Genomic DNA, 251,228 nt, shown 5'->3' on the forward strand with positions numbered 1-251,228 from the left:
GTGACTTTGCCTACATGTATAATAATTGTGTTTACAAGATAAATGGATAAAAACAAATGTGTCATCCTGTGCAATGCCTTTTCTGTTTAAGGAAGGTCCTTCTGATCTCCACCCTCCTCTGTGTAGTCACTGCTCGTGTGGCCTTTTCATCATGTTTAATTTTAATTTAGGGCATTCCAGCAGAAGCTCAGTCAAGTATTTCTCGAGCTGGAGAGCATCATTTCCTGTATGAGCCCCTGCCATGTGCAGACACAGAGCTAAACTGAGAACAGTTAAGTGACAGATTCACATTTCAGTCTTCAATGTAACATAAACTCAGAGTTAAAGGCTTCATGCACACATTCCTTTAGTGATCCGTAGGAATGAGATGTTAAGATTTGCGGTATTATGTCTTTTAGATAATTGTAAATAATTTATACTTTCCAGGATGAGTTCACTCTTGATTTATATTTATATAGTTCTCTCAATACTATCCAGAGTCTTGAAGAATTTTTTTTACTTTTAAAGCTGTCACCATCTGAAGTCATATAGTCAATTGAGAAACCTTTACTGTGTTTATATTATCATTGTAAGAATGAAGCAAATGTGAAGCCTGAGGATATAGAAACAGTAAAGTTAATAAGGGTTCCAAGTATATCTGTGGTTTTGTTTTTTTTTTAATCTCACTGCTTGTTTGAACAGTTTTGAGGTTGGAGTCTGTGCTAATGTGTCTGCTGTGGATGAAACCCACAGCAAAGAAGGCTGCACCTAGTGATTCCTTCCTCATGGTGTAGCTGACCTCATGTGCAGACTGCTTAACCTGTGAGTTACTCTGTCCTGTTCAGGAATCTGTCTGGGATGAACCATCTTGCTTCAGTCCTCCAAGAGAAACCAGTGTACTTCAGCCCACAGCCCTGACACATTCTTGCACTGTTCCTTGGCAGAACACTGATGCCTTGCTGTTGCAGTGCTAATAGAGCAGGCTGCAAAGCAGTCTTTTCATCTCTGTGGGATCCTTTTCTGGCAACTTACAAGGGGGACAAGCTGCAGCCCACAGATCTGCTCTAATGAGCATGATGAAGCAGTTTGCTGCAGGGAGGTCAGCTGTTTCAACAAGTCATGCTGGGTAAAAACCTTGTGCTACCCAGATGAAGTCAACACTTACTGAAACAGCCAGCTGGAAGAGGCACAGTAAAGGTCAAAAATACCTGTTCTGAAGGAAAGAACTGCTGCACTTTCCCATCCTTCCTGTGCACTGTGTTACGAGAGGCCTCTCAGAGTTCAAGAGCAGCACAGACTTGTGAGCAGAATCTGGGTTCATTGCCCATCAGGCTCAGAGATTATGTGGATAATGGGTTGTTCATGCCTGGTCTTTCAGAGCATGGTAATTGGTAATGTCCTGACACCAAGGAAGGAGCCATACTTATCTTTGTATACTGTCAACCTGTTTGTGAGAATACAGCAAATTTTTGAAGCCCATCTTTCCAAGTCCTTACAGAGATTTCTTGAGGTCTGGACATATCTTTGGTGCAGCCCAGAAGCAAGTTTTCCAACTCCATTTCCACCTTCATTCCTACACCATTTTTTTTCCCCAAATGTTCCAGAAACTCCACTCCTCATCTGTCCTGTGAGAGTAGGAGTTAAGGGAAGATGGACATGCACCAGCAATGTGCCCTCACAGCCCAGAAAGCAAACCGTACGTTGGGCTGCATGCAAAGCCCAGGTGGAGAGGTGATCCTGCCCGTCTACTCTATGCTGTTGAAGCCTCCCTTGGAGGACTGTATCCAGATGTGGAATTCTCAGTATAAGAGAGACATAGACCTGTTAGAGCAGATCTAGAGGAGGGCCACAAAAATGATCCCAGGGATGGAAAGCTTCTGTCCCTACAAGGACAGACTGAGTGAGCTGGGGCTGTTAAGCCTGGAGAAGGGAAGGCTCCAGGGAGAAATGAGAGCAGTCTTTGAGTATCTGAAAGGGGACAATAAGAGAGAAGGGGACAGACTCTTTGGCAGGGTCTGTGATGATAGGACAAGGGAAAATGGTTTCAAACTAAAAGAGGGGAGACTTAGACTGGATATAATGAGGAAGTTTTTTACAATAAAGCTAGTGAGGCAATGAAACAGGTTGCCCAGAGAGGTGGTGGATGCTGTCTCTGAAGACATTCAAGATTAGGCTGTACGGAGCTTTGAGCAGCCTGATGGAGCTGTGGGTGGCCCTATTCATTGCGGGAGAGTTGGACTAGATGACCTTTAAGAGTCCCTTCCTTCTCAGACAATTCTGTGATTCTATGAAATAATTTTACTTGGGATTTTTTGTTTGGCTTGGAGTTTTTCTTCTCGGCCACATCTCAAGATCATTCATTAACACAGTTCCCATGTTGCATCAAGCCCCCAGGAGGAGAAGCTCTCACAGCTTCTTCCTGCTTCTGAAAGAAACAAGTAACATTTCTCATGAGAAATGATGTCACTGACAGAATGAAGGAGGACAGAGGACAAATACCACAAAACTCATTTGTCCTAGGTCGCTGCACACACATCTGAGAAAGAGAGGCAGCTCCAGCCAAATCCGTCTCCAACAAGAGGGATCTGTTGCCACCATTGCCAAGCAGTTCCTTCTCCAGATGTGCCAGACTTCTGATCCAGCCTCATATTTTGAGTTACTCTAGAGAAAGAAGCAAAACAAATGCCACCAGCATTAGTAGACAAAAAAAAAAAAACCATTTAACTCTGGCTGTGGGAGATATGTAGGGCAGCCAGCCACGCCCATGTGCACAGTAACCACAAACTTCATGCAAACTACAATGGGGGGTGTGGGCTTTGCCCTGGAATCTCAGAACCATAGAATCATAGAATCACAAGGTTGGAAAGGACCTACAAGATCATTTAGTCCAACCATCTTCCCACTACCATTGCTGCCACAACCCACTAAACCATATCTCATAGCTCCTCATCCAGAAGCCTCTTGAAAACAGCCAGGGACGGTGACTTCACCACTCCCTGGGCAGCCATTCCAGTGCCTGACCACCCTCTGAGAGAAAAAGTTTTTCCTTATGTCTAATCTAAATCTTCTCTGGTACAACTTCTGGCCATTTCCTCTGGTCCTGTTTGCTGCCTGGGAGAAGAGGCCAAACCCCTCCTCATCACAGCCTCCCTTCAGGAAGTTGTAGAGTGCAATGAGGTCTCCCCTGAGCCTCCTCCAGAATGAAAAATCCCAGCACCCTCAGCCTCTCCCCATAAGACTTGTGCTCCAGACCCCTGACAGCTTCACTGCCCTTCTCTGGACACGTTCCAGGGCCTCAATGTCTTTCTTGTAGTGAAGGGCCCAAACCTGAACACAATACTCAAGGTGCAGCCTCACCAGTGCTGAGTACAGGGGGATGATCACCTCCCTGCTCCTGCTGGCCACACTATTTCTAATGCAGGCCAGGATGCTGTTGGCCCTCTTGGCCACCTGGGCACACTGTCGGCTCATGTTCAGCCGAGCATCAGCCAACACCCCCAGGTCCCTTTCCTCTTCACAGTCATCCAGCCACTCATCCCCAAGCCTGTAGCACTGCATGGGGTTGTTGTGGCCAAAGTGCAGAACCCGGCACTTGGCCTCGTTCAACCTCATCCCATTCACCTCAGCCCAGCGATCCAGCTTATCCAGATCGCTCTGAAGGGCCTCCCTACCCAAGGTAGATCAAGGCCAACTCCCAACTTGGTGTCATCTGCAAACTTACTGAGGGTGCACTCAATCCCCTCATCTAGGTCATCAGTAAAGATATTAAACAAGATGGGCCCCAGTACTGACCCCTGGGGGACACCATTTCTACCAGGTTGCCAGCTGGACTTAACTCCATTAACCACTACCTGCTGGGCATGGCCCTCTAGCCAGTTCCTTACCCAAAGAAGGGTATACTTGTCCAGACCATGGGCAGCCAGTTTCCCTAGAAGAATACTGTGAGACACTGTGTCAAAAGCTTTGCTGAAGTCTAGATAGACTACATCAGCAGCCTTTCCCTCATCTACCAGGCTGGTCACCCAATTGTAGAACGAGGTTGCTCAAGCACGATCTGCCTTTCATGAACCTGTGCTGGCTGGGCCTGATCCCCTGGATGCCATACACATGCCCTGTGATCTCACCCAAGATGGTTTGCTCCATAACTTTCCCTGGTACCGAGGTCTGGCTGACAGGCCTGTAGTTCCCCAGATTCTCTTTAATGGCTTTTCTTGTAGCTGGGAGTCGCATCAGCAAGCCTCCAATCCTCTAGGAACTTTCCAGACAACCAGGAGCACTGGTAGATGGTGGAGAGCGGCTTGACAATCATTGAAACGGCTCCCCAGTATCCTGGGGTGGAGCCTGTCCAGTCCCATGGACTTGTGACAGTCCAGATGGAGGAGAAGCTCTCTAACTGTCTCCACCTGAATTACCTGGGGCGTATTCTGTGTACCATCCCAGACTTGCAGATCAGGGCATGAAGTGCCCTGAGGATAACTGATCTGCCTATTAAAAGCAGATGTAAAGAAGGATTGAGGATCTCAGCCTTCTCCTTATCCTCAGTGGTCACATTCCTTGCTGCATCAAGGAAAGGATGGAAATTCTCCTTGCTTCTTTTCTTATCATTGATAAATTTATAAAAGGATTTCTTATTCTCTTGTACTGCCAATCTGAGTTCAGGTTGGGCTTTTGCCTTCCTAACTTCCTCCTTGCATACCTTAGCAGCCTCCTTGTAATCTCCCAAGTAGCCTGTCCCTTCTTCTAGAGGACATAGACTCTTTTTCTTCCAGAGTCTCAGTAGTAGTTCCCAGTTCATCCACACTGTTCTTCTTCCCCTACAGCTTGCTGTATGGCATTCAGGAACACTCTGTTCTTGTGCCTTTAAGATTTCCATCTTGAGGAGCATCCAGGCTTCCTGGAACTGTTAAGCCTTCAGGAGTAAATCCCAAGGGACCCCTGCAACAAGCATCCTGAACAGGACAAAGTTTGCCTTCTGGAAGTTCAAGATTGTAGTTTTGCTAGTCACCCTTCTGACAACTCCAAAAATAGAGAACTTTACAATTTTGTGGTCGCTCTGCCCAAGACAGTCCCCAGCTTTCACATCTCCCACCAGTCGTTCTCTATTAGTGAAGAGCAGCTCTAGCAGGGCACCACCCCTGGTAGGCTCTCGTACCAGCTGTGTAAGGAAGCTATCTTCCACACACTCTAGAAACCTCTTGGACTACTTCCTCTGTGTTGTATTATATTTTCAACATATATCAGGGAAGTCAAAGTCTCCCATGAGAATGAGTGCTGGCGATCGCACAACTTACGCAAGCTGCTCATAGAATGCCTCATTCTTCTCTTCATCCTGATTAGGTGGTCTGTAACAGAGCCTCACCAAGATGTTGCTCACCCGATCCTTCCCCCTGATCCTCATCCATAGACACTCAACTTCATCATTTCCAATCCCAAGCTCTTCAACATCAAAACACTCTTTAATATAAAGGGCTGCAGCACCACCCTTCCTTCCTTGTCTATCCCTTCTGAAGATCTGGTAACTATCCATCACAGCACTCCAGTCATGGAAGTGGTCCCACCATGTTTCAGTTACAGCAATGGACTGGGTACTAATTTTGGCTCTGCTGTAGATGCTTACCGGGCAAACTGGTTGCACCTCCATCAAAGAACTGAGACTGTTACCTCATACTCCAGTGCACCAGCTCCTTATAAAACACTGAGACTCTGGAGCAGTTTGCCTTTTAGATTAGGGAGGGCCTGTTGGGCAGAGGAGCATCTCCCATCTCAGCCAGGTATTAGAAACTCACACAAGTTCATCCTTCCCAAATAGCAGTGGTTTATTCAGCTTCTAAACAGCACAAGCAAAGTCAGTGTTGATGTAAAGCACATTTCCACTGTCTGGGAAAAAGTGACATTGGAGGAAATCAGTGGAGCTTGGAGGATGGAAACGTGTAAGGGCTTGGGGTCTCTTTCTTCCCCTTCTGTAAGTTTTCTTTCCCTACCCCAAAACATTTTCTCTTTCACCATCCTAAGAGATGGAACCTTTTATTTCAATATAGTCACATCTCTTTTCTTTCCTCTGCTCCTTCACCCTCCCCCAAACAAGCATCCACTTTCTCTAACTGAGTTTGAGTATAGATATGCCTCCCAAATTTTCAGGGACTGTGGGAAAATATGGGCCTTGTTAGCACAGGAAGAAACAGTGCACTAACATGGCTATGCTGTACTTGGAAGGTGGAGAGTCCTATTGCTTACGGTAGTAGGATGAGACACCAGGAAGCAGGAGGGAAAACAACTTCACAGCATCAACCACCCTGTTCCTCTTAATGAGCCCTTCCTTTCTCAGCAGCAGCAGCCGCAGCAGAGGAATATGGAAGCAGAAGGCAGGGATGGGTAGATCAGGCTTAAAAAAACATCTATTAATTCACAGGCTACTTAGGCAGCAAGCTGCCCATTCAGAGTCACCACCCAAGGAAGCTGCCTGCTTTTCTTTTATCATAAAACTAAAACAGCCTTGCATTGCCCTGTGTTCCATTAGTTGGATGGTATGACTCATGCCCCGCTGCAGTTGTGTTGGTATCTTAGGATGGACCACAACATTTCAGAATTGCTTCATTTGCAACTCAGTTGATAAGTTTCTCTTTTGATTTTTTTCCTCAACGCTTAGTAAAACACCAAACCAAGCAACAGTTATAGTTATTTTCTTTGATTTTTAATGCTTCTTGCATCAGTCTTAATTTCCTATGCCAAAGATAACTTATGTGTGGGAAAAGTAGTGTTATAAATTCTAAAAAGCAGGATTCTTCAAATGTGTTTATGTAAAAAGGACCAATTAAAATAAAATTGTTAGCTTCTGTTTAAATGTTCAATTAAAAAGTGAAATAAATGCTTTATGTATTTACAACTCTTGTCTTCAAATATAAACTTCCTTCATTTTTTTTTGCAGCTCTTTCTCCCTTTTAGATATGTGGATGTAATTACACCATTTTTCTTTTTAGAGATGAATACGCAAGTACAGTTAGAACTTCCCCAGTATGTTTTGTGGTCTGAAACATGTAATACTTAATCTCACAACCAATAACCACCATGTCATATCTTATAATTGTGCCATAAATCACAGACTGACACATTTAATGACTGACACATTTTAAGCTGTTTTGCAATATTTTTAGGTTTTTGAAATCTACCAGTGGTGGAAAATGCATACTTTTTAACTGTGTATAAACATGGTTGAGGAAAAAAAGTCTTTGGTTACATTTTGTAGTGTCCTGAAAGAGACCACAAGATGCTGAAAAAAAAAAAGAAAAAAGACACGTGACAGCCCTGCAGGATGAGCAACATATCTTGTTAGTGATTTGAGCCCTGTTCATGTAGCAACATGAACATGCAGCAACATGTGTTCAAATCTTTTCAGAGGGCCTATGTTTGTGAGAGACTAAGTGGATAGGAGTGGAGAGAGCAGTGAAAGCTGGAGGAGCAACTGCCAACACACACAGCATCTCCCAGTACCTGTTACAGGTGCTTCCACAGCTGCTGATAGATAAATGATTGACTCCCGTAAAACTGGGTGGATTTCTCACCCAAAGCCTGTTTCTGATTGCAGCAAGAGTGTTTTATCATTCATTCTGTTTTTGCTGTGAATACCTTAAGTGTTATTTTAGCCCCTCCTGTGCAGACAAAAGTTTTTTTATGGTGTCTGGGACACTTTCCTATGGGGTTCAAAATGCCTGAGCAATAACTGAAATGCAGATAAGGTCTTACATCTCGTAATTAATGCTTCCCCCTGGACTGCCACTGCAGGCTTCCTGATATGCTCTGAAATAATCAGGAATGCCTCTTTGCTGAGCTTCTTCCTATGTAGGATGCAGCAGTTTAGCACAGTGACTAAAGCCTCATTTGCACTACCAGAATTTTTAATTGAATTTGCCAAATCCCTCCATGTATTCACACTAATTTCTTCTTCACACTGGTTTCTTCTAACCAAAACCTGAATTTATGTTAGTCAGGTTGTATCACCTCCCTAAATGACACAAGTTTGTATTTTGGGTGCTCCTGTGTGGAGCCAGGGGTTGGACTCGATCCTTTGGATCCCTTCCAGCTTAGGATATTCTATGATTCTGTGATTGTATGACATAACATTTACAGAGGGTGCACAGAAATTTCATGCATGTTCAATGCCTTCTCATGTAATTTAGGGACTTTAGGTCCCCTCACACTACTCCATAAATATTGTCAAACAGACTTGCCTCACCATTTGATACATTCTTTATCTTCAAGTAGGCTTTTGCTTACGAAAGAAGTGATTTGAGCCCTGTTCATGATCGATCTATCTTGAACAAGAACTTACATGGAATGGAACTGCTGTCTTTTTAGACATTTGCTTGTGTGCAAGCAAATCAACATATACAAACTTAAATGGACTGTGTGGCCTTTAGCAGTAACACCTCTAATTTAGGAAGGAGAGAACGATGTATGGTGGATCTGGTGCACTGACTTCTAGCAACCTTTACCAGAATATGGACAGGAACTTCCAAGATTTGCTGTGGGGAGACTGAAAAAAAAAAAAAAAAAAAAAAAAAAGAAGAAACAAAAATGTTGTAACTTGCTTGAGATTAACTGCAGTTGTCGCTAGTTGTGCAAGTATGCAAACAAGAGAAGTACTGTAGACTGGAAATTTCCAGAATTATATGTTTCCTGGTGCAGTCATTTCTCATTGCTTGTGCTGTGTGTTGTTGCTGTGCTGGCAGGCTGCCTGGAGCACTGCTTCAGTGAGTGCAGGAAATAGGGCTGGGCAAAAGGAGGCCCAGAGAGCGTAATGATAGAGGGGCAGAATTACAGGATCCCAAAAGTTATTGCCGTCTCGCTCCAATTTATAGGAGGGAGATGAGGTTCTTTTAATATCTGTGTACCTGGCGTGAGATTAAGAAACAACGGTTCATATGTTAGTCCATCCAGTTTATTACAAATCCTAATCAGGGAGACGGGGAAGGGAAGGAGGGCAATAGAAAAGATAGGAAAGAAGCAAGAATTGCGTAAAGCGGGGATACTCACCACCAGGATCCAGCAGCGGTCCTGTTGCGTGACGTTTGGAAGGTCCGAGGCAGAAGCAGCGGGGGAGGGGGGGGAGGGAAGGAGCAGCGTGGCTGGACTTGGGCAGCAAGCAGGTAGCAGGAGGCAGTCGCGGAGTCAATGCGGGAGGAAGCAGCAGCGCTCAGGCAGCAGGCCCAGAGTTCTTCAGGATGCAAGAATTCCGTAGTGTGAGGAATCTGATGGCAGACACCTCTTCTTCTACTTCAGCACACAGGCATCACTTCGTGAGGAATCTGAAGTCAGACACCTATCCTCATGGTTTTCGATTCCTCTTTTATTCTACTTGTTCTCCTGCCTACCTGACATCCCTGGACGCTTGAGCAAGAGTCATGTGAGTACCCCCTGAGATGGCCATCATCCTGAGATAAGTCCACAAGAAGACAGCTTCACAGCTATTAAGCTGCAGCTCATCTCTCCTTGCCCCTGGCCTTGTCCATCTGTGTCCCCCAAACAAAGGATTTCACAACCCTTGCCCGGGATTTGTCCATCAAAGTTCTCCTGAGAAAGGATTTCTCAACCCTTGCCCAGGACTTGTCCATCAAAGTTCTCCAGGCAAAGGATTTCTCAGGACTTGCCTGGACTTGAACAAGTCCATCTGTGTCCCCCTGAAGCTTTGAGACACTGATGTACAGAATAACATCTTACAATCGCTGTGTGGCTGTTAATAGGTTCTAGATCAAGCCGTGCACACCAGGTGAGATTCTGCCTCTAACAAAATTCTCACTTCTTTGCTGCACTCAGAATATCTCTATAGAGGGGGCACTACTCAGGCCCTGGTCCTGCAACTACAAGGTGTCTGCAGATCATTGAGAACAGCAGAGACTCTGTAAACAAATACATTGGCACCAGTCTCCCATTTTCTTGTGTTTGTGCAGCTCATGAATGAAGTCCAATCTTAAAAACTGGCCTAGAGGACGGGAAGCCTGGCCTGTGTATAATGTCATTTTTTAAAATGTATTTCTTTAGGACAAAAGGAGCGCATTACTGAGGTCAGATTCGAGTTCATTTGCAAGTATACAGCTTGCAGGTGTGAACAGAGTTTAGCCTAAAATAACTGGAGGCAAAAGGACAAAAAAAAGGGCTTAAAAGTGTGATGTCAGCACAAGATAATGTGCCTCTGGGGCACTGGTTTTCTAAAGCCAAATCAGTATAGCTCATTACTGTACCTGTGCACAGTGTCACAAATGGCATTTTGATGAACACATTTTGTCTTTCCATCATGCTTGCTAGTTAAAATTTCTGTGCCCTAATTGCTGAACCATGAGCACTGTGCCAAGGAAGAGGAAAGCAGCAGATTCCCTTTATCCAGAGCAGGTAGTCTGTGCCAAGCTCTCAGTCAGTCATTTACAACCTTCTTCCATTTAAGCCCCTGCAAGTTCTCCTATGGAGGTACAGGACTTTGTATAGATGCCTTTTCCCCTGCAGTGATAACCAATGCTGCTTCCTTTCCCTTTGAGGCTACTGACTGAGAGGTCTACTACTTTCAACTTAGAGGTTCCATTTTTTAAAATTAGTCTCCCAAGCAATTTAATTCTGTGCATTCACATCTTTACTTCCTCTTTAAAACAAACAAACAACAACAAAAAAAAACAACCAGTCACTTTCTTATTATACCTCAGTTCAGTCCCTAAAAATACCGATGTTACTATTGCAGTGTACTGAATAACTGATACATCAGGGTAGGAAGTGGCCCTTGTGTCTAGATCAGCCAGCAGTGTGTGACAACAAAATGCATTGCAAAGCACACCACAAGTTCTGGCTCCCGTGAATTCACTTTTGTGCCTTGGCATAGGACAAAATCCAGCTGGGCATCTGCACTTCTTTCCCATAAAAGGTGTTTCTAAGTGTTGGGGGACAAAAAAATACTGGAAGCTGGAAGCTGTTGCATATGCCTTACATTGAGACTCAGAGAGTTAATGGCAGAGGATGTAGTCCTACACGCTGGCATTGCACTGTCCTTCCAGAGACTGAGAGGGTTATGAGCCTTTTATGCTCCACTCTGATTGTGGGCTTTAGTGATCAGAGTAATAAATCAGTTTGCTAAGGAGTTATGTTGTGGCACAGTTTTCTCATATTTTTCATCTGTTCAGCTGTGTTCACAGTTCCCTCTGCTGGAGTTGTTAGGGGAAGTGCAAAAGGTCCCAAGTTGTTAGGAAAATTCCCAAATATGATTAGTAGCATCAATGGACCAAGGAGATACTGAAAATTCACTTCAGTCTCACTCTTTCTCAAAGGAGAAGAAGGAGTATGAGAAACAGAATGGGACTATAAATTATATCTAAGAAGTAAAAGAAAAGATGACTGAAAGAGGACAGATTTGAGTATCTTTTATTTAATATATTATTTTATGGTGGTCAAAGCACTCTGCTCTGGTTGTCCCTGAGGAAGGTGTTAGAGCTGATGGCCTCCAGAGGTCCCTGCCAAGTGATTCTGTGGCTCTGCCATTTTGCTATCTCTGTTTTCCAAGAAGGAAGAGTAAACTGGGAGAACAAAAGGGAAAAGTAAGAAAATCTTTCCTCTCTTGTCCCATAGCATTAATTCCTTTTAACCTTTTTGATTGTTGCCAACCTTGTCAACATGACCAATCTCATCAGCTCAATAGATTTTTGTGGTCCAATATCAAGGCCAGATATATTTTCAAACATGATGTACATTAGCCAGTAATGTCTGTAGGGCCAGGTTTTTGGAGCCTTGGGCCCCAAGCTCTTTGGCTAGATCCATGAAAATATACAATGCTTTTTCTATCACTTGTGGCACTTTGTCACCCACTGTAATTTTCAGCCTCAAGTAAGGCACCTGAAGATGATATCCAGGGGCAGGTTCAGGCAGAATAGGCAGATATCAGTTGGAGCTGGCTAACAACTGATCTTTTCCCATCTCTTCTTACATGCCTGTGTCCTTCCCAGATCTCACAGAATACTTCTAGCCCTACTCCTCTCTGCTTCTGCTTGTGTTGCTAGATTTCATTTTGCATTTCTGAGGCAATTAAACAGTTTTGCCTGACAACTGGGAATCCTTGGACTGGCTTAGGTGAGAGACTGGATTCCAAAATGTATCTGTTGAGCTTCACAGCTGACACAAGGAGAATTACATATCCAGGGACAGGAGGAGGGACGGGGTACAACCCAGAACAGCACTATCATTTTCCACACAAATCAGTGTTAAAATTCATCCATAGATCCATGCTGTTCTCTGTCTGAGAGCACTCAGGAGTTAGAGAAAGCTTTACAAAAGGATTTGAGGTGGAACTCGAAGACTGAGGCTCCTCTAAGCAAGTTTTAGGTACTGAAGTGCAAGAGTGCAATTCTGAAAAGATTTGCTACTTTGTTCTCTAATCCAGGAGGTGCCCTAGCTTTTTCCTCATCTCCATGCTCCCAAATGTAAGGCACTTGAATCAATATATGGTAATGAAATATCACATCTGTCTGTTTACACATGATATATGAATGTGACTGATAAAGTCCTATTGCACATGTGCCAGCAGTTTATAGCACAGTTAGTCAGAGAAAAGTTGAAAATGAAGAAAAAGGAACATTTCCAGGCAGAGGAGGAAATGGGTGGGACAAGATGAACAAGAGAACAGGCCTAATCTGCCTCCCCCCACTAAAAACATGCATATATAAGTAGTGAAGGAGAGATTTCCCTTGCTCCCTGGCTGTCATTCATTCTCTGCTTTTCCCTGGGGACAACACAGCATCCCTCCAAGATGTGGGCAAAGGTACTGTCTTGTTTCTTTGTGATGTAAGATGAACTTGTCTATTTAAGTGTTTGTATCCTCACTTGTACATTTATCAGCGGCTGTGCATCATGCTGTGGGATACATGGCTCACCTGCTTTAAGTGTCCTGCCCTCCTTGAGGTGGCCTTAATGCTTTTGTGCAGAGCTCACTGAGAACCCAGCTGAAATAATCACAGAATCATTTCAATTGGAGGGGACCCTTAAAGGTCACCCAGTCCAACTCTCCTGAAGCAAACAGGGAAATCTACAGCTCCATCAGGTTGCTGTCCCATGGGGACAGACTCTTCAGCAGGGTCTGTGGCAAGAGACAAGGGGAAATGGTTTCAAACTAAAAGAAGGGAGATTTTGACTGGAGACAAGAAGTTTTTTTTTATAATAAGGGCGCTGGAACAGGTTACCCAGAGAGGTGGATGGATGCCCTGTCCCTGGAGACATTCAAAGTCAGGCTGGATGGGGTTCTGAGCAACTTGATGGAGCTGCAGGAGTCCAACCAGGAGAGTTGGACTAGATGACATTTCAAAGTCCCTTCCGACTCAAACAATTCTTTGATTCTGTGATCTTGCTTTGGAGAAAAGCTAGAACTGTGGCTTATCTGGAGTTCAGTGGAAGCAGGCAAGTGCAAAATAGAACTGCCAAGTCCCATCTCCTCCTGACTTCCAAGCTCAGCAAAACTTGGGATAGAGATTCTGCTTCTCGTGGAAGTTAAATCTTGCTGCCGTAAGTGCTAGTGGCTGCGCTGGCCTGAATTGCCACATTCCCGCTGATTTCAGTTGCAATGAAAAGGTGCTATGGAAAGCCAGGTGGCTTTTGTTTGTGTTTCTTTATATGTAATGCATTTATGTGTGTGTTTGTGTGTATACGCACAGATATATGTATATACATGCATCTTGCAAAGTTACATCACCTGCAGTACTCAGCCTCAGAGACTTACGGAAGAAGCAGCAGAAATAGAGAACAGATGAAGACATCAAAGAAAGTGAAACCAACATATAAATAACAACATAGCATTTCTGGGAATAAAAAAGGGAAGAATTCAGATTTTGCTGATGAAATTCATGTAAGCAGGGACAGGATGACAAAAATGGCCAGCTAACCCTAGACTGAAAGAAAAAAGAAAGAAGGACATTTAATATTTTTTTCTTCTCTCAGACGATTACAGAAAATTTTGCCAATGTGATTCATGGTTTGAATAAAAACCACCTGACAGATCTGGTCATTCAGAGAAGCAAGCGAATGATTCTGGATACCCTTGGAGTAGGACTTCTGGGTACCAGCACCGACATCTGCCAGAAAGTCAAACAGTACAGCAAGGTAAGAGGTTTAGTATTCATAGCACACACTAAGTTTTACCTATGAGAAGCAATGGAAAGGGGAACACTTTTCAATGGCAGTGAAATTCTTTTGGAGATGGAAATAGAGACATAGTGTTTTTCCCATTGGAAATAGGGAAACTATATTGCTGAAGTTACTTCTAACTTTGGATGGGCAAAGGTCTGTGTAATAAATAGTACGCTAAGACTGCCAGACACAAGCAGAACACAGTTGATTATGAATCCCTTCCTTTCACCTATGAGATTTCATTAAAAGCATCAGCATAGGAAACATTACTCAGCACTGGACTTTCCAGCATGAAGAATGGTTACATGGATGAAAAATTAGTATCAGGTTATTTCCAGTCCATGAAACATAACTGCTATCTGAGGTACATTGGTCATGTTTCTCCTACAGTCCTGTTCTGCTTAAATTAAAGGAATACTTGACCTCAAGGAGAACCAACATAGGTTCACATCAGTGAGGGGGAGTTTAGCTTTCTGTTTTACTGGTAATACCGGGCTAGCTGGACTCAGGCTACACAACACTCTGCCAGTAAGGATCCCTGCACTGATATCCCCATTCCCAATCTGTGCCAGTTAGCCCTTTTATTTAATTTCATAAAGAGCTCTTTGTTAGGTAAGAGATCTGCACATCAAAAAGACAGTAACAGTGCCATTTAAAGCATGGGGGTACTAGCATCAGGAGGCAATATTTCATTTACCCACAGTCTACTAAGACATTGAAAAACATAACCTTTACCTGGAAATCTTCCCCAGCAAAATGATGACAACTCTGAGGAAATGCCTCTGAGTGATGAGGAGGAACACTAATGGCCAGAGGTTTTGTGAAGGTACTGAATGGTTAGGTCCATAGTGTTGGCCTGCCCCCGGACAGGAGTCAGCAGGAAACAGACTTTCTTTTCACGCTTTCCAATAGAATCATATTTTTCCTATGACAGGAAATAGTTGAGTCTCAAGTGGGCAGGATTTGATCTCAGCGCACATTTATCCTTGGGTTCAGTATTCTGAATTAATTGATGTCAATTTGTTCCAGATCTACAGCTCAGATATATCCAGCACCATCTGGGGCCACTTGGATTTCCGACTGCCTCCTCTGTATGCAGCTTTTGTAAATGGAGTGGCTGTAAGGGATGCTCTTTTACTTGCTCTTAAATCACACTAATTGATTGCATTTTCACTCCAAAGAACAGAATGCTCCTAAAAACTTAGTTTACTTTTTTTCTTGTTCCTGAAGCCTCCTACAAAACTTCATTACTCTGTTCTCCTGATGTGCTTCAACTTTCTTCCTAATTTAGATCAGGCTGCATCCCTTTAATCTGAGACTTGGAACTGATTTTATAGGTCAGAACTCTACAGCTTCTTGCAGGATGGCTACAGCAACTGCGTAACAAAGAGATTTCACCAGATTTTGCTCCAGCTGCCTAAGTACAGTTGCAGGAAAACACAGATACAGACATACACATATATACATACACACAGCTGGCATCAGGATTCTTCAAGGCAGGAATTGTGTTTTCCTCTGCTTATCCAGAAGGCATTCCTCAGCAGCCTGATGCAGAGTTTGACAGAAGTGTGTATGCCCAGCATTACAGGACAAGATCTGAGCACAGGGGAGCACTGACACTTTTCCAGCTCGCACATTTCTGAAGGAAGACATGAGTGCATAGATGTGAAAGTTCAGATTTTGAGGTGTTATTAAAAATACTGTTCCTGATGCTCTCTATTCCTTGGGACTTCTGGTAATGCCTAAAGCTGGGCTCTGGGTATGGGAAAGAGAAGGCATCACCACATACTCATAAGGTCTAGGCAGCTCTTTCCAGTTTTAAGACCATAGCTTTCTTGGACTTAGGCTGCTATAGTTTTAAGGGTGTAAGCCCCAGTACCAGCATCAGTTGTAGAGCAGGGGAAGTCATTTAATCATGTTTATATACTGTTATGAGGGAAGTGAAAACTCACCACTGGACCCAGAACTGCTGCTTTTATTGTACCATGTAATTAAAGTCGCAAAAAGCACATTGTAGAAAAGAAGAATCATTGCCAAACTGATTTTAAACCAGTGCAAGTAGAGTTACAATTACACACCATTGAGACAAGCTTTATATTGTATTTACATGTCATGTTGAGTGATAATGGGAGCAAAGGACTTAGAAGAAAGACCTTTTAAGTTTTGCTTTCTTAGATTTTAAGGAAAATCTAGTTCTTCAGCCTTTTTTACACCAGCTACAGTACTTTCATTTGACTGAACCAATCTTGCCCAGTCAGAGTTTAATTCTAATGACAAAGCATGGCTTCTCTTTTTGTTAGGTGCACTCCATGGATTTTGATGACACATGGCATCCTGCCACGCACCCATCTGGGGCTGTGCTCCCTGCTGTGATGGCTCTCTCTGAGGCCTTTCCTCAGAATAAAAAAATCTCAGGTCTTGACCTGCTCTTAGCTTTCAATGTGGGAATTGAGGTGCAAGGCAGGTTGTTACGCTTTTCCAGTGAAGCCAGGAATATTCCCAAAAGGTATGTAAAAATGCTTCTAGTTGTAAGTTGAGTGGAAATGTTAGTATTTTTAATTAAATGCCAGTTAAAATACAAATGGCATGGGTAATTGTATTTTCTGTTCTTTGTCCAGCAATTTAGGAAAACTTCAAGTGAATCTTAAATATAAATATGTTGATTCCACACTGCTTGGTGAATAGATTTCTTTTTAAGAGCATCTATCAGTTTACAAGAAAGTGTTGATGATCTCTCTATTAATTAGATCAACAGCAAAAGGGCAACACTGAACAGCACAGGTCTCAAGCTCTTGAGGACAAGGACAACCACACCTTCCTTGCTCGTTCTCAGCATAATGGAGTCAACTGTACTGAGTTCAGAACAGAGCCAGAGGACACAGGGTGTGTTTAGGAAATAACTCATGAGGCACAGGATGGACTAGATGTCTTCTTGCTGTCTTGTGCATTTTCCTTCTGCTGGTTTTGCAAAACTAGTTCAGAATAACAAAACGTGCATCCTCCAGTATGTATAATTCTCAGACAATTAAAAACTGTAACACTTTTGCCATTATTGTGTTCTGTATGCCTTGAATGATAAGCAATTCTAGTTTTTCAGTTGCTTTCTGGGGAGGCCTCTATTAAAACAGGTGTTATTCCAGTTTAACTTGTTCCTGGAGAAAAGCAAAAATTTCTTCCATTAGGACTACGGGTAAAATTTGAATGCATGTTTCTTACAGTCCAATCCACAGCAGTAAAGGGAAATTGAAGCTTGAATGTGTAATGAATCTGAGTAACTTTCTGAACTATAGTAATGAAGAGATTTTGTTTTTTCAGGTTTCACCCACCAACAGTAGTTGGTCCAATGGGGAGTGCAGCAGCTTGTGCAAAACTGCTAGCTCTTAACCAAATGAAATGTAAAAACTCCTTGGCTATTGCTGCTTCCTATGCCGGTGCCCCACTAGCTAACGCAGCAACTCAAACGAAGCCCGTGCACATCGGCAATGCTGCCAAGCACGGACTGGAAGCGGCTTGCTTAGCATCACAGGGTCTTCAAGGAAACAATCAGATCTTGGACATTGAGTCAGGGATAGGTGCCTTTTATACAGATTACAACCCACAGACTCTGCCAACTTTGCAATCATATCCCTGGCTGTTGGACCAGCAAGATGTGGCCATCAAATGCTTTCCTGCTCATCTTGGAACACACTGGGTGGCTGATGCAGCATCTTCTGTAAGGAGGAAGCTTGTTGAAAACAGTGACATATTGCTTATCCTTGATAAAATTGAGAAAGTTATTGTAAAAGTCCCAGAGGTCAAATATGTGAACAGACCCAGCCCTAATTCAGAACATGAAGCTCGACACTCCTTTCAGTTTGTTGCCTGCTCTGCTTTGCTGGATGGCAGCATGTCCATCCAGTCCTTTGCCAGTGAGAACATTCACCGACCAGCTTTACAGGAGCTCCTCTGCAAAACACAGCTAGAGCACCCTTCTGATAACAAACCCAGCTTTGAGAGTCTTTATTGCGAAGTGACTGTTGTGCTTCGGGATGGCAACGTGATTAGTGACCGCTGCAACACGTTCTATGGACACTGGAGGAAACCTCTGACAGAGCAAGATATGGAGAAAAAATTTCGGTCCAACGCTTCTGAAGTCCTTCCTGCAGAAGCCATAGAAGGCATTATAGAGACTGTGTACAATCTGGAAAAAGTAGAGGACTGTTCTGTATTAAACATGTTTTTGTCAGGACAGTCAGCTAGAGTACTTCCAGAGAAGCTGCACTTCAAACATTCCAACTCATAAAGCAAACAAAATTCAGGAAAAGGTCTTATTTAATGACCAAAGCACCAAGTAAATAATTTAGAGATAGCATGCATAGTTCAGTCAGAAGAGTTGAAGATTACTTCAGCTATCTTTATATGCTTATACTGCTAAGGTAGAGCAACGCCAGCATGCTGCACAAAAAAAATTCCTTCCTCTTCTGACAAAAATGTCTGCATGTTCTGCTTCTACTTAATCACTTCATGAAGGAAATTTAAATTCGTGGAAATGCTGCTGTGAGAAACAAGACTATGAAGACAGAAAATAGAAGCCTTTACATACGTATTGCTGCACATTTAGTTATACAGCCTTCTTAAAGAGGCCACCTGCTATGCCACAGCTTTGGTGTGTGCGCTAAAAGAAATAGCACTTAAACACTCCAAAGACATCAGGGTTCACTGTGGAGACTGGCATTCTGGAACTAGGGTGCAGAGCAAGAGGGACAACTCCTAGACCTAAAAGCATTATTTCCCAGCCCCATCTTCTTGGTGCTTCATAGTATGCGTTTATTACTGCCATGTTCCCACTTCAATTACAAGGCGCTGGCTTAGGAAGAAATTCAGCCCCATTTTCCCCAACAGCAGCCAAAGAGATGACCAGACAGCTGAGTTTGCTGTTTACGACAGTGCTGTCTTTCTGGCTTTCATAACCATTCCACACTGATCAGGATGCCATGTTCAGATTACTGCAGACATTGCAAAGCATGGGCTACAGTACATTAGTTACTATAGACTGTGAGCTGTATGTATCAGAACACTTCATGTGCTGAGACCACCAAGTGTCCTTAGGAACTGTCACCTTGACAACCAAACCCGTTCCCTCAAGTCTTGCCCTTCGTCTTAAAATGTATAAAATGTATGTACAAAAACTGAAATCACAAAATAAAACTGATTTTAGTAAGTGAACCCTGAATTATTTATTATTAATTATTTTCCACATGGAAAGTATTAATCTGTACTTAAGCCTCTGTCTCTTGCTTTATAAAGTTAAGTTGTTTTTTGATAAACTTTTTTCTTTATCCCTTTTGATTAGAAAGCAAAACTGAATTACTGATCTATGCTGAAGATATACATTGAGACACACAGACATTTCTAGCCATGTAATTTATACCTGGGTAATGTCAAATATAAGTTACTGACAATGAGTGTTGTGATTAAACCCCACTGGATGAGGAAAGTGCCTATATTACCTTATCACAACTGAATACATTTGGATCCATAAAAATAAAATAATAAACACAGTTCCAATGCATGTTTTGTATGTTAAAGGTAAAACAAATAGGACAAATTTGGCAGTAACTATTTAATAAATTTCAGGTTCAGAAAGAAAAACACCAAGAACTGTGAAGTTTGATAGCTGCATTATTTTATTAATACCATCAAAAGTAGCTAAATGTTTATGCTTTGCTAAATTGATTTCCTCACAGAAGTCTGTATGCTCCCCATCAGGCAAGTTTCAGGACTTCCTCTACCATTGTTCCAATTCCATCAAAGATCTCATGCAGAGGAGCCTTGCACATGAACGCACAGGTAGTAACTATTTTATTGGCTTTATCCACGTGGGATTCACTGACATCTTTGCAAATGTGCTTACATCCAAGCTCTGTTATTGCAGATGCAGTTTCACTATCAGGATATCTGTAAACGAAAAAGATTGTAATAACCATAAAAAGAGATGATACAGCCATAAAATTGTGCCAGTAACTTGAATGAGAAAACAACAAGAATATTTAAGTGGTTTTACAACTGATCATGACAAGGGACTAAAACAGTCTTCCACTGTCAGATCATCTCTATTTCCCACAGCAACTGATCCAGTATCTTTGAAAACAGCTCAGATGCAGTCATGGCATGCCACAAGGTACAACTCTGTTTAACAGTCTTTCAGTGTGTTTATAATGTGATATCAAGTGCAGCAATAACTGATCCACAATATTTTTCTGAGATGCTAGATGAACTTGCAGACACATTAGACCTTATCCAGCACCTCCATATAAAGTCTTCCACTGAAATTCTGCAGTGAGTTTGATTTTCTGGAGACAAGGCAGGAACAGGGGGATAAAACTTATCACTGCTGATAAAATTTCTGAGTGGAATTTCTTATCAGGAGTTACCAGTCTTTAAAGCAACACCAACTTCTGCCATGGTTCTCACTTGTTTCTCCTGAACTGCCACCAGAAAAACTTCGCTGAAAATCCCCAAGCAGACAAAATCCCACAGGCACAGTTTAAGTGGCCACTCCAATTATCAAGTGTTTGAATGCCACCTGAACAGATATCTATCCTTCGCTTGCACATTTGTAAAGTGAATCACAGTCTTTGGAGGTATTCAAGCGAGATACAGAATTTACTTTAATATGAACTACAACAAATGCAGCAAAAGGTAGAGGAGGAAGAAAAAAGATCCCTCTGTTCAGCCAATTTCAGAACTGACAAACAATACCTGCAGCAACTCATTAGCACCCACACTGAACAGTAAAGTCTGTGCAGGAACCTGAGCTCTCGGTGGCTCGCGGACAGATGGTTTAAGCAAAAGATAGGGTTCTATTTTTCGTATTTTCTTTAATTGTAGTGTGGATGTTGCTATCATAGGGAAAAATTACAAACCAACGTATTTCTGAATTCAGGGATGAACAGTCCTGACTCTGTAGAGCATAAGAAATGCACCTGCCATAACAGGTGCATCAACAATTGCTACACAAGTGGAAGTTTAAAATGAGCAAAATGCCACTAAGAAATAATTATTTAAGAGCTACTGACTCCAGAAGTTCTCAGCCCTTTGCACAGAAGACTGGCCACTTTCTAATCTTAATTCCCAGGCAAATTAATTCCATCTGTTTCCTTCTTACCTTCCATCTACATTTTTATCTTGGCCGACTGTGACCTCACAACCAGGAAAGACTTTAGCTGCCAGGACAGGTGATATACAGCACAACCCGATGGGCTTTTTAGCACTGTGGAAAGCTTGGAGAGTGGAGTTCACGTGTTCGTTGATGGTGCAGTTTTTGCCATCTACAGCCCAGGAACACAGGTTCTTTGCCACACCAAATCCACCTCGAAACAAACACACACTGAAATGCAAGGCACTGCTAAAAGCCATTAAATTCAACACCAGAAAGATTTCTCCTTTTTTGTAATGTTATCAAAGCATACATAGGACCTTCAAATTCCCATACTAAAAGATCTTAGGTATATGAAACATAACGGGTTTATAATTTTAGAAGTTTATCTGCACAAAGTACATTCACCATGTACTTTCCACAGGCCAGAAAGCTTCATATTTCTGCAGTGAGAAACAGAGAAACCACACATCACAGATTTGTTTGCTAGACACTGGAAAAACTGGACCGTCCGAGGCGCACTCCTCAATGACCAAGAGAGGGATCAGAGGAAAGACCAACAGTGGTTTATTGTTGGCAAGCACAGAATGCAGAATTAATGCACACAGTGGTTTGCCCTTCCACAGTAATTTAAGTCACAAGGTTTAGCTCAGTACTTAGACAGTTACAGGAGACCTTCCCATCTCTAGAATTCTCCCAGAAGTTAAAGAAAATAAAACAAAGTTAACACAATAAGAACAAAACAGATCATTCATAAAAAAAGTATTTTTAATGTGTGATATTCTGAAACATGACACTTGTGAACAATAATTTCCTATTAAAAATAACGTTTCTGCAAGTTAGTTACAACAAACCATTACTTGCATTTAGCCATCATTTAGCTGTACAGACTACATTTTGAAGCACAAACTTGCTAGATTGCAGCACAATTTGCTAGATATAGAGCTATCAGAATAATCACACAAAGGGTAGCCATCCATTATATTTGGTTCCTTATGCATAACATGCACATCATCAACTTTCCTACAACAAACAAACACAGTTTTCCAGGAAAATTTCAAGGGACAACAGGAAGAAGTTTTGCATTTTTAATATTTGTGTTTTCCCTCCATCCCCTTGTCCTCTTCTGAATGTTATCTGGAATCTCTGAAGTGAGGTTTTAATTTTCAAACTTAATAGCACTTATCTGCCTGTAACAGTTATTGCTGCAACTCCCCAACTCCCCTGAGCCTAGGTTATAATAGAGCATGAAATTAATGTGGAAAATATTTGCTAGCCTCTACTCCCAGTTCTCTACTCCTGATGTCACTGATCCATTATAGCCGGGGAAGTGACTCCCCAGCGCTATCCACGCACTCCCTCTGCCGGCCTCACTACAGAAGGCAGTGTAACTATTTCAGTCAGAACTTAGGCACAGTTGTGAAGACAGCATTTAAGAAAGTTATGGATATTCTGGAAAGTGATTTTGAGCAAGTCAATTTCCTCATTATGCTTTAGTTTCTTCATTCCTTACTTCCCACCTCAAGTTCTCATCTACAAGAAAGTAGCAAAGGCTTGACAATTTTCAGAAATAAGGAACAGTGTGATGTATGAAGAACACTGTGGCATTTTAAATTAATGAACTGTATCACAGAATCATAGAATATGCTGAGTTGGAAAAGACCCATAAAGATCTCCAAGTCCAAGTCCATCTCCAAGATGACATATCAGCCCATGAGCGCTTGCTAACATACCTTCTTGTCGTCAAAAATACAAAGACAAAACCCACATAACTCTCAAATTCAAGAGTATGATTTATTAAATTATGAATTTAATTAACTCTTTTCTAAGTTCTCTGCAATTGAAGAATCACAAATTATTTTATTATAAATGCACTTACCGGGGAAAATAACTGCATCAAATTCACCTACTTTCAGCTCAGCCAAATCCTGGATGTTTCCCCTTGCCAGCCTGGCACTTTCAACTAACACATTTCTCTTCTCATCTGCTGGGCTTCCTTTTAGATGATTGACAACATCCCTTTGCTCAATATTGGGGGCAAATATCTTCACCTGGAATAAAGAAATGAAGCAATTCTGTGTGTGTAAACAGAACTCTTAACATTGAGACAACAAATGTCACTTAATGAAACGATCTTTCATTTCAAAAGCCCCTTATCATGATGCATGGATTTCACAGGGTGGATCTGTTGCATTAAGTAAATGAAGACTCACATGTTTATCCACACTGAGTGGATCATCTGAGCCATTCTCCCCATCCCATTCCTAAAGCTTTTTATAGGGAGTGCACTCTTTGGCCAACACTACTCATTTTGGTGGGGATTGCAAGTAACCTAAAGGACTAAGACAGCACTGTGATTGGTACCACAAGCCTGGATGCACAGCAGAGCCTACAGGAAGGCTGCTCCTAGCATTTATGGGTTCAGAGTACTAAGGCAGATGTAAAAATAAAAAAGTTTAGTAGAGAAAGATGCAAACTTTACAAGCATTTCTAACACAGACATGACTCACTTTCCTAGTAGCGGGAAGTAAAAAACAAAACATGGCAGCACACACGTTGATTAGGTACCAAATTGAAAAACCTCATTAAAAACACAGAGGAAGGCTGACATAGGGGCTGTTCTCACATGTGTTTTGATACTTGCTTTGCAGACATCTCAGTGCTGATGATGTTGTCAATTTCAGGGAGGTGAAGTCGTGCTGAACACGGGGCTTTGTGTGCTCGCAACGGCAGACTGTGGCCGTGGCTCCTCGCAGACAGACAGCCACGTCTTGCTGTCACGAGAAGCCACAGACAGGTCCACTGCGCCGCGCTACATCCCGCTCCCAACTTCTCAGAGGGCTCTGAGCTACCTAAAAAGTACCAAAAGCCATTCGAAAACCGAACCCCGACCTGGGGGCGGCTACGGACTACCCCCACCTCCATGCCCACGTCTCCCCGCCAAGGAGGGCCCGCCCCAGGCACCGCTCGCCCGCAGCCGCCTGAGGCGGAAAGGGCCGCGCCGGGGGGCGGCCGCGCTCCTACCTCAGCGCCGCCGCGGCTGAGGTGCACCAGCGCGGCCGAGGCCTCATGAATCTCGCTGCCGTCGAAGACGCCACAGCCGGCCAGCACCACAGCCACCCGCTTACCCATGGCGGCGTCTGAGACAGAGGGTGGCAGCCAGCCGCAAGGCGGCAGCAGCTCCCAACGCCGCAGCCCACATGAAGGTGGGGGAGAGGGGGAAGAGATACGGCACTGCGGGGCTGGGGCGGGGCAGCACCGCTCCCGAGGCAGAGTGGAGCCGTGGAGGAGTTCCCCTCACGGCGCGTCGCCAGTGCGCCTGTGCTGTCCCGGCCTCCATTTTGCGGTGCTGCGTCAGTTCTCCTTTAGCGTCCGAGGTCTGGTTCTTGCGCCTTGTACGTGTGTTACGCTCGCACTTCCAATACTTGAAGGGAGTGTATAAACAGGAGGGGAAACGGCTGTTTACATGGGTGGATAGTGATAGGACAAGGGGGAATGGTTTTAAACTGAGACAGGGGAGGTTTAGGTTAGATAGTAGGAGGAAGCTTTTCACTCAGAGGGTGGTGACGCACTGGAACAGGTTGCCCAAGGAGGCTGTGGATGCCCCATCCCTGGAGGCATTCAAGGCCAGGCTGGATGTGGCTCTGGGCAGCCTGGTCTGGTGGCTGGCGACCTGCACATATAGCAGGGGGTGAAAACTTGATGTCATTGTGGACTTTTTCAGCCTAGGCCATTCTATGATTCTGTGATATGATTCTACCCCCTCTGCCTGCAAGATGTAGCTGGGGTAGGGCTTACGTATCATTAAGATGTGTGGGAAGTCTAGGTGTTCTTTGGTTTTCAAAGGAGCAGGCTTGTGTGTTTCAGGTTTCATTTCTCTTCTGGCTTGCTTACATGGAGGAGCAGCAGCCACCCAGCTGAAGCCGAGAACATGTGTGTCCTGTGGATTTTTGTGACTGTTGTTCCAAAAGATGCATTTCCCCTTGCTGCAGACATGCCACCATTTCAGGATCCCTCACTGCAGGGGCTAGCGATCTCTCCTTGCTAGGACCGTTGCAACACAGACACCAATATGAGGGATGCTGCAAAATGGCGATTATTGAAATTCAGCAGTATCTTATATACCCTCCAGAGTCCACTTGTCAGAATCTTATTGGTGGGTATCAGTCCAGGCTGCCCAGCACCAGTCCTACCATTGGCCCTTCATTGTTACATTGTTCCATGGTGGTCATCTCCAGGTGGTGGCCATCTTATTGTTCCTTATCTTCGTCCTTCAGCTCCTTCTTCCTCATTTACTTTCTTCCTCAAGGCCAATGGACGTACTGTTCCAAGCACGTACCATAATGCTGAATGACTCCCATATGTGCTTATCATGAGACAGTCCAGCTGCCTGCACCATGACAGCCTAAATCCCCGGTTAGTCGCCTAATAACAAACCCAACACCCCTTGTTGCCTGAAAGTAGCTCTGCTCCCTGGAGGACCTGGAAAAGGCTCAGTGAGGCCCTAGCTTTGCATCATACAATCATTAAGGTTGGAAAAGACCTCTGAGATTACAAAATCTAACCTCAGCCTGCCCCTTCCATGTCCACTGACTGTGCCCGTCAGTGCCACAGCTGTACATTTCTTGAACACCTCAAGCAACAGTGACCTCACCTCCTCCCTACGCCTTTTCCCTATTGCTTGACCACTCTTTCATAGAAGAAATCTTCTCTTATATCCAACCTAAACTTTCCCCAGTGAAACTTGAGGCCATTCCCTCTATTCTATCATTAGTTACAAGGGAGAAAAGATCAACCCTCACCTCATCACAGCCTTCTTTCAGGTAGTTTATACAGCACAGTATGGTCTCCCCTGAGCCTCCTCCAGACTGAACAAGCCCATTTCCCTTAGTTTCTCCTCAATAAACTAGTACTCCAGCGCCTTCATAGCTTCATTGCCCAACATTCATGAGTGTTCTCTGGGCTAGGTCTACAACAGCAAACAGCAATGAAAGCATTTGACAATGGGTTCACCTCTTAAACCAGACCTCTCCAAGGTGTGAAAACACTATGATGGGGGAAAAAACCTGCTAGTATTGCCCTGCCTGCACTTGTCAGCCCTAATGACTGCCTAGCCTCAGCTGGGGCTTGGCCATACACCCCATGAGCATCCAGAGGTGAACTGAGCTATGGTGCAGGTGTGTTTGTGTGTCTGGTCTGATCTCCTGATGTCCTGATGACGTCCTCCCTTTCAAAGCAGCATTGCTTCCGCTGCTCCCTGACACTTTGAGATGTAGAACAAGCAATGAATGACATTTGGTGCCTGATTTTAAGTAAACACATTTATTTGGAGTGGAAAAGAGGATTCACAGCTCTGCTGCCATCGGTTAGGTTCAGATTTAGGGTGCCAGGGCCTGACAAGTGTTGATGTTCAGAACTAAACTAGCTGTTCCAAACTGCAACAGGGTTTGCTTTCTCCTTTCTCATTGCTCCACACTGTGATTCTCATAGGCACAGACAATCAAATACTGTTTTATAATTGGAAAACATAGAGTCTTCTTGTTTCAGGAAAATATTTATTTTTCAGTAATTCAAAGAAACAATCTAGTGAATTAGAAAAACATAAGAATCCGATCAAGTCCAGAAGATATTTGTCACTAATCTCAGTTTTTCCCTGGAGCCTGCTAGTGGACCAAGATGCAGATCAGCTCTGTGAGTTGACAAAGGGCATGTTGTTATGTTTTAAATATTTAACTAGGCAGCTGCTGACTCAAAGTGCTGGCATATAAGCTTTTTAAGCTCAAGTGTATTTATCCTGAAATTCATTAATAATTTACTTTCTGTTTTAAAGCATGGTTCACAACATAACCTAGCTTACGTGAGAAGAAAAAAACAATACTGTAATGTGAAAGTTTCCTGTTAGATGCAGTGAAGTGAAATAGAAAAATGCTAAAACATGAAGAAAAAAAAACAAAATTCAGTATGCTTTGCCATCTTAGTCATTTGACCAACACTTCCAGCAACCACTGCAGTGCCTGAATGCATACTTAGCCATCTGAACTGCAAACGTGTGGAGCTCACAACTAAGAACTGGTTCATCGTATTTCTGGTTTGGCTAGTTCTGGCAGTTCTGGCGCCTTCATTATGGCACTTTGCTTCTCTGCATTCTGATTTTACAAAAGGGATAAATTATGCTTCCCTTATTTCATGAAGCACTGCAAGAGTTGCACATAAAAATCTCTACAACTATGAACTACTGTCATATTGCACACTAATTCATGTTTTTGAACAGGACTAGCACCTTGAATGACAGTGAAGCTAGGAAACAAGTAGTTTCGTATTTTATTTAATAAACAGCAGAAAGGGCATCATTATAAGGCAGACAAAATACATGAGATGAAAATGAAATATAGAAATCCATGTGTGTACAGCTAATTTTTAGGTAGTATTAAATTAATACATAGTACTTTACTACATATATTTAAAAAACAAGCCATATAGAATCAGGTAGCAATGAAGCAGGATGCAGACATATAGATAACTGAAGATGTTAATAGCCCTGCTGCCTTACAATTTTCTGAACACTTTCAGTAATTTCAGCATTACTCAAATTGATATTCAGTAGCATATTCTGCAGTTTTACATAAGACACAGGGTTTTTCACCTCAAATTTGGTGGGTTTAATATATTCTAGCTTAGTGCTGAGTAGAGAACAGACAGTTTCCGAGGAGCTCACATGAAAGGAGCAGTGGTATTTCTGACTCCTTGCAGTCAGAAGTGCGCAGTGCACTAACCAGCACTCCCACTGCAGATGCCAGCTACTTAATGTGAGAAACACGCTCAAGATAAAAATTTCTAATCAGGCAAAGATCTCTGCGAAGGGCAGTTTATTCATTATTGCAATAAAAGGTGCACACCCCCTACTGACAAGGGAGAAATTGTGCACCTAATCAGTGAAATCCATTCCATTATAAAACCTGGGTCCAGTGCCTTCCCTGGCACTCATTGGTTGAGCGTCTCAGGCTCGCAGTCTTACGATGCTGCTGCTACAGTACATTTCCATACAATGTCTGTTAACAACCCATTGTTTTTAGGTATGTTCTGTACTTTCTGTGGTGATAGGAGGACAATATTTTCAAAATTAGCATTCGTTCTGTCCTGTACCAGACTCTCCCCCACCCTATATAACTACCTTACCTAGTGCCTGTGCCAATTCCACCTAGGTCAGAATGGCCCAGTCTCAGCTTTACTCTGTTCAGTTTTCTTTGTGAAAAACAACTTGTCCTACACTACATACAGAAATAGTGGATATTTCCACTGCAAAACATAATCTACCTTTCACACTCATAGCTTCCTGGACTCTAATTCCTGTTTGAACTCCACCGATCTGGGGGGAAAAAGCTGTGTTTTCTGCACAGATGCTGCTGGCCATTGTATCTCTTAGCCAGAGATAAACTGATCTCAGCATTGTAAAAATGTGAGAATAAGCCCCTATATAATACCTATCCTGTAAGTTGTTAAAATCAGCTTGTCTTTCCCTTTGGTGCTGGGTTCAGGTTCCTCTGGATAAATTCCAGTTCTAAAGGCAGGTATTCAATGTACCTTGTGAAACAGCTCCAAAGTAGCATTTAAAACCACACACTAGCCTGCTAAAATTATATTTGATTTATTAGCTTCAACTCTAATTATATTGTATTATGGTGTGTTATTTTGCATTCCGATACTAGGTTTAGTAAATTAGTTTTTCTCATCAGATCGTTGCTGCTGTTTTTAATTATTTTGGGGTCCCCTGTTTCCCTTTCCGGAGGCGTGGATTTTGTGACATCCCTCCGCCCTGCTGGTCAGGGAACTGGGCCAAACCAGCCCACAAACCGTTGGCACAGCTAAATTACAAAACTGCATAGTTGCCTAAATCTCCAGAAACTGAAATCCTCATTCAGTCACATGATGTTTTCGTATTCAGTCATTGCAAAATTGTCTTTGGTAGTGGGGTGACAAATAACAAACATACAAATGCAGCTGAGTGAAGTAGCACACATCACTGCTGTTTTCCATAGGAGTATTCTACTGCACATTCCTTCATTTCCATTTATACTCTGTCTTCCTTCACAGTTGCATTTGGGACTCATTCCAAGAAAAGAACAGAGAAACTTTAGCATCTTGAGGACCAGAGAGATGTTTAGGGGCCAGCAGCATTTCTCTTGAGAGGGAAGACTAAGAGACCTGGGGCTATTCAGCTAGAGAAGGCTGAGGGAGGATCTGATCAATGCTTATAAATATCTAAGGCGTGGGAGACGAGTGTACAGGGCCAGGCTTTTTCCAATGAAGCCCAGTAAAAGGGCAAGGGACAATGGGCACACGCTGGAACGTAATTAGTTCCATGCCAACATGAGGAAAATCTTTATGGTGAGGATGACTGTGCTCTGGGACAGGCCACCAGAGAGGCTGTGGAGTGTCCTTTTATGGAGATATTCCAGACCCACCTGGAATAACCTACTGTGTAACCTACTGTAGGGAACCAGCTTTAGCAGGGGGTTGGACTCAATTATCTTCAGAGCTCCCTTCAAACCCCTGTATTTTGTGAGAACCCATCAGCACCACACCCACTGCCCGCAGCTAACGCTGCACGCTGGTGCCTAGCGCAGCATCACGTTTTAAAGAATGATTCAAGACACACTTTTCCGAAGCGCGAGGAAGGAGAACAACGTCACCCCTGCGACTTTACTGCCCCCCACACGTAGCAGTGCCGCGGCCCGCCACGCTCTGCAGCCCGTCCCTCCACAGCCGATCCCGCTCACACGGCCGAGGCCTTTCGGGCAGCCCCGGCCTGCGTGGGCGGGCGCAGGGGCGGCCCCCTCCCGCCCAACTTCCCTCGGCCCCGCCGCCGCCTCAGTCGGCCGCCAGCGCCCCCGGCGCGCCACGGAGCCCTGCGGGCCGCCATGAGCTCCGCCATCCGCCACCGATGGCTGCTGCTACCGCTACTGCTGGCGGCGGCCTGCGGGCCGTGCCTCTCGGGCGGCTCTCACGCCCCGCAGCGGCGTTGGCCGGTGCCTTACAGGTGAGTGACGCTGAGGGGGGGGAAGGTACTCGTCCCTACTCCCAACCGCCCGCTTTGGCGCAGGCGCGCTGTGGGGCTGCCCCGCCTCCCGACCTGCGGCCTGTGACAGGCGGGGCGGGGGCCGGGGCTGAGGCGGGGACCGGGGCTGAAGCGGGGCTGAAAACGCTTCTGTGCTTTCCTGGGTGCCTGATGGTTTTCACTAAATTGCGGAAGGCTATGCAGAGATTCGTGTTTTAATAACAGTAGGCTTACGTGATTTGTTGCTAGTGCTGTGCTTGGTATGGTGAGCTCACAAGTAAGAGAACAGGCATCACGGATTGGCCAGAGAGCTGCCTTTTTCCTTCCTCTATCTGTAGAAATGAGAGCTCTTGCTTCAAACGTGCTTGTTTAATTCATAGAATCATATCATAGAATCATAGAATGGACTGGGTTGAAAAGGGCCACAGTGATCATCTAGTTTCAACCCCCCTGCCATGGGCAGGGTCACCAAACACCAGACCAGGCTGTCCAGAGCCACATCCAGCCTGGCCTTGAATGCCTCCAGGGATCGGGCATCCACAACCTCCTTGGGCAACCTGTTCCAGTGCATCACCACCCTCTGAGTGAAATTCCTGTTTTAATAAAACGTTGTGAGGAAATCAGGCTGCCTTGGTTTGGCTTGCGGTCGAAATTCACTTCATATTCCGTTTTATGATAAGTGGAATGAAATAAAGTCCTGATTGCTGCTACACAGCACTTACCTGCAGAAGGCCAGCACTGCTGGTGAAAGCAGGGGACTGTGTATTACTGCATTAAGCTGAAGGGAATGGACAGGGCTTTGCATGAGCCCCTTCAGAAGGAAGGCTACACAGTTGTGTATTTTTCAGGAGTTTGCTGTTTGTAGAGGCAGATGTTACACAGTTTAACTGCTGTTTAATACATAGCATCATAGAAGGGCTTGGAGTGGAAGAGACTTAAAGATCACCTGCTGTTGGCAGTGCTGCTGCCCACCAGATGAGGCTTCCTGGGGCCCCATCCAGCCTGGCCTTGAATGCCTCCAGGGATAGAGTACCCACCAGCAATCTGACCAACCTGTTCCAGTGCCTTACCACTCTCTGAGTAAAAAATCTACTGAATATTTGAGGCTCTGAAAGCTTGAGTATAATTTCTACAGTTACATTTACATCAGGTGGTGCCTAAGGAATTGATTTTGCAGTCTGGAGTCTTCCAGATTTTCCAGTAAGCTCAGTACTTGCAAGATTGGTCAAAATCACAGTACAGACCTTTCAGTCTTACGCTCAGAAATGCAGTGTTTTAGTGCTTCATAACTTGCTTGTTGTCATGTGCAGATGCAGTGGGAGGGGAAATGAAAACTTAAGGTATTTTAGAAATAGGACTTAAATGTATGGCTGGCGTCTGTTTTCTGGCTGTGTATTTACTTTCTAGTTTTCACCTTCTTAACAGGAATATAGAACCTTTCTGTAGGTGAGGTACAGTGAGTGAATCTGAAGGAGATGGGGAAAGAAAGACTTGTGAGTCCTATGTGTGCCTCAGCAGTATTACAGACTTGTACTCTCCAAGCATTACAGCATCTATATCGCAGTGTCTAGCTTTGGGAGGTACCATACACCTGAGCCCTCTGACATAGGCTTTTGGGAAGTTAGAGGAATGACTCCAGCAGTGAAGCTGTGCTTATTATTGTCTGTGCTTCTCTTTCTCAATACAGGCGCTTTGATTTCCGTCCAAAAACTGATCCTTACTGCCAAGCTCGTTACACTTTCTGTCCCACTGGCTCTGCTATTCCACTCATGAAAGAAGAAGATGTTATTGAAGTGTATCGATTACAGGCTCCAGTATGGGAATTTAAATATGGGGATCTACTTGGACATTTGGTAAGGTGATGTTTTTGTTTAGCAAAGCTGTAGCAGGAGATTCAGACAAATTTAACAGCCAGGGTCAATAATGTGAAACTTACTGAAGAACAGTAAGTTTCTGGAAAAAGTTATAGAATTCACTTCAGCAAAAGCAAAGAGTATGACCATCATCGTCAGTGGGTGTGACTGTGTTTCACAACCAAGCTGCACACTGGGAGTATTTAATATATATGCATTATTACAATTTGAGTTTCTTTACTGCAGAAGCAGTGCATTTTGTTGGATATTATAATTACTATTCAGGTCTATGTGGAGTTGTACAAATACGATAGAATCTCAACTTCAACAATATTTATAGCTGTAACTAACTAGCATACATAAGCTTCAGAGCTTGATCCCTAATGAACAAAGAAATATTAATGAACATAAAGCAGCAACATCAAAACAAAGTACAGAGCCAAAAATAGAGATAACTTCAAATGTCTTTACCTTACTTGTTAAACTGAGATTGAATTTATGAATTTACTGTACAGCTTTAAAAATAAATATTTATCTCAGTTGTTTTGTGGCTTTCATTGCTAAGATCTGTTGCTGCTAATGCAGTTTTGCTCCTTATTTCTTTGATTCCTTTGTGAGATAAGCATCAAAAGTAAGTGTGGGTTTTGATGCTGAGGTCCCACTGAGTGCCTCCAGATAACAGAATGCACGATGGATAGATAAACAAGCACTGAGGCAGTCTGATTCCGTGTTAGAAGTATGTGCATGATACCATCTAGTATGTTGTGCATCAACACTATTGAAAATGGGAGTAGGAGCCACTCCCCCTGTTCCCACCTTGCTCTCAAGTATCTGATCTGGTGTGCAGGTCAAGCTGCTGGCATTTTTATAGAATTATTTTTCTTTCTGTTAAAGTTTTTGTTCTTTTCCAGAAAATTATGCATGATGCTGTGGGTTTCAAGAGCAGTTTAACTGGCAAAAACTACACAATGGAGTGGTATGAGCTCTTCCAGCTTGGGAACTGCACGTTTCCACATCTCCGACCTGGAATGGATGCACCGTTCTGGTGTAACCAGGGAGCTGCTTGCTTTTATGAAGGAATAGATGATGCACACTGGAAGGAAAATGGAACTCTTGTTCTCATAACCAAAATATCAGGTATATTTCAGATGCTTTGGATGTTGCTAATATTATAAAATGCAGTCAACTTTGTCTTCAGGATAAGAAGTGTCTTTTCACTTATGGCTATTTGTAATGTAAGTGGCTGATTCTGCTGATTTCAATGCTATCTCTGCACTACTTTTATAACAGAAAGGGATATGAGGATGCCGCCTTTTGAACAAGACGCACTGAAGTGTTGTTAAGTGGGTGTCATTGGAAGTTGCTATGCAAAACCACTTGAGTCTCCTCACTATAAGAATAAAAGAATAGCTTATACAGAGAACTCATGGAGTTTTCACATGCTGTCATCAAAACAAAGCCTTCTATTGTGAAGGAGTAGATGACTGCTGAGAATGGAAAAATAGGTGAAAAAACGTGTATTACCGAATAAGTAATTAAGGCATATTTAAGAATATTCATAGATGTCAAAAATATTCATATCAGTTTCCATATTCCCCATTTTGTGTCATAAAAGCTGTGCAAATGTCCTTAGTAAAAGGTCTTTTATATGTCATAGAACAAAACCAGGATTTATTCCACTAAATTAATGGATGATCACCAGAATAACTTCCTGGTATACACTGAAAACTGAAATCCTAAAATGAAAAGGTCATTTAAATAAATAAGGTTGATGACAGTAGTAATACGGTGAATGAGTTGTGAACAAAGGAGGACTTGAATAAAACAACTCACTTCTAAAGGTGATGTAGTAAGTGGTTCAAGGCAGCCTTCAGTATCCGATAACAGTGTGTGTGTGTTGGGCACAGTCTCTACATTCTCTCACTGCTTTAGCAAAGAAATTCTAGGTGGCTCTTTAAGTAGTGAAACTGCTTTCCTGTGAGTTTGTATCTCGTGACCAAAGGCTTCAGTGCCTGCTGTGGTTAGATTGTTTTGTGCAAACACTAAGATAAATATTTCATACATTTGTGGAATTTGTAGTGGTCTCTGTCTGTGTGGATTATTTAATGGCTAAGTAAAGAGAGGCTCTGGTGCCTCTGGAGGTATTGTTACTGTCTGAGTCTGTAAGCAAGTTTCCCATGTCCACAAAGCTGATAGGAAGGTGGCATCTCTGAATTTGACTAGGATTCTGAAAGTTGCCATGGCAGAATGTGTACAAACGCAGGCAGACAGAATTATGACCTGTCTGACCTGATAAAAAGCCTCTTTCCTCTTCAGAACCCTAATGGATGTTTGGTCATCAGTGTCAGAAGCCACAATGAAGCATTTTGATTTTTTTTTTTTTTTTTTTTTTTTAATGCTGTTGACCAGGACAGTATTGTATAGGGTTATGCTTCTTTTGTGGAGGTAGGGCAGGGATATGTAAAGTTTGAGTTTCTCACAGTCTGAGCATCTTCCCACAGATTATCAGGGAACCAGGCATGAACCTGTAATATTTTTGGTTAGCTAAGGTTGTTAAAGCCAGAACTTCATGTTAAGTCCATCTTGGTCTTGTTAGGAGAGACAAATCCTGTTCAGTGACGTACATTGCATGATACCCCCTGGGAAGCTAATCTGATAGGAATTATAAAAGGGAGCTGCAAAAACAACTACAGTGTACTAAGTGCAGTTCTTGATACAGATTCTAAACCAAGTAGTGGACAGTTAAACAGATTGTCATGTTTACTGTGAAGCCTGAAAACTCTGAAGTATGAGGAACAAGCTACAAAGGGGCAGCATGAGAAGACAGAGTGCAGAGCTGTCATTGCTCTGCAGTATCTGCCTGCATGCATGCATGCCTTCCCTTGGGTAAGTGTGACACGCATGTCTTCTGTAATGAAGAGTGGGCTTGGAAACAAGACTTACGCAGCTTGTGTTGGGGGATTGAGTAGAGCATGCAGCCCTGTCCCTGAAGCTTGGGAAAGATACTACATTAAATAAATGTGAGAGCCTGTTGTTGTGTGTAGGGCAGCATTAGTGACAGACACAGATCTCTCATTAGCCCAAGCACAGTCACACAGCAGTGACACTTGCAGCTGAAGAAACCGTGGCTTAGAACAGCCCCAGGATTGCAAGCTGTCATATGACTGCCTTCTCATGTATTGCATTAAAAAAATGTGGCTGTGTTATGAATGTGAGGTGATAGTTGGATCTGAGTCAAAGGCAGTTGCACCCAGAGTAGTGACTGAGGGAAGAGCTGAGCTGAAATGTATGGCTAAGAATATGGGGGAAAACACACAGATGAGCCTTGTACTTCACATCTGTTTTGAGGAGGCAAATTCATCACCCTCTGCTATGGCAGAGATGAACTGAGTTACAGATGTTTTTCCCATTTCATTTGTGAAATGGCTCTTCAGCAGAACATAGAATCATAGAATCACAAGGTTGGAAATGACCTACAAGATCATCTAGTCCAACCGTCTCCTCATCACCATTGCCATCACAAGCACTAAACCATATCACGCAGCACGTCATCCAGACGCCTCTTGAACACTTCCAGGGATGGCGACTCCACCACCTCTCTGGGCAGTCATTCCAGTGCCTGACCACTCTCTGAGAGAAAAAGTTCTTCCTTATGTCTAATCTAAACCTTCTCTGATACAACTTGCAGCCGTTACCCCGTGTCCTGCTCGTTGCCTGGGAGAAGAGGCCAAATCCCTCTTCACCACAACCTCCCTTCAGGAAGTTGTAGAGTGCAATGAGGAGGTTGTAGAGTGCAATGAGGGATTTCAATTAAGTATTCCAGTTATACATATATACAACCTAAGTATTTAAGTTTGCTCGTCTTCATGTACCACTCCTATATTTTGGCTTAGTTTGACGTTCCTGGCTGAGGAGGTATCAGCTGTCCCAGTCAGAGGTTACTTAGCCTCCTTTTGTGAAGAAGCATGAAAAACTAGGCCTTGAATTACAAAATTTAGTTACAATTATAGGAAGGGCAAAAACACCTGTTGCTCTGGTGAATACTGTCAGCATATGTTGCAGATAGTACTACCTGCTCTGTTTGTCTGCATGGATAAAATGCAGTGATGAGTGTCACTTCTCCAAAGTTTAAAAGTTCTGGCATAGTAGCAAGGGACAGGTGTTGTGGTTTTGTGATTTTTGTTGTCGGTATTCCATATCAGAACATCATGTAAAACAGCGGGTGCTAAAGAGTTAATGTTTTGGTTCCATGGACTGCTTTTTTGGGGCATTTTGGGTTCTCAGAGGGGAGGTGAGGAGCAGAGCAGCATTTCTGGAGGACCTGGTATGCAGAGGAAGAAAGGTGGAGTTCCTGGCAGGACACCAGCAGCTCTTTCTCGCTGACTCGAACTCTCTTTGTTTGCCATGGAGATGAAGCACTTACATTCCCTGCAGTCTACTAGCGCAAGACTACTTGTCTACTACCTCATATTTTGAACACTCTTTTCTCTTTCTGTTTGTTTAATTCTGTTGGATGTAGTAATTTACTGTTCCTCTTCAGATCGTTGCCGTTGTATTTTTTAGACCCATCTGCCATCTCCCTAACCTTCCCCCTCTCCTGGATCGCATGGCCTGCCTGGGGCCAGCTACACTGCAAAAAGTGGGATAGTTTTTTTTCCCCTCTCTCTTTTGTCTCTTTCTGGGTTTGTGCCCCTGTCATGGATTCAGATCTAGAGCTAACTCCGTGACAGACATGGCAGAAAAAAAAAAGCCATTTGGGTAACTTACATTTACAGATAAGAAGTTACTTTTAGTTTATTCAATGAGTATGAATTCTCCCTCCAGCATATATCTTGCATCTCTGCGGATAGGTAATGTGGTAGGTAAACTTTTGCAGAGAAGGGAGGTGAACCTGGAGAGAAAATGTTTTGATCTGTATATTTGTTCCCTCGTTTCTGTAATGCTTATTTCCATCTCTTACAGGAACCATGTTTAATGAAATGGCAAAATGGGTGAAGTACGACAATGAGACAGGCATTTACTATGAGACTTGGACAGTTCAAGCAAGTCCTGAAAAAAAATCAGTTGTATGGTTTGATTCTTATGAATGCTCTAAATTCATACTGAGAACATACCAGAAGCTGGCTGACCTGGGAGCTACGTTCAATAAGATCCAAACAAACTACACCAGCATAATATTATTCAGTGGAGAACCTATTTATCTGGGAAACGAAACATCAATTTTTGGACCTCTAGGAAACAAGACGCTGGCAGCAGCTATAAGAGACTTCTACTATCCCTTCAAACCTCACAAGACAGTCAGAGAGTTTTTTGTGGATCTCTTAAAAATAATTGATCATGTCATCTTGAATCATCAGTTTTACCTCTTTTACAACTTGGAATACTGGTTTTTACCTATGAAGTTCCCTTATCTCAAAGTTGTTTATGAGGAGGTTCCTTTGCCTGTTGGAAGCAAAACATTTTCTGGTGTTTAATTGCTGACAGCAGAACTAAACTGTGCTTTTGCCAGAAAATGCCTGAGGATTTTGGAGCACTCCTCTGATGGTATTAGCAGTGAAACATAAAACGCTTTTAATTGAACTTGTTTTGGGCAAGTTTTGCTAGGCCACAGAAAAGAATCTGCCTTCTTGCAAATTGAATAGCAGGGATCTCTGACTGACAGCTCTTTACATGTATGAACACCAGCTGCCTAAGGGCAAGCTGGTGTGGCTCCAAGCACAGACCTGGCTTACAGAGCTAGAGGCTGAGCAAGAGGCAGCTGCCACACATGGCAACAGCTGGCACCTGGCTGCCACTGGATGTGGGACAGGAGCTGTACAAGGACTTTCTGGTGCAACCAGTTCTGCTTTCTGTTGGGGCTGGCTTGAGTGTCTGTTTCCCTCAGTATGTGCCTTACTGTGTTTCTTTGGTTTCTATGACTGGAACCTATGAGCTGTTCCACATTTCATGAAGGAGAGGTTTGGTGAGGTGGGAAGAGGCAGCAAGTGTGTTAGATGGTGTGGGGGGGTATCTTGTCACCACTTCACTTCCTTCACCTGCATTGTCAGCAAAATACAGATGTTTCTTCCCTGAATTTGTGTGACAGTTTTCTATCACAGATAGAAGGCAAAGAGCGTGTTATAATGTATAATTGAAGCCTTGCAGAAGTAGCAAAATTTGGTTCCTGGCTGGGGCTGGAGTGGCATGGCAATTACTCTCATTTTTTCAGAATGCCTGTGTTCCCTTTGCTTTGGCCAGTGAGATGCTTATATACAGGAGTGTATACTTGTAGCAGCACAATCAGTTCCAAGGGAACACTGGTTTGTTTTTTTTTTGTTTGTTTGTTTAAGCTGCTTGCAGAATGGGATGTTATTACTGCACAGTGATTAATCAGCAATATGGAAAGCAAAATGCAGTTTCATTAGGCTTAAGGTGAATGAACAGCCTGCTGCAGCCTGAGAGGGGAGCACACATGTACACAGTGATTTGATTCAAAGCATGAGAATGGAGAACCTTAACCTTCTATTAAAAGGAACTAAAAGCAATTTGGTGAATTATCGTGTAACATCAGGAGCATCAGATCAGAAAGATCAGAGGAGGAACAGCTTATTTGAGGTTTGGCTTGTGCTTACTGAGCTCTATATAGTAATATTGTGGAGAGAGAGAGTTTCCAAATTGAGATCCAAGCCAAAGGGGGAAAACTCCAAGTCAAGCCCAACTGATCACAGGAACCACCTGTGCAGGAAGTATCAATGTCCGTTGCCCCTGTGGAAGGCCAGAAATGGAAATGGGCATCCTTGCATCTAGAACAGAAAGAAGCAGCAGCAGAGGAAGTAGAGGAAGATCCAGGCGAGCCCCCCCCCCCCAAACCACCATCACCGAGAAAGGCAACTGAGAAAAGTAAGAGACATGGAGAAGAAAGTGAGGAGGAGGATATTACTTTTACCACTATTAGTCGACCCCTGAAAATGACTGAAATCCAGTGCTTAAGAAAGGAGTTTATACAGCACCCGAATGAAACTGTTGTCACCTGGTTGCTTCATTGTTGGGACAATGGGGCCAATAGCGTGTCCATAGATGGTAGCAAAGCTCGCCAGCTAGGAAACATTGCCTGACACTCAGCTACTGATAGAGGGATTAGTAGATGTCTGAATTCAGTTGCCACCTTCTGGCATATCTGCGATGATAGTAGCTGTGAAGACATCCCTTCAAAGATGGTCTGGATTCTGAGATGAGAGAATGGAATACTGTTGAGAAAGGCATCCAATATTTGAGAGAAACAGCCATGGTGGAAACACTGTATGTTCCCACATTTATTTGTAATGATCCATGCCAGGGCCATGATCCTGAGAAAGTGAAGAGTACACCTGATATACGGCAGAAGCTCACAAGAACAGCACTGGAAAGGTATACCAGCACACTGGTAGTAACATTTGATAGATACGAGGACCTAAACAGAAGACCCCCCCAGTTCTTGAACTGATTCTTACACTTCAAAACTTAGAACAAAAATTACTGCCATCCCATGCTTTCATCTCAGCCATCTCCCAAATGACAGAAAGACTAGATAAAATGGAGAAGAAACAGGACAGCATGCTGGATGAATTGTTCCTAGTGATTAAACACAATGAACCCGTGGCAGTATCAGAAACACACATGAAGACCAGGATGATCAAAAGAATCTGCTGAAGGAGATGATCAAACTGATTAAAGTCTCAGCTATCAAAGGCAAACGCCTCCCTGCTCGAGCAAATGACCACAGTAAATCAATGTCATGTGCTGCTCTATGGAGCTACTTCTGTGAGCATGGAGAGGATGTGAAGAAGTGGTACGATGAACCCACTCCTGCACTATGAGCACGGGTGAGAGAATTACAAAACAGAACAACCATTACTGAAATTGCTCCCGTTACTGCAGGTAACCAATAGAGGGGCCCTGCCCTCAGTCAGGGAGGGGAAAGGGATAATAAAGTGTATTGGACTGTGTGGATTCAATGGCCTGGCATGTCAGAACCACAGGAATACAAAGCACTGCTGGACACCGGTGCCCAGTGCACTCTGATGTCCTCGAGTTATAAAGGGACAGAATTGATTTATATTTCTGGAATGACTGGGTGCTCTCAGGAATTGTCTGTGTTGGAGGCAGAAATAAGCCTCACTGGGAAAGACTAGCGGAAGCATCCTATAGTAACTGGACTGGGGGCTCCACGCATACTCAGTATAGATTATCTCAGTAGGGGGCATTTCAGGGATCCCAAGAGATACTGATGGGCACTTGGCATAGCTGCTGTAAATAAAGACAGCATTAATCAGCTGTCTGTTTTGTCTGGCCTGTCAGAAGATCTGTCTGTTTTGGGGTTACTACAGGTAAAAGAGCAGCAGGTACCAGTGGCTACAAAAATGGCACACAGGCTACAGTACCGCAACAACGGGGATTCCTTGCTCCCCATTCATAAGCTGATTCGTCAGCTACAAAGTCAGGGAGTGATCAGCAAAACTCACTTGCCTTTTAACAGCCCCATAAGGCCAGTGCGTAAAGCCAGCAGAGAATGGAGGCTGATGGTAGATTGCCACAGCCTGAATGAAGTCACACTCCCACTGAGCACTGCTGTGCAAGCTATGTTAGAATTCTGGTACGAACTGGAGTTGGAAGCAAACAAATGGTTGCTTCCAACCATTGCCAATGGTTGCTTTCCAATGACATTGCCAATGCATTCTTTTCTATTCCTTTGGCCACAGAATGCAGGCCACAGTTTGCTATTACCTGGAAGGACGTTCAGTACACCTGGAACTGTTTGCCCCAGGGGGAGAAACACAGCCCAACCATTTGCCATGGGTTGACCCAAACCACACTGGAACAGGGCGGTTCTTCCGAGCACCTGCAATGCATTGATGACATTGTTGTGTGGGACGATACAGCAGAGGAAATTTTTAAGAAAGGAGAGCAAATAATCCAAATTCTAATGCATGCTGCTTTTGCTATTAAGCTAAACATAATGAAAGGACCTGCCCAAGAAATTCAGTTCCCAGGAATAAAATCGCAAGATGGGCATTGTCACATGCCAGGAGATGTGAGTGACAAGATCACAGCTGTCTCCACCCACTATCAAGAAAGAGACACAGTCTTTTCTGGGTGTAGTGGACTTTTGGAGAATGCACATCCCAAAGTATAGCCTCATTGTAAGCCCCCTCTACAAGGTGACATGGAAGAAGTATAATTTTTTGTGGGGTCCTGAACAACAGCAGGCTTTTGAGCAAATTAAAGAGGAGATAGCCTGCGCTATGGCCCTGTGGCCATATGGCCCTGGAGCCAGTACGGATGGGAGAGGATGTAAAGAACATCCTCTACACAGCTGCTGGAAAGAAAGGTCCTACTTGGAGTCTGTGACAAAGAGCCTTAGGAGAAACCCAAGGCTGACCCCTGGGATTCTGGAGTAGAGTGTACAGGGGGTCGGAATAGGGCTGCACTTCAGCTGATAAAGAGATCTTAGCCACACGTGAAGGGGTTCAGGCTGCTTCTGAAGTAATGGGCACTGAAATGCAGCTCCTTCTGGCACCTCAACTGCCAGTGCTGAACTGGATGTTTAAAGGAAAGGTTCCTTCCACCCATCATGCTACTGATGTCACTTGGAGTAAGCGGATTGTGTTGACTGTGCAGCGAGCTATGATGGAGAACCTCAGCCATCCAGGAATCCTAGAGTTGATTATGGACTGACCTGAAGGTGAAAAGTGTGGAACATCACCAGCAGAAGAGGTATTGCATGCTAAAGAGGCCCCACCATACAATGAACTACCAGAAAATGAAAAGAAATATGCCCTGTTCACAGATGGATTGTGTCGTATTGTGGGAAAGCATCGCAGATGGAAAGCTTTTGTGTGGAGCCTAGCATGACGAGTTGCAGAGGCCACTGAAGGAAAAGGAGAATCAAGTCAGTTCGCAGAGGTAAAGGCTGTCGAACTGGCCTTAGATGTTGCTGAATGGGAGAGGTGGCCACTGCTTTATATTGACTCATGGATGGTTGGCAGATGCCTTATGGGGGTGGTTATAAGTGGGAACAAAACAACTGGCAACGGAGGAGTAAACCTATATGGGCTGCTGAACTGTGGAAAAACATTGCTACCTGAACAAAAATGTGGTTATAAAGGTGCATCACATAAATGCTCATGTGCCCAAGAGTCGGGCTACTGAAGAACAGCAAAATAACCATCAGGTAGATCGAGCCGCAAAAATGGATGTGGCTCAAATAGACTTGGACTGGCAGAACAAGGGAGAGTTATTTTTAGTTCGGTGGGCCCATGAGACCTCAGGCCATCGAGGAAGAGACGCAACATACAAGTGTGCTAGAGACTGAACTGTGGATGTTATTGTACAGGTTATCCATGACCGTGACACATGCACCATAATTAAACAAGCCAAGAGGATGAAACCTCTCTGGGGGAAAGCGATGGGAAAAGTCTAAGTATGGAGAGGCATGGCAGGATGATTATATCACCTTTGCCATGATCTCACAATGGTAAGCATTATGTGCTTACTAGGTGGAAGCAACCACTGGGTGACTTGAAACATATTGCAGTACCCCATGCTACTGCCCGAAACACCATATTAGGTTTGGAGAAGCAAATCCTGTGATGACGTGGCACCCCAGAAAGAATTGACTCAAGAGAATGGGACTCATTTCAAAAATTCACTTGTGGATAGTTCAGCCAAAGAACATGGCATTGAGTGGATTTATCATATCTCCTATTATGCACCAGCTTCTGGTAAGATCGAACGCTACAGTGAGTTGTTAAAAAACATGTTGAAAGCAAAGGGTGGTGGAACTTTTAAGCATTGGGAGAAACATTCGGCAGAAACCAGGCTGCTCAAAGCCACATCCAGCCTTGTCTTGAATGCATCCAGGGATTGGGCATCCACAACCTCTCTGGGCAACCTGTTCCAATGTGTCACCACCATTTGAGTGAAAAACTTCCACCTAATATCTAACCTAAGCCTCCCCAATCTCAGTTTAAAACCATTCCTCCTTGTCCTATACTATCCAGCCATGTAAGCAGTCATTCCCCCTCCTGTTGGAGCTCTCTTCAAGTACTGGAAGTCCACAATAAGGTCTCCCTGGAGCCTTCTCTTCTCTGATCTGAACAAGCCCAGTTCCCTCAACCTTTCTTCATAGAAGGTGCTCCAGCCCTCTGATCATCTTAGTGGCCCTCCTCTGGAGCTGTTCCAAGAGCTCTGTGTGTTTCTTGTGCTCAGCCTGGATGCAGTACCCCAGATGGAGCCTCACAAGAGCAGAGTAGAGGTGACAATCATCTCCCTCTCCCTGTTGGCCACCCCTTTTTTAATGTAGCCCAGAACACAGTTGGCCTTCCAGGCTGCAAGTGCATACTGCTGGCTTACATCCAGTTTCTCACCCACCAGGACCCCCAGGTCCTTCTCCACAAAGCTGCTCTCCAAGAGATCTTCACGTAGTCTGTATAAATACCTGGGATTGTCCTGACCCAAGTGCAGCATTCTGCACTTGACATTATTGAACCTCATTAGGTTTTCATGGGCCCACTTCCCCAGCCTGTCCAGGTCCCTCTGGATGGCTTCCCTTCCTTCCAGTGTATCGACTGCACCACTCAGCTTGGTGTCATTGGCAAACTTGCTGAGGGTGCACTTGAAGCCATCGTCTGTCATTGATGAAGATGCTGAAGAGCACCGGTACCAAGACTGACCCCTGAGGAACACTGCTTGTGACCAGCTTCCACCCTGACACAGAATCATTGATCACAACCCTTTAGCAGCGTCCAGCCAACCAATTCCTCATCCATGAAACCAATCATCCTTCAAATCCATACCGTTACACTTTAGAGAGAAGGATGTGGTGAGGGACCATGTCAAAGGCTTTGCAGAAGTCCAGGTACTTGACATCCATTGCCCTTCTCTCGTCCACCAATGCCATCACTCCATCATAGAAGGCCACCGGATTGGTCAGGCATGATCTGCCCTTGGTGAAGCCATGCTGGCTCACTTGGATCACCTCTTCATCTTGTATGTGCCTTAACATGGCAACGAAGATTTGCTCCATAATCTTTTCAGGCACAGAAGTGAGACTCACCGGCCTATAGTTCTCCAGGTCATCCTATGTCCCTTTCTTAAAAATGGGAGTAACATTTCCCTTCTTCCAGTCAATGGGGTCTCACCTAACAGCCATGATTTTTCCAAATATGATGGAGAGCATTGGCAACTGTATCAGCCATCTTTCTCAGAACCCTGGGATGGATATCATACAGCCTCGTGGACTTACATACATTCAGTTTCATGAAGAGGTCTTGGATTTAATCCACTGTTATACTGGGACAGAATTTGTTCCTCTCACCCACACCTAGATCTTCAGGGTCCTGGCAGACATGGGGAGGAGCCTGACCACCAGTGAAGATCAAGGCAAAGCAATCACTGAGTACCTTGAGCTTTTTCTATATCTGAGGAAGCCAGTTCTCCATCCTCATTTATCAGAGGGGGAGCACTGTCCTTGGTCTGTCTCCTCCTGCTTATGTACCCGTAGAACCCCTTCTTGTTATTATCCACATCCCTCACCAAGTTCAGCTCCATCTGTGCCTTGGCTTTCTTGATCTTATTTCTACACATGTGGACAATGTCCCTGTATTCTTCCCAGCCTACACAGCCCTGCTTCTACTTCCTGTATATTTCTTTTCCCTCAGTTTAAGCAACAGGTTCTTGCTTAGCCATGCTGGTTGCCCACCTCCTTTGCTCGATTTGTTCATTCCATCTAGTACTTGGACCAGGAAGTTGTCCTCAACAGACTCCAGGAATCTCCTGGATTGCCTGCCACCTGCCATGCCACTATCCCAGCAGACATCCAGGTGGTTGAAATCCCCAATCAGGATGAGCCCATGAGCACGACACCTCCTGCAGTCGAAGCAAGAAAGCCTCATCAACAAACTCCCCCTCATCCACAGGCTCGCCCTCATCAGGTGGTCTGTAGCAGACCCCCCAACCACTGGATGCCCTTTACTAGGCCGATCTTTGATTTTTACCCACAAGCTCTCAACCTGGTCATGGCTGTTCCTAAGACACAGCTCGTCACAGTCTATCCACTATCTAACAAAGAAGGCAAGTCCACCACCCCTCCAACCTTGTCTGTACCTTCTGAAGAGCTTGTAGCCCTCAATCACAGTACACAAGTAATGAGAGTTGTCCCACCACGTCTACATGATAACAACCAGATCATAATTATCCAAGTACATCATGGTTTCCAGCTTCTTCCACATATTTCCCATGCTGTGTGCATTGGTGTAAAGGCACTTGAGCTGGGTTTTCTCGCACACTATCTTCGTAGAGGGGCCATCCCTCAAACCTTGAAAAGAAATCTGAAGTTTTCTCCCAGTGCTTCCTAGAAGGACATGAGAAAGTTACCTTAATCCTCTAAAGGGAAAATGGGATGAGTAAAAGTTTGTGCTTGAAAAAGGAAATCCACAAAAACCTATTTAACAAAAGCATTTGGGTGGAATGTCTTCCTGCTGAAATTCACATAGGTGAGGGGAATACGGTCATATTTCTTGTTACGTTCACAGTCAACTGGTGGAAAGCAAGCTCCCATATTTGGCAGTTTCTAGAGGATGGTCCCAGCTGCCAGGCTCAAAGATGACTCCTGCTTTCCGTGTATCTAGCAAATACATCACCCATTCACTCATGCTTCAAATAGAATCATAGAATCGCAAGGTTGGAAAGGACCTACAAGATCATCTAGTCCAACCACCCTCCCATCACCATTGCTACCACAACCCACTAAACCATAACTCGTAGCTTCTTATCCAGACACCTCTTGAACACTGCCAGGGACGGTGACTCCACCACTCCCTGGGCAGGCCATTCCAGTGCCTGACCACTCTCTGAGAGAAAAAGTTTCTCCTTATGTCTAATCTAAATCTCCTCTGGTACAGCTTGCGGACATTTTTGGGTCCTGTTTATTGCCTGGAAGAGGCCAAACCCCTCCTCTCTTCAGGAAGTTGTAGAGTGCAATGAGGTCTCCTCTGAGCCTCCTCTTCTCCAGACTCAACAATCCCAGCTCCCTCAGCCGCTCCTCATAAGACTTGTTCTCCAGACCCCTCACAGCTTCACTGTCCTTTACAGACACATTCCAGGGCCTCAGTGTCTTTCATGTAGTGCAGGGCCCAAAACTGAACACAGTACTCAAGGTGCAGCCTTACCAGGGCTGAATACAGGGGGATGATCACCTCTCTGCTTCTGCTGGCCACACTATTTCTAATGCAGACTGGGTGGCCCTCTTGGCCACCTAGGCACACTGTTGGCTCATGTTCAGACGAGCATCAACCAACTCACCTCTTCACAGTCATCCAGTCACTCATCCCCAAACTTATAGTGCTGCATGGGGTTGTTGTGGCCAAAGTGCAGGACACGGCACTCACTGTGAGGCCCATTCACCTCAGCCCAGCAACTCGGCTTATCCAGATCTTTCTGAAGGGCCTCCCTACCCTCAAGCAGATCAAGGCCACCTCCCAACTTGGTGTCATCTGCAAACTTACTGAAGGTACACTCAATCCCCTCATCTAGGCCATCAATGAAGATATCAAACAAAATGGAACCCAGAACTGACCCCTGGGGACACCACATGTAAACCGCTCATCAGACTTAACTCCATTAACCACTACCCCTTGGGCACAACCCTCTAGTCACTTCCTTACCCAAAGAAGGGTATACCTGTCCAGGCCACAGGCAGTCAGTTTCTCCGGGAAAATATTGTGAGAGACCGTATCAAAGGCTTTGCTGAAGTCTAGGTAGACTACATCAACAGCCTTTCCCTCGTCTACCAGGCTGGTGTCTCGCTCCAATTTATTGGAGGGAGATGAGGTTCTTTTAATATCTGTATACTCGGCGTGAGATTAAGAAACAATGGTTCATATGTTAGTCCAACCAGTTTATTACAAATCCTAATCAGGGAGACGGGGAAGGGAAGGAGGGCGATAGAAAAGATAGGAAAGAAGCAATTGTGTAAAGCGGGGATACTCACCACCAGGATCCAGCAGCGGTCCCGTTGCGTGACGTTTCGAAGGTCTGAGGCAGAAGCAGCGGGAGGGGGCAGGGGATGGGGGAAGGTAGCAGCAGCGTGACCGGACTTGGGCAGCAAGCAGGTTGCAGGAGGCAGTCGCAGAGCCAATGCTGGAGGAAGCAGCTCAGGTAGCAGGCCCAGGAGAGTTCATCAGGTAGCAGGAGAGCAGGAGGCAGTCGCGGACCCAATCTGGGAGGAAGCAACAGCGCACAGGCAGCAGGCCCAGAGTTCTTCAGGATGCAAGAATTCCGTAGTGTGAGGAATCTGATTGCAGACACCTCTTCTTCTACTTCAGCATACAGGCATCACTTCGTGAGGAATCTGAAGTCAGACACCTATCCTCATGGTTTTCGATTCCTCTTTTATCCTACTTGTTCTTCTGCCTATGTGACATCCCTGGACACTTGAGCAAGAGTCATGTGAGTACCCCCTGAGATGGCCATCATCCTGAGATAAGTCCACAAGAAGACAGCTTCACAGCTATTAAGCTGCAGCTCATCTCTCCTTGCCCCTGGCCTTGTCCATCTGTGTCCCCCAGACAAAGGATTTCACAACCCTTACCCAGGAATTGTCTCATCAATTTTTCCAGAGAAAGGATTTCACAACCTTTGCCAAGGACTTGCCTGGTCTTGTTCATCTGTGTCCTTCAGACAAAGGATTTCACAACCTTTGCCCAGGACTTGTCCATCGAAGTTCTCCTGAGAAAGGATTTCTCAACCCCTGCCCTGGACTTGCCTGGACTTGTTCATCTGTGTCCCCAGCAAGCTTTGAGACACTGATGTTAATAGAATAATATCTTCCAGCTGGTCACCTCATCGTAGAAGATGAGGTTGCTCAAGCACAACCTGCCTTTCATGAATCTGTAATGGCTATGCCTGATGCCCTGGACTCCACACACATGCCGTATGATCTCACCCAAGATGATTTGCTCCATAACTCTCCCTGGTACTGATGTCAGGCTGACAGGCCTGTAGTTCCCCAGATCCTTCTTATGGCCCTTCTTGTAGATGGGGGTAACGTTGGTAAGCCTCATATGCCCTGGGAGCTCCTCAGATAACCAGGAGTGCTGATAGATGGCAGAAAGTGGCTTGGCAATCACCCCCGCCAGCTCCCTCAGCACCCAAGGGTGGAGCCCATGTGGTCCCATGGATTTGTGACAGTCCAGATGGAGGAGGAGCTCTCTGACTGTCTCCACCTGAATCACCGGAGATGTATTCTTCAAACCATTCCAGACTTCCAGATCAGGGCGTAAAGTGCCCTGCAGATAACTGATCTGCCTTTTAAAGACAGATGTAAACGCAGCATTGAGGACTTCAGCCTTCACAGAATCACAGAACCACAGAATCACAGAATCAGAATGGACCTCAAGGATCATGAATCTCCAACCCCTCTGCCACAGGCAGGGCCACCAACCTCCCCATGTAATACTAGACCAGGCTGCTCAGGGCCCCATCCAATCTGGTCTTGAACACCTCCAGAAAAGGGGCATCCACAACCTCTCTGGGCAGCCTGTTCCAGCACCTCACCACTCTCTCTGTAAAGAATTTCCCCCTGAGATCCAACCTAAATCTCCCCTCCCTCAACTTAAAACCATTTTCCTTCTCTTTATCCTCAGTGATCACATTCCCTGCTGCATCAAGGAAAGGATGAAAATTCTCCTTGGTTCTTCTCTTACCACTGATTTATTTGTAAAAGGATTTCTTATTCTTTTTTTACTGTAGTGGCCAATCTGAGCTCAAGATGGGCTTTTGCCTTCCTAACTTCCAAATCCTGCGTACCTTAGCAGCCTCCTTGTAATCTCTCCAAGTAGTCTGTCCCTTCTTCTAAACGACACAGACTCTCTTTTTCTTCTGGAGTCTCAGTAGTAGTTCCCAGTTCATGCACACTGTTCTTCTTCCCCTACAGCTTGCTGTACGGCCTTCAGGAACATCCTGTTCTTGTGCCTTTAAGATTTCCATCTTGAGGAGTATCAAGGCTTCCTGGACCCCTTAACGCTTCAGGAGTGAATCCCAAGAGACCCCTGCAACAAGCATCCTGAACAGGTCGAAATCTGCCCTCTGGAAGTTCAAGGTAGCATTTTTGCCAGTCACCCTTCAGACAACTCCAAAAATAGAGAATTTTACAATTTTGTGGTCGCTCTGCCCAAGACAGTCCCCAGCTTTCATATCTCCCACCAGTCTTTCTCTATTAGTGAAGAGCAGGTCTAGCAGGGCACCACCCCTGGTAGGCTCTTGTATCAGCTGTGTAAGGAAGCTATCTTCCACACATTCTAGAAACCTCTTGGACTACTTCCTCTGTGTTGTATTATATTTTCAACATATATCAGGGAAGTTGAAGTCTCCCATGATAATAAGTGTTGGCAATCGCATGATTTCTGAAAGCTACTCAAAGAATGCCTCGTCCTCTTCAACCTGATTAGGTGGTCTATAACAGGTGTTACAGATTATTTTGAACTCTCAGTTCTACTCCCTGCTTTTATGCACCTTGCATTTAAGAGATAAAATACAGAAATCATTCTGTAACATGAAGATTTTTAAGTCTGCACTGTCCACACCCCTGAGGGCATGAAGTAACAGCCATCAATTAGGTCTACAAGTCTTCCAGTCCAGTTCCTCCTTTGCGTTGACTGATTTCAGATACAGCATTAAGAAATCAGACTTTACCCTCCTTCCATAGGCCCTAGGGCAAAAGCTGTCCAGTTCCTGAGCATCTGGTGAGGAAATGCTACATTGACTGTCCTACAGAAGTGGAGGATCATACCCTGTGGTCTCCATTTCACAGCAGGGGAACTTAATAACAGTGGCAGATATAGTCAATTGGGATATCTAATGAAAAGGATGAACAAATCATACAGAACATCTAAGGTTAACTCTAGCTTCACTGTTCTAGTTAAATAGTATCAAAACCATATCCAAACTTTTATGTGTCTTTTAGGAAAATTAATTTATATTTTGTAGTCTGAACTACAAACATTGAAGTTCTGAGTCCCTTTAAGATTAAAAAAATCCTCATTAACACAATGCTCCAGTTTTAGATTCAGCAGCAGCATTTATTTTGACAACCCTACATGACCTTTGTGACAGTCTGTGGTACTCCTGTTACAGCTTATTCCATGGATTCTATTGTTTGTTTGTTCCACCATGTGTTGAAGACAAAGAATAGTACAAGATTTGCTTATAAGGGCACTACTGCAGCTTTTCTTGAAGCTATTTACAATGTAGACTTGCCTGGGAAGTCCGAGCTGTTTAGTTGAGCTGAGAACACTAACTGGTGTGAAGCAAAAAGTGCAGACTTAAATGAAAGGGGAAACAACCAGTTTTCTTCTTGAACTGAGTGTCACATCTATACATCTCTATCCATACACAGAACTGTTTGAAAGTTATGCAACAGAATAGAGACCTTCTCAGAAAAGGCCACCCTTGATGGAGAGAGCAGCTCAAGTACAACTAAGCATAAAGCCTTCCTGCCATATTCTCCATTTCAGATTTCTGTCTGTGAGAAGCAGAGGGCTGGAATTAAAAGATGGGAATTCCTGGAGTGAGGAGATGAATGTATTTGGCATATCTGTCCTGTCTTTCTGTCACTGCACTACCACAGCAGTGAGTGACAGACCATTGCTTACTTTGCCCGTATGAGAACACAGTCAAGGTCCTAAGAGTTGCATTAGCAGAAGACATCACATGCCGACTTAGTGACAACATTCCCTTTTCCCCAGCCTGTTAGTGTTACTCCATTTTTATCACAGAAGTCATTCTGAGAGTGAAAATATAAAAAACACTGAACTTTTTTACTTCAATGATCTAGATATATTGACACCTTTTATACAAATAAAAGCAAATTATAGCAGTACATTAACAAATTCTAATACAAAAATGTGTACTTCATAAAATGTGATTTTTAAATGACAAAGCTCTACAGAAACATACAACTCCCTATAAAGACGTCCAGTCCACTGAGCAATGCTTGCTCAAAATATCATTATGAACTAAATATGCTCATAAGTATATTACCATTGAACTATACATTTGGATAAAACATTACTGAAACCAGAAGTGAAAACCTACTCATTACCAGTACACGTACAGCTCAAACGAGAAGCAGCCACCAGCAGAGCTCAGTACAGCCCCAGACTGGAGAAGCTCTGCCTTGCAGGTGGCCAATCACACCTTGCAAACATTCATCTGTCACATTAATAGTTTAGTGTTATCCATCAATAGAATAGAAAGTAACCCAACTGTTGGCAGTAGGAAGTGAAGTCACAAGACACATCCAGATCACAGGCAATATGTTGCCTACACTAGAATTTTCTCTAAAAAAATGATTTTACCAAATAGTCAAAATGTTTTCCTCTACTGCTCTACTTCACGTAAGTTTACTGCTTTGAGGTTTTAAAATACGAAATGATTGAACCAGCTGAATTAAAAGTTATACAAAATGATCATCTATCAAACATTTACTTTATACATAAACATTTTTGAAACTGATTTACAGTGTACAATTAGTTATACAGCATAAGCAACCATTACAATATCATTTTTCCCTCAAACTGAAAGCAGCCAACAATGTCTACTGTGTTGTTCAAAGGTCCTCGGTCACCAATCCTATTTTATCTCACCTCGCACTGTTCACATCCGTGCTGTCCCACTGAGTACCACAGGGTACATTTAATAAGCTGTACATTACTCTGTCTAACAATATGCTGCAAAACTGGTTAATGTGCAAGAAAAGCTCATTAACTCCAATGCCTATTTAAATACAACGTATCTACAATTTTCCCCAGAATGCTTGCGCTTCCTGAGCTAGACATAAAATACCTTAAAACAGGTTTGGACATGAATCTGAGACCCCATAAACAAACTAAGATACCTAGAGAAAGAAGAAAAGCAAACCGCTTCTGGTAGCTCTCATTACTATTTGTTTGTACTCTAAATATACTTTAGATTGATCTAATAAACTGAATAAGATAACAAATTCAGTATTTTAATTTTCTAACCTATATTGTTATATATTGATCTTGCTTTTTACCACTTAATATAAACAATGTATACATCTCACAGCCTACTAAATTCTCCATATATTCTTAACCCTGTCACCTGGGTGACTGGATTTAATCATGCTATAGTCTGCAACAGAGCATGAAACTTCCAGGGTTTTTTTTTTTGGTTTTTAATAACAAATCCAATTGTGTTCAGTATTAGTATTTAAATCAAAGAAGTTCAGGATATTGAAGTTATCTTACAGTTACATTTCAATGTTTTTTAATAGAAATTAAAAAACTAATTTATCAATTAAAAAGAACATATCTAATCCATCATTGGATGCAGAAAGGTTTTAGAGATATTTATGATTTCTATTTTAAATTACTTGAATTTCACAAATTGTTTCTGAATGAAATCCTATCAAACGCTGCAGTGACTTACAATAATAAACTACAGTATCAATTAAGCTTATACAATAAATTACAAGATGCTAAGCATAAGGTGCTATTCTGTCTGCCCTAAAGTCTTTTCAGGATGTTACCACGTAGGCATCATGTCCGGGAACCAGACTCTACCGAGATGTTTTGAAACTTCCCAGTGGATCTGCTCTAAGCTGTATTTCTGGTCAGGAATCAGAACTTCCTCCATAATAGAAAGCTGTGAGAGACGGCCGCCACACATCTTCACAAACTCAACAAAGGCACTGCAAGAGACTTCACACTCTCCTAGGCCAACAGCTGACAAATACTTGCACCGCTCTGCGATACGGATCAACTCCTCATCCAGTGGCCGTAATCCATTGGCGCACACGACCAATTCAACCAACCGAGGACACGTCATCCCAACGCGGCCAAGTACATCTTTGCTTACCGATCTTCCAAAGTAAAGGTGAGTGACAGGTATTTCATAGCGAAAGAATGGGTCAAACTCTTCTTCATACAAGAAAAAATACATGACTAAGTTCACTTTAGGAGAATGCTTGATGAAAGCGTCCCAGCTGCTCTTCTGAATCGTGTGGAACTGAGTCTGTCCAGGATTTTCACTGACAACATCGATGCGCAAGTGTTCTAACCTGACATGTTTTTCAGAAGACAAGGCGAGCAGCAGCTCATCGCTCAGCAGATGGTAGTTGAGCGCCAACTCACGTAAACCATGACACTGATCAGCCACACAAAGGATTCCTTGCAAAGCAGAACATTACGGAATGGGTTATACAGGTAAATATACCGGTACTTGAATAACAAACATAAGAATTTGTTTCTGTATATCAAAAAGTTGCAAAGAATATGCATTTCAATATAGAATCATTATGCAATATCAAAATTAAATCTTACTGGACAACCAAAACATGAATCTTTTGTTACGTGACCAGCGTCGTGTGACTTCTTTGTGCAAAGTAAGATATACATATATTATGTGTTGTATACTTTCCCTTGGGAGTTGATTCTTGTATGTGGCAAACATAAGATTTACATACTCTTAACTGTTCCATCCTGCCGTAAGTCTATCTATAAATGCAAGTTCATAATAAATCACAGAATCATACAATGGCTTGGGTTGGAAGGGACCTCAAGGATCATGAATCTCCAACCCCCCTGCCACAGGCAGGACCACCAACCTCCCCATTTAATACTAGACCAGGCTGCCCAGGGCCCCATCCAACCTGGTTCTGAACACCTCCAGGGATGGGTCATCCTCCTTGGGCAGCCTGTTCGAGCACCTCACCACTCTCATCATAAAGAACCTCCCCCTGATATTTAACCTAAATCTTCCTTTTTTCAACTTAAAACCATTTCCCCTTGTCCTGCTGTTCTCTACTATTTCATAGATTTGAGTCCCCTCCTGTTTGCAGGCTCCCTTTAGGTACTGGAAGGCTGCAATGAGGTCACTCCGCAGCCTTCTCTTCCCCAGGCTGAATAAGCCCAGCCCTTCTGCCTGTCTTCATAGGGAAGGTGCTCCAGCCCTCTGATCATCTTTGGGGCCCGACTCTGGACCCTCTCCAACAGCTGTCTTTCTTGTACTGGGGGTGCCAGACCTGGACACAATATGCCAGATGGGGCCTCACAGGGGCAGAATAGAAAACGACAATCACCTCCCTCTCTCTGCTGGCCACCCCTCTTCTGATGGAGTCCAGGATGTCATTTGCTTTCTGAACTGCAAGAGCACAGTGCTGGCTCACATTCAGTTTTTCACCCACCAAGACCTTCAGGTCCTTCTCTATAGGGCTACTCTCAAAGACTGCTCCTCCCAGTCAGCATATATGCCTGGGATTCCTCCAGCCCAAGTGCAAAACCTTGCACTTAGCTGTGTTAAACCTCATTAGATTCACCCACTCTGGAAGCATATTGCCCATGACTATATCTGACCAAGCAGCCAAGAACAAAATCTGACTGCCACCCAAGGAACAGATATTTAATGAATGCTACATTTTCATTAAATACAGAAGATACAGGGTAAGTTCAATACTGATCATCTTCATCCCAGCAGCAGTGAGGTCTCTTTTTCACTACTCAAACTACTTGTCTGTCCTGCACTATTGTTAAGAACACAATTCTTAAGAACTGATCTAGTACCAAACATCTACTCTCCCACAAATATGCACTTTGAAGACACATTATACATTTTAAGTGTATTAGCAAGCGACTGCTTTTGTGCAACTCATCACCTTTTTGATTCAGTTCAAGTTCTTCAACAGTATGTAGCAATCTAATAATAATAACAGACCCGTGAGAAAAAAAAAAATCACTAGATCATAGAAGGAGATCAGGTTGGTCAAGGAGGACCTGCCCTTCATGAACCCATGCTGGCTGGGCCTGATCACCTGGTTGTCCTGCACATGCCACGTGATCAGGGGATGGAGTTGGGTCCGGTCTTGTTTAACATTTTCATCAATGATCTTGATGAGGGGATGGTGGCCACCCTCAGCAAGTTTGCTAATGATACGAAGTTGGGAGGATTGGCTGACACGCCTGAAGGCCGTGCTGCCATTCAGCGAGACCTGGACAGGCTGGAGAGCTGGGCAGAAAAAAACCGGATGAGGTTTAACAAAAGCAAGTGTAGAGTCTTGCATCTGGGGAGGAATAATTGCATGCACCAGTACAGGTTGGGGGATGACCTGCTGGAGAGGAGCTCTGCAGTGAGGGACCTGGGGGTCCTGGTAGACGACAGGTTGGCCATGAGCCAGCAGTGTGACCTTGTGGCCAAAAAGGCCAATGGCATCCTGGGATACATTAAAAAGAGCATGGCCAGCAGGTCGAGGGAGGTGATCCTCCCCCTCTACTCTGCCCTGGTAAGGCCTCATCTGGAGTACTGTGTCCAGTTCTGGGCTCCCCAGTACAAAAAAGACAGGGATCTCTTGGAAAGAGTCCAGCGGAGGGCCACGAAGATGGCGAAGAGCCTGAAGCATCTCTCCTATGAAGAAAGGCTGAGTGAACTGGGCCTGTTCAGCCTCGAGAAAAGACTGAGAGGGGACCTGATCCAGGTCTATAAATATCTAAGGTGTGGGGGGCAGAATGGCAAGGCCAGACTCTTTTCAGCGGTATGTGGAGACAGGAGAAGGGGAAACAGACGGAAACTGGAGCATATGAAGTTCCACACAAATGTGCGCAAGAACTTCTTTACAGTGAGGGTGACGGAGCACTGGAACAGGCTGCCCAGGAAGGTTGTGGAGTCTCTTCTCTGGAGATATTCAAGACCCACCTCAACGCCTTGCAACTTGGTGTAGGGAACCTGCTTTGGCAGGGAGGTTAGAGATTCATGATCCTTGAGGTCCCTTCCAACCCCTACGATTCTGTGATCTCCCTCAAGACAATCTGCTCCATAACCTTCCCTGGCACCGAGGTCAAGCTAACAGGCCTGTAGTTCCCTGGATCCTCCTTACAACCCTTCTTGTAGATGGGAGTCACACTGGCAAGCCTTCTGGGACCTCACCAGTCAACAAGGAGTGCAGATGGATAATGGCAAGCAGCTCAGCTATCTCCTCTGCCAGTTCTCTCAGCACTGTCGGCTGAATCCCATCCGGCCCCATGGACAGTTCAGCTGGAGTAGTAGGTCTCTGACTGATTCCTCCCGAATCGCGGGGGTTCTGTCTGTACCCCAGTCGAGACTACCAGGTCAGAAAGCGGAGTACCCCGAGGATAACTGGTCTGACCTTTAAAGACAGATGTAAAGAAGGCATTCAGAACCTCTGCCTTCTCCTTATCCTCAGTGATCACATTCCTAGCCTCATCCAGTAAAGAATGGAGATTATCTTTAGTCCTTATCTTACTGTTGATGTATTTATGTAAGAGTTTCTTGTTCCTTTTTACCCCAGAAGCCAGGTTGAGTTGAACCTGGACTTTTGCCTTTCTGATTTTCTCTCTACACATCTTAACAAATTCTCTGTACTCTTTCTGAGTTGCCTGTCCCTTCTCCCACAGGAGATAGATTTTCTTTTTCTCCCGGAGCCTCAAGAATAGCTCCCTATTCATCCATGCCAATCTTCTTCCCCATGGCTCATTTTGCGGCTCACGGGGACAGCCAGCTCCCGTGCCTTTAAGACTTCCTTCTTGAAGAATGACCAGCCATCTTGGACCCTTTCTTAAGATTGGAACATAGGGGATTCCCCCTACTAGCCTTCTCAATAATTCAAAGTCCGTCCTCCAGAAGTCCAAGGTAGCAGTTTCGCTGTTCCCCATCCTGGCTCCACCAAGAATTGAGAACTCTACCATTTCATGGTCACTCTGTCCAAGACAGTCCCTGACCTCCACATCTCCCACCAGATTTTCTCTGTTTGCGAGCAGCAGGTCTAGCAGGGCAGTTCCTCTTGTCGGTTCTCTCACCAGCTGCATCAGAAAGTTACCCTCCATACAATCCAGAAACCTTCTAGACTGCTTCTTCTGCATTGTGTTGTATTTCCAGCATATGTTGGGGAAATTGAACTCCCCCATGAGCACAAGGGCTGGCGACTGCACAGCTTCCGCCAGCTGCTCGTAGAATTCCTCATCTGTCTCTTCATCCTGGTTCGATGGTCTGTAGCAGACATCCACCAGGAAGTCTGCATTGTCAGCTCTTCCCCTGATCTTTACCCATAGGGGTTCGACCTTATTATCCCCAGCCTCAAGTTCAATGACATCAAAGCACTCTCTAGTATAGAGAGCCAGGCCACCACCCCTCTTTCCTTGCCTATCCCTTCTGAAGAGTTTGTAGTCAGCCATTGCAGCACTTCAGTCATGAGAGAGGTCCCACCATGTTTCCGTAATGGCAACTAGGTCATAGTTAACCTGGCACACAGTGGTTTCCAACTCTTCTTGTTTGTTGTCCATGCTGCATTGGTGTAGATGCACTTCAGCTGAGCCCCTCGCCTCACCCCTAATCCCATTACCATTCCCCCAGGCTCATTTCTAGCAGGCCTGGTTTTATCCCTTTCCCCCTTCCGATCTAGTTTAAAGCCCTCTCTACAAGTCTCACCAACTCCTGGGCAATGATCCATTTCCCCCTTTGGAATAGGTGATACCCATCGGCAGCCCCCATACCAAGTGCCAACTAGACAGCCCCATGATGAAAGAACCCAAAATCTTTGCGCTTGCACCAGCATCTCAGCCATGTGCTTATAAGGTGAGTTTTCCTGCTTCTCTCAGAGTCCTTCCCCACCACCATAGGAATGAAGGCAAATACTACTTGTATGCTTGCTCCATCAACTAACTTCCCCAGTCCCCTAAATCATTTTTTATAGTCCTCAGGCTTCTGTTAGTGACCTCATCACTGCCAGCCTGGACTATCAATAGAGGATAGTAATCAGAGGGGCAGATCAGACTAGGAAGTTTTCTAGAAATATCCCTGATCCAGGCCACGGGGAGGCAGCACATTTCCCTATGGGTAGGAGCAGGCCAACATATTGGGCACTCAGTTCCTCTCAGAAGAGAGTCACCTATGACTATCACCCTCCTTTCTTTACTGAAGGAGGCAGTCTTTTAAGGAGAGGTGGTCAGCTCCATGCTTGAAAAGCTTGGAGGCAATCCTCCCACCTCATTCTCAGCCACCTCACCCTCCAGTTTCAGGGCTTCAAACCTATTACATACAGGCACCTGGGTAACCAAGGTAGGTCAGGATGGGCACCGCCTGCATCTCTGAGCTGCGACTTGCTGCTATTCCTTCTCTCTTCTCAAGTTGGCTCTCTCTGTTTGACCATGGCAAGGGACAAGGTCCACTACAGTTTGGGGGTTGCAATCTGTGCTTCTTTCTGGCAGAGTCACACCACCAGTCTATCTCCCTCTCATGCTCTCTGACGGTTCTTAATCTCTCTACCTCCTTTCTAAGCTCCACCACCAGGCTGAGCAGTTCTTCCACCTGCTTGCACCTCACTCAGGTGTCATCCTTCCCATCCTCTCCCAGCAGCAGCAGGCTCAGGCATTCTCTGCAGCTGGAGACCTCAACCATCACATTTCTGGGCAGGCCCTCTGTCTGGGTTGCCACAGTCTTCTTGGGGCAAGCCTGCTGTCTGGCAGAGACCATGTTTGAACCTGGGGTCTCCAGGTCTGTCAGTAGGAGAGTGGTCTCCTAAGCTAAGACAAAAACACTGACATGCCCTGCCACAAGACCAACCTCCCACACGTACTGATACAGTAATCGGCAGTGTGGGCTGCACTCACACTCTGACTTCCCTCCCTGTTATGGGTGGACAGTAAAACCCTTTTCTTACCTGGCACGCTAGGTGAGCGGAAGTTAGATTCTGCCCTCCCAAGGGCTGCTTTTAGCCTCATGGGAAAGGGTCAAGGTCAAGCTCAGAGGTAAGAGAGGGCATTGCTGGCTCCACCCCAGCTGACTCAGCAGCCTGCCCACAAGCTGCCAGCTGCTGCCAGCCCCCCGGCACCAACACAGTGCTTTTGTTGGCTTCAAAAAAGCCACAAAAAGAGCTTGCTGGTCAGCCTTTTGCTTTAGGTCCCTTACCCAGTGCAGTCTTACCTGCCCTGAAGCTGGTCTCTGCAGCAATGACTGTTTCACAAGGTAGGAGGGTGTTTAAACTCAACCCTAAACTCAACCCACACTGTTTTTTTTCAGGGGCTCATTAGATTTGACCAAACTGAAAGCATACAGTAAAGCAAACAAAACAGTTGCTTACCAGCTGGAGACACATGAGGACAACTACTCATTTTCAAGAGTTTGAGCGTGTCACTGTTGTTAGCCACTAGCACTTTGAGAGACGGATCATCTACTGGTGTATCATCAATCTTAAGTGAAGAGAGTGACTTGGAGTTTACGAACACCACTGTCAGTGCAGAAATAAAGTGGGACTGGAAAAGAAAGTTTAAATGAAACACTGGTATCTGAAAAATCTTAGCAGTTTTGTGCTGTATATAGTTGTATACAATATCCTGACTTTCAGCAGCTACTGTAAGTCTTCAACCTGATATCACAATCAAAAATAGTATACATTTTTCAGTAAGGAAAAGTTTAATAACTTTTCTTATCATATTAATTATTTGGCAAACCAGAATGTCTAACATAAAACAGAAAAAAACCTGAGAAACTGACCCAGTACAATCCACTATGTAAACTTCAAGCTATAGGAAAACCACAACCAAAGAGAAAGCATATAAACTCTAAATTTAGATAATAATTTAGAAGCAGTGCTCTTAAAGCAGCATCTGAGTAAAAATTCCCATGCAGTGTGAGTTAGGCTGCATTGATGAGATGCACTGAAGTGCGGCAAGCCTGTACTGTTGTTACATGTGCCCAAAGGCAAATGGTACTACTGGCTGGCAGAGTACATAGGGTAGGAATGAATCTTAGAAAGCTGACAGGAGTGATTCACAGCCAAGGAACAGATGATCAATTATTTATGCTACTTAACCAGTAATTAGTGTAGGTCCAGTGTTCAAGGTCCTGAGCATCTCTGGGTAACAACTGAAAATCACTAGTAAAGAAGGACAGCCCAGAATGCCTTCACTTGAAAAATCATGGAAAAAGGAGCAGACTTCTGGTACTATGGAAGTGAATAACTAGCTTATAATCACGATTTCTTAAAAGATCTACCGAAGAAGTAAAGAAAATACATCTCCTATGCATTATATTAACTACTCCACAAATGTACCTGTTACTTTGATTCCAGTATCGTTTCTGGATTGTTCATGTTGCTCGAACTGAATACAGTTATGTGGAAAGGCTTGGCAATGGTACTGCTCATTCTTATACAATGTGCTTTTTGTTACATTTAGAACAAGAATACTTTCAAATTAAATAAACCAGCAGCGTCAGTTCACGTAAATGAAAACTGAACGTTCAGATCAGAAGCATGAGGCTTTAGGCACCACTCCCAAGTACACTGACAATACTCTGATTACGTATGTTACAGACCAAGGAGAAAAAGATGCTTACTGATATTCTCACTTTGTATTCAGAAAGTGCTGGTACTGTGTTTGATATACTCTGGATTTAAAATGTAACCTCCTCTAAAAAGGATACTGAAAAGAAAAATGAAATGAACTCAAGAAAATCAGCTCATCTGAAACCACAGTTCAAAGACTTAATAGAAGACAGGCAATAGTTCTTCGCATCGTAAACACCACAAGGCAAATTATTCTCAAGAGTTGATTTAGGCGCATCTTGAATATATTTTTAGAAGGAACACGTGAACCTATTGGTAATAAAAAGGAAGTCTGTATTTTAGAAGAACTGACACTTCGTAAGTCTACAGCATGAATGACTACAACTGATTCTTTAGCTTGTACAACATGACTCCAGGGGAAAACACAGAAAAGCTGAAGTGGCATTCCGATCAAGAATAAAATATGTAAGAGCTGAATGGACAAAATATTGTTAAACACATTAAGACTATGTATTGTTCGCACTATGCTTAGGTTTCCTAACGGTCACGTCTCAAAGCACACTGAAAGAAAAAAAAGGTACAAAAAAACTCAAAGATCTGAAAAATGTCTTCGAAAATTAAGGATTAAAAACACATATTCAAGAAAAGTATATGACACGTCTGTGATCACTAACAAGGATAATAATTGATAATCCTTCTGCAGCTAACCTCACTTAAACCCTATATCCTACTTATTTTCCTGAGGTTGTCCCTACCTCTTCCTTGTCCTTGTTGACATCAGCAATGACATCATCTTATCCAGCTAACAGCCTAATTTTAACTGGCTCTTGACATACATGTGGGCTAGATTCAAGAACTGAGTCTGACAGACATCCATGATGTTCTTGCATAGAACTGCCCAGGTTACCACAGCTGCCCCTCAGCTCCTCAGCAACAGAATCCTTCTACTTCACTAGCAGGACTGCTTGTTTAGAAGCATATAAGAGGGGATTGCTGGTTGTTTTTTTTATTATTATTTTTTTAAATTTTTTTATTTTTTTTACTTTTTATTTTTTTTAAAAAAAAAAGTCTGTCAGATTTCATAGATATGATGCAGTTTGCTTCTGAATCGAGCACTTAACTATGTGACATCAAGTAATAAAGATTTCCTTAAAGTTGTATGAATGTAAAAAATATACTTACCAATGGCTATAATTGCTACAGCAAACTCCCACAGATTAAACTCTACCTCTTCGATTATAATCATTCTGCTAATAAGTCCTCTAGGCTAATGACTTACAGCATGTTGCCCAAAGCTAACAGACAGGAATACTTAGAACAAGATCTGAACTGGCATCTCATGTGATGCAGAGAATGAATGAAACTTCAGCTACCCATCTTAGTAGATCATCTCAGTTCTTCCCCTTAGTCAAGCACAATTTTTTTTTTTTTTTTTGCCAAAGGCTCATTTTTACAACATAGCTTTTCACAATACTCTATGAATCACTGCAATATTTTTCTACAAAAATTTACATGCATTCAAATACCTTTGGTAAATCCATGAAGCTTGGCCGGGCAGTTGAAATTAGTCCAAGAGTTTTCAGAGAGCAATTCACAAGCTGCGATAAAATATCACAAGCTGCTTCTGCAGATTCCTTGCTACTGTCCACCTTAAAACAGAAGTAAATGTACTGAATCAGAAAACACTGCATCAAAATACAACCAGTACTGACATAAAGCAACTCTGTTTTCCATGTTTTTTTTTTCTGCTTTATTTTCTGTCATATGATGGTAAAAAAATGCACTGGAATTTCACTAATGTCCTGTTTTATTTTTCTCTAAAAGACAGACATCAAAAACCCAATATAATCTGCTATCAATTTAGCAGGTTACTAAATATTCCGGTAAAATTTTGCATGATGAGAGACTAACTACACAGTCTGTTCCAAAGCATTTAATCCATATAAAATAAAAGATACATGAAGATTCTTTTGGCTCCAGAACCTATCAATGTGTTTTCTTTGTTATCAAAATGTGGGAATACTAGAAACTGTCCTCTGCGCAAGAAAGCCACTTGCTTCCTTTATGGTGACTCAGCTCATAGAAGAGCTTCTGGAGAATTAAGTACACTATTATTTGAAGCTATAAACTTAGGTCTCCACCATTAATACCACAACAGATATGCTACGGATATCCTGTAAAGCTTGTTACAAAATTTAATCACCTAATGTACTTCCAGTCAATCTCCCCTAACGCGTACAGATATGCTTCCAGAACAGCCTTGTACATACAATTCTCATGACAGCTGTGTAAGCCTACATAACCACAAGATCAATTTTAGGCCTATCACAAGCCATGCTAACATGCCAGCAACTGATTTAGATCTGATAAACATTCATTTTCCATTTGAATAGTAAAATGAGGACTAAAGAGAATCTCCATTCTTTACTGGATGAGGCTGGGAATGTGACCACTGAAGATAAGGAGAAGGCAGAGGTTCTGAATGCCTTCTTTACGTCTGCCTTTAAAGGTCAGACCAGTTATCCTCGGGGTACTCCGCTTTCTGACCTGGTAGTCTCGACTGGGGTACAGACAGAACCCCCGCGATTCGGGAGGAATCAGTCAGAGACCTACTACTCCAGCTGAACTGTCCATGGGGCCGGATGGGATTCAGCCGACAGTGCTGAGAGAACTGGCAGAGGAGATAGCTGAGCTGCTTGCCATTATCCATAGAATCATAGAATCACAAGGTTGGAAATGACCTATAAGATCATCCAGTCCAACCGTCTCCTCATCACTATTGCCACCACTAGTACTAAACCATATCACGCAGCATGTCATCCAGACGCCTCTTGAACACTTCCAGGGACGGCAACTCCACCACCTTCCTGGGCAGCCATTCCAGTGCCTGACCACTCTCTGAGAGAAAAAGTTCTTCCTTATGTCTAACCTAAACCTCCCCTGATACAACTTGCGGCCATTGCCCCATGTCCTGCTCATTGCCTAGGAGAAGAGGCCAAATCCCTCTTCACCACAACCTCCCTTCAGGAGGTTGTAGAGTGCAATGAGGTCTCCCCTGAGCCTCCTCTTCTCCAGACTGAACAATCCCAGCTCCCTCAGCCGCTCCTCATAAGATTTGTGCTCCAGACCCCTCACCAGTTTTGTTACCCTTCTCTGGACACGCTCCAGGACCTCAACATCTATCCTGTAGTGAGGAGCCCAAAACTGAACACAGTACTCGAGGTGCGGACTCACCAGTGCTAAGTACAGGGGGATGATCACCTCCCTGCTCCTGCTGGCCACACTATTTCTAATGCAGGCCAGGATGCCCTTGGCCCTCTTGGCCACCTGAGCACACTGTCCGCTCATGTTCAGCCGAGCATCAACCAACACCCCCAGGTCCTTCTCTTCTTCACACTCATCAAGCCACTCACCCCCAAGCCTATAACGCTGCATGGGGTTGTTGTGGCCAAAGTGCAGAACTCAACAATTGGCCTTGTTATACCTCATCCCATTCACCTCAGCCCAGCAGTTCAGCCTGTCTAAATCCCTCTGAACAGCCACCCTACCCTCAAGCAGATCAACACCACCTCCCAGCTTGGTGTCATCTGCAAACTTGCTGAGGGTGCACTCAATGCCCTAATCTAGGTCATCAATAAAGATATTAAATAAGATGGACCCCAGTACTGACCCCTGGGGGACACCACTTGAAACGGGTCGCCAGCTGGACTTCACTCCATTCACCACGACCATCTGGGCACGGCCTTGTAGCCAGTTCCTTACCCAAAGAAGTGTATATCTGTTCAGATCACGGGCAGCCAGTTTCCCCAGAAGAAACCTGTGAGGGACCGTGTCAAAGGCTTTGCTGAAGTCTAAGAAGACTACATCAACAGCCCTTCCCTCATCTATCAGACTAGTCACCCAGTCATAGAAGGAGATGAGGTTGTTCAAGCACGACCTGCTTTTCACGAACCCGTGCTGGCTGGGCCTGATCCCCTGGACACTGAGTACATGCTGTGCAATCTCATCCAAGATGATCTGCTCCATAACCTTCCCTGGTACTGAGGTCAGGCTGACAGGCCTACAGTTCCCTGGATCCTCCTTGTGGCCCTTCTTGAAGATGGGAGTCACATCAGCAAGCCTCCAATCCTCTGGGACCTCACCAGTTAACCATGAGCATTGATAGATGGCCGAGAGGGGCTCAGCAATCACCCCCACCAGCTCCCTCAGCACCTGAGGGTGCAGCCCATCCGGTCCCATGGACTTGTGAAAGGCCAGACGGAGGAGGAGCTCTCTGACTGTCTCCACCGGAATTGCTGGGGGCATATTCTGAGCAGCGTCCCAGACTTCCAGATCAGGGCATAAAAAGCCCAGAGGATAACTGATCTGGCTGTTAAAGGCAGATGTAAAGAAGGCATTGAGGACCTCAGCCCTCTCCTTGTCCTCAGTGGCCACATTCCCTGCTGCATCAAGTACAGGATGAGAATTATCTTTGATTCTTCTTTTCCCACTGATACATTTATAAAAGGATTTTTTATTGTCTTTTACTGCAGAGGCCGACCTGAGCTCAAGTTGGGCTTTCGTCCTCCTAAATTCCTCCCTGCATACCTTAGCTACTTCTTTGTAATCTCCCCAAGCAGTCTGTCCCTTCTTCCAGAGGATATAGACTCTCTTTTTCTCCTTGAGTCTCAACAGTAGTTCCCGGCTCATCCACACCGGTCGTCTTCCCCTACAGCTCACCGTACGGCACTCAGGGACAGCCTGTTCTTGTGCCTTTAAGATTTCAGTCTTGAGAAGCGTCCAGGCTTCCTGGGCCCCTTTACCCTTGAGAAGCGACTCCCAAGGGACCTGCGCTACAAGCTCCCTGAACAGGTCAAAGTCTGCCCACTGGAAGTTCAAGAAGGTAGTTCTGCTGGCCACTCTTTTGACATCCCCAAGAATGGAGAATTCTACAATTCTGTGGTCACTCTGCCCAAGACAGTCCCCAGCTTTCACATCTTCCACCAGTCATTCTCTATTAGTAAAGAGCAGCTCTAGCAGGGCACCAACCCTGGTAGGCCCTCCTACCAGTTGTGTAAGGAAGCAATCTTCCACACAGTCTAGAAACCTCCTGGACTGCTTCCTCTGTGCTATATTATATTTCCAACATACATCAGGGAAGTTGAAGTCTCCCATCAGAATAAGTGTTGGCGATAGCGTGACTTCTGCGAGCTGCTCATAGAATGCCTCATCCAACTCTTCGTCCTGATTAGGCAGTCTATAACAGACCCCCATCAAGATGCCACCCCTACAGGCCTTCCCCCTGATCCTTACCCACAGACACTCCACTCTATCATTCCCAACCCCAAGCTCTTCTACATCAAAACAGTCTTTAATATAAAGGGCCACACCACCACCCTTCTTTCTTCGTCTATCCCTTCTGAAGAGCTTGTAACCATCTATCTCAGCACTCCAGTCATGGGAGTGGTCCCACCATGTTTTGGAAATAACAACAAGGTCATAATCTGTATCTGCATAATCTGCACTCCTTGTTGACTGTTGAGGTCCCAGAAGGCTTGCCAGTGCGACTCCCATCTACAAGGTCGTAAGGAGGATCCGGGGAACTACAGGCCTGTTAGCTTGACCTCGGTGCCAGGGAAGGTTATGGAGCAGATAGTCTTGAGGGAGATCACAGAATCGTAGGGGTTGGAAGGGACCTCAAGGATCATGAATCTCTAACCTCCCTGCCAAAGCAGGTTCCCTACACCAGGTTGCAAGTAGGCGTTGAGAGGTGGGTCTTGAATATCTCCAGAGAAGAGACTCCACAACCTCCCTGTGCAGCCTGTTCCAACGCTCCATCACCCTCACTGTAAAGAAGTTCTTGGGCACAGTTGTGTGGAACTTCATATGCTCCAGTTTCCGTCTGTTTCCCCTTCTCCTGTCTCCACATACTGCTGAAAAGAGTGTGGCCTCACCATTCTGCCTCCCAGATTCCTCTGGCCCAAATGCAGAACTTTGCACTTTGCAGTGTTGAACCTCATCAAGTTCACTCAGGCCCACCTTTCAAGCCTGTTGAGGTCCCTCTGAATGGCATCCCTTCCTTCCACCGTGTCAACCGCACCACTCAGCCTGGTGTCATCAGCAAACTTGCTGAGGGTGCACTCGATTCCATCATCGATGTCATTGATAAAGATGTTAAAGCGCACCGGTCCCAAGACAGACCCCTGAGGAATGCCGCTCATTACCAGCCTCCACCTGGACATAGAGCCATTGATGACCACCCTCTGCCTGCAGCCTTTCAACCAATTTCTTATCCATTGAGTGGTCCACCCATCAAATCCACATCCCTCCAGTTTGGAGATAAGGATGTGGTGGGGGACCATGTCAAAGGCCTTGCTCAAGTTCATCTAAATGACATCGGTTGCCTTGCCCTTGTCCACCAATGCCGTCACTCCATCATAGAAGGCCACCAGATTGATTAAGCATGACTTTCCCCTGGTGCATGCTAGCTGTCTCGGATCACACACTTATTCCTCATGTGATCAAGCATGTCATCCAGGAGGATCTGTTCCATGATCTTTCCAGGCACAGAGGTGAGGCTCACTGGCCTGTAGTTCCCCGCGTCCTCCTTGCTCTCTTTCTTGTAAATGGGAGTGACGTGAGCCTTCCTCCAGTCATCCGGGCCTCATTTGAGAGCCACGACTTTTCAAATATGATGGACAGCGGCTTGGCAACCACCTCAGCCAGCTCCTTCAGAACCCTGGGATGACACCATCTGGCCCTATAAGCTTGTACATGTTCAGTCTCATGAGGCGACCTCGGATCTGCTCTGTCCTCACAGTTGAGGGTGGTGGGGGGAATTTACCACCCCATTCCTCACCTAAAGGTTTGTAGACACAGGCCTCAGGGACGTGAGAAATACTGGAATCCTGGCCACCAGTGAAGACTGAGGCAAACAACTCATTCAGTACCTCAGCCTTCCCTTAGTCCGCTGAAGCCAGTTCTCCTTTTACATTTACCAAAGGAGGTACACTCACTCTGGCCTGTGTCTTCAGTCCAATGTACCTGTAGAAAGTCTTCCTGTTGTTTTTCACGTCCCTTGACAAGTTCAGTTCTGCCTGCGCTTGGCTTTTCTGATCCCACGTCTGTAAGTCCTGACGGCATCCCTGTATTCTTCCCAGGTGACACGCCCTTGTTTCCAGAGTTTGTACACACTTGACTTTGCCCTCAACCTTCTTTGCCCTTTGCACCTTTCTCTGCCAACCTCAACCAACTGGATCATGTGGCATGTATGGGACAACCAAGCGATCACACCTAGCCAGCATGGGTTCATGAAGGGCAGGTCCTGCATGACCAACCTCATCTCCATCTATGATCTAGTGACACATCTGGTGGATGAGGGAAAGGCTGTTCATGTAGTTCACTAGACTTCAGCAAAACTTTTGACACTGTCTCGCACAGTATTCACTTGCAGAAGCTGACAGCCCGTGGCATAGACAAGTACATTCTTGGCTAAGTAAGAACTGGCTGGAGGGCAGGGGCCAGAGAGCGGTGGAGAATGGAGTTCAATCCAGCTGGCAACCAGTCATGAGTAGTGCTCCGCAGAAGTCAGTGCTGGGGCCTGTCCTCTTCAGTATCTTTATTGATGACCTGGCTGAGGGCACTGACTGCACCCCTAGTAAGTTTGCAGGTGACACCAAGTTGGCAGGGAGTGTTGATCTGCCTGGGGGTAGGAAGACACTGCAGCAGAATCTGGACGGACTGGATCACTAGGCTGAGGCCAATGACATAAGGTTCAACAAGTCCAAGCAATAGGTCCTGAGTTGGGCCACAGCAGTTCCCAGCAACACTACAGGCTTGGGGCAGAGTGGCTGGAAGACTGTGTAGAGGAAACTGATCTGTGGGTATTGGTCAATGTTTGGCCAGATGTGAGGAGCAGCATGCCCAGGTGGCCAAGAAGGCCAATGGCATCCTGGCTTGCATTAGGAATAGTGTGTCTAGCAGGAGCAGAGAGGTGATCATCCCCCTGTACTCAGCACTAGTATGGTCACACCTCAAGTACTGTGTCCAATTTTGGGCCCCTCACTGCAAGAAAGATATTGAGGCCTTGGAGCGGCTTCAGAAAAGGGCAACGAAACTGGCGAGAGGTCTGGTGCAGCGGCCTTATGAGGGACAGCTGAAGGAGCTTGTTCAGTCTGGAGGAGGCTCAGGGGAGACCTTATTGCAAGCAATAGGTTGTAGCAAGTTGGGGGTCAGCCTCTTCTCTTGTGTAACTAGTGATAGAACTAGAGAGAATGGCTTCAAGCTGCGCTAAGGGAGATTTAGGCTGGATGTTAGGAAATAGTATTTTTCTGAGAGTGGTCAGGCATTGGAATGGGCTACCCAGGGAGTGGTGGAGTCACTGATCACGGAGGCATTCAAGGAACATTTGGATGTTGAGCAACATGGTTTAGTGAGAATTATTGGTGATGGGTGGATGATTGGACTGGATGATCTTGAACATCTTTTCCAACCTTGGTGATTCTGTGAAGATAAAAAGCCTAAATCATCTGCAAGCCTTGTGATAGCCAGCTTACGTATGATACCAAATCAAGCAGCTGCAGTACATACAATGGGGCAGAGGTACCCTGGTTGCCTGCACAATGATGCATCCAGGCAGGTTCTGAATATTTCCAGAGAAGGAGACTCTACAATATCTCTGGGCAGCCTTATCCAGTGCCAGGTCATCCTCAAAGCAAAGCTGTTCTTCTTCACGTTGAGATGGAATCTCCTGTGTTCCAGTTCTCACTTGCTTGTCCCTTCTTCTGTTGCTGGGCATCATTGAAAAGAGCCTGTCTCTACCCACTTGACTCCCACACTTCAGATATTTATAACCACTGATAAGATTACCCCTCAGTCTTTTTTCACCAGGCTGAACAGTCCCAGGTCTCTCAGTTCTTCCCCATAAGGAGATGCTTCACACCCCTGATCATTTTCGTGGCCCTCTGCTGCACTCTGTAGAAAATTCCCTGTCTTTCTTGAACTGCAGAATGCAGAACTGGACACAGTACTCCAGATTTAGCCTCACCAGAACAGGGAGGAGGGGGAGAATTACCTCCCTCAACCTGCCAGCCATTTTCCTTCTAATATACCTCAAGATACCATTGGCCTTCTTGGTCACAAGTGCACATTGCTGGCTCATGGTCAAATTGTTGTCCACAATGATATTCAGGTCCTTCTCTGCAGAGCTACTCCCAGCAGCTCAGCCAGTAGCCTGTATGGTTGTATCTGGTTATATGCAAGACTCCATGCTTGCCCTTGTTGAACTTCATAAGATTCTTCTTTGCCCAAATCTCCAGTCAGAGCAGGCCCTGTTCAATGGCAGTACAGCCTTTTGGTGTGCCAGCTAGTCCTCCCGGATTTGCTGAGGGTGCATTCCTATCCCTTCATTCAGGTCACTAATGAATTTGTTGAACAAGACTGGATACATTACCTACCCTTAGGGATCACTAGATCACAGGCTTCCGGCAGACTCTGCACCACTGATTACAACTCTCTGAGCTCTCTCAGTCAGCCAGTTTACAATTCACCTCACTGCCCACTTATCTACCCCACACTGCCTAAGCTTACCTACAAGGACGTTACACAGACAGTGTCAAAAGCTTTGCTGAAGTCCAAGTACAAAACATCCATTGCTGTCCCGTCATCTACCCAGCTGGTCAAGACATCACAGAAAATTACCAGATTAGTCAAGGGCAGTCTCCTCTTGGTAAATCCACATTGACTACGTCCTGATAACCATCCTTTCTTTCCCTTGCTTGGAGACATGACATCCAGAATAAAATGTACCATCACCTTTCTAGGTTTGGACATGAAGCTGATTCGCCTGTAGTTTCCTAGGTCCTCCTTGCTCTTTTGAAGGCTGGAATGACACAGGCTTTCCTCCAGAACCTCTCCTATTCTCCATGACCTTCCATGGATGACAGAGAGCAGCTTAGCGAACTCTTCTACCAGCTCTGACTCAGCACTCACGGGTACATCCTCTGACTGGTTTAGTTTGGAGAAGAGGAGGCTCACTCTATACTATCACTTGTCTATCACTCCCTACAACTACCCGAAAGGAGGCTGTGGTGAGGTGGGGGTCAGCCTCCTCCCTCAGTTAACTAGTGGCAAAGTAAGAGGGAATGGCCTCACGTTGCACCAGTAGAAGTTCAGACTGGATATCCGGAATAATTTCTTCTCCAAAGGAGTGGCTAGGCAGTGAACAGGTCGCCCAGGGAAGCAGTGGTGCTGCCGTTGCTGGATGTGCTTAAGAAAAGGGCAGATGAAGTACTTAGAGACATGGCATAGTGGGCAATCTGGTGGTAGGCAGACAGTCAGACTAGATGATCTTAAACATCTTTTCCAATCTTAATTATTCCATGATCCTATAACGGCTCACGAATTTGCATGTGTTAAATTTGCCTAAGTGATCTCTGAACAGCTCCCCAACCAAGTTTTCCCTTCCTCAGATTCTCTCTCTTACCTCTAGCGCCTGGGATTCCTGAGGGGCAGTCTTAAGAGTTACTGAATGCCTTCTTTGCTTCAGTCATTACTGCTACCTTCTTAACGTTCTCCATTACTAGGACACTGACATCTCATCCAGCAGCATGCAAACATTTTTCCTGGCCTTCTTACTGCTACTAACATTCAAAGAAGCCTTTATTGCTATCCAGTATAATGAACCTGAAAACCAAGTCTTCCAGACTGAGAACTGCCACATTCCCTCTTTAATAACTGAAGATCTTAATAACAAAGACCACGCCATAACTATGTCAATTACTGATATTAATATTTCTCATGCTTTAATATTACATAAGCCACCAAAACTATCTCAAGTATCAGAGATAATTCCTAGAAACATTCATAATCACAGAATCGTAGTGGTTGGAAGGGACCTCCAGGGATCATCGTGTCCAACCCCCCTGCCAAAGCAGGTTCCCTACACCAGGTCGCACAGGTAGGCATCCAGGCAGGTCTTGAACATCTCCAGAGAAGGAGACTCCACCACCTCCCTGGGCAGCCTGTTCCAGTGCTCCGTCACCCTCACTGTAAAGAAGTTCTTGCGCATATTTGTGCGGAAGTTCCTATGCTGCAGTTTCCGTCCGTTTCCCCTTGTCCTGTCTCCACTCACCACTGAAAACAGTCTGGCCTTGCCATTCCGCCCCCCACAAATAATAAAGTAAATAAAAGTTAAAAAAGTAAATGAAGTAAAAAAAAAAAAAAAAAAAAAGGAACAAAATCTAACTTGCATTAATTTTTAGAAAGTTATTATAAGAAAAACCTATAAAATACCCTACCTTGAAGCTTACATACTGCAAGTGATTGGAATGCCTCTTTATTATTTGCTTGATCAGTTCAGGATGTGTAGCCCTCAAGTAAGATGTAGCCGGTTGATTGAGTTCAAACTCAAAACACCTCCAGAGATCAGGCATATGAAACACCTGGTTCCAGCTTCGGCAGACCTGTGATGCATGAGCACGATCCAAAAGGGGCAAGTACTGAAATACCTGCAGAATAATGTCTTGGAGCAGGTTACCCCAGTCAGGACTCTGTACAACTGTGGCTTTGTCATCTACGCTCTTGTGCCTCTTGGATTCTTTTTCAGCTGTCTCTTCAGATGAACTGCTGTTGGCCTCATTAGTCTTCCTTCCTCGTTTCATTCTACAAAGATAAGAACACATTTTCCATGAACTGTGTAAATATAACAGAGCTCAAATAAACCTAATGTTTATAGAAAACCATGGACAAAAAGATGCATGTTTTCTGCAACCACATTTTTCCAGAGGTCTGTTTTGCTTCAGAAAGGAAATAAAACCATCAAGTAGCAGTAAGTGTGAAACAGCAACCTAAAAGTCTTATTACCACCAAAACAAATAACTTTAATGTTACTTCTATAACCATTACCACAGCCAATTCACACACAACAGCAACTCCCAGTATTCCACTTATCTGAGAATGCTCTAAACCTAACTTGTTCCACTAGTTTGCCGATTATTAGTTTACTTTCTCATCAGTGTTCTTCCAAACAATATTCTGAACGCTCATTCAGTGCTCTCCCCCCACACACACCAGAAACAACACCATCTGAACTCGTAGGACAGAAGTTCAAATTGAAGTATTAAGAAATTTTTAAAAATCAATGTATTAATGCTTGCAGATGCATCTGATCTGTTTTTATTCTCAAGTAGGATTAATTTCTTTACGCAAAAGATGTTATTTCAGCATCTTAGTCTTAAATCAATACCCTTAAAAACATGTCATCCAAAAAAAAAAAAATAAATTCATTTTTCCAACCAATTAATAGACTGTGAAAGATCACCAATAAAAATCTGAGAGGCTCAGCACTCCCTCTGCCTCTCCCCAGAACAGGAGATTAGAGGAATCAGTAAACTTTCTTCTGAATTATATTAAATTCAACAAGTCTGAATCCAAAGGTTACTCCATTCTCAGTAGCATGTACTTCATCCCCCACTTGTACTACTGATACCTTATGTTACTACAGATGAAAAAACACCACATGTGAAACACATCACACATATGTACATCTGAAATTCAGTATCAGGTTTTGATCCATGTGTTCTCTCGACAGGATGAGGGGGAGAACTATGGGGATGGAACAAAGTAAAAGTACAAGAATTCATACACTGAGATAAGGACAACTTAATAAGAAAGATGGAAAGGAGAAGGAAAGTAAGAAATAAGATATGACGCAAAACACAATTACTTGCCACTCACTGACCTATGCCCAGCCACACCCTAAGTAACAGCAGCCCCCCCCAGCCAACTTCCCCAGTTTATTTTCTGCATGGCTCCCTAAGGCATGGAATTTCAAATGAAGTTTAACGGATGCCTGTCCAGTTCACTTGTTATCTAGACAATTAACTTTCTATGCCATGAACAGCAACCAAGCAAAAGTCTAGAAGTCTTTTAAAGAGGGGAAAAAAAAAAAAAATGTTTTAACATCCAGCACATCATGGATTGTTTTCCCAAAGTGGGCATCTCCTCGAGTACCCATGAAACACCTAAATAGCACCTCCTACTCACAAGATAATAGCAACCTATCAGTTGAGGTCTGGAAATAAAATGTTGTGCTCAAAGCTGAACACACAGTCATCAAAGACTGATGAACACCACTAGTCTCCTGGTTCTCTAATCCTACTAGCACTGGCGGCAATCACAAGATCACAGGAGAGCAAAAGTCTCCTCTCACTTGCTGAGAACTACTTACCGTGGTCCACAGCTCATGGCTATAAGCCCATGCCAAATATTGCTGCTGCAGTGAAACAAGCTCTCCTAAGAAAGAGCTCTGTTGCTGAGCTGCTACCTTCACTTGCACATATTGGTATGCAGGAAAACTGAATATAGCAACATATCATCTTCAGCTAGCAGAAAGATGAAGGAACTCTATTTTGCTACTGAAAATAAGTGAAATATTTAAGCAACTTGCTAATTAGGCTAGTAAACTCACAGTAGATCCATCATGCTAATGTTTACAGTAAACACTAAGCATAGCACGAAAGTGTTATCTGCAATAAACTAGCCCAAAATGCATTACTACTTCAAACATCACATTGAAGATAAATTCAAAACAACTACATTCTAATGAGCAATTACCATAACAAGTTATTCAGGTGCTAAATTTGAGGCAGCATGCTTGATGCCTTTAAATCTTTCCAAATCCATTTCATGTTCATCTGTAATAACTACAGAAGGTAAATGTTTGACACAGCTCTCCACATCTTCTATTACAGAGCGCCTTGTCTTCTGAAGATAAGCTAATACACACACACACGTTTTCAAGTCAGCACACTACTTCTACGCATAGCTTCAGAGGGTCAAATTCTGGATTTGTTCCCTCGTCACACATAGAGGGGGGAATACCATTGTGCAGGTACAATTTTTACTAAGTCATCTTTTCAAAGACACAAGCAGCACATCTGGCACTTCTCCAGAGAACTGACCAGGAATTAACTCCTTCTATCAGAATTGTGTGAATTTTTTCCACTTGGAAAGAACTCCAGGATGTGACTGCTAAAAGCACCAATCAACTTGCAAGCTGCACCTTAGAGCACACAGACCAGCCTGGATGAGTTCTAAGCAGTTAACATACACTGGCTATAGCTCAAAACACACTCAATAAGCTGCAGGGTACTCCATGAAAAGACAGTCAAAAAGGAAGGAGACAACATGGTCATCCTAGAGCTGTACTGATGATCCAATTCAGGTTACAACCTTCCAAGACGACACAATGCCATGCGTTCCAAATGCATGGTTAACAAGTATGGGATGGAAAGACATGTTTCCAGACAACTTTCTTGTTACCGACATTTCAGATTCTCCTGTAAATAAAAGAATCACAGAACCACTTGTGCTGGAGAGAATCTTTGAAGATCAGCTAGTCCAACTCCCCTGCAGTGAACAGGGACACCTACAGCTAGAGCACACTGCTCAGAGCCCCATCCAGCCTGATCTTGGATGTCTCCGAGGACATCTCTCTGGGCAACCCATTCCAATGCATTTTTCTCTAATGCTGTATACAAACCGAAAAAGTCAATTAGGAAAGTAAGCCTTTCTGCAAAACTATTGCAAGAAAAGGAAAATGAAGCTGGTAGCTACGCTTCCTTTCATTTACACATCCAGTATTTCAAAGAATTGGCTGAATTTTGATTTCAAGGCCAAGAGAAATATCTAAGTTCAGTAAGGAAAGTACTGATGCAAGATTTCACACGGGCGTGCCCCTGTACACTAATTGCCTGTACTAATTATCAGCATTTGTAACATGGTGCTTTTCAGTCAGCATTGGTTTAACACTTCCTTCAACACACGAGCCATCACTCCTCCTTTCAGCTCACTCCCAGGATGTACATCCGACCTGTTTTCCCAATCCTCTACTGTAACCATCACAAATTTCAAAGCAAAGTTGTCGACAGAAGTAGGAAAACAAACAGAATGACAGAAAAACAACCAACGCTATCAAACTACAGAGGTACAATACCCAGATGCACGACTCCTCGAGGCTCTCCAGACAAACCTCAACCCGTCACAGAAGCCTGCTTTTGAGTCTGACAGCCACCGACGGGCAGGAGGAGCACAGTACAAGCCCAACGCCGTCGGAAACGCTGAGCAACTTGCGGACAGAAAACAACGGCAGTAATTAAAAAACAAAAACAAACAAACAAACACCACTAAAAGCCGTGCACGGCTCCGGTTGCTCCTCCCTGTCCCAAGGAGGCTGTGAGGCAGCCCCAGCTGCCGCGACACCCTCAGCACCCGGCGCCGCCTCTGCCACGGGTGCCTCCGGGCCGGGCCACTCTCCCACAGCCGCTCACCTGGCGGCTCCCTGCTGCGCCTCTCATCAACCGGGGCTCGGACCGCGCCGCCGCCTCCACTCCGGCCACATGAGCCCCTCCACCGCAGCCGACCACCGACGCCTTCTTCGCGCAGCGGCACGTCCCGCTCGGCACAGCACGCCTCGTCCCACCGCTCCGCTGCACTCCCCCTTTTTCTCTCTCTGTTTACTTCGCGGCAGCGGAAGCGACGCAAGCCCAACCAAAATGGCGGCAGGGGACTGCGTAGTGCCGCGCCCCCTCCCGCCCCCAGGCGCCGGGGGGCGGGGCTGCCTGTAATGGCCGCCCCAACGGTCGCCTGCAGCCGTTAGGGGCGTGGGTGTACGCGCTCTGCGGTGCTCTGAGGGCGGGGGATGGAGGTGGAAAGCGCAGAGAAGTTAGCGAGGGCAACGCTGTGGAGGAGCCGGGTCTTCCCGAACCCGAATCTGTCCGTTATTTGAAAGCCCGATGTCAGGCTAGCCTTTGGGATTAATATAGTGGAGGAGGCTGAGCTGCTGGGAAAGAACTCCGTGGAAAAGGATCTGGGTGTTCTGGTGAACAGCAGGTTGGCTGTGAGTCAGCAGTGTGCCCTTGTGACCAAGAGATATCATTAAAGAGCATGGCCAGCAGGCCGAGGGAGGTGATTTTCCCCCTCTAATCTGCCCTGGAGGGCCCACATCTGGAGTACTGTGTTCAGCTCTGGATTCTGCAGCTCAAGAAAGACAGGGAACTTCTACAGAGTGCAGCAGAGGGCCACAAAGATGATCAGGGGCCTGAAGCATCTCCCTTATGAGGAAAGACTGAGAGACCTGGGCCTGTTCAGCCTGGAAAAAAAAAAAAAAAAAAAAAAAAAAAAAAGTCTAGGGGGTAATCTTATCAGTGGTTATAAATATCTGAAGTGTGGGAGTCAAGTGGGTAGAGACAGGCTCTTTTCAATGATGCCCAGCAACAGAACAAGGGGCAGCAAGCGAGAACTGGAACACAGGAGATTCCATCTGAACGTGAAGGAGAACGACTTTGCTTCGAGGATGACCTGGCACTGGATAAGGCTGCCCAGGGATGTTGTAGAGTCTCCTCCTCTGGAGATATTAAAAACTCACCTGGACGCTTTCCTTTATAACCTGGGCACCTGCTTCAGCAGCAGATTGGACTCAATGATCTCCAGAGGTCTCTTTCGACCCCTGCAATTCTGTGAAGCAAATATCAGTGAGTCCAGCAGCTCTCAGAGCGAAGGTCTTGGGGTACTGCCAAGAAGATAAAGTGATATAAAGTGATGACAGTCCTCCTTGGCTGTGAATGTTGGTGTGTTTCCCCTGCAAATGTGTTGCATTGCATACAGCACATTATTCAGTCTTGTAAGTGGCTGAAATTTTTAAAGTTGAGATTGCCAAAACATACAGAATTGTGAAATTGTTTCCACTCCTGATTTCCATCAGAGATTTCTTATAAATAGTTGGTTGTGGCCCAATGATTTCCCCCTCTTGAAGTGGTGTTGATACAGAGTAGCAGTTCCTCAGTGATCTCTGAGATGTCAGTGTCTCTCAGTTCCTCATGAAACAGCTCACATGAAAACATATCTCCAGCTTTGCTTACATGAAGGCTGTTAAAGATAAGCTTGATTGTTTGGTTTGTTTCTGTTACTTTTGATCTAGTTCCTTGATATTATTGGTGAGAGAAAAATTACTTGTATACAAACAGCAATTATTTCCCATGACAAACGATCATTTTAATATTGAAATTATATAATAGAATAATCATTTGTCTCAAACTCAAGATGTCCTGAGAGGTTTACTGTAGCTCAGCTATTATGATTCTATGTGTATTTGTCTAAGTCTTGGTGTCTAGCCTTCAGCTTTTCAGGAAAACTGGGTTGAGAGCTGAGTTATCTCCTTTAGAGTTAATGAGCAACTCAGTTATGCTTGTAATAGCTATGTGCTATATAATAGCTATGTGACTGCTGTGATGAAGTTCTGGTTCTGCAGAAAATGTCTTTTGAAAAGTGAGTGGAATGTCTTTTGGAAAAAAAAAATATTTTGGGGGGTCTGTATAGAAGACTCAGGAGATGTAACAGGGCTGCAATTTCAGTGTTTTGAGGTAACATTATTTTATAACCCATAATACACTGTGTGTAGGTACGATGACATACTGAGGGAGATTTATTGCACTGCTTTGCAGTTTTATTTTACTTACTGATTCTCAGAATTGAAAGTAGTTTGCTTCAATTCCTGTGCCCTTATTTCCTTTTCTGTAATTGCTTGTGTTTGTTTTAGGCACACTGTGTGTAGGAGGGGAAGAGAACATATGCAGAAGGAATCTGTGCATCACACTAGTTGGTGGTGTAGCAGCCAGAATCAGTGTGAACAGCAGCTGCAGCTCTGCATGGAGCCAATTCAGGTGCAGGATATGGTGGAAAGCACTGCAAACAGTGCCTGTAGTGACCGCTAGCAAGGCATAAGGATAGGGGAGCTTGCCAGGATTGAGTAAAAGAAACCCTAAGAGCAGCTGGTGGTGCAGGCATCTTCTTATGGCACCTGATGAGCACCTCAAGGCTGGCTCTGGGCAAAGACATTTTTATAGAGCTCTTGGATTCTGAGGTAGCACCTTTTTCTGCCAACCTCAACCAACTGGAACATGCGGCATGTATGGGACAACCAAGCGATCACACCTAGCCAGCACGGGTTCATGAAGGGCAGGTCCTGCATGACCAACCTCATCTCCATCTATGATCTAGTGACACATCTGGTGGATGAGGGAAAGGCTGTTCATGTAGTTCACTAGACTTCAGCAAAACTTTTGACACTGTCTCGCACAGTATTCACCTGCAGAAGCTGACAGCCCGTGGCATAGACAAGTACATTCTTGGCTAAGTAAGAACTGGCTGGAGGGCAGGGGCCAGAGAGCGGTGGAGAATGGAGTTCAATCCAGCTGGCAACCAGTCATGAGTAGTGCTCCGCAGAAGTCAGTGCTGGGGCCTGTCCTCTTCAGTATCTTTATTGATGACCTGGCTGAGGGCATTGACTGCACCCTTAGTAAGTTTGCAGGTGACACCAAGTTGGCAGGGAGTGTTGATCTGCCTGGGGGTAGGAAGACACTGCAGCAGAATCTGGACGGACTGGATCACTAGGCTGAGGCCAATGACATAAGGTTCAACAAGTCCAAGCAATAGGTCCTGAGTTGGGCCACAGCAGTTCCCAGCAACACTACAGGCTTGGGGCAGAGTGGCTGGAAGACTGTGTAGAGGAAACTGATCTGTGGGTATTGGTCAATGGTTGGCCGGATATTATGAGCAGTGTGCCCAGGTGGCCAAGAAAGCCAATGGCATCCTGGCCTGCATTAGAAATAGTGTGTCTAGCAGGAGCAGAGAGGTAATTGTGCCTCTGTACTCAGCTCTGGTGAGGCTGCACCTCGAGTACTGTGTTCAGTTTTGGGCCCCGCACTACAAGAAAGGCACTGAGGCCCAGGAGCATGTTCAGAGAAGGGCAACGAAAGTGGTGAGGGTTTTGCAGCACAGGTCTTATGAGGAGTGGCTGAAGGAGCTGGGATTGTTCTGGAGAAGAGAACGCTCAGGGAGACCTTATTGCTCTCTACAACTTCCTGAAGGGTGGTTGTGGTGAGGTGGGGATTGGCCTCTTTCTTTGTGTTATCAGTGATAGGACTGAAGTGAATGGTCTCAAGTTGTGCCAGGGGAGATTGAGGCTAGACTTTAGGAAATGCTGCTTTTCCAATACAGAATCACAGAATCACAAGGTTGGAAACGACCTGCAAGATCATCTAGTCCAACAGTCCAAAACAGTGGAATGGGCCACCCAGGGTGGTGGTGGAGTCCCCGATCTTGGAGGTGTTCAAGGAACATAAGAAATTTTGTGATGAGGGACATGGTTTAGTGGGGAAATACTGGTGATGGGTGGATGATTGGACTGGATGATCTTGGAGGTCTTTTCCAACCTTGGTGATTCTATGATTCTATGAGTTGTGTCTGGCTAGGAAAAAAAATGCAGATGTGAAAATAATAGAGTTGTAAGAGAGTTAAATAAGAATTAAGTAGACCAAAACCAACTATTATGAGGGTACTATGTGAGGCTTGCAAGAAGGACATAGGTAGCCCATTCCAATTTAATGAAGATACAAGTTGTGAAAAACATGGAGAGACTTGTGGGATATGGATGGCACACCTGGTCTGAGTTACTCATGACCACTTTATTCCTCGATAGACTACAGAAAAATACAGGAAAGACAAGCTTGTTTTTCATTTATGCCAAATGTTTTCCATTGATGGATATCATTAGAGAAGCTTCCCTTTTTATTTCAGTATGTCCATACAGGAAAGGTTTTCTAGGAGGCAGGAAGCATTTACACTGCTAGAATACAGTACTAGGGACTGTCAAAATATGTACACAGCATCTGTCACACACACAAAAAGCCAAATAGAACAGGAGCTGAAACTCACCCTTTTAAAAAAAGGAGCCAGCTGCAGATGAAATGGTCCTTAGAACAGAGGGTCTCAACCTAAGTCTTGTACACAGGACCTTCTGATGCTTCTCATGGGCCCAGAAAAATAAGAAGATAGATAGAACTAAGGATGAGTGACAGCAGGATGGAGTGTTGCCTGCAGCAGGTTGATTTCTTGGTATTGATGCCTGTGCTGCAGTAAGAGCTGGGGTGAATTGCTGTAAAAGGTTTCTCGGAACTCCTTGTCTGCATACATCTGTTGCTAGAGTCTATAGTGATTTTTTTTCCAGCTGGATAACTCTAGTGGCTTCTTCATCAGGAAAAGCTGTATCACTATTCCATGTTTTGTAGGACTACATAATAAAATTTTCATTTCTGATGCAGTAACATCTCAGCCTTGCTTTGAGCTGGATTTCAGTACAGATGGGCTGAGTGTGGTGACCTGTGCCAGTGACAACACACATGGGAGGTGAGCATTTCCATGGCACGGGCCATGGATCACCAGCTGAGAACAGTACTTGAGGCTTCTTCTGCAAAGGGATAGTGCCAGGTAAGGCTGACCTGACATGCTACCAGTAGAAGAGCTTTGTGTTTTACAGCAATTTTCTGTCCTGTGGGTCTTCCTGAAAAACAGTTTAGCTGTCTCTGACAGCAGGTGAGGAATTAATTAGATTAGCAAGATAGCAATTGTGAAATTAAAATCCCAAACAGGTTAATTGCTAAGAGAGGGCTGGCATTTGTGTTAGGATTGAATGCCTTGGTAACTAGGTAGTGAAAGAGGGTACCTTGGCTCCTGCACGGACATCCTAATGCAGGTTGCTGGTGTTGCTGCTCCTTGACAGAGTCCACTGACAAAACCTGCCTCTGAGCAAGTACTTTTAAAGGGCTGTCATACAGGTTCACCAGTCATGTTTCTAAGCCTGTTAGGAATTACTAAGATGGCGTATTACTACTGGTGGACTGTACCCTGCCCATCACAGTGAACCATCTGAATCTGCAGGCATCCAGGCATCTCCCCATTACGGGGTAAGCATTGTTTGCATTGCAGTGTGTTTGGTGCCCACCTTCCTTCTTGCAAAGGCTGGCAAGTTGGGGAGGATAATGCTGGAGAGAGCCAGGAATGTGGCTTTGTGGAGCGGAACTCCTTTATGGGGCAGCTGACTAAGCAGAAAGGATAAACTGCATGAGCGGGCGGGCACAAAGGCACAGCATGCTGACTCAGAAATGAACCTTCAGAAGGGAAGGTGGAAACAGTAGATGCTGAGAGCTCCTGTGGGCTAAGGATGCTGAAATGACTGAGTCCAACCCTCAGGCAGCAACCTCCTTCTCCTTCTACAACTGGGAACTGGGTAACCAGAGGGGTAGACAAGGGAAAGGCTGTTGACGTAGTCTATCTAGACTTCAACAAAGCCTTTGACACGGTCTCTCACAGTATTCTCCTGGGGAAACTGGATGCCTGTGGCCTGGACAGGTATACGACATCCTTATAACAAAGCTGAGGAAGTGTGGGATAGATGAGTGGACAGTGAGGTGGGTTGAAAACTGGCTGACTGGCAGAGCGCAGAGGGTTGTCGTTGGTGGTGCAGAGTCCGGTTGGAGGCCTGTAACTAGCGGTGTTCCTCAGGGGTCGGTGCTGGATCCGGTCTTGTTCAACATCTTCATCAATGACCTTGATGAGGGGATAATGGCCACCCTCAGCAAGTTTGCTAATGATACGAAGTTGGGAGGATTGGCTGACACGCCTGAAGGCCGTGCTGCCATTCAGCAAGACCTGGACAGGCTGGAGAGCTGGGCAGAAAAAAAACGGATGAGGTTTAACAAAAGCAAGTGTAGAGTATTGCATCTGGGGAGGAATAATTGCATGCACCAATACAGGCTGGGGGATGACCTGCTGGAGAGGAGCTCTGCAAGTGAGGGACCTGGGTGTCCTGGTAGATGACAGGTTGGCCATGAGCCAGCAGTGTGACCTTGTGGCCAAAAAGGCCAATGGCATCCTGGGATGCATTAAAAAGAGCGTGGCCAGCAGGTCGAGGGAGGTGATCCTCCCCCTCTACTCTGCCCTGGTAAGGCCTCATCTGGAGTGCTGTGTCCAGTTCTGGGCTCCCCAGTACAAAAAAGACAGGGATCTCTTGGAAAGAGTCCAGCGGAGGGCCACAAAGATGGTGAGGGGCCTGGAGCATCTCCCCTATGAGGAAAGGCTGAGTGAACTGGGTCTGTTCATCCTTGAGAAAAGAAGACTGAGAGGGGACCTGATCCAGGTCTATAAGTATCTAAGGTGTTGGGGGCAGAGTGGCGAGGACGGACTCTTTTCAGTGGTGAATGGTGACAGGACAAGGGGAAACGGCCGGAAACTGCAGCATAGGAAGTTCCACACAAATGTGCGCAAGAACTTCTTTACAGTGAGGTGACGGAGCACTGGAACAGGCTGCCCAGGGAGGTGGTGGAGTCTCCTTCTCTGGAGATGTTCAAGACCTGCCTGGATGCCTACCTGTGTGACCTGGTGTAGGGAACCTGCTTTGGCAGGGGGGTTGGACTTGATGATCTCTGGAGATCCCTTCCAACCCCTACAGTTCTGTGATTCTGTGATTCTGTGGTGGAGTCGCCATCCCTGGTAGTGTTCAAGAGGCGTCTGGATTAGGAGCTATGAGATACGGTTTAGCGGCTTGTGGGAGGACAGTTGGACTAAATGATCTTGTAGGTCCTTTCCAACCTTGTGATTCTATGATTCTATGATTCTGTGATTTTCCTCCAATGCCAAAGGATGGTGCTCGTTCATGCAAGTAGCTGCAGTGATAGAAGCCAAGCTACAAGCAGGTAGCTTCATGAGGGATTCATGCAAAATGGAGGCAGTTTGGTGCAGGGGCACCAAACAGTACAGAACAGTAATGGGCTGCAGGTATAGCTCAGGGTCCTGGGGCCTCCACCATTGCAGCCCCAACTGAATGGAGCTCTCACAGGCTGGTTTGCCCCTCAGCCATCTGTGGGTCTGTAGTAGCAGAGCTGGGTTGGTGATGTCACTGTTGCCAGAACAAACCATATGTTAGCTGTTGGAACTGTGAATAAGTGACCCACTAATGCTACACTTGTCATACCAGTTTTGTCGTCCTTGTAGAGCCCTGTTTACTGTGTGCTTTTACTTATGGCTAACTCAAGGGGTCTGTGTAGAAAAAAAAAATACACTGTTTATAAGGTTTTCAGTCACCAAACCCTGAAGAAACAGTTGCATCCAAAGTACTCAAAGTACTCCTAAGAGTTGTGCTCCAGACACCTCACCAGCTTTGCTGCCCTTCTCTGCAGATGCTCCAGGGCCTCAATGTCTTTCTTGTAGTGAGGGGCCCAAAATTGAACACAGTATTCGAGCTGCAGCCTCACCAGAGCTGAGCATAAGGATGATCACCTCTGTGCTGACTACAGGAGCAGCACTATGACTGTTGGGCCTTGATGGTGACTGGTTAATTGTGCCGAGTTAACATTTACTGTAATTGGTGTGTGCTGAGGAAGTAAATACACCCGTGAGTTAAATAAATGACGTGTAAGCCAAGCTGAGGACTCAGCTTGGCTGCAGCAGAACTGCAGCACGGTGTGCAAGCAAGAACTGAGTGCTTCCATTGCATGGGCTGTGGAACAATAGCTGACAGAAAAGCATGTGAGACTGCTGGGAAGGTACACAGCCATCTCACTGTGTGCTGAGCTGATTAGTGGCTTGCGTTGACATCTGGCTATAATCAGCAGCTGAGATTGGCGCAGGGGGGAGAGGTGGTGACGTGAGTGTCTGGCACTGCATAGGAGAGGAGCATCCAGCGGTCTGTATGTCAGCATGGCAGCTGAGCTCTGCCTGAGAGCCTACCCCTCACACCTGACCGTGCCTTGTACCTGGGAGAAGGAATCAAAGAGGGGCAGTTGTGTTGGGCGAAAACATTTCAACACTGCCTGTCCCTCACTCAGTCCAAACCTCTGTATAAAATGAATGTGGCACATTGTTTGGCATTCCTTTCCCAGCTGAAATATCTTTTTCTTAAATTAATTATACTGTTATTCTAAAATGGAAGGCTGAAAATCTCAAAAATGGAATTCAAGTGTAACTGCAGTGCTATACTTGGAAATTTTCTAAAAATGCTCAACTTGTCTACTCTGTAATAATTGTGCAATTCCAGGCTGCATGGACCTGTCTCAAGAACTTATGCAGCAATCACATGGCCTGCCAGATTCTCACACCCGATAGGTTGGAGCAGTGTCCACTGAAAACACTGACTGAGAATAGATTGGGAGGGGCCAGCAGCTCTAATTCCTAACAGCTAATAAAAAGGCAGCATAATAATAGGTTGCACCACATTCCATTTTGATACTTTTCCTCATCTTCTATCTCATCAAAGGAAACCAGAGGGACTGGGACCAAGTGAAGGAAGATGAAGAAAGGTGGTGCACACATCTAAGGCAATGTTGTGTTGTTTTTAAGTTGGGGAAGTGAAAATACTCAGGGCTTATTCCTTCTCTGGGTAGAGCCAATAACTGGCTGATGGGTCTGCTCACAGCAGACTCACCTAACTGTACAGCATAATCTTAAGTTCACCTTACCCTTTCATACCTCTTGAAGAACTTGCAGCTCTGGAAAGAACAAGGCTAGCTCAGCTTTCTTTCTTCTGGTGTGTTAACTTCCACTGAGCACAAATGCCCTGAATTTCTGACTCCCTCTTCTGTTTCCTGTCAGTAGTCCTGGTTACTACTTTTTGTGCTGTCACTTCATGGCACAGAGTAGAGAATAATGGAGGCATCTTAGAGAGGAAGGAGAGGCAGTGAGAGGAAAAGCTGAAAAATTCACTGTTAACCTCACTGGTGTACAGGAAGAGAATCCTAAAATGGAGAAATAGTCATCAGAAAGCAATGGAAGGAAAAAAAGGGCTTGTCTATAGTGGATAAGGACAGAAATAAGAATCTGAGAGTCCTCGTGAAGAGCAGGAAAACAGTGACATGAGAGTTTGCGTATGGGCAAGGGAAAGTTTAATCTGAACAGTATGGCAGGGACAGTCATAACAAATACACTTCTACCTTCTGTCCTTCATATTCCTCTCATTGCACTCTAATCACTGGTTTGATATCACTGGTATAAACCACCCAAATTTATTGCAATACCTGTGAAACAACAATTATATTAATTCTGATAACCCCAAAGCACATTTCTAGTATAATGAGGAGTCCTTAAGAACTTCATTCTGCATCTTTCAGCCTTCATCTACCAATCTGAAGTGACTTGGGTTGTTCAACAGGAGTTCATTGGTTGTAGAAACAAGATTATCAAATAATGAGTAATCAATGTATGTTTTCTAGTAAAGACAATCAGTCTTCTTAAGGTCCGTAGTGGTTCTCTGAAAATATCTGGCAATATTTAAAAATGACTGTCAAACCTCGGGGCACAATGTCTACCTTTTACCTCTCAGAAAGTGTTTTCACACAAGACTAGAGAAAGAGCTGGTGTTGTATTTACAAAAGAAACAAAGCCAGCAAGACATTACCAGCCAATAAAGGCAGAAGAACACTTCAAAGACATAAACCTTTTATATTTTTCATGTCCTGTCACCCTCCCAGAAAATCTGCCTGGTGCTGAAGGCTGGGATATCCAGGCTTCAAAACACTGCTTCTATTTCGGACTGCAGAGGTGGTTGTGATGACTTCACCTAACTATAAAGATGCACATGTTAGTCATCTGCATCCGAGCTATTCAGGTGGCAACTCTCTTACACTGAGATGGAATGAACCATATCTTAGAACTGCCCGTTCTTTTTAGAAGAATCTTCTGAAGTAAATATGAGGAAAAAATCCCTTGTTTTAGAAAACGGTTCTGAAAATTAAGACTTACACATTTGTTAGACTTTCACTGTATAAAAATGTACAGTGGCTTTATTGACATGTACATTCCATTGTGTTTACAGCTGCGAGATATGAGGCACACTCAGTATTGCACTTCATTAAAATTTCAGGCTCAAACATAACCCAGAAGTTTAAATGAAACTGCTGTTGTAACTTAATTCTTATACAGGACAAACATTGATACCTTTATATACAGCATGATACTTGTTACATTTATGTCTTCCTAACACAATTTTTTTTTAATAACAGTCTAGGAAATAAACCAGAATATTCTTCTTTCCCATCCCCACTTGTGATGCGTTACAATTGTACAAGATTACAAAAAGTCAGTATACAATAATCAATATTTTTTTCTTTCTCCTGAAAGCCATCATCATTCATAGTCCACAGACACACAGATCCTTTAATAGCAATTATTTATTTGTAAATGTTCAATGTTTCCTAGCCGATGACTGTAATGGCCACATGCAAACACCTCACAAGTTTTGATGTCTCGGTTCAAAAAAATGTCAACTTCTCACAGCAAGAATTATGTACATGGTTTTGGCATCCTTCTTGCACTGCAAATTGTTCCTTTTACCTGGGTTATGGAATGGTCCCATCCTCATCCCAACTGGACTTTATTTTTAGGACATTTGAGGGATGAGGACACCTATTTTGCTCTGCTTTTTTTTTTGTTTTGTTTTTAAAAAGTCTAAAAAGTGTGAGCATTTCTGCAAACTCCACAACCCAGAGCAAATTCTTCACCGGTAGGTGGATGGACAACATGAAGTGGACATTCGGTTCCTTCAAGTTGTTTACCTTTGGGACCTACAGTGAATATAAGGGAGAGGGAAAAAGAGGTGGAGGGGGGGAGGGGTCAGTGCTTGCAGACTCAGTAGAAACAAACATATGATCTTCAAAAACATATTAAGTGAAAGTAATATAGAATCATGGTATCACCAAGGCTGGAAAAGACCTCCAAAATCATGGAGTCCAGCCAACCACCTACCACAAATATTGTGTACTATACGTTACTTATATATAGATGAATATATCTTAGCCTTTATTATTCATTCCTTACAACTCATAAGGAACAGCAGATAGAAAGGTGCTTTCGCACAAACTCAAGCAAGAAGTCTAAAGGTTTAACAGGCAAAGAGAAATACAGCCATTCACTTCAGTCAAGAACTGTTAGTTCTCTACGAGTTACATCACACACTACGTACATATCTAAAGGGAAAAGACCAAATTGCCATGTAATTAAAAGAAACAGGAAAGGCAAAAAGTTTACAGGAAGAAGTAACTGAAACAAATTTCATTAAATCGATACTGTGGAAAAAAATAATTGCACAATCTAGAAGTGAAACCAGTAAGTATGAGCAAGAGTTGTACTCTGCAATCAGAAGTAATGTTAAAGTGACATCTCATTTCTTTTTTGTTTACTTCTTTTATGTAAGTATCTTAATAAAAAAATCATGAAGGCATCCATAGAGGAAACACATTCCAGCATTACTGCACTTACAGAATTTAAGATTTGTATGATTGATCTCGTGATATTCCTCGAAATTATCATCAAGGAGAAATAAGAACATCCATTAGAACTAATCACTTATTTCAGAATTTAGTTAGGTAAATTTGCTTTGTAAAAATACTACCTGCAGGACAGTGTGGGAGTTCTTCTTTAGGGATGCTTGTCATTCTTTGGAAATCATCATGGCAAGCATTGCAAAAATGTGTTGTCCCGAAACAGAAAAAAACAGCAACTGAACAGCAGTAGCGACATTTATACTCTAAGAAATCTGTACCGTGTTTGGGACACATCTAAATAGAAAGAAGATAAGCACTGTTAAATGACATAACAATGCTGTAACAATCCAACCAATACATTTCAACATTTTGTAGTATATATGTGCTACAATACATATAATTGTGAATGACAGTCAATTATTGTATGGCTCACATACTCTTTGGAATTAAATAATAGGACCAGTATGCGCTCTTTGCTTACCTGAGCCCTTGAAACATCAGAGCATGCACCACAGATAAGCTCTCTTGGATCATAGTCATCTCCTTGTCCAGCCTCGGCATCACACCGAGCTTCACCACCAAAATACGCCTAAATTTGGTATAGGAACAATAGGACATTAAACAACAGACAACTATTATTTTAACTAAACCAACCTTATTGGAAAAATGATGAATAAAGGTGATTACCACTGTGCCCACTATCTTGAATAACTGCAATTCCATACATATTTTTTTAGGTGTTCAGACAAGAACTCTCAATCTCAGGACACACAAGATCAAAAACCACACAACACACTCTGCTCTATGCAAGTGAATGCAAGAGATGGCTTTTGAAACAGCGTTTGGATGTTATACAGACAGGACGGAGGCTGGAGACAACAAAGATACCTTCTACCAGGACAGCTTTCTATCAGCTGAAGGGAATATCAGTTTTTATGCTCATGTGGGATCCTTTATAATTAGAATGTTGCTATTTTCTATAAATCCATTATAATTTCTCATATTATTCTAGCAAGACACATCAAGCACTAAAATGCACCAGGTAAGACAGCCAACTCTGAATTTCTTCATATACTGAAGTATTTTCTCATGGGGTGGTGAAATGAGGTGAAAAGTAACACCTTTATCTCCTTCATTATGATCTTATTTGCTAATATATAGAATTCTAAATAGATCTTTTGCTCTTAGCTTTCCCTGGTTTTTGCTGTGATGGTTAGAGCTGTATGACTGTAAGAGGTTAGGGAAAGTGGTCTCAAGGCGAGTATGAGGAAGCAAAAAAGTAAGCAGCCCACCTTCCCCCAAATGCTGCAAATTAAAAGGGATATTCCCAAGGGATGAAAATTAGGGAATTAGGTAGAAATTCAGGGTGAGCAGGAGCTGAAGGAAGGAAAAGAGTCAGAAGTTAGACAGTTGAAAGTTACCATTAAGACACACGCATACAGCATGAAAGGGAACAACGAGACACGAGGAGAAAAAGAGGGAAACAACTGAAATACACTGAAATAGTGAGCATCAAATGTTGGAAACAAAGTATAACAAAAACATGAACTGGAATAAAAGCTGGAGAAAGGATGAAGAGAGATTGTTTTCATTAAGGAAGACCAAGAAAGTTCCCATTGTTTCTTTCATCTGATTCTGATTTTAGTGCTTATCTAGGGCATCTAGACCTATGTGTAAATGGAGATAAGGTCCCTCTGGTACATGTAAAGGACACGTTAGGAAAAGCAGTTTGGGTCTTTCCAGCTTCTGGGAAGGGCAAAGCGCTTCATGGAACTGTTTCTGTCCAGGGATCTGGGTCCACCTGGTGGTGATGAAGAAAAAATGGGGATGTTCAATGAGTACCTAAAGAGAATTTGATACTGGGGGAGTGCAGTCAGTAATGCCATGTATATGTATGTGTGTGTGTTTAATGTTTAGTGATTGTGGTTTGTTTGTATATATTAAGCATGATGTAGTGATATGGAATAAGGGGTGGAATGTCACGGTTTTATGATTTTTGGTTATTGGTATTCCACATCATAACATCATGTAGTACACTGGGAGTTGAAGAGTTAATGCTGCAGCTCTGGCCGCTTGTCCAGAGGAGAAGAACTACATATCCCGGAAGACTTTGCGTTCATAGAGGAGATATGACCCCTGGCAAGGTCACCTGATTTCCTTTTTTCCTTTGGCTCTCCTCCTTGCTGTTCGATACAACTGTGCATCTCACCTCAGTGTTATGTTGAGGCATCTCCATCTTTTGGACACTTTCTCTCATTGTATTTATTTGCTTCAATTCTAACTATATTGCATTATAGTGTGTTATCTTGCATTCCGATACCATATTTAGTAAATCAGATAATTGCCGCTGTTTTTAATTACTCGGGGTCCCTGTTTCCCCTTTCCAGAGGTGCAGATCTATGTATCCCTCTGCCCTACTAGTCACAGAACTGGGCCAAACCAGTCCATAAACTATTGACACATCAGTCCTCTGTGAACAGCAGGTCTAACAGGGTACCTTCCCTGGTATGCTCTCTGCATATATCAGCTGCATTAGGAATTTATCTTCCACACATTTAGAAACCTACTAGACCGTTTAGTATGTGCTGTATTTCCAGCATATATCAGGGAAATTTGATGTCCTGCATAAGAACAAGGACTGGTGATGGTGCAACTTCTGCCAGCTGCTTGTAGAACGCCTCATCCGTCTCTTTATCCTGGTTAAGCGGTCTATAACAGACCCCCACCAGGATGTCCACCTTGTTAGCCCTCGCTGATCCTTACCCATAGATATTATCATTTCCAGCCCCAAGCTCAACAATATCAGAGCACTCTAATACAGAGAGCCACACCAACACCCCTCCTTCGTATCTAGTTTAAAGCCCTCTTAATGAACCCTGCCAGCTCCTGGGCTAGGATATGGTTCCCCCTTTGAGACAGATGAGACCCTCTGCAGCCATCAGGACAGATGCCAATTAAACCACACCATGGTAAAAACTAACAAACAAACAACAAATTACTGTGATTGCACCAGCCTCTCAGCTGTGTGTTTATGAGATGGATTTTCCTGCTCCTCTCAATATCCCTCCCTGTCACTGAAGGGATAGAAGAAAATACAACGTGTATGCTCGCCCAGTCCCCCAAAGTCCTGTTTGATCATCCTCAGATTCCTCTCAGAAACTTCATCGCTGCTGGCCTGAACTATCAATAAAGGATAATATTCAGAGGAGTGAATCAGACCAGGAAGTTTCCTAGAAATATCCTTGACCCAGGCCCCAGGGAGACAGCACACTTCACTTCAGGTAGGGTCAGAGTGACATATATGGCCCTCCCTTCCTCTCAGCAGGGTATCACCACCCTTCTGTCCTTTTTGGTGGAGGCAGTCTTGAGATGTGGAGTCAATTACCTCACTCTAGACAACCTCAGGGTGGATTTCCCACCACATCCTCACTTACCACTTACCTCAAGTTTCAGAGCCTCAAACGTATTACATAGGGGCATCTGTGGAACCAAGGTAGGTCAGGATGGGGGTTACCTGTGATGCTGAGCTGGGACCTGTTTCCACTCCTCTTAAATTGCGTCCCCCTGTTCTAATGATGGCAGAGGAGGGGATCCACCACTGTTTGTGGGGGTATCACCCTGTGTCTTTCTCACAAGTTCGGCATAGAGTTACTCCTCTAAACTCTTTGTCATAAAGACACTTTCCCATCTTTTGAGACTACTGCTGGGGAAAACCATACCAACAGGCTTGCACAAGTAGTTGTTTTTCTGCCCCCAATTTGCTGTTTACTGTTGTTCTCATTAACTCCATTTTATGTAAAATTTAGGTGAAAGCTTAGTGAAAAGCTCCCCATACCAGAGTTAAAATGAAATACATGTTTATAACATACTATGTTCACATGGAGTATGAAGTAGAGGTGGGACAAAGGGATAGTTGGTGCGCAGTATCACCTGCACATTCTTTTAAGAAAACTATCACCTCAATATGCTTTTGGTTTCTAAATTCCTCTGTATAAACTTTTGAGTTTTAAGATACTATGTACATCTAATTTGTTAAAACATTGATTTTTTTTTTTTTTAAAGCAATTTCTTTTCCTGCTTTCCTCTTCCATACACAACATATTAAATATACGTTCCATTCTTTAAGTGACTTTTCATAGAATAACATGCATTCAGTTTGAGAAAGTGGTAACTGTCATACCTTTTTGCACTTGTAGCAAACATAATAAGCATATCTGTTCATGGCATAGCCAGCTGGGTCATTGTAAAATCTAACACCTGGTGTTGTAATGGCCTCACTCTTGTGCAGTCCTTCATACTCCAATCTCATTAATGCTTTTCTCCTTACATCTTCATAAAGTTCTTTGATTGGATCAAGCAAGTCTTTTAATACTGTATGATTGATTTTGTTCTGAAATTTTAAAAAAAGAATGATTAAAATTTATTGTATATTTATTGCAGAGGAGCTGTAATAATTTATATTATGGTCAAGCACAAATAGCATAATGGATGTCACAAGCACTCAGTGGATGCTTAAAAAAAAAGGCTGATGTGTTTCATTTGCTATTGTAGTGTTTTATATGGCCTTTTGTTATATGAAATCAGCAGCCCTTACAACAGACTGTGACAAACACAAAGAAATGGTAAAGAGTATGTGACATACATGATTTTATTTTTTCTCTAATTTTGCTCCTTTTTATTACTCAGCAAATAGGAATAATGCCTTCTAGTCCTCTGTACTAAGTATTACTCAAAGCTACTGCCATTAATTACCAAACACAACATGAAGAAAGAAACATAGCATGCAGAAATGCCTGACAGTGCACAAATTTAACATTTCTGAGGCTTTAAAATGCTTCACAGCAGCTACTATATACATACTTTGCTTATACCAGTTATAAGCAGACAGCTTAATTAATTATACTGAAGTATATATTCTATATTCTTCAGCTCTGTCCTGTTACTGAAAAGCAAAGAAGCTTTGAAAGAGGCAAGTAAAATGGAGAATCCAGATTCCTTGCTTGAGACAGTGTGAATTAAGATTACTTCTTCCTTTTTTCCCCTTAGTACCTAAACTGCAAATTTACAAGCAGATGACGCTAAGAACAAGATAGCATTTAGACAATGTCTGCATTATGTTTACTTTCTAAGAAGAACCTTAATTCAGGAAATAGTAGGGAAAGTAGAAAGATTTGTCAATGACACCCTTTCTGTAGTGACATGAGAAATTAAGGAAACAAAGGAAGTATACTTATTTTATATTGCAACAAGCAATGTATCATTAAAAATGAAAAGAAAAAAAGTAGAAAGAGTATTAGGCGACTTGTTGGATCTTTGCAGAAAACACACAGCTCATTTACCTTGCAAATAGGACAGGACATAAACCCAAAAGTTATCCTTGGCCCAAGCCATCTGTTTTCAAGTACTCGTTGACAGCATTGCAAATGGAAAACATGGCTGCAGTCCAACTTTAGAAAAAGAACAACACATAAATGTTAACCACAAAAATACATTTTCTTTGCTTTTAAGCAGCAACATATACGAAATAAAATTAGTGTTTTAAATCCCGGAAGATCTCTGTTTTCTTCTTAAAAAAAAAAAAGAATGAATACTAAGCACCTGTTAAAATCGTAACACTTTCACTCCAAGACAGCCAATGGGCATATGAAATACATATGATGTATATTTATTAATATCTCAGTTGTTTTCTTATTTATAAAATAACATATATTTTAAATAAACACAGAAAAATAAGTTGATACAACATTCTTGTTTCAAACAGCAGCAATCCCAGAAAACAAATAAAGCATTTCAAGTCATTTACATCCTATACCATTACCATGTTTATTCTGAAACCCTTGAGAATGTCATTTGAGGGATTTTATATTTTAACTTCTTCCACATATAGTATTACAACCATAAGATTCATCTTTTAAAAGGGGGAAAAAAGGATAAACCTGGATAGCCGGTGCTGCTGAAAGTGCTTCAGTAAAACAGATCATACACATGTCATCAGCATCTTGCTTAAGAGTTGTAGCATTCTTATCACAACCATGCAAACATGGTAAACAGTGCTCTTCATTCTTAACACCGCCACATGGATGGCCACAGGGATGTGTCTTGCTGCAGGCAATTTTAGCATACTCCTGTGAAAGGTAAACATTTGATCTTTTTTCCCCGCCCAAGAACAGGTTGATATAGTGCTATTTTTTGAAAGACTACTAGTTCATGCAATTAACTGAGATGAAAGAATGACAGTTCATCTTGTCCACTGCTAGACCAAGTACTTGGGAAAAACTGCACATTTTGTGTAAATGAAATAGAACTGAAACATTCACATTCCTATAAAATATTATTCCTAAATAGCAATGACATAAAGAAACATTTTAACATTTCATTTTGATATACAGAAATATTCATTAGTTCTGTTTGTATTTGTAACATTCCTTTCATGTAATCACTGCTTGCCTGAATTTACAGCCTTAGAACATCTGCAGATTTTGGTTCTTCAGGAAAGGAAAGGATGGAGGAAGGTTTACTCAAAACACGAGTCTTTCTACAGTATCTTTCTTCTGTCTTATTTATCTCATAAAGACTGATATTTATTAATACAGACCTGGCAATCTGTATCAGAACAAACACTTCCCACTGCTGATAATTCTGTTCCACTCCTACAACCACAGAAGCGACACGCTTCAGAACTGCTGGTGGTTGGTTTGCCTACATCCACAAAAGGAAACAAAAATGACTGCCATCATCATGAAATATAAGTGACCAATATTCAGATACAATCACAATCCAACCAGAAAAACAACATTTAACATGTTCTATTTATACTTATAAGCAGAAATCAAGACCGTCGCCCTAATACTTTTTGGGCAAATGCTCAGGTAAAAGTTAAAAAATAATCAGGACAGAGTACATCTAATAAAAGTTGTGTTTTACCTGTCTGTTCTCTGAACTCCACCATAGCTTTCATAGTTTTAGAATCTGCTAATGCCATCAGCCAGAAAAGCTTTGTCCTACCACAACCTTCGTGCAGATCAACTTTGATAGCTTCTTCTTCTTCTTTGAATACCTGTTATATTAATCAAACAGATAACAAATACCATTTTTATGTTATTCTTGTCATTCTCTCTTTGGACTTTGATCAGATGTTTTAAAGATTTTGTCAGGTTTGTCTACTGCAAGCTATTTTTAATTTATACATCCCTTAAGTTGCACATAGTGGGAAGAGGTTTTGTGGTTTAAAAAATAAAAATATTGAAAACTAACACTCCAGATAACATGACTGGGAAGCAATAGAGCAGCAATGCTAAGGAGAGAGCTGCACAACATTTTTCTAATTTAAATGGAGATGGAGATTATAGCTCACAACTAATAATCATCTCCAGTAGACCACAGTATTAAAAGCAGAAGATAACATTAGAAATATCTTCACCACGTCAGTAATTTATTGAAGTAGCACTGATAATTATGGTCCTTATGTATAATATTATGGACTACATAATGAGTTACATATCAACACATCTCTTCCACATAAATATGCAGTGTATGTTTTTAGCTAAGAATCCAGAAAAATCTTTTTTTTTTTTTTTTCCCCCAAAAATCAAAAATTCATAAGAGATCCATGTTGGACTTCACGGGTCTCTTTCTCTTTTCCTTAGTTTCAAAGGTAGTTCTGTTTTTATTCACTTCACCTGCAACGCAATAATAGTTAGAATTCTCCTGGGTATAGATGTATCTTAATTTATGCTGGAATCACAAAACAAAAACTGTAAGTGCTTCACAAAGGTTCTGCATAAGCAGGTCACAGTAACTCCTTTCTTGATAGGAGAGGAAAAACAGATAAGAAGTACGTATAACAGAAACAGAAGTCGGACAAAGAAAAGGAAGCTAAGAGAAAACAGGCAATAGGGAACATGACAGAATTTAAAATTTAAATGGGGAGGCTTGACATGAAAGATGTAAAGGTAAAGGTGGTAAATAAAGATTAAAAGTTTAAACATGCTTTTAGAGGTGAACAGGAAAATCTGATAAGTAGCTGTTTTGGACGGATTAAAGGAGAGATGTGAGGACTTCTATGAGATAAGAACTTACTTTTATCAACTGTAATCTGAACAGGCTATATAGGAGAAATCAGAAAAATAAATGAGACTAGACTGTGTTGTGACAGGACAGAAGAACAGATGCATAAAATCATCTTCTTAAGATGACAAAAAAGGAAAATTTCAAATGGGATTGCAAAGATCCACGCTAAAAAATAGTATGTAAGAGATGTACAAGGAACTTCCAGGCTGAACGCACTCTGCAAACACTGAGGCACCAAGGAAAACAGAGACCTGATATTTACATCACATGCTCTGGACTAGCTGATCCCTTGCACTGACTGCTTGCTAGCATTTGAAGTGCACTACGTATATCCCTGTATCTTTGTCTGTTTCAATTGGAAGGAAACCAGTTCAAGCTCCTAAAGGGCTTCTTTATCAAATCAAAGCATGGTAAGGAGGGATGATCATATCTGCTTCAAAAGCACATTCCTGATTCTAAGTAAAATGCTATCATAGACGGACTTTAGCAGGGAGATTAGTAAGGGTGTCCACTGAATTAGTTTTATTAACTAGATTTATTATTTTAACCTCTGTACAAATATTCTCCCCTTTTCCTATGACTACTTATAAATGATCACAAAAACTTAAAAGATAAATGCTGTATCAAGAAAGAGGAAATGTTCAATAGTCTCAAAAGCAACAGCATCTTCAGTGTAAATTGCAGTGAGAAAAAAATATTCTAAGACTAAACATTCAGGTTTACACATTAATAGGATGAAAGGCTAGCATGAAAGAACACTAATTAGCAAAGTTAAGGGCAATGTGCAAAAACTCAGCTAGGTAAGTCAAAGAGAAAAGACATTTCGTCCCTTAAAAAAAAAAAAATAATAAAAATCAGGAAGTTTTCAAGCTTATGGATAATGGGAACATGAGGACTAGGGAAATATTGAAAAATAAGAGATGACTGTCATAGGGAATCAGTGGGAAAATTTCCTGTCAAGTGATCTTCTGAACATCAAAAAAATCTAAACACTTAAAAATGAAGGGGTTCACAAGCACTATAATGCAATAGTAATAGTAGAGGAGGTATAGTTTAAAAGGAATAAAGAACCAAGGTACACTTAAGAAAGGCTCTCCAGTTTCTAGAAGCTTCCTGAAACTGTTCCTAGACAATGTGAGAATGACAGAAAAAAGCTGATGTAGTGTAAGAATTAGAATGAGAGAATGTGAGAATTGTTTTCAAATCTTATAAGATAACGGACGATGGAATTTCACTAAAATGGAACAAAGAATTACATGAAAATGTATCTATTCCATCTTCAAAATAAAACAGCATTTTGAGTCTGGCTACTACCAGCTTATACATTAATAGCAGAAATGAACATAATGTATGCAGTACATACAACATGATGCCATGAATACCTGTCTCTGATGAGTTTTTGTTCGTCGATGGAGATGAAGGAATCGGTCACAATCTGTACACAAATTCCCACAGGCATTACATAAAATGATGGCAGCAGTTTCACCATCATCGTGGTTATCGCACATTGGCTGAAAAAATTAAGAAGCATCATTAAATATTTTTCCCTTTATTAAATCCTTCATTTCCTTTAAGCATTTGTTTGTATCCTCCCTTAGCTCTAACCCTGAAATTAGTAATAGACGATAAAGAGCTTCTTCAGACTACTAATTCTATTTTTAGAATAATCAATATCTAAACAACTACTTCTGCACACAAAGAGCCCCAGTTTACTACATAAGTATTTCAGTATTCTTCATCTTACATATTGTGTGACGTAGCACAAATGTATTCTACAGTACATTTGGGACATCATTTTCAACTAGGCAGTTACACAGAAAGAAATTGTTAACATGGGGCTATGGGCATGTTAACAGAACAGTTTGTAGATAAACAAAATATTTTTCCTTAATTACTATGATACGGCATATTTAGATTGTTCAAAGACTTAATCAAAGCTGCAGAAAGATTTAATTCAACACAGTTTTTGTTTTACAGTTCAAAATATCTCTAAAAACAATATTCAGTGACTTGATTTGATTACGCAAATTTCTGAGTTTCCACTGTACTACAGAAATTGTGGTTTCCAAGATATTGCTCATGTAACACAGAATCCATTCCACAGCATTCCTGTGAGGGGGAACACATTTCGCCTCAAAATTTGAATATACTGGTATAAAAATAGGATTGGGGAATTTCAGAATGAGTTCAGCAGCTCATATACCTGCTTGCCTGTGTCTGGGCTGCTCCTCTGACATTTCCACTTGTTTAAATAAGCTCCAATTTCTGACTTTTTTCCTCTTATCTACAAACTAGACCTCTGTTCTGTTTTTCTAATCCTCTGCTGCTTGTTCCTGTGGAACAACACAGGAAACCTGAGGCAACGAAACGCTTCTGCCAAAGCAAAGACAGATGAAATGAGTTAAATTTGATTTCATAAAGCCAGTCTTTTTTATTTTGGAATCCGCATTTCTAGTTCAGCTATTTAATTATAACAAAAAATCTCTTCTGCAGGTCTGTCTTAAAATGGTTCATTCTGTGGTTAAACCACAAAGCAGTGGATGAGCAATTGGTTGACAGGTCAGACTGAAAGGATTATAAGTTTGTGGAGTTATGTCAGGTTGGTGGACAATCACTATAAGGGCTCCGCAGGGCTCCATTTTAGGACCAGTTGTCTTCATGTTTTCATAAATGATTTGGGTACAGGGCTTGTAGGTATACTAAATATGTTTGCAGATGACACTAAATTATGGGGAGCTCTTGACTCCCTTGAAGGTTGAGAGACTTTGCCTTGACAATCTTGACAAATTTTAGTGTTGGGCAATCACCAACCACATGAAGCTCAACAAGAGCAAGTGCTGGATTTCGCACCTGGAACAGGAAAAATTTGGATGTATGTACAGGCTGGGTAACGAGAGGCTGGAGAGCAGCCCTGCAGAAAGGGGCCTGGGAAATCTGTTTGATGGCAAGTTGAATGTGAGCCAGCAGTGTGCCCTGGCAGCCCAAAGGGCCAGCTGTACCTGGGGAGCAGCAGGCCCAGCGCTGCCACCGGGTGAGGGAAGGGGCTGTCCCACTCTGCTCTGTGCTGTGCGGTCTCACATCCTGCAATGGGGGCAGGGCTGGGTGCAACAACGTAAGAAGGACATAAAGGTATTAGAGTGCCCAAAGGGGGGCTATAAAGACAGCAAAGAGTCTGAGGGGAAGATGTATGGGGAGTGGCTGAGATCCCTTGGTTTGCTCAGTCCAGAGCAGAAGAGCTGAGGGGTATCCTCATGGCGGCTGCAGCTCCTCACAGGGAGCGGAGGGGCAGCGCTGAGCTCTGTTCAGCTGTGGAGCTGTGTCAGGGGAGGGACAGCTGGGTATCAGGGAAATGTTCTTTGCTGGAGGGTTGTCGGGCACTGAACAGGTTCCCTAGGGCAGTGGTCTTGGCATCAAGCTGATGGAATTCAAGAAGTGTTTAGACAGTGCTCTCAGACACAGGGTTTGGATTTTGGGCGGTCCTGTGTGGAGCCAGTGGTTGGACTCAGTGATCCTTGTGGGTTCCTTCAACTTGGGATACTGCATGATTCTTAAAAAGCAGCAAGGTTTTCTTCTAAACCTGTTTCATTAGATTATGAAGCTGTGTTTTTAGATATGAAAACTAAAAAGTTTTGGGAAGCCAACTTTTAAAGATTAAAAATAGGTCTTTGCTCATGACTTTGCAAATTTTTCTGTTCTTCAAGTTTTCTATCAGTTGAACAATATTCTGCGCTAAATTACAAGGTCTACAGAAGAAAGCCTTTTCTTAATCATCTCAGAAACCTTTAGTGTCTGCTTCCTTCTCTCAGCAGAGTTTCAGTCCTTGCTGTTGCAGCTCTACACCTCCTGTATTCTCTTTTTACCTACACTAAACTGCTCTTGAGGATTATTTGCTCTTAAGCATATTCAGTTGCTAGCAGGAAGGCATGACCCCTGCCTCCCACAGGGATCCATCAAACCCAAACTCTTCATAGAAAGATTAGCTCCATTACTTTTCCCTTTCCAGATTCACATAAAAAAAATATGATAAGATTTTTGAAACACTGAAAAATACAGACAATTTCAATTCATCCACTATATTTCATATTAAAGTTGTAAAACCTCCAGGTAAATGGTAGCTTTACTAAATTCATTTAGACTGTTTCTTTTTTTGGGTAATTGATCTCTTTCTTAGATCTAGAAGATGAAGCTAAATTAAAAAGGAATATAAAAGGATTGTATTTACAATGTTATAAAAACCCAGAAAGCAAAAACATCTGATAGAAAGCATTGTATTACTTGAATTGCTGTTCTCAAAAGCTCATCCTTTAGGTGTTAGACAGGTTTTTATTCACCCTGAATACCACCAGAATTGCTACCTTATTACTACTTTAAGTTGGAATTTTTGTTCTCTGAAGAGTACTTGTCTATAAAACTTAAACTGTCTATAAATTGTCTATAATAATTCAAATGTATACGTACTATTTCCATTGGGGTCAGAAGGAGGAGTAAGGTTAGGACAAGTATCTTTTCCTATTACTTATTCGAAATTCTTTGACTACTTAATAAATAAAAAAAAATAAACACAGAAACACATAATTTTCTGTCTCACCATCTGTTTCTGCTGTCCGTCCTTTCCCATCCATCTTCCCGAGGACAGTCTATCAACATGATCCTGATCAAGTACACACAAGGATGCTAGGGCCAGCCATAACTATTGAAAGGCAAGATAGAATTAAATGTTATAGAAAAACTGAATTAAAAATCTCAAATACAACAAATTTAAACTTTGACAGACAAGAATAATACCATTACTTGCAAACTGTATCATCATTACCTGAAGTCTTGTCCATGCAATACAAAATTTTTCTTTACCGAAAGAAGCCAAGCACCCAATAAAACTTACTGAACTCTTGGGAACTAATTTGTTTCTTTCAATTTCCTCACTTTGTGGTCAAAACTATGGTAGTTGGCATGCAAGAGAGAAACAGTGAAGAAAGATCAACCAGAATATATTAGAAATATGACAACTTGTATATCTTTCCCAAGCACTGGAGATACTGTGGGGAGAAAACTGAACATAATACACTAATCAAAAAATCTTAGGTCAGTGTGATTCACTTCCCTATTCTCTTCTCACTATCCTGGTCATTTGAGATAAAGTATAAGGGGGTTGTCTAAATGTCTTCAGGTTTTAGGAAAGGTTTTCTCTCTTTCTCTCCGCTGTCTACTATCTAGTGAAATACTAGATATATTAGCTACATAAGGATAACTTGTCAGCAATCCTGCAATCCAAACTGAAATGAACTTGACAACTACATTTTGAGATGGTTTTTGACCAAGTTTTCATTTGGACAAAACGGCTTTCTTTGAATGAGTCTGCTAAGACTTCCTTCAAAGTGTGCACCTTCATGGCAGAACTAAGTTTATTCACAAGGAGAGCTGGCCTGGTGTTCAGTACTTATCTAAGACCTCACTCAACTAGCACTGCAGCCTTGAGATGTGGCAGAGTTACCTCAGAAGTGTATTTATTCAAAATTCTGATTTTAATGGAGTACTTTTTTACCACAAAGAAAACAAGTCAATCTGCTGCAACACAGAGAAAGGAAGATTTCCATTAGGTCAAGCAGTGTTTGCTGTAGTTTGGATACAACATAAGCTGCATACTGTGTAAATTGTTTCCTGAGAAAACCCATATAAGGGAATTCCCATAGAAAGGAATTTTTGCCAAAATATAGGGAAGCTCTCAGATGGGCTTTTAATCCTTGCTTGCAATGAACTAATGCGAAATTCAGAAGAGCTCTTACTCTGGTTGTTGCAATGCACCTCACTGGTGATCGGTATTCTTCTTCCATTTTGGTCAGAGCTATGATGGTTTCAGCAATAGCATTCTTTGTCACACGGGACCAAGCCTCTGACAGATGACCCTGACAAAGAGGAATGTAAGTGTTTTAAATGTTAATAAAAACTGTAATAAACTGTTATAGACATTTACAATTAAAACTGAATTGCTACAAGCAATAGTAGGTTATGATCTCAGGTTAGAACATAAAAGATTAAGTCCCAGGTTTAGCATAGAATCCACTGTTTCCCTGATGTTTTCCCACTTACACATACCCTCCCTACAAAAAATACTGGCAACAACTGTTAAAAAAAGTCTTGAACAAACTGGCTCCCCTTGCCAATTATTTCCCAATGTATGTTGCAGGCTATGCACTGAATGAAGTGGGGCAACTGAGAAAAACATGCACATACATACAAGAGTCATCGCATTAATCCTGGCGTTCACTACAAATACTGAGCACTCATATTTGCAGCTAACATTCCTTTCCTACCTGAATTTTTACACATTTCCAAAGATGTTGATGAAGTAAATAGAAACAAAAATACATCATGTGGAATCACACTGGTACCTATAACAGACCCTTCCTTGAAGGGGAAAAATAGTCATTCTATGTACAGACCAGCGCTCCTGAAGAATGAAAAGAGTTTTAATCAGGGTGATTTAGAGCATCACCTTGAACTAGGTGTAGAAAGGAAACAAACCTAACTTCCTACTAAACTACTTTTTCCCTTTCTCTAATAAATACACAAACCTTATTTCCTTCCCCAGTATTGTTTCTGGGAAATAGCTGAATCAGCTTTCATCAAATTCTTCAGCCACATAAATTTGCTTGAAAAGTACTGTATGGGAACTGCTGAGTCATGGCCTGAACCAGTGATTGATCACTTGAGGCAAGAACTGAGTCAACCACGGGAGCAGAGGTAAAGGCAATTCACCTGTGTGACCAGAAGGGGTGGAGCCTGGCTCCACTTCTCCTACACCCCATTTAAGGGCTAGAGATCCTTCTTTTTGGAATTTTCTACTGCAAGCCTAAGATATGGGTGAGTGTTTCCTTTTTGATTGTCCTTTCCACCACATTAATTTTTCTAACCATAACACTGTAAAATACCATCTTAACTATAACACTCTTCTAACTGTACAATTGTTAATTGTACATTTGGTGAGCCAGGCAAGTCAAAAATACTTTAAAAATATATATATACCTTTACTTTGGAATATCTATAAATGGGTCGGGGGGAGAACATTACCCTCTCTCCCCCTCCAGACAAAACCATCCCTGGACAGGTAGAAGACATAGCCACAGGATAATTCATGGCATGACAGGGGATGTTAGTCCTCCCAAGGCCTCCAGACAGAACTGGAAGCCCTATGTAGAGTTGACAATTTTTGATCCCGGAAGAATATTCAGAGGATTACTTCAGAGGGTTACAGTGTTGATTGACACAGATGCAGAAACATCAATAATTTTTGAGGATCCGACTAAATTTAATGGAGATAGAGTGACGATTGGTGGTTTTAGGGGACAGACCATTCCAGTCACCTAAACATGGTTGAAATTAGGGGTTGGACTTCTCCCACCCCAGGAGTATGAAGTGCCTACTGCCCTAGTCCCAGAGTACATCTTGGGCATAGACATTTTATGGATCTGGCTCTCCAGACAACTGTGGAAAAGTTCAGATTTGGACAGAGCTGCATTAGCGTCTGGGCGGTACAGGCAACACTGAAAGGCTATGTGAAGCACGAGCCTATTTGCCTGCCAGAACCGTGCCAGATTAATACTGTAAAGACAGTATAGACTGCCAGGTGGACAAGGTGAAATATAGAGAACGGTGCAGGAATTAGAAGTTGGCATTATAAGACCTGCACATAGCCCATATAATTCCCCTATATAGCCAGTGCAAAAGTCGGATGGATCATGGAGAATGACAGTGGATTATAGAGAACTGAAGGTCATGCTGCCTCCTCATGCGGCTGTACCCAATATTGCCTTCCGAATGGACACACTGAGTAGGGAAATAAAAACCTACCATTGTGTCCTACATTTGGCAAATGTGTTCTTCAGTACTTCAATTGCTGAAGAATCACAAGACCATTTTGTGTTTACATGGGGAGGCAGACAGTGAACCTTTCAGGTCCTGCCACAGGGGTACATGCATTCACCAACGTACTGCCATGACCTAGTGGCGTGTGACCGGCTAATTGGGAAAAACCTGATCATGTTAACTTATATCATTATATTGATGATCTGTTGACATCCTACTCACTGGAGGCGGTAGGAGAGGCAGCAAATTCATTAACTACCTATCTGCAAGAAAGAGGATGGGCTATAAGTCCTCGGAAGGTGCAAGGTCTGGCCTATCTGTAAAATTCCTGGGGGTAGTTTGGTCAGGAAAGACCAAACTACTACCTAGTGCTGTAATAGGTAAGGTTTAGGCATTCCCAGTCCCTACAACACCAAAGCAGCTGCAGGAGTTTTTAAGCACACTGGGATACGGGTGTCCCTTTATATCTCACTTAGTGAAGCTGCTGAGACCGTTATACAGACTCATGAAAAAGGGGCGACTATGGGACTGGGGGAGAACAGAACAGGACGCTTTCCAGCAGGCAAAACTGGCAGCTAAACAAGCCCAGGCATTGGGTATATTTGATCCTACACTCGCAGCCAAGTTGGATGTTCATGTCACTCAGGATGGCTTTGGCTGGGGCCTGTGGCAATACCAGAGTTCTGTTTGAACCCCCCACTGAATTCTGGTCTCAGGTCTGGCACGGAGCAAAAGAAAAACACAGTATGACTGAAAAACAGTTACTGGCTGCCAACTCCACATTACAGGTGGTAGAGCTGATAACCCAAACAGCTGAAATCATAGTTAAGATCACCCTGCCAATTCAGTGGTGGGTAAAAGATCTGACCCACATACTTAAGACAGGGATAGAACAGGTGCAAATGGTGGCATGATGGGTCGCCTATCTCAGCCAGAGGAGTAGTCTATCTTCACCACCACTCAAAGAACTCCAGAAGATCCTAGGCCCAGTGATATATATCACAGTGATGCACCAAAAGAAACACTGGTTGCTCTGCCAGAGAAGAGTCCCATTCAAGAGGGCAAAATATCCTATTCCTGAAGATGCCTGATACACAGATGGGTCTAGCAAGGGTAACCTGAGCAAATGGAGAGTGGTACCTTACCATCCTTGCGCCAAAACAGTCTGGTTTGATGAGAGGGATGGTCACAGCAGCCAATGGGCAGAACTGCAAGCTATGTGGATGGTTATAACCAAGGAACCTGGTGATGGTATCCTGAACATCTGCACAGATAGTTGGGCTGTGTACCGGGTGCTCACCCTTTGGACTGCACAGTGGGCCACCCAGGAATGGACTATCCATGCCCAATCAATCTGGGGCAAAGACGTGTTTAGACATATGGAATGCAGTTAAATGCAGGACTGTATGCGTCTACCATGTTTCTGGTCACCAGCCCCTCCAATCACTAGGAAATGATGAAGCGGAAACACTGGCCCAAATTCGATGGATTGAGAATTCACCATCTGAGAACATTGCCAGTTGGTTACATCAGAAGCTATGGCACACGGGACAAAAGACAATGTGGGCAGCTGCTAAAGCGTGGGGACTGCCCATTCAGCTACCTGACATCACCCAGGCATGCCAAAACTGTGACGCTTGCTTCAAAATGAGACTGAGATCGTTGCCTGAAACAACAGCCCATCTTGCTAGAGGACACAATCGTCTCCAGCGATGGCAGGTCAATTACATTGGGCCCCTTCCTCTGTCTGAGGGGGTGCGATATGCCCTGACCTGTGCTGACACTGCAAGTGGGCTACTGCAGGCCTATCCGGTACTGAGAGTGAACCAGGCACATACCATCATGGCACCCACAAAACTGATGTCTGCCTACGGGACACCTCAAATCATCAAGAGAGACCAAGGGACTCATTTTACTGGTGTAATGATACAATGCTGGGCAGAAGAAAACAGCATGGAATGGCGATTCCACCTGCCATATTATCCAATGGGGGCAGCCTCACTGAAAGGTATGACGGTATTCTTAAGACTGCCCTGAAGACAGACTCCATCCCTGCAGGGATGGACAAAAAGACTCTAAGAAACCTTGCGGAACCTGAATGAAAGACTTAGAAACGGCAGACCCAGTGCCCTGAAAATGCTACACACAACATGGGCCTCCCTGCTTAGAATCCAAATTACCAGCACTGATGATCTGGTAAGACTCCAAATTGGTAATGAAAATAATCTTCTGCTCCCTGCCCCTCCAACTTTAGAACCAGGTACCCATAGAATAAAATGCCCTTGGAAGGTGCAGGTAGGACCCAAGTGGTGTGGCCTACTTGCACCCTGGGGAAGATTATTGGAGATGGAAGGCTCGGTAGTACCTCTAGTAGTTGATACATGGCCTACTGTTATTGTGGTCAACACTCTGGTCTTCATTGCAAAAGGGTCCCTATGGCAGATCAAGACACCCCCTTTGGTGCCTGATATAGTTGTGCAGCTGCAGGTACCTGGCCAAACAGTATGGTACAGACAGCTGGGGCATGCCCCAGTACAAGCTGAACTGTTGACCCAGGATAGGAATACGGCCTGTCTCTTGCCCTAGAGGGCAGACCTTCCCCTCATGATACACCAGAAACATCTGAAACTCCTGAAACTCTCTTAGAGTCTATGAGTCTATAGGATCACCGGAAGGAACAAAATACCATCAAAGCATTCCAGTGTTGCTATCAGATCATGTGTGACACCTGGTGATGGTCTACATGGCACTGATGGAGCACAGAATGGACCTGCACCACATGACTGCATGCCTCCAGTAACACCACCAAGCACTGGCCCATAAAAGAGCATGAACCTCCACCATACACCGATCATCACTCATCTTACATTGTGTCAATCTGCATTGTGACGGCAATTGTATAAGCACTGCAATGTGTTGGATCTCTGTATTAGGGAGAGCTCACCCTCCAGCTAACTTGATCATTGGTTCATGCTGTGAAGAAGTGGAGTATATGGGAACTACTGAGTCGCAGCCTGAACCACTGATTGATCACTTGAGGCAACCACAAGAGCACAGGTGAAGGCAATTCACTTGTATGAGCAGAAGGGGTGGAGCCTGGCTGCACCTCTCCTAGACTCCATTTAAGGGCTGACTGCCCCTGTGGAAGGATCTCTTTCTGGAGATTTCTACTGTGAGGCTAGGACATGGATGAGCATTTCATTTTTTGATTTTGTCTAACTATAAATTGTTAAAACACCATTGTAACCAAGCCACTCTTCTAACTGCACATTTGTTAACTGTACACATAAACTCATGGAAAATTTCAACTCAGATGGCTAAAGTACTAATCAGCTATAAATGTACAAAAAAAAAAAAAAGTAATGTCTCCTATTTTATTATGTTGACCCACAATATCAGAGGTGAAGGGCAGTGACAGAGCAGTAGAAGTTGAACCTCCCAGCCAATATTCCATTACATGTTGTTGCTGCGCAGGAACAGGACAGTCTGACATGGAAATGTGTATGGAGCAAAGGTGTGTCACTGAATTCTTCCATCTGGAAAAAACGTCACCTGCTGATATGTGTGACTGCTCACACAGGAATGGAAGGAACATCTGTATGCAATTTATTGAATCAATACAAGGCTGAAGGTGACAGTTTCTTGGATTGCATCATTACTTGTGATCTGCTGTCACCACTATGAGCTGAAGTCAAAAGAACAGTCCATGGAGTGGCGATGTGAATTCCCCATCAAATAAAAAGTTCTCAAGATACAGCCCTCAGTGAGTAAAGTGATGTGCGCTGTCTTTTGGGATAGGAAATGTGGTTCTTCTGGATTTCCTGGAACCCAGACAAACCATCATCAACTCTGATCACTACATTGTGACACTGTCTAAGCTAAAGGCTCAGACTTCCAGAGTCAGGCCAGGAAAGAAAACAATCTTTCTCTTACAATGTGATAAGATTGGTCATACTAGATTGAAGACCATGGCCTGCACTGTCCCACCACACCCACTATGAAGTTCAGATTTGACACTTTCTGACTTCTGTCTGTTCAGGACGATGAAAGATGGACTGCATGGGCAACATTTTCCTGCCATCAACACCATTTTAGCATCTGTGAAGCACTGAGTCACTTCTGTTGGTGCAGATGTTTTTTTTTTTTTACAAGCATAGCATGCAGGCTCGCTCAGGTCCATCACTAATGAAAATGCATAGCTAATAGTAAAGACTGTTGAAAAACAGTGTTTTGTAGCTGAAAGTTTGCTCTGTCAAGTAGTGCTGTTGATCTCTTTGTATCTGTTGTAGTTTCCATGGAAATGAATAGGAGGCATTACTTTTGGAGTGACCTATACAGATGGCCAAAAGAAGCTTAACGTGCATTTTTAACTAGACTTCATGTATGAAACATACACATTCACTGTTAAGTGAAAAAAAACACTATCACCATACTATAGACACCTTTTATTTTTCAATTAGAGCTCTGAGTGCTCATGACTCTTAAAAAAAAAAAAAGTCAAATTTCTAAGTTAATAATGTAGAAAGAGACAGAAAATTAGTGATTATTACTTAAATTCCTTGTGACTCGTCTGAAAGTTCATTTGAATATTGAGCTTCTATTTAGCTGAACCAGAACATGAGTTCTATTGCTTCTAGACCTGGACCCTGCCCAAAAGAGTATATGATTTTTTTCTTGAGACCAGTTCATTTTGAACAGCTCATTCCAATATTAACTTTAAGAGAAATTAATGGAAAAAATGTATTATACATTATCAGAAATATTTGATTTCACATCACATTTAAATCATAGAAACTTACTGCTGCCATGTCCTTAATCAGTTTAATAATGATCTCTGAAATCTGTGTAGGTGTTGAACCCTTCATCCACCAATGGCTTTCACCTCGCCGAATATAGCTACAAAGGACACATGGTAATACATGAAATAAATTCAATTAGTTATTAGTTGTCAAAATACATCAAAATAAATGCTGCACACATTTGGTGCAGGGTTGGTTTTTATTTTTTCAATAAAATGTATTAGTAAGTTTACTTATATTGTCAGTGTTATTCATTTTTTTCCCATCTATTAAACGAAGATCATAAAGGGCACCATAACTGACTTCAAAATATATATTTCTTTTATAACTTTTGCTTGAGAACTTACATGTATTTTTAAACAAACCTGGAATTGAAGATCATTGGAAGTGTGACTGTAGTAACTCCTTTGCCTGCGGTAGTGCCAGCTGTCCCAGTAATAGTAGTTCCTTTGGCTTTTAGCTGTACAGTGAGAGCTTTGGCAATGCATCCCAAAAACATATCTAAAATACCCAGTTTATTCCAATCTCCTTTTTCTGTTGAGTGAATAATATCACTTATATCCGCTGGTGGAAGAGACTTCACTCCTATGATACTAGCCAGGCGACTAGGGGTTACCTCAGGCAAAACACGCCTTAGTAGAGATGTTACCTGGAAAAAGAATCAAAATATCACAATTCTTAACACGAGATGGAGCTTTCAAACAATAATTACAAATTGTTCTGTAAGACAGAATGTATGTACTCTGTGTATTCAAATCACAATTGTAAGAAATTCTGAAAGGTTTCTATGTTGCTTTGAAATAACTGTTAATAATACTGAGACAAGGCTCAAGAGTCCAGAACAAATACCACTCAAAAAAAGAAACAAAACAAAAAAACACCCGAAAACAAACAAACACACAAAAAACACCTTCATCTTCATATAATAATGAAAACATGCTTTGTACTGAACTTTCTAATGAAATTTCTGAAATACAGATGTTTGTACAACTTTAAATTGCTGGCATATTACATACTCATTCTGTATACAATCTTTAGATGTCAGAAACTGTAGTAAAACACTTAGAGACACTTGAGACTTTTGAAAACAGAGAATACTTTTCTTGAGGTATTAAGAATTAAGGATTCTTAATTTGGTACTTCCATAGTACCCTCCCTCACTCTTTTTTAATTTTCCTTGTGGTACTCAAACTTGGTGCTTTTGGATAGGAAATCTGTGCTAACTGATCTGGATCTAAATTGAGTTGTTTTATTTAGATTTTTTTTTCTTATGTGAAATAGCCTGAATATGACTAGCAAAATAATTTTAAAATGAAAATTCAAAATTCTATTTCAAAAAACCACCACTTCGAGTACATATTATCAAGTTCATTATTATACCATTGTAAAGACTCTTTTCTATGAATGCCAGGATGGATAAGGAGTACTTAGCACTCACCTGTCTCTGCACCCTCGGAGAAGCGGTATGTAGTAACGAGAAGAGATCCTGGAGCAGAGTCAGCTGCTGAGCCAGATACTGCCGGCCTACATTGGAACCACTCAATGCCAGAACCATTGACAGCAGCTCAAAGCAATACGCATCAGAAGAAGCATCTTCATCATTAGGTTGTGAGTTGGCATTCTCTTTGCTAGAGATGGCATGCTCCCATTCCTCACGCACACGGGTTGCTTCCATTCTTATGGCCTGGACTATATGAGCACATACCTAGCAAGTGGAATCCAAATACACAGTTAACTCCTAAAAACTTTTAGAGTGTTATTACTTGTGTTTTAAGTATGCATAGCTATGACAAAAATGGAAAACCAGTGAAATTTGTCCTATACTTAAATTATTTCTCAACATTACGGAATTGAAATTAAGAATAAATTTAGATTTCAATTTAGAACATTTAGATAAAGTTCTTTGGAATGAATATTTATATTTAATATTGAATTTGCTCATTTTCACTTTGGAAAATTACAAAGATCTTTTTAGTACTTTGTTTAGTTTACTCTCTGGGAGAAGATTTTAGAAAGCATATTTTCATTTTACCAATAACACGTTAAATCAAAATGAAACTCAGTGTCTGATAACACAGAACAATGGAAGGTGTAATGTCAAATAAGAGGTTCTGTATTTCCTGAAAATTAATATATTTATTGTAACATACTATTATAATGTAATATACATACAAGATACATATTTATTATAACATTATAATACTCAAAGTATTTCAGAGTGAACAAACCTGCTTTTGCAAATTTGTCAGTTTGCTCCGGCTGAATATGATCCCTACCATGTGCTCTTTCAGGTCTGCATCTGATGTTGCCTTCATAGAAAGAGTATTTAGTATTAGATCAAGAGTGCCAAGAACAAATCCTAACTTCTGTAGCCATTAATATGAAGTAACAACAAACTTTGCTCTAAAAAATGGCAGCTTTTTGTTGCACAGAAGCAAGATATATAAGCAGAAAATATTTTATACTGGTTAGTATTTTTTTTCTCTTTATGAGTAAGAGGAAATTTGAGCACAAAATCAGATAATAAGTGAAACAAGTGAAGCGCATTTATTTGAGATTCAGTTTCCTCATCTACCTTAATACAATCTCTGATTATGTTTTTGTAGAGCACTGCATGAAACAGACTTTTCACTTTCTATAAAGTTAATATATTTTGCAAGAAAAGAATCAGGGAACACACACTTATTAAACTGCTCCTTGCAAGAATATATACCAGTATACCAGCTAAAAGGATACCAGTGAGGTTTTTAAAATACTTTTTATCCAAACATCAACAGAGCACTTTCTGTCTTCAAGAAGAAGATATTAAGCAATGAAGATTGTCAGGCTGACCATTACTGCAGATGTTAAGTACTTCTGTATATTTAAACATAATCTGAGTCACCAGGGTATGGTGTTTCCATTAAACACATATGCCCCAATAAATATTTACTACTACTACTGGGAAAAAAAAAAAAAAAAATTATGCAACAATAATATTTTGCTTTTGTACTGATCTGAAAACTACGGTGCATAAGACAAATAGCGAAAATCATCCTGGATAATTTTTTCACCAATGCAATATTGATAGAATACAAATAAATACATTGTGTACTTTTTCTTCTCCTTCTGGGGAAGACAGGAGGGCTTTTTCTTCTTGTTCTGGAGTTGGTTCAGCATCACCAGAGATGAGTTTTCCAAAAACCTGGAAGAAAGGAAGTGATAACTACCTTATCTCCATGATAAAGTTGCACAGAGGTGACATTTTACATCAAAACAAGCAGCACTGAAAGCACAGAAATTACAGTAAATTTCACTGTACCACACATGAAAGTCCTACCTGAGATGTAATAAGTCGGAATACTCGCAGTGTCTCAGATTCACAGTTTCTTTGCTGAGCTACACTTGCAGAAATCTGGCCTGCTATTTTAATGCTTTCGCCATCTTTCCATCCAAGAATTTTCACTTGTCGAACTCTGAGTGTGTTCTCAGGACCCTTCAATTCAATTTTGATGATGTGATTATCACCCCCAGGAAGTTCACTCGTTACCCAGCCAATATGTCTTGAATCCAAGTCTACCTATTAAACAGGAAAATAAAGATGGGAACTGACACAGAAACATCAAACAAAAATACTCATAATTTTAAAGCAATTCCACTGTGTAACACTGGAATCAATGCACCATCTGCAATACATTTTTTTATTCAGAGCAATAATATTGCTCTGTTTAATTATATAAATATTCAAAAATGTGAATTCAGAATAATCAACTCATAAATACAATGACATACAGACACTATTTTTGTCTTTAGAGACTATTAAAAAACAGGAACTGTTAGTCACTCTATCTTCTAAGCAAAAATTCACACATTCAAAGCATTCACTTGAATTGATTTTTTTTTTCCGTTTGCTTATTTACTACTTTTTGTTAAAAAATAAAAATTACAATAATTTACCTCAAAATATAATGCATGTATATCACAGAATCACAGAATGGCCAGGGTAGGAAGGGACCTCAAGGATCACGAATCTCCAACCCCCTGCCACATGCAAGGACACCAATGTCCCCATTTAATACTGACCAGGCTTCCCATGGCCCCATCCAATCTGGCCTTGAACACCTCCAGGGACAGGGCATCCACAACCTCTCTGGGCAGCCTGTTCCAGCACCTCACCACTCTCTCTGTAAAGAATTTCCCCCTGACATCCAACCTAAATCTTCCCTCCCTCAACTTAAAACCATTTCCCCTTGTCATGCCATTCTCTACCATTTCATAAAGTTGATTCCCCTCCTGTTTGTAGGTTCCATTTAAGTATTGAAATGTTGCAATGAGGTCACACCACAGCCTTCTCTTCTCCAGGCTGAACAAGCCCAGCTCCCTCAGCCTGTCTTCATAGGGGAGGTGCTCCAGTCCCCTGATCATTTTTGTGGCTCTCCTCTGGACCCTCTCCAACAGCTCCCTGTCTTTTTCATACTGGGGGTTGCACACTTGGACACAGTACTCCAGATGGGGCCTCACAAGAGCAGAGTAGAGAGGGACAATCACCTCCCTGTCCCTGCTGGCCACCCCTCTTCTGATGGAGCCCAGGATACCATTTGCCTTCCAAGCCACAAGGGCACACTTCTGTCTCATATTAAGTTTTTCATCTATCAAGACCCCCAGGTCCTTCTCTGCAGGGCTGCTCTCAAGGACTGCTCTGTATGAATTGGGATTCCTCCGCCCAAATGCAAAACCTTGCACTTCGCCGTGTTGAACCTCATCAAGTTCACACAGGCCCACCTTTCCAGCCTGTCGAGGTCCCTCTGAATGGCATCCCTTCCTTCCACCGTGTCAACCACACCACTCAGCTTGGTGTAATCAGCAAACTTGCTGAGGGTGCACTCAATTCCATCATCAATGTCATTGATAAAGATGTTAAAGAGCAGCAGTCCCAAGAGAGACCTCTGGGGAATGCCGCTCATTACCAGCCTCCACCTGGACATAGAGCCATTGATGACCACCCTCTGCCTGCGGCCTTTCAACCAGTTTCTTATCCATCGAGTGGTCCACCCATCAAATCCACATCCCTCCAGTTTGGAGACAAGGATGTGGTAGGGGACCATGTCAAAGGCCTTGTCAAGTCCAGCTAAATGACATCGGTTGCCTTTCCCTTGTCCACCAATGCCGTCACTCCATCATAGAAGGCCACCAGATTGGTTAAGCATGACCTTCCCCTGGTGAAGCCATGCTGGCTGTCTTGGATCACACGCTCATTCCTCATGTGATCAAGCATGTCATCCAGGAGGATCTGTTCCATGATCTTTCCAGGCACAGAGGTGAGGCTCACTGGCCTGTAGTTCCCCGCGTCCTCCTTGCTCTCTTTCTTGTAAATGGGAGTGACGTGAGCCTTCCTCCAGTCATCCGGGACCTCATTTGAGAGCCACGACTTTTCAAATATGATGGACAGCGGCTCGGCAACCACCTCAGCCAGTTCCTTCAGAACCCTAGGATGCACTCCATCCGGCCCCATAGACTTGTACACATTCAGTCTCATGAGGCGGTCTCGGACTTGCTCTGTCCTCACAGTGGGAGGGATTTACCACCCCAGTCCCCACCTAGATGTTTAGGGAGGCAGGGCTCAGGGACATGAGAAGTACTGGAATCCTGGCCACCAGTGAAGACTGAGGCAAAGAACTCATTCAGTACTTCAGCATTCTCTTCGTCTGTTGAAACAAGTTCTCCTTTTACGTTTACCAAAGGAGGTACACTCACTTTGGCCTGTCTCTTCTGGCCAACATACCTGTACTTAATCAGTACTTAAGTTATCTTATCTTGATTCACATAAAGCTCTGCAAAAGAAATATTAATTTTTTGGAAGACGCTGACTGATTGCCTCTTCAAGAGAGCCATGACTTAATCACTGTAAAAAGAACAAATGAATGGTACCATTTCAACTTCAATGCCACCACTGCAGGAGATAAAATGACAGGGTACCATGCCTCATGCCATTGCTAAGGGCAACCTGAGTGTCCCAAAATCTCTATATAATCAAACTAGTATTTATTCCTCCTTCATTTCTACTAATCCTATGCCTGCATGAAATGTGATGCAGCAGGCAGGACTGACATTTTTTTATTCAATATCATGAGACAGAGGGTATGCATGAGTTGGGGTACTACATGTTGGTGCATGAGAGGATAAAAAGCCTGCTGGAAAAGTGCTAGAGGACTGTTTAACAAGGAGCGAACAAAGCTGAATGAATGAAGTCTTGCTATCTTCTGGAAGTGAGTCTGGAAAGAAAACCTGGGCACTATGTTCAAGCATACAAAGACACAGAGCAAACTAACAAGGTTCAGAGAAAGGTATAGACCATATACACATACGCACACTTTGTATCTGTCTACATAAATCCACACACTCATACTTCACTATTTATTTTGAGTCAATTGTAACCAAGTTCGCTTTATTCAAACATCCTTTGGAGCTGCATCTTTACCTTAAATGCCCACTGAGGATAAAAGGTAGAGCAAAACAAGCCATCTCTCTCTCCCTCATCTGGTTGCACTGTACAGAATTTCAGTGTTATCAGTGTTACCTCAACAAAGGTCAGTGTGACATGGTTAAGACAGCTGCTTCTTGAAAATTTTTACCACTATCAGTAAGACAAACAGTAGAAGTTCTGAGCTGCAAATGAGAACTGCTACTTCAAACCTTAAGTATATCTGATGGGACACATCCATGTCAAAATACAAAGCACTTTTCTCCGCATAAAAACGTGTTTATCATTCGGTTTAGTATCAGAAATGCAAAGATTGAATCACAGAATCACCAAGGTTGGAAAAGACCTTCAAGATCATCCAGTCCAACCATACACCTATCACCAATAGTTCTCACTAGACCATGTCCCTCAACACAACATCCAAATGTTCTTTGAACATCTCCAGGGTCGGTGACTTCACCATCTCCCTGGTCAACCCATTCCAGTGCCTGACCACTCTTTCAGAGAAGTAGTATTTCCTAATGTCCAGCTTAAATCTCTCTTGGCACAGCTTGAAGCCATTCCCTCTAGTTCTATCACCAGTCACACAAGAGGCTGACCCACAGCTCACTACAACCTCCCTTCAGGTAGTTATAGAAAGCAATAAGGTCTCCCTATGCCTCCTCTTCTCCAGACTGAACAATCCCAGTTCCTTTAGCTACTCCTCATAAGGCCTGTGCTCCAGACCCCCACCAGCTTTGTCACCCTTCTTTGAACCCGCTCCAGGGCCTCAATGTCTTTCTTGCAGTGAGGGGCCCAAAACTGGACACAGTACTCAAGATGCGGCCTCACCAGAGCTGAGTACAGGGGGACAATCAGCTCCCTGTTCCTGCTCGCAACACTGTTTCTGATGCAAGCCAGGATGCCATTGGCCTTCTTGGCCACCTGGGCACACCGCTGGCTCATGTTCAGCTGAGCATCAATCAATACCCCCAGGTCCATTTCCTCTATGCAGTCCTCCAGCCACTCCGCCCCAAGGCTGTAGCATTGCCTGGGGTTGTTGTGACCAAAGTGCAGGACCCGGCAATTGGTCTTGTTGAGCCTCATCCCATTGGCTTCAGCCCAGCTATCCAGCCTGTCCAGATCCCTCTGTAGGGCCCCACTACCCTCAGGCCGATCCAACTTCCAGCCCTCATGGCACTCAGTGCCCTTATTGAATACTATTTTGAATCATAAACTTTGGACAGAGGTCAGTAACATACTTGAGAACGATGAAAATGAGAATGATGGAAAAATGAGTGCTATGAATATACATTAGATAACTTATGTGGAAGGTACATAATTTTTTTCTTCTCTTCATAGTGTCCTACTTATGCTCAGCCTTAAGCTGCCCTCCTCTAATGAAAAATGATTCCACGTAGCAGATAAAATCTAATGACAATAGAACACAGAGCAGCTGAGCGTCTGAGTATCTAACAGCATACACCATACAATTATTTCAGGCATATTTAGTTACATATATACCTAAAATAAGCCAAACAGTTTGTTGGATCTTATAAAACACAAGCTAAACTGTCTATTTCAAAAACATTCTACACTATCTCTTACCCTTTCAGCTGTGGTAATGAAAAAATTCAAGGACCATTTTAAAATCACCTTTTCTGTTCCAGTAATTAATGCTCATGAGTAAAAGTTTTGACCAATATTCAGTATATATAAAAACTCTGTTATTAATAATAGTATTTTCTAAGAAAATAGCACTATTTAATAACAGTATTTTCTAAGAACATTAAGTGTGATACTTGCAAAACAATTTATCTGCCATAAGAAATAGAGAATATTTGCTCAGAAACTCTGTATCAAAACAACAACAAGAAAACAACAAAAAAGAACAACCCTGAAATTTTTCCAATTTTTCCAATGTCAACAGTTAAAATGGTTACCTGCTTTATTCTGCAGAGATCTTCTACTGCCTTACCAGTTAGGAAAGTCATTGAAGTCACTTTGTTCTACAACAGACAAGGAAGACAATAAAAAACTTAAACTAAAAAGCATTCAATTTCTTCCCCATTCAGAGAGTTTCATACAACTTGTTTCATCATTTTAAAAATAAATAAATAAATAAAAATTAACAGTGATCAAGACCAAGGACAAAGAATTCCAAAATACAGCTCAGTATATGTGTTTGTATTAAAAGTTCTATCTGAAATAAATATATATTTGTAGCAATACTGTCCAGACCTACAAAAACAAATTTAATAACTTAAGAAGTCTTTACTATCAGAGTGATACAGTTCTGAAATGTTAAGTTGAGGCCTACTGGCATTACCAAATTGGTATATTAAGTTAACTTAAGTATGCTATAATTTCCCTACATATAACAGTTCTGTGTTTTATGAAGTATTATCACTATATAGAACACAAATGGAGGCAAAAAGGTAGGAATCTTCATGTAGGACATAGTGGACAACTGTACATTGTCAGAGTCTAGAAAGTCTACAAAATAGTTTGCATCTTATGAAAGTTCATTATTTGAGTGCTTCTACAGAAATGACAAGCAGGGAAATAATCTTATTAAATAACTAGATGCTTGAAAATGCATGTGAAATTGAACAGGCCATTAAGAATTACATTTCTCAGGTTCATGTAAATTACATGTTTCATCATCAATTTCATTATATCAGGTACTGCTTTCAAAACCACAGGAAAAAGAAAATTTATTTTAAAATGTGAAGTTCTGAATTGAAGTAACACAATCATCTGGATGGACAACATTGTGTTTCTTGAAAGATGAATTATATATAGCTGACTATGCATTTTTGTTTTTCATTTCTAATTTCTTTTTTCTCTTACCCCAAGATCTCTGGAATTGTCTACATGAACACACACATAGCGTGCATTGATTCCTTTTACACAGTTAATTGTGATGTTTTTAGTTTTGTTTTTATCTTCATCTCCTGACTCCCAGAATGTTTCTGTAGATCCATCTGTTAAACTACCAATCATGGCAGGTCGACTTGATGTTTTAATGTCAACAATGCTTGTTAGGTCTTTTAGACAAACCACTATACACAGTTCCTGTGAAAGCAAACAGAAAATATTTAAAATTTATTAAACCAATCATGGAATCATGGAATGGCTTCGGCTGGAGAAGACCTTGAAGATCATTTAGTTCCAACCCCTGCCACAGGCAGTGTTGCCACCCACCAGATGAGGCTACCCAGTATCCCATGCAGCCTGGCCTTGAATGCCTCCAGAGATTGGGCATTCACAGCCTCCCTGGGCAACCTGTTCCAGCACCTCACCACTCTAACAAAGCCCAAATGCAGGCACTATTTACACCTTAAAAATCTTACACTTTTTCTCTCCAGTTAGGAGATGTGTTCTTTGAATTAAAGAAGCCATTTGTCAGTTCAAATTATTCAGGCCTTTAAACCAAAGGAAATACCATTGGCTAACAGACAAACCCATTGGTAAACGTGTAAATGTATTAATGAGCAGAAGAAAACAATTTAGAGCTATTCATTAGAAGTATTAATCTTGGCTCCTCAGAAGAGTAGAAGGAAAAAAGATGTGAGCAAGTTAAGAACTGGAACTATTTAGCACTTAAAAACTGAACTCAATGAACTAAATGAATTAGCTAAATGAATAACATAGATTAAGGGCCAGTATCTGAACCTCTGAAGTTAAATAATGAAAACCTGAATATCATCAGCAGGATTCTAGCAATTTACTCAAGCAAATATGACATTGCAATGAAAGATATTTTCATTCCATCAGAATTGTTACAGGAACTACATACTGTTCATGGTTGATCTCTGCTTTTGAGAGAGAGGCATAATACTGACCTGACTCATGACTTCAAAACCTGACTGTATACTGATACTAAAACTTTCTTCACTATCTCCATCGTCAGATTTAGACAAAATATTGTTGATATGATGGAAAACATTGCTCTGGTGCAGGAACTGATGGTCAGATTGTTTGAATTTGAGACTCCAACACCTGGAAACACATTTAACAGATTTTGATACTTTGAATACCCATTAAAAGATACAACCCACCAGCAAAGAATGCTATTAATTACATTTTTGGTTCTCAAAATGTATTGAAGAAACCTTTAACTTCAAATATTTGCAGGACAGTTTGTTCCTACTTTTTAAAGAAAACAGGAATAAACAAAATAGAATCATTATTATTCAATTTGCAACTTCAGCATCAAGACACAGGAAAAAGCTTACGGAGACTATTCAGGTAACAGATTTTTGAGTAAAAAGTAGACTACACATGCAGATAGTACCACATTCTTCAATAGAAAACCTATTTTAAAATAGTAGGCAATACAGAACTTTAGAGGAAATATATTTTCTCTAAAAATCTTTTATACCAGTACACATACAAACACATACATACATAATTTACATGTATCTTCCTAAACGTAAGGAAATGCACACTTACTTTCTTACAGGAAACATAAAGATGTTTTCAACTTTGAATCTATACTGCAAAATCTGTTCACCTATAACATTTAGGATGTTTTCAGTCTCCTAAGAATTATTTTACTTTGTGCTTACCTTAAGGCCATTTGCTGTAATGCACTACCACTGGGCAGAGACATCATGAGATCAGAGATCGTTTGGAGTAGACGGTGAAAAGTGTGGGGTAATGGATGAGCTGCTTCCCCAGCAATCACTATATCAGACAGAGGATGTTCACACACTCTTGTGTCTTTCTCCTTAAATGCAAAGCAATTTGTACTTTGTTAACAGACTTTCATACAAAAAAAAGTTAAAGCAAACAGTAGGTTGCAGGATGTGGGGTTTTCTGGCACTAGATTAGCGCTTTGCTAATGACTTCTTTGTTTGTTTTTGTTTTTTTTCCTCACACCTAAGAATAATCATAAAACTAATGCATTAAAAGACAGGAATTCATAATCAAACAAAATCTGATAATTTTAGAGGAAAAAGTAATTCAACTGTGACTACTTTTGACCTCTTTTGAGGTCAAGTACAGTTTATACTAAAAATTTAAATTCCATAGGTAAAGTTTTGTTTCATAGAGAGGGTGTAAGGATCCTTTTCACATATACCAAAATCATTTCTAAGTTATTAGAACTCAAGGGAGATACTGAATTTATTTCTCAACCTCACATACTTGTTCTGCATTTTCTTTATTTGATTTATTTTCTTCATCCTCCTCCTCTTCAGGTTCTACAGGTGCAGGAGTCAGGGAAGCCACAAAATGCCATAAAATATCATGAAGAGAAGTTGTTTGAATGACATTACAAAGAAGCCAGTTAAAAGCCTAAAATAAAACACACATAGGGAATTTCCAATTAAGTACACAAACTAGGATAAAAACACTTCACGTAAAGAGATATACGGATGCTTTTGGACAGTTAAATAATTATGCAGAGCCCTCCATGTAAAGCCTTGCTCAATAACTTAAAGAATCTATTAAAACAACAGATGTATTTCCAGACAACAAACATATTATTGAAGAAGATTTTCAGGTAATATTTTTGTATTCTTAACTTCTAGAGTTCATAATACATTCATAAAAGTCAAATTTTAAAATGTTTTTTTTTTTCTCGCTTTTATACCTATATGAAAATTATAAATAAAAAGCCACAAGAAAAACACACAGAAATTACATATGTCCTATTATAATCACAAAAGATCCATTAGTACATTAATACCTCCATGGCAAATACTCGGCAAGCAGATTTCCGTAAGGCTTGTTTCATTGCTATTTCAAGTCCTTCCAGATCATGATGCTGGATTACAAATGCCAACACCGGCCACTGGAAGTTTCTCTCTCCTTTGGAAAGAGAGCTGTGGGCGGAGATTAACCGAGAAAGTTCAGGAGATGGATGTCTCAGGAGAGAGGACCCCACTTCTATTCAAAAGCAAAAAAATATGCATACATTAGGTTGCTTGTGCATTTTCATTTTACAGCCACAGTAAAAATAAAAAGCAGCAGAGAAATTTCAGAATTGATAAACATTTTTCTTTTTTTTCTATCAGAAAAAAACGTAATGAAAAAAAACAGAATGGAAAAATGATGCTTCAACTGAGAGTATAAGCAGACAATACCATCAAGAAACTACCATGTTAGCTTTTAAATTAAGCACAGAACATGAACCACAAATTTCAGAACTGTAGTAATCCCTGATATTTTCTGAGGCTAGTCCTGTGCAGATTATTAAATATTGGTTGTCTAAGAGAAATAAAAGCAATTATATATATGTATATGTATATTTAAATACAGAATTGTCTACAGTTTCCAAGAATAACGATCAGTCCAATGCGACATCCTCAAAATTTTTTTTTTATTCATTCCATCAGAATCGTTACAGGAACTACATGCTGTTCATAGTTGATCTCTGCTTTTGAGAGAGAGGCATAATACTGACCTGACTCATGACTTCAAAACCTGATTGTATACTGATACTAAAACTTTCTTCACTATCTCCATCGTCAGATTTAGACAAATTTTTCCAATATTTTTCCAATGTCTGCACTTTTACCTGCATCTCCACTGTTAACTCGTCGCCTGGGGATTGCCTTTACACGTGCTGGCAAAATGGAGTGCTGTTTGTCATATTCTGATGCAACAACTGAATATGACCTTTGAAAAACTGTGCGCTTTGCAAGGTCTGTATCTGTTATTGGACTGGTTTCCAAACTACAAAGAAATCAGAGAAATTAAAGATTCATTAGTAAATATGTACAGTGCTTTCAAGTTATGCATGCATATTAAATAAAGGAACATGCATTCAATAATGACAATGCTACTGCTGCATGAAAGTTTGTTTGATGTACCTAAAAACTGTTTATACCCTGGAAAAGAAAAAACACATTAGAATTGTATATGATGAAAAAGCATGAGAAGACTTCATAAAAAATATAATAATGTAACTCGTAAGTTCAAAGAATTTCAGTATTTTTCAGAGAGAACACAAACATTTTGATGATGCCTGAATTGAAGTTTCAGGCAAAATTGTACTGAGAATGCATGTAAAAGTACCTATGAAATGAATTTTTATTATGCAAGCCAATTGAAATTTAGAGTATTAAGTGAAGGAAATGTTTCCAACATCTCCAGCCTTAAAGTCAATTTTCATTTGCTACGGCTATGTCTCTGACATGTTTTACTCCTTACCTTCAGTGGACTTCTTAGAGTCTGCAGTCTGCAGAACTCCCAGCTTATGCTGTTCCTATAGGCCTCAGGAAACCATGGTGTCCACAGTTTTAATAAAGGAATATACCAATACGATGCATTCTTAAGGAGTTTTGTTAGAAATGTTCTATTTATGAAAAGACTCTATTGCAGATTATAGTATTCCAATAAACTGCTTTTTCAGTCAGTATAAGAAGTAAGAAATTGAAATACATAAAAAAATAGATCAAAAGCAAATTTTCCCTTTGTTACATCACTGATGTATGAAAACCTCAAGCATCTATGTTGGTTTAGGATTATTATTAAGTAATAGTAAGAGTCTTTTTTACCCTGGGCAAAACAGAAAAAAAAATCTGTAATTGTTTGAATTGGATTATAGAAAATTTGACAAAATAAAGACTTGGGTTAACCTGATAAAAATCACCTAGCACTCTTGGTCCTGGATAGCATTAAACTGCCATTTCTCCACTGATATTTTAACTTTCTACAGAAAGAAACACCAAATTTTGCTTTGAAAATGTAAAGTAATGAAATTCCCTCTTAGTCAAACCTCCCTTCAAAATGAAATCTTGAAGAGCTACTACTTCTTAAAAGGGTAGTTCGTCCACACTACAATCAATCAGTTGTGTCACAGAATGGAAATACAGGGGAAAAGTGCTAAATTTTCAGCTAAGTTTCTTGGACAACTGCTTTTCAAACAATGTCTTCAGTTTTGCAGTTCTGGCGATTGTGCAAACTGCATTTGCCTCTAAGAGAAAAATAAGCAGGCCTGAAGTAAGGACGATGGATTTGTTTTCTTGAGGGACACTAAAGATTTTTAGTGAAAAGTCTTTCACCCAGAGTGCTTGGTGAAGAGTCCTTCATCAATTTCTGAATGTATGACTTGTTTTTATTTTGTTTGTTTTAGCATATTTTGGCTGTGAAATCAAGATCTTTCTAAAGAGAAGCAACTGATCTGCAACACTCTCAAAGTTTTAAATAAGGTTTGCAAACTTGCATTACCAGTGCCTGAATATACATCAGATATGCTATCCTTTACTGAAGACACTTAAAGAACAGTTTCTTGTGTTTTGGGTTTTTTTTCTGCTATTTCAAGAGACTGATCTGGGCTGACCTGATACTTTAGCTACCTAATTATGACAATGTTTTCCATTATCTTCATTAAAAAAAAATTAAAAATTTAAAAAATTAAACTGTTCTGTTAATGCATTAACATTTGTATGTAGTACCTAGACGAGAAGTACCTGGGGGGCATAGATTTCATGTTACTCTCTGGTTCTTCAAAGACATTAGGGCTTGCATCAGGAGTAACTGAGATGTATGGTGCAGGTACAGAAGTTGAGCGGAGGTACCTCATTTCATCCTGGAAGAGGTTGTCATCCTGGTATCCAGCAAAGTTTTCATGATGATGCCTACATCAAATAAGGTTTCTTAAGTTAGGATTAAGAGTTACTGAATGTACAAAATACTTCCTTGAAAATACACGTAAGCAGCTAACACAATTCATTTACTATTCACCTAATGAATACAAGCTAGTTGCAATTTCCATCTTAGGGCAAAATATAGTGGCGTTTTCAACTGATGAGTTAAACAGTAACCAACACAGGGGCTGGGAAACCCATGATAGACATAAGACACTAAGAGTTTACTCAATTTACTCAGAAATACTGGGCAAGCCCAGATTTTTTGCTTCCTTGTTACTATTTTGAATGCTGAAGAGGGAACAGAAGCACATATGTCTGCTAGAACAATGCATTAAGTTAAACTCTTCAGGAAATTCTAAATTCTTTGGACATAAATGATGCTGCTAAAAAATACTTAGCATCCAAAAGCTATTTAGGCTACACTTGATCATACGGGCAAATACAGTCTAAGAAATTGAATAAGATCAGGAAATAATACCCTAAATACATGAATATTATAATCAATATTTGTAAACTTCCTTCAATTACCTTGCTAAAGTCTGTAGATACAGACATGGCATTTTTATGGGAAAATCTTCAGAAATTCCTTCTTTTAGACTTGGAAGTTGAGATTGGAATGCTTTTGCAGGGTGATAGCAGAGGATACTAGGCTCAGCAGCACTGCTCAGCGACAGCAAATACAGTGCGTTAGCTTTAATCACTTGGTGAGCTTCCATAGTTGGCAAGGCACGAGGAGTCTTAACTTGCATTGGTTTTCTCCTAGATTGCTTAATCTATAGCAATTAATGAAAAGAAAAAAAGGTGTATTTAAATTATTCTTCATCACAAGAGAAGCTATCAATATCACGTAGGTAAGCTGCTTGATTCTTCCTGTTATAAAATGATGCTGTTCTAAAATAGTACTTTTAACTTTTCATAAAAAGTTGTAAGTTTTCATGTTTGCTTCACAATCAATTTTGTGTGCAAAAAGTTTCAATACATTTATTCATTTAAACTAAAACTGTTCTGTTCTTCTTTAAAAAAAACTTCTACATATTTGCATATTTTAAGCAAAAATTTGAAACTAGGTATGGCAAGAGCAATATTAGATGAATGCCTTTCATGCTAATACTCCATTACTCTAGTTCACCCAAAGCTTGGTTATGTCACCACATAAAGACCTGAGTATGATCTCACGTAACATTACTGTGACATTGGTATTTCTCAAAACCTTCCATGATTCTGAAATTCCAAATTTTTCAGTCTACTTTCAAACTGTGAATGCATTACTATTGAGCAGATAGAGAAAAACATAAGATAAACAGATAAAAATACCTTCTCTCTTGCTGCTGCTTGCTTTTCACGGAGGTATTTTTCTCTGCATCGATCACATACCAAATACCAAGTGCTTCCTCCAATACCACCATCACCACAATTACCAGCCCATCCTCCACAGAAGTGTCCTATGCTATTATAACCTTGGCCACCAGCATAACGACCACAACCTACATACAGTTAAAAAAAACCCAAAAAACTGTTATTTCAAAATAAAGATTTTTTTTCCTATCTTCAAAACAGGGATGTAGGTGGGGAAGGAAGGTGGTTGCCTGTCTTTCCTGTTAACAGATTTAAAAAATTACAGTGCACATTCATGCATCCCAGTGGTATCTGAAGAATCCAAATACTTCTGTTTTCATGTTTTTATTATTAACATGCCCAATGCATGAACAGTTTTCAACTTAGCTTAGTGATGGTAAAGTCAGTATTACATGTTAGCCAGCATATCTACAGTTTAACATAAATTACAGACTTACAACATATCTAACAAAGCTTAAAAGGGAATAAAGTGTATTCCTTTGCTGATTATTGGTTCTCTGAAAAATTGAGAGAACTGATAAGTGCTGAAGATGAAGGCTCCGTAGTTTACCATACAGTATTAGAAATAGTGCATACAACATCAGCCTGAACTTCACTAACAGGTAAAATTGTTTAGCTGGGTTTACAAGCTAGAAAACACAAATAATTTTGTCACTGACAAGACTACTTATTACTGGCTACATCACAAGTATTTTTTAAACTCAGTTGACAAGCAAACAGTAGTTAATGTCTACCTAAAAATTATTTCCTTAATGATTCCCAAATTAAACTCCTGAACAGACTCGGGTAATGTGTAGAGGGAAAAAATAGCTGTTTCATATTTTACAAGCTGCCTTCTGATTAATGCTCACAAATCTACTAACCACACATTTTTTTCCTTTTAAAACATAGATTTTAAATCAAAGTTCACTGATACCAAGAGATAACACAGCAGATAATCAATAGTAGAATAAAAAACTTTTGGCAGCATAGACATGTGAATTAACCATAACTTATACTTTTTCTCCCTTTTTTTCAGCGCTGTTCAGAGTCCTAGAGTGTAACAAGTAGCATATTTCTGAAGTAGTACTGTAAAGTCTGATTGCTGATTTGTCTTTATTTCAAAAATTTTCTTCATGTTTGAGAGCCTATATCCTTAAGTACATTTGAATTTAAATTTAGCATGTGTGATAAACTGTGTTAAAACATTAAACAAGGCAGCCTGACTTATTTCCATAACAGCAACTAATACAAAAATGTATGTGCATGATGTATTTTGCAGGCAGACACAGGAAGCAAAATATTGAATCTTACCTGGATGAGCTTGTCTCATGTGGTAAGTCACTGGATATGGATGTGATTCTCCACACAACTCACAGATTGTGTCTTTTTCAGGTCCTCCTACAGCTAGTTGGGCCATCTCACCAAAAAGATTTCCCCTTGGTCTGGCCTCAACCTTTTCTTTTTTCTTTTTCTCTTTCTTGGTTTTCTTGTTATCTTTGTCATTTTCCTTCTTCTTTAACACTGCACAAGAACCAGGACTTGGAAAAATCATATTTTGGGAAGCTGCTTTAATAGTTGCTAAAGAAATATCTTCCCAAAAAGCTACCAAGTGCTGCAGTGTTAATGGAAGAGGAGACTTGGATTTCATAGTGTGATGACTGGATGTTTCAAAGGAGGTAGTTTCAATTTTTCCATCCTCACACTTTTCATGCAAAGGTGGTTCTTTCAACATTGAAAGGACCTTGTTTTTGTTGATGCTGCCCATTTTAGATATATCTGGTCCATGGGGAGCAATGTTGAACATGTTAAGAGCAGAGGATATTTCCAATGAATGCCTATTTTTCAACTTGGTTTCTTTTTCCTCTGCAGGTTGTTGACTGAGACTGCTTCGTATTGGTGCATGCTCTTTGGACAGCTCTGGATTAAACTTCAAAAAAGATGAACAAGCCATAGCATCGTGAACTATTCCTTCATGCCAAAGAAAAGCAGCGAACACAGCTCTAGCACATTCTGCAACAGAAGGTGACATTGCTTGCTTGGCTGGCTCTATGGACTTGGAGCCATCTCCTTTAAAAAGAAAATTGGATTTCTCTTTTTTGGGTCTTGTATGCCTACCAGCACATTTACGGCTCACTTTTGGAGATGCTCTCATGTCTTGCTCATCTTTCAGAGGTGCTTTCCCTATGCTGAAATGAACTTTACTAGAACTGTCGTCTAGACTTCTGAATTCTGTGCTGTCTTCACAAGTGCTATCTGTAATGCTGTTAGTCTTTAGAGTACTTGAAGTACACACTTCAACAACCTCACTGTGAAGGTTTTCTTGGACGACATGAGGGGATGGAGCTCTATTTTCGGTTTCTGTAGGTGTCACATCCTTTGTAATAATTTTTGGTTTGGGTGAAGTTGATCTCCCCCTTAAAGATTCTGTTAGTGGCACTTTCTTTTTGCGAAGAGTGTCTGGATCTAATGTGTAAGAATCTGATTTGGATCGTTCTCGAGGAGGATCAAGCTTTGTTTTTACAGGAGATGAAGCTTTCTGTGGTACCGTTTTATCATGGGGTGATGAGGATCGTGGAGAACTAGCACCAGATCTAACTGCTGTAAGTGTCTTTGTCTTTGGAGAAGATGACCGAGTTCCTGGTCCTGGAGATTCAGCTCTCAGACCAGTTGTAGTTCTTCCATCAGTTTTTAGTGTTTGCAAAGTATTATGATTTGGAGACAAAGATCTGCTGTGAGAATCTGACCGCAACTTTGCAGCATCTGACTTCAGCAGCAGAGATTCACTGGCTGTTAGGCCGTCAGTATTTCTAGGTTTCTTCTGGTCAGCAGCAGTTCTATTAATTCGCACATCAAGCTTCGGTGACCTGCTGTCAGCTCTGTGTTTTGATGACATGTCTGATTTTCCTGCTGGAGAAATAGGTCTAGCAGCTCCTGAGAAATTCACTCGGTCACCTGTTTAGCATATTTTGTAATTAAATTGTTATATTTAACAGTGACATGTTTAACAGTACAAAACAAGAATTAAAGACCTGAATGCACAATAAAATTCAAAAGCATGCTTCTGTTCTTGTAATGCAGGCAAATCTAAATACTGGTACATTTCTTCTCCTAAAAATATGTGCAAATGTACATTTCCAAACATTGGCTAGGAAATATTTACAAAAAATACATTATGGTGGTATCTAAAGGCATAGTTCACTAGTTTCTCAAAACACAAATAAATGAACTATATTTACTTCTCTAGCTACAATTAACTAAAGAATTAATAAAGCTAGGTGTTAACTAAATTTACCTTAGTTGCAACAGAAACCAAGGGTTATTTCTTTACTATTTCTGTGTGTCAGACTGATTGGAACAAGAGACAAGCAGAAAGACCACTTGTATGACCAGGTTTACTTTTCTTAATTCTCAAAAGTCAGGAAACATAGGAAGTAAATACAATTATAAGGCAAATAATTAGGTAAAAGACTTACAAACAAGCTTAAAACAATTCACATTACTCTATCTTGATTTTTAAGACCACATGCAATCAACGTTTTTCTCCTAGAACAGAATCTACTCATAATAACCTTCTTCTATTACTCTTAAGCCAAACCATCAGCCACCTTTAGCTTGATGCAGTAATTTGTTGTTCTCAAGTGCACTGAATTTACACGTGTATTACATGCCAAACTAGTATATGTATGTAAGTAGCTTCATCAAACATTATACTTCAAATAGTTTTATGAGTACGAACCCTGTCCCTCTTATAGAACTCTGTTTTTTAAATTAAGTCAAGAAATGTTTACATTACTGGTAATAACGCAACACTCATCAAATTGTAATAATATACAACTCTCTCCAGAATACACCTCAAAGTCTTGAGCACATAGTCCTTCTGATTTGAATATGTTTTCGTTACTTAAAAAAGAAGTAGCTATCATTGTAAAGCTTGTAAAAGTAGGTCACTGCACTGTGGATTTTTATTTATTTATTTATTTATTTAACATTAAATAGCATTAAAATGCTATTTTCACTGGCTCAAGCACATTCTGGGGGAAAAAATAATTTGTCAAAAAATTTTAATCAATCAAAAAATGTTTGCTAATTTGAACCGTGATTTCTAATGGAAACAGAAATGACAGGAAGTCATCTTTTATTCAGTACCTTCAATATTTACTTGGAAGGTTGGAAATCTGTGTTTAGTTCCTTCTGCAATATAGAATTCTGAATTCTTCTAGTTTCGTATCATGAAACCTTATCTGCATGCTAGATAATATACAGAAGCATGGAATGACCTGTTGGTTTTTTGTTTGTTTGTTTGTTTGTTTGTTTTAAACTAATACCATTAAATCTCACAATAAATAAATAAAGACTAGAAACCAAGATGTCTCCTCAGACAACAAAACATTTTTTGTTTCCTCTATGTTTAAGTGGCTTATAATAAACAGCTTCAGGAAAAAGTTAAGAATATTTATATTAAAATATTTAACAAACTTGAGAGTTAGGGTGCTCTCCTTGCTTCCCAGCATACTGGACACACTAGGAGTTTATATTTCTCCATGATAAAAAAGAAATATTTTGTCTATATTCGAGGACAACATGCCAAATATAAACAGAACATTTCAAAAATTTTCATTATTGCTCTTGAGTGTCTTAAGTGTCTTTAACCTTTTTTTCTCAGGAGTTTTTGGGTTGTTTTCTTATCTGCATGTTTGTTTCGACATGGGGGGAAGGAAGCAGGCAGAAATAGCATGGTACATCATGTTTTATAAAATGACTGCTCTTGCTAGAGGAAAAAGAAAGTGTTTATTAAATAGCAGTTCAGCCAGTTTCTCAAGCCACTTTTGTTATTCACCAGGTCTACTGATGAACAATTTTTAAGATTTCTGCTTTGTGATAAATGAATTCAGAAATGAAATTACTTTATACATACTTTTCCCCCAAATAAGCAAACAAAAATATTAATTTAAAGTTTGCCAGATGTAGATATTATTATTTAAATAACTTTTTATAGAACTCCTCATAAAAGAAAAAAACTGAACAGAAAACACTTGTCTTCTTAGAGGACACAGAACACGGCAAACCATTCAGCAATGTATCGCATTCCAAGTATATGCATTACCAGTTAAAAAAGTAGGAAAACATCTAGAACAAAAATGTTTTTGAAAAGCATAGCTTATCAATAGCTTTTAGCAATGAAAAATATTTTTTTAAAGAAGGTTTCACTTTGCACATATACATGTAAATAATCCTAATTAGCATTCTGGAGTATCAGCACAAAAAAATGCCCCACATGAGAAACTGCGTAATTACATATTTGATTTATCTGTAAACAAAGAAAAAAAAAGATTACTTTTTTTCCCTTCTACATTTCATTTGCCTTCTATATTTGCATTTGAGAGCAGATAGTGTTATACTAGATTAACAGTTACCCATTTACAAAATTTGATAACTAAAATCCATACCCTGGATAGTGCTGTTCAGGAAGGCAATACTGAATGGCCGTATCAAATAAACTCCTAACAAACACCAAACTTGAATAAATCGTATTAAGAGAATGAAATGAAAATGAATGTAAGGAGGAAAAAAAAAAGCAACACTTTCAATGCAAAAGCTGAATAACCTAGCCATGTTTGCATGCATACCCACCCTTTAGTTTGTGACAGAGAGATGAAATAGCAGAGGCAGGCCCAGCTACATCACTAGTTTTGTAAATACGCTCACGAGAAGCAAGGCAGCAGGATGGAGTGTCTACAGTGGAAAACAGTTGCACAGAAGCAACACAGATTCAATGGAAAAAAATGCAAATGTAAAAACAAGCATTTAAAGTGATATGCATCTCCTCTTTTAAATATTCTTGAGTTCATCAAGACTCCTACGTTAATTTTAAATGAGAAACAGTTACTTAAAAAGCTTTCCCTAATGCAAACTTCAAAAAATAAAATACTAAAGTATTAGTTTATGGGATCTCAAATGCACTATGGCTAGTCAATCAGATGGATGGTTTATTATGAAACCAGCAGTACCTGATTTTGAACACAAATCTGCTTTTAAATGTGAAATTTTAATCTGTAAATTCAGAGATTAGTTATTGAAACCCGCGGTATCTTCTTCAGATGACCATTTATAACATTCTTCTGATAAAGTTAGAGAAGATCCAGACTTTTCTGCTTTGAAGTTTCACTACTCATTGGAAGAATGACGAAAAATATATTAGATCAATCAAAGCTATTTGTTTTCAAATCTGAATTCACCTCAGTAATGAAATGTTACAAAAATCTTCACTTGTAATGTGAACTGCAGTTTTGCAATACCATCGGAAGACCTAATTATCAGTAGAAGTTTCTATGAAACAGTATAGACATGAAAACAAATTTGTATCAACCCTTATAAATAATTTTGCTTTAAGGATTAAGGAAAAAAAAAGAAGTTAAACTCTGGTATAATCCATGATAGAATGAGATAACAACAGGGACTTCTAATTTCAAGTCTATGACTTTACTTTCTTATAACACTGTTTTTAATTCTGATTTCAATTTTTATTTCTTCAGGAAAAAAAAGTCAATTTCCCATTGTAAGATTTTGTACACTAGAAGATACTTGGCTTTAGAAATACACTTTTGTACAAATGGAAGAAAAGTGCATTGAAAATAAGAGATTTTCATTCCTACAGCGCTTAGTTGTTGTTTTTTTTTTGTTCTTGTTCTTTTGTTTGTTCGTTTGGTTTGCCTTGGTTTGGTTTTTGTCTGGTACTGAATTTACAAATCTGTACACAAATACATTAAAATCCCTACTTTGAATAACAAACTATACATCCACAGATTCTTTAAGGAGAAGATGTTCATTCATACTTGAGGTAAGAATTTAATTCTTCAAAATGATAAAAGAATTAATATATTCTCATTCTAGTACTATCACAAGTTTAAGAATAGCATTACTTACTTTGATGCCTACAACAGTTTTGTAAAGATGCAATACCAACTGTATAGCTTTTGGGTAGCAGGACGTCAGACACTTCATTCATTTATAAAGTTAAAATGCAGGAAAATACATTAAGAATGCAACGTAGCATTAAAGAAACACTTTTGTAAAAAACAAGCCTAAAAATGACAATTTTGTTTATCAGCTTCCCATTCTGTGAATAATTAAATATTTACTAAATCCAATTTAATGTATGCAGATTTTCATTTCATTCTTTCATTCTACATCTGAGAATATTTACATTACAATTCTGTAATCTAGTTTATGTTCAGTACTGTATCTGCACTCAGTCACTTCAAGGAGATTGGGTCAAAGAGAATGAGATTCCCACAGTCTCCTCGCTGCCCAGGGAAACAATGTTTCCTGGATGTGCTTAAAAACTGGATGTGGTGCTCAGGGACATGATTTAGCAGAGGGCTGTTAGGGTAGTATGGTTAGGTCATAGTTGGACTTGATCTTTAAGGTCTTTTCCAACCTGAGTGATTCTATGATTCTGTGATTCTATTCAATCTATGTCTATCCAGTATGTCTGGTCAGTGACAAGGACAGGATTCCTGCTCTTCAGTCACCTTCAAACTACAAAGGCTTCAAATACAGGTAAACAAGACCTGTCCAGTCACAACTGAATGCGACAACCTCTGTCTAGTCACACTCTCTCCTTCAACTTGGAAATAGTTCCAGCCTGAAAAGCTACACAGTGTGGAAACAGAAGAGGCAGCTCATGGCAAGATGTCCGATATCTGCTTCTTCTGAGGAAAAGCCAGCAGGTATGACATACTGCTGACTGGTCCACGTTAATTTTTATTATTTTTTAAGTCTGAAACAGACTGCTTAAAGTGTGTCTGGATTGTGAAGATAAGCTAAAATTTCTTCTGAAATGCCACTCCTTTCCAGACTTTTTGCATGATGATGAAGGAAAGCACTGACCTACCTTCTGCACTTTTGCCTAAGCATTGGATGCCTCATGTTTTTTCACATTTTAAAAAATGCCAAATGCTGTACTGACAGTTGGACATGGATTCCATTTCTTGATAAATACAAGAATACACAGAAATCAACAAACATCTGAATATTACATATTAAAAAGGCAGAGAACTACTAGATAAATTTAGTAGGGAAATGAAAGAATGAACAGAAGCACCTGCTAAAATGTAGTATAATTACAAAAATATTACGGTTCATTACAAACAAAAATTTTTATGCTTACTGCCCAAAGGCAGGGTTTCAATAACAAACACTGGAGCTGCTTAAATATTTTAATTGAAAGAAGCCTTCCTGCACTAGAGAATTATATAAAATTAATCTATAATTTTATAATAATGAACCTGTAATTTCCTAATTTCTGAAGACAATGAGTCAAATCTATTTCTACAATAAACCTCAACAAAATTTATACATGTCCTCCAAACTTGATACCAGTCCCACAGAGATGGTTTTGAATTTAAATTTCTCAGCACACACAGAAAAATAAGTGTGTTTCTTACAACATTAGATCTTTGAAGCCTAAAGTATGAAACAGTTTAACTTCTTTCAGGAATAATAGTTTGGCAATAAGAAAAAAGTTTGGCATCAGAAAAAAAAAAAGTTAGCCAGTACTTTGTCTGCTTTCCATGACATTTCAGTATGACATAGAAGAGATCAGAGTGATTGGTTAAGACTACTCTCTCCCTTCATATTACTGAAATGATACTAAAAATGGTTACACACTCTGTATGTGTGCAAATCTTTTGTGCAGATTCCACTGTTTATAAAAGGTTGACAGAAGCACTACAGGCAAAGCCAGTGGTTCCAAATGTTCTGTAATAAGCACCTAGGAAGGGCAGGAAGAAAACCAAGAAGAAAATGCTAACACAGTACTGAGGAACATATGAATGGTAGGGGCTGATCATACACTGGTTTGCAGCCCTGCAGCATGTATTGGCAATGAGGCAGTCTAACACCACGAATGCATTAACAGCAGCTCAGCACTGCAGCTTCTGCCTGGACTGAGATAAGTCAGGAAACAACAGCTGTGCTGAGGACACTACTCAAGGCAAGTTGACAGGGCTATGGTGGAAGAGTTAGAATTGTGATAGATGAATCAAACAAAAGGGTTTAATGCATCTCCAGTCTATAAATCTGTTCCTCATTTGTAATAGCAACTCACATGTGAAGATAATAGCAGAAAGTTCTAACTTCTGTGACAGCAAGATTCCTCCCTTGGTTGAGAGTTCAACAGCCACATCTTAAATCTTACTAACTGCTGTTGAACAGTGCAACAAGATCCTGCTGATCTCCCTGTCTTGCTGTGTATGAGGGTTTTTATGACCTAGCACAAACTATTGAAAGCTGAGAAACAAGACCTTGCTTGACCCTCCAGGATTTGATACACTTAGAATCCAAGCAGAAATTGGACATAATCACCAAAATGGAGAGATGAATTAATCAAGTAATGAGTAATAAATCTAGCAGCTGTCGGAAGCTGTGCTCCTGAGTAAATCTGTTACTGATGATCTTACAGTCTTCTTAGAAGTAAGAAAATTCAGGCATGAGTAATTACAGACTGTTTTGTTGAAATAATCAAGGAAAATTCATGCTCTTTCTGTTAAAAAAAATACTTTAAGCATAATATCTGAGGAAGTGGTTGTCCAAAAGCACTATAGTATTTTTTTGCAAAAAATAACCAGATGCTGTATCTGAAGAAAAAAAAGTTGTGAGAAGCCCATTCCCTCTTCCTCAAATCAATTTGAAAAACAAAAGAAAATAAAACCCAAGAACAGAAAGCATTCCTCAGAAAGAATAGCTAACTGTTTTTTCTGAAGAAAATCTCTGGCAGAGTATGCATCATGATCAGATTAAAGTTTTTCTCCATACTTTGATACACTACTTAGGAAATAAATTTATGGGACATTCAACATCATCTTAATTCCCCTCAAAATCATGCTTAAATATAAAACCTCCTTGAATACACAGGCAGCAGAAAATGTAAGTGGTAGCCTAAGCTACTTACTCAGATTGTTAAATCAGAAAATGTGTTTCCATGTTGCCATATCTGTAGCCATGGGAATCTACAATGGGGGACAAATACTTTCAACTGTTAAACTATCACCAGTTCTTTTAATAGAACAGGTAACAAACATTTGCTTTAATTTTTAGATCTAAATTTATTGCGGTAAGCACTTACGAACAAAGGACATCATTTAAAATTATAATTACATATGACTGCAGTTGACATGATATGGAGCCTTGGGATATGCCCTTTAAGGGATTTAACTTCTAATTACTTGTTTAGAAACAGGAAGCTATTAAATGCCTTTGAAATAATAAAGTGCTAAAAGGAATTATCTTACAGTTCAGTTATAGCTCAGAGTTGAACATATCAAACATATTAAAAAGCACAGCAAAATCAGATATAAACAGAATTTTCCTGTTTAAATATTTTTATTGCATTTATGCTAGTCTAATAGATGTAGACTGCTAATTCATTACTTTCTAATATGTATGGTTTCTAGGAATAGTATTTAATTTTCAAAGATCCCTGATAATTTCCTTGACTATTAAATGAACATGAACACAGTCTTACAGCCTCACAGACAATGTTCTACCTTTATATCAAGTGGTGTAAGGATTAACAGATTTTCAGAAGAATAAGGATGTTCTAATTCAAAACTGTTTTTGCCTCACATGCTACTAGATTTTTCATACTGGAAATGAAAACTTTAATAATTTCCCTCTTTTGTACATATAATTTACATTATTTATATGATATCATAAAGTAAATGGCAACTGGTTAGGAAAAAGGTCCTTGTACCACATCACAGTTACGGCAACACAGTACACTAGTTCTGTTTGAGTTCTGGTTTAGTTTATACTGCTGGAAGCGCTAATAACCTAACTGTTTGAAATACTGTACTAAGCTATCAAATCAGACAGAAACATAAGATTATTTTATTTCTACATTTTTATTTTACTTATTAGACCAGCATTTCCCTTGGAAAAAAGGTCCTAATTCTGAATCCTGGATCTTTATTAGAAGAATACATAGATAGTAACTTAATTAAAAAAAGCTTACTGAGCAGCATATAAGAAAAAAAAGCTTTTCTTTTCATACATAAATACTAAATGATAAAAGTTTGAAGTAAGATCAGTAGGGTAATGTTTAATTAAATGTTGAATAAAACTCTGACTTTACTACTCTGGACAAAAAAATAAAAACAAAAATGAAGGGAAAGAGCATACAATTGTCAAATTACCAATGATGGTGTGTTGACACTACTGACAGTCACTTGCTTCATCTAACTAGGTATTGGAACATGTTTTCAGAATGTTGGTTTAAGCCCATATCATGCTTTTATGATTTTTGGTTATTGGTATTCTACATCATAACATCATGTAGTGCATTGGAAGTTAAAGTGTTAATTCTCCAGTTCCAGGCACCTGTCTGGAAAAGAACTACATACCCTAGAAGACTTTGCAGTCAGAGAGGAGATACAACCCCTGGCAAGGTCACCTGATGTGCTCTTCTTCGTCAGGCTCCCCTCCCTGCTGCTCAACTGGACTGCACATCTCATCTCAATGTTATGAGAGGCCTATCCACCTTTCAGACACTCTCATTATTAGCTTCAATTCTAAATATATTGTATTATGGTGTGTTATCTTGCATTCTGATACTATGTTTAATAAATTAGTTTGTTTCTCCTCAGATCGTTGCTGCTGTTTTTAATTATTTTGGGGTCCCCTGTTTCCCTTTTCCAGAGGAGTGGATTTTGCAAAATCCTTCTGCCCCACTAGTCACGGAACTGCGCTGAACCAGCCCGTAAACTGTTGACAGCCTTGTATAAGCACACAACGTCACTCTCAGAATGAGTCTGAAGCCAATGCAGAAGTGAACCATACATTTAAATCTAATTCTCACTTGCTGCACTCCACTAAATACTTATTTTCTTGCATCAGCTGAACTGAAGCACTTTAGGGCCGTGTGAGACAAACTGAATTGACTGATATGTCCCACAGGAAAGAACTGGCACCTCCAACTGTGGATACTTCTACGGGTAAGACAAGACCAGCATGCTAGACTTGTTCTGCACATAAGCAAGAATTTACTGCCATATCTGCTACTCACAACGAATTTTCAACAAGGTTTCAATTTTCACTAAACAAAAATTAAACCTCCTGTTCTCCTGCCAGTAATCAGATCAGGTGCATCATAGAACTTGTAAGTGATGACAAAATCAGAAATTTAAGAAGAAAACTGAATAACTATGAATTTATTGCAGTCAGTTTCTTATGTTATCTCTTGATTTATCAACATTTTGTACCATGAAAGGTATTTACCTTCATTATAAACCCAGACTTTCATACAATATTGGAAATGCACTTTCATGAATGTTATCTACGCTGTAGGACACATACAAAAGCAAAATACTGTCAATATCAAAACTAAAATTGATCAAGTATACTTTTTTTAGGAGCGTTAGAGAGCCTCACATGTGTCTGAATGATGAAAAACTAACTCAACAAAATAAAAGCAGAAAGGCGTGCTGAGGGATGATTAGAAGCTAGCAAGCAACTGAGGACAGCAATGTAAAAGCTGCAGAAATGAACTGATGAGGCAGGTAAGGCTGACAAACTTACTCTGAAGCTGTGGCTGAGGCTGCTGGAAGGAAAGGGGCTGTCCGAACACAAATGGACTGTGGACTAGGGAAGAGGGAGGTTTTGCAGCTTGATCAAAGATGGAAGGAGCTGGGAGATTTGGCCGTGACTGAATGGAATTCAGTATGGCACTCAGTTGGTCACCTGTAGTGGGCAAAACAGTCAAAACTACAACCTGTTACTTGTCATTCTCTGGAACAGCAGAGTAAAATGGTGCTCAATTAATGTTTAAATGGTGATTATAGAGAAAGCTCTTATTTAGCCACAAACAGCTCTGGTTGTGGCTAAATACAAAAACCTCATCCCATGCATGGCAATAAAATTACTTCAAATTACAAGCAGGGTTTTTAAAAAATCATGAAAACTCTACTCCAGTTACTTAAAACATTTCAAAGTAGAAATTTTTATTCACTTGCTAAAAAAAAAAAAAAAAAAAAAAAGTAAACCAAAAACAGAAGAGCAGCCAAGAGAAAAACAGCATCCCTAGCATTTACAATAACACACACATGCAACAGAACATGCAGATAAAGATTAGAAAAACTGATGAGAGGGGAAGGATATAACAAGTGTTTAGACTTCGGTAAGTGTATTTCTATGCCTAGGTTTTGTAAATATTTGCTCGTTTTTGCAAATATCTTCAAAAGTATTTTGTCATGTTTTTCAAGATCAGACTGAAAATCATTTTTTAAAAATAAATACAATTTAGGAACTGACAGTGGTTTTCTGAAGAACTACAGATATTCATTGTGGGGCAAATGAAGGCCTTCAAAAAACTAGCATGTTAAAAGCATAATTTTAATTTCTAAATGTCAATTTTCAGAAGAGCCACATGTAAGTGTTAGAAATATACGAAGCCTACAATAAGAAGGCAGAGTTTATCACATCTCATTGTAACTTGAGGTAAACTTAGTCATATCAGCTCAGAGACACCACAAGTAAGATTATCTCAGATTTGAATGATCACCAACCAAATCCTAACAGCATCACTTCACTCTACAAATTCAGATCATTTTGAAAACATTCTAGAAATTCTAACGCAGCAACTAATACAGAACTATCAAACGATTTTATCCATTGCTTTTTCATAGAATTAAAGAAAGACTTAAGGGTATATGGAAACATACATTACCCTAAGAACTTCAATAATAATTTTTTTTTTCTTGATTTTTTGGTTTCAAAAAGGAAACAACAGAAATACCAGGAAACAGTTGGAAGTCCATGTAAATAATCACCTATTGGCATGAAGTTTATTCCACTGTTTTGGAAGTAGTATAACAAAAAAAGACTAGAATCAGTACTTGAGCAGCAATCTTTCCTACCATAATGACCCAGAAGGGAATGACACATTTGGCAAAGCACTATTATTCTCTTAAAAAAACAAAAACAAAAACAAAACTATGAAAAAATAATAATTCCAGGTTAAGAGCTGCACAGTATTTTTTTTCTTCGAGATGTAACTTATGTTAACTATCAGAGAAAGAACGAACATTAGAATACAGGACCCAACTGGATCTTACAACTGTATGTGTGCAGTTTATATACCCTGCCACACATGTGAAAATTCTTGCACTGGTTTTGTTCGGAGTACGCTTTGTACATCTTCAGTTGAATGTATGCACAATATTTCCAGATTTGTTTCAATAGCTACATTTCCTCTATCACCTGGGTGTTGGCAGTATGGAGAAATATTTTTCCCGAGATATAGTATCTTAGATCTCCAAACAGTATATAAAGCAGAATCACATAAGCAAATGTCCTGTCCTTTGACATTCTTGTATGAAATTCTCAGGCCAGTTATCTATGTAAGTGAAACAGAACTTGACTGAGAGGTCCCAAAATGGTATATAAATTTTTGCCTATCATTAACTACTAAGTATATATATTTCTATATATATCAATTGGTTAATTTTTTGTCATTGAATACCTAACGTACATTATATAGAAAAAACAATTGTCCAGGGTGCACATTCCAGAATCATCATGGAATTATTCCTTTCAGTCTTTCTTTCCTAATATTTTCTTAGCATTGGTGCAGAGGGGATATTTGAAAAACAGCCAGTTTAACAGTCTAACATTATCAACAGTTTTGCCACTCATAACTTTTTTCTATTTGGCAGAAGAGGAGTGGGAAATGATTTTTACAGAAGTATGCAAAGCCCAGCATCCAGTAGTAGTAGTTCTCTTCTAGAATTGCCCTGTACCTGCTAATGCAGGTTTGCAAAACTATTAAGTGATTTTCAGCAGTTTAAAGCCTAGTTTATGCCAAATATATTTCAAATGTAAACAAGGAAGATGTTTTCCTCTAACATTTACTGATTCAGAACAAAATGCAATTCCTGTTACCTGCTTATTTTTATGAATTAATAAAATATTATTTTAGTTATTTTTTTTTCTCTGGACAAAGATTGGCAATTGCTTAAGTGTCTATTAAGCCATGGAATGTCTGGAATATAAGAGTGATAAAATGCCCCAAAATGTGATGTTTTATAGGAAAAGCTAAAGAACTTTTTTGTTAGAATCGTTCTAGTTTGCATTAGAAGAATTTTAAATAAATTTAAAGAGAAGAACCTCTAAGAAGAGCTGCATACTAGCAATACAGTAAACACAGACCTAATACTGGGTATCTTTACATTCAACCAATGCATGTAACTAAACTTGCATTTAAACTAGTGCATCCTTACAGAAAGTTCTTTTGACAAACAAGCATATCCAATGGAACTGCTTCCTTGAAATTTTTCCTAATACACAGTGCTTGTGTTTTCAGTTCTTTCTCTTCCACAAAACTCAAAGCTTCTTAGATTTGTGAATGCAAGCTGGCAGTACATAAAATAACGATACATTAATTCTATTTCTTTTTTGCAGGGGCAAGGAAATATCATTACTCTTCCAAATATAGTTGCCAACAACTTTTTGCTGTTTTTTTTTTTTTTTTTTTTTTTTCCCCAAGAATTCAGAAGCAGCTACAATATATGGAATGAATAAAGGCATCTAGCTAACTGCTGCTTATCTTGCTTCACTGCGTCTGCTCTGAACAGTTTTTCTTGTATTCCAACAGCTGACCTTTACAAAGAAAGCAGACAAACAACATTTCTATGCAATTTCTGCAAATACTTATGTGTTTTGATGATTTTGCCCTGTAACTGAGTATGAGGAAGTTGCAAAAAAAACAGTGAAGGAAACAGTAATTCATTACTTTTCTATGTCTACATGTTAATACTCACATTTCACTGCCCTTGAGTAAACTTTGTCAGTAGATTTACAGTTTTTTAGGGAACTTGATGCTATGATGTAACACCCTGATATAAGATGGTGACTAAATGACTCTTGGAGCTACAGTGGTAACTGCGTAACTTGCAGGTTATTTGATAATTTCAGGTCCTGTTCGTCAGGTAATAGAAGAGGCAGAGTTCTAATTAATGCTGTGGTTCCAACAAGAAATTATTCAAAAGCTCCTTAATGTTCTTTCTCCTGAATATATCTGATCGTATTTTAACCTTTCTATCTGAATAATAAAAGCTACTTATATAATGGTATGTAATGGTAGAACTGTGGATATCATATATATATGTCCTCCTATTAACAAGTTTTAATTCAAGATTTATTTATTTATTTTTAATTCAGAGACAACTTACAATATGTTCTGATATTAAAATCACACTGCACACCTAAGGCCTACATTCTCACTGGCACTGACAGAGAACAGACACGAGATGTCAGAGTATAATGACAGAGCTCTGTGCTTCAATAATATTTGTTGAGGATGTCAGCCTCTGCAAAAGTGCCTTCCATAACTATTAAATATTCTTGATTTAATTAATGAATGAACAGAAGGCAAGCAACTTGAGTTTACTGTGATGGCTTATGTATGTTTACATCTCATCAATGAAATAAATCATATTTAAGAGAAACTACTATTTTATATCAGTAAAATGAGTAAGATGTTATTTACTTCCCAGTATTTGTAACTGGTATCTCTGAGTCTGAAAGGTAACTTCAGTTTTACACCATAAATCTCAAATGGTAGTCTGTCATCCAATCAAAAGCACTTCACATTTTAAGACGGGTTAGAAGTGTTTAAGAATGTTTCTGATCTTTTCAAAACTTCTTTTTCTAAATACAATTCCGTTTGTATCTTACTTGCAAATGTTTATTTTTCATTTCTACATTATAGTGTTGTGCCTGGCATTTAGGAGGAAGTTTTTCACACAGACAGTGGTGACGCACTGGAACAGGTTGCCCAAGGAGGTTGTGGATGCCCCATCCCTGGAGCCACTCAAGGCCAGGCTGGATGTGGCTCTGGGCAGCCTGGTCTATGGTTGGCAAACCTGCACATAGCAGGAAGGTTGAAACTAGATGATCATTATGGTCCTTTTCAACCCAGGCTATTCTATGATTCTATGATTACAGAAAGCCTCACCTGTCTATAACTTCCAAGCATTTGATGATGCTTTTATATAGAGTACTTAGACTGAGTGAAATTGAAGTAAAGAAAAAAACACCTTATAATTCATTGTGCTACTGATTTCTTCTTTTGGAGAACATCTGATGGTGACTAAAAAAGTATTAAATGAGTGACAAAAACATAAGCAAAATTAAGATAATTATCATTTTAAAAAATGTGAGTGAAAGAAACATACCTTTGTTATTTCCAAGGCCGTAATCAAACCCTTGTCCATTACTACAGCTCGTCCCCTTACTGAAAACTTGCATTGAAAATGGACTTGGAGGAGGAGTCTGAACGTTCTGATCTAGAAGAATTTGCTCTGCAAAAAAAACCCCATATCACTTTAGATCTTTTCAGATTTTACACTGGAAAGATGTCACAAAGGAGATTTTTTTCTTTTTCTCCAAAGAGCACCCTTTCATTCTACTCAATTTTTCTCAGAAAGAAAAGGACATGTTTCTTCCCTAGAGCTTAAGCTCTAAAAATGAAAAGATTGAGAAGTTAATATAATTCTGGTTTTACATTTGACAGAGTTGTTGCAACTTTTGTTGTCACGTGACACTCAGGAATAGGCTTGAGAACTTATTTTCAGTAATATCACACCATTTGATTATTTATTTATTCTTTGGACAACAGCTGTTAAATTCCTTTTTGAATTTAGCTTGAAGAAACTAACTCCTTAAGCGAGCTGAAACAAATCAACCTCATAGGGAATTACACCAAACTTTTACAATTCATAGAAGAACAAGTATTCTCAGTGAGAAATATTTAATGAAATCATGCTAATGAAGATTCATATTCATTTTTACTAGAAATTTGAAAAGTACGAAGCACTAGACAGCAGTATTTAATTTCAGGCTCCCTATTCAAATACAGATTAAAATGAATTCAGCAGAAGCCACCAAGACAGTCTGGGCACTACAGAGCATACATCTGTGGAGAAGTTGAGAGATCTAGGCTTGTTTATTCTTGAAAAGCAAAAGCTAAGGGGAGATCTTACTGCTCCCTTCAATTACATATCTGGAAGAGTCAGAGAAGATGAAGCCTGACTTTTTTGGAAGGCTTAGGTGACAGGACAAGGGACAACAAATGTTGCAATGTGTATATTTGTATTATGATTTTTTTCCCCACTATGAAGGTGGGTAAATACTGAAACAGGTTACCCAGAGAGGTTGGAACTATTTTAAATATTTTGACTTTTGCTAGACAATGGCCTGAGCAGCAACTTGTTCTAGCTGACTCTTCACCGTGAGTGAGGTTGGTCTAGATGATCTTCTCCTGAAGTGCAAATAATGTCAGATTACTCCTGTTGCATCTTTAGAGGGAACAATAGGTAAGTCATGATCTTGTACCTCAGAACTGTCAGATGGGTTAGTCTATCTAGTAAATTGTTAAGGAATTAACAATTTCAGGATGCATCAGAGTTTTCACAGAAAGCATTTGAGGTAAAAGAAACATTTTAGATAAGTAATAAAGATCAGTCATGCTTGGAGTATGATCAATAAGAAGCATGATCAAAATAAAACTACAAATATGCAATAGCAAACTTTGGGTACTGAGTGGCACATGACAGCAACCTTTTGCTTATGTTACTTTCATTATTTCTAGTTCTTACTCAGTCTGAACATGAATTTATCAGGACAGAAATTCTGCATTTTAAGAAAATGTAATAATTCAGTGCTAACTAGAATAATTAGAAATGTGACGTTAATTTAAAATTCAGTGTCTAACAAAAACAGTAATGGTTTTTTAATGGGATACAATATAGCAGAATTAAAACCAAAAAGGACATAAACAATTCTTTCTGCTCTTCTTGTCATATAGACAAAAAAAAGATGAAAGTCTGAAAGAAGTACACAAGTACTTATTTGAAAATCATCCCTATAGCTAAAAGGAAGGATAGAATTATGACCCATAACTGGTACAGAAGAAAATATGGGGGAATACCTTCCCTGTTATTTAAAAAAAAAAAACAGATCAAGAATGGTTGTAAACAAATTTGAAATTTAGCAACAAAGTAATTCAGAGGAAAAAATATTAATTTGTTACACCTTTTTAAAACTCAGTTTCCTCTTTATTTATTTGTCCTATTTAGATTCCTTGTAATTTTTTTCTAAGTTAATTAGAAAACAGAACAACTTGCCATCTTCATGTCGGAGGTACTGGTTTCCACCTCTGTCTCTAGCTAACGACCACGCCTCGCCTTCATCGCTTTCACAGAACTCTACCATGCTGTTCTTATCCATTTGCACCCATGTACCTTCTGAATTAGTCACCTGTTGTACACATAAAAAAGCACAACATACTGACTTTGCAGATTATTCGGTAGTACAATTCAGCAACTTAATTCAGAACCTGAAAAGTACGTGCATTCCAATCTTTGTAGTATAACAAAAACTTTTTGAAAGTTTCTTAAATTAAGGCCACAGGCTGAGGCAGACTGAAGAACCAAAACCATTCATGGCACATTCACAGTTAGGAATATTTCCAATAATATTAAACCTGCTTATGTTTGGAAAAAGCAACACCAACGCCACAACTTTAGAACACTCAAACAAGCCTAAGTAAAAACTTGAAGGAGATATTCAAGGTATGCCTTCTTATAAGTTGGCTGCAACAACAGAATTGTAAGAGTGAGTTATATATAAAGCATTTGCGTACATACTAATTTTGTTCCTGACACTGTATTTAGGAAATAGCATGACACACTTCATCCTTAAGCCCTTCTTAACCACAAAACATCACAATTGGAAAACCGTGAACAGTAACAATAGTTCAGAAACTGAACAAATGAGTCAAAACAGTAGCAGAGAAACTTGTTAATTGGTTAGGTCCTAGAAAAAATTTTGTTTTTCAGTGAAACAAAATTCTTTCAAAGCATATGACAAAAACATGAAACAGAAACATCATTTTGTAAGGAATAGCGCAACAAATATACAAGAAAGCATATGAAACCACTTTACAACTTCAACATTATTTCAATGAAAACACATCAAAGACAAAAATCAGAATTACATTAGTATTTAAAATGTAAACCAAGTTCAGAAGGTAGTATTTGTCATAAAGATTGGAAAAGCAAACCTGTACAGGAGCAGATGCTTTTGTTGAGTTTACTAGTTATATATTGGTATCTATGAAGACATGAACTGAAGCTACAAGGATCCATACCTCGCCCACTGCTTTGACTTTGTTTCCCAGAACTAACATTCCAATTGGGATACCTCTAAGGTTAGGGCAGCTTCTGATGTTGTGACCTGATGGGCCAGTCTTCACTACCTTGTACACTCCAGGACCACCTCGAAGTAATGACATATCTTGTTCTTGCATCACTGCTTCCTGTGGGCAGTGTGAATTCAGATCTTTGAAAAAATCACCAGTACTAGATCTAGACTCCTGAGAAATTAAAAAACAAAAAACAGAAGAGAATAAAATCCATCACTAATACTTTATATAAGAAATACTTATTTCAAGAATGAAATAATTAAATTCCAAACCAAGAAGAGAAACTAGTTACATTGCTAATTTTAGCATGCAATAATAAACTGAACTACTAGCAAATCATCAACTGAAAAGACACCCTGTTACTCCTGAAACAAAAGTGGCTTAAATGCACACATGCTATTTAAAAGGGGATTAGACACTATAAATATTTATCCTACCACTTTAACTAAAACTTGCTTCATACTGACATTTACTAGGATGTACATTCATTCCTCCTACTGTATTTGTGAAATAATATAGCAAAAAACCATGAGCCATATAAAAGGACATTAAATAGAATCTCTTTCCAATGATAAGCTTCTTTTTTGGCTTTAGTATTATAACATATTGCTACTTTAGGTTGAAGGTAAAATGAAGACAAAGAATAATAGAAACATCATAAATTCTTATAAAAAGTAGTGCATATTTATTATTTTTACTCAGACAATAAAAAGGCTTGCAATTTATTTCACCTAGTACCAATTATAGATTAAAAATCCACTCAAATTCAAACTGAGAAAATATTTTGTGTTTCCTATTTATAAAAATTGATAGTTACTAAAAATAGGAGAAATACAGATTTTCAGTCAGTCATAGATAAATTAAATGCCTAAGAGGTCTACTATACTATTATACTGGAAAATCTGAAGGATTAGGGTAACATCAGAAGAAAGGAAGCGAGAAGCAGGAACAAGCTCTATTATGCTTAAAATACAAATCATGTATGCTTTGAAAAGAAGATCTGAAAGTTATGAACCTAAATAAAGCCCTACTGGAGGAAGCCAGTGGTTCACTTAGTCCATACGTCTTCAGTCATAGTAACACAAAATGCTATTCAAAAGTAGCACGCAAGCCATTACCAGTGGGCCATCTTTTATATACCAGCATTTCTGAAGCCTGCTCTAAAAGTAGTGTCTCCTATTTTAATATGTTGGCCCATGACATCAGAAGCTAATGTTGGTGGTATGATAATAGAGGCTGAAGCTTCCTGCCAATTCATTCATTGATGCTTTGCTGAATGCTTTTGTATACCAAACGGTGGATGTAACCACAGTGAGGCAGCGGGTGGTGCATTTCGGCAATGGCAGCAGTGATATGAAAGGCAAGACACGTTTTGAATGGCCAAGTACCGCTGTCACATCACCAAATGGAGAGCACCCATGCAAATCAGCTACCGAGGTTATTTTGTAGTTGAGAATTTGCTGTACCAGATAATGTTGTTGTGCTTTTTGTATCTGTTCTAGTTTCCATGGAAATAAATAGGAGGCATTACTTTGGGAGCAACATACGTAAAAACTTTTTAATATGGATGTTAGAGGGCATAATCCTATTACATTTATTGTCTGTTTATGAATCTGATTCCTACAGATTTAATTTCTTCTGAATTTGCTAATACTTTCTGCCTCCACAATCTCCTGCTACACCTCCCGCTGCATAGAATACTTCTAAAAATAAGTTTTAAACTGAAATTCTAGTTATATTATTTCTTACTTTTTTAAAAATTTTACATTATTTCCTGTAATCTCGAATTAACATATTTTCACATTTTTTTATTGAAGTCTGTGTATTATGTCCAGAGTTATTAATCAGCCTTTCCAAGAAACCTTTATAGAAAATGAACTTTCAAAGCTTTCAAGCTGAAGTTGGTCCAAAGAGAAAAACAAGCAAAAAATGCATGCTATCCAAAGATAGTTTTAACACTCTCTAGATATTTATGTAACAGTAAAAAACTGCTTTTCCGAGGAAGAAAATCCAGTGAATAACACATTTTTATATCTCTAAAGCAGTAGCACTTTGAGTATCATTTTCTTTACAAGGTTCATATGAAAGTTTAATATGAAAACAACACTGATCTCAAAATCACTACAAGGCTGTATAGATTTAGACAAGCACATAAGTAGATAGTTTAAACTGTTTAACTGTATGTAATACAATGCATTCCTACAATTCCATAATTTTAAGATTAAAAATGGTTTATGTATTAAATTTTTGCAGTCTTGCTCATATGAATGTAAACGTACTTGAGACTGCAACTTAAAGCATACTTTAATAACATGAACACGAGAATGAATGTCTATTATGTTACTAGGCCATCTTTCTGAATTTCTAATTTTGTTTGTTATTAAAAGAGAATGCAACTTATAAATCAATGATAACTTAGCTCAACTCAACTATCTACTCTAGTATTTTTATTTTACCATTGTAAAAGAAGAGATATAGACACAGCATTCTAAGTCAACCTTTCATTTGCTGTAAAAATAATTCATGGTAAAACAAACTTCAAGGAATATTTAATGTAAACTTGATTTATGAGGCAAAAAAAAAAAAAAAAGATTCAATGTGACTGTTCCTGTCACTTAACTCACCTTAGGGGGTAAAGCTTTGGAAGTCCATGAAAAAAAGTCCAAATCCCTTACTCCTTGGCTAGCATTAAAGACATTCTGAGCAACAAAGTTTTTAAAAAAAGACATATATCAAGAAGAAAATGGGAACAAAGAAACATCGGAGGAAGAAGTTAGAAGCACTGTAATGCAAACTTTCTGCACAAGTAATTTTACTGGTAGAATACTTCTCAAAAGGGAAAGCTTTGTTTTTCGGATTAAGTCACCTGAATCCATTGCCCCCCTTGGCAAATTATCTACTGAACAAAAACCATTAAGTATGTCAAAAGCTCTACATGGATGGAGTGTGTCATGCCATTTACTGTAACTAAGAGCCAGACATTTCTTATGAAGCTTGAGACTTGCATAGATAAATCCCACACTTCTGTTATGATGAAACAGTAGTTTGTTCTATCACAAACCACAGTTTTATAGCAAGACATTCTGCTGCTCTGAATTATATCAGAATCCATTATATCAGAACTACTGCACAAGGACTTTTGTTACCAATTCAGAACTCAGATGCACAAGAGCTAAGATCACTCTTTTGGAGAGAAACTCAACTCATTTGTACAAAAGATTTTGCTAGCATGCAGATAAAAATTGCACTCTGTACTGAAAGCAAAAATTTCAGAGTGTTTTAAGGAGAACAATCACTAAGATCTCATCTGTTTTATAAAATATACAGTACATTTACTGCTTTATAATGGAAAATCATCAAATGGAGATACCAGAGAGAGTTCACTAAGTTTATAAGCAACGAACCATATTACAGAAACATGCACTGCTGCACTGTGTACTTTTTGCCTACACAGAACAGCTAGGACAGCACTTAATAGCCATTAGAAAACACAATGCAACATCTTTTCTCCATAAAAATGTCCATAAAGCTGTTTCTATGCATTTCAAAGAAATTGTCACTGTTCCTATGGAATGAAAGAATTAATAGTATATAGGCAGTAGTATCAAGAATCAGTATGGCAGGAACCAGTTAGCAAAGCCACCATTTAATCTGTACAAACTGATTTATCAAAACCTTACTTTCTATCTCCAGCTTTACAGGGGAACCAACTAAAATCCCTGGACAGATTCATATTAAAATTTAACAATAATTAAATAAAAGGAAATTAATCACTGTAAGCAGAAATGGGCAAGTACAAAAAACATTTTGCATGCTTTGTCATATTCATTGAAAAAAAAAAACACACCAACTTGTCAAAAATAAATACATTTACTTCTATCATGACATGGATTATCTAGCTACGTGTTGTTCGCAAAAATAATGTTTACATCATATTTTAATAAAGACAATAATTCATAACTGACAAAAATGGAGAAATTATCAAACACAATAATTCTGTTAGAAAGTATTACCTCCTCCTGACATTGAAAGTGGTACACAAGTAAAAGATGCTTTGGGGAATCAGGGGAGGCAGGGAGGTGTTAGACAGGAAGATCAGAGAGTAGAGGCGTACCAATTTGACATACATCTACAACAATTATGAAAGGCTTTATATGCCTAATGATAGTTAGCTTCATAGACATCTAATGTAGCTTAGCAGACTGATGATTTTACTTTGCTGTATGTTTCGCATTTTGTGATGGACTTCTACTGTTGAAACAAACATGGATAATCCATACCCTGGATGATGAAGTATCATTTCAGTAATCTCTGTTGACATGCTATAAAGCTATATGTGAAAAACACACAGAAGAAACCAACAGCAGTGAACTGGGACTGTGCTGGCTCATCAACACACGGAAGATTAAGTCAGATCCTCTCCTATGCTCTTGGAACATTAGAGCTTTCTGGCTTCCTGGCTTTTAGCATGTCATAATCAATATATGTGGTACGTAGTTGAGAAATAACTTTTAATTCAGAATAAACTACCACATGCAAGATTTTATATTTAGTTCTTAAGCTATAATTGGTAGATTTCAGTTTATTTTATCCTTCCCTTCCAAAAATTAAAAATAATTTCAGGAATCGTTCCTGGAAAAACTTCATATCTTTTTTTCTAATAAAGTTCACATTTCAGGAATCATAAAATTGAATTTAAATTACTTCACCACTGAAAATTAGCAAATGTTAACACATTTAAAATCTCAGTACTATTTTTCAAAGCTGTCTTATCTTAAATAATCATCTAGATATTTTACCCAGCATACCCTCACTCTCCAATTGATTCCCATCATGCCTAAAATGATGATAGGAATCTGCTGTGAATGTCCTTCAGTGTTTTCATGGAAACATGGAGGCTCTGCAATCATGGAGGGTCTGCAATCACACAAGATAACCTACACACTGATTTTGGTTCTCTCTTTAACTATAGTAATCACTGGAAATGCAGTTTCTCAGTTCTGTTAGTCTATAGCGGTTGGGGAATGTAACAGTAAAATTGAGCAGCAGAGTAAAGAATTCCCTATAATTATACATTTGATATTTAAAATGAAGTAACAAAAATATTCAGAGTACAATATATATCTTTTTAAAATTCCAGAGTTTAACCAAAATATTACTTTCTATGACTTCCCATAGAACAAAACTGTTTTTCATTAGTTTGCATTGCTTTATGCTCTATCTTCTTGAATGCAGAAAGAACAGTTAACTGATTCTGACAGAACAGAAGGAAAATTAAGTACCAGGACCTTAACAAGCCAATCCAAAATCACCGTATATGAAGGTGGGTTAGATGTGCAATTTGAGATCAATGTCTATTTATTTGCTCCTCACGAAAGGAGAAGAGCAAATATAGGAAAAGATCAGTCTAACAAACTTTTCTTAAGAAACGTAAATGGCCAAAACTAAGAATCTCTACATTCTCATGATCATTAATCTTTAAATATAATACCTTTAATCACAATATATAGTGTACTGAAAAGATCTAAGACACTCAGTACTTGTTTTATCTTAAGATAAACAGATAATGCCTATTAAAAAAAAAAAGCAAATACAATATACATGCAAAAAAAAGGAAGTCAACACTGCAGAAAAAATATTTTTCCTTTGTTCACTGTTGAATTAATGTAGTGATAAAATTGAGCTATTACTGCTTTCTTTATAAAAAATCTTAAATATATTTTACGAGATACACTGAGAAATTTTACACACCTTATATTACAAAAAACTTACATGTTTAAATTAACACAGTGCTGTAATCAGAGTAGCAAACTATACATGAGTTGAATAAAAATTGTTTAGTAAAAACAGTGTAGGATTTATTTGAACAGGGAATATTATGTCTAATTCAGCCACTTGATTTTCCATACGTATTTTTAGGCACATAAGACTTGAAGTGTTTTCCTCTTCTAGAGCCAAAACTGTTAAATCTGCTGCAGATCTTAGAAACTGTATTTATATTTATAACTGTGTTTATACATATATAAACTGTATTTATACATATATAAACTGTATTTTATATATATATATATAAATATATAACGTGTATTTATAACTGTATATATTACTGATTTTTATTTTTACTTTTTTACTACGTCCTGTTCATAATGCTATTCAGTTACCCAATTAAACAGAAAAGGATGTGTAGACAGAAATTATTTCACATTTTCATAAACAGAACTTCTAACATTTCTTAATGCATCTTTTGCCACATGGGTCATTCAACTCTACAAGACTGCATTTAGCAGATCTGACAACTGAAAAATACAGATGGATGTAGAGAAAAGGCAAACAACAAACAACTAAATTTGAGTATTCTCATCTCACTGATTACCTCAAGAGACTTTATTTTAAGGCTTTTTAATAAGAAAGCAGTATTGCTTTACTCGATCAAGATTTGGCACGAAAGAGTTTAAAACTGACTTACAAAAATCAGGAGCTTAAAAAAGTTTACAAAATTTCATCATATGGTGTACTTCCTAATAATATACTTGCATGCACTAAAAAATCTAAGATATTTAAAAGCCATGGAACCTTGATGTTTGTTTTGTGATTTTTAAGAAAGAAAAAAATATAATTTCCTTTCCTTTTATAATTACTAAACAAGCACACAAATTTTCATGCTTAAATATGATCATAATAAAAGTAGATCATTTGTCCTTCCAAGGATAGTAATAATAATAAAAATGAGAGAGATGCAAATAAACCTTCCATTCCTAAGTAGTTCAAAACATTTGTTAATATAACGATCATCTTAAAGTAGTAGTTACTTCTCTGTAAGTTTTGCTGTGTTCACCACTGGCTCCTTACTGATCAGAACCCACAAAAGCATGCAAATTTTACCTTTTGCTATTGAGGATGTAATAGAACTGGATAGTTGAAAGAAAATTAGTAATATCTATCAGATCTTCAGAGTTCAAATGGAATCAAAACTATTTTGCAGAACTCTTTAATAAGAAAAAAAAAGAAGTATAATATTCTATCTGAACTTTAAAGAAGAATTAACATAGTAAACTCTATGCTGTGCTATCTTTCACATTTCATTGCATCTTGTCTACTTATTTAACCAAAAATTTGATGTTATCAGAACTGGATATTCTGGGTTATATACAAATTGCTAAGTCATTTATTTTAAGTTTGTCTGAGAGAGCTAAATTTTCCTCTAGAAATGCATGTGTACTAAAACCATTTGAAACTGACAAACTACTAAGTCAGTAAGTTAAGAAGCTAGGAAGCTAGGCACTTCCATGACTACTGAGCTCAATAACATTCCCCATAGCAAATAAATAAAAAGCATTGGTAATAGAAAAAAATTCTGAAAAATATATAATGCTTACAAATTTACTGAAGGTGATTACTTTGTCATGGGTGAATTCATTTTTATTATGGGTGAACTGCTGTATGAAAAGCACTAACATCTGACAAGTGCACTAGAGAAATTGATATTCAATAGAAAACTAAATTCAAAATTCAAGGAAGATTTTAAACAAAACTTATTTTTCCCATGTGCTCATATACTCTATAACAAGCTAGAAAAATGACTGTTGTCACTTGTTCAAGAGACTGATGGCTGAATACAGAAATAATTTGCTTCCCAAACGCAGTATTAAAGTAGTTCCCAAAATAAAAATGCAATTGAATACAGTCTCCAAATAAAAAGATGTCAACAAAAAAATTTTAGACAAGAAGGTGAGCAGGAAGATCTAGTCACATCATGTAATGTTGTCAGAACATGGACTATAGCCACTGGGGATTTATGAACTGCCAGATTTAGCTACTTGCAAGCAGTCCAGCTTCACTGGAACTGAGGATGTATCAGTTACTATATTACAGGAAAACAAACGGTGAAAGCACTGGCTGCAAATTTTTAAACTAGTTGAGTATTTGCTAACTGTCTGAAGCTGCAAAAAGCAACTCGCTCATATAAGAAGGCAAATCCAATTTAAATAGCTGCATTAGCAATTAGAACTGGTTCTCACATCTCTGAAGAAAACAAGTTACTGCTCCATTTGAAGAATGCACAATAACAGGTGATCCAGAAGACCTGTACTTTCAGAATTTTTGGTGAGAAACAACATTGGTTTTGCTTATGTATGCATTTTTTAAAACCTATATCTTGTTGCCAGAAAAGTTGTAACCATATTTGAACTGTAGTGATTGTGTTCACTATCAAAGTTATCCAGATAAATTACGCTTTGCTTGCTTTTATTATAAATCCTACTTCTTAGTGAGCCTTATGTTCTGATTCTTTGATTAACTAATAATCTATAACTCAAGGATTCAAACAAAATTTATGAAAAATATCAATGAAAAATAATAAAGATGAAAGAATGTGACATTTTTTTAATAAAACTGAAACAACAGCATCAACTGTAGGCTGGAAGCCTCTGCAGAAATCATCACATTATTGGGCCACTTTACAGACAATGAAGTGCTGCACTGAAAGCACCTGGTGCATAATCTAACGATTACACATTTTAAGACTACTGCAGCGGTCTTTCCACTTTCACATATCCTTTAAGATAAGAGTTCAACATAAAAAGCCTTGCACGTTTCTACACTCCACCCTCATTACATAACAGCCCTCAAAAATGGAAACACATGTAAGACAGTATTTAGTAATAAAAATATTCTTTTACCTCAGGACTCACTTGCAGCCTTAATTAAAGAAAGTCTTGTAATGAGGATAGAGTGTACTTTGGAGATTTTTCAAAGGCACCCTTTACTTACGTCAACAGGTACCAGAAGGCTCTTGCCAAGATGCTGGTTAAAAGAGAGACACCAGGCTTCAGTGTAACCATTCATGTTAGGAACATACTTCTTTATTGTCTCATCATTCAGCCTCAGCCAAACACCATCATCATTGTGGATCTATGGGAAACAAGCAACAAAAACGAGCCATGCCCTCCTGTAACTATTCTGTGGCTAAGGATTAACAGATATTAGACAAACAGCAATAGCAAGGAAGTAATTATCTTCACTGTATTGACAGAATATAAAAAGAGGCAGATAGGAATATTGAGCAAATCTGAATTTCAAAGTAATGAGAGTCATATATTTCCAGAAGGCAAGGTGCAAAGATAAATTTAAAATCAGACAATGCAACAATAAGATTTGCTTTGAGAGAAAAGTGCAAAGAAAGCCAGGCCTTTTTAAGCTTACTGTTCCCCACTTTCCACTTTTTTACTGATGAATTAACTTAGTAAATTGCAAAAATATTCCTTGCATATGAAGTTACACAGGAAGTTATACATGCAGAGTAGTCTAATACAATACTGATCTTGTGAAAGTGTAAATGAAGAATATAATGAAAATTATACCTATATCTTTGAATTTTTATGTAGAGCTGAAATAGTAGGTCATGAACAACTAAATACTTAGATATTACTGGGAGATGAACTCCAGGAATTTTGTTTCCTGGTATCACAATGACTGTTAAACAGATTTTCAAGTAAGTAAATAAAAAGAAAATGACAGTTAAAAAAAATTAAATTGGTGAATATTTAGATTTTTGCAATTTATACTCTTATGTACTCAAGTTGTACCTGTCAACATCTAGACATGAAAAACAACAACATTATTTGCATAGATTAACTTTACATCTTAGCCCAATTTTCAATAGAAATTTCTTATTAATTACCTCGTCAATGAAAGTGATGGATCCATTGACTTTCACTATGCCTATCTGCTCACTCTGAAGGGAAGGGTGGCTACGGATACGAAGCCCTGCACTGTCCTTGGCCACAAATTTGCGAACCTAAGAGAAGCAATGGAAGACAGTAAGGAAGAAAAAATTGGAACAGAGATCTCAGAGTAAAAAGAAATAGGTTTAACAGATTCTGAAATGCTAGTGACAAGATGGCAGAGTTACAGTTTGTTGCTAGTTTCCCATGGCTGCTGTGCATGATTTCACACTTTTTTTCTTTTTCAAACTATAACAAAACAAAACAACTTTTTGAAAATAGGTCAAGAAACAAATTGACTCAATCACTGAGAGATTTGTTACATCAGACAATGGTAAGTACAAGCTTCTGATTCTTTTTACTGCTCACCTACAATTTATGCATTCACGTGAGTTCCAAAGGACAGGCTTTCGTCTTAACAGTGTTTCCATTAACTGACTAACCGAAGATTACCTGCTCTTATTTGCCACTACCATAACATTGGTTAGCCTTTTGGCAAACATATGGATACTTGCCTTAGTAAATAGCTTAAATAGCTTTTTGTAAACAGCAAAAGAGCAGTCATTTCTACTTATTTCTGAAGCAGTTTTTGAATAATTTCTTTCTTATTCACATGAAAGTTAGATGAGACACTATGTTATTAGTTTGATTTACTACAGCCCACAAAATCTCCCAGATATTTGCGCTTTTTTTTTTTGGCTTTCAAGCATATATCAGGTAATTCACCCAAAGAAGAACAAACGACTTAAAATCAGAAACCAAAAAGATGGCTTAAGAAATGCGTGTATGTGTCTGCATTGTACAAAATCTTCCTTTGAAGGCTATTTTCAAACTCAACATTGAGAAGCTTATTAACCGAAGTACAAACTCGATCTTTAAATTAGCATAAAGCACAGAATGGTAAGGAATCAACCCAGAAAAAAAAAAAAAGAAAGGTAATACTCAAGTGCATAAATTGCTTTTTTTGCTCTAAAGAAATATTTAAGAAATTGTATATACTAAAAGAGTTATTGTTATTATCACTACTTATTTTAAACAAAAATAATGTAAATGTTTTTGCATAGTTTAGAGAAAAAGAGTCTGAGTGGTCACCTGACCGGTCTCTAAACTTCCTGAGGAAGGGAAGCAAAGAGACAGGTGTAGGTCTCATCTCACTGGCAACTGATGACATAACATGTGTGAACAGCAGAGAGCTGTGCCAGGGGAGGTATCATTAGGAAAAACCTTAATGTGAGGATGGTCGAACACTGGAACAGGCTTCCTGGAGAAATGGTTGATTTCCTTACACCTGTCAGTGTTCAAGAGGCATTTGGACTATGCCCTTAGTACTATGCTTTAATTTCTGGATAGCCCTGAAGGGATCGGGCATTGGACTTGAAGATCTCTGTAGGTGTCATTTTCAATAAAATTAGATTATGCTATTCCATTCCTTGTAAAAATAGAACATTGCTTATGATGTGGAATACTGAAACCCGAAAAAACAAAAAACATAAAACCATGACATTTCTCGACATAGAGAAACCTATAAACAAAGCCTTGCAAATTAGGGGAACCTAATTTTTACACTATTACCCCTAAATGTATCATCAGAAAATTATATGATGGGCTAGCTAGAGCTTTCATTAAAAGCTTTTTTTTAGAAGAAGGAAAATTCACACACAGGTTTTGGACACAAAAAGGCCCAGAAAGAGCACTTTTTGCCCTTGAAGCAGTTGCTATTTAATAGAAAAATTCAAACTGTAACTGCAAGCACAGGGATCACATCTGTGGATAGGCAACATAGCAAAAGCAGAAAAGTTATCTTATGCTTATTTCGTACAAGAACAACCAACTTAATTGTATGAGTCTTGTTTCTGATACAGCACTTCTCTGCTTGGAATATTTCCCTACAGCATAACAGCTCAGTAACTTACTAGTGAAACACTGCCCAAGACACTTCTTCCACAGAGCATGCACTAAGTGGACTCTGACCAAAGGTGATTAATGCAGAAAGGCACAGCAACTAGGGACCTTGAGTTAGCTGAACATGACCTAGCAGTGTGCCCAGGTGGCCAAGAAGGCCGATGGCATCCTGGCTTGTATCAGAAATGGTGTGGTGAGCAGGACTAGGGAAAGTCATCCTGCCCCTGTACTTGGCACTGGTGAAGCCTCACCTCACGTACTGTGTTCAGTTTCGGGCACCTCAGTACAGAAAGGACATTGAGGTGTTGGAGCAGGTACGAAGAAGGGCAACAAGGCTTGTGAGGGGCTTGGAGAATATGCCCTACAAGGAGAGACTGAAGGAACTGGGGCTGTTTAGTCTGGGAAAGAGGAGACTGAGGGAGACGTTATTGCTCTTTTCCAGTACCTGAAAGGTGATTGCAGTGAGAGCAGGGTTGGTCTCTTCTCACAGGTGACAGGTGAAAGGACGAGGAGAAATGGCCTGAAGTTGTGCCAGGGGAGGTTTAGGTTGGATATCAGGAAACACTTCTTTACACAATGGATTGTTAAGCATTGAAATAGGCTCCTCCGTGAGGTGGTTGAGTCACCATCCCTGAATGTGTTTAAAAGCCATCTGGATGTGGTGCTCACAGACATGGTTTAGCGAAGGGTTGTTTGAGTTAGGTCAGTTAGGTTAGTATGGTCAGGTTGCAGTTGGACTTGACAATTTTTAAGGTCTTTCATGATTCTGTGATTCTGTCATTCTATGACACACACCTTTTAAAATTCACAGCACTTTGCAAAGAGCTACAAAGAGTCTCACTTTATTAATGAGATTTCTTATTTGGTGAATTTGAGAAGAAGTACTTCTTGCAGCAAAGGAATATGTGTTGTACAGAATTAACAACCTTTACAAAGTGCTAAACAACACTCCTGTTCAAAGTTTGTTTTTTTTTTTTTTCTCTCTCCGAGTGATGCTAGTTTCTTTTTCAGTAATTTAAGGACAGTAGAAGCCATTAAAATTCATCATAATCTAATCATATTGTTAATGGTCTTGCCCTTTCCAATTCAACTAAACAAGAACTACCCAGAATTACACAACAGACAGTTTTTCAAGTAGTTTGTAGAATGGGATTTTCTACAAATCAATTAATCTAAATTTCACAGCCTATAAGAAGACTTATTGTTCATATACTCCAGACCACTCAACACAGACCACTACGATAACCTCCTTTACTAGTTTTGATGGATAGGAAAGTCAGATTCTCATCTTACTTCAATTAACAAAGAAAGAAGAAATCAGTACAAATTTGTAGTATGGTGTACATTTTACACTTGAGATTCAATTAGGCCTGGTTTCAAAACTGGAATTCTCCACTGCTTCAATGAAGAGACTTCATTGTTTCTCTCTGAGAACAGATTACTACTGAGAATATACTGACACCGCTGACTGATAACAATTATCTGAAATCTAGGTCTGGGAAAACGAAGCTTTTTGTGTCTAAGTAACCCACCTTTCTCAGTGAAATGGAATTCAGCATATTGGAACATTTCTGGTATACATATTTAATCTGAATTCTTGTATTCAGAAGCATGGAGCACAGCGCAATATTATATTTCAGAATTATTTGTAATACTACTGTTCATATATAGAGAGATATTCCACCCTGGTTTATTATGCAATTACGATGCAGAAGAAAAAGAATATAAAATTCAAAGACTGAAAAATCTAACATACTTCTGCAACCAGTGAATCCTAGGGTAGACAAAAGCTGAACAGACACAGGGCAGAAAAACAGCTCCTCTTTCAAAGAGGCTGCAAATTGGATAAGAACAAAGAGTACCAATGCAGAGAGATGAATAAACATGAACTACTGCCTTTTAACATCAGCAGCTTAACTTTTTATTTGTTTTTAACTGTCATGACTACCATTACTTAGAGAAAAGTAGTTGTCATATATAAACCAGTCATCTCAAATGCCACTGTAAAAACTGAAAAGAAAGGAAGACTGTAAATAGCATATGGCTCGGGTGGAAATACCATACAGTTCTGTGAGATGAACCTCACCCAACAAGAAGTTTTAATTAAGATAATGATCGACTAAGACAATAAATAACAAAATCACTAGAAACTCATGAGGCGCTATTCCTAAGGATGAGAAGGGAAATAGCCTAGAGGTACCTTTTGAAAAAAGCAATGAGGAATAAAACATTTTGTGGAAAATAAAAGTAACTGTATTATTTTTATTTTAAAGTGGCAGTGCAGGAAAAAGAATCTCTTTAGTGGCCAAAGTGGACACTAAATTATGCATTTACAGACTGGAGCTGCATGAAAAAAGTACTGTCATTAGAATACTCAGAAAGCTGGAAAAAATCAAGATGCACTAGAGATCAATGAAGGACTCTTTTTGTAATTAAATACTTCTAAGCAGAGGAGAACAACCCACTTTTGCTCTTCTAGTAACACAAGGAAGGGTAAATTCACGTCATTTCAGTATTTTGTATCTTTTGATATAAGTTTATTCAAGCGTCTTGCTCAAAATCTCTTTCTGAGCATCAAAGAGGAAGTGGAGAATATTTCCCTTATCTGGCACTTTCCCAGCAGTGCAACATCATCTTTAAGCTTTCCTCTGTTCTTTGTGTCTACTTTAGTCCTTCGGGGTAGAACAATAAGGTGGAATTGTAAAGTCAAACGCTACAGAAAGGATAACATCTTTTTAAAAAGACATTCTGATAAAGGGAGACAATAATAAATAAATTAATTTACAATTTTTATGTTGACTAACAAAAGAACCTTAGCAGAAAACAACCTTTGTAGAACCCTTTTTACACCCTGTATCTTAGCACAGTATCAAATCTAGTCTAAAATGCAGTCTGTAGTTTTCATAATGGTTGCACAATATTTGTTTGACAAACCAAGAGAAGAGCACTCTCCATATTGTTTCTAACAGTTCTACCAATGGATATACAGAAAGGAAATGGGATGAGCAAATTTCATTTTTTTTCAGTATATTCATTTCATTCTCTTCAGCACATTAAGGTGATTTCAAATAGGCTTATGTCCTCCACTACTGTATGCATTAAACAACAAGAAAATGCCACCCATATGCAACTATTTTGGGGGGGGGGGGGGGGAAGGGGGTTATTTAGTTCTCCAAACCTTGTTTGGCTGAGGCTCTGCCTTTGGTTTAATAAGTTGGGTTCCAGGCGGTATCATTCCCTTTGGAGGATCTTTCACTTTTACTTCTAGCCCAGCATCTATGAACAAACAAAGACTAAGTTATAAAAAAATTAAAAATACAGGAAATACCAGTCAAACAGTACCTGCAGAGCATGCAAAAGAACCACTCAGCTGTTTCACAAATGGCACTTGCAGGTACTTAACGATATGTTATTTTCTCAACATTTACACTGTCACATGAAAATTCACAAAGAACTTTATGTTCTTTTCAGGCATTTGTCACAGATTGTGTCCATAGCGCTATTAGGTAATTTTGTATCCTATTAATGTTTTCAAGGACCAATGAAGACAGAATTACGTGTTTGAGGCGTGCTAAGTAAAAGCTTCTGGACAAGCAATGCTTATGCATGCTTCAGATGAAACTGTAAAATTTGAGAAGCAGATAGTAGCCTTAGAAACCAAGTTACACAAAAAGAAAAGGCCTACATAAAAGGCCCATATATATACATATAAATAAATCAGCATCTTTAGTTACCAATACTAACAAAAGCACAAGGTACCGGAAAATATCTCAAGAGAGTAAAATTCTCAGATCACAAAGAAAAATACATGTAAAGAAACACTTAGATCTTACTAACAGATGGATATAACTTTGAGAAATAATATGACCTTATTCCAATAAGAGAATAGCTATGGTCATTTATTCTTTTGAGAAATGAAGATTTCAACAGCAGGGTTTGAATCAAAACTTGGTTACTTGCTTTTGTTACAAACTTTATATTAAATCTTATGGGCACCAAAACATGTTTTTTTTTGGCATTCAAATTGGATACACAACTATTTTTTTCTTACGGTTAGGGAAAATTATATACCTATTTCAATGCCATCTATAGTAACGTGAACAGTATAGAGACCAACAGCTCCGGGAGTCCAGTTTGCACAGTATGTACCATCATTATTGACTCTGATCAGCATGTTTTCACTGGGTCTAGGCACAAACAAAACAAATGAAATCATCAAACAATTACTGCCGTCTTAAAAACATCTGTAATACTTAGTTTAGAAACTATGCTTTTTTTTTCTTTCACATGACATACCTACCTATTTAATGTAATAAACTAATATTATTTATTTTGAAGCCACAACCCTCAACAGCATTTTTTTGTAACAGATGATATAAGACCATATTCAGAGAGTAGATAAAAATACTAGATATGATTTTAAAAAGTCCCTAAATTTATGAAAATATGATACATTCTACACAGTAAAGGCTTGGAAGTCTACATGTACAGAAAAGAGACAGGCCCTCTTAATTTTAGTCTCCAGTAAAAAGTAATTCTTAAATGCTTACCTCTTTGGTGTTGGTGAAGCAAAGCGCAGTTCTTCAAAAGAATAATTTTCATATGCCTACAAACAAATGAAATTAGATGAATGTGAAATCAACAGTAACCAATTATATTATTATGCTGAATAAAAGAAAGCAGAGTATTTTCTCAGCAAACAAAAAAATCAAACTTTACACTTCCAGAAGCACTGAACAGAGAAGCAGAAATCAACTGCATATCACAGCGAGAGAAACAAACATGTATATAATGTATATACAAATGAAACAATTATATTTACATTTGCGTTAACAAAAGTACATATTGCTAACAAAAGCTTTGTTCACAGTTATGTCTTTGAAGCTCTTCTACTCTAAGTTGAATGAAAAGCTTTTAAATTATTTTTAATTTACCTCTAAATTTCTATTAGGTAAGTTTGATCTCATGTTTGTTGTTGAACCCTTATAGCATCTAAGGGATACAGCACCGTAACTATTTAAGACAGTCTAAGTTTGTGCTGTCATAATATCACAGTATCGCTCTCACATGATACACACAAAGAGGGAATATCATATATTTATATAATAATTTATATTTGAAGAGACCTCTGTATGCAAATTGAGTTCACCTCCTGCACAAAACTGAGCAATACAGTAATTCTAACTTCCGGATTAGTTCAGCTTGTTCAAGTGCATAAACAGTTGAGTTTTGAGTACCTCAAGAGGCAGAGATTTTACCACCCCTCCAGGAAGAGTGTTTCAATGTTTGAAAATGTCCAGCAGAGGGCCACAAAGATGGTGAGGGGCTTGGAGCATCTCTCTTATGAAGAAAGGCTGAGTGAACTGGGTCTGTTCAGCCTTGAGAAAAGAAGACTGAGAGGGGACCTGATCCAGGTCTATAAATATCTAAGGTGTGGGGGGCAGAATGGCGAGGACGGACTCTTTTCAGTGGTGAGTGGAGACAGGACAAGGGGAAACGGCTGGAAACTGCAGCATAGGAAGTTCCACACAAACATGCGCAAGAACTTCTTTACAGTGAGGTGATGGAGCACTGGAACAGGCTGCCCAGGGAGGTGGTGGAGTCTCCTTCTCTGGAGATGTTCAAGACCTGCCTGGATGCCTACCTGTGCGACCTGCTGTAGGGAACCTGCTTTGGCAGGGAGGTTGGACACGATGATCTCCGGAGGTCCCTTCCAACCCCTACAATTCTGTGATTCTGTGAGAACTCTCACTGTGTATTTTTTTTCTCCTTTCCTAGTATGTAACCATTATTTTCCTTTTTACATACTGTGTTCATTATTGCATATCCTTCTACTGCGCAACAATAAGAAGAGTGACTTTAACTTCTCCAAAATCTCCCATGAGTGTGACAATATGTTGTGAGGGTGGTGAGGCACTCCATGGAACAGGTTACCTAGTGATGTGGTTAATGCCCTGACCCTGGAGACTTTATCAAGGAGAGGCTGAATAAGGCCCTGGGCAGCCTAATCTAGATGTGGGGTGCCTATTCACTGCAGGGGAGTTGGACTAGATGGTCCCCAGATGTCCTTTCCAACTCTAAGGATTCTATGATTCTATATCTATTCTAAGACTAGTAAGCCAGCAGAACACTAATCTAAAAAAAAAAAACCAACAGTTAATTTAATTTCTCCTCTGACTCAGGCTATTTTGTTAATCAGCATAATCACAATCAAAGTACACAACTTTTCTTCTTAAATTTTCATTCAGTTTATTATGCTTTAGAGTTCAGGCAATTGGCCTCCTCAATGCACTTAGTTTTCTGCTGAACTTAATAAATACAATTACAATAATTTATAACTAGTGCATTTTTAGCCTGTGAACAAATGGAATCATACTTTTTTCAATCCTCTTTGAATACTTTTACCCACTTTGAATACTGGATTTTCTAGCTATCTCTTTAAATTAACAGTAATTTACCTTCATCATTGTAATGGCAATATATCGAGCTTCTTTTACTATCATTGGCTCATATGAAGAATCAAGCTTTGGTGAAGGAAGACCTCCAAAAGTCATATCAGTGCTAGGGGAAGCAGCGGCAGCAGGACTCCCAGGTATCCGTTGTACCTTTTTAACTTGCTCTTGTTGCAAGGATGTTTTTTTCTGAGAAACAGGAATAGCTTTGACTTCTACCTGCAATCAGATATGGAATTTAAGAGATGAATTAGAGGAAAAAAAAAGTACCCACACAATTTTACAGATCTGATAAAAGCCCAGTGACAGAGTACTTAAAGCACTCACTACAAATCCTGCTATGTCAAAAAAGTATGCAGCTACACTTTTGCAAAGCCAAGAACAACATCTAAATGGAAAATCTGAGTACGTAAACATACAGGAGAGAAGCACCTAGTAACTGTGTACATAATTGGTAAAGTCTAGTATTACGTATAAGAGTTGCACAGTACTTCCCAAGCAGTAGAGTATATTCTGATATATTAGCTAAGTTTTCCCACAACATAAAATGCTACAAATACCATACTGGCACAGGTTTCAGAGAGAATCATCATGGCCTCCTAGATCTGGATCTGTGAAAGTAAAATTGGATCTTGGCTAGCTCTGCTACTGTTCTATATCAGTGCAGGACATTTAACTGTGCCCTTCAATTCAGATTTTCCCTGACTTTCTTTTCCAGAGGTCAGACCACAGACTTCTACTCGTGCAGGTAACAAAGAGTCAGTTGAGTTCAGTTTTCTAGGAAGGAAGAGACTATCTGGAGAGTAAATTTCATGCATTATTCATCCTAGAACTTCAATAAAGTGTGTTTAATTGCTGCAGATTTCTTATGCTATTTATCAAAATTTGACCTAATTTACTGGAAGTTACATCAGTTTATTGAGCACTGAATGAGTCCAAAGGAATGGTTAAGATTTCTGTTACTTTATATTACATTTCTGTACAAAAATAGCAATTAAGTAACAAATACAGTAAATATGTTGATGTGTATATTTTCATAAATCATTTTCCTGATTCACAGAAGAATCACTAGAAGCTTTCTACTACCTCTGTCAAGAATTAAGGTTAGTAACTACACATTTAAATTATGTTTGTGCTTCTTATTAAGCTGATATTTGTAAGTCAGTATTTGCTAATGAGTTTACATTTCACTGAAAAATAACATATCATACACAAAGACTAGATTTGAGAGTTCTTATAAAAGGGACTTTACCTTTCTTAAGGTAATTTACTTCTACAGCTGATAAAATCAAGACTTCAAAATTACTGTCAGAATGTAGTGGATTTTAAAACATAGTAGTAACCTAATTTCTTGAAATTAGGTGAATAAAATCTTGTGTTCAATTTGTTTTCTTTACATGCTTCATTATCTCAAATGTAATTGCCAACTTTTATGCATATCCTATAGGTTCTAATCCAAAGACTGATAGAGTTTATTGTATCTGTGGCCATTTTGAAAACTTCTACTAATTCAGTAACAGAAAAAAAAAAAACCAACTGTGATTAACTAAAGAGGATGAAGCAAGAATCTCAGATTTTTTATTATTATTATTTTCAAAAACTACAGGAACTACGAAATATTTGAGAGAGGGAGGTTCTGTTCTATGTTAATGCGACTATAAAACGGTTCAATGTGCTTATGATTCATTTTTCCATCACATTTATTCATTTTATAGTACTCTCTACTGGCTTGTAAATAAAAAGTGGATTTGTGTCACTCTGTATAATGCCAGTCTACAACTGACTATTTCCACTACTATACATTTATAACAGCCAAGATTTGCGTTACATGACATGGCACTCATGTAATACAGAATTTGGTAATTCTGTGGATTTGAATGTTAAAAAAAACGTCTGATTTCACTGAATTTAAGAGTACCAGTTTCTGCTGTGTGTAAGAGTATTTTGTGGAGTATCTCTAACAAATATTAAATAAAGTTATAATGAAGTTTATGAACAACCAAGATTTCAATAATTACCTTCATATTAGGAACATGAACAACGTCCCCATACTGGTCTTTTGTTTGTACTGTAATAACAGTTGGCCAACCACAACGAATATCATCCTTATTCAAAATCAGTGATGTCTTTTGAGGATCGGCATATGAATCTGGCTGAAGCCATCTACAGCAAAGACAAACACATTGAAGTCTCTTGTAGCCTCTCCAAAAATAAATTATTGTTCTGCATAAGTATGACACCCAGCTATGAAATGTATTTTATCCTATGTATGAATAAAAACATTACAAATACCTTTACTTAATATTTGACATAATAATTAAAGCTACACAGCTGTTGGTATACACACAAAGAACACTGGAAATTTTTTAAAAATTTAACACATAAATAGAAAATTTCTAATTTGCTGAAGAAGTCGTTACAACTTGGGTTTATTCATTACAGCAGCACAAACTGTTACCTGGCAAGACGTCCACCACTTGATCCTGGTACACAAGCAATGAAATCCTCCAGAAAAGACTGCTCATTGCTTTGTACTTGCAGTGGAAGACTTCCTTCAAGAGCTTCCAATATTGTTGGTGAGTGAGATAGTGCCAACCCTTTTCCAAGTATTCCAGAATGAGATTTGCACACCTTTTTTTTTTTTTTTTTTTTGCAGGAATTGAGGTGGAGTGAAAGGGTAGAGAGATAAAAGAGTGTCTTTTAGTATCTTACATGTAGAAGCTGTTCCATAACTTAACACTATTGGCACAGACATTTGACGGATTAAAAACCATTTAAGGAGAAGCTAAATGGATAAACTACTTCAATGAAAGTTTTAAAAATAAATAAATAAATGAAGAAGTCAGTTCCTAGCACTGGTTTTACCCACTCAATCTAGATAATACTAATAAATGGTGTCAAAAGTATTATCTGCTCAGTCTAGAAAACATTGTCAGTAACTTATGTCAAAAGAGACTAAATTTGCTTGAGCTGAGGAAGAACTTCTGCAAGAAAGATCATGGCAATATGAACTTTCATGCAAAGAGTATCCTTACCAGTTGAGTTATGGCCAGAAGAAGAATGAAGAAAGCTCTTTTGAAAATGTGACAAATTAGAATTTTCCGAAGAAAATAAAAGGCTAGAGATAATAGCTTACAGTAAGACACATCTTAAACACTTTTGGGTTAGATAAAGTAAATGAAATCCCTTCTTTGTGAGAAGGAGAAGAAGGTGAGAAGACACATAAAATACCAGAGCATTGGACAGCAAGTGAAAATGCATAACACTTTACTTGCATGTATACTCCTAGTTCACTTTTTGAATTTAAATACTGTGAATCCAAGAACAGATTGCTATAAGAAATATTCCTTTCAAGAACATCCTTCTCAACACTTTCTGTTTCCTATTCTAAGGCCTACAGTACGGTGTCATTCTGTATCACTAGTATGTTTTTCCAGCAAGTACAGTAAAAGTAAATTTCAGTACAGTTGCCTTGAAAATGATTAGGAGAGAAAGAACATGAAAACTTTTTTACTGTTCATCATTAGCTAGGGTCAAAAATAAGGAGCTACTGATGAGCAGCAACTGCTATCACGACCTCCAAAACACATCATCAATCCAGAATAACTACAGTCATATTATTTGAGACTTCATAAATATTACCGTTCAAGTAACTTTATTTCTGCCATTATAAAGATATGTGAAAAGTTTATTTTGGTAACATTTAAAATTTATTAAACCGCAAAACCTAACACACATCTATTTTTGAAATATATAGGTGATCTTATTTCCTATATGATATTTTATGCATTTTATCTAAGCAGATTTACTCTAAGACTTAAAAGGAACAATATACCTGTAAAGCAGCCTCCTCAAGAATCTCAAGGTCTTCTTCAAATTCATTACCTGCTGTAAAAATATAAATACATATTTTTCATAACAATAATACAGACATTTATCTACATATTAAATAATCTGAAATTAAATTCTATCTAGTTTATGCTATGAAATTTAAATTTGCAGGAAGATGTGTAATATCGTTTAAACAGCTGCTTAAAGATTACTATCTTCTATAAGCTTAGTAAACATGCAATACTGTGTAGTTCAGTGTACAAGCAAATAACCAGTATACATTACACATAAAACAATCAAAACTAAAAATTGGTAATTATAATCTCATCTCCAAGACAGTATGTATGGCAAATCTTTGGATGCAACTAGATGCTTCTAGAAAAAGATTTTAGGAGGTCAAGCTGATTGCCAGGAAGAGGTACTCAAAACTATGCACCAGCTGCTCCCCTGTAAGAACTTACTCTAATAAAAGTATTTAAAACCTGATAAACTGCACAATTTGGTAAATTATGAATACACCTAAAGCATTAAAATAAATTATATTCTATCACATGGTATTTCTTTCTCACATATGCCACTCAAAAATCTGATTCCATAGTGACCAGAATTGCCAAACATAGTCTTAACAGAAAAGTCAAACAGGTAAAGTTACCATATTTCTAGTCTTTCTCAAAAACATGTCAGGCAATTCTATTAGTAAGGAAAGAGAAAAGGAATGAATCAAGATCCTAAGATATTTTTAAGATATTTTAAAAATTTTAAGATTAACCTAAGATATTTTTAAAATTTTAAGAAATGAAGATATATAGAAATTCTGCTCTCACAGATCACATCTAGAGAATTTCAAACAATTAACTAATAATGTTTAATAATTCAATAACAAATTGATCAATTCCCTATTGCTGCTTAGGTTAGATCTCAATCAGGGACCAGATTTCTCTTGGAAAGAGATGAAAATCTTTCAAATTTAAGTCTTGAAGAACTTGCAAGGAGGAAATACTACCTTGTGAACATGGTGATTCGAGTATACTCATAATGATGAATTTTTTTAATTATTACAGATTAAAATTTAAACACGTATCTGGCCAGCTGTATTCAGAAAATACCCACAACAATAATTAATAAAAAGACAAGATACCTTTTTGTGAAGGACATCCTCCCTCAGTAAAGTCTTTACAAAATAATGCAGTCATGTAAATAATGCTAAAGATGAGAGGGTCTATAAGGATGCCAGTAACACTTTTAACTCTGATTAGAAGTCACTTCAGTCATCTTGTCTATGTTCCTTGATATACATTTTCTGGACGTATTTTTATTTTACTTTGTTTTTACTCCCATGATGCCCTTTGCACCTCTCGTAAATGTATCTTTTGAGAATTTTCAACTATGTGTTTTCTGCTTCTTTTTTAAAATTCTGTCATGATATATGTGAAGGTTCTCAATCTTTAATTTTGTCAGGCTTTAATAACACTTATTTGGATTCAGAGGACTAAGTATTATTAGGGAAATGGAGCAGGAATTTACTTCACCTACTTTTGTGCAGTGTAGCATGAGATAATGAGCTAATGTGTACGTATTACCAGACATAACAAACAGAAGAAAAACAGGCACCTCTTCTCAGTGATTAATTTCTTCTTTTTTCAGATACTCATCCTAGGATGACATGAACCATGACAATGTCTACATTATCTCTAAAAAAGTTAGATCTACCAGCTTAGACTCAGTTGAATTCTAACTGCCAAAGTACAGGCATTTTAATTTGCTTATTCCCTTCTGGAGTGAATCTTTTCCTTCTGTTGATTTCTTCAAACTGTATAAACTCGCACATGAAACAGGTAAAACTGTAGAAATTTTAAAATGGAGAATGAAAATTAAAATAAAAGTTATTTCTTCTTGTATGCACTGCAGTGCAGTCTTTTACATGACTACGTAAGTTTTTCTTAAAATCAAACTGCTATGCAAATGAGCAATGGCAGTAATATATAGTATTTTTCAAGACATCACTGACAGCAAAATGTAGAAGATGCATTACCTACAAAAAAGCAGTCTGATATTAAGGCAGTTAAATGTTGCCTTAGAAAACCACATTTTAACTCTTTTCCTGCAGAATTTATTCTGAGCCACTTCAAACTCTTCCAAGTAAAATTACAGAAAACTGAAAATCATCTTTAAAAATCTGCACAGTAATTTCCATCACAAAAGACAAACCGCTCCTGTCTGTAACTTATCAATTCTGTTTATTTGTAGAGGTCTTGTAGAGAAACTCTACACACTTATTTGTCTTTAGTTTTGCAGTACTGTCAGGCATACTAACAGACTTGACTGAAGTCCTTGAGCTGGTGTTATGTAAGTGCTGAGATATATCATTTATAGTGTTACATCAATTACTTTAGTAATCAGAAAACCATCCTACATCTGCACCTGTCCTTCCTCTGCTGCAGCACACACATAATTCCCTTCATAAGTCGGCTGAATCTGCAGAACTGACGTGGCTGTATGTTTCATTTCAATTTTGATTTCTATGTTTTCAGGAAGAACACTCTACACATCATCTACATTTGATACTTTTAGGCAACCAAAATTAGAAACAAAACCAAAAATTCTTATTTTGAAATAAGAATGAAGTATTAAAAAAACTGGGAAGTGATACTGGAAGCATTTCAAGTTCAGCCTCTTTGTTTTATAGAAGAAGAAAACAGCACAATAAATGGACACTAGGGAAATCAACAAAAGTAAGAGATAATGCAGCTGCTTGGAGAAAAACAGAAGAGGGCACTCTTTTTAATAAACTATAGAATTGCCTGTACTTTTGAGAGAGAAATACAGATTTACCAGTGCAGTTGAGGTGCATATCTAAAACAAAGTAAGAAATTTGCACATTCAAATACACAAGCAAAGTATCAGGTTGAAAAAAAAAAAAAAAAAATCAAATTAGGTTTTGTGGTTCTAACTACACAGCGAATAGTATCTTCCTGCTCATTAATAAATATTTTTCTCTGCCAGTCTGCTTAACAAAATCTGAGCTCTTATTTGCACTCCTAAATTAAAATGATCCAAAAGATATCTTATTACAGATTATGAAACTGTTTTTTCTATACATTAATGTTAATTGGGTTAAGTAGTATTATACATAATATGGTTGTATCATTAGAACATTCTCAGTTTCCATATTCATTCATTTTCATAAACTCTTATTTATCCTTGCATTTGGATTATCATAAATTTCTGTTTGCTGCATCTGCCGGAGAAGTATGCAATATTCTTATAACTGCAAAAAATATAGCAGTGTGTAGGTTGCAGTGTCTGCAAATACAATAGCCACTCTTAATTTTAAATAAATGATTTCAAATTTTACAATTTAATGCTGCAGATGTTGCTCTTTCAGAAAGGTGTGAAGTGCAGGGAGAAAAAAATAGTGAAAGGGAAAAACAAATATGATACCTGCACATTCGTGAAGTACCACAAGAGAACTGTAGGACATAGCTCGTACAATGATACACTACACCTGTGAATGGGGTGAGTTGGTTTAGATTTAACCATTCTCTCCATAACAGCTTAAGCAGATAACAACATTTAAAAAAAAAAAAAAAAAACTTGGTTGATTAATTCAGTTTTACAATCAATTGTATATGGTCATCCTTAATTAAAAGCAATATGTGGACTTACAGAGAGCATTTATTAATAAAACTTGAAACAATGAAGTAAGTTCTTAGAGCCAGACTTACCAATAGGAAGTGCTAGATCTTTCTTCATCAAAGCTGCTGCGCATGACCCTCCTAAATTGGCCAATTCTTTTTCCAGCTGAATAATACCCTTAAAATTTAAACAGATTATAAACAAAAATAGCATTTCAGAAAATATGACAACAGATGGATTTCCTTGATTCTACTTTAAATCCTAAGAAATATTATTTCTATGTTCCATTTCTAAATTTCCCTCTGATATTTTTCTTGTCTTACAATTGCGCTGGCATATTTTAGTACAACATGGGACACAGTACCAACATTTTTAGAACCATTTCAGCTAGGTAAGAGCATTGACAATTGCTACTGAACTATTGGTAGCCTGGTAAGAACATGATTAATTGTAATTGTCTGATGGTAAACAGAAAGGGAACTCCCAAATTAAAAAATCTACTGATAAATATTCAGATTACAAAGCAATTCCCCTTCTAAACTGTACACATGTACTCATATTATTCCATACATTATACCAAAAATCCTGCCTTAAAGTTAATACGTTGTAAGATATTATTCTGTTAATGTCTGTGTCTCAAAGCTTGCTGGGGACACAGATGGACTTGTTCAAGTCCAGACAAGTCCCCAGCAAGGATTGTGAAATCCTTTGTCTGAAGGACACAGATGAACAAGTCCAGGCAAGTCCTGGGCAAAGGTTGTGAGATCCTTTGTCTGGGAAACTAATTCCTTCACCTCTCTCAAGTGAGACATTTTTATTGGCGTAGTCGGCAGGATACCCGCTGTGAGAGTGTTGTCCTTCCAGATAATAGTTTGAAACTTTTTTTTCTGTGTGCACCTCCTGGAGTTGCAAGGAGCGATAGTTTTGAAAATTTAGACGTGAGTCCTTCTCCAGGAAGACCGCTCCATATTCTGAAACTTTACCTTTTATGTGTGTACCTCTCGGGGACGTATTTTGACTATTTGCATTTTGATTAATACGTGTGTGCCTCCTCGGGAAGACTTCTCTGGTTATTTGGTGACTGAAGTGCGAAACTTGAAGTGATATTTTGTGACTTAAAACATGTGTGCCTCTCCAAGAAGTTTTATTTAAACTACTGAAACCGAGAAAGTGTTGCTTTAGCTTTACATTTTTTGTGCTCCCCCCAAAGAAAGGGAGGAGTGGTTTGAGTTGTGTGCACCTCCTGGAATTGCAAGGAGTGAACTGTAACTTAGGTGTGGTGTTTACAGTTTGTTCTAGCTTCTTGTCTTTGTGTGCTCCCATCAACAAAAGGGAGGAGTGATTGGAGCATTTGCATTTGTTTAGGTGTGGTGTATCTCCCTGGGAGGAATAGTGAGGAGTAACTGAGCTTTTGAACATGTGTACCTCCTCCTCCCTTAGTATAGATCTTTCATCGTATTAAGAAATGAGTAACAGTATTGCCAGTATGAAAAATGAAGATGTGTTATTTGACCTTTTAGAAAAGCATGGTGCTCGTCCCTCTTCATCAGGAGTGGACTGGGCACACCAAAAATTGGCATAATTTGCAGAGTGTTTCGGAACGCATTAGTGTCTTACAGAATGAGGCTCGTACACGAGCTGGAAAAGGAAAGTCGTTTATTTGTGCCGTACTCGGGGCTGCTTTAAAAGCTGCCGTGGAGTTCCGAAATGAAAAGCATTCGGCAGAACTCCAAACCATAGAAGCACTACAGGAATCGGTTAGAGTTACACAAGAATTGGTAAAAATTCTGCAGAATCAAATAGTTAATCTTGAGGAATCTTAATCTTTAGAAAGAGAGAAACATAATTCGGCCTTGTTGCAGATGGCTTTCAAAGAACTGTTAACATGTAAGGATACTAACAATACTGTCACCCATGGTTTGCCTCAAGAAAAAGCTTTTCCTCAGGAAGAACTACAAGAAATAAAGGAAAGACTAGACAAATTAGAAATCCCAATAGCCCCATTGCGTCCCTTGATAAAAACAGAATATACCTTCGATAACAGCGAGGATCTAGATCCTCAAATGAATGTTAAAGAAATTCCCTTCTTGGCCATCGAGCTTGCAAAATTGAAAAGGGACTTTAGACGCTCTCCAAAGGAATCAGAAACAGAATATGTATGGAGGGTGAGTCTCACTGGTGGCGACCAGATTTGGTTAACAGAAAAGGAAGCAGAAGGTTACTGGGGACCAGGAGTATTTTTAACTACTGGTAACAATCGTTCTCCCTGGTCATTAACGCAAAGGGCTGCCTATTGGGCAGGTGGTCTCAACCCTTTAGAACGGGGAGACCTTCTTGCCATTACTGGAACTACTGACCAATTAGTAGAGAGCGTTCAAAAGGCTGCTTGTCTCCAACTGATGTATGATAGAAAGCTGCAGCCGCATCATGAATCGCCCATGATGATGCCTGTTGATCCTGAGAGAATGACCCCTTTTATTAGAGGGCTTCCGGAATCACTGAAACCCATAGGCATACAATTACAAGCAAGAATACAAGCTATGTCACAGGGAGAAAGAACCCGGGCAGTGTTAGAAGAAACTGTAACCCCCAACCATCTGCAGTCAGGATGCAAAGTATGGACGGGGGGAGGTAGCCCAAGAGTTAATTAACTATGGAAGAAAATATGGGACGATGATTTCTTTTCCCAGCAAATCCGAGCCAAGAAGTGTAAGGCTTTCAACAGCCAGTCTTGCCCCCAGGCCACCTAGCCCAAAGCTCAGTGGGTCTGGAAGGGCCTCATTGCCAGTAAACACGGGTAGGCAGAATATCTTTCATAAATGTAATGGACTTTGGACTCTGGGTTGGAAAAAGGGTATTCCACGAAATTTGATGGATGGATTGACAACAGACAGGTTAGAGAAATTAGTTAACTGGTGGCCAGAACAAAAGCTCGAGAATCTTGAGGAAAGCAAAACCCCAGGTCCTAGGGCCTCTCTCAGGGAACCTGAACGGCTATCCAAGCCATTAGAAAACTGATGTCTCCGTCCCTCCCAAGTGAGCAGGGTGGGGGTGGTGAAGGGTGGATGCATTAGAAAGCTCACAACAAAGGGAAACACTGATCTCCCAGGCCAGCCTGTGTCGATTGGCTCAGCTAACCTGAGGCTGGTTTCCCTACCCTTAATGGGATACCTTAACAAATATCCTTGGAAGGCCAAGGACACCGCGAAAAAGGAATACAAAATTAACACTTGCTGGATTGTTCCCTCATTTTTTAACCATATTAACAAAGCCCCCCCCAAAAAAAAACAAAGGGCAAGTCGGTGTCTCGTTTTATTTTTTCAGAATACTCCTATAGACCTTGACTGAACACAGAAAGGACTCTAAGTTTTGTGACAAAAATATTGAAAATTTGATCATGTTAGAATACTGAATATACCTCTTGATTACATTTTGTATTTTTGTTCTGTGTCTGAAGGACACAGATGAACAAGTCCAGGCAAGTCCTGCGCAAAGGTTGTGAGATCCTTTGTCTGGGGGACGCAGATGGACAAGGCCAGGGGCAAGGAGAACGAGATGAACTGCAGCTAAATAGCTGTGAAGCAGTCTTTTGTGTGGACCTATCTCAGGATGAAGGCCATCTCAGGGGGTACTCAATGACTCTTGCTCAAGGCCCATCCTTGTCAGTAGGCAGGAGAACAAGGAGGATAAAAGAGGAACTGAAAACCATAAAGATAGGTTTTCTGACAACAGATTCCTCACGAAGAACGGAGGTTTTCTGGCAGCAGATTCCTCCTGAAGAAGAAGAGGGATTCCTCACGATTGAGGTGACTCCTGCATACTGTCGAACTCTCCTGTGCCTGCTGCCTGAGCACTGCTGCTGCTTCAAGGATTGGCTCCTCGACTTCTTCGTCTACCTGCCTGCTGCCCAAGGCCGGCCACGCTGCTTCTCACCCCCTCCCCTGCTGCGTCTGCCTGGGACCTTCAAACGCCGTGCAACGGGACCGCTGCTGGATCCTGCTGGTGACTATCCCTGCTTTACGCAACTCCTGCTTCTTTTCCATCTTTTCTATCGCCCTCCTTCCCTTCCCTTCCCCGTCTCCCTGATTAGGATTTGTAATAAACTGGTCGGACTAACATATGAACCGTTGTTTCTTAATCTCACGCCGGGTATACAGATATTAAAAGAACCTCATCTCCCTCCTATAAATTGGAGCGAGACACCTGTAAAGTGAACAAAGACCAAGCTCTAAAATTAAATGGCAAGAACAGACATTGCTGTCATACAACTTTTCTGGACGCTTCAGTCCTGAGACGCAAGGGAGCTTAAAAACTGTAAAATTTGCTTTTCTGTTATAGAATGTATTTGCAGTCTTAACTGTTGTACAAGAAAGCTTGTGATGTGAACACTATTACTTCAGGTAGATAACTCCTATGATGTCCATATTGTATTTAGTGACTCATCTAGACAAAGAAGATTCAGAATTTTACAAAATTTCTTATTGATGCAATGTACAAAATCATAATGCTATGTATTTGAAGAAAGTCACAGTTATTAAAAATCCCACACACAAAAAAAAAGCCATGCCAACACATTCAAATCAAAGAATTACAGTGACACAAATTTAAAAATTATATGCAAACAATTGAAAAATATTTTGCAGTACTATTTAGTCAGAAGTGCAGATCAGTTAGTTTTACCAAAAAGCCTTCTGGCCACATAAGAGTGAATTAATAGGTTTGTTTGAAGCCCACTTTTTTCTTACCTCATCAGATCCTGGGCTAAATTCATATCCAATTGCATAACATTTGAAACCATAAAAACAAGCTTTTTCATCTTTCACATAGTCTGATGCAGTCTCCAGAGAAAATAGAGCTTCATTTCCTTATAGGAAGTAAAATAACACAAAAAATAAATTAAAAGGAACTTGTAATATTTCTCCTCTTTTGGAATATATCTGTTACATGAACATAAGTGAAATACAGACTTTGTAAGTAATACGTGAAATAAAATAACATGCAGAAGAACACTTCAAAAAATAAACTTAATATAAACATAGTCCACAGATACACAGTTGATGGCTCATAACAGTCTCTTGCCATCTTGGATGGAGACACTTCATCAACTTTGTTTTCCAGAACGATTTTGCTGAAAAGTCAAACTTATAGTTAATTATTTTAACAATCATAGAATGTTTTGGATTGGAAGGGACCTTTAAAATCATCTACTTGCAACCTCCCTGCCACAGGCAGGGACATCTCTCTTAGACCAGGTTGTTCAAAGCCCCATCCAGCCCAGCCTTGAATGCTTCCAAAGAGGGGGCATCCACAACCTCACTGAGAATGAACATTAATAAAAATTTTTGTAAATTATATTGATTACCTGGCAGTACTAATACCATTGTAGGCCATCCTGAAGATCCTGAGAATTTTTTGAGTTCTATCCATGAATTAAGATTTTCATGAACAGAAGCATGTTTTGGTCCAAATCCCAGACTCTGTGCAATTCTGACAGGAATTAGTAAACGAAGAACATCCTCTGATTGAGCAGTGCCACACTGAGTGTCAAATTCTATTGTTATCCATCTGACACATTCAGGAAAGGTTACCTAAAACAAAATAGTAGAGAAAAACCTAATTACATGCATGTGTTGTGGGACTTTTTTGTTATACCTTCAAAGAAAAGCAAAACAAAACACTACTATTAAGTTTTGGGATTTCTTTTGCCTTCCATTTTTAACGTTTCAGGCTATGAAAATGATTCAATTGTGTAATTTTGCATAGTTTTAGCACGCTTTACATTAACATAATTTATTTTTGAAATTCAGATACGCCTGAAATGCTTTACACTAAACTATGTTTTAACTTACATCCAGATTAAGTATTTACACTTAGGATACCATTTGTGTTTTTTTCTGTGTTGAAGAACCTTCTCAAATACCTTTTAAAATGCAAACCTTAAAAAACACATTCAATGTCTGCTTTGCCCAAACCTGCAAACAGCAGCTGAAGCATTTTATGAATATAGTCTGCGTTACGACAGCATACAGTTACAGTATTTTAGAAGTAGTAATAGCTAGTTACTACCAGCTTCAGATAGGCTCCATAAACTTAAAAGAATAAGAATCATCATAAATAAGAATCATCACTTCAGGAGTATCAGATAACTAGTTATCTTGGATTCTTGGATTTACTGTTTTGAAATCAATGTCACTACAGAACTCACTAGTTCTGGAAACAAAACAGAGGATTTTTTTTTCAGACAGGTAATTTATGTCTCTGCCGTTTACTCAGACAAATAAAATCATTCCTTCTCAACTGACATTCTGAAAATCTAGTTTAATCAAGTTACTTATGTAAGGTAGACTGAATTCCACTTATAGTGACTCAACACAAGAGAACATCAGAGACCAAGAGAAACCATAATTCAAGTGAATATAATTTGTGAAGAATTTAAATGGCAGACCAAAATAGCAATGTAAGGATCCCTATGTTACAGATATATATGAATTTAACTAGAACTGATGCTAACTGTTTTCACAAAGCATAGCTTCAGTGTTAGATAAGAATGTCTGAGACATGATTAGATAATATCTGTTAGATAAAGAATTCCAAATTCTGCAGTCTATACAACTAGAGCAAATAAACTGTTTATGACAGAAGGAAAATCTAAGAATGAGCAAATTTAGGTGCTTTCAGTCAAAAACCTGAATCGAAGGTTAAATTTACATGGTCCCTTTATACTTAGTAAAGAAACAGAACGTTCTTCAGAAAACAGTACATTCATAATACATACAAAACAGTTTCCTATATTAGACAATATGAATTCTCATCCAGCATTCTGATAAAATGAAAATGATGTAAAAAAAATTAAGAAATAAAGAATTTAAATTTAAGATCTAGTGTTTACCTTGTAGTGTGTAACACAGGCAGGTTTATAGGGATGTTCACTTTCCACAACAGCATAGTGATTAGAGGTAGTACAAGCTGAAAGCCCTTGCTCTGGCTGGTTTCCTGTAGTGCTGTCTGTAGACTGATTGGGGTTAAAAGCTGGAGGAGCGTATTTCTGATTCAGAACTGCCACAGAAGGAAGTAATTGTTGTACTAGACCAAAGACCTCTACAGCAACCTGTAACATAATGCCAAATACACTAAATTATTACTTATGACTGGGTGAAAAAAACCCACAAACGTGCATTTCTTGCAACCATTGCAGAACAGCTGTTTTGGATATTCTCAATAAATCACTATCACAATTCATTCTGTCACATTTTCCAACTTTGCATCTACATAATCCTTGCAGAAAGAGCACACTCGGTTCATCTCAGAGACTTATAAAAAAACAGAATAAGAATCTGTATTTGCAGCTGTGAGATATGTACATTAAAACACCTTCTCCAGCACTGGGAAGTTGTAACATGAATGAACAATTATTAGTTGACAGAAAAGAAACACTGTCTAAAAGTCATACTCCTGTCATAGTTTATTTCCCAAGAAAACTGTTATTTTTCCAATATTAAACATTTTTAATATACATACAAGATAATACTGTCTAATAGCTAGGAATTAGTGACATTTGTAAATTCAATGATAGTTTTCAAAATTTTCAGACACATTTAATCATGCTTTGCTTAAAAGCATGAAAAGTATTTTTATTCATAGGTTACGTCTTCCCATCTGTAAATTTGATATAAACAAACTTTGTTTAATAAATAGCTACCACTGCTTTGGATATTCATTGTAAAATCTGAATTTATATAATATTTAAAAAGTTTACTCCATCAATATTCAACAATAAGTAATAAATCTAGATCCTTCTAACTTTGTCTTTTCCTACTGTCAAAGCTGTATTTTTTAATTTACTTCCTTAAGGTTTGTGGTTTTTGGTTTTTGTTGTTGTTGTTCTTTTATGATGACTTCAACATAAATTAAAAAGTCACAGTTAAAGAATGACATATTTTTAAAATTCCTGTCTCTTGAAAATTTCCTGATGAGTCAAGTGGCCAAACATAAAACACTAATTCATAAAATCATAAAAAAGACATCATGTAAAGATTTTTCAGAGTAAACCTTTTTCTTACATAACATTCTTTTTTCTCAGTAATTTCTATTGAGGAGCATACCTTGGGGATTGCTGCTGCAACTGGTCCTATGTAAGCTATTATGAGGGGAAGCAGCATTGAGAACAGACTGGAAGAGCTGAGTAGTTCTGGAATGTCTTCAGCTAAAGAAAGATAATTACAACACAAGTAATATTCTTTATAATAATAACTGTATCATTGTTGAAAGCACATCTTATTTTTCTTGTTTGCTTCTTATTAATCTTCTAGCTTCTACATTAGTTTTTACTATAAGCTACTTTCATTAGGCAACGTAATTCAAAATCAAATTACAAATGTGCAGAGTTCACCTGAGATAAGCATGTCATTACATACAGTTCTGTATTAAAAAATTTCCTTGTTTTTATAACACAATTTTATTGATTCTTTGCCATTTTGTATAACTGTGTTTCTATGCTATAAAACCTAGTGAAACATGTCCCTCCCAGCACTCAAAATCAATTTCTGTAACAGTACTTAAATACTATGGATTCCTTTGATACAGCTTAAAAGCATTAAATTTTAAGACTAATGCCTCGATTTCTCAAAAACAGATGTTTAAGCTTATAAATGCATTACATTTATCAGTTTTCCTGCTACTATCAGTGTGCAAAACATGCAATAAAATTTGGAAGTGACCCAATGCAGAATCTTACTAGCTTTAATATGTTTGCTAAAGTGATGAACAAGTTTATATGAAGTATATGCCTATGACAGCTCAAGTGCAACTCAAAGACTTAGAAATTTACTTCCAGTTCATTATCCCCAGTTCAATATGTATAGCTGTGACATTTTAGAAAAATAGTCTCTGAAGACAGAAGAGACATATCACAATTGCTTTGTCACCAATTTTCTACTCCCAAATCCCTCTAACAAAGAAAGAAGATTTGAAAAGTCAGTTTTAGAAGTCAATTATCAAAAATCTTACCATCCACAGCAAGAGCCCTGTGCAACAGGTCTTTGGCTGCTCGTACAACAGCACTCACAACAGAAAGAGCCCTGCTACAATTTTTGTCTTCTTCATTAGCTTTATTCAAAAGCTGTGATTGCAGATCTCCATCATACTCACTCCTGGATGGCAGATTAAAAGTAAGTTCATAAAATAGAAAATTACCTAAAGACGGCTGGCTTATTTTTGGCACAGAATAATCAAAATAATTAATTTATGATAAAATAATAAAAGAAACAACACAAGTCAACCACCAAGGATAACTTGGAGACAACATCACAGTATTTGCCCTTTGCTATTGTTTTATTTTTGTCTGACAGTAAATAAAAGCATGTTTCTTAAATGTCTGCTTTGACTGTATGTCTTTCAAATCTTAGAAATGTATTCCTAAACACTTTATAGGAACTAGTAAAACTCTTTCAATTAATATTTCTGTGCTATAACTGTGAAAAAGATTCTCACTCCCCATTCTAAAGATTAATTTTGCTTTTGAAATGCAGTGTAAGGCTTATCCTCAACAAATAGTTTTCTTTTTTAAATCTACTCTAAGTCAAACTAGCTTCTTCTAATGAAGTATAATTTTCCTAAGACATTAAAAATGTCTATTTTGATTTACACTTTCAAAACAGCCCAATCATGACTACAAACCAATTCCAGTCTTTAAGATGACAGTGATTCAGTTTTTGCGTAGACAACTGAAATCACTCTGTCAAGAGGTAAATTTCCCATTTTACTGGATTTCTTATGTTTAGAAAGTTTTGATCTCCCAAACAGTAACACAGAACATTAAGATTCCAGAACTAGCAGCTCTGCATGCTCAATGACTTGACTTTACATGGAATAGTTCAAAGTAAAACCAAATGAAACATACAGCAGAGAAACTTCTCTATGACTTCAAGAAAACACTCCTACAGAAAGGTGGGTTTTTTTCACTGCCTCCTAGAACTGTAATTTTGCTGTCAGTCTCACAGCTTTTTAATTTATATTTATTAGTCACTGACACTGGATGCAACTAAATATTTCCAATGAATCCTTCCAACACACTTCTGTCCTAATAAGAAACATGTTAAATCCAAAGACTGAAATTACACTGAAAGAACATGTTAATTCTGCTGAAGAATTAACACACACAGTCCAGATGCGTTTATTTCTGTTACATCTCTTTAAAAAAAAACACAACTGTATAGCAGCATGACTGTTCTCATTAACTTTTCTTAGAAATAGATCATGGTAACACACAAACCTGTAATACAGAATCTGTGGAATTTGTCCCCGTGTTTGGTTTGTGCCATTACTGCTCAGACTACACGTACTAAAAGTAAATGTTACACCATCAGGACACTGAACTGTGGTCATTCCTCCATCTCCATTGGCAGTTCGGCTTCCGTAATTCCTTAAACGAACTGCATATTTCACATTTTCCTTAAAAAGGAGAGGCAAAAATAATAAACAATATAAAACAAGTACGTAAGTTAGGCTTCACAGTTTTATGAGAATTTTATTATCCTGTAGTTCTCCGGGTCTTCCTTTCTCCCTTTCTTAAAATTGGAGTAATGTTTCCCATTTTTCAGTCACCAGGGACTTCACCAGCAGCCATGAGTTTTCAAATATGGAAATTAGCTTGGCAACCACATCAGCTATCTCTTTCAGAACCCTAGGAAGGATATCATCCAGCCCCATGGGACCTGAACAGGCTGGAGAAAACGGCCCATGAAAACATAGGTTCAATAAGGCCAAGTGCACGGTGCTGCACTTGGGTCTGGGCAATCCCAGATATTTATATAAACTGGGGGAAGATCTCCTTGAGAGCAGCCCTGTGGAGAAGGACTTGAAGGTCCTGGTGGATGAGAAGCTGGACATGCGCCAGCACTGTGAGCTTGTAGCCCAGAAGGCCAACAGTGTTCAGGGTTGCATTAAAAAAGGGGTGGCCAGCAGGGAGAGGGAGGTGATTGTCCCCCTCTACTCAGCTCTTGTGAGGCCCCATCTGGAGTACTGCATCCAGGCCTGGGGTCCCCACTACAGGAAGGATGTGGAGCTCTTGGAGTGGGTCCACAGGAGGGCCACTAATGATCAGGGGCCTGGAGACCTCTCCTATGAGAAGTGGTTGAGGGAACTGGGCTTGTTTAGCTTGGAGAAGAGAAGGCTTCAGGGAGACCTCATTGTGGCCTTCCAGTACTTGAAGGAAGTGTTTATACGCTCCGCAGGAGGGGGAACGGCTGTTTATGAGAGTGGATTGTGATAGGACAAGGGGGAAAGGTTTTAAACTGAGTCAGGGGAGGTTTAGGTTAGATATTAGGAGGAAGTTTTTCCACTCAGGATGGTGACGCACTGGAACAGGTTGCCCAAGGAGGTTGGAGATGCCCCATCCCAAGACGCATTCAAGGCCAGGCTGGATGTGGCTGTGGGCAGCCTGGTCTAGTGACTGGCAACCCTGCACATAGCAGGGGGGTTGAAACTTGATGATCATTGTGGTCCTTTCCAACCCAGGCCATTCTATGATTCTATGATTCTGTTATAGTTATTATTTTTCATTAGTAACTGACCAAAAAAAAAAACAGAAGTCAAAGGTGCTTCATGCTCCCAAGCTGCAGAATAAAACTTAATAAAGTATTACTTTGGTACTAGGACCAGGACTACTTAACATCTTTGTTAGTGATGTAGGCAATAGGATTGAGTGCACCCTCAGCAAGTCTGTGAGCAATACCAAGCTGCATGATGCTGTCAACACACTGGAAGGATGGTATGCCCAACAGAGGGACTTTTATTTACCTTCAGTGGCACAACTTTGTCAAGTCTAATTTCAGCTATGTCACTGGGAGAATCGTCTGTGGTGTAAGTTCCTTTAACCAACTCTAATGATGTCCATCTATGAGAATGAGTTGAATCTCCAGTATGATCACTCTGAATCAAAGAAATAATGTCATTTTAGTATGTTTACATTATAAATACATAGCACATATGCAAATATGTGTCTTCAACTATGCAAATATAAAATGCTTTCTTGCAAAATTTGTTACACAAATAATTATAAATAAAAAAAAAATGTTTAGAGTTAATTGTGAAACTTTTCAGTTAACAAGGAAATTACTGAGCAGACAGAAAATATTTCATAGCAACCTATGCTTGTCCTTCGAAAGAGATTAGAACAGTCACTTAAAATGGACAGCTGAGTTTAAAAGAACAGAAGTGTGTCTTCATCACAAGAATACAATGTATGTTATAGGTGGGTATTTTAAAAGCACAACAGATGTCTTCAGTCTGACTACACTAGCAGACTATTATTTTATTTTTCTAATTATTGGAGTACTTTTTTTTTCTTATTTTCTTTAGCAGTACATGGAGAGATACCTGTTTCTAACTTACATTTAGAAGTGAAAAGCCTAATACAAATATTATCTGTAATTAAGATTTCAAGGTCATAATTGACTTAAGGAACCTACTGGATGTTGTATGTAGCTTGAAACACCACAAAAATCACTACCACAACCTAAGCAAAAAACCTTACAGATGCACTGGTAGCTTAGACTGCATTAGCATGTTAAAATATTTCATTGTGTAATACATTATGGAAAAATATTTTCTTCAGTGTTTTTTTTCAAATGCAGTACTTACATCATCAACTAATACTTCCAGCTCATATTCATGAATTCCCCCTCCACCGTAAACAGAAAATCCTACTACAACGACACCAGCTTTGTCCACTGAGAAACATATTGCATCGGGAGATCCATTCCCAGTATTCCAGCTTCTTCCCTGACTTGTTTTAGTGAATCTGTTTGGAGTGGATTTGACAGAATGAAGAGAGTTCAGTCCATCAACCTATAGAAAATTAAATAAAAGCAGGAAAAGTTAACTGCTAAATACAAGACAACTTAAGAAAAAAAAAGTAAAGTGAATTAAAATTTCAGATTTTCAACTGGATAAATTTCAAACCAACTCAGACATAAAGACATAAAAGATGCCACATATCAGCTTCTTTTTAATATTATCTCAAAAAGTAATACATTTTCTGATAATTATGAAATAGCGAGAGAGAACTAGAAATCTTATTTCTAAATTTTTCACATATTTTAACATATATAATATGAATCATCAAAAAACATAAAATTTAGCCATGCTCCAAGAAGACTAGTTGCATATTTCTGCCTTAAATATGGTCAAGACCAAGAGAGTAAAGAAACAGATCTTACATAATAATAAAAACATATTTAATCAATGCTATCAAAAGTAATGTACATTCTGTGGAAAAAAAAATTGCTGATAGTACATAAACTGGTATGTGAGTTTAATAAAACTGAATAAATTCCTATCATTTAACAATATCATAGCTTCATACATAAGCATCTCTGGATTTTAAAAATTTAGACTCATTACCATTCTCAATTTTCCAATACAAAACAAATTAGCTGGAGACAGTCTAGTGAAAGAACACATATATGCAGGAATTTGAAAAATTTATTATTTAATATTGAATATGTAAAGGACAATAATATTAAAGAGGATCAAGTATATACAAGAGAAAGTTACACAACCCAAAAAGCAAATTCTGACCTGCAGTCAAAAGCAGGCAGTGCACATGGAGGACCCTATGATAAAATGAGAGGTAGAGAAACACTCTGAGATGTGGCACTGCCTCCAATGAGCTCTAAAACAATATATTTTGAGTGTGTGCTTGCATTGGTGTGCATGCAAAAAAGAAAAATACTCACTTTGTAAAAAAAAAAATTAAAAAAATTACAGTACTCTTCAGCCATAATGAAGTAGCTATTTTTCAACAGTATTCAACTAACAGTGAATATATATGCTTTCAAAAAACTTAGATGTCTGAAAGCTACTGAGAACAACTCCAATATCTCTGAAAGATATGTACATTGATAGAACCATTGTCACAGTCTGTACGACTTTCATAATATATCTGTTCAATGACTTCTAGGAATGAACTTAAGAAACTTTACCTCAGATCCTAATGCTGATGCTGTAAGCTCACTCACAATACTAGCAAGCAACCCACAGGTATTAGAAACCAGATGTGAAGAGAAAAGTTCATTTTCTCGCCTAAGGGTGTTCCGGACTGGTAAAACAACAATGACCAACATCTTTTCCAGCACTTCCCGAAAGCTTGTCATCCCTGAAACATTTTCTTCACTCTGCACGATGAAGACAAAAATATTGTTTATTCTTTTAAAATTTGCTTTTTGTATATTACAAACATTAGGTAATTGAAGATTCAGTGACAGATTCAGTCTTGTGGGTAAAAAAAAAATATCTAAATACTCTCAAGGCTATCACAGCATGTACTCCTTTAAAAAAAAAACAAAAAACAACTAGATATTCTTAATTTCCAGAATGAACTGGCATTCACATTGTTTACTATCTAGGAAAAAATACCTAGGCGTCCTATCAGGAGGTAGTATTTCTTACAGCCCTCCCTGACATATGGAGTTTAAGCATTAAATAGATTACAGCTACCTACTGAGCTCTCCACACCATCATTTCTCCACTGTCTAAAAAGAAACTCAGAAGGTTTTCGGCTTTGTTGTTAGTGAAGAGAATTTCTGTGCAAACAAGAAAGACAAAGCCAAGGACAAGAAACTAATTAAAACTGGTTTTCCATCCTGAACTAGTAATGTAAAATAAATCTAAGCTTAGGTACCTACTATCTCTTCTACCTAACAGTGATATCCACTTTTTTTCAGAACAGTTAACCATGAAAGTCATTCCCAACATGGAAAAATAAAGCTAGCTCTACTGATTGGAAACAAAGGTTTGTCTTTCTCATTATTTTATCTCCCACGAATACTCAACACTGTATGCACAGGGAAGTCAACAATCACATCATGCAAACCTGTATTGATAGCTACACAGAACGCTTGATCTTTAGATGCTAAGAAAGAGCTGTATCTGAGATGAAAATACTATCTTAGCATTTAACAGTTTGGGATAGATATTTTTTTCATTAACTTATGCAGCTGCTGTCTATGTCCATGAAAATACTAAGCACAAAAATGGTCTGCAGAGAGATGTTACATGTGAGAGACATGGTCTCAGAAAAACAGCTCTGTTTTGAACTTACGTTTAGCTAAAGTCTTTATTTACTCCACAGTTTTGTTATTAGCAAACTCAACTTTTATTTACCTTTCATGTATTAGTCACAGTTTTGTAAGACCTTAATCGTTCTTGTCTTCTAAATAGAATATTATTATCAAGCAGTCCCAGATCTTTTTCATCTTTACCCTTTATATTTCTGTATATCTTTTCTGAAATAGAAGATACTACAACTGCAAAAATACAGTGTTCAATATCTTTTTATCAGGATAATGTTGAAAACTATATGAACTGGACTTTTCTTGTCTAAACTGCTCACTGACTCATTTGAAGATTACAGTTTTTGAGACATGACTTTTTCTTATCAAAGATGTGTCCTCTTATTCTTCCTCAAAGCACTGGATCTATCTGCATACTCACTCCTGTGACCGTGTGCAAAAGCTGAGAGACTGTCGCAGGAAAGACTGTCCAATAGAAGACAATTCTGAACTATATTTCCCCTAGATTAACATTCAAAAATAAACAAGAAACATCTTTTTCTGAAACAAGAAAGAACTGTATGAAGTATTTCAGATCAAAAGATAAAAATTCACTAAAATACTGAGAACTCTTGAAAACAATTTTTTTTAAAAAGAAAGCACTTAGGCAAATACAGTTTCATCCTTATTTAGTCAAAATTTGAATGTACATAACTTTTCTTTGTTGCAAAGTAAACACATTTTGAGATTTTTAAAGTATATCCTGACCTGACTCAGTTTTTCCATATGTGAAACTAAAAGGGGGAAACGATGGGCCAGAGCAGAGTCATTCTCAGTGCTGACTTGTTTGACCACTGATCGCAGCAATGCTTCTCCATCATAAGCAATTGGAAAGATAGAGGTCAGTTTTACTGACGTGTGGCATAGAGCAGACATAACAGCAGCAAGAAGCCGACTACTGGAGGTTTTGAAATTTGCTTCCTGGATATCCTAAAAGCATAAAAAGAAGTAATTAGAAAGGTTCTGCTGTATTCAAAGTTAGTGAGGAAAAACAACTTTTGAAAGGAATTTTTCAGTTTTATAATAGTTATAAAATTATTTAAATAAACTATTTTATTTACTTATAGCTATCCTGCGAATTTTATATTAACTTGTCCTAATGAACTTTCATTTAGATCTTTCATATTGGAATAATTAAAATTCATTGTCTACCATGTATTAAAATAATAAACCCATGAAAACTACTTCTGAAATTAAGAGACCCCTCAAAGTCTTCTTATAATTAATCAAAACTTAATTAGACTAATATGTTAAAGAACTGGTTCTTCCCTCTTGAATTTTAATACAATAAATGGATTTTCAAGCCAAGAAACAAACTATTTAGATATCATTGCAATCTATGCAAACAAACAACTAGAATGCTTAGACATGGGATGATTGTTTGTAATTAGCAAGACAGTCAGAAAACCCTGCACATAGGATAATGCTGCTAGTATCTCATCCACTATGCTGGATGAGAGCACAGTTGCAAAATTTAATAATGAGAAATTATTTAAGAAATTATTCAATTATTACTGATAAAATTGTATAAAAATATCATAAATATGCTTTTAATCAATGTGCAGCAACAGAAATCATACAGTAAGTGTGGACTACACACTGAAAAAGCAGCTGCTAATAGCTACAGTAGATTTTCTTCACTGTCCCAGAGAAAAAATCTTTTTGTAAAGGAGACATAAGTTTCTATTTGCTAAATCTGTAATCATCTTCTTTTTTTTCTTTTTTTTTTTTTTTTAACCATAGCAGAATTCAAACTGCAATTCAGGATAAACACAAAAAATGAATAATGAATTTAAATAGTGCTTAGATTATTTGAGTGTAAGAGCAATCTAAGTTGTAATATTCACTTGTGACATTTTAAAATACCTGGTCCAAACAATTCAGCAAGTCACAAAGACATGCCCACTGGAGAGATGGCGTTGGATAAAATGAATGAAAGCAAGCTGTAAAAGTATTATGGCATTCTTGAAGAACAGCTTCTAAAAGACTCAAGGGCTGACTGAGATATCCTTGAGGATCATTGTCCAACTTGACCATGCAATGATCAACTCCTTCAGATAGAATTTTTCTCAGCAAAGTCCTAGTTTTTCCAATGCAATCTGCCAGTTTACTGGTTTCTTCTACAACCGCCTTAGCTGTTGCTAGGTTACAAAAAGAAGAGCATTAATGTACGGCAAATGAACCATTTTCATATAAAATGCATATTGTACAAGCAAGTAATATAGCTAGAAATTAGCAACACTGATCAATCTATATTTAGAGAAGTTAATTTCACAAAGCAAAACAGCAAAGGGTGTTAAGGTATATCAAAGAAATTGGAACATCAGAAACTTCCAATTTTCCAGTTTTTCATAATACATACTGCATTTAAACATATGTACTGCTAAACTATAGGCATGAAAAACATTTAAAATTTAAATTGTATTCATTACCAAAGCAGCTACTATGCAGAGAAATGCAAAAAAATAAGAAACAAAATAGACTAAAAGATCCTATCAATTGTAACCAAAAATGGAAATACACATGAGTTTCAATGCAAACATACGGTGATGGACAATTGTTAAGCAGTTAATTGCAAATACCCCATTTCTGACTGCAAACCTCTTAATTGCTCCAATAAAGATATCTGTACAAGCAATTTCATCCTACAGCACACTCTACAAGAATACTTTGATCAATTTTTCAATGCCCCACGCATTATTGTTTGCTAATAAATAAGAAACAAGTGAACTAAGAAGAATACCTGATATTGGATATATTTCACAGGTATAGACCCTCAGTAACCTCAGACAGCAAGTACCCACAAAACGCAACCTTTCTAGATCCAAAAGAGTAGCAGTATATTGGAATCCTTTCAGTCCACGAAGTTCTTCAACTCCTAGCACCAGCGTTGTCCAGCTCCAGTGAAGAATGCTCAATAAAGACTCAAAGCATTCCTATTTTAAAGGATATGGAAGGAAGACAGGTTTTGTATTAAAAAGAAAAGAAAACAACAAGAAGTGAACTTTCTGCAGCACAATGAACATGAGCCGACAGTATGCTGAACATAAGCCAACAGTGTGCCCAGGTTGCCAAGAGGGCTAATGGCATCCTGGCCTGCATTAGAAATAGTGTGGCCAGCAGGAGCAGGGAGGTAATCATCCCCCTGTACTCAGCACTGGTGAGGCTGCACCTCAACTACTGTGTTCAGTTTTGGATCTGTCACTACAAAAAAGACATTGAGGTCCTGGAACGTGTCCAGAGAAGGGCAACGAAACTGGTGAGGGGTCTGGAGCACAAGTCTTATGAGGAGTGGCTGAGGGAGCTTGGAATGTTTAGTCTGGAGAAGAGGAGGCTCAGAGGAGACCTCACTGCACTCTACAACTTCCTGAAGGGAGGCTGTGATGAGGAGGGATTTGGCCTCTTCTCCCGGAGAACAAACAGGACCCGAGGAAATGGCCGCAAGCTGTACCAGAAGAGGTTAAGATTAGACATAAGAAAAAACTTTTTCTCTCAGAGAGCGTTGGGCATTGGAATGTCCTGCCCAGGCAGGTGTTAGAGTCGCCGTCCCCGGCACTGGCAGTGTTCAAGAGGCAGCTGTTCAATGAGGAGCTATGAGATATGGTTTAGTTTGTGGTAGCAGTGGTAATGAGAAGACAACCGTGATAGTTGTAAGATCAACTAGGTGATCTTACAGGTCCTTTCCAACCTTGTGATTCTATGATTCTATGATAATAAGACGAAAAGCAAAAATTATCTTTATCCAGGTTTGTGACTACAAACATCTACCATACAAGACATAAAATCTACTTGAGAACAAGAAGCCAGAGGAAGCAGAGAATACTTCATAATCATAGCTTCGTAATCATAGAATGGTTTGGGTTGGAAAGGACCTTTGAGATCTTCTAGTTCCAACCCTTCTGCTAGAGATAGGGACACCTCCCTCTAGACCAGGTTGCTCAAAGTTCCATCTAGCCCAGCCTTGAATGCTTCCACAGGGATGGGGCATTCGCAGCCTCACTGAGCAACCTGTTCCAGTGTCTCATCACCCTCACAGTGAAGAATTTCTTTCTAATATCTAGTCTAAATATACCCTCTTCCAGTTTAAAGCCATTTCCTCTTGTTCTGTTGCTCTGAATTAAATTTTACTTGTTTAATCTGCACTGAATCATTGCAGATCAGTCAATGCCTATCTTAGCTTAGGCTTAACTTTAAGTCTGAAATCTTCAGAAAAAGTAAAAGCAAATCAACAATTGAACAAAAATAAAACACTGAAGTTCTTTATATTTCTGTATCCATATCTGTCATGATAAGTAAACAGAAAAAAAAATCACAAATTACTTCCACATGTACACTTTCAGTTTTGTTAAGTATGAGTTGAAACACAGGAAACAGAGGATTTTTGATAATACTCACCACTGAAACAGTTCTGGCAAAAGATCTCTTTAAAATATGAACAGGTTCACTGGTTTGCTGTTTTCCTTTGGATGCACTGCCATCGCTTGTTGGTAGCCTGGAAGAACAATTTGCAAATTGACCTGAATTCTGCACCAAGCTTTGTTCTTTGTATTTATGAAGTAGAATAATAATGGAAGAGAAGTTTAAAAGAATTATCTACAAATGTTCAATTTCAGTGTAATCTCCTCTAGACCTTCACCCTTTTAGAACAAAAAAATCAACTATCGGTTCAACTAGGAAAACTGTGACAACTGAGAATCAAGTTGAAGACCCACGCGAAATGTATGAAATTATATATTGTACTTCTTCAGACAACATTTTTAGAACCAGAAATGCCATTTCTCACAGAATGCTAGGTTTTAGTATGTGTAGGCTGCATATTCATTTTTATGTTGAGACATCTATGCATAACAGGCACTAAGAATTAAACTCAAAACTTTGTCTATGAGTATTTGTGGAGCGAAATATCAGTTCACATCTCCTGAAGGCAGATGGAAGTTTGTGCATATTTTATCCCTCCAACTTAGCTCAAACTGCAATCTAGAAAGACAAAACTTTATGTACCATAGGGAGGGAATGAAATATACTTTTTTCTTCAGGAGGGAAATCAACTTTTTATGTGAGTAGATAGTAATAGCACAATGCAGTATGATTCTAAACTAAAAGAGGGAAGATTTAAATTAGGTGTCAGGGAAATTTTTCACTGAGTGTGGTGAGGCACTGGCACAGGCTGCCCAGAGAAGTTATGGATGCTCCTTCCCTGAAGATATTCAAGGCCACATTGAATGGGGCCCTGGGCAGTCTAATCTAATGCATGATTTAGTGATTGGCAATCCTGCCCACAACATGAATGTTGGAACTAGAGATATCTTTGAGGTTCATTTTAACACAAGCTGCTCTTAGATTCTTCAAAACCAAAGAACAAAGAGGCAGCAAAGAAGTACAAACATCTGAAAAACTCTCATTTTTAATAAGAAAGTTTTTTTCTCTCAGGATATTATAGCATCCCTGAATTGAATTTATTTTTAATTCTGAAGTGTACAGGATCTTGTTTGGAATCACTAAAACAATAATGGCAGCACATGTTAATGCAGCACCAATCCTCTCATGCCACTTGTAACTCTTCAGCCATGGCCTTCCCTCAGAGGGCTAAAAATTTGCCTGTCTTTGGTTATAGCTGTCTCTCATAGAAATTAACCAACTGATTAATAGTTTGTGCAAGGGCTTTATGTGCATTAGTCAAAAAGAAACATTCCTTTGGAAAGAGAGGCACTGACTGATATAGAGCATTCATTTGGAAAAGTGAACTGCTCTGATAGGGAGCCTTGAAAAGGACACAGTGAAAAAAGACACAGCAAGAGAACTGTATATGTTTATGGTCCTATGACTTTAAATGTATAAGGATATATACATTTATATTTGTATCACATCTTATTTGAGGAAATCTGAAAGATAAATTAATACAGTGAAAGAGTTCTTGCATTTTAAATCCAGCTTATATAATATTCATCACCAGAAGAATAAATTTATGGAAACTAAGAGTAAAGCATTGCTAATTTTTGCTTTTCTGTTTCATGGAAGTAGTGCATGTGAAAAACTGTTGTCATGGTTCTATGGTTTTTTTTTGTTTGTTTGTTTGTTTTTATTTTGGGTTTCAGTATTCCACATCAAAACATCATGTAGTGTACAGGGTATTAAAGTGTTAATGCCCCAATCCCAGGTACCTATCCCTGTACATTACAGAAGTCACGGGATCTGTCCCCTCCGGGTCGGGGGGGGGGCGGGCGGGACGCTCTCTCTTGCTGCCTTGCAGTGGGTGCTGGAGGGTGCTTTTCTAGCCGTTCCAAGCTTTTCAGGTTTGACTCGGTCCTGGGAACTCTCTCTCTCTCATCTTGTCTGATTTATTAATCCCAATTTCAATTACATTGTATTACACTTTGTTATCTTGTATTCCAATATTATAGTAAAATAAGTTTTCCTCCATAGATTGTTGCCGCTTTCTTTTCCTCCCTTCCTTCTTTCCCATTTCTGTGGGACTGGGGTGGGGGGGGAGGGCAGAGGCCTGTCGCCCCTGTCACGGACATAGATTGATCTGGTCAACTCCGTGACAGATTTTTGGCGCCCAATGTGGGGCTCGCTACTTTTTAGCTTTTAGAACGAATCTCTTTTTTCTCTCTGCTCTTAGAGAGCTTTGTTAAGGTGCATTATCAGTAGTTCAGGTTTCTGTGCTGGAAAACCTGACCTTGAAAGATTAGGCGTACTGCCAGTGTTCTGGGATATTTGTAAACTTGTGGTATGATTTGAATTTTGACATTTACATCCCAGAAGGAATGGCTAATTTCACAAACAACTGCATCCCAAATGGTGTAGCTAATTTTACAAACAACACGATGTTCAGACCAGTCTCTGGGTTTTCTTCTCGGTTTGCCAAATGTTTTTTGAATCCTGAATTAACAGTCATGTTGGTGTGCGTGTCATCAATTCTTCTGAAAGTATTCCTATGCATTCGTAATAAGGGGAAGGAGTCACCTCCAAAACTAGAGAATGATGACTGGCAGGGAATATGGAGAGGTTTAGGAAAGGTCTTAGAAGCATGGGGACCCGCAGTGTCATGGGATTTTACTCTTGAACACCTGTGGGACCTGAGAAACTAAGCCAGTATTTGAGTCAGGGACAATGCGGCTTACATAGATCTCAGGAGGTACAACTTATTTGGGGTTTGGCTTGTGCTTACCGTGCCCTATATAATACCATTCTAGAGAGAGAGTTTCCGAGCTGAGGTTCAAGCCAAAGGGGAAGATCCCCAAGTCAAATCTAATCAATCACAGGAGACACCAGTAACAATACCAGTTGCTCCTGTGGAGGGCAAGAAATGGAAACGAGTGTCTTCGCGTCTTGAACGAAAAAGAGAAGAAGAGGAGGAGGAGGTGGAGGAAGATCCAGGCGAGGGGCCCTCCTCAGAACCACCACCATCACGAAAGGCAAAAGGGAAAACTAAGAGACGTGCAGAAGAGAGTGATGAAGAGGAAGTCTCTATTAACTACTCGCCGGCCTCTAAAGATGACTGAAATCCAAGGTTCAAGAAAGGAGTTTACATGGCGCCCAAATGAAGCTCTTGTTTCCTGGTTGGTTTGCTGTTGGGACAGTGGGGCCCATAGCTTGTCTCTGGATGGTAATGAAGCTCGCCAACTAGGCACCATTGCCAGAGATCCAGCTATTGATAGAGGAATTAGTCGGTGTTCGGATGAGGCTGCCTCCCTCTGGGAACGAGTGTTAATAGCCATGAAGGAAAAGTATCCCTTCAAAAATGGCTTGAAGATTGCGATGAAAAAACGGGATACAGTGGAAAAGGGTATCCAGTATTTGAGGGAAATAGGCGTGGTGGAAATGTTGTATGACCCTGACTTTGTTCCTAACCAACCACACCAAAACCGTGACCCTGAAAAAGTGAGGACAACGCCTGAGATATGGCAGAAAATCGTAACAACAGCGCCGGACAAATATGCCACTACACTAATGTCAGCGTGTGACAGATACAACGAACAACAGAGAACGCCCTTAGTTTATGAATTAATTGTTACGCTCCAAAACTACGAACAATTGCTGTCCCCAATTCATGCTGCCGTTGCTGCTATTTCAAAAATGATGGAGCAAGTGTCTCAACTGATTAACCGTGACAAACCTGTAGCAGTATCAGAGACGCTTGATGAAGATCAGCATAATCAAATGAGTCTAGCGAAGGAGGTGAAGGAGATGATGAAATTTATGCGAGCCATCTAACTAAAGACAATGAACCTTCCTTCTCACGTGCACCATCAAAAATCTCAGCTGTTAGAGGCAGACACTCTCCGGCTCAAATAAGGGATAATACACCACGAATTGCCTTATGGTATTACCTACATGACCATGGAGAAGACATGAGGAAGTGGCATGGTGAACCTACTCCTGTACTACGAGCCCGGGTGAAAGAATTACAAAGCAGATCAACCACCAGTCCAGTTGCTCCAGTTACCACAGGTAATGAATAGAGGGGCCCTGCCCTCAGTCGGGGGGGGAAAGGGATAATAGAGTATATTGGACTGTGTGGATTCGATGGCCTGGCACATCAGAACCACTGAAATATAAGGCACTGGCGGACACTGGTGCACAGTGCACTCTGATGCCCTCGAGTCATGAAGGGGCAGAATCAATCCATATTTCTGGAGTGACCGGGGGCTCTCAAGAATTGACTGTGTTGGAGGCTGAGATAAGCCTCACTGGTAAGAACTGGCAAAAACATCCTATTGTGACGGGCCCAGGGGCTCCATGCATACTAGGTATTGATTATCTCAGAAGGGGGCATTTCAAGGATCCTAAGGGGTATCGATGGGCCTTTGGAATAGCTGCTGTGGACACAGACAACATTAAGCAGCTGTCTGTTTTGCCTGGCCTGTCAGAAGATCCGTCTGTTGTGGGGCTGCTGTGAGTAAAAGAGCAACAGGTACTGACTGCTACAAAAACAGACATAGATTGATCTGGTCAACTCCGTGACAACTGTTTAACAGTATTCCACTCTAAAATTAATCCTACTAAGTGAAATACTTTCCAATTAGAAAAAAAAAAAGGAATGTTAGATGAAATGAGGCTCTAAAGAACTACGAGATTTCATTAAAGCCATTTGTTTCCTAATCAAATCTCAGAACACAATATATAAAAATTAAAAAAATATATTAAAAAATAGAAATTAATGAAAAGCTATGAACAGATGTTGCTATAGTAATGGACTTACTACTTTCCTTTGAAACTGTTTCCCCTAAATTTTGAGGTACTTATCGTCTTAACTTTACACAATAATAATGTGATGAAACATGCTTAACAAGGCAACTTTTCACAAAACATGTTGATAAATTGTTCTAAATAGAGGTAAAAACATTACCTGTACAGTAACTGTGGGATCTGCCCTGCATTAACATCTGTACCATTATTTGATTTCTTGGAACTTTTAAATTGAAAGACAACACTGAAAGAGGAAAAAACAGAGAAAACAATCATTCAAGTAATATGAGATCTCTCTTCAGAATTAAGAAATACAGAAAAAAAAATACCCATCATCTGTAGTAATAGAGGCCTGTCCATGAGATCCACAGTCACTGCTAGGTCCTGACACTCTTGCCCAGGCTACGTACCACCAGCCAGCTTGTAGTAGTACTGGTTCATCAAACATCATTGCATATTTCTCTCTAAGTAAATTTAAAGAAAAGATGTATCTGAATTAGTTTATAGATTAATCTTTAACAAATTATATTCTATTTATAAGAGAAAAATCAGGAAGTTTTTAATCTTAGGTATCTACTTACATTTGACATTTAACAGTATTTTGTTGAAAAACATAATAAATTTTATTTTTTGTTTGTTTTAAATTCAGAAGGAATTGCAAATTCTTAAGTCTAGCGTAGTCTGCATAGTCTCACATTTTTACACAATCAGTTATTAAATGTACAATTCACTTTGAAAGATAAGGTTAATTTAAAATGTACAATAACCTAATTAAAGTTATTACATAATACTATAAGTAACATATTCATTATAAATTTAAAATTCATTTTCAGAAAATTACATGTAAATTTTTTGTTAAATGGCAAGAATTTAGGCATAGATTCTCAGATACTGCTTGTGAACATTTAAGAAAGTATTAAGACGTCTATTTAGGGGATCTTGGATTAGGGATTATTTACAGATAGTAAATTAGTTACGGATTATTTCAGTGGTAAATTCTTTCATATCTGGGAATGTAAATGCAGGCTAAACAAAAGTCAACCCATTCCATAAGCATAAAAACTTTAAAGCAATAACTTCTTCTTTCCAAATAAGCTGAAGCACCCCAACCCCTCTCACTCGGTTATAATAATTTTATACTGCAGAAAGTTTAATGATAAGTTGTTAAATACAAATACCCATTTGCATCCTTCTAATATGAGTATGTAAAAAAGCTGTTGCAATTTTTTATTTCAGTGAGCTATTTGGCATTTTGCTACTTATAATTAAGCAAAAAAAGTGTGTTGGTTAAAGTTTTAGTTTCCGGGCTATAAGTGCTAATAAAATTGATCATCTCAGCCAACATTTAAATCATTTTTAAAAGTGTTTGAGGGAAAAATGAATAATCAAATAGGTAAAAGTAAGTAAAGAAACATCTTACCTAGCAGCACAGTCATATGCTAAGACATCTGTTTCAGCAAGAAGGTCACCATCAGTCTCATGGTCTCCCCCATCTGGACCCAATTCAAACAACTGGAGTAACAGTAGAGTAACAAGAAAAAAAATATATATATATATATATTTATATATATAAAAATAAATATATGTCTCAGCTGTTAGAAAGCTAATAATATGCCACGTACTTCTTGTCATTCTGTAAACTGCGTACTACTACCTTTTTCCCTTCCCAAAAGCAATTGCTAGTTTCTATCACTGATAAGCAAATTCGCAACTAGAACTCATGATTTTGTAATGACATGAACTATAAAAAAACAGCAATTTACACTGTCTTCCCAGCCTTACGCCTATATATATTCTGATATAAGGTGTAGAAAATCCCTAAGTCTTGCAGACAGGCTGAATACACTGCATCTAAAAAAGGCAAAAAAAAAAAAAAAAGTAAGCTTTTTAGCATGATGTGTACCGGAGATACATACAACTCCTCTAGAAAGGGGTAAATTGACTATTATTAAGTCAATAATCCCATAAACTGCCCATGGGTATGACAAAAAAAAAAAAAAAAAAAAAAAAAAAAAAACCTTTTACAAAAGGACACGGGCTTCTTATTCAGTCAAAAATCACTTCTACAACTTGAATAGTTTTGAGAAATTCTCACAGTACATTCCTGACTTCTCCTTTAAGCCCCTATTTTTAAAATGCAATTAACTGTTTTAGGACTGGATCTTATCTTGGCCATAAGCTAATCCTAGACAACAATTAAAAAATTGAACAAATAATACAAGACTGGTCTGACAGGGTTACTACCTTTAGTATTTAAACATTAGTATAGTGACCAACTTTCTTTGCTTTCCTTAGTCATTTACAATTCTCAGTGATTGTATTAGAGTAAACACAGATTAGAATAAATTACAGTTATTTATTTCAGACCTCCAGTTGTCTTATGCACATTACTGCTAACCACACACCAAACAAACACCTAAAACAAACTGCAGCCCTATCATCTGAAAACAGAAAACTCAATAATCTGCTACATGACAAATAAATGATAACACTAAGATGTTTCTTATATACAGACTTTACATAAATCTCATACAGCTATTATCTCTTGTCTTTAAAACATTTTTCAAGGCATTTCTGAAATTCCTATTAAATGCAGCAGCATTTATCAGAAATAAGATCTCTCAACTTATCACACTATCTTTACATGAATTTCTTTATTCAAAGACAGATTTATTTAGTTATTTAAATCAGTACACATGCTCCAGCCCTAACCATCTTTGTATGTCACAAATAAACACAAACTAAGCATGCTACTTCAACTTCCTCTCAACTGAAAAATCCCAGCTGAGATCAGTCTGAGAAGGAAATGGCAAAGAAATGGAGAGAAGCAACAGTTCAGCTGGTGCCGAAGGAACTCCAGCTACTAAAAAAAGCATTATTTTGTTTCTGAGAGGCAGCATCCTGACACAGGATGAGTTTCTAGTCAGACAACACAAAATTTCTGCAAATTTTGTGCGCATAGATCACAGAACCATTCTACCTACAGCCGTTATCAGCTCCTGGTACCAATAAGATGGCATAGCATTTAGTGAAGGTAAGAACAAGCCAGATCTTGACAATTAAAAATAGTAATTCAGAGTTCTCTACCTCATCCACCCGACTTGCTTAAATTTCATTCCTTCTCATTAAGAAGCCTGGTTCCAGTTGTATAAATAATGCTTTTAATATACAGTAAAGCACTAATTCATTAAGAAATAAAATGAATGATGTTTTCAGGTGGGATTTCTAAACTTATGAGACAAAAAAATTGTTTAAAAAAAACCCCAAACCGTACCTTTATTTTAGCAGTGTATTCACCCCTTCCTCCAAAAAGACCAAGACCACCTAACAAAATATCTGTATCAGCACAGAAACGGATAGCTTCTACTGAGTGGGCTGAATAACCCCAGCCACCTCCATGACCTGAAGAAATAAATAAATAAATAAATAAATAAATAAATAAATAAATAAACATATAGCTAGCCTGTTGTAATCTTTTATTTCACAAGCTTGATTAATTTATGCTATAAAATGTTATTGTGTACATACTTTCAAATCTGTTAACAACGCTATAGTCTTCTTTAGAATAAACTTTCATTACTGCTTGAGTCTCTTCTTCTGTATTTGCTATACCCATTTTTAAGTCCTGCATAGCAGCCAAAGTATCAAGACAACCTACAAGAAAGCAAAACCAAGAAATGCTCAAAACTTATTACTGCTGATTGCAATCAGTGAAATGGAAATTAATACTAGTTAAAAAGATTAAAGCAACCTAACTTCTTTGTCCCTAAACCACACAGAGGTACTACTGCATATTATTTTCACTTCGATTAAGCTAGGAGTCAGTGCTATCAAATCTAAAAATATTGTATAAGATTGACTTCATTCAATTTTTTCTTTTTTTTTTTTTAGAATAATCAAGAAACATGAATATAGTTGTAAGTAAACTGCCAACAACACTCTCATTTTTTAATTACTTGTTTTACTTTTACTTCCCATATTACCCAGGAAGAGTTGATGTAGTAACATAATAATGGGAAGATTTGAGAGCCCTCATAAAAAGCTTATACATGGCTACCTAAGAGACCTTATTCTGACTCAAACACAAATAATGCTGTCCTAACACAATTCACTACAACCACTGAGCAAGAAATGTAAAATCATTTTCAAAGCTATGCTTTGAAGCATTGCATATGTTGCAGGTGGTCGACTTACACATGACCACTGCAGGATTATTTTTCATTTTGGTAGGCTTTTTTAGACTACAAAAAGAATTTACATTACTCTTAGTATCTTGCTGTACAAAGCTGCAAAAAGTAAATTCTAATAACAAATATTCAATTTATTTAATAATATGCATATTTAAGGGCGCATTTTTTCCTATATTTTGAAGACTGCAAATTAACCAAACAATATTGACTTTTTACTGTAACATCCAAGTATTTACATAGGAAGATTTCTAATTTTGTTCTCCTTACTTCTAGTAGTGATTTCCATCAGAACTATAAAATCATCTAACACCATTAAGATGGCAAAAAATAATTCTTTTCATTAAAATTAATAAATGTTAGGCTGATGATAAGTGTTAAGAGCAATGATGAAAGATTAAAAAAAAAAAAAAAAAGAAGAATTGACCCTATCGAAGTAAAAAAGCTGCTGGATTACAATTCATTTACACATTAAGTAATGTGTCCCTTTTATCTAAGCTTTTGACTTATCAACTATAAATGTGTACCTAGAATGTGCAAAGCTGCATGAGATCTGGTGGTTAGAGCTTTGGAACATGTTGGCAGAGCAAGTTCTGGACTCAAAATACTACACCGGGATTGCATGTCTGGAGCTGAGGGAAGTCTGGAATCCGCAACTACGGCATTGTAGCTCCACAGTTCCCTAGCGTTTGGTCGAAACCTGGAGTAAGACAAAACAGTAAAATCTACTTAAAAACTAACTGATAATTGAATTTTGTAACCTATTTAACGTGAAATGTAGATCTACTTGCACAAACTTCCTAAAAGTGAACATCATTACATCAAATACATATAAACTTTACTAGCTTAACACACCAGCAAATGGAGAGACCTAAAATGCTTACTGTACTTTAAGACAAACAATCATATTATGGGTTTACAGATATCAGAATATAGACATTTTTCAATCCTCATAAATATTAAAATAGTATAGTCTATTAAGCAGCATGAATTATTAGCAAAAAAACTTTAGACATAGTGGCAGATGTGCCCAAGAATTATAAAGATAACAACTACAAAGGTACTCTTTTTAAATAAGTTTTAAAAGATCTTGAGAAATACAAAATATTTTGCACTTTTTAAATGGATAACATCACACTCCAAGTTTATACAGGATTATTGAAAATGGCAGCATAAACAAGAGAATACAAAGACTTTTCATACTACAGATTAACATGCAAAAAATGACATCTTTGATATCAGTATGTAAAAGGAAAATGCAGAAGACATGGCTGATGTATGAGAGGAAAATACATTTTCACTTGTTACGTTGCACCTAAAATGCAAAAAGAACTAAGACGGTATAAGCAACCGAGAAGGAAAAAGTCATAAAGATGTCAGAGGATACCATGTGTTCTTGCACCTGGGTCGAGGCAACCCCCACTACCGATGCAAACTGAGGGATGAAAGAATGGAGTGCAGCCCTGCCAAAAAAGACCTGAGGCTACTGGGGGATGGGAAGCAAGGCATGAACCAGCTCTGTGCCCTTGCAGCCCAGAAAGTCATCTGTATCCGGGGCTGTATCAAAAGAAGCGTGGCCAGCAGGTTGAGGGAGGTGATCCTGCTCCTCTACTCTGTGCTGGTGAGGCCTCACCTGGAGTACTGTGTCCAGGTATAGAGTCCTACATACATGAGAGACATAGACCTGTTGGAGCATGTCCAAAGGAAAGCCACAAAAAGGATCCATGGCATGGAACACTTCTCCTACGATGACAGGCTGAAAGAGCTGGGGCTGTTCAGCCTAGAGAAGAGAAGGCTGCAAGGTGACCTGATAGTGGCTTTTCAGTATGTAAAGGGAAACCAGAGGAAAGAAGGGGACAGACTCTTTAGCAGTGTCTGTGGTGACTGAACAAGGGTAAATGGTTTCAAGCTCAAACAGGGTAGATCTAGGGTAGATGTAAGGAAAAAAATCTTTTAAAGTGAGGGTGATGAGGCACTGGAACGGGTTACCTAGTGATGTGGTTGATGCCCTGTCCCTGGAGATTTTAAAGGCAAGGCTGAATCAGGCCCTGAGCAGCCTAATCTAGCTGTGGTGTCCTTCCTCACTGCAGGGGGGTTAAACTAGATGGCCTTCAGAGGTCTCTTCCAACTCTAAGGATTCTATGATTCTATGATTATTCAGGATTTAAATAATTAAGCAATACATAACTTTATAGACATATACAGATGCATATAAAGCCATGAAATGATTTACTCATTTCAATCACAATATTAACTTAAAAAAATACAGAACTGTGAAGAAAATCTTTAAAATTTATGCAGTCAAGAATGCTGTCTCTGTACAGAGAAAGTGTCCCCTTAATTTAAATCAGCATGAAAAAAATGGCTAGTAGTAATGGTAAATATATCAAATATTTTATCACTAATGAATATACTTATTAATGTCTCCTCTTTTGATTGCTTTAGTATTCTCTATTAAACAAGCATGGAATCTAACACAGAAATAAGTCTGCAGACTAACTAGAGACTTCAAGAGTCTATTCTTCACTTCAGTTAAGTCCCTAAGTCTTAGATTTAATTCTGAAGTCCCCAAATTTTTGCAAGATCTCAATCCACAAGGATTGAGAACAACACCTCAATCCACATTTACCCATAATTTCATCTTTAAGTTACTTTCTTATAATGTGAAATGTAAATTTGAGCTTCATCCAATATAATTTTACATAAAGCTGAGTGGTATCACCTGCCTTTTTCTTCCCTGAAACTTCCTGTCTTTCCCATGGCCAGGAATAACTCCAGCATTCACAAACCAATCTTTCATTCCATGACCAAGAGTCGTTACGGAAAATGAGTGCTACTCTTCCTTATTTCAAATCTGAGCATAATTTAAGTAAGAATGGGTGCCTAGATCATGAATCTCAGACGCTCCTGGGAATGTGCACAATACAGGACTACAGTCATTTGGGAAACTTCACAGGTACTGAAGAATTATGCCTAGCAAATATGCATGCTTCAGTGTTAAGTGGCAATTAAATTCTCATGTCTTGATCCTGGATAAAGACATCCAAAGTAGAATGCAGGTAGCCTACACACACAATTTAAAGATCTTTTAAAGACATAAATCTACATGACAATATCTTCTCCAGATAGTGCAGACTAGATTGTTCCCTGCTTTCCTCCAACTTTAAGAGACTATTCTGTCTTGCCCAAGTTTTCCAGTGATACTTGAATGAAAATGATTCAAAAAAGAACAGAAATTGAAAAATTAAAATAATTTCTTTTGGGCTTAGTTGAACATATCATCCAAAAAAAGTTAAATAAGATGCATGAAAGAGTAAAAATTGCTTTTTGTTTACTAGGTAAATGAATATCATCAAATTTCTAACCTTCCAAAACACTTTTTAAAGCACTTTTTAAAGACTTTTAGAGCTATAATCCACACTTGCCTCCAAATAACATCATAGACAGGATCCAGACACACACCAGAACCTTGAAGGTCTTCCTGCTCAGAATCATTGAATGTTTTGCAACTGCCATCTACTTTGTTTATCAGAAGACACTTAAAAGGAGGAGGTTCTGATATTGAAGCTGGTACCAAACCTGGATCAGGGAGCAAAAGGAAAAAAAAAAAAAAAAGACTCTACTAATTGCATGTCATTTTCTGTGCACAAAGCATTAACACACATAGTAGTGACGAAGAAATACTTCTAACAGCAAAAAAGTGAAACCACAGTAAGATTGCAAGAAAATCTATGAAGTACAAAAAAAATCCACAGATTTTTGTGCTCTTTTTTCTAATAAAATTAATTACCTAAAGGAGCTAGCATTACCATTTGCATTATATGTAGAAGGTAAAAATATTTTAATTCCCTTAATTCACTTTTTCAGCTTGTTACTCCTCTATTGTTTACATGACTGAATATGATCTTTCTCCAAAAATTCTGTAATTGTAATAAAATATTCTAGGAGAGTTCTTGCCTATTATATGCCTGCTTGCAAATATCTCTGATGTAGCAAGCACATGAGAATTAATGAGAGCTTCATCAATCCGGAGGAAAGTCTGGTCTCCACTTGCTCCAATCCATGTTGCTTTGCGTCCATATTTAGAACCAATATTAGGCATAGGTGCTGGTTTCGCATTCCAGTAGGGCATATCCAGAATTGGTCTACCAAGCTGACCTTTCTATAGAGAGAATGCAAAAATTAGTACTTAATAGTGAGTCTCAAAGATGAACAAGTTAGACAGCTTCAGCACAAAAACTGTAAGCCATCTGGAAGAGAGAGTTTACTGAAAAAGTACCTTCAGAAAATGATGTCTACTCTAAGAAAACCTCTATACATTTAAACAGAAGTTTTTGACAAATGCTTTCCTCCCTTTTCAGTTAGGTTTTTCAATTATTTAATGAGAACATAATCAATTAAGACCAGAAGTTTTGTCCACTTTTTTAAAATTACGTGTTATTTTTGAAGAGAATGTACTATTTACCTAAGAAACATCAGAAATTTATCAAAGTCAAACAGAGAATGAAAAATAACTTCTGTAATGCAGCTTGTGGTCATAGAATGGCTTGGGTTGGAATGATAAAGATCATCCAGCTTGAATCTTCCTGCTGTAGGCAAGGATGCCACAAACTAGATCAGGCTGCCCAGGGCCCCATTCATTCTGGCCTTGAGCAAGGGATGGGGTACCCACAGCTCCTCTGAGCAACCTGTTCCAGCACCTCAACACTTTCTAATGAATATATATGCTTTGACACATATTACTCATGCTCTTTTTTCTGCTTATTTGCATGTCAAATGAATACAGTCTTAAATAGTAAGCTCATTTTCAGTAAATATTTCTATAATAAAATGAATGTACTGATACTATTGTTGATCCTTCTAAGTAGCTGTACTTGTAAAGCCCAACTTTTTCATCTGTACATGTCTTATTTCTACTGATGCTTACCTTCAGTCATAACTAAAACCAAATTAATAAATAAAACATTGAAACAGAATTATTTTCAAAACCATTTCTTGAAAATCTCAGTATTGAAAAAAATTATATTTTGCTTTCATTTCTCTCAATTTTTGCCTATTTAGAAATTGTTTATCAATTTTTCACTTGAAACAGGCACTGTGTGCTATAAGAGACTACATCAAACTATACATAAGCAAAATTAGTGAAGATATTTACAAGTAATGGGCTTGAGCTTCTCTGACTTTATAAGGCTTTCAGTGAACTTTCAAGCACTGCAGCAGAAAGAGCAGACAGAACAAGTAGTCTAAATATGGCATCAAAGCTTGAGAAAACTTGTCCATCTTATGAAGCAACTCAATTTTAAATACCAACAGTCTATAGAATATTAAAATATCAGTAATAACTTGCACCATGCTCTTCAAATCACATCAACATTAGAAGCCCCATTTTCAAATATGAGACATAAATTAAAAAACATGGAGCATCCATGAGTTGTTCTGTGTTTGCATTATAAGCAAACAATTTTGAAAGGTCTTTGTACAATACATTGATCATAAGCTTATTTCCAAAAGTAAACATCATTATTTCCTTACTGAGAAACTTCCAAATGTGAAAACCTGGCCATCCATTAAGAGAATAGCTGTATGGTTGCTTCCCGCAGTAACTTGTGTACTAGGACCTGGTAATGCTTGCACCAAAGTAGGACATCCCCTATATCAAAATAAATTGATTTTGTTTCAATATATAATTACTCAACATTTAGTATATTAGTATTACTAGGATTTCACTAACTAAAATATATTCACTGTGTTTACATATCATATGGTACCAATATCAAGCAATAAATTACTTAGGATGTACAGGATCTCAAAAAATGTATCAGATATTTGAGTCTATGCCCTCTTGATACAAGGAATCAGATCAGGTACCCTTTTCAATTAAACATAGGAATAAAAATAGTTAATATATATTATTGTAGGATTACATTAATGCTACTGTGGTTACAGTAATATGCGCATACAGACATATAAAATATACAGCAATGAATTGTAGCATTAAGCAAATTCTGTAGTGAGGAGATGATATTGGTTAAGCACTTAACAAAACTGATTTATGAAGCAATCAAAGCCACATGTGGCTGGTACTCTAATACAGTTATCAGAAGCAGTACTAATAAGGCCCTCCTGAGGTAGAGAATTACAAAGCAAAGAGAAAGTCTACCCACCTCCAGCAACTTTTTAATGGAGAGTAAGTCATTAAAAAACTGCTCTTCATCAAATTCATAGACTTGAGAAAGAACAATCCTCTCCAAACTGTTTTGCAGAAGAAAGATCTGGACAAGTCTACTATTTATGCCTCTCAAATATGGACAGGTATAAGAAAATCAATTTCCCATTTCAATAAAATGAAGGGGAAAAAAAAATCAGTAGTACAAGCAAGAAGCAAGAAAGAAAAATAGCAGTGATTACTCAGAATAGAAATAGAAGAAGACAAAAGAATGAATTATGAGATACAACTACAATTTTTATCTAAGCTACAATAAAATGGATTCAAAGGAGCCTGGAAGAACTGTATTAAAATCTGAGACCTATAATGAATGTCTATCTACAGTAGACATCAAAAGTACTTTAGACTTAGAATGAATGTGAATTTAACAAACAAGTGACTCTGGAACAACTCCCTGTTTGGGAATCTTGGCCCTAGAGAGCAGCAGTACTGTAGTAACTTACTTCTAAGCACACATTTTCCAAAGCTAGTTTAGCTAAAATAAGAACAGGTTGTCCTGTTCTGGAATAAAAAATCATCAGCCTAGCAATTGTTTAGCAGCTGTTGTGCAAGAAGATGGGTTATCTGTGTGTTTTTCTTTTGGCTAAGATGCAGGCAAAACCAAAGTAAAGAAAGGAGGAGGAAGGAGAGAAACTGAATTCTAAGAGAAAGGAAAATGTAGACACATGGAAATGCAGAAAGTGTGTGAAGAATGGATAATGACCTGAAAGAGAGAGAATGTACCTAGAAATAATTAATTCCTTTGTGGAAAACATCGCTTGCATTGAATGGAGATGAAGAAAATGAAAAGCAGCATAGAATTTGTTAGAGGATGCACAACACAACATTTATAAACTCAGAAGACTTTGTTGGCCTAAAACCACGAGAGTTTGGATGCCAATAATACAATACACAAATACAGGGAGCTAAGTTTAGCAGCAGTAATGACAAAACATTTTAAAATCTTTGAGAAAGCTCAAAAAGACACCAAACCAGAAAAAAAAAATCTAATTAAAAACAAATATAAAAGCATTCTTGTTAGAAGGAAATTCCCATGGAAGATTTTTTTAAACTTTCAAAAATGTGAATGCATTTTTTCTCCCCTTATCATTGTAAATAACCATAAATGTGAACATAAAAGATTCAAGAGCCAGAAGCTACAAGTTTCCTTCAGCTTTCTTGCAGTACAAACCCCATGATGACTTTAAGACTCTCAGAGGGTTATGGGTAGACTGTATGAGAGACATGAAAAATTTCAAGGAATAAGAGTTGCTTCTCACTCCAAGTGCATGTTTCTGTAAATCCTATTGTAGAGATGGCCAGAAAGGTTTTTGGCCTTCTAATTTCACAATATCATATCTATTCCAATAATTAAATCCAATAATTTGCTTAGTTGCAGCAGAGCAAAAGTGAAGAAGCTATTAACATAGGCACATTTAGCATGTTATTCTTATACAGGCCTTCTATTAAGACAGCTCAGCTTTTGAAATGATGTATCTACAATGGAAATGATCAGGAAAATTCTAAGGCAATTAACTACATCAAAAATACAGTAAAACTGCAGAACATTAATAATTTTCTCTTCATAGAAGGAGGAAATAACTGGTAAAATACAGTAACTAGACTTAAGTCACTTACACAGAGTTTAGAATCTGTGATACAACTGAGTATTTTCCTATCCCATGGAAACTCAACAGAGAACATCTGCATGTAGACAATTAGGAGTGTGGGAGACCTTTGTCAAGAGTTTTGACAAGTAGGCTTTCTACATTTGAGAATTATTCTTCTCAGATGGTGATGAAAAATGTGGTTCTGGATACAATACAGGCAATGACACAGGCAAACTCAACTATATACACTGCAACCTGAGAGAGATCTCTTAGGGTAACATCAGATTGCTGAGTGAAAAAACAGCAGATACCCATACCTCAGGTAACTCAAGATTTCACAGAACACCCAAATACAATTCTAGCTACCCACACAGAAACCCTCCTCTGTCCTGAAGGGTAAGCATTTCTGGCAGCAGATTTGGTTCTGAAAATACAACCCACAGTAGCTGTTTGAACGATTGCTGTCCACGGTACTTGCCCAGCCAGAGCTGGCTGTGAAGTGCAATAGAGTTTCACTTGGGGTTGCTGACCGTGGTGCTGTAAATTCAGGTTCTCCGTGGGCTGTTACTGTGCAGTGTGTCAAAGGAAAACAGAAAAACTCAATTACAGGCAGAGTTGGACAGTGCAGGGGTAAGAAGGTGGAGATTTTTAGATTTTAGACATAACTGAATGTTAGTGGAAATATGTAAATAAGACCTGCACGCCACCACTGAAGCAAATTAATCAGACAAGGCACTTAGAAATAGAGCCTTATGCAACACGTTCTGAAAATATTAATAGGGCATAACCTTTACACTTTGTCTATAAACAGAACATAGACGGCAGTTCATGGAAGGTATGCTCAATTAATTCTGCCTTTTTATTATTGACCCTTTGGAAACAAAGATATACGAGTACTGTCCTACTTCAGTGGTCTTATTACTGGAATTTTACTTCCATGTCATGTGCTTGTTAAAGTAGTGCTGAAATCAACAGCTGGAATAAGAAACGCAGGCAAAGTTTGAACAGTAAGCTTTAAGTCAGTGCTTCTTGAAAGAAGCAGAAACAAGAAACAACCCCTCTGCTTACCCAAATACAAGATGTACTATTGTTTTACCAAGAGTAGATATCGCAAAGTGTTTCTTGCTTCCATTGAGCTTCTATTCACCCACTTAGTAACTACTTCGAAGAGGGAATAAGAAGAGGCTATTAAATTCTTCATGGAGTGAGTATCTCATCAACACCTACTGCTCAGATCTTTACAACAGAAAGTCTACTCAAATTAGTTTAATAACCCTAGTATGCTGATATGGAAAAAATGGTCTCCCAGGAACCAGATCATTTGCATCTGTAAGTGATCCATCTGTGAATGACGCAAGTTTTAGTTGGAGAAAAAAAACTAACACTACCTTGTGCATGCTGCTTACTCCTCCATACTATTTCTAGTAATAGTTCAGTAATTCAGTTGTAGTAATAAGTTTATTGAGAACCATGTCATGCTGCTCATCTGCTTGTTTTGTTGGCTTGTGAACATATAAAATTGTCTGAAATCTTTCTAGGGCATGTAATACGCCTCATTCTTACTGAAGTGGCAGGAAGAATTTGTAGTGTTTACCACAGTCTAAAGCAGGAGTTCAGAATCATCTTAATAAAGAGAAAGATATGTCTGGACACGTGTGCAGAATTCAAAACAGTTAAACATTTACAAGACTCACGACTTAATCTTTATGCTACAAATCAGAAGTTTCTGAAAGGATACGTCATCAGTTGCTGCCCAGAAACTTACATCATTACATTATCTGGTAATGAAGATGGCTGACTCAGATGAAAATGACAACTGCTGCAAGTGTCCTGTCAGTTCTTGTTTCTGGGGGCGCCATATATTAGCTAAGCTATCTATATTGTATGTCCTCATTTTTTTTTTTTCCCTTTTTTTCCCTCTCCTGGAAACACAGTAGATGATCAGTTCTTTGATTCAGAAGACGATGGTCTTCCTGAGGTCAATACAGGCAATGTGACACACTGCATGACTGACATAACACTGACCTGGCTGGAGCTGGCCATCTGAGCACCAGTGCGTCCCAACTGAGGTGGAACTCTGCATAAGGATTCCCTGTTTCCTTTTCTGAATCCCTTACTGTGAGGACAGAGGAGTGATCTCTACTTAAAAGCTGGAAAAAGAAGTACATCAATGAGGAAATCATCATCTGAATGATGGTGCTAGACAGCAATATAGTACTTATAGCCAGTTCTCATGCATAGGACATACGCCCAGTTTCTTCAAGGCTTTTTTCAGACATTGTCTGGGATATCCTGTAGAATGATACAAAGCTCAGTGCCAAGCTGCTTGTACCTTCTCAGCTTCTAGAAAAGGTCAGGTACTATCCTCTGACATAGGATGTTTCACGTTCTCTTCTAGGATTTCATCTAGAAAAACATCCAGTTTCCACCTAGTTTCTATCTAAATAAGCAGCAAATGTGATGTTTACTGCATGGAATTCTAACAAATAGGGCAGATAGTCCTGATATCCTCAAAAAAATCCAAGTGACTTCATCAGTCGGAAATGGGACATAATTATCAGTAGAAATGCCGCTTATTATTATATCTCTTTATCTTTAAAAGAGCATCTAACCTTATTCTAGTAATGACTTGAAGTGCGTACTAAAGTAGCTGTAGCCTCAAGTATGCATGAATTTTCAGGAACTAAAAGGAGTATTTATTTGTGATATGGCTCTATCATAGTCAGAAACATAGACTGCATTCACCAATCCAGTGCAGACCGAGTAAGGGTAACAGTTTAAAGAATACCAATAGGCACAGCAACCAATGCAAAGTAATGTTTCCAGTAAACTTTCATCCTTCCTTCCCTCTCTACCTTTGTTTAGTGAATACAATTAAAATTTTAAGATGAAGATGATTTATCCAGAAACTTGACAAAAGAAATGATTAGGAAGTCTCAAAAGAGATTAGGAGGACAGATGTACAAGCAATTTCATCTCACTACTACAAGAGAAACAAGAGAACTGAAGACAGATCATGGATGCTGCACTCTATATGCCTTTTTCATAAGGATACTAGGCATTACTGAACAGAAACAAATCCTCAGTGATTCCTGCTATTCAAAATCTCATCTACAGAATGCATGCACGCAAAGAACAACACTTCTGAATTTCTTTTTGCAGTAGTAAACTGATTGTCAACTTGTGTGAGCAGATGAGATATTAAGGGTGAGAATTCAGCTTTCCATTATAGCCACCTGTATGTAGTTGTCTGTGCTGTCGCTGTAGTCAATGGAGATCAAGTCAATATATTTTACAGTTACTGAGCATATCTGAAGTAGATAAGCAGCATCTGGTGAGTCAAATAGCGCTCAGACTCTGTTGACTTCTTTTATTTCCACTGACCACAAAAACCCACAAGTCACTTTCATGCTATAAGCATATACAAAATGCAACTGAAACTCATACATACAGACTTACTTTTGAAGATTAATTATAAACAAAAAGGAGTAACAAAAAGAATAATAAGTGAATTACTGCTAGTAAAGTAAGAGAAGCATATTAATCTAAGTTTACAATATTTTCCAGACGTAATGAAACCTTAAAGATATTTCAATGTAATTCTCTCTTGTATGCACAGAGATTCAAACAGAAAGAAGCATTTTAAACCCAATTATCAAAGCTACGCATACAAGCCTTCATGTATTAAACAAATTACCTGCACAGAACAACAGTATGGTTACTACTAACAGTCTATCTACCCAGAAAGTTTATGGAGAATAAATGCAAAATGAGAGTTCATAAACCTAATTTGGACAATATATGAGTTTTCCCACTTCCTAGCTAGAGAGTAACAGAAAAATTTAGCCACTCTTTAAACAGTAGCACAGCAATATGCAATCTGGTCTTGTAATCATCAGCTTACCTGGAATTAACATCACCATGTCCAAGTTGCCCATGCTGTCCATATCCAAATGTGTAAACATCACCATTCTCCATCAAAATCACTGAAAACAAACAAACAAAAACACCAGCATTTTTCAGAGATATCCACGCTAACATGCATCAATGCCAGTTAGTCTTTCTGAGCAGCACAGTTAACAATCCCTACTAAACAGGATCTTCCACAATCCACCACAGCTAGTATCACTACAGAGGTATGCAGATGTGCCATGTAGATGTTATAAAATGGCTTAAAAATTTCTATATTCCTTAAAAGCTTATATAAAATTCTATGTACGATATTCCTAGTCTCTTGTACTGTCAGAGGACAGCGTATTAGGCTAGAAAATAATACTGCAACCTTTTTCAACACCTCCATGTATATCCTCATTGAACATTAAACAGAAAGTAGTGAAAACATGTATCAGAACGTTAAAAACAAAAACAAAAAAAAAAAAAAAAAAAAAAAAAAAAAAAAAAAAAAAAAAAAAAAACCACCACAAAACCCCATAAATTTATTTATTTTTACCTGAATGGTGAAATCCACAACTGACTTGTACAGCTCGCAGCTCACAGTCAAAGCGAACAGCCCCTGGTGGATAGGTTGTAATTTTGCTTGCATCCTTCTCACCTCTTTCTCCACTTCCGTCTATAAACAAAACTTGTAATTATATCCTGTGTCTTCTAAAAACATTATGTTAGAAGAAAGAATGAGAATAGTAAGCAACCACCCCCGCCATTTCTAAGATATGAGAGGAACTCACAGAATATTGAAAGAAACAGCTCAAGACAAAGGATCAAAGTAGATTTGAAAGATTACAGAAACTCTACTCCTAAACAATCTGCTGCATCAAAGTTACACACATAAAAGGAAAATAACACATCCTCTAAAGCAGAAACCTCCAAAGAGCAGACAAGAACAATGAGCAAAACAGGACACTGAAATAACTTCAGAATTTTTGCTTAATAACCATCACTTTTGTTATTCAAGGAAATAATATTATCAATTACATAGAAAGCACTGTAACTGACCATGGTAAGTATAGCCTGGTCTCATTTATTCAGTATTTGTTAACAATTTTACTTAACTCCAACCTGGCCGTATAGCCCTTGTTTTACATAACTAACTCTCTGATACTATGTGATGAGTATGCCTAACAACACTGACATACCCACTACTACTATGTCTGATGCATTTCTAGACATACTGTGGTTTCTTTCATAAAGAATGAAGTGTGCTATTGGTTCCTATAGTCAAACAGTCTTGCATCAGATAAAAGTACAGAAGTGACAAATAATTGGTTTGTTTACGAGCATCTTGAAAGCCACTCTCCTTCAGAAAACAATATAAAAGTCTGCTAACAATTAGACACAGGGTCACAAAGGAAACTGGTTTCATAGTACTAGCAGAAAAAAAACAACATAACAGAAAGCACGTCCATCACCATTAAAACATCAATATCTGCAAAAAAAAGCTGGCAATAAAAACTCTAAAGAAAGTGCATTTTCATATTGAAAAATATCATATGACTACAGTATACATGCACACATTACCCAAATGAGCTAGTAAACACCTGTAACTACTGTTCTTTTGCAAAATCCTTTTAAATTAAAAAAGTTTCTCTAGAAAGAGGAGAAAAATGGATGAATGTGTATAATAGCTACAGCTAAGAGATTCTACTATGATTCTGTGGTAAATTCTGACCAGCTACTGCTTCATTAAAAATTCTGATATAGGGAAACAACTGCTGCTAAAAGCATTCAAGGTGCAGTTAATTTGTAATTCCCAAACTGTTTCCTAAAGAATTATTAGTGGAAATGCGAACAATGAGCACTACACTACTTAAAAACTTGCCATATTTTACTTAAAATATAACCCAGTTTATATATATATTGCCAATGATTCATCCAAAGTAATTTCAGCATATTAAAAAAAAAGTTTTAATGAATCCTACTATTCTTAAAAAGAAAAAAGAAGTCATGACTGTGCACAGAAGTTCCACATATTTTGCATCTGCAAAGAAACTGCACACACAGGTATTAAGTAATACTTTTAAGGAACTAGCTCTCATAGAGTAGTAGTAACTTTTTATGCCTATTTTTGTATTAAACGCTATATGCCTATAAATCCAGGGACGATTCTAAGGGCTAATACTGCCACCAGAAAAATGTGTTCAGTAAGCAACCTACTTACTGCCTCCTTGTTTCACACCACGTTTTCAAACAGGAACAGTGCAAAGTGAAAAGTTCTTGGAGTTTATCTGTGGTACCTTCTCTCTCCTCCTGCTATCACTGATGACAATAATAACTATAAGCTCCTATGCAAATGCAATTGAACAGTCATTTGCCAGGAATGCACACAGCCAATAAGCATGTGATGGGACAGCATGTGCTTCCTTCAATGAAACTAGCTAGACACACTGCATGTTTCCTATAACATGGTAGTATTAAATACTGTTGTGAAAGATGTAGACAAAATAACATATTTTGTATCTCCTTATCAAAGAAATACATTTATTTTAAAGGATAAAGATACACTGAGTAGGCATTTTTGAGTTCCAAAGGAGAATCTTCTCCACTGTGAAACTTACTCAGAAGTTCTCTTGGCTAATATTACTATTACAAAACAAAAAAATGCATAACCTCCCAGTATATTTCGGGAATTAAGAAAAATCATCCCTCTCAGAAGGGTAAAAAAATAATAATCAAGTCCACTGAATTCCTGATTGGTAGCTACAGAGGTTGAGTGAAAACTAGTATGTAGAATCTCAAGTGCATGACATTTCTGAAACTGTGTTAATAAACTTGCAGTCTAATTACAAATTAAATAAAAATTGCATTCTGAATTTTTGCACCACTACTGGCACGAATTTTGTTAGGTGTTTTTCTCCCGTAAGTGTTCAAACTACTACATCCTTATCCCTAAACTGTTAAAAAATAAATTACAGTGAAATTTTCTTCAACAATTTTGTATCAGCGTTTACAAAATCATTTATACATAACTTTTTCCATCCATAGAAGTTCAGCTCCTTCTAGCTCTACCCTTTTGACAGTATTTGTTTTTGTTTTCATATGTCTTTAGAATTATGTATACGTGTATACATTCAAATTTCTAAATATTTTTATTTATTTAAGTATCACTGCTCCCAAATACAGGGAAAAAAAGGAGAATTTGCTACAAACCTCAACTGACTCGAGAAACTCACTTCATCTTCCACTCAACATACAGACTTCTGAAAACTATAATTTATCTTTGTTACTTAAGATTCCCAAAGATGAAGTCTCAAGAGTCTGGAGAGACAGAGTGGGAAGTATTGTGGTTTAACCACAGCACTCAGAGCCACACAACCATTTGCTCACCCTCTCCCTACCGGAAAGGGATAAGGGAAAGAACTGAAAACAAAACAGAACTTGTGGGTTGAGATAAAAACTATTTACTATGACTGAAGAGGAGGAAGGAACTGCCTGCCACCAGATGCTCTGCCAGCAACGCAGCATCTCACCCCCTGTTTACTGACATCCAGTCAATCCTCGAGCAGCAGACAGCTCAGGCGAACAGCCCACATCTTTACAGCCTTTCACATGGTGTCAGTGGTATGGAACAACCCTTGGACTAACTCATCCACCTGTCCTGGCTCCACCCCATCCCCTGCCCTGTGCCATCACGGCAGCAGCCCTTCCCTGCCAACTGGCCCAGCCTGGCTCAGTGCACCCATCATTCAGCAATAACTAAACATCAGTGAGCTATCAGTACTGTTTCAGCTGAAACAAGGACAAGAAGTCACTACCTTGCTGAAAAATGAGAATGAAGGACAAGCAGATTCTTAGTTTCAAAGTATTCCATGATTACCAAAGAATACGGTATCTACTCCTTCCAGCTGAATTAGTGATGGAGATGCAGAAATAGATCAGAAAGTTTATGATGATGCTTAATATACAGTTTTGGTAATAAGAAAAATTTTGATACAAATACTCTAAAAATGTGAAATGAGTAGATGGCAATGGCAAGTTTTCCATAAAATAAGTGAATTCATGATGAATCACAGAAGCATAGAATGTCTTGAGTTGGAAGGGACCTCAAGGATCATCAAGTTCAAACACCCCTGCCACAGGCAGGGCCACCAACCTCCAGATCTAGTACTAGATCAGGTTGTCTAGGGTCCCATCCAACCTTGAACACCTCCAGAGATGGGGCATCCACAGACTCTCATGGCAGCCCTTCCCAGCACCTCACCTCTCTCTCTGAATAACTTCCCCCTGACATCCAATCTAAACCTTCACTCCTTCATCTTAAAATCATTCCTACTGGTCTTATCGCTATCTACCTGAGTAAAAAGTTGATTTCTCTCCTTTTTATAATCTCCTTTTAAATACTGGAAAGCTGGAATGAGGTCTCACAGTCCTTCTCTTCTCAGGGCTGAACAAGCCCAGCTCCATCAGCCTGTCTTTGTGGGGAAGTGCTCCAAATCTCTGATCATCCTCATGGCCCTCCTCTAGACTCTCTCCAACAACTCCACATCTTTTGTGTACTGGGGGCTCCAGACTTGGACACAGTACTCCAGATCGGGCCTCACGAGGGCAGAGTAGAGAGGGACAATCACCTCCCTGCTCCTGCTGGCCATCTCTCTTCTAATGGAGCCCAGGATATCATTTGGCCTTCCAAGCTGCAAGAGCACACTGCTGGTTCATGTTCAGTTTTTCACCCACCAGGGCCCACAGGTACTTCTCCACAGGACAATGAAACTATATGAATTGTTAAGAGAGCATTTCAAAAGAGTTCCCCAAAGAAAAGCCATTTAAATTTGGTAATATACCAATGTACAAGATCCAAATTAGGCCACAATTGTCAGCCCTGAAGCAGCTGTTCACGTTCAATTTTAAATAAATATCATTAAGGAAAAGTTCTACAGCTGCAGACTGGGATGCAGGAATAGGCAATTTTAGTACTGTGCTCTTCAGTACCATCAGTTGAAATGATTTTTCTCAGTCAGAAAATCTTTAAGGTCTGGTTGAAGTGAATTGTAGCAAGACCACTTTAAAAGAAATGTCTGAAATTAAAATGCTGGCTTGGAAAATATTACATTCAAAAGTAAGATGAAAGAACATACTGATTTCAATGTCATAATGTCCTTTTCCTAAAATTAACATCTCTGGCTCAGATTGCTTGAGATTACTGATTTTATCTTGTGTATACTAAGAGAAGCGAATGAGGAATGTCTTTTAAGATGTGGTATGTCTCTTCTGCTTTTAGTGATTCCATTATTTTGATAGCAACTTCACAAATTTTTCATTTTCCCTTGAGAGGTCCTCTAGAAGTCAGGGGAGATTTCTAGTTTATAGTGGAATTTATGGTCTTCTTTAGGGGAGCCATCTTCCGAAAGCTCTCAATGTTTACTTGTGAAGACATTACATGAGACAAATCTCCCTTACCTGTTTAGCATGAAGTAGAAAGAACTAAGTGGTCAATTCTATGGAGCATGCCTGTCAGAAGGTTTCATTACAATACAGGCCTTTGCACTGTGCTAGCTAGCTCCCAAGAAATAATGCCAACCTCAAATTGAAACTAATGCACAAACCTCTAATAAGGATATATGTGAGATATATACCCAGAGCTAAAGGGAGCTCCAACTAATAAAATATACCATAAAAGAACAGACATTGGTAGAACAAATATACTCTGCTATGCACTACCCTGTAGAGTCAAGGTTTTGCAAGCAGTACAACTAGTAGAAGTACCTACTTCAAGAAAAGTGGTTATTACATAACTGTCACTGACAGCAGGTTATGTGTGTTTTGCCTTTCAGCATGAAATTTCTATCAGCGGGATTAAGATTGGTATTTTTAAATTAGGGTAAAGTAATTAATGTTCAGATTTTATATAGTAGACTGAAAAGATATGCAAAAACAAAGGATCAAATTCTGCTTTCATTTCCCTAAAATAGACTTGAGATAATTTCCTGAACTGGTACCTTCGTAATTAGATAGACCACATTCACGTACTAAGTCATATCCAGAAAGGCTTCAAACTGTCATACAAATTATTTGCATATGTGCAAACAACTACTTTCCATTAATTCAACTGAAAAGTCATTCTAACAATTTAGCTATTCTTTAAAAAAAAAAAAAAAAAAAAAAATTGAAACATTCTAGACCCCCACCATTTTAGAACTTCCTGTTTAAGATCGCATCTGCAATCCAGACTTTAAGTATATATTCTTTGTCTATAAATACACATGCATTTATATATAGATACAGATACATGCAGACACTTGAATACAGTCCATGTTCCAAAATTATTTTTAATGAGTTGGCCTTCCAGACAAATGGAAGTGCCATTAATGCCACAAACATCTCCTTACTTAAATTCTGAAAAAAGTGCAATTTCAAATATCTTGTTTCATTAAAAAAAGTCTTGTTAATAGATGGCTTAACAATGAAAAACTTTAGGCTAGAATTAAAAACTCAAGTTGATAGGTTACAGGAATCACCCCAGTTATATCGCACAAGTTCAAAAACAAAAAGAAAAAACACCAACCACAGTGCAAATGTGACAGTTGAGACACAGGAAGGTGTTAAAGTTTCCTACAGTAAACTTTAAGAACTTTAGGAATGAGATAGCTTCAGAAATGAGAGAAGACCCAGAAAAACAACACATTTTTCAGTAAAAAAATAGAAAAAGCAAAAGAAAACAAAGATGATGCAGACTACCAAACATTTACGATTTTTAAAAAAAGTCAACATACAAATGTGTTCTCTTTCTCCTCAGGTAACAAAATACTAACAAGAAGAAAGGCAGAAGCCATATTTTGCATTTCTTTGAGAAGAGAGATTGAGTGCATGGAAGAGGTAAGGTGGGAGTATCAGCTTTTTCCACCCTCGCCAATAAGGAAGACCAAATACCTTTGTGCTTGTCCCGCTTAGGCTTTAGCTGTGCTGGATGGGGTCTGATTCTGGCTAGAGCCTGTTCTCGATGGTTCATAAAAATAGGACCAGGAAATACAAGGGGGCCTGAGGAGAAACATTTTGCACATGCATAGGAAAGCTCACAAAATGAAAACAGTGTGTTAAACAAAACTCAAATTAAAATCAATAGAAAAAAATTATATAATAAATTTGTTTATCTAAATTCAGAAGGAAGTGATTATTTCTTGACAATAAAATCAGGATATTATTGAAAGAAACAATGAATATCCCACAGTGACAGCTTAACCTGAATTTGTAAGTATGCAAATGTACTCCAAGTAATGGAAAGGCAGACTCATTTTGATAATAAATACACACTGCTGTCTTTAATAAGTTAGAAGATTAATTATCATGACTTACATTCTAAAGTATTACTGTTAAAACTGCTATTTTAGAATAATAACACCATATCAATGCTAAATTTAAAATAAACAGCATAACCATATAAATATTCATCATTATCATGCTTACATTTCAGTTATTATCACAAAGGAAACGGCAATCCAAAAATAAGTGTTATATGAACAAAATAATTCAAATCATACGATTTTTTCTAATCTTTTATCTATTTTGTAATCCATTTAATTTATTCTTCAAAAGATTCCCGTCTATATAAAGGTCTCATCTTCAAGAGAAGATTCACATTTGAAGAAAGCAGTGATGTATTTATTTAATATTTCCTCAAAATTAAAAATCTAGATGTAAGTACTGCTGAAGATGATTCTGTGTGCATCACAGAAAAGCAATTTGTTGCTTCAATTTGTACTTTCTGGTATAATAAAAAGGTTAAATTAATCTACCATCAGGAATTTCTTTGGAAATTTGTCTCCTACTTCTCGTAATCTGACAGTCAGTGGAAATGATGAATCATGAGCAACTAATACATCTGCCACTATTCCACAAGACTCCAAACCCAGTCCTTAAAAAGACTTTTAAAAGAAAAACAAAACAAAAAAAACAACAACAACAAAAAAAAACAAATCCCAAATCATGCTTTGTGGCACGTTTTGAATGTCTCATGTGGAACTCCAAAAAATTAATGCACTTTTTTCTTCCCCAAGATCATCAATACTCTATTTTCTGAGCTAATCTTTATTGACAAATTAATTTAGGCTAACTTTCCATTAATGCTCATTATCTCATGTTTCCTGCTGTTCACTTTAATCCATCAGATCTATAAGTGTCTTAAAAATCAACTACTGCCTTTCCTCCTAGCTTTAAGTTTCCTACAAGTGCTAGCTAACATAATGGCCAAAAATCTCAATAGTTGTGTATGTTTTTACATACAGCATAGATTTTTGTTTAAATTCTACCATGCTTACCTGGAGTCTCTTCATTCTAGTTCAACCACAATAACCTCAATTAACAATTAAGAACTAACTTCTGATGACTAAGGATCATAATTTGATTTATCATCATCAAGCAGATTCTTCCTCTAATTGTCTTGCTTTTTTTTACTGTTTTTCACAGTCTCCTCTCAGTCAGAGCTTCTGCTTAACAGATGCATAATACTACCCCATATTATCGGTTAACATTTTTTGTAAAGATTACCATCTGCTAGGTCACTTGCTGTGCTTAGCATCTCACTTCCTAGTGCTTAGGTTCACACAAAAATGTTATTTTTCTTCTTTCCAAGTTGGAGGGGAGATGTAGATGTGGAAAAAAGTCAATGAAGGGGAAAAAGAAATGACAGGTGGGTTATGAAAGCTAGGAAAGTTTGGAAAAACTTAAGGTTTTTTTTTTCTTTTTTTTTTTCCCAACCATGTGTTCTACAGGATTCCAGGCCTTTCAAGATGATCTTTGTCTGGCAGTAAATTAAGTTCATACATATGCATATGTGCTTCTGCATTCTAGTCCATCTTAGCACTTAGGCAGAACTTCCACAGAGTTTTCTGTTTGAATTCTGTCTTAAGCATATTTGATTTATTTTAGTATCTCTCCCTACACAACTGCTCTTTGGCTGGCTGTGGTTAAAAAAGACTGAAATCAATGATTTCAAATGGCCGTATGATGAAGATCAATGCACTGAATGTAGCAGGTTACCTGAAAACACAATACAAAATTATGTGATCATAAGTTACATCAGAAAGTACTGCTTTATACAAGCAGTAAAAATTAAGGCTGTGCAAGCAATCTCTATTCTGCTGTTCCCTAACTCATCAGTGTTTGATTTCACAGTTTACGTTCTTTCAAACACAGCAGCTCTTCTGTGCATAGTTAGTAAATGAGGGTACTTTCCACTGTAAAACTCTGTTTTTGGCTGCTTGAATACTTGTAAGAAAAGAAACCAAACAGATAATTAAAAAATATATGGAGACAAATTCTTAATATAGAAAAAAAACAGCTCAACAGTAGGCAAACTTAAAAGGTGATCGAAAACAAAACAGAGTACATGCTTTATGGTTAAAAAAAAAAAAAAAAAAAAAAAAAAAAAAAAAAAAAAACTAAACAAAAACACAAACATGACATCTTAATATTCCTAACAAGGCAGGGATAACTGATTAAGGTGCACATTTCTTTTACATTTTTTTTCAGATAAGTAGTACCTCCCTGCAAAAATAGTCATGTACAATGACACCATGATGCAGACACTAAGGTTAATTTTGTTTTACTGCCCACTGCTAAGCTTGCTTCTTTTGTTCAAAACACTGAAAGTAACATCAGATTACATTTTTCTTCCTGTGTTCTTAAAGAACTTTTCTACTGATAATTTATAAATAAAACTGATGGGAAAGAAAAATCATTAGAACTTTTTGAAGGGAAAAAGATACGCAGACAAGCCAATATGAGTGTACAGGACAATTTGACAAGTGGTAAAGCTTAAACAGAAGTTGTATTAATAATATTAATTTAGGCACTTTCTCTCTTCTGAACACTTCATCATTTACATATTGTTAAACAAACATGAAAGATGCATTTCTATATATATACACATAAGTTAAACTAAAACACTGGACATGAAACAATGTTCTAATAAAGTCTGAAGCAAATCTGAGTTCTAAAACTGTATTACAAAGTAGAAATATTTATATTTTGTCTTTATTAGTACTCAACATCCCTTTCAGATATTCGTCACAAACTCAAGTATACTAATGTAATTTTCATATGTAAATTTCGTATTTTCTGGTAATTGAGGAGAAACATACACAACTTCCTCTTGAAAGCTTTCTTAAAAACAAAGTCATCAATGAGTTTGATATAACTTTAAGTCAAAAGTTTTTAAGAAACTTAGAAACAAATATAACTTCCAGGTCTTGAAAGCATCAGCATAATTAATTAAAATTATGGAAAGAAGCTGCACTAATTTTAAATGAAAAAGACTGCATATTGAACAGAGCTGTCTTATTCATATTTAAGTGCGTGTTTGGCAATGAACAAACAATGCCATTGCTGATGAATGCATTTTAAATAATAGCATTTAAATACTTGATCTACCAAAATAAAACTAATTACTGAAATAACTGAATTATCTACACTTTGGGATAATCTAAAATAGTTCAAATGCAGGCAGCCTCAGTTAATATTGTATCAATACTCAACAGCTTTAACTAAAATTAATGAATATTAATTTTTTTTATTATTATTATTATTCCAAGAAGAAGAAGATTGAAAGAAAATATTTTTTCCTTTCTGCATTGGCATCAAAAGCTAAAACCTTGGTTAATTACACACAAAATTTGCATCCTAGCAGTGATCATTTACGGTTTTTCATGTTGCAAAACCTTTGCATATCTAAATCAATATGTGATAAACATTTAAATGTTCCCAGTGTCTCTCAAGAAAGAGAAGAATGATGTAAGAGTTCTCAGGAACACCACTACTCTCTCCCCCAACTCATGGAAAACTACAGCATCTAGATGAAGAATTAACAGAACTCCAGATTTTTTCATCTGGCAATACCTGACTGTATAAATCAGGATTTCTCCTAAGTATTTGTGATAAAATGTTCTCAGCTTTAGAGCATAAACCATTCTGAAAAGGAGATTAATCTGCACACTTTCAGCCAGACATACCCAGACCAACTCCAATATCTACAAAGATACAGAATTACAATTCTCTTTCACACAGATAATACAGGTGTATGCAACAGGCTGGCCAGCAATATCACCTTAAGTACAGTCCCTCTACACCCTATCAAACTGACAGTAAAAATACATGGAATATCTGAAACATAGTTAGATCCAGAATATCTTTGTTTAAGAGACAGTTTACAAAGTGGACAAGCTGTACTGGTTCTATTTCCAACCACAGAAATGGAAACACAATGAAATGTTGTTCTCTGTTTTTTTGTTCCAACCTTCCCCCTACAAGTGAAAATTTTATTCCCAGGTCTGTCATCAACATCTTTCTAAGATAATTCAGTATTTTTAGCTGTCCCAAGTATTAATATAGCAGTACACAGACAGAAGAATAAAAGCATCCCTTACTACTCCTCAAAGCTAAAATCAGTTGCAAACATTCAAATAAAATAAATATTCTGCCCTTCTCTATTTCCATAGTTTCTCTCTTCTCCGTTGCTCCTTACTTATGATAAAGCTAGTAATTTCTTGAAGGCAGATGAAATAAAATCAAAAGTTGCCCCACAGAGTTTGGTGGCTTGGACTCTAGAAAACAGGTTCAATCAGAATGCACACTTGATATCTCAGGAATAAAAATAAATAAATAAATAAAACAGTAGCAAATTCTGAAAATGCATTATTTTAAAAAATTTAAATCAGACATTAGTGACATAATCAAAATGGTATTTGCCAAAACAGCAGAAGCTTATACAAAACAAAATTTCAGCACTGCTGCCTCCTCCTCTCAACACACAAGAATGTCACCAACCACATCAGCACACTTCATTAAAATATCAGCTCTATCAGTCTAAAGTCTCTCAACTTTATTTATTTACTAGATTAAGACTCTGAAATATTTAAAACAAGAGCAGTATCAAAGGCTTGTTAGAACACAGTCTGTATAAAATTCCAACAATAATTCCTGATGTAGATAATACACAAAACAAGCAAATTTTGAAATGCTCCGGTGTTTTGCATCTGTTTAAATTTAGTCAACATACTGGATTGCTTTGGGCTACTTAAGTATAAAAAAACTTCATTTTGCAAAACAAGAAATTTTGCTTACTATTATACTGTAGAAATTCATTGATGAATTATAGTAATTTATAATAAATAATTCATACTATAGATAATGAGCAATGTACGATCTTGCAGGCTTTTAAAGTTTCTATATTAAGTCAGTTTAAGCATTTACATTAAAAATAAAAGCTACTATTTAATTGCAAATCAGCAAAAAATTTAAATTGACAATAGTAAAGTAATTTAAAAACACTGGAACAGGTTTCCCAGAGAGGTTGTATAGTCTCCCTCTATGGAAATATTCAAGACCCACCTAAACACCTACCCATGCGACCTATTGTATAGCAGGGGGGGTTGGACTTGGTATCTTGAGGTACCTCCCAACCCCTACAAATCTGTGATTCTACAATTCATAGAAAACACTGCTTTTCTCCAGTTAGACAAACATATGGATTTTCACAATTTTTCAAAATCAGGCTATATAAAAACAAACTAGTTTTTTAGGTTCTGATTTTTATTTTGTTAATGCACTCATCTACTTAAGCAAAGTCAGTTAATTCCCATTCTTAGAACATAGGCTATGTTTCCTTAGACAGTTCAAGCCTCTCATCAAGTCACTTACCCCTTCCTTCTTCTAGTCTGTGTCTCCTATTTACACGCTGCCGCTTTTCTTCTTGCCGTAACTGTAGGTGTTCTTCAATATTAACTCCTGGAACTGGGACAGCTACATTGGTTAAGAAAACAATACACTTTAAAAAGTTTTAAAAATTGTTATGAGAGCAATAAACCTTAACAGAGTTATAGTAAATGGAAACCAAAGCCTACTTACTACTAGTCCTTTATATAGTTCTTGCACAATATTTAGAGAAGGACAGCAAAGATGATTAAATTTTATCTAGAGTTTTAAGCCTTACTGTTGAATTTCCTGATTTCCACAAATCTGCCACAGTTCCAACTTCACTGAATAGCATTTAGTACTTTCTCTCTATAAATACTGCAGATTAGCATGGATCTCAATTTTTCCCCAGAAAGCTTCAGAAAGAATTATTAATAAATCATAAATACAAATATATATATATATAATGTAAACTATATTTTAAAATATAACTAAGTTACATATTTAAAACATTTTAAATACATACTTAAATACTGCACCAGCATATGCTACATGCTTAATAAAAAAACATTCAATTACTTTAATATACGCATACATCTTTACATAAATTCTGGCATTTATCCAACCAGGTGTATCCTGCTCCTGATACCAAATACAAAACTGCACCTTGAAGCACTCTTACTTTTCCCCAAGAAAATATGGCTCAATCAATTCAATGTCCACCCCTCAAACTATGGCAGGCACAACATAGGGCCAAGGGGTGTCTATCCTGCTAAGAAAGGAGTTAGCAAAGCAGAAGAAAGTACAAAAAACTTAACTCCTTGGCTTAGTTTCAGCTGGGATTGAATTGCTTTCCTTAGAGTGTCTGGTATGATGCTACATTTTTAGGTCCAGGAGAAAAACAATGTTGATAACACACTGATATTTAAGGTTGCTGTTATGCAGTGTTGTATAGAGTTAAGGACATTTGCAGCAAACAGCCCAAGGAGCTGCGAAGGAACAGAATTAGGACAGTTGACCTAAACTGGCTAAAGGTATCTTCCATACCATATGACACCATGCAAAAGGAGTTTTGAAGGGAGTGGGAGTTCATCTCTCTGCCTTCTGCTGTTCAGGGGAACTAGCAGGTCATTGGCTGGGGGGGCAGTGAGCAATTGCTCATGCATCACTTGTTACATACATTTGTATATATATATATATACATCTATATATATATATATATACACTTATACACACACACACATTTATATAGATACATAGATAGATATATAGATATATACATAGTCATAACTATTTTCCTTTTCTCTAGCTTAATAAATAGCTATATCTCAACTCACGAGTTCTACATTGCTTTTCTTGATTCTCTCCCCGCACCCCACTGGAAAGGGATTGGAGTGAGCAAACAACTGTGCGGTGCTGAGCCACCAGCTAGGTTAAACCACAACAGTCAATTTGGCGCCCAATATGGGGCTCAAAGGGTTGAGATAACATCAGGTCAAGCCAGAGCATGTTAAATCAGCGTGTTGTGGTAGTTTGATAATTGCTGGTTACAATGTTGATTTTTTTCCTACTTACGGAGCTCTACAAGAGACTTCTCATGGAACTATATTTTGAAGCATCTCACTTCCTGCTTATTTCTCCTGCTGTGTCATTTGTCATCTCTGGGAGTTGGATTAAGGTTTTTATTTTGCTAGGCTGTGTGGTCTTGGCTTATCTCATGATAAAACTGGCAGCAAAGAAACTAACGCTTCAGGTTTTGGGAGCCTTTCCAGCAACCTCCCTTTCAATTTCCTTTTCCTCAACCTCCCTTTCACTTTTCCTTCTTTCTGTAGAGTTCAAGAGCTAATTACAATAGCTCTTGAGAATTTTGAATACCCATAGGATGTTCAAACCAGTGTGCCCCTATTACAATGTTATGAATGTGTTTCAAGTTATGTTTAAGATTAAATAATTATTTAAGAATGTCACCCAGACATGTGCCCTAAGACAGGATGGGATGGGATGGCCAGGTGCCTAGAGCAGTGGGCACCCCCAGTAATTTGCAACTGCACCTCTGAACAATTAAAGAATACTGAAAAACGAGTAGAATATTTGGCAATCCTAAAGAGACAAATCACTGCAGCATGCCAGGGCCTGGCATGTGCCTATCAAGCTCCATTCAAAACTATTCAGCATCCTCAAGGGAAGAAGAATACTTATGGATCTGATGACAATGCAATAGACTCTCCAACTCCTGAGAAACTTTGCAGCAGCCCCAATTTCTGCAACAGGCTCTGCAGCTGTTCTGACAATTGCGACAGACCCTGACATCACTCCTACCCTTGCAATGTGCCCTGTGCTTGCTCCTACTATGGGTCCCATGGCTGTTCCACATATTGCATGGAACACTCCTAGGCCATGCATGAGAATAGAGCTAGTAAGCAGCGCTGCTGCTATCACATTCACTGTCAGTGCAGTGCAGCATAAACCTACTTCTGTAACCTCAGGGGGTCCTTAGAATTAGAAAAACTCATCACAAGAATCACTTCCAGTTCCTATTTAGCTTTTACACGGAAAAAAAATCCCACGTTCAAAGTGTAGTGTAGGATTTTCTATGCCTAGTTTTCAGAGAAAAAAAAAAAAAAATAATAGTTGAGATGAACAAATATTTTAACTCAACCATGTGATTGCTTGCTTTATGGTCCTTTTCTATATCAGATACTACTTTCATGAAGCATTATGATCTGCACATAAATTTAACTATAAAAAAAAAAAAAGGAAGGGCCTTTGTTGGACCTAATAAAGTCTCTCCAATCTTCTAACTATCCAGCTCTAAGTACAGAGAATGCTATTATCTGATTTCAGAGAATTTCAGAAAAAGGTAAGACTCAAGCTGGAGTTCAACAGGTTGCCCAGAGATACAGTGGAAGCCCCATCCCTGGAGACATTCAAGGCCAGTCTTGACTAGGCTCACCTAGTCAAGCCACCCAATGTAGCTGTAGAGATGCCTATTCATGGCAAGAGAGTTGAACCAGATGACCTTTATGGGTCCCTTCCAACTCTAAGGATTCTATGATTCATGTGTCTTTGTGTGCAGGTCTGAAGTGAACTCCATAATCCTGGCAATATATTTTACCCAAACATTTCTGGTAGAAGAAAAAAAATTCTCAAGAAACAGTGTCTGCAAAAACACTGAAATAATTTTTCTGTGTCTGCAAAAACATTGAAATACTGTCAGGCTATCAAAAACAGGCAAGTGAAACAGCATCCTAACCACACAGGTCAAAATGGCACACTCATGCCTTCAGTAATACAAAGTTTAAAATGTTTCTTACTTACCAAAACAATCCCACTTTTCCACATTACCAATAAATAAATAAATCTGCTTGATCAGCTATATTTATATATTTTAACGCTAACATATTAGAACTATCATGTAAGTCCAGAAGTTCCATAATTTGCTTCCCAGGATGGAACTGCATTAGTTGAGATACAAAGTTTCATCACAGAACGCAGAAAAATGAAACTGCAAAACAAGTCTTAACTGAAAGAACAGACTTATTTTTACATTCGCCTGTTACTCCAACGCAAGTTTCAGAAGACTGTAGCTAGACTGCTTTTATTTAAAGATTTCAAACAGAAGTATCAAAAGAAAAAAAGCACAAAAGTAATAATAAAAAAAAATAAAAATACCTCAACTGGAAATAAAAGTGTAATAAGTGAGAAAATTAAAAGTCATCTTAATAATTTTGTATCACTTACCTAATAAGAGATCTAAAGGTATCATCTCTTTTACAGCATCAAGGATTCCTCTTTGCCTTGCCTCCTGGCCATCCAGTTCTCTAGCACATGCCTTGCAGCAGCCACATACAGCGCAGCCCGACTCACCTGAGCCACAGCCACAGATTCTGCATCAAACAGAGTTGCTCTGTCAATACCTTTTATTTTCATGCATCACTAATGCCTTGGTAATTAAAACATACATGCCCACAGACAGAACAAACCTATAACATAATTCTTCCCATGATTAACAGATAGTATAGCTACTTTAAATTCTAGATGCTGTTGCATTGTGCCTGGAAGCATACATTGACAATACACATCCAAACTGACTTCTCAGCATTAACTTTTTTTCAATTAATTAAATGCACACTATGGAAGAATACATACAAGAAAATGGCAAACACATGCAATGCAAAGCAGTGGCTCTTGATGCAGCTCAACTCTTTAGTAACAGATAAAAGCAAACAGAAAAGATAAAAACTTCTACTGTAGCACAAAAAGGTCATCCCAAAGCCCTGTCAACAGAATAGAGTGCGTTGAGTTGGAAGGGACCTATAACGATCATCAAGTCCAATGCCTGATCACTCCAGGGCTAACCAGAAAAGCTTATTAAGAGTGTTGCCTAAATGCCTCTTGAACACTAACAGGTGTGAAGCATCAACCACCTTGCTAGGAAGCCTGTTTCACTGTTTGACCACTCACACAGTAAAGAACTTTCTCTAATGTTCAGCCTGAATCCCCTCTGGTGCAGCTTTGTTCTCTCACATTCTATCATCGGTTACCACGGAGAAGAGCTTGGCTCTCTGCTCGGGGAGTTGTAGAGAGTAGTGAGATCGCCTCTTGGCCTCATCTTCTCCAAAATGGACAATCCAAGTATTCTCAGCCTCTCCCTACATGACACGCTGTCCAGACCTTTTATGAGTTTGTTGCTCTCCTCTTGACACACTCAAATATCTTAACATCCTTTTTATACTATGTCCAAATCTGTACACAATATTCAAACTTTGGCCACAATAATGCTAAGTACAACAGGAGAAGTATCTCTTCTGACCACCTGGATACGAGGTTTGCCTTCTTGGATGCCCAGGCACACAGCTGGCTCATACTGGGCCTGCAGTCAGTACCCCAAGGACTTTCTGCAAGACTACTCTCTAACCACTCTTCTCCCAGTCTGCATCTGTGTCTGGCATTATCCTGTCCCAGGTGCAGTTATCCAGAAATTACCTTTGTTGAATTTCATATCATTGTTGATTTTCCAATGCTCCACTCTATGTAGGTCTTTCTAACTCCTCCAGAGTTACAGAGTTAATCAACAGAACTTTCCAGTTTTGTATCAGCAAACATGCTAGGGATGCAACCAAACTCCTGCATCCAAAATCACTGATAGAAATGTTGAACAGAACTGGCCAAAGAACTGAGCCCTGTGAAACACTGCTGGTGACTGGCTGTCAACCAGATGCAGCTTCATTCACTAAAAACCTCTGAGCTCTGGAATTCAGCCTGTTCACCACTAAGTGTAACATGAACCTATTAAACTCCAGCTATCCAAAAAGATGCTACAAGGGACTGTTATCAAAATCTAGGAAGGTTCAATTGAAGGTACCCTTCAATCACTAAGCCGCTGACATTATCATAGAAGATCAAATTACTAAGACAGGACTTTCCCTTCATGAATTCACACTGACTGTGCCTGATAATAGCTCTGTTCTATAAATGCCGTTGAAGAGACATGTCTGTCACAAGTCAGACAATGTTATTGCCCATATTCAACACCTTTTAGTACAACAAAATATATCCTGCAGAATGCAAAAAATGCATTTAGAATTAAATAACATGTAATCACTACAAGCTATTTACAAATTAAGTTTTGTAAATTTGTATTTGTGCTTTCTGATTTTGAACGCACATACCCATCTTCAGATACAACATTATCTTAGATTTAAATTTAAGAATACAGCAGATTAGTTTGAATTCAATACGTTTTGCCTGTTCAACCATCTATAGCAAGTATATTTCCATATATTTGCTTACCCTCCAGGAACTCTGTCAGGACGACCACTACTAACACAGCTAGCTCCATAGCCTGTGCAGTCTCCACAAACAGTGCACACCATGCACTGCTCCAGCTTCCATTTATGCATGCCTGGTGGGCACATCATGGATTTCTCATCTTTTTCATCCAGTTCCTCTTCTAGATCTTCATCCATTGCTGTTGCCATGTTCTCAACTCCAAAGCCTAACGAAGACAGTGAAACAAGAAAGAACTGTTTTCTGAGCTTAGTAGTGGCTAATGAAGAAAATTTGAAGAAAACACACAAATCAGATTTTAAAAGGAATGATTAGCAATGCCTGATTCAAATTCTTATTTGGCACAACTAAGTTTCTGAAATCTATCCAAACTTGAGCTGGAGCTGATATCTAGGCTTCACAACTAAAAGGGAAATGAAATATTTTTATTCTGTGTACAAGTAACAGATTGTTTACTTGTAATTTATAAAATATTCCAATTCTGCAAAGGTGAAGGACAAATTTTTCATATCTGCATTTTGGAGTAAGAGATATATTCAGATGTATGCAGAAAGATGTAGACTTGAATCTATGCACTGTTTATGCAAACAAAGCAGACACTAGATGAAATGAGAATGATGGTTGAACTTTTTTTGGTTACTAGGACAAACGCACATAGTAAGACAAAGAGTCGTAAGGTCTTGTTTTATTAATTTGTTTTAAAGAAAAGCTTTTTCACCAGTAGAACTGAAGTAATTATTTTACACAGCTAAGTTTACTAATACATGCAAAATGCCAAATGCCCAAGAGATGAAGTAAAAACATTCATGCATGCTTTTTTGTTGTTGTTGTTGGATTTTTTTGTGTGTTTTTGGTTTTTTTTGAAAGCATACTGTATTAAACTAAAGATTCAGAACTATATTAGATAAAATACGTTACGTTTTTGCTTGTAATATTTTTCAGCACATAAAACAAAAGGAAAATCCTAGGTTCCTTACCTTTTCCTCCCTGGCTCATGGAGCCTGTGTCTCGTCCACACTGTCCCTTATTATTTACACCAAATGTCCAAACTTCTCCATTCTTCATTAGCACACAGGTGTGAGCTTTCCCCATGGCTACTTGAGTCACAAAATGGCCTTTCAAATCTGTTACTAAACCTATATGACATAGATCAGTTGAGTAGTAGATTGCACTTTCTACCTGAGATGAAAACTTCCATAATATAACATAATTGCTAACACTGACAATTTTTAAATTAATGGTAAGGTAGAAGAATAACTGACAGAGAAAACAAGTGCTAGGGTAAGAAGTGAAAAGAGAATTAACCCTAGATCGCATGTCCTGCAAAAAGAAAAAAAGTCAAAAACAACTCATGAAAACAATTCCAAAAGAGTTGTAACAATCACACTGGACTTTATTTCTTTAGAAAATTATTTAAATTTATATGTGCTGGATCACAAGGAAATTTCTCTGCAGAGTTGTGAGTAAAGAAACTTGTAAGGCCTGGTTTCCTGCATGCTTTGCTCATAGTATGTCTCATTTCTGACATTCCTATGTGGCTGTCTAACATGCAACTAATATACATATACAACTGATACTTTAAGTATACAACTAATGTATTTTTTTTCGCTTTGTGCAAGCATTCTCCAGTGCTCCATATTTTTATGTAACTTAAGAAAACTGTCTTGTCTTTCTATCCTTCTGTCATATCTGGTTGAAATTCAGAAAAGTATTAGGAGAGTAAGAAATACAAACATAATTTCCACAGGCTGAAGCCTTTCAGACTAATTTAAATTACTCTATTTCAGAAATCACTTAAAACAAATATTAGCTTACTTGTACTATCAGAGTAAATGGCATCTTTTCCAAACATGTAGAGTTCTCCATCTTTTGAAATTACAGAACTGCTTCCATTATTGCAAGCTGTAGATATCACAATCTTTCCTTCCATTTTGATGATTTTTTTAGGCTTATACGGTTTTGACTGTCGTCTGCTTTTTGCTTTAAATAAATAAATCACGTTATTCCACGTTATTCTACATTCCACATTAAAAAAAAGTCTGAGGACACAGTAGCATTTGCTTTATAACTAAAAAAAAAAAAAAAAGGCGTTGATTGCTTGCACTCTATCTTTAAAACACAGCTAAAGAACATAATAAACAACTAACAGCTATTACTGACCATCAATCTGCATTCAAATCAGACAACTGTAACCTTTAAATGCTGAGTTACCAACTATCTACAGAAAATAGGCACATAGACTGCAGACAGAAACACAATCACCTTGCCCAGCTTTAAAAGAAATTAGAAAAAATTATAGTTTGTGCACTTCATTTTAATCCAACTTAGAGGGTGAAAGAGAATCAGATTAGTACAAACAGAGTTGAACTTTTAAAAGAATTGAGAGAGACCTTGATCAAGATCCTGATCTTATGCTCTAGTATGAAGATCTAATGCTAAGACCCATTTCAACTTCCTTAACGTAAAGAAAAACAGCATCAGCAATTTACTCCAAAGTACTTAACTACTGTTTCATCTGAAATGGAATATTAATTTAATATATAAGAAAAAGATATAATTAAATTATATTACAGATAAATTCCAAATAACTGCTCGAAGAAATCTTGAAATTTCTGCTTGTACATTTTTTTTTTCTAAAATCTTATTGCCTAAGATGATTAGATCTCTTAAATTTACTCTTACTTTATTGAAGTAGTATGATTTTGTCCCGCACTTTTTTCAGCAGGTCTGCATTTAAGACTCTTCAAGTTTACCGCGGATTATAGTAAGTTTGACATCCATAGACTTTCTTACAAGAGCAATACAATTAACATCCTGTACTCCGAGCACATTAATGGGATAAATTTCAAACTCAACAACGTTTAAGGTAATTGGAAAGCATTATTGAAACACAATATCCAATTTTTGCTTGAAAGTGTAAAAGAACTCCTCAGTGCAGGAGAGATATAAGCCTCTTAGAGCACACAAAAATGATCCAAGGGATTGAACACCTCTCCTACGAGGACAGGCTGAGAGAGCTGGGGTTGTTCAACCTGGAGAAGGGAAGGCCCAAAGTGACCTGATAGCAGCCTTTCAGTATATAAAAGGGAGCTACAGGAAACAATGGTCTGTTGTCACAGAATGAGAGGAAATTGTTTAAAGCTTAAAGATGATAGATTTACGTTAGATATAAGCAAAAAGGTTTCTTTGCAATAATGGTGGTAAGGTATTGGAACAGGTTGCCCAGAGATATGGTGGAAGCTCCATCCTAGAAGACATTCAAGGTCAGGCTGGATGGGACTTTGAGCAACCTGATCTAGTGCTGGATGCCCCTGTTCACTGCAGAAGAATCACAGAATCACAGAATCACCAAGGTTGGTAAAGACCTTCCAAGATCATCCAGTCCAACCATACACCTATCACCAATACACCAATAGTACTAACTAAATCATGTTCCTCAACACAACATCCAAACGTTCCTTGAACACCTGCAGGGTGACTCCACCCCCTCCTCAGGCAGCCCATTCCAGTGCCTGACCACCCTTTCAGAGAACTAGTACTTCCGAACGTCCAGCTTAAATCTACCCTGGCACAGCTTAAAGCCATTTCCCTCTAGTTCTATCACCAGTTACACTAGAAAAGAGGCCGATCCCCAGCTCACTACAACCTCCCTTCAGGTAGTTATAGAGAGCAGTAAGGTCTCCCTAAGCCTCTCTTCTCCAGACTGAACAATCCCAGCTCCTTCAGCCGCTCCTCATAAGCCCTGTGTTCCAGACCCCTCACCAGCTTTGCCGCCCTTCTTTGAACCCGCTCCAGGGCCTCAATGCATTTCTTGCAGTGATGGGCCCAAAACTGGACACAGTACTCAAGGTGCGGCCTCACCAGTGCTGAGTACAGGGGGAAAAATCACTTCCCTGTTCCTGTTGGCAACATCGTTCCTGATTCAAGCCAAGATGCCGTTGGCCTTCTTGGCCACCTGGGCACACTGCTGGCTCATGTTCAGCTGAGAATCAATCAATACCCCCAGGTCCATTTCCTCTATGCAGTCCTCCAGCCACTCCGCCCCAAGCCTATAGCATTGTGTGGGGTTTGTTGTGGCCAAAGTGCAGGACCTGGCATTTGGCCTTGTTGAAACTCATCCCATTGGCTTCAGCCCAGCTATCCAGCCTGTCCAGATCCCTCTGTAGGGCCTCACTACCCCCAGGCAGATCGACACTTCCAGCCAACTTGGTGTCATCCACAAATTTACTGAGGGTGCCCTCATCCAGGTCACCAATAAAGATATTAAAGAGGACAGGCCTCAGCACCGACCCCTGGGGAACACCACTCGTGACAGGTCACCAGCTGGATTTAGCTCCATTCACTACCACTCTCTGGGCCCAGCCTTCCAGCCAGTTCCTTATCCAATCAAGAGTCTATCTGTCCAGGCCATGGGCTGCCAGCTTCTGCAGGAGAATATTGTAGGAGAAAGTGTCAAAAGCCTTGCTGAAGTCTAGGTAGACTACACCAACAGCCTTTCCCTCATCTACCAGATGGGTCACTAGATCATAGAAGGAGATCAGGTTGGTCAAGCAGGACCTGCCCTTCATGAACCCATGCTGGCTAGGCCTGATCCCCTGGTTGTTCCACACATGCTGTGTGATCTCCCTCAAGACAATCCACTCCATAACCTTCCCTGGCACCGAGGTCAGGCTAACAGGCCTGTAGTTCCCTGGATCCTCCTTACAACCCTTCTTGTAGATGGGAGTCACAGTGGCAAGCCTCTAGTCTTCTCTGGGACCTCACCAGTCAACAGGGAGCGCTGATAGATAATGTTAAGTGACTTGGCTATCACCTCTGCTAGTTCCCTCAGCACTCTTGAGTGAATCCCATCTGGTCCCATGGACTTATGTCAGTCCAGCTAGAGTAGTAGGTCTCTGACTGCGTCTTCCCAAATTGCAGAGGGTTCTGTCTGCACCCCAATCAAAACTACAAGGTCAGAGAGTGGAGTACCCCGAGGATAACTGGTCTGACCTTTAAAGACAGACGTAAGTAAAGAAGGCATTCAGAACCTCTGCGTTTTCCTTATCTTCAGTGGTCACATTTCCAGCCTCATCCAGTAAAGAATGGAGATTCTCTTTAGTCCTCCTCTTAGCGTTGATGTATTTGCGTAAGAGTTTCTTGTTCCTTTTTACCCCAGAGGCCAGGTTGAGTTCAAGCTGGGCTTTTGCCTTTCTGATTTTCTCTCTATACATCTTAACAACTTTTTTGTACTCACTCTGAGTCGCCCATCCCTTCTTCCACAGGAAGTAGATTCTCTTTTTCTCCCAGAGCCTCAAGGATAGCTCCCTATTCATCCACGATGGTCTTCTTCCCCGCCAACTCATTTTGTAGCTCAGGGGGACAGTCAGCTCCTGCGGCTTTAAGACTTCCTTCTTGAAGAATGACCAGCCATCTTGGACCTCTTTAAGGTCCATTTTGGACCTCTTTAAGCCATTCTTGGACACACTCTCTAAGAGTGAAACCCAGGGGATTCCCCCTACTAGCCTTCTGAATAATTCAAAGTCTACCCTCCAGAAGTCCAAGGTAGCAGTTTTGCTGTTCCCTTTCCTGGCTCCACCAAGAATTGAGAACTCTATCATTTCATGGTCACTCTGTCCAAGACAGCCTCCGACCTCCACATCTCCCACCAGACCTTCTCTGTTTGCGAGCAGCAGGTATAGCAGGGCAGCTCCTCTCGTTGGCTCTCACCAGCTGCATCAGAAAGTTATCCTCCATACACTTCAGAGACCTCCTAGACTGCTTCTTCTGTGCTGTGTTGTACTAGTTGACTAGTTGGACTAGATTAAGGGACTCTTCCAACTCAAATGGTTCTATGATTCACAAAATCAGCTTTTGTGCTCACACCTTTGATCTTTTTAATATGTCATAATTATGCTGATAGGGACAATTTTTTGAACGGTATATTAACCATTTATCTATTACATAAGATAACTCCCACCAACAGCATGCTTCCATGTTCTTGGAAAGTATCAACAACATCCCTATAAAATGAAAAAGTGGTTAGTAGGCTTTTATCATCTACTAATCAAGAAAACATTGCACATACTTGATTCGCCATCCTCTCCTTTACTAGCAGAACCTGTGAAGAATATACTTCCATCATCCGCAACAAGTAAGGCATGTGAACCATCGTGTCCAACAGAGAACTGAGTAATCTTTGGAGATTTTGTGATGGGTAGTTCAACCCATTTTCCTGCTGAAGGACCACCTTGTTTGATTCCAAGGCTCTGATATTTACCAGTATAATAAATCTAGGAAAAAATGGTATATCATTTTCAGTTATGCCACAATACTTCACTGTACATCATTTTTAGAGCTGCACTGTTTTAAAAGACTGACATTTCAAAATGTACAGAACTTATCCTGATATTCTAGACCTATGAAATTTTATTTAATGGAGGAAGCATTCTGATCAGATTTTACTTCCTTTGAAGTGTGCTATCTACTGTACTGTAGTTATTTTTCATATTTGTTTGATTTGATCATTTAGGTACAGAAAAAGAAAATGCTTAATATGTCTTTTTAAAACTTATTTTCAACAAAGTGAGTACATGAGCAGTAATATAACACACTATTTCACTTGAACAAATATAAAACCAGTGATATGAACAAAAAAAAAAGCTTCCCCTAGAATTATGCCACAACTGGAATGAGTGTGTTAGCCTATCAGAACACTTACAGGCATCTGTTATTAGGTCTTATTGTTAGGTCATGCTTAAACAGCCAACTTAAATAGATGAAAACCAGGAAATACATTTTCAGTACCTTTCCACTAGCAGTTTTCATAAGTGCAAACTCTCTTCCAGCACCAAGGACAGCTGATTCCTCATCAAACCCTGTACCTGTGCAAGGAAGGAACTATTAGTTTTACCAGGCAGTTTCACAGACTAGTCTATGAACCTAAATCCAACAGGAAGCATTTGTCAAAACAAAGGTTCTAAACAAAGTCACAAAGAGAAACAAACTTTTGCCGCCACAACAAGGCTTACTGGCCTAGATGTAATAAACTGTCCAAAGAGGAAAAACCACTAACATAAGAGCAACTGCATGTGGTCAGACAAAAGGTCCATATGGCCAAATATTCTTTTGACAGCTGAATTAGCAAAAGAGGTAAGCAAATGTCAAGTAATTTCTCTGAACTACCTTCTTAGACACCAGGAGCTCTGCATCTCAAAAATTCTGATAGTGATTTGGTTTCCAGATATGTTAGTATCTTTGCATTTGTTCCAATGAATCCAGACTGCAGTCCTTATAACTTCTGTAAACTTTGACCCAGAGCAAGGAGTTCTGTAGCTTAACTACATGTTATATGAGCCCTATGATTGAGACTAAGATTAAAATAGTGTTATACTTATTATAAACTAAAGGGAAATAATGGAGAATTTCAGATAGCACTGCAGACAAAAAGACTGTGGTTCAAAATGAGTGTTTAAGCTGCTTCAAAAATTTATGCTTTTCCTCATAATGGAGTTATATTTATAACTGAGTTATATTTTCCTTCACATAATGAAGACAAACAAAGGGAACAGGTAGGGTTTCAGTCTTCTTATTTTATTATTAGCTCATAATTAACGTTCAAAGAAAAGAACTTACTGATAATGTGCAAGTCTTTCTCAAGATCAAACAGTGAGATGCCACAGGCATGTAAGCATTTTCTTGCAAGCTTAAGCTGCAGTTCTTGTTGCAGCACTGGCTCAGTACTTGTTGCAAATATTCGCACTACAAAGCCATCCTGCAATAAATAAAATATCCACTTTACATTGAATAATAAATACGGTGATTTACTTTTCAGAGCCTAACACCATCAGTATAAAACTATATCAGATTTAATTATCAGAAGATATACAGATAAAGTAATATCAAGTATAGAGGGAAAAAAGAAGGAAAGGCAAACAGCATGAGCTGAAGAGAAGTATCTGACACGATAAAATATTTGAATTTATTATGAAAATAGTGATTTGTTACAGAAATAATTAGCTCTGAACCTTATCACAGAAATTGTGCTTTTACAACTATGCATGTATATATTCACACATTTTTTAAGCCCTCAGCTTCTCCTGATTTACAACTCAAATTTGTAATTGCAGTTTTAAGGGAGACTACTTACTTTTTCAAATAGTATCTAAAATAAGTTTTAGATAAAGTGAGTTTTTTGTAAAACAACAACAACAGAAAACAAGTACAAAAGAAATAGTTAAACTGGTCATGTTAAAAACAAGCTGTTTTAACAGGAAAACTGGCTAGAATGCCCCAATAGAATAGGTTTGTGTTTTTTTTTCCAAAAACAGCAATTAAGTTGTTCTTAAAACCTATTTTCCATCTCAAATCAAAACTGTGCAAATATAAAAGACATAAATGGCAGCTTCTCATGACTTCTAGCTACATAGATTTATTCCTTAGTTGAGTTAGCCAAGAAAAAGTCAAATATTAAACAAAAAGGAAATTGTGTACATTTTATAAAATAAAGGAATAATGTGAGAAGTAAAAATCATTTGCCCATTGTATGTAACACTTACATCTCTAGATGCTGCTATTTGATTAACATATTCTCCATCAGTGAAGAGAATATTCTGCCCTTCAGTATGACAATCTGTGAAAGATGAAGTACATTGCATTAGTTAGTATTAACTTACAGACGCTGTTCTCTCCTTCTAATTCACTCTCACTATAACTTGACTACAAGAATTTTAGTTTGTACAGAGAGAAATCATACTACTCAGACAAGGTTTTATTTTATACAAAATCTCCACTCTCTAACACGTATATTAAATATGTTACTCTTTCGTCTCTTCACAAGTTACTTAAGTTCTTTCCATTGTGTGAAATGTGAGGGTGTCCCTAATATTTAACTTCAGAAGATCTTAATTTTACATTTAAGGAATAATCTAAATTTTTATAACAGAGCTACAATTCCATCTTGCTGAGCGTTAGTCTTTCATTAGTCATTCCCATGCCCCAAAGACTTTTCTTTAAAGTATGGATCATTATCTTTAAGAAAAGTTTACTCAGACCAACATATGGAACTTACTGAAAGAAATGAAACAGAGAGAATCAAGCTTCTCACCATTAATCTCATTTCTCTATTGTTTGTAGCTTTTGCCAAACTCTTAGCAGAAGATCTAGTGCTTTTTGAAAAACTGTAACATGTATACTTTCATATATTTATTGAAAACAGTTCAGCCACTTTCAAGGAAAAAAAAAGGTAAGGAAAGAATTCTGTCCATACTAAAAGGTAAAAAAACAAAAAGTTCACTTTCCCTACAGGTTTAAAAGTATATCCTCATACCATCTCTTCTTCTCATCCTGTTCTGCTGATGGAGCTACTAACAAGGATAGTGTGACTGCAGGACTTGTAAGGTGTTTCCTACACTGATTACACACAGGAAAGAGGCCTCTTCCAAAAACACCTTTTAACAGCTATTTTATACCACCATTGAGGGATATTGGCTCTTTAGAAGGGATAGTAGAGGTAGGAAGGCTGGGGGAGTTGCCCTCTATGTCAAAGAGTGGATAGACTGTGAGGAGTTCCCTCTGAGAAACAGTTATAAACAGGTTGAGAGCCTGTGGGTTAAAATTAGGGATGAGTCTAACAAAGGCCAGCTGGTGATAGGAGTATACTACAGGCCACCTGATCAAGGGGAGACTGTTGATGAGGATTTCTTGCTTCAGATGGGGGAAGCATTGTGCTCACAGGCTCTCATCCTGATGGAAGACTTCAACCATCCAGATATCTGTTGGAAAGACCACACGGCAAGCTGCAAGAGGTCCAGGAGGCTCCTGGAATCCATTGATGATAACTTTCTGGTCCAGGTATTGAACAGACCAACAAGTGAAGCATTGCTGGACCTGCTGCTCACCAATGTGAAGAAGATCATTAAAGTCACTAAGGTTGGAGACAGCCTGGGCTGCAGTGGCAATGCCCTGGTCGAATTCATGATCTCGAGGGATGTGGGCCTGGCAAAGAGTGGTGTCAGGACCCTGAACTTTGGAAGAGCAAACATAAAGCTGTTCAATGGACTGTTGGCCAAGATCCCCTGGGATGCTGTCTTTAAAAACAAAGAAGAGTGCGTAAGAGCCATGGGAACAAGAGCGTGTCACCTAGGAAGAATACAGGGAAGCTGTCCAGACTTGCAGATGTGGAATCAGGAAAGCCAAGGCGCAGGCAGAACTGAACTTGGCGGGGAATGTGAAAAATAATAGAAAGACATTCTACAGGTACATTGGCCAGAAGAGACAGGTCAAAGCAAGCGTACCTCCTTTGGTAAATGTAAAAGGAGAACTGGCTTCAACGGACGAAGAGAAGGCTGAGGCACTGAATGAATTCTTTGCCTCGGTCTTCACTGATGGCCAGGATTCCAGTACTTCTCACGTCTCTGAGCCCTGCATCCCTAAAATCTCTAGTTGAGGACTGGGGCAGTTAAATCCTCCCCCACTGTGAGGGCAGAGCAGGTCCGAGACCGCCTCATGAGGCTGAATGTGTATGAGTCTATAGGGCCAGATGGCATACATCCCAGGGTTCTGAAGGAGCTGGCTGAGGTGGTTGCCGAACCGCTCTCCATCATATTTGAAAAGTCATGGCTGTCACATCCCAGATGATTGAACAAAGGGTCACGTCACTCTCATTTACAAGAAGTATGTAGTAAGTGTTGCTGATGAAACAGTCAAGATGAAATCCTCCTCTGTAAATTCAAGTCTTATTACCTAGCAAATCTCAGAATTTGGGGATTCTTGTATAGTATTTCTATTGGTAAGACAGATTACTAGCTGAGGGAAAGCATACAAAACTTGGCAAAAGTATTTATCAGATGTAAGAATGCTGACACACAGTCTAGTAGTTCCAGATATATTGCTAGATTTGCTACGTCATCTGTTAGAATGGAAACACTACCCTTTAAAAGAGCCCATAGTTTTAAGAAACTTGTGGATCCTACCATCTGAGAAAATAGAAGATCATGTTTCATAGTTAACAGAATCTTTTAAGGCCACATGACTTCTAGCTACAATCGACTCCTAATCGCATTTCCTAATCTCCTACACATTTCTTTACAAATAATTGCGAATACCTTATTTAAATGTATTATGTCTGGTCAAGGTATTTGAAAGAGATTAACTCCAGATGGAACTACATCTGAATAATGTACCAACTTGGAGGAAATACTTGGATTCCTATCAGCATTCAGCTGTTAGCAGGGTAAATGCCCTCTAGTTCTATCTGGTGTGATTTTTCAAAGCTATAAAACATGCTACAAGTGATTAATATGGTTTGAGTGAGATAGTAATAAATATTTATAGTTATGTATATACTCAGGTTTCCTCAGAACAGATTACATACTTCACACACCTCTGTTACTTTCCTACTGGGTGCAAACAGAAATAACCAGAAGTGGAGCCCTTTACATTTGCTCTAGTGAGAAGGCGGCCATATCTGTTCATAAGTGTGAGGTAACTGTGCATAAGTGCAGAAGCAGGAAAATAAAGTTCAATTCCTGAAGTACAAAGGCTAGCAGTTACAAAATCTAGCATTCACTTCAACACTAACACAAACCACACAAAATACAATTGTGTAACAATTTTTGAGGTATTTTTGAATGGGTGTTCCCACAGTTTTAAGATTTATTTTGCACTGAAAGATTAATATATTTTGTTTCATTTATGTCTTTCTGAAGCATAAACACGCTTTCTTATTGAATGACGCTAGTTTACACCATGATTTGCAAAAGGAAGCTGACAGCTTTGAGGTGTAGACTTTACAGGTGTTGAAGAGTTCAACCTTGCACATAACAGAGGGGTTGAACCTAGATGATCATCATGGTCCTTTTCAACCCAGCCTATTCTTTGAAACTAACTACACATTATTTAAAGATACAATATTCTTCCTGCAGCATTTGGAGTAGATGCAAGATTGTTAAATGAAATACTAAAACTGGTCTAATGCAGAAAATCAAAGGCATAAAAAAGCAGTTTCTCTCCATTCTCAAAATCTATCTTGATTTCTCTTCTGCTTACCTGAAAATACAATACATGAAAACAGTAAAGTATAACCATCTTCTCATATCTAGAGGTTCTTACCTGGTAAAGCAACTGCACCGTCCTGCTCCAAAGTTTCAGGATTTATTCTTATGGCTGTCATACTGTGATTGTTCACATCTCTATATAATAAATAGCCCTAGTAAAAGTAAGAATACATATTGCTATGAAAATATGCTCAAATACATCAAAAAGTATTGTAAAAAAAAAAGTTTTGTTTTGATATTCAACTTTTTTTCACTAGAAAAATTGTAGGATAAAAACTAGAAATTTGGCACTCTCCACACTTTCTGCAAACTTCAATCAGCATGCTGATAACTCATACACAGCTTCTGTAAGTGTATTAAAAGACTAGAGAAATTTTCAAAAACATTAATTAAGTACCTTGACTCCCACTAGAGAGAGCTTTTCAAACTCTTCATGAAAGAAATTCTTTAAAGTACATGATGATTTTGGTGACAGCAGCCACAATAGAGAATTCTACAGTGAGTTATTATATTGTTTACCTCCCAGCTCCCAACCAAACCTAGTGGAAGGGATGTATTCAGGACTAATGATCTCCTATTCTATTTTTTCCACAGGTAGAATATCTTCATCTCTTCAAAATTATCTGTCTAGTCAGCAGTCCACATCAATGTTTGTTATATCAAATTATCTTCTCTATGTTCATATGTGGATTTTTTAGTTTTCTTTCTTGTTTGCTTTTGTCTTTAAGTTTCTCATGTCACCAGCTCATCTGGCTTCTTCTAAAAGAAGATTTAACTATCTGAAGCTTACATTTCTGTTTTTTAACTTATAACTTTGAATGAGCATATTAATACAGTCAAATACATTGTGGATGTAGTCTACTTAGACATTAATAAAGCCTTTGATGCTGTTTCCCAAATCATTCTCCTGGAAAAAATTGTCAGCTTATCATGGTGTAGACAGGTATATGCTTCACAGGTAAAAAAACTAGCTGGATGGCCAGGCCCAGAGACTATGGGTGAATGGAGTTAAATCCCGCTGGTGACCAGCTCCAGGGGTTCAGACTGTCCTGTTTAATATCTTGTTTAATATCTTGTTGAACTGAACTCTAGAAGACTGCATGCACCCTCAGTAAGTTTGCAGATGACAACAAGTGGGAGGAAGTGTTAAGGTTTCAAGTATTCACCCACCTGAGCATAGCCTAACCAAGACTTTTTTTCCTTTCTGTTTTTGATGCGAGATGTAGAATTGTATATATGGCCCTGGAAAGCAGAAAATTCAAATTGTTAAGCAAATCTCAGAATAACAATTATATAAATAATCATTTATAAACTAAGCAACATATTGAGAAAAGTAAACTATAACAAAATACTGTAAAACTCACAGAAATCATCAGGAAAAAAAAACAGACGTAGAACTGTAAACTACAAAAGATCCTCAGTGGAATTGGGTCATCTTAAAAACCTGTATTTTAGCTATCATACACCATACAAGAAATAACATTACCCTCACTGTCCCGCTATATCCAGAGCCAATCTTGTAAAGTCCATCTTTACATAAGAGATAGAGAAAGAAACCATCACTCTGAAGTAGGCACTGGTCATCTTCATCCACAGATATTTCTTTCAATGGCCATTTGTGCATCAAGGCTGCCTTCTTTATCCCATTACTGAACCAGTCCTGGATTTGTATTTTGCCAACCAAAACTGCCTGTACACTCCGCTGAAGAGAATTTAAAATTGTTGGCACCTAAAAACAGTAAAAGAAATAGTGAAAAACCATGCCTATTTTTAAACATACTATTTTCAGTTCTATCTCTAACTCAAGAAGCAGAAAGAAATATCTACTTTTTACCTAAAATAAAATAAAATAAAATAAAAAACTGAATTTGCACATTAGATATCAGAATTCATATACATAAAATTTCCAGATATGAAGAAGTTGTATTACACAACCTGAATAGTTTGACATGCGTGGCTGCCATTATTGGTGAGGATAGCAGAGATCGCTTGCAATGTTCTTCCTGTCTCTCCCCATGCAGCTACCAAACTGAAGAGGCAAGCGCAGGAAAGTGCTGTTAAGGACTGTCCTGTACTGTCACTCATTCCTGTACAACGGACAGTTATCTCCAGAAGAAGCTGAAACAGGGATTCTGCAAAAGAAGAACAGCAATTCAACAGACACATCACAAAACCATAATAAGCAATTTGCCAATCAACAGGAAATTAATTTGAACCTAGAAAATACATGGTATCTTTCCTCAGTCATTAGGTTTATCCTTACTTTCAGAGAGAAAAGAAAGCACCCTGTTTAGTTAAGCTTAAACTAACCATCCTTAACTTGACTTTCTTTTTCATCCAGAAAAAGTAAGCCTATAAATCACAAGGAAGAACAAAAAAAATCTCAAGTTTTTCTGATATAACTGAACACAACAACAAGTGATGAAGGAGTTACTTTACCTGCCTTCCAGTCTACCTCATCACTGAGGTGATATGGGTTTCCACATGTCTTGCCTAATCTGTATGATCATTACACCCATATTAGAACACACCCCATTCTTCAGAAATAAGCACTTCAAGTTACAGCTTGAAAATTATTTTGGATTACATGCCATTTTTCAAGTACTGTTCACAATGCCTGAAAGGCTGAATATCTGTAAGAATCAAGGCATGAACAGAAATCTACTTCAATTCTTGTGTGCACTGAAATTATGTGGCAAAGTTTTCATAGTGAAGGGTTGCAGGGGTGGCCTCTGATCAGAGACAGTTTCAACTGCTCTAAAAGGGACACAACTGGGCACATCTGGACAGAGCAGAGTCCTGAGTGATGCTGCCTATGCCTCTGGGAAAACAGATTTAAGGGAAAAGCACAGCAACAGCATCCGAGGGACAAAAGTGAGAAATGTGAGACAAACAGCCTTGCAGACATCAAAGTCAATTCAGAAGGAGGGCAGCCAGCACTGCAGGTGCCAGAGAAGTTCCCTGCAGCCCATAGAGAAGCTTATGGTGGAGCAGTCCATATGCCTGCAGCACATGAAAAACCGTATGGTTTGTGGACGTGGACAGACGGAAGCTGCAGCCTGTGAAGAACCCATACAGGAGCAGATTTTTGGTAAGAACCACAGCCCATGTAGAGGAGCACACACTGGACCAGGTTTTTTGGCAGCAACTACAACCCTGTGCGAGACCCATGCTCATATAGTCTATTCCAGAAGGATTACACTATGCCACAGGAACAGATTAATGCAGAAGCAGTTCTTAAGCAGTTCCTCTTGTTCCCCCCAATGAAAACTAATGGGGAGCTGGCTTCCTCAGACATAGAAAAAGCTACACAAAAAGCTCAATTAGTGCTTTGCCTCAGTCTTCACAGGTGGTCAGGCTTCCCATGTCTGCCAGGACTATGGGCCCCTAGGTGAGGGTGTGGGGAGTGGTTTCTGACCCATTGTAACAGTGGAAAAGATCTGAGACCTCAAGAAATTGAACATATATAAGTCCATGCGGCCAAATGATATCCATCCTAGGGTTCTAAAATAGAGGCTGATGTAGTTGCTGAGCCGCTTTCCATCATATTTGAAAAATCATGGTTGTCTGGTGAAGCCACCGGTGACTGGAAAAAGGGAAACATTACTCCCATTTTAAGAAAGGGAGAAAGGAAGATCCTGGGAACTAGAGGCCAGTAAGCCTCACCTCTGTGCCTGGGAAGATCATGGAGCAGATCCTTCTAGAAGCTAAGTTACGGCACATATGAGATAAAGAGGTGATATGAGACAGCCAGCATGACTTCACCAAAGGCAGATCTTGCCTGATCAATCTGGTGGCCTTCTATGACGGAGTGACAGCTTTGGTGGATGGGGGAAGGGTGGTGGATGTAATCTACCCGGTCTTCTACGAGGCCTCTGACAAGGTCCCTCACCACATCCTTCTCTCTAAATTGGAGAGGTGTGAATTTGAAGGATGGACTGTACAATGGATTAGCAATTGGGTAGCTGGACGCAGCTAAAGGGTTGTGATCAGTGGTTCTGTGTCAGGGTGGAAGCCAGTCACAAGCGGCGTCCCTCAGGGGTTGGTCTTGGGACTGGTGCCCTTACATCTTTGTAGTGATTTTGTGATTTTTTGTTGTCAGTATTCTTCATCAGAACATCATGTGGACCAGCAGGAGTTAACGAGTTAATGCTCTGGTTCCGTTTACTGCCTTTTATGGGCAGTTTGAGTATCTTGATGGGAGGGGAGGGGGCGGCATCCTCGGAGGACCTGGCAGGAAGAGGAAGTGGGTTGAAGCTCCGGACAGGGCCCAAGCGTCTGCCTCTCTCCCTGTGGTCGCGGTTCAGCCGTCTCAGCTCGCCGCGGAGAAAAGCACGTGCTTTCTTTCCCTCGCACTATCGTGGTTTGACTCTTGTCTCTCTCGTTTTATTTCATTTAGTTAAATTCAGGAAATTACCGTTCCTCCTCAGATCATTGCCATTGTGTTTTCGTTAAAATTATCGGCTAATTCTCTGCCCTTCCCCCTCTCCCGGAGCGCACGCGGCCCGGGGCCGGCCGGGTCGCGGCAAACCGTTAGTACCCTTTTTTTTTCTTTTTTTTTTTTTTTTTCCTTTCTCCCAAGGCCTGTGCCCCCGTCACGGGCTTACAGACAATAACAGACAATATGATGTTTGGACTGGTTTCTAGGTGCTGTTCCCAGTTCCTTATGCATGTTCAGGGTGCCAGCTTGGGTACTATGCTGTCAGTCTCTCTGCATGTATTCTCTGCAATGGTATTTTACATTTATGTGGAGGAAGCTTTTGCTGGAACCAGAGAATGCGGAGTGGCAGAGAATATGGAGAGGTTTAGCAAAGAGATGAGAAGCGTGGGGACCCTTGGTGTCATGGGATTTTAATGTTGAACACCTGTGGCATCCTGAGGAACTGTGCAAGCATTTGGGTAAGGGATGGTGCAGCTCAGAAAGATATAAGGAGGAATGGCTTATTTGGGACTTGGTTTGTGCTTACTGAGCTGTATATAAGAGTGTCGTGGAGAGAGAGAGTTTCCAAACTGAGATCTGAACCAAAAGGGGAAACCTCCAAGTCAATCTTGATCAATTGCAGGAGGCACCAGTATCAATGTCAGTTGCCCCTGTGGAAGGCCAGAAATGGAAATGGGTGTTCTCATGTCTAGAATGGAAAGAAGCAGAGGAAATAGTGGAAGATCCAGGCAAGGGGCCCTCTGCAAAACCACCACCGTCTAGAAAGGTAACCGAGAAAAGTAAGACACATGGAGAGGAGAATTATGAGGAGGGAGTCACTGTTACTACTATTCGTTGATCCCTGAAAAGGACTGAAATCCAAGGCATAAAAAAGGAGTTTACATGACATCTGAGTGAAACTGTTGTTGCCTGTTTGCTTTGGTGTTGGGACAATTGTCATTTTTTTTTGTTTTTTTGTTTTCAATATTCCATATCATAACATCATGTAGTGCACAGGGAGTTAAAGTGTTAATGCTCCAAATCTGGGTACCGGTTCCCCTATACATTTACAGAAGTCATGGGATCTGGCCCTTCCAGGTGGTGCGATCTCTTACTGCCTTGCAGTAGGTGCTGGAGGGTGCTTTCCTAGCCGTTCCAAGCTTTTCAGGTTTGACTTGTTCTCAGGAACTCTCTCTCTCTCTCCTATCTTATTTCATTTATTAGTCTCAATTTCAATTAGATTGTATTATATCGTGTTATCTTGCATTCTGATATCACAGTTAGTAAAATAACTGTGTACCCTAGTAATCAATCATGATGAACTCATGGCAGTATCAGAAGCACCCGATGAAGACCAGGATGATCAAAAGGACCTGCTGAAGGAGCTGGTCAAACCGATTAAAGTCTCAGCTATCAAAGACAAATGGCCCCGTACTTGAGCAAAGGAATGCAGTAAATTTATGTCTTGTGCTGCCCTGTGGAGCTATTTACATGAGCATGGAGAGGATATGAAGAAGTGGCATGATGAACCCATTCCTGCACTACGAGCACAGATGAGAGAATTACAAAGCAGATCGACCACCACTGAAGTTGCTCCCATTACTGCAGGTAGCCAAGAGAGGGGCCCTGCCTTCAGCCAGGGGGAGAAAAGGGATAATAGAGTGTACTGGACTGTGTGGATTCCATGGCCTGGCATATCAGAACCACAGGAATATAAAGCACTGCTGGACACCGGTGCCCAGTGCGTTCTGATGCCCTCGAGTTGTAAAGGGACAGAATGGAACTGGTTTATATTTCAGGAGTGACTGGGTGCTCTCAGGAATTCTCTTTGTTGGAGGTGGAAATAAGCCTCACTGGAAGAAACTGTCAGAAGAATCCTATAGTAACTGGACAGGCGGCTTTATGCATACTCGGTATAGATTATCTTAGAAGGGGGTATTTCAAGGATCCCAAGGGATACTGATGGGCTTTTGAAATAGCTGCTGTAGATACAGACAGCATTAAGCAGCTGTCTGTCTTGTCTGGCCTGTCAGAAGACCCATCTGTTGTAGGGTTACTACAGGTAAAAGAGCAGCAGGTACCCATTGCTACAAAAATAGTGCACAGATGACAGTACCACACCAACAGGGATTCCTTGCTCCCCATTCGTAAGCTGATTCGTCAGGTAGAGAGTCAGGAAGTGATCAGCAAAACTCACTTGCCTTTTAACAGCTCCATATGGCCAGTGTGTAACACCAGTGGAGAATGGAGGCTGGAGGTAGACTGCCGCAGCCTGAATGAGGTCACACCTCCACTGAGAGCTGCTGTGCCAGATATGTTAGAACTCCAGTCTGAACTGGAGTCAAAAGCAGCCAAATGGTATGCGACCACTGACATTGCCAATTCATTCTTCTCCATTCCACTGGCCACAGAATGTAGGCCACAGTTTGCTATTATTTGGAGGGGCGTTCAGTATACTTGAAACCGTTTGCCTCAGGGGTGGAAACACAGACCAACTATTTGCAATGGGCTGATCCAAACCACATTGGAACAGGGCGGTGCTCCCAAGCACCTGTAGTACGTCAATGACATTGTTGTGTGAGGCGATACAGCAGAGGGTGTCTTTAAGGAGAACAAATAATTCAAATTCTTCTGCATGCTGGTTTTGCTATTAAGCGGAATGAAGTGAAGGGACCTGCCCAGGAGATTTAGTTCCTAGGAGTAAAATGGCAAGATGGGCATCGTCACAACCCAGGAGACATGATCGACAAAATCACCACTATGTCTCCACTCACTAGCAAAAAAGAGACACAATCTTTTCTGGGTGTAGTGGGCTTTTGGAGGATGCACATCCCAAATACAGCCTCATTGTAAGCTACCTTTATCAGGTGATGCGAAAGAAGAACAATTTCACATGGGGTCCTGAACAGCAGCAGGCTTTTGAACAGATTAAACAAGAGATAGCCAGTGCCATGGCCCTAGGGCCACTATGGATAGGACAGGATGTGAAGAACATCCTCTACACTGCTGCTGGAGACAAAGGTCCCACTTGGAGTCTGTGGCAAAAAGCCTCAGGAGAGACCTGACCCCTGGGATTTTGGAGTAGAGCATGCAGGAGGTCGGAAGAATGCTACACTCCAACTGAAAAGGAGATCCTAGTAGCATATGAGAGCCTTTGGGCTGCTTCTGAAGTAATCGGCACTGAAATGCACCTCAACTGCCAGTGCTGAACTGGATATTTAAAGGAAAGGTTCTCTCCACCCATCATGCTACTGATGCCACTTGGAGTAAGTGGATTGCGCTGATTACACAACAAGCGCAGATGGGAAACCTCAGTTAACCAGGAATCCTAGAGGTGACCATGGGCTGGCCTGAAGGCAAGAGTTTGGAACATTGCCAGCAGAAGAGGTGTCACGTGCTGAAGAGGCCCCACCATACAATGAACTACCGGAAAATGAGAAGAAATTTGCCCTGTTCACAGACGGATCTTTTTGTACGGTGGGGAAGCATCACGGATAGATTTCTGCTGTGTGGAGCCCCACAAGACAAGTTGCAGAGGCAACTGAAGGAAAAGGAGAATCAAGTCAGTTTGCAGAGGTAAAGGCTGTCCAGTTAGCCTTTGATGTTGCTGAATGGGAGAGGTGGCCAATGCTTCATCTTTATATTGACTCACGAATGGTGGCAAATGCCTTACGGGGTGGCTACAGCAGTGAGAACAGAACAGCTGGCAACAGAAGGGTAAACCTATATGGGGTGCTGAACTGTGGAAAGACATTGCTGCCCAAACAAAAAATATGGTTATAAAGGTGCATCACATAGATGCTCATGTGCCCAAAAGTCAGACTACTGAAGAACAACAAAATAACCATCAGACAGACCAAGCTGCCAGAATTGAGGTGGCTCAAATAGACCTGGACTGGCAGAACAATGGAAGAGTTATTTCTAGTTTGGTGGGCCCATGAGACCTCAAGCCATCAAGGAATAGACACAACATGTAAGTGGGCTAGAGACCAAGGAGTGGACTTAACCATGGATGCTATTGTACGAGTTATTCATGATTGCAAAACACGCGTCACGATTAAACAAGCAAAGAGGATGAAACCTCTCTGGGGGGAAGGACAATGGCAAAAGTACAAATATGGGGAGGCGTGGCAGGTTGATTATATCACCTTGCCACAGTCTCACAGTGGTAAGCGTTATGTGCTTACGATGGTGGAAGCAACCACTGGGTGGCTTGAAACATAAGCAGGACCCCACGCTACCACCCAAAACACCATATTAGGTCTGGAGAGGCAAATCCTGTGGTGACGTGCCACCCCAGAAAGAATTGAGTCAGATAATGGTACTCATTTCAAAAATTCACTTGTGGTTACTTGGGCCAGAGAACATGGCATTGAGTGGATTTATCATATCCCCTGTCATGCACCAGCCTCTGATAAGATCGAACGCTACAACAGGTTGTTAAAAACCATGTTAAAATCAATTGGTGGCAGAACATTTAAGCACTGTAGAAGAATTTGGCAGAAGTCGCCTGGCTGGTCAACAGTAGAGGATCAGTCAGTCAAGATGGTCCTACACAGTCCAGCTCCCTACATACTGTAGAGGGAGTTAAGGTCCGTGTGGTACATGTAAAAAGCATGTTGGGAAAAGCGGCTTGGGTCCTTCCAGCTTCTGGAAAGGGCAAACCTTTCCGTGGAACTGTTTTTGCACAGGGACCTGGTTCCACTTGATGGGTGATGAAGAAAAATGGGGACATCCAGTGTGTGACATACAGATTTTGGAAAGGGTCCAGAGGAGGGCGACTAAGATGATCAGGGGGCTGGAGCACCTCCCCTATGAGGACAGGCTGAGGGAGTTGGGCTTGTTCAGCCTGGAGAAAAGAAGGCTGCGGGGTGACCTCATTGCAGCCTATCAATACCTGAAGGGAACCTACACCCAGGAGGGGAGTAAACTCTTCAAAAGGGCTGACAATAGCAGGACTAGGGGAAATGGATCCAAGTTGAAGGAGGGAAGATTTAGGTTGGATGTTAGGAGGAAGTTCTTTACAAGGAGAGTGGTTAGACCCTGGAACGGGCTGCCCAGGGAGGTTGTGGATGCCCCGTCCTTGGACGTGTTCAAGGCCAGGTTGGACGGGGTCCTGGGCAACCTGATCTAAATGTGTATGTTTGGTGGCCCTGCTAGGCAGGGGGGTTGGAACTACATGATCCTTGAGATCCCTTCCAACCCAGGTGATTCTGTGCACCACAAGAGAATTTGATGCCTGGGAAGTGCACTTAGTGATTCCATGTACATATATGTATATAGATATGCGTATATGTAATGCATGTTAGTTATTATTTGCTTGTATGCAGATATATGTTAAGTATGATGTGGTGATGTGGAATAAGGGGTGGAATCATAGAATCACCAAGGTTGGAAAAGACCTAAAAGATCACCCAGTCCAACTGTTCACCTATTCCCAATAGGTCCTACTAAACCATGTCCCTCAACACAACATCTGGCCTTTCCTTGAACACCCCCAGGCTCGGCGATTCCACCACCTCCCTGGGCAGTCCATTCCAGTGCCTGACCACCCT

General features: G+C 39.4%; 4 protein-coding genes across 15 annotated transcripts; 2 read left to right on the top strand and 2 right to left on the bottom strand.

Moving 5' to 3' along the window:
• The first annotated feature begins 12,754 nt into the window (after positions 1 to 12,754).
• On the top strand, positions 12,755 to 19,259 carry ACOD1 (aconitate decarboxylase 1). Its single transcript, XM_042866427.1, has 5 exons — positions 12,755 to 12,766; positions 13,936 to 14,097; positions 15,154 to 15,243; positions 16,425 to 16,630; positions 17,440 to 19,259. The coding sequence occupies exons 1-5, from the start codon at positions 12,755 to 12,757 to the stop codon at positions 18,404 to 18,406; spliced, it is 1,437 nt and encodes a 478-aa protein (XP_042722361.1). The 3' UTR covers positions 18,407 to 19,259.
• Positions 19,260 to 19,772: 513 nt separating this feature from the next.
• FBXL3 (F-box and leucine rich repeat protein 3) lies at positions 19,773 to 76,013 on the bottom strand. 4 transcript variants are annotated; one of them, XM_042867114.1, is made up of 6 exons: positions 75,809 to 75,991; positions 71,777 to 72,140; positions 62,027 to 62,149; positions 23,142 to 23,313; positions 21,272 to 21,476; positions 19,773 to 20,061 (listed from the first exon to the last, which is right to left on the bottom strand). In XM_042867114.1, exons 2-6 carry the CDS (start codon positions 72,137 to 72,139, stop codon positions 19,869 to 19,871), a joined length of 1,056 nt encoding a protein of 351 aa, XP_042723048.1. In that variant the 5' UTR covers position 72,140; positions 75,809 to 75,991; the 3' UTR covers positions 19,773 to 19,868. The 4 variants fall into 4 exon arrangements, with proteins under 4 accessions (XP_042723048.1, XP_042723049.1, XP_042723047.1 ...); XM_042867113.1 differs by lacking the exons at positions 19,773 to 20,061; positions 21,272 to 21,476; positions 23,142 to 23,313 and adding exons at positions 50,245 to 53,376; positions 59,295 to 59,466; positions 75,475 to 75,606 and having other exon boundaries at positions 75,809 to 76,013; XM_042867111.1 differs by lacking the exons at positions 19,773 to 20,061; positions 21,272 to 21,476; positions 23,142 to 23,313 and adding exons at positions 50,245 to 53,376; positions 59,295 to 59,466 and having other exon boundaries at positions 75,809 to 76,013.
• Positions 30,164 to 38,243, top strand: CLN5 (CLN5 intracellular trafficking protein). The gene is made up of 4 exons (XM_042867116.1): positions 30,164 to 30,299; positions 32,005 to 32,170; positions 33,082 to 33,307; positions 37,133 to 38,243. Exons 1-4 carry the CDS (start codon positions 30,181 to 30,183, stop codon positions 37,642 to 37,644), a joined length of 1,023 nt encoding a protein of 340 aa, XP_042723050.1. The 5' UTR covers positions 30,164 to 30,180; the 3' UTR covers positions 37,645 to 38,243.
• Positions 76,014 to 86,127: 10,114 nt separating the features above from the next.
• On the bottom strand, positions 86,128 to 243,381 carry MYCBP2 (MYC binding protein 2). Of its 9 annotated transcripts, none has more exons than XM_042866507.1 (81): positions 243,189 to 243,381; positions 242,740 to 242,982; positions 242,424 to 242,495; positions 241,309 to 241,405; positions 237,756 to 237,829; positions 236,833 to 236,971; positions 236,005 to 236,081; positions 235,286 to 235,490; positions 231,034 to 231,198; positions 230,196 to 230,354; positions 229,222 to 229,426; positions 227,170 to 227,315; positions 223,435 to 223,536; positions 217,672 to 217,779; positions 211,301 to 211,420; positions 210,755 to 210,836; positions 204,568 to 204,685; positions 202,993 to 203,197; positions 202,461 to 202,614; positions 199,563 to 199,735; positions 198,377 to 198,502; positions 198,123 to 198,250; positions 196,269 to 196,360; positions 195,178 to 195,312; positions 195,009 to 195,092; positions 190,052 to 190,148; positions 188,400 to 188,592; positions 187,523 to 187,797; positions 186,365 to 186,586; positions 184,529 to 184,720; positions 183,186 to 183,392; positions 182,343 to 182,474; positions 180,817 to 180,995; positions 179,553 to 179,695; positions 178,649 to 178,749; positions 177,436 to 177,654; positions 175,909 to 176,134; positions 175,292 to 175,410; positions 170,636 to 170,723; positions 166,915 to 166,967; positions 165,538 to 165,710; positions 165,098 to 165,242; positions 163,086 to 163,298; positions 161,178 to 161,233; positions 160,699 to 160,814; positions 159,806 to 159,903; positions 154,683 to 154,799; positions 153,773 to 153,913; positions 144,950 to 145,174; positions 143,925 to 144,057; positions 141,975 to 142,100; positions 137,320 to 137,481; positions 130,375 to 130,476; positions 126,055 to 127,695; positions 124,720 to 124,889; positions 123,934 to 124,178; positions 123,334 to 123,393; positions 121,329 to 121,486; positions 120,498 to 120,697; positions 119,954 to 120,103; positions 119,374 to 119,534; positions 118,648 to 118,804; positions 117,653 to 117,877; positions 116,743 to 116,808; positions 111,680 to 111,919; positions 111,446 to 111,544; positions 110,589 to 110,669; positions 109,799 to 110,065; positions 108,726 to 109,009; positions 108,361 to 108,457; positions 101,482 to 101,601; positions 100,287 to 100,388; positions 97,081 to 97,209; positions 94,553 to 94,685; positions 94,224 to 94,327; positions 93,565 to 93,753; positions 92,968 to 93,075; positions 91,809 to 92,018; positions 88,110 to 88,217; positions 87,757 to 87,922; positions 86,128 to 86,929 (listed from the first exon to the last, which is right to left on the bottom strand). In XM_042866507.1, the coding sequence occupies exons 1-81, from the start codon at positions 243,336 to 243,338 to the stop codon at positions 86,814 to 86,816; spliced, it is 13,398 nt and encodes a 4,465-aa protein (XP_042722441.1). In that variant the 5' UTR covers positions 243,339 to 243,381; the 3' UTR covers positions 86,128 to 86,813. The 9 variants fall into 9 exon arrangements, with proteins under 9 accessions (XP_042722441.1, XP_042722437.1, XP_042722436.1 ...); XM_042866503.1 differs by having other exon boundaries at positions 123,226 to 123,393; XM_042866502.1 differs by having other exon boundaries at positions 111,455 to 111,544; positions 123,211 to 123,393.
• Between the last annotated feature and the right edge of the window lie 7,847 nt (positions 243,382 to 251,228).

Source organism: Lagopus leucura, unplaced genomic scaffold (assembly GCF_019238085.1).
Source record: "Lagopus leucura isolate 7727_CA_CO unplaced genomic scaffold, USGS_WTPT01 Super-Scaffold_100001, whole genome shotgun sequence".
Classification (NCBI taxonomy): Eukaryota; Metazoa; Chordata; class Aves; order Galliformes; family Phasianidae; genus Lagopus; species Lagopus leucura.

Excerpts from the sequence above, each read along its gene's own strand:
- CLN5 (XM_042867116.1), top strand. The coding sequence starts at position 30,181 with ATGAGCTCCGCCATCCGCCACCGATGGCTGCTGCTACCGCTACTGCTG. Across the intron at positions 30,300-32,004 it reads CGTTGGCCGGTGCCTTACAG|GCGCTTTGATTTCCGTCCAA; the intron begins GTGAGTGACGCT and ends TTCTCAATACAG. Across the intron at positions 33,308-37,132 it reads TCTCATAACCAAAATATCAG|GAACCATGTTTAATGAAATG; the intron begins GTATATTTCAGA and ends CATCTCTTACAG.
- ACOD1 (XM_042866427.1), top strand. Across the intron at positions 15,244-16,424 it reads CTTTTGTAAATGGAGTGGCT|GTGCACTCCATGGATTTTGA; the intron begins GTAAGGGATGCT and ends TCTTTTTGTTAG. Across the intron at positions 16,631-17,439 it reads GCCAGGAATATTCCCAAAAG|GTTTCACCCACCAACAGTAG; the intron begins GTATGTAAAAAT and ends TTGTTTTTTCAG.
- MYCBP2 (XM_042866501.1), bottom strand. The coding sequence starts at position 243,338 with ATGAGTGACAGTACAGGACAGTCCTTAACAGCACTTTCCTGCGCTTGC. Across the intron at positions 179,696-180,816 it reads CCACAGATTCTGTATTACAG|GAGTGAGTATGATGGAGATC; the intron begins GTTTGTGTGTTA and ends TCTGCCATCCAG. Across the intron at positions 100,389-101,481 it reads GGTGCATTGCAACAACCAGA|TTATGGCTGGCCCTAGCATC; the intron begins GTAAGAGCTCTT and ends GCCTTTCAATAG.
- FBXL3 (XM_042867111.1), bottom strand. The coding sequence starts at position 72,139 with ATGAAACGAGGAAGGAAGACTAATGAGGCCAACAGCAGTTCATCTGAA. Across the intron at positions 62,150-71,776 it reads TGCAGTATGTAAGCTTCAAG|GTGGACAGTAGCAAGGAATC; the intron begins GTAGGGTATTTT and ends TTCTGTTTTAAG. Across the intron at positions 59,467-62,026 it reads GCTTCATGGATTTACCAAAG|TCCCACTTTATTTCTGCACT; the intron begins GTATTTGAATGC and ends TTTCTTTTCCAG.